The 255,192-nt window shown below is 50.0% G+C and overlaps 2 protein-coding genes and 1 non-coding gene across 6 annotated transcripts; 2 read left to right on the plus strand and 1 right to left on the minus strand.

The window, feature by feature from the left end:
• Positions 1-10,020: 10,020 nt before the first annotated feature.
• On the plus strand, positions 10,021-72,340 carry PDE6A (phosphodiesterase 6A). Of its 2 annotated transcripts, XM_045036991.1 has the most exons (22): positions 10,021-10,658; positions 18,506-18,658; positions 19,263-19,352; positions 19,943-20,083; positions 25,133-25,207; positions 31,419-31,483; positions 37,548-37,614; positions 40,269-40,316; positions 43,493-43,642; positions 44,143-44,286; positions 45,920-45,985; positions 46,199-46,345; positions 47,577-47,684; positions 49,352-49,461; positions 50,941-51,028; positions 51,212-51,312; positions 51,735-51,842; positions 65,649-65,712; positions 65,999-66,073; positions 67,870-67,953; positions 69,535-69,682; positions 71,363-72,340. In XM_045036991.1, exons 1-22 carry the CDS (start codon positions 10,185-10,187, stop codon positions 71,440-71,442), a joined length of 2,586 nt encoding a protein of 861 aa, XP_044892926.1. In that variant the 5' UTR covers positions 10,021-10,184; the 3' UTR covers positions 71,443-72,340. The 2 variants fall into 2 exon arrangements, with proteins under 2 accessions (XP_044892926.1, XP_044892930.1); XM_045036995.1 differs by lacking the exons at positions 65,649-65,712; positions 65,999-66,073; positions 67,870-67,953; positions 69,535-69,682; positions 71,363-72,340 and adding an exon at positions 52,200-52,431.
• Positions 72,341-74,868: 2,528 nt separating this feature from the next.
• PPARGC1B (PPARG coactivator 1 beta) lies at positions 74,869-187,434 on the minus strand. Of its 3 annotated transcripts, none has more exons than XM_045036997.1 (12): positions 187,283-187,434; positions 107,643-107,816; positions 101,835-102,056; positions 98,405-98,521; positions 96,040-97,195; positions 94,819-94,855; positions 94,159-94,223; positions 92,196-93,000; positions 89,003-89,078; positions 86,559-86,683; positions 83,428-83,582; positions 74,869-82,452 (listed from the first exon to the last, which is right to left on the minus strand). In XM_045036997.1, the coding sequence occupies exons 1-12, from the start codon at positions 187,358-187,360 to the stop codon at positions 82,352-82,354; spliced, it is 3,111 nt and encodes a 1,036-aa protein (XP_044892932.1). In that variant the 5' UTR covers positions 187,361-187,434; the 3' UTR covers positions 74,869-82,351. The 3 variants fall into 3 exon arrangements, with proteins under 3 accessions (XP_044892932.1, XP_011284430.3, XP_044892940.1); XM_011286128.4 differs by having other exon boundaries at positions 86,559-86,680; positions 187,283-187,433; XM_045037005.1 differs by lacking the exon at positions 187,283-187,434 and adding an exon at positions 122,060-124,279.
• A 2,973-nt stretch (positions 187,435-190,407) lies between these two features.
• Positions 190,408-190,515, plus strand: LOC111556752. Its single transcript, XR_002736480.1, has one exon. It is a non-coding gene; the product is annotated as a U6 spliceosomal RNA (small nuclear RNA).
• The last annotated feature ends 64,677 nt before the right edge of the window (positions 190,516-255,192 follow it).

Here is a 255,192-nt window from a genome sequence, read left to right on the forward strand (position 1 = left end):
GATGCCAAAACCCAAGAACATATGGCTATGACCCAGTGTAAGGAGAAGATGCTAGAGAGGAAGCTTTAGGACAGTCATTGGTGCCTCTCTCCCTTCCAGTTCAGCATCTCAGACCGCTATTTAATGTTGTGGCCCTCTCTGCCTCCCCACATACACATCCCCAGGGGCTCCATGGAACTGGACTTTGGTCCGCCACTCCTACCATAGTTCATCAGTGCTCTACTTCTCTGCAGCAGGAGTCTAAGAAGTGAAACAGATCACCAAATCCCTACAAATCTGCTTTTCCTCAGTAACAGCAGTTCAGCCGCCCAGGCAGCCAGAACCCAGGTCTCTTTACCCCTCCCATGTGAGTCTGGGCATTTCCCCTCCTGTTGGTCTCAGGGTTCACAGAGGTGCTAGCAGCTGGAAGGTCACGTATAATAGCCATTATTCTATCCCAAACTGCTTTCCAAAGAGTAACTAAAGTGGGGGTTGTTGTGGGCCAGCAAATAAGTCATTTCCGGTGAGCGGCCACTTGAGGATTTGCCTCCTCAGTGCTTTCTGACCAGCCACACTTCCCAGGTGGGACAGGTCACTTGCTCTGAGGCCTTGCCCTAGTGGGCCCCAAACTGACTCCCATCATTGGAGAGGCTATTCCCGATTTGCTATTCTGATTTATTTTCACTGCGATGGGTGTTGTACCTTTTTTTTTTAATTGGATTGTCCTTGGAAACAGGTAACATGTACACATAAATAAATTCAAAAAATCAAAGAGTTTTCAATGAAAAGTAATTCTCCCACACTAGCCATTCTTTACCCCGCTGTTCCTTCTGGGGGCAGACACGGCACCAGTTTCCTGTGTTACCTTCTGGTTATTCTATAGCAGCAGCTTCCAATTCTGGCTGCACATCAGAATCTCCTGGAGAACTTTTAAAAGATAACAAGTAGTATTCCATACTACTTGGCAATGAGAAAGAATGAAATCATGCCATTTGCAGCAATGTGGATGGAACTGGAAGGTATTATGCTAAGTGAAATAAGTCAATCAGAGAAAGACAGATATCATATATTTTCACTCATTTGTGGATCTTAAGATACTTAACAGAAGACCATGGGGGAAGGGAAGGGGAAAAATAACTACAGAGAGGGAGGGAGGGAAACCATAAGAGACTCTTAAATACAGAGAACAAACTGAGGGTGGATGGGGGTGGGGAGAAGGGAAAATGGGTGATGGGCATTGAGGAGGGCACTTGTTGGGATGAGCACTGGGTGTTCTATGTAAGGGATGAACCATGGGAATCTATCCCAAAAACCAAGAGCACACTTTATACACTGTATGTTAGCCAATTGGACAATAAATTATATTAAAAAAATAAAAATAAAAAAATAATAAAAGATAACAATGTTTGGATCCCAGGAGATTCTAATGCACACAGAGGGTTGGCAAACCAGTGATCTATGCATTTTCAAGACCAAATCTCTTTAAACAAAAGGGGCCTACAATATACACATTTTGCACTTTTTAGAAATTAATACGATACATTGAAGACTATTCCGTATCAGTGCATCAAGAGATCCTTTCTTTTTTTTTTCTTTTCTATTTTTTTAATTTACATCCAAGTTAGTTAGCATATAGTGCAACAATGATTTCAGGAGTAGATTCCTTAATGCCCCTTACCCATTTAGCCCACCTCCCCAAAGCCCCTCCAATAGTAACCCTCTGTTTGTTCTCCATATTTAAGAGTCTCTTATGTTTTGTTCCCCTGCCTGTTTTTATATTATTTTTGCTTCCTTTCCCTTATGTCAAGAGATGCTTTCTGGCTGTCGATTGCTGAGTAACAAATCGCTCAAAACTTAGTGGCTTAAAATAATAATCGTTTTGTTAAATCATACAGTTGCTGTGGATCAGGAATTGGGTAAGAGCTGAACTGGATGGTCTCTTATGGACCTATAGTCAGATGGCGGCCAGATTGGAGAAAGTGCATGGGGATGAAGCAAATGAAGGACGTCTGGATGTCTTCATGGAGTCTCAGGACCTCTCCTTGTGGGCTCTATGTGTGGGCTAGCCTGGGTTTCTTCACACCACAGCGGTCTCAGGGCAGTCTGTGCTTAAATGACAGCTAAAGGCTTCAAGAGCCAGTGTTACAGCTAATAAAGAGAATGCTGTACAGCCTTTTACAATCTAGCCTCGAAAGCCACATAGCTTCACTTTTATTGCACTTGGTTGGATGAAAGTCATAAAAGCCTGGCTAATTTCAAGGGGTGGTGGGCAATAGACCCCAAGTCTCCATGAGAGAAGTGTCAAAGTCACATTGTAAGAAGAACATGCGGGATGGGAAATATCATCGTGGCTGTGTTTGGTCACAGCAGTTGAACAGTATTTCAGTGTTTCGTTCACTGTCGTTAATTTAAGCATTGAGGGACATTTTTGTTGTTTCCATTCTTCTAATTGTACAAATGGTGCTTTGACCTATTATTATGCTTTCCTTGTGCCCTCTATCCCCACTCCCTAGAAGGGGCTTGGTCTTTTGATCACTTGCCCCTCAGGGCCACTGTGTGGTACAACACGAAGTAACCATTCTCAGGCTCAGGAAGAGATCCCTTCCCACTTTGGGCCTCTGAGGAAAATTATGCTAAACTGTCCCAGATGAGGAAAGAATGGAGAACCAAGTGGTAGGGGGAAGGGAGATTTGAAAGCCTCCCCACAGCTGAGACATGGGCTAGGCTTTGCAGGATGCTTGAGTGGCAAGAATCTGGGCCTCTCTCTGCCCTGGGCAGGTAGGGAAGCCTCCCATATGGGTTGCCCTGGGAGGCTAACGTCATAGCAAGGACTCCTGAACCCTTGTGAAGAGCAGAATGGTTGGCCTTTCAGGGGCCATACCGACTTGAACAAAGGGTACACTTATGGTATCAGGGTGAACAAAAGGCCAGAGGGTTGTTTTCTGTCTGTATCGAGTTAGAACAACATACCTTCACATGAACCTGGGGTGGGACAGCAGTCATAATAGTTACCAGGATTTAATATCTTGCCAGCACTGTGGGATGGGGACTTGGAACATATACCATTTGATTTGGAGAAAGACAAGAAATGTGATTCTTAACCAGGATGAAGGAGCACAAGTCACTCTTAGTACAAATATTTAGGTACAGAAAATGATCTGTTATTTGACTTTTTACAGTGATCACAAGCCCCAGAATCCCAGATTTGTTCTTCCGGGGATATGTGCTAGGTGCTATGGGAGAGGATCATTCAAAATAGAACATGATCTTTGCATTAAAATATTGACTTTTCCATTATATCTTTACTTAAACTCTTGAATTTTTGGATAGCCAAGACAATATCTTCAAGGATTAACAGTGAAGTTGTTTTGTCCTTCTGGGAAAGTTTTTTCTTAACAAGGTAAGAAAATAACCAAGAAAGTATGCAAAGATTTCACTATGCAAATATTCACTGGTAGTACCAAAAAATTAGAAATAGCCTAAATAACCAACGGTTGGAAATATGTTAAACAAATTATGGTACAGCCACACAATGGAAGTCTATGAGCCATTAAAGAAGAATATTCAATGGCACAGAAAGCTATTTACATATGTTATTACACAAAAAATACATATTACATAGTCAGCTTTGTCATAAAAATTATATTTATATAATTATAAAAGAAAGATGTACATCGAAATGTTTTCTCTGGGTGGTAACTCTTACGTTCTTTTTATTTGCCTGTATTTTCTCAATTTTCTACAACACCAAGATGTATAACATTATAAAGAGAAAAATAATAAAAGTTTTTGTTTAAAAAAATAATAGGGAAATAGACATATTTGCATTGCTTCTGCTTTCTACAAATACCACTGCCTCATACTTAGCTTATATTATCATTATTAAAGGTTACGTTTATTGAGAACTGGCCATCAATGAAGTTCAATAGATACACTACCTCCAATCCTCACAACAGCTCTATAAAATAAGTATTATTGTTATCCACAATTTTCAAATGAGAAAACTGGGACCAAATGTTAAGTATTTTGCCAAATGTCAAAGTTTGTGAATGATAGAGGATTCAAACTCAACCCACGTTGGATCCAAAGCCCAGGTGCAATCTCCTGCCTGTTGTCTTATCTACTGCTGTGGTCACAAGGCAGGTATTCATGATCTAATTTTACCGGTCTTTTCAGGAGTCCCCAGAGTTCCTAACCATTTTTGAGTTACAGATACCTTTCAGAATCTGAGCTTTAGGAAAATGCACAGAAAGTTAAAATGCACATAGGACAAACTTTTACCAGGCTCATCCATTAACCCATCTTAGACCCTCAGAGTTCAAACAAGGAGAACATCACAGACTAGCCAAGCTTCAGGGACAGACCAACAGGTAAGCCAAGTAGTCGAATCAAGTTACTAAGTCAACACATGGCCGGACAATTTGGAACTGATAACAACTGTAGGTCAAGGGTAAGAACAAGTGAAACATGGGAATGAGCCAAGGTAAGTATAAATGTGGGTGGAGACCAACCAGGCTGTTCCAGCAGTTATAAGGATGGAGCCCGGGAACTGCCTTCCCTTCTGTGGCTTCACCTAGGACATGGAGTTTGACAAGCCAGGAGAGAAAAGGCCTTCAGCCAGGAAATGGAGGCCCAGTCAACATTTGACACCAGTGAAATGTGCGGAAGGGGAATACTCAGTGCCAAGTTTCCTAGGGGGGCCCAATAACATGTGAATTACCCAGGCCTACACCACTCTTTCTCATGTCTCTCTTTCCCAGTCAGCCAGAAAGGAAAGTCTTCCACACTCTTCTTGCTTCTATGCCCACTCCCTTCTCTCCACTCTCTCCATCCCCATCCTAGACCCGTTCCTTTGCTCTGGGAAGATTGCAACCACCTCCTTACTGACTTACTAGCCCCAGATTCATCTTCCTAATGCTGGTGTTTGAAACCTCTTTGCCATGGCCTCAGCTTGCATACCTTCAATGACAGGGAGCACACTATCTTTAAGGTAATCCAGTTAATCTTTGAAAGTTATGATAGCTAATGATGATTGGATAACTACTATTAAATTGAGCTGTATGAGATTGCCATTTGTGTAGGACGAAAATAATCAAATAGGGGTAATTTCATAGGGTTCAACTTAATATACCCTGGGTACATAGCTTTTTGCACTCTACTGTATACTATCTCACTTAATCTCCCCAACAGTCCTGGCAAACCATAAGAGACTCATAAATACTGAGAACAAACTGAGGGTTGATGGGGAGTGGGAGGGAGGGTAGGGTGGGTGACGGGTATTGAGGAGGGCACCTGTTGGGATGAGCACTGGGTGTTGTATGGAAACCAATTTGACCATAAATTTCATTTTAAAAAAAGCAAAATGAGGGCCAGGGGAAATTAAATAATTTACACAGATAGTAAATGACAGGCCCAGGTCTGAGTCCTGAGCTCTACCTCTTAAGTGCTCTGGGTACTGCCTTCTTATAATAACCTCTACCTGGGTCCCCCCTGAACAAACTGGCATGCTCTCCACCCCCAACAGTCTTTCAGAGCTTCCTCCCAATCGAATGTCCCTGGTTCCTTTACTATTGCTATTAACAGGAAGGATGCACGATGGGGAGCCTATGGAGAACTTACACCCAACTTTGGAATTTATGGCACTAATATGCTGACCATTCCTATTCCTTCCAAAAAACCGCCTCACCAAACACCTTTCCACAAATGCCTCTCCTTGACCCAGTTGGTGCCTTGCTTTGTCCTATTTCTTTCCTTTATTCCCTCTTTTTACCTCCAAACTCGGAGCCTTAAAATCACCTATGGCCCCAGCAATTACACTGCTGGGTATATACCCACTACAGTTGAAAACATATCCCCATAAAGAGGAATTGAGTTCTGACACATGCTACAACGTGGGTGAACCTTGAAAACATCATGCTAAGTGCAAATAGTCTGGGCCACATATTGTATAGTTCCATCTATATAAAATGTCCAGAAGAGGTCAATCATTAGAGAGAGCAAATAGATTAGTGGTCACCAGGGGATGAGAAAGTAGATTAGTGGGGGTGTACCATAACAAACATACTAAAAACCACTGAACTCTACACTTTATACCCTTTACAAGGGTGAACTTTATGTTATATGAATTATATATCTCAATTTAAAATAATTCAAGTCACTTATGACTAGCGTCACCTGACTTTTCAAAACTTTCCAGTTTCTTCACCTGTGAAATGTGGACCTCGGAATAAAGAATATTCTAAATAAACAGTTCCAGCTAGTCTTTCTGGAGAGTCCTTTAGGAAGGCTTATGATCAGGAACGGACAGGTCAGCCGTTCCTGGTCAGCCCTCCTCCACTCTGAGCCCATCTGGAATCATGGATCCAGGCGTGTTGTAGATACAGTATTAGATGTTTTGTGGATAGGGAAATATTGCTTTGTGGATAAGGAAATCAACAAAGCCTTGTTGAGGACAGACTTTCTCAAGGTCACAGAATGAATCAGTGGCATTGCTGGGTCTACAGTCCTGTTTTCTTCTTTCTAGTAGTACATGTTCTTTTCTAGACTAGATTACACAGAAAAATCTTTCCTAATCCTACAGGTAGCCCCTCCTCCGAGTGAAAGAAGCTTCAGATTTCCTTCTGCTGATATTCTGAAATCAGGCCCATTTAGCAAGCATGCTAGGAGGTCACCTGCTGCAAATATCTGCTTATCTGTTCCTACCCAATAATTAGAACTGAAGTCTTTCAAAAGGCTTGGTTTCTTCATTCGGGCATATTGAAAAATGAGGTAAAAGTAGATTTCTTGTGGAACAGTGGCTTATATTCCCGCCAGAACTAAGCCTGGTGGGTATATTATGGGAAAGCACATGAGCTGAGCTTTTGTGATTTTGAAAATAGATGAAGTTTTACTCCTATCCTCAAAGAGCTTGAGTTTGAGGAGAGTGCAGATGTGCAGAAGTAATACAGCCTAGAATAAAGAAACTCCCATCAGGATGGAAGGAAACCAATAGTTTGGGGATTCCAAATAGGAAAAGAGTCTAGCTGGGACATCAAAGTATCCATGGAGGGAATGGCATTGGGACTGGGTAGAAGGGACAGGCAGAGGGCACATAAAGAACAGAGGTGCAAAACCCAGAAAAAAAAGACAAACACTAGGGTTGAGCTTAGAGTTCATGTAGAGAAATTGTGAAAATCAAAGCAGAAACAGTATTGGGGCCACCTTCTGGAGATCTGTTAATGCCAGGATTAAGAAAAGTTGCTGACTTACTGAGGGGAGGAGGTGGGGTAAGAAAGGTCTGATATACCCTGGTATAGTCTTGGAGAGCAAAATTAGCATTATTTATCCAAACCCTTACAGAGCTATAAGCTCTTTGGGCCTGGGATCTCACTGCTAGGTATTTTTACTTAAAAATATAAGGATGTTCATTACAGCATTATTTACAATACTAGAAAATTATACAAACAACCTAAAAATCTAACTGTAGAGCCATGGCTCTCAACAGAGAGGATTTTGATCCCAGGGGACATTTAGAAATGTCTGGATCCATTTTTGGTTGTTACAACTTGAAGGAGAATTCTACTGGTGCCTAGTAGGTGGAGCCCAGGGGTGCCACTAAATAAACATCCTACAATATATAAGACAGCCCCCACAACAAAGAATTACTGGCCCATATGTTGATAGTGCCAAGGTTGACAATATGTATGTATTTATATATACATAGACTTATAGATCTATATATAAATCTTTAAAATATATGTGAAATCTTATAAATAATATATATCTTGATATTTTCCTAGAGTGTATATGTGTGTGTGTGTGTGTGTGTGTGTGTGTGTATTCCACATATTTAAGAATATCCAAAAAATATTGGCAATGATAGTATCTGGGATTACATTTGATTTCAATTTTTTTCCTTTGTGTCTTCTTGTATTTTCTAAGTTGTACTCAAGAATATATAAGAGTTTTGATTTTGTATTAGGGTTCTCTAGAGAATTGACTCATATGGTCATGGTCCCACAGTCTGCTGTTCGCAAACTGGAGAACCAGGAAAGCCATTGGTATAATTCAGTCTGAGTCCAAAGGCTGAGAACCAGGGGACCAACAGTGTAAGTCCTGGTCTGAATCTGAGGACCAAGGATGCCCATATCGAAGGGCAGGGGGAGGTGGATGTCCTAGTTCAGACAGAGGGCACATTCATCCTTCATCCACCTTTTTGTTCTCTTCAAGCCCTCTGCGGATTCATGATGCCAGCTGCACTGGTCTACCAATTCAAATGTCAATCTCTTCTAAAAACACCCTCATAGACACACCCAGAAGTAATGTTTTACCAGCTCTCTGGGTATCCTTTAGCCCCATCAAGTTGGCATATGAAATTAACCATCACAGACTTACAATTAAAACACTTTTTTACTGAGCATCAAGAATGTGGGGCAGCATCGCAAGGCCTAGGGAATCAGCCCTGGCAGGTCCCGCCCTCACGGAAGTCACAGTAGAGATGTGAAGACAAACAAAAGACAAAGAAACAAAAAACAAACAAGATAATTTCTAACAGTAATAAATGCAATCGAAGAAATAAATAGGATGATGTGACGGGCAGGACCTGGGAAGGGCACATACTTGGGATGAGACAACGAGGCATGATTAGCGTGAGCTGACACCTTGAGGTCGAGAAGGAGGTGGTGTGCAGAGAGATGGGAAAGAGCATTCCAGATAGAGGACTCACGTCATTTATGGTGAGGACGTGTGGAGAAATTCCGGTCGCTGCATGGCCCGCCAGACCAAGGGGTCACCTGTGTATACAGTGCGGAATGGACGCAATACCCCGAGAATTTATCACACGCTACAATACAGGAAGTAATCTGCTTTCCATTGAAGTTCATTTGCAAAGTTCAAAGTGCCAGCAACAGTCTATTAGCCTGCATTCCACAGTGTTTACAACACAGAGACACCAGGTTCTCGCAGCCACGTTCATGGAAACGAAAGCACAGTTTCATCTCAGAAGGAGAATGTTCTCTTTCTCTCCAGGTGTCCTGGATGGAGGGTACTTCAGTGAAGAGTCAGGTGTTTCAAGGTTCAAAAAGAGCTGATAGCATCTAGACTGTTGTGTACGTTTCTGACTGATAGTCCAAAAAGGTACGGATTGTAGCCAGAAAAACCACATTAAAGTGCCAAGAGAGGGGCACCTGGGTGGCTCAATTGGCTGAGCGTTGGCCCTCAGCTCAGGTCATGATCTCACAGTTCGTGGGTTTGAGCCCCTCATCGGGCTCTGCGCTGACAGCTCAGCCTGGAGCCTGCTTCGGATTCTGTGTCTCCCTCTCTCTCTGTCCCTCCCCCACTCTCTCTCTCTCTGTCTCTCTGTCTCTCTTTCTCTCTCTCAAAACTAAGTAAGCATTAAAAAAATTAAAAATAAAGAAAAATAAAGACAATTAAAGAATCGTTGAAATCTAAGCCTGGGAAAGGTGCAGCTTCTTAAATCGGGAGACCCGTAAGTGCCAGACTCATGATGTACACAGGGAAGCAGGCTGAATGGTGAGCATGTGCAGTGAGGCCATCCTGGGGAGGACCTGGGAAGGAGGACACAGAAGGGTGGGGTGAGGGGTCGGGGGATGGGAGCTGGGTGGGCAGTCCCCCTCAGCTCTAGCCATCCCTGCCAGGGAGGAAAGTGGGCACAGAGCTGCTGACTCTTCTGATTCTCCAAGAGAAGCTGAATAAATCTCCTAAACAGCAAATGCAGACTTCTGTGTCGAACGTTGCAGAAAAACACCCTACAGGGCAGAGAAAACACACCTACAGGAGCAGGTGTGCTGCCTGTGTGTAGGTGAAAACACACCTAGAGCAGGTGTCCCTGTGCTGTCTGTTGGCAGCCTCTGCTTTGGGGTTGTTTTAGTTTTGCCCACCTCCTGCTCTGTTTAGAAATCCCTTCTCCGCTCTTAGGCCAAGGTGAAAAGGAAACTCTCACCTTCTCCCATCTGGGGCCTGGCAGCATCTGGAACACTGATCCTCATAATCCTTGTTCTCGGGAAATATTAATGATTTAATCTCCCGAGCTCCCTCCCTCCCTCCCTCACCTCTGCAGCCATACCAGCTGAAATCCACGGGCCAGACCCACAGAAGCCCAGGTCGGAACAAAACGCATCCTGACTCAGTTTCGCCACGGACCGTCAAACCGCCCTGGGAAGGCCAGCTTTAGCCCTTCCACGCAAGCGGCCAGAGGGATTCCAGCCATGGGTGAGGTGACAGCAGAGGAGGTGGAGAAGTTCCTGGACTCGAATGTCAGCTTTGCCAAGCAGTACTACAACCTCCGCTACCGGGCCAAGGTCATCTCGGACATGCTGGGGGCCAAGGAGGCCGCGGTGGACTTCAGCAACTACCACTCGCTGAACAGCGTGGAGGAGAGTGAAATCATCTTTGACCTCCTGCGGGACTTCCAGGAGAATCTGCAGACCGAGAAATGCATCTTCAACGTCATGAAGAAGCTGTGCTTCCTTCTGCAGGCAGACCGCATGAGCCTGTTCATGTACAGGGTCCGAAACGGCATCGGGGAGCTGGCCACGCGGCTCTTCAATGTTCACAAGGATGCTGTCCTTGACGAATGCCTCGTGGTGCCCGACTCGGAGATCGTGTTCCCCCTGGATATGGGTGTGGTTGGTCACGTCGCACACTCTAAAAAGCTCGCCAACGTCCTCAACACAGAAGAGGTACCCTCTTCCCCACAAGAAGGAGGGCGGGGAGGCATTATTCCATGGAGTCCCGGTGGGTACAAGCGGGGCGGGGAGCTGCTGGCCATCCAGACTGGGCTGGTGATGGTTTGGCACTTCTCTTTATTTATCGGCTTATAACATTTTATTTTGGGGGGGGGGGGAATCCAAACCTAACAGAAGAGTCTAAATACAGTATAGACAACTATCTACCTTTCATCCAAATGCATCAATTGGCCACGGCCTTGCCTCATTTGCTTTATCCCCATTTTTCTCGGACCCCTATGGGAGTCGACAGCGTGTACTGTATTTCCAGACATTTCCAGAACAGGGACATTTCTGTGTATTTCCAGAACAGGGACGTGTGTATTTCTAGAACAGGGACGTTTCTCACATATGCACACCACGGTAACGAGATCCAGGAAATGTAAGCTTGATGCAATATCATCGTCTAATCAACAGTCCGTATTCAATTTTTGCCAATTGCCTCAATTACACCCAAATAGCACTAGCTCTGGTTTCCGTGACGCGGATGTTTTTGAAACGTACAGGCCAAATACTTTGCAGAGATGTCCCTCCACTTGGGCCCGTCTGTGTCTTCCTGATTAGAATCAGGGCGTGTGTTCCCATCAGGAGTAACATAGAGGGGATGTCGTGGTTATCTTTGCGCATTCCCTCAGGGGACATGTGGTGGCAGCCTGCCTCGTTACTGGAAATGTTAACGGTACCGCTTGGTTAAGCCCTTGGCTCTCGCTCCTTCTTTTAAAAAAAAATTTTTTTTTAAGTTTATGCATTTATTTTGAGAGAGACAGAGACAGCATGAGTGGGGGAGGGGCAGAGAGAGAGAGAGAGAGGGAGAGAGAGAATCCCAAGCAGCCTCTGCACTGTCAGGGCAGAGCCTGACCTGCGGCTCAAACTCTTGAAACCGAGAGACCGTGACCTGAGCCGAGACCAAGAGTTGGATGCTTAACCCCCCCGGAGCTGCCCAGGTGCCCCTTGGCCCTCATTTGTGAGTCCAGCCTTCTGTGAGATTCTACTGGCAGCTCTGATGTAGACCTCTTTGATCACCGGGGACAGAGTACTTCATGCAGATCTCCCCATGGCCCTCTGCCCCAGGGCCAACTCCTACTTATCCTTTAGATCTCAGCCTAAAGGTCACTTCTTCATGGAGGCCCTCCCGTATCTCTTTGTTACAGGCTCCTTCCCCAAACCATTTTTCATAATAAGCCCGGGGGCCAGGGACCATGCCTGCCTTAATCTCCACGTTATCCCAGCAAATGTCTGGCACAAAGCAGATGCTCAGCAAATACTTGGCATAAAAGATTCACCATCAAGTAATTATGCTTAATTCCTTTAACACCTGCCTTGCCCAAAACAATGTTTGCCCCGTGAGAGCAGGGCCCAAGTGGGTCTCACGTATTGCAGCACTGACCTGACCAGGAGCCTGTGTTCAATCATTTCTAAGATGCAGCCTGGACATTATGTGATTTTGCTCACCTGACTTCTGGTCTTAGTTCAGATTAAGCGTCATAAGGTTAAAAGGGGACAGAGGGGGTCTCAGAGATTATGTCATCTGACTGTCTCATTTAATGGATGAGGAGCCTAGAGCCATGAGAGCTTGAGAAGGGGCTTGTCCAAAGTCACCAAGGAGTTAGGGCAGAGCGAGGCCCTCCCATCCACAAATGCAGGAATTCAAAAGGGTCATCTTGTTTTTAATGTTTATGTATTTATTTTGAGAGAAAGAGAGCAAGCAGTGGCGGGGGGGGGGGGGCGGCAGAGAGAGAAGGAAAGATTAAGAATCTCAAGCAGGCTCCACACTGTCAGCGCAGAGCCCGATGGAAGGCTTGACTTCACAAACTGTGAGATCATGACCTGAGCCCAAATCAAAAGTCAGATGTTCAACCAACTGAGCCACCCAGGCGCCCCAGGTCATCTTTTTTGACGTGGGTTCACTGACAAGATAAGAAGCACAGACTTTGGCCTCTGGGGCGATAGTTTTCTTGGAAATACACTGGGCTGGATCCCCCATGGGGTTCGTCTTTCCCTTGTTTCCCCTTGGACGTCCAAGGGTGGGGGTCGTGTTTCTGCCTCCAGGGGACTTTCAGCTGGACTGGGGACTGTTCTCCCTTCAACTGTCTCTAGACTGTCATTGTAGCCAACATGGATTGCCACGGTCTTCCGACGTAACTGATTATCCCTGTTTCACAGATGGTGGAACCAAAACCCAGAAAGGATGGGGCACCTGGGTGGCTGAGTCACTTAAGCATCTGACTCTTGCTCTCAGCTCAGGTCTTGATCTCAGGGTCGTGAGTTGGGCTCTGGGTTGGGTGTGAAGCCTACTTAAAAACAAATATCAAACAAAACACAACAACAACAACAATAACAAAAACACCCCAGAATGGTTAGTAAGTTGCTCAGAGCCACTCCGATAGAAAGTGGCAGAGCGGGTATTTGAATTCAGGCACTCTGGCCTTGTGCCCACACTCTTCACTGCTCAGCCATTCTCTTCTTCCTCCTTATCTATAAAGTGAGGGCACTGGACTAGATGCTATTCACCACTGGTCATTTCAAATCGTATAGCAGAGAATAAAGAGGTTAAACTTTGAGGTCAGATCTGGATGTGAGTCATGACTCTGTGACTTTTTAAGAATCGTGCTTCGGCGTATTTTTGAGCCTATCTGGGCTCACTTCCTAATTCATAAAATGGGACAGGAATACCGACTGCACAGTGTTGTCGTAGGATTAAAGGAGAGAATTATTTCTCATCTAGCAAGGTTCTTGGCACATTGTTATCGCTCCTACTGGCCGACCCTGCTCCTTATTGTTATTGTTATTGTTTTGTTGTTGTTAAGGCTCTATTCTAAGGGAGGGATGCTGTACCAGGTCTGTGTGGGAGTTGGACAAGAAGGTCCTTCCGGAGCTTTCAGTTTAGAGTCTGTTGGTGGGAAAAACAGAAGAGAGGCGCTAAGAGGTTCTGTAGATCCTGGTGTTAAGTGACTGAGGATTTAGGCAGATGCTCTGATGCTAACGTATCCTTGTTGAAGAGCTGGCTGAGCCTCTGTGCTAAGGGATGGCCTGCTATTCCGGGCCGCGCCCCCCCCTTCAAGCCCAAAGTTCACTGTGGAGTAATGCCTGCATTCCCCTGGGGCAAGCCTGGGGCAGTCTCCCTGGCTGGTGACTCAGCACCCTCAAAAAAACTTGGGAAATGGCTACTATCAGTGGAGTTTTGAAATGTGAAACCATGAATGGAGAAGTTTCCCAGGGTTGTAATAAAATTCCCACGTCCTAGCAAATTCCTGCTTATACCCTGGGATATCCTCAGGAAGACTTGCCGTTAGGATTGCCGGATAAAATATAGGATTCCCAGTAACATTTGAATTTAAAATTTTTTTTTTAAGTTGATTTTTTTATTTTGAATGAAATAGAGAGAGATCATGTGAGCGTGCATGAGTGGGGGATGGGCAGAGAGAGAGGGAGAGAAAGAATCCCAAGCAAACTCTTGGCTGTCAGCGCAGAGCCCGACTTGGGGCTCGAACTCACAAATCATGAGATCGTGACCTGAGCCAGAATCAAGAGTGGGATGCTTAGCCAACTGAGCCACCCAGGCGCCCCAAAATTTGAATTTTAGATAAACAAAGAATAATATCTTAGTGTAAGTATGTACCATGCAATATTTAGGACATACTTATACTTTAAAAAGTATTTACTTGAAATTCAAATTTAACTAGGCATCTTGTATTTATTTGCTAAATCTGGCAACCTTACTAGCCCTTCAATATTTGTGTGTGTTTTATTCTTTACCCTTTCTCCTTAGGAAAGCCCACAAGGCCTGCCTGTTCCTGTCTGGCTTATAAACCACTGGCCTCAGCACCTAGTCAGTGCCTGGGACAGAGTGGGTACTCATTACAGATTATTGCATGAATTAATAAATGATGACCCTTCCCAGTTGGCTATGATATTGTGATTTATAAAAAGAGATACTTAGTCTTTGTCCTGGTTCCATACACAGAACTCTTAAGACTCTTATAATTCCTGAGTGATAGGAGCATCTGACACAGAGCTTCTAAATTCCTTGGAATTTCCTGACTGGTAGATGGTCTTTTGTTCTAACGAGATGACTCTTGGTGGGCTCCTGGATGGAGGCCAATCACCAGAAAGATCAAGCTATGATTAGCAACTTGGAACTTTCAGCTCCACCTCCCCATTCTCTGATGAGGGGAGAAGGTCTGGAAATGGAGCTAATAATCAGTCATGCAGATGTGACAAAGCCTCCATAAAAATCCCCCAAAGTACAGGGCTCACAGAGTTTCTGGGTTGGTGAACACACGCGTGTGCTGGGAGGGTGGTGCACCTCAACTCTAGGGGACAGAAGCGCCTGCTGTCAGGAAGGGTGCTTCATCTGACAGTATTTCTGTATCTTTTATTATATCCTTTATTATATCATAAACCTGTACATGTAAGTATTACCCTGAGTTCTGTGAGCCATTCCAGCAAATTCCCAAACCCGAGGAGGGCGTCTTGGGACCCTGCTTTATAGCCAGTCAGAAGTATAAGTGACAAACTGGGACTTGTAATTGGCATCTGAAGCAGGGACAGTCCTGTGGGACTAAAGCCCTGTGGGGTCTGACACTGACTCCAGGAAGATTGAATTGAATTGTTGGACAGTCAGCTGGTGTCAGAGAACTGGTCAGATACACCTACGTATCTGGTGCAAGAGTAGTGTAAGCATGGTACTTAGTGTGAGAGGAAAGGAGAGCTTTTCCAAGACACGAAAATTCCTATTTCTAAAGACTGCACCTGAGAGCACTGCCATTTCCAGAGACTCTCACAGCTGCCGTCCTTCCCTGCGTGTGAGACCCAGAACCCAGCATGCCACACCGGAAGGAAGCCTCGAGGAGGACCTGGTCCAACACTCCGATTTTACCAAAGGGCAAACTGAGGCTCAGAGTGTCTTCAACTACTGATAATGTACTCATTGGCCCCTGAAGCCTCAGAGAACAAGTCCCTCCCTTCCATTCACCCATCCTGTGGGGACATCCTTCTCATTATGGTTTGAATTGTGGGTTCATGTTTTACATATGCTCCCACTATACTGTGAGGACCTAATGAGGACAATCTCATCTTTCTTACTGGTCTTGGCATATCCAACACCTCTCCCAGAGCCTGTTCTCAGTAAATATGAGTAAATGAATGAATGCGCGAATCAGTCGATCAGTGTATCAATACATAGATCAATGAATGAATGTAGTGGCTGTGCCACTTACCAGCAAGGGAGTTTTCTGCAAAGCAGGGAAGGTTTGGGGGCACCTGGGTGGCTCAGTTGGTTAAGTGTCCGGCTCTTGATTTCAGCTCAGGTCATGGTCTCACGGTCATGAGATTGAGTCCTGTGGCATTGAGCTCTGCGCTGGGCATGAAGCCTGCTTAAGATTCTCTCTCACACACACGTGCGTGTGCACACTCAAAAACCAAAACAAAAACAAAGAAGGTGACAGATCTATGTGACAAGGCTGATGTGAGAGTTAATGAGATAAAAGATGTTAAGTTGTCTGGCTCCTGGCTGAGGACGTCATTATTGCTCAATAAACAGTAGATCTCACCATGGAATTGGCACTGTGAATGTTTGAAAAGAGGAATTGGGGTTTCCAAGAATGAGGGGTGTGCTCCCTGCTTGGAATGCATTTCATCCACCTCGTTCCTCTGAAGCTTCAGCTCTCAGCTTCACCTCCCTCGTTCACAGGGAGAAGCCTCCCTCGTTCACTGCTATAACCCGAGAGTCTAGAACAGGGCCTGGCATAAAGCACTCCATGAATGCTAACTGAATGAGTGAATGACTTTGGGCTTTCCCTAAGCTAGGCATCTGATTCCCGGGCTTTAGAGTAAACAGTTTGAGGGACGTCTAGGTGGCTCAGTGGGTCAAGCGCCTGACTTCGGCTCAGGTCATGATCTCACCACTCGTGAGTTCGAGCCCTGCATCAGGCTCTGTGCTGACAGCTCAGAGACTGGAGCCTGCTTTGGATTCTGTGCCTCCCTGTTTCTCTACCCCTCCCCGGCTCGTGCTCTGTCTCTCTGTCTCTGTCTCTGTCTCTCTCTCTGTCAAAAATAAACATTACACACATACACACACATACAGACACACACACACACACACACACACACACACACACACACACAAAAGAACAGCTTGAGCTAAAAGTCTTCTAAGGCCCTCTCTGCTTCTGATAATCTGAGGTTCTGTGACACAGTTGTGTAGAACACTTCACATGCTGAATATATAAGGATGGCAATGATTGTCCGAACACCATCGGTTGGCAGCTGTATAATTCGGGAGAGAGTTCTGGGTCTCTCAATGGGAAAGAAAGTTCTGGTAGATTTAGTAAACATCTGCGTCAGATGCAGGTAAGACTCACATATCGTTTTCCCTGATAGAAGTGAATATTGCAAGGCTGAACTGACTTCCTGAAATGAATTTGAGCATGCTCCACCAAGACCTGTGTTTAGGGATTTATCGGTGTCCTTAGAGAATGACATGGAAAACCCTTCATGGCTAATGCCTCTTTAGAGATTTTGCTTAATCCTCTGATGCTAATTCAAGTAGAGCCCTACAGCCTTCTCTTAATTCCTGTACCCTTTACCTGGTTAGAGACACCTTCATCGACAACAATGCCGTTGCCTGTTTGTCTAATCCCACTCCAACCGGGGGAAATCCACAGATGCACAGCATCACACTCTGAATTTCTCAGTCGTGGGAAAGTTTCTGCACACTCGATTCTAGAAAAGGGGTGGGAATCCGTTCTATGAAATATACTTCCTTCCTCAGAACAGCGTGAACTGCATATCTGGGCTGGCTTGTGTCCCAAGCAATGCCTATGGTTGGAAAAACTCACAATGCTACCAAGAAACAGAAAGGTGGATTCTCTTGGATTTAAGACGACAGTTCAGGCTCTGTCTCCTCTTTCTGACCACATAGACCACACTGACCTGTGCTGGCCTCCCAGGCTGCTTTAGGGGTGGGGGTCTGGGGGTGTGTACTACTTTGCACTCCCATAGCTTTGAGCCAAACTCTGTGTCATGTGTTACTGGTATTGATTTGTCTGCGAGCCGGCCTGAGCCTTGGTCTCACTTGTGTCCCCAGCGCTCAGCATAAGGCCTGACACACAATGGGGCTTCCATTAAGACCTATGGAATGTGGATATCCATTGGACTCACTGTGTGGTGCTAGAACTGAATTGCTCAAAAAGCTAAAAGTACCAAATTCTTTTTGTTCAATGACCAGGACCCAGATCCAACCTTACCAAGGCTTCTCCTAAAGACAGCAAAGCTGAGGGCAGGTTCCTTCTTGAGTATCAGTTTCCCTTTGTGTAGAATGGGCCACTAGCGGTCCTCACCTCACAGGATTAAAGCGAGTTGAGGCAGATAAAGCACGTGATACCCGTTAGCAATTGTGGTTGTTAGACTCACTAGAGTCTTTTCCTCACTCAAGTTTCTATTTTGGGCTTACTCGCCATCACCTCAAGAGAGCCTTCTCTAACCCTCCCTCCCCAGGTGAAGTCAGTCCCCTCATCCTCGGGCCCCTGCAGGGCTTTGCTCACATCTCCCCCACAGCCCTCGGTAAGTTGTATCTCAGACTTTCTCCTACTCGATTTTGGAGGCCTCCAGGGCAGAAATCACCCCCGATTGCTTTGCCCTTGCTGAAGGGGCATAGATGGAAATGTCTTCATTTTCTTGTCAACAAAATCATAGAGGCCCCCCCTCCTCCCACTCCCTACCACGGGCATATGGGGCTCTGGCCTGTTTTACTGTCTTTGTTCTTCCTCTGCCCACCCTTGCCTGTGTCTGCCTTCCTTCAGGATGAGCATTTCTGTGACTTCGTGGACATCCTCACAGAATACCAGACCAAGAACATCTTGGCTTCCCCCATAATGAATGGGAAGGATGTGGTGGCCGTACTCATGGCTGTGAATAAACTGAATGAGCCCCACTTCACCAAGAGAGATGAAGAGGTAAAAACGCTTTAGAAATTGCTGGGGTGGCCATGCGAGCGCATTCTTACAGCTTGTGAAGTCCCCTGAACCTTGCTATTTGGCCCAGCCTTGGTTTTCTCATCTGTAAGACAAGGGGATTAGGCTGATGCCCTCTGAGGGAGACAGGACAGGGGTAATGGTTAGGATGTCGGGCCCTGGAGCCTGGGGTACAGGGGTAATTGTCCTGGCTCTGCTAATATTTAGCTGACTCAGCCAAGTTACTTAATTTCTTTACATCTCAGCTTTCTTATCTGTAAAATGGGCCTAATTTTATAGTATCCATCTCTCAGGGTACTTGTGATGATCACATAAGATAACTTATATACCTAAAATTACTTATCACAGGGACTGCAAACTCAATAAATAGTAGCAATTTTCCATTAATCCGTCAACACTGACATTCTACATTCTATGAGCTTTACACTCTTACAGTGCAACATTTCATGGGTCAGCATTCCATGATCCATCTACTCAAATGCCCTCTGATGCTTTTGAAATATTCAAATACTTGCTGATGGTAGAGGGGGCCAGAGGAGGGCTTTCTTCTTCTCATCTAGTTCGCCTCACGCTGTTTGATTTCCAGATTCTTCTCAAGTACCTCAATTTCGCAAATCTAATCATGAAGGTGTACCACCTGAGTTACCTGCACAACTGTGAGACTCGGCGTGGCCAGGTAAGGGGCGTGGCTAGGTAAGGGGCGTGGCTTAAGGGAATGGCCTGGACGAGTCGTTTTACTGAAGCATTGATGTGGTCAGACTGGAAAGGCAGTGGTGATAAAATTGCCTGGGAACCATCATAGTCTCTGCCCAGCATCCCTCATGTTGATGAGGTGGCCGATGTTTGTAAGGCTGTATATGCACAGTTTTCGAGTCAGGCAACTTAGATTTGAATCCTTGTTAAACCATTTACTAGCTCTAAGACCCTGAGTAAATCACTTACCCTGTCTGAGCTTTAGTCCCCCCCTTTGAAAAATGGGGGCAATATTGATTGGTTCTACCCTCAAAAGATCGTTGTCAATAGTAAATGAGAAAATGCATGTGGAACATTTGTGTTCGATCCATGTTTGTTATTATCATTCTTATTAACAATCTCCGAAACGGAAAGAGTTGGACCCATGATAAGCTGGTCAGTTACTTCATCTCTCGGAACCTCAGTTTCTCCATCTGTAAAAGGAGGATAATTGTCCTGTCTCTGTCTCTGGGTTATTGTGAGCTGCTGCTTTGTGACTCAAAAAGTTTGACAGTGTTTTCCTGTTTTGTTAAGATACTGCTGTGGTCTGGGAGCAAAGTCTTTGAAGAGCTTACGGATATCGAGCGGCAGTTCCACAAAGCCCTGTACACAGTCCGAGCCTTCCTCAACTGCGACAGATACTCTGTGGGGCTCTTAGACATGACCAAGCAGAAGGTGAGGAGGCTTCAGAACAGACATTTCCAAGAACAGGATCAATATACAGTGGGGCCCAGACTTGTGTCTCACATTCAGTTCACAGGGGAGAGGCAGGGAAGATGTGGATGGTTGTGAACAGGTTTTCACAGGTCTTTTGTGTTTTTTTTTTTTTTTTTTGATGTTTATTTATATGAGAGAGAGAGAGAGAGAGAGAGAGAGAGAGAGACAGTGTGCAAGTGGGGGAGGGGCAGAGAGAGACCGAGACAGAATCTGAAGCAGGATACAGGCTCTGAGCTGTCAGCACAGAGACCAATGTGGGGCTTGAACCCATGAGCCACGAGATCGTGACCTGAACTGAAGTCGGAAGCTTAACCGACTGAGCCACCCAGGTGCCCCTCACAGGTCTTTTATAGTGAAGAGTGGAGTACCAACCTTTAAAGCGGAAAAGTCAATCTAGGGCACAGGTGAGTGAAAACAACCTGGTCTTCCCTGGTCAGTTGGAAAAGAAAGCATATGTGAGAAGGCTTGATGAGGAGGTAAAGATGAGTGATAAAGAAGCTCTATGTAGGGTAAAAGCCAGAAAGAAGAAAGTTGCCAACTTCAACGTTTATTTATTTTTGGGACAGAGAGAGACAGAGCATGAACGGGGGAGGGGCAGAGAGAGAGGGAGACACAGAATCGGAAACAGGCTCCAGGCTCCGAGCCATCAGCCCAGAGCCTGACACGGGGCTCGAACTCCTGGACCGTGAGATCGTGACCTGGCTGAAGTCGGACACTTAACCGACTGCGCCACCCAAGCGCCCCTAGATTTGTGATTTCTTATCCCAAAGAGCCAAGGCCCGGGTTTCCTGTCGGTTTCATTTTGTAGGGCCTTGTGCTGAGTGGTGCACTGATCTCTGCAGACCCTTCAAATAGTTGGTTTGATGATGAAATACATTGCAGAATCTGCAGTTGGATAAGACCTTAAGTCTAGTCCAGGGGCTCCCAGGCTTGAATCAGAATCTTCTAAGGAACTGTTTAATAAACACTAGGCCACATTTCCTGATACTCTTGCTTTTTTTTTACTTAATATTTTCTGAGCATCTTTCCATGTCAGTACATGTGGAATCTTGTTAATAAGGCTTTATGTTGAAGTATAACATACACACAGAGACAAGCACTAATTACAGGTAGTAGATCAATGAACATCCCTATGTAACCACCACCAAAATAAAGAGATAGAACATTACTAAACCCTCAGAATCCCCTTGCTTATCCCTTTCCATTAATTTCCGTACCCTCCTCCCTGAGGGTGACCACTATGGGACCTTTAATGCCACGTTAGTTTTGCTGACTCTTGAAGTTCCCATAAACAGAATCATACACTGGTAGGCATGTGGTATGATCTCATTTGGTCTTAAACATGAACTCTAATGACTGATGAGATTAGAGACTTTTCTTGTTTTTTGACCATGTGTATATCTTTAATAGAAGTGCCTATTCAAGTCTCTTTCCCATTTTTAAGAATTCTATTGTCTCTTTTAATCTTAGGATCTGTAGGTGTTCTTTACACATTCTAGATATGGGTTCTCTGTGGAATATACACATTGCAAATATCTTTTCCCACTCTGTACTTTCATTTTCTTAATAGTATGTTTCAACTAATGAAAATTCTGAATTATAATGTAGTTTCCTTTATCAATTTTTTTAATGGTTATGATTTTTGTTCTTAAGAAACCTTTGCTGGCCCCAAGTCAATAAAGATATTCATCTATGTTAGCTCTCAAATTTTATGGTTTTAACTTTCACACATAGCTCTATAATCTACCTGGAAATTTTTTAATGTGCAGCGTGAGGTAGGGTCAATATTAACTTTTTCCATGTGGATATCCAATGGACCCAGCACCATTTACTGAAAAGACCACTCGTTTTCTACTGTCCTATTGAAAATACCATCTTTCCCTAACATACCTCTATCATTGATCAAGTGTCCATATATATTGGATGCTTGAGTTTGAGATTTTGTTCAAGAAGGACTTCCCCAACCTTAATATTATAAAGATAATCTGAGATAATCTGATGTGCTTTGATTAATATATTTTAATCATTCATTCATTTTGAAATTATGAATGTGTAGGTACGAGGTAGGGATAACTTTTATCTCTCACTCCTTCTCCAGTTATAATCTATCCTTTCTCCACTGTTTTAAAATGCAGCCATTCTGATATGCTATTTTATCATATACCAGATTTCCATATACTCATGGATTTATTATTCTGATTTTTGCTTTTAAAATAGTTTTGTATGTGAGGCGCCTGGGTGGCTCAGTCAGTAAACATCTGACCTCAGCTCAGGTCATGATCTCGTGGTTCGTGAGTTCGAGTCTTGTGTTGGGCTCTGTGCTGACAGCTAAGAGCCTGGAGCCTGTTTCGGATTCTGTGTCTCCCTCTCTCTTTGCTCCTTCCCCACTTGTGCTCTGTCTCTGTCTCTCAAAAATAAATAAATGTTAAAAAATTTAAAAAAATTAAAATAATTCTGTATGTGATTCTGATGCACATTAGCTATCTACTGATTTTAGGGAACTTCTGATTCTAGTACAAACATCCATTTAACTTTCACATACTCCTGAACCAAATATTTTGCCAATTATTGCCAAGTCCAGCAACAAGCCTTTTGATACACCTTTAGGAAGTAGCAAATGAATGAATTTATACAAATGAATGGTTCTTTCTTAATAAGAATTTCTGAGTCGTTGAATTCAAAAGGTGCCCAGTTCACACCTTAAAGGATCTGAACCCAGATATAGGCTGCTGTGTGTGGCTGTGTTCTGTTCCTTCTGAGCTCCCTCTCAAAAGGGAAAATGACACTTAAGCAAGAATATTCTTTTTTTTTAAGTTTATTTATTTATTTGAGGGAGAGAGACTGAGAGCAGGCGAGGGGCAGAGAGAGAGAGAGAGAGAGAGAGAGAGAGAGAGAGAAAGAGAGAGAGAAAAAGAGAGAGAGAGAAAGGGAATCCCCAGTAGGCTCCATGTGACAGATTGGAGCCTGATGTGGGGCTCAAAACTAATGTGAGATCATAACCTGACCTGAAATCAAGAGTTGGATGCTTAACCCCAGGCACGAATATTCTAACTTAGTCATCCCCAAAAGACGGAACAATCTAGCAATTAGAAATGGGCTGGTCTGCCTACAATCATTCAAATGACCTGCCTCACCCCCCTTCTACCTCATCCCCCCAGGTAGCTAAGCTCTTATCTGAGCTATTGACATTATGAAGAAGTCAATAAAGCCACTGAATTGTACATTTTACCTGGGTGAATTATATGGCATGTGAATCATATGTCCATAAAGCTGTTGAAAAATAAAAGAAACAAGAAAGAGAAGAGAGAGAGAGAGAGATGAAGAGGGAGAAAGGCAAGCATAAATATGCCCCACTTTCCGCCCACCCCCTCATTGATAGCTGCTGCTTCTCTGGGACAATCTTCAAAGCCACTCAGTATTTGACACAGACAGTGTTAGCTCAATGCACTTGACTTTCTTTTGGGCTCTTCTAACATTTGCGTTCTTTCTCCATTCCAATGGATTCATTTTGGGTCTTACCCTGTCTACCTTACTATAGTTACTTGAGTACTTGATTGACCCCTCCAAGAGACAGCAAGTTCCCCCAGGGCATGAACTCTGTCTTATTCATCTGGCAGCAAACACATTATGTATCTGGCAGCAAACACATTATGGGGCTCAGGTAGACTCCCTATTCGTATTTTCACCCAGAATTGAATGTCTTCCTCGTGTGTAGTCTAGACAAAGAGCCCAACTGGGCAGAAGCTTGAGGACACGGAGTTTGAATTTCATGTGGACTCTCTTCTGCTTGTCCTCTGCATGATAAACCACCAAGTTCAAACAAGAAAGAGGCCAAGAGCAGAAGGGCTTAGCATCCTACCCACGATGACCTAGTGCTAATGGATCACTGTCCCTAGATGGCAATGGATGAATGAACAGAGAGGGCAATGAAGCATGGAGGCCTCTTCTGTGAGGTCCTGGCTCAGCCCAGCACAAGCTGTGTGGCTCCCTGTGCCTCAGGAAAACCAGTAGACAAGTGGCAGAGAAGAACTCGCATGGTGTCCCAGTTAGTTTCTTCTTCTGAGGCTGTGTGCCCATGCAATGCCTTAGCTGGTCATTTCTCTCTTCCTTGACTGTATCTTTGCCGGTTGTCTTATGGGTCCTTTCTTGACGGATCCCTGATATGGGTCTCTTTGTGTATTTATGGCACCATTATTTTTTGGGAAAAAAATTTTTTTTTCCTGATTCCAAAAGCAACACATTTTATGACAGAAAAATTGCTAAATACAGTCTCACTGCAATCACCCAGAGAAAACCGGTTGTTAGTGTTTTGTTGTGAATCCTTTGAGGGCATTTTCTATGTTTAGTTAAACATTGGGGTTATATGATCTCTATTTTTTGTCCCCTCACATATTTCACTCATCAGTGCAGCAAGGACACTTTTTTAATCAACATAAATATATATATGTATATGTATATATATATGTGTGTATATATATATGTATATGTATGTGTATACACACACACACACACACACACATCTGTAGCATTATCGTTAATAGATGTTCCATGATTCATTTAATAAGTCCCCTCTTATTAGACACTTAGGTTGTTTCCTAACTTTTCACTACTATAAATGAGGCTGCAGAGGACATTGTTTTACCTAAACCTTCAGTCACATGCTTAGCACGTCTTTAAGGTCAATTTCATAGACCCGGAGACCCCCAGTTTCCCTCTCATGTCCCACTCCCACAACATGGGGAGTATAAGGGTGTTTCAACTCAGCTCCTATTTTTTGCTTAATGATTAGACAACCCTAGTTCATCAATATCTTGAAGCACAGACATGACTGACATCCCCTAACGCTAATGAATTTTGCACCCCTTCCAAGCTTAGGTTTCAGTGAGGTTTAGTTCCCACCTTCTGAACTTCAACGATAGATGACTCACAGAGGTGGGTCCTCTTTTCTCAATCTCCTTTCCTTGACCTATTTTCAAGACGTGTAATTATTGTCTTTCTCATCCCTAGGAATTTTTTGACGTGTGGCCAGTCCTGATGGGTGAGGCTCCACCCTATTCTGGTCCCAGGACTCCAGATGGAAGGGTAAGTCTCTCTCTGGATTGTTTAGTATGATCTAACGTTTAATGAAATGCAAATTTAAGGCACTGTAGAACCTGCTGACATTTCTTTATCACTTAGATATCTATCTTCTCTGGGTTGGGTCGTTTCCCCTTGAAGTTATGATAATTGTTCATAATTGCCACATCTTGTAACTTGCAAGGTATTTTTAATATCTTGCTGGAGTTCCATAGTAACCTGGTGGGATTGGCTAAGGAAGAATTAATATTCTCATTCCACAGATAAGGAAAGAGCTCCAGAAAGATCGAGCAACTTGCTTAAATATTCACCTAGCAAAAGTTTAGACTTGAAGACAATTTGAGCTGGAAATAACCTTAATATCTAATTGAGACTATACAAACTGGTAGCTGGCAGGTCATTTCCATCCAATAGATAAACCTGTTTGGCTGCGTACATTTAAAATTTTTCTTCTTACTTAAAAAGTTTTGGGAATTGATAGTTTAACATCTAAAAAAAATCAAGATATTTCCCATAAATACATAGATTCTCAGCTTCTTTTAGAAAAGTGGAAGATTAGCCGAAACTGGACCCACAGTCCCACACGGGTAAATTTTATTTTTTGAGATTTTATTTTTAAGTAATCTCTATACCCAACATGGGGCTCGAACTCACAACCCTGAGATCAAGAGTTGCATGGTCTGCCACTGAGCCAGCCAGGTCCCCCTCACAGGGTAAGTCTGATGGGAGCTGAGGGGCAGCTGTCTCCTTGGAACATGGCCAGCGCTCTCTAGTTTGCCAAAGTCCTCGCCATTTGCCTCGTGTAGCCTTGCTCCCCAGTCTGCACTCTTTTATGTTTCTATCAGGCCTCTCCAGGCACTTGAGTTTGTGAGCTCTGCTTTCATACCATTGTTTTCTTTTTTTTTTTTTTTTGACTTTTTTAAAAAAAATTAACTTAAATCGAAGTTAGTTAACATATAGTGTAATGATGGTTTCAGGAGTAGAATTAAGTAATTCATCACTTAACATATAGCACCCTGTGTTCATCCCAACAAGTGTCCTCCATAATTCTCATCACCCATTTGGCCCATCCCTCCACCCGACACCCCCCAGCAACCCTGCTTGTTCTCGGTATTTAAGAGTCTCTTATGGTTTGTCTTCCTCTCTCTTGTTATCTTAGTTTTGCTTCCCTTCCCCTCTGTTCATTTGTTTTGTTTCTTAAATTCCACATGTGAGTAAAATCATATGGTATTTGTCTTTCTCTGACTTATGTTGCTTAGCATAATATACTCTAGTTCCATCTACGTGGTTGCAAATGGCAAGATTTCATTCTTGTTGATCACCGAGTAATATTCCATTGTATGTAAATATACACACGTATACACACACACACACACACATATATATATATATATATGTACCACATCTTCTTTATCCATTCACCTGTTGAAGGACATTTGGGCTCTTTCCATAATTTGGCATAAACAGAGAGAAGCTGATATGATGTATGTGGGGAGGACGAGATGAGGCAGGGCAACCAGATTTGTCACTCACACAGCCTGCAGAACCTATAGAAGGACAGGATGACCTTAGCTGAGGCCCCATGGGATAAGTAAGCAGCAGAGTCAGGCCCTGAATTGAGTTTTAGTCTCATGCTCGTCCCACAGGATCTTTTAGCCTGTCTGAAATGGTGTATCAGTTTCTGTTAGGAGGCCTGATCCCACCCAGCCAACACTAATCCTACCCCAAATTAAAATGTGCATGTACGCACGCACCCACGTGTGTGTGTATGTGTGTGTGCACGTGTGTGAGTGATAGACTTTATTTAGTTTTCATGCAAATTAACACCCTTGCCTATGAGCTTCCCGAACACACCAGAAAAGAGTGCCCCCTGGACATCTACATCATCTGCCCTGCTTCATCCAAAATAACCTTTCAACCTGCTGTTGTTCTGTGTCAAACTCCTCTTCCACCCACACAATGGCATGATTTCATTTGGGAAGACTGAGTCTTCAAGCATTACATCATGTGCTGCTGTCAGAAAATAACTCGGGGACCGTTTTCTTTCTAAGCTCAGCTCTTCGTGTTGGCACGGTTAACATGTCACCCCTGAGCTTTATCTCCAAGTCACCTGAGCTGGATTTGTATCTTCTGGAAATTTAGAAGTGGAGGAACTGGAATAGTGATCACCCTAGCTTTCAGACACCACCAACTGCAGTCAATTCTTCAGTCAATTGATCAACTTCTTGATCAATTCAAGAAGTTTTGATTTCACGGAAGTGACCAGCACACTTATGGCTAAGACTTTCCTTTCCCAAAACCCTCCTACATCTCAGGTAGCAGGGGCTCAGTCCTTGTAAGAGTACAAGGTATTAGGTTGTGATGGAAAAGGTCAGAAGGCAAAGAACTATGGTTTTGGTTGGTTGGTAACCTGTAGGGCGAACTCGGTCAAAAAATCCTTTGGGTCCTCGATTTTCCCATCTATGAGGTACTGTCACTAAACTCATCTCCATAGTCAGTTCCAGGTCTAGGACACAGCTAGTGAGGGGACACACATAGGCCTGAACTGGGGCACAGAAACAACATGACAAGACTGGCCCAAAGTAAATCTTCTAGAAAGATTGGGCTTGGAAAGAACAAGCCTGAGTTCAGACCCCTGTTCCACCAGATAGTTGCGTGGCCTTGGGCAACCTCTCTAAGCCTCACCTTCCTCATCTGTAATGCCTGGATGATCCAAATGGCCGGCAGGACCATGGTGGCTAAAGCAAATCAAACACTGACATACACTAGGCATCCAATCATCATGGCTACCTGGGTTGAATCTTATTATCTGCAGGGTACTTTACCTGGAGTATGTTATCTACTCTTCTCAACAAGTTTATAAAGGAAGTATCATTATCCCCATTTCATGGTTGAAGAGATTGAAGTCAGGAAGGGTCACTTCATTTGCCCGAATTCGAACGCAGGGTGCTTTTCTTCCTGGTAACTCATTACAGCCATGTTTTTTAGCATTCCCTCTCACCTCGTAACGCCCTCACACTTTCTCTGTCACATTCACCTGAGAAATACAACTGTTGTCTGGACTTTGACCAATTAGCCTCCCCAAGTCACGGGTCTAAAGATCGCCAACAGCAGCTACACCTCACTTCATCTCCTTTTAAAAGTAAAAATGTTGTACATGTGTGTGTTTTCATTATTAAAAACATATACAGGCTAGTTAGCCTTCATGGAAAAAACAAAAAAAAATAGCACTCATTTAAAAACTGGTATATTTCCATGCAGGTAATTTTGCTATGGCTGTGTTTGTGGCTCTCTCAAAGACCCTTGTGTTAAAGCCTTCGCTGCTCAGGTGGTAGGTAACAAAAGTGCTCATTGACAGCTCAGTTTTGACTTTCCAACGGCTGGTGAATTCTTAACATGAATATGTTGCTTGAAGTCGACTCAGCTGAGCTCCAGTGCGTGAAAGCAGCTCTATTTACCTAAAGCACACTGATCTTTTTGTTGCTTTCTGTGAAAGCAAATTGATTCTTCCGTGGGCTTTAGAAAAAAGTCCATTTCTACCCTTTCTGAAGGAGCCTTGTGGAGATCCATGGATAGGACAGCCTGGGCGGCCCAGGGAGCCCACAACTTGCCTCTGTGAGCAGGAAGCAGCCCACACCCGAGAACAGATGGCTTAAAACAAAGACCTGAGGAAGGTTGAGAAGGTCATAGAAGTTGACTTCCTTTTCCTCACAGGGGGACATTTAGCTACACCAAAGTCTCAGTAGATAAGGCGGCCATCTTTGCTTTCAGGAACTGCCTACAGGGTACAACTTCACTTTAAAAAATGTCCTTAGCACAATTTGTTTGCATTTATTGAAAAAGTAATACATGAGGGGCGCCTGGGCGGCTCAGTCGGTTCAGTCTCCGGCTTGATTTCAGCTCAGGTCATGATCTCATGGTTCACGAGTTCAAGCCCCGCATCAGCTCTCCATTGACAGCATGAAGCCTGCTTGGGATTCTGTCTCTCTCCCTCTGTCTCTGCCCCCTCCCTGCTCTTACTCTATCTCTCAAAATACATAAGTAAACTTAAAAAAAAAAAAAAGTAACACATGAGCCGATGAAAAGCTCACACATTACAAAAGGATATGCCACAGAAATCTAGCCTCCCCCGAGCTGGCCAGTGTGAGCAGTCTGTCCTTCCAGGAATGTCTACGGACACCCAGATACTCCTCGAATTCTACCACCAGCACCATCCTCAACAAATGGGATGATTCCGTTTTGTGCCTTCGTTTCTCAGCTTGGGATCTTCCCCTATCAGCACAGATACAGCTACACTGTTCTGGAGACAGGCGACGTATCTGCTGGATGCAGGCACTCAATTTGGTTAGCCAGTCTCCTGATGATGACATTATGTTGTGTCCAGACTTTGGAAAGCAGTCTGGCTGAGGCCCCCGGATGGGGCAAACGATGTTTTGCCCCCCATTTAGAAGTGTAACTGTAGGATTCATTCCCACACGTGGAATTGCTGGTTCAAAGAAGACGTGCATTGTAATCTACGAGGGATACGGCTACCCACCCAACAACAATCTTAGAAGCACAGTTGGGAAGAACTTTGGCGATTATCTAGTGTCAGTTTTAAAACGGTCTGAATGTCCTTAGACCCTCTCCACTTCCACGGTGGTTGCCGTGGCCAGGGAGTAATGGGGGAGAGGTACAGGAAAGGCCATGAGAGAGAACAAAGACAGATGCAGGATCTCCGGGTGCCCAGCTCTGCTTCCATCAGGGCAAATGGAAGAAGCACACACCGTTAGTTTTCCAGCTGGGGAAACTGAGCCCCCAAGAGCGCACACAGTAGACCCAAGACCAGAACGTGACCCTTTTTGGGAGCCGCTGATCGGCATGAGCAGACCCTCTCCCTCTGGAGCCTGAGGAAGGTCAAGATCACCTGTCAACCAAATGGACATTCAGACACCCTTGACTGGATCAGGAATTTCTCTTTGTGGAGGTTCTGAGTCAGGAGACCAAGATAGGGCGTAGGTGTCTCCATTGAAATCTCTAGAGCAGGACTTCTCAAAGCACTGCAGGCAAGGAACACTTGTTGTTACTGTTGTTGTTATTTTAATTTCCAACCCATTTTGGACCGATACTTTTCAAAATGTGATAACAATGTATAACTAGAAAAAAAATTTTTTAAGACATATAAAATGTAAATCCCCTCCCCCTTTTCATTCGTGTCAACAGCCCTAACTTCACTCAGTCAAACTGCCATAAAAGTTTCTAAACACTCTCAATTTCTGTTTTTATCTCAGCATGGAAGGGTACCAAATAGTTTGCAGACAGTCCCAGTCCAGGGGCTATACTGTGAATAGCCCTGCCCTGGGTAAGAGTGACGCAGAGAGTAAAACACTCTTTTAGGTTAACATAACGTTACGTTTAAGTGGCATCACAGGAAGGGTCCTGAGCATAGGAGTCAAGGCTTAGCTTCTGGTCCTGGCTCACTGTCTACTGTAAGTAAGTCCCTTCCTCTCTCTGGGTCTCAGTTTTCCCATTTGTAAAATGGTTTCTAACCTGCTCATCACAGGTGGGTGTTGAGAGGATCTAATAAGGTGATGGAATTTTCCCTGGAGAGCTAAGGGAAAGGAGCCATGTGCCAATATCCCATTACATGTTAGGAAGTCAGGTGACTGAACACACCTACTTTAGAGAATGGGAGTTCTCATGGTGCAAGGAGGTGTGAGGGATGGAAGAGGTGGAAATTGAGTTGGGGGGCACGAAGCAAGATTGGGAAGACAGGTCTGGAAGAGCTGACACAGCAAAGAGAGCAGCTGAGTGATGGGTGTGAAGGAGAAAAGGGGGCCGTGACCCTGGAGCTGAGCCCTGCAGGGATGGCTGAGTTGAGACAGGAGTCTCCTTCCCACCTCCCTCTCTCCCTGGACTCCAGAAAGCAGTCTTTCACTCTTTGTCCTTGTACTTAACCCCCAGCTCCCTTTGGAACCGCTTCCTATCCCTCTTTCCCAGATCCCAGCCCCTGCCTGGCCACCCTGAACTGGTTCCAAGGTTAAGCATGCTGAATCATGAGTCAGCTGAGGACAGTGAGCTCAGGGGCAGCTGGGCTACGCCCTTAGAGGGCCAGGCTGGTGTTTCTAGAAAACCACAGGGCATATGGTTGAAAACAAGCCTTGTCTCATGGACACACTCAAGCTGAAGTTTTGTCTCTGGCTGTCAAGTTATATATTTCTTTATCTCTTTTGCCTAGGAAATCAACTTTTACAAGGTCATTGACTATATCCTGCATGGCAAAGAAGACATCAAAGTAATCCCGTAAGTTTCTTCAAAACCTATAGAATTGTAGGCACATTATCAATATCTATAGATACTCATTCCAAGACCAACACTAAAGCAAACCCAAGAAGGCCACGCACTTGGTTAGAGACAGGTAGAACAGTAAGGAGACGGTGTGGAAGAGTGGAAAGACCGCACAGGTTGGGAAAAGAGGCTGGATTTTGAATCAGCTTCTGGTAGTTCCAGTCCCAGGCGTCAGTTCTCCATCTACAGAATGCGACCGTGGGATCTGATCAGAGATTTCCAGTGGTTTTCTGTGGAGGCACATCTGGGGCCCATACAGGAGGGTGAGGCAAAGGCAAGAAGCTGGTAAGGAAAGCAACTCAGTCCCCAAGGAAAGTTTATTCTCTATTGTCCTCTCTTGCCTGGCCTTGGAGGATAATGGATAATGAGAAGGAAAGAACTCCCAGAGAGCAAGGCCTCCACCTCCCTGTAAGTGGTAAGGACTCAAAGGCCGTTTTAAGATTCTAACAGTCAAGAACCTTGAAAAGGTAAAAGCTTGTACTTTTTTGGTCAGTAGTTCACTATCAAAACTTAGCTGCCTTGTTATCCATTTGAATCCTCTCTGTGTGCTAAGAGGCACGACCCACAGTTCTGTCTTGAAACCGGCTCACTTTCTCACTGAATGGCAGACATCTTCGGTCAAAATCAGACTCCGTGGGATTTACCGTAGGTCACCTTAACCCTTAAACAAGTGGGTGCAAAAGGTCACAATGGAGTCCCTCCTGGTCGCTAGGTTGAATTATAATAATCCTGTCACTCAGATAACCCAGTTCTTGGGTTTACCTTTGACTGGTTGGGGATGAGAGACTGCTTCAAACTCTTGAGTTTCTGGGTTTTCCCTGCTCATCCTTGCATAAAAACTGATTGTTTCCTAAGCTTCTCCCTTTCTTTTGCTGTTGTTGTCTCAACCTTATCAAATGCGTACTCTTTTTTTTAAGTTTATTCATTTATTTTGAGAGAGGCAGAGATAGCATAAATGGCAGAGAGAGAAGGAGTCAGAGAACCCCAAGCAGGTTCCGCACTGTGAGGGAACTGTCAGCGTGGAGTCCCACACACGGCTTGAATTCATGAGACCATGAGATCATGACCTGAGCCGAAACCAAGAGTTGGATGCTTAACTGACTGAGCCACCCAGGTGCCCCTCAAATGCATACTCTTTAACCACTCTGTATTCTGACTCCTTTTCTAGAGGTATAAGTTTATTAAACTCATTATCTGTGTTATAAGTTACCACAGGTCATAGTCTTCCCCCCATGTTGTACCAGTGTTCATCAAGCATCATATCCTTCTAGCTTTTGAAAACATTCACTTTGCTACCTTCCACCCAGTACCTAAGCTAAGTCACATATTTTAGGTTCTTTGTTATGGCAGCACCCTGTTTCTGATAACAATTTTTGTATTAAGATAGGCCAGGCTATGTTATGGTAACAAAACCTTAAGACGTTAGTTGTATAAACAGTAAAAATTTGTTTATCATCCCACTACATGTAAATTGAGGTTGGTGGGTGTGAGGTTGGTTGGTGGAGTATCATGCATGGATTGTAGTCGGGCAGGGACCACAGCTGATAGAGCAGCCACCATTTTGAACCTTGGGAGGTTGACTAACTTGCCAGAAGGAAGCTAGAACAGGACAAAACAGATACTAACTCTTAAACATCCCTTTGGAAGTGGCCCCCTTCACTTCTTTTCACATTTCATTGGCCAGAGCTGGCGTATAGCCACACCTAACTTCAAGCAGACAGACAGAGAATGCAACCCTCTTGTGTGCCCAGGAGTGAGAGCCAAAATACTTGCAAATATCCTGACTGCCAAACTATGTGCCATCTAAACTAAGAGAGGGGAGGGGTGCTTGGGTGGCTCAGTCGGTTAAGCGGCCGACTTCAGCTCAGGTCATGATCTCGCAATCCGTGAGTTCGAGCCCCGCGTCGGGCTCTGGGCTGACAGCTCAGAGCCTGGAGCCTGTTTCAGATTCTGTGTCTCCCTCTCTCTGACCCTCCCCCGTTCATTCTCTGTCTCTCTCTGTCTCAAAAATAAATAAACATTAAAAAAAATTAAAAAAAAATAAACTAAGAGAGGGGAAAACTGAATAGTAAGTGAATGGCTAATTGAACCAAAAGAAGACAAAGTAAGGTTTAGAAAGAACATAGAACAGGTGGGAAAAAAGTAAAAAGTGCACATTAAGATAATATTTAAATCAAAATATACCAATAATTACTTTAAATATAAGTCAATTAAATGTCCCAGTTGAATGACAAAGATTGCCAACCTGGATGAGAGAGAAATCTATCATATTTCATTGGTTCTAAGATGTATAGTTTTCTACTTTTTGACATTTCTGAAACAGAATCAATGACACTGTATAATTGCTATCAGCCAGATGGCAGTCATGATGTAGTTGTTATTGACTGTCTATGCATGAACTTGGCCATGACCATTCATATTGCTGGGACTTCAGCTGAGTTATGTGCACTGTTGGTTGTACCCATATTGAATTTAATTGCCATATAAAGTAACTAAAAGAGAGTATATACTATAACACAGCACTGAAACAAAAAGTTGTTTTGAATGGCACAAAAAGATAAGAAAAGGTGTGGAATATAAAAATCTGTTTCTAAATTCTAAAAGAGGGGCACCTGGGTGGCTCAGTCGGTTAAGCATCCAACTTTGTCTCAGGTCATGATCTCACAGTTCATGAGTTCGAGCCCCACATTGGGCTGTCTACTGTCAGCCCAGAGCCCACTTCAGATCCTCTGTCCCCCTCACTCTCTGCCCCTCCCCTTACTCAACTAGAAGCTAGAAGGCCAAAGGCCCTATGTAGTCCAGAGGTGGCACAGGAGGAGCAGGTGTGAGAGGGGGCTGGAGGGGCAGACAGAAGCCGTCTATCACAACATCTCAAGAAATTAACAACAAACCCAAAGAATAAAGATAAGCCCAGAAATGAATAAAATATAAAAAGATAAATAATGAACAAATGCCAAAAGTTGGTTCCTTGAACAGATTCATGTAACTGACAAATTTCTGGCAAGACTGAACAAGAAAAATAGAGAGAACATCAAATGAGTTGTGTCAGAAATTAAACTGAGAATAACCACAGTAACACAAACATTAAAAAGACAAGAGGATAATTTGCCAAAAATACTTTAAATTTAGACCAGCCAGGCAAATCCCTGGAAATGGAAAACCTACTAAATACAAATCAAGAAGAAATAGAAAGCCGTAATAGTCTTAGAGCAGTAAAATAAATCAAAACCTTCCCACAAAGACACTCCAGGCTCAGATGCCTTCAGGGGTGAGTTCTACAAAATATTTAAGGAAGAAAGAATGCAATCCTCATGTGAATCATCTAGAAGAATAGAAAAAGAAGTGGCTGATATAAACTTGACAACAAAACCCAGCAAGGGCTACGTAAAAAAGGAATATTCAGGGGCGCCTGGGTGGCTCAGTCGGTTGAGCATCCGACTTCAGCTCAGGTCACGATCTCGCGGTCTGTGAGTTCGAGCCCCGCGTCGGGCTCTGGGCTGACAGCTCAGAGCCTGGAGCCTGTTTCAGATTCTGTGTCTCCCTCTCTCTCTGACCCTCCCCCATTCATGCTCTGTCTCTCCCTGTCTCAAAAATAAATAAACATTAAAAAAAAAAATAGGGGCGCCTGGGTGGCGTAGTCGGTTAAGCGTCCAACTTCAGCCAGGTCACGATCTCGCGGTCCGTGAGTTCGAGCCCCGCGTCGGGCTCTGGGCTGATGGCTCAGAGCCTGGAGTCTGTTTCCGATTCTGTGTCTCCCTGTCTCTCTGCCCCTCCCCCATTCATGCTCTCTCTCTGTCCCAAAAAAAATAAATAAAAAAAAACAAAACAAAAACAAAAACAAAAAAACAAAAAATAAAAATAAAAATAAATACAAGGGATGTAAGCAATGTTAAAAAAAAAAAAGGAATATTCAGATTAAGCTCACTTGTGGACATAGATGCAAATATCCTAAACGAATTTTAGCAACCAAGGAATGAAGAAGCCACAGGGATAAAAGGTACAGCATGGGGAATATAGTTAATGCTATTGCAATAGTGCTGTAGACAGATGATACACTTGTGGTAAGCGGGGTATAACGTATACAGTTGTCAAACCACTCTGCTGTATGCCTGAAACTAATGGAATCTTGTGTGTCGGCTACACTTCGATAAAAAAATAATTACTTTTTAAAATTTTAAGCAAATAATAACTACAAGGGATTCTATATCATGACCCAATTGGGTCTAATCCAGGAAGGCAGGGTTGGTTTTTAACATTCGAAACATCCATCAATACAGTTGGCTACCTTAAGAGAAACATGATATAATTATCTCCATAGAGAACTTTCTTGGCTTTCTAAAGAGAATTAAAAAAAAAATTTCTTTAAGTTTTATTTATTTATTTTGAGAGAAAGGGAGAGAGAGCATGTGTGTGTGTGAGCAGGGGAGGGGCAGAGACAGAGGAAGAGAGAGAATCCCAAGCAGGCTCCACACTGTCAGCGCAGATCCGAACGTGGGGCTCTATCTCACGAACCACGATATCATGACCTGAGCTGAAACCAAGAGTTGGGCACTTAACCAACTGAGCCCCCCAGGCACCCCCCACCCTCACCCCGCAAAAAGAATGTTTTTTTTTAATGTTTGAAAATACTAAGTATCAACAGAGACATGGAAGAAAGGAAAAGTCTAATAAACTGCTGTATCCTCTAGAGTGTATACCAGAAACAACCACTTCTGAAAAGTTGGGCTTTATCTAGTAAACTTGAAGACATGCACATCTTATAACTCAGTATTTCTACTCCTAGGTACACAGCATACAGAACTGAGAGCAGATACACATCAGACGTTCATACATCATTGTTCACATTAACCCTAAGCTGAGGGAAGGTGCCATCCGTCATTGAATGGATACTTGGTGCTATCGTTTTATAAGAAAAAACTGGAGTCGGTAAAACAAATGGATTACAGCGACATGAAAAAGAGACCAAATGAAATAACAGACCCTGTAGGGTTCCAGCCACATGAAACTGAAAAACAGGCAGAATTAAACTAGAGGTTACTAGAAAGCATACTTAGGTAGTAAAACTCTACAGAAAAGCAAGAGTGTAACTAATCATGTCAGAACGATGGTTACCTTTGGAGTCAGGGAGAGGGCTGCCATTGGCAGGGACAGGTCAGGAACTTCCAAGGTGCTGACAAGGTTGTTCTTGACCTGGGTGTGGTTTTATGGATGTTCACTTCAGAATGATTCATGAAGATTTTAATGTGTTTCTCCACGTTTGTATTTTTTTCTCACAACAAACAAGCATAATCTTCCAATAAATAAAAGATAATAATACTGGGGCCCCTGGGTGGCTCGGTCGGTTGAGCATCCGACTTCCCCTCAGGTCGTGATCTCACGGTTCTTGAGTTTGACCCCACGTTGGGCTCTGTGCTGACAGCTTGGAGCCTGGAACCTGCTTCAGATCCTGTGTCTCCCTCTCTCTCTGGCCCACCCCTGCTTACACTCTGTCTCTCAAAAATGAATAAATGTTAAAAAAAAGTTTTTAAAAAGATAATAATATCAAAAATAGTAATATTATCGTGAGGGATAAATCAGTATGTAAAGCACCCAGCTTAGTGCTTGGTACGTGGTAGGAGTTCACCATAGATGTGTTTCCTCACTCTCTCTCTCTCTCTCTCTCTCTCTCTCTCTCTCTCGATGGTATTAAGCTACCTCTCTCCGTATAAGTATTAATGGAAACGATGGGCTTCTTTTTGCTCAGCAGTCAATAACAGTATGCTGAATGAATCTTGTCCTTTTTCTTGGATCGTCAAACTCAGCATGCACTTATAAAATATTGTATTCATCAGGCTTTTTTCCATGTCTAAATTTGAATAGTAAGATGCTTAGATAAGATTTGGGGGTCATTGAGGCGTAGTGAACGTAAGCAGGGACTGGGACCCCCCCAAGAGAGTAGAGGGGGGACAAGACCCAGATTCAAGGGTTTCGTCCAACTGTCCCTATATCAAAAGTTACCAGTTGTCTTTGGCCTTTACAGGAACCCACCTCCTGATCATTGGGCTTTAGTAAGTGGTCTCCCCACTTACGTCGCCCAGAATGGCCTGGTAAGTAATGCAACTTTGAAGGGGGAGGGTCTTGAATCGTTGGAAGTGTGAAAGGATTTCAGATCGAGAGAGTAGGAAACACGGCGGGAAGTGAGTCTCTAAAAGCCTGAGTCTCATTCCTCAGTTCGCTTGACCCTTGGTGCACATCACCCCATGTTTGAGCCCGGTCACCCCTCTTTAGCCTTCCCCAGGCACACGCTACACAACGCTGCTCCTGTAGCGAGAAGTTTACTTGTTGAACATTTTCAATGTACCAGGCACTGCCGTTGGCTCTGGGGATGGAAAGACAGATGCATCAGAGATAGTGTCTGTTCTGAAGCTCGTAATCAACTGGGGAGATATTTTAAACAGATTCTTCTACTCCAGTGTGATAAGGGCACAATAGAGATTTACCGGGTATAGTCTAGGAGCACAGGGTAGGGGGCATCTAAACTAGCCTTTTCTTCCTAGAGTGTCGGTCTGAGTTGAGTTTTAAAATAAATAGGGTCTTAGGCAGATAAGAGCAGGAAAGGGAAGTCAGGTGGAGGCAGCGACGTGGGCAAACACGGGCCTGGAGGTTTGCACAGCAAGGTGTATGCAGTTGAGTGTGGCTGGAGTATTAGGTTTGAGATAGAAAGCCTTCAACAGACGAGCCTCGTGAGGGAAAGAAGCTCCAGATAGCAGTGGCCTTGGATGCCTTGGATGGGACTTCAACCTATAGGCACTGAGTTTTTAAGCAAGAGATTGACACGGTCAATTTCCATGTTAACAAGATAACTCTGAGAGCTCCCTGGAAGATAGATCTGAAGATATTAAGAGGCAGAGCAAAAAGCACATCCTTACAAGCAAGAGAAGACGGGCATCTCAAGAAAGGCACGGGCAGCGAGGAGGGCTCTCGTTAGCAGCAACAGCCAGTGAGGGCCTACGAGCCGCGCAGTAAATAAATTTGCTCATTCAATACGCACGCAGGTCTGACAGAGACAAGATGAAGAGAGGGAGACCAGGGCTCAGATCTAATATCAGGAGGGTAAAGTTGGCAGGACTTCATGATCATGGGCAGAGAGGGAGGGAGAGAGAAGGGTCAGGGCTGATCTCAGGCTTCTGGACTGGATAAGCAGTGCTGACCAGAGGGTTGGATGCGAGGTGATGAGGTCAGTTTCAGACAAGATGACACGGAGACGTTTTTAGGCAGCAAATGTCCAGTGGGCAGCTGAAGAGATGACTCTGAAGCTGTGGAGAGAGAGGAGAGCTGGAGACAGGGGACTTGAAAGACATCAGGACCAGATGGTTCTGGAAACCATGTGTGTGGATGAAGTCACCAGGGAGAGTGAGAGGGACCTGGGGTGGGATGCTGTTGGGTGCCAGCATTTAAAGACTAAAGAGGAGCGTGTGAAGGCTAGAAGGAGGGTTCAGAGGTATCTGGAGACCCAGGCGGGAGTAGGTGTCGTGGAAACCGAGGAAGTAAAGCGATTCAACAAGGAGAGAGATGGCCAAGCAGCAAAAGCGATCTAGTGAGATTGGCAATTAGGTCACTGGCGGCCCTGATGAGAGCGGGTTTGGTGGTGAGGCAGAGGTGGAAGCTGGCGTGGGGTCTGCGGAGGGGTGGATGGATGATAAGCAGGTAGAGAATCACAAAAGAAAAGAAGAGAAAAAAGCCTGGGTGGGTTGCTACTGGGACCGTGTTTGGGTGAAGAGAGATTTCACGTTCAAGGATGGGAGAGACTCAAGCAAGCTCATGGCTGAGGGAAGGAGCCCTCAGAGAGGTCAGGGGTCAGGAGAGAACAACGGCAACTGATGGAAATGGTCCAAAGAGAGGCCAGAGGGATGCGGCAGTAGGTAAGCAGCTCTTGAACAGGAGCAGAGACAGACAGCTCACCCTCTGAGACCACATGATGGTCAGGGCCAATGGGACAGGCAGGGTCACTTCAAATCCTTTGGGTGCCTTTTTGAGAACTTGGAAAAAGCATGCCTTCTCAGTGGGTGCAAAGAGAAAGACTAGGGGCGTCCCTCTGCAAGTCAAGAACAAGCTGGAGATTAACTCCCAGGCAGCCCTTCAGTGGTGTGCTTTTGTGCAGTGTGCACACCATGCAACTGTACACGGTGGCCCCAAGGGCAGGGCTCTGGAGGGGTGAGGTACGTCCCATCCATATGGTAGGGTTAACTAGTTCAATTTTTAGGAGACGAATGTGGCAATATAAAACCAGAGCTACAACACTTTTATTTCTCATTCTACTTTGGGGTTTATGCCCCCAGAAAAAAACTCCTTCCTTAACAAAACAAACAATACCAAACCCAAATGTAACGGACTGAAAGATGCTTAGAGTAGCATTACTTATATTAATAGTAACAAAAACGGGATACCACCCAAACATTCAGCAAAAGGGGGACAAGCAAATGAGATACTATGCAGCTGTTAACAATGACAAATTGTAGCCTTAATTTCTTTCAAAGCTTAGAAATGACTGAGGAAGCAAATGGCAAGAACTAATGTTCGTCCAGGTAGCTTTTCTGTCCAATAACCTCAGTTAATCATTCAAAGCCATCTTGAGCATGTCTACCTAATGAAAAGAATGTGAACGCCTTGGGCAAGGACATAGCATTTCTGAAAGCAGGGCTTCACTAGGTATGCTATCGCGACTAATCACAGCTCTGTTATTCCTCCCCATGGCTTTCAGATTTGCAACATCATGAATGCGCCTGCGGAGGACTTTTTCGAATTCCAGGCAAGTCATTTTTTGTTTGATCTCTTAGTCATATGATGTTTTTCCCCCCAAGAGGAGTAGGATCCATTAAAATCCGTCTATTTATTGGGAGGCAGTCTCGATAAAGTGAAAATGTGGATGGAAAAAAGTCATGTGCCCATGGAAGTGGGGAGAGAGCTAGTTTGGTAAATTCCAAGGTCCCGTTTGGTTTTAATGTTCACACCCTTTGCTTTCTGGCCTCAGGACCTTTGTTTATGCTGTTCCCCTACCCCCCCCCCCCCCCAACTATCGTGTCCTGCCCAAATCCTCTCTGCCCTTCAATATAACCTCAAACGCTATGAAACTTCCGTGGAGTTTTATTCTGTTTCTTCTGGCTAATATCGTTTCTGTCTCCTTGGGCTTTTCATGGAATATTGTTTAACACTCCATTTGATTTTGCCCGTCTTTTCTACGAATGTTTATGAAGGGCACCCGCTGTGCCAGGAATTGACACAGCACTACACTGGCTGCCGTAGTGGACCAGACAGACATGGTCTTTATCTCAAGAGGGCTCATGATTATATGGGGAGAAAGGCCATGGAGTGCTGGTCAGAGGACAGAGGGACAGAGGAAGGGATCTCTCTGGAGACCTGACTTAATCTGGAATTAATCAAGGAATAATAATTGAGAAATTATGTTTGGGCAGCAAAGAAAGGGGAGAAGACTGCAGGAGGGAGAGGGCTTGTTGGAAGGACCTACAGTAGACCAGTGGATTTGAGTCAGAGGCAGATCAGACAGTGCCAAGAGGAGATTCTAGAGAAGTAGACTAAGGCCAGATGACGCACGGCCTGGAAAACCATGCCGGGGAGTTCTCTCCTACTATATTTCCCTTCCTTATCTTTTATTACCCTTCCTTGATTTCAGATTAACTCTCCTCAGCAAAATACCAGCTTCCTTTGGCCAATGGTTGGGCCTTATCTTTCTTGATATTTCCAGCTCCTGTAAATATTTGTTGAGGTTAGCACACTCGATATAAGAAAAACAAATCATTAGCAGTCAGGAGCTAACTAAGAAGAAAATAAAAACGTCTCTTAGAAAAATTCATGAATTATTTTTTTACTCCTTGAAGAGCATGTTGAAAGAGCTTCGTGAGGCTATCCTTCCAAAGCTAAAGTTGCACATCTTGGTTTAGGGTTTTGACCGTGACCATGGGACAAGCCCAAAGTGTTGTCACGTGTTGCTAACCTGATGGTATCCGTACAGAACTTGGTCTCTACTCAATTAATTGCACGTACCCACATGAAAAAATCAAATCTGATCTCAATTTTAGATTCTAGTCTTCTTCCTCCAACTCATTCTCTACAAAGTAGTTTGGGTAGTTTTGGAAACATGGGTTGCATCAAGTACCTTCTCTGCTTAAAAAATCTTTAATGTTTTCTCATTTCGCTTTCAATAATAAGCTGTCTCCTTATCATGGCCTTCAGAAGGAAGAACTTCCCCAAAGGTTAAGTAGAGAGCTGGGGTGGGGGGGCGGGGAAGGCAGACCTAGAACTCATGTTTCCAGCGTTACTGAAATCATCACCACTGTCGTTGTTGTCGTGGTCACTGTCCTCGTCATCATCTCACCACCTTAAGAATCTTGGAAACTTTCTGGGGCCCCTCGGTGGCTCAGTCAGTTAAGCGTCCGACTTCGCCTCAGGCCATGATTTTGCGGATCATGAGTTCAAGCCCTGCGTGGGGCTCTGTGCTGACAGCTCAGAGCCTGGAACCTGCTTCGGGTTCTGTGTGTCTCTCTCTCTCTTTGCCCCTCGCCTCCTTGTGCTCTGTCTCTGTCTCTGTCTCTCTCTCTCAAAAATAAATAAACATGAAAAAAAAAAAGAATCTTAGAACTTTCAAACTAGAAGACTCTCCAAGTACAGGAAGCCTTCCTTGATTTCCTTCCCTCCTCTGGTTCCCCCAGTATCATAACAAACTCCCCACGAGTAGTGCAGTTGCTCCTTGACCTTCTAGATTACAAGCAACCTGAGGACAACCTTTGTGCCTTATTCGCCTTGTTTTATTTTCAGCTTCTAGGTCAGTTTCTTGCACGTTATAAAATGTCTGATATTTTATGAATTGGCACAAAAAGCATCTAGAAATTACCTCGTCCAGTCGTCCTCTTGTTATAAATGATGAAAATGAGGCTCTGACAGATGGAAAATGACTCACAAAGGGGACCTTGAGATTGACCAAGAAATTTCACCTCCGTTTTCTCGTATGTTCCACGAGGCACATATTCTTGCTACCGTCCCCATCTACAGATGAGAAAGTTGAGACCCACCGAGATAAGATGACATGCCGAAAGTAACAGAAAGTCACGTCAGGAGTCAAGAGTCAAGAGCTAAACAAACAAACAAAACCTTTAATTGTGGCGTTGTTAAGCACATTCCGGCACTTGGTGGCTTGAGAGAGAAAGAGAAAGAGAGAGAGAGAGAGAGAGAGAGAGAGAGAGAGAGAGAGACTGTATCTGCGAATAATCAGAAGCAGGTGAAACACTCTAGACGACTTTAATCTGTTGCCAAAATAGACAGGTGAAAAACAAAGCACAGAGAGGAGCCAAAGGTTTTGTTTACACAGCTACAATCTGATTCGATAGGCTTGTTGCCCACCTACCCGCAGAGTCCCTAGTCGTTTCGCAGTTTTCATTTTGTACGTATTACCTGGAAAGCATGGGCACTTTTTAAATATACCTAAATAGCCTGTGCGGCAGAAAGTCTGAAAGTTGTGATGCCCAGAGTCACGTGAACTACATTGCCTGTTTAAACACATCTGAACCCCTTTGATTATCTCTAGTTTCCTCTCTTTTGCACATGTTGTTGATAACGAGCAGACCGAATTATTGTTCCCTTGTCCTTTTCTGACTGCTATTTCTTTTTCTTTAAGTTGATTTATTTATTTTGAGAGAGACAGAGACGGCGCTAGTGAGGGAGGGGCAGAGAGAGAGGGAGACGGAGAATCCCAAGCGGGCTCCACACCGTCAGCACAGAGCCCGACGCGGGGCCCGAACTCACGAAACGGCGAGACCGTGACCCGAGCTGAAACCAAGAGCCTGACGCTTAACCGACCGAGCCACCGGGCGCCCCTCTGACCGCCATTTCTAGGCCCAGTTCTGTCCAGACTTCTGAATGAAAGGTCCTCCCGAGCAACAAATGTGTAACCCACTCTGGCTTCTCGTGCAGAAGGAGCCTCTGGATGAGTCCGGATGGATGATCAAGAATGTCCTTTCTATGCCAATTGTGAACAAGAAGGAAGAGATTGTTGGGGTGGCCACGTTTTACAATCGCAAAGATGGGAAACCCTTTGATGAGATGGACGAGACCCTCATGGAGGTATGGTTTGCGAGGAGGCCTTTGCCGTGGGGTTTCCGAGGTGGCTTGTTGCAAGCGTGCTGGGGGACCCTCACCCCTGGTAGCCGCTCCCCCGACGCTGCCTCAACGTCCGCTTTCTTCGCCCTCACTTCGGCATTGCCCGTGTCGTCAGAGAAATCCACACTCCCCTTAAAACCACTTTGAATTAACACACTTCACCTCTCCGCGTTTTTAGGATCACCCTCAAAATGAGAATACCTCCTGCCCCCCCACAGGCCCAACACGTTCCCCTTGTGCGAAGGTATTAGGTGCTTTATCTGTGTTGGTGCTTTATGAGAAAGCGCGTTCTCGTCCATCGTTTTCTCTTATCCTCACAACATCTCTTTGAGGAGGGCAGCGCCCAGCTTATGGAACCCACCTCACGGCCGAGGAAATGGAATCTTCAAGCCTTGGCCTCAACTGCAGAGGCAGGATCAAGCCTGGGTGTTCTGCCTCTGAGTCTTCTTTTTCCTCCCTTGCAGTCTTTGGCTCAGTTCCTGGGCTGGTCCGTCTTAAATCCCGACACCTATGAGTCAATGAACAAACTTGAAAACAGGAAGGACATTTTCCAGGACATGGTAAAATACCACGTGAGGTGTGACAACGAGGAGATCCAGACGATCCTGGTGGGTAAAGCTCTCCTGTTGTTTCTGCTCTAGCAGCCACTGCATCCTGGAGATGTGGCCAGAGCCATACTAAAGCTCCATGAAGGCAGGGACAGGTAGGCTTGCCTTCCACGGGGATGCCCCTGGCCCCTCACGACGGACGGATGGATGGATCCATGCATATCAGCAAGTCACACAAAATGGCCGCCCCGTGTGGCCGGGGGACAGCTGTCCCTCACGCATCACCTCAGTTGTAGGGCCGGATCTTGGCTTCACAGCTCCAGAAATTCCGTTTTTCACTGTGCCGAGGGCTGATTTGGTAGGAGAGATAGAGTCGCCCAACCACAGCCTCTACTCTCAGAGGAATCTCTATCTGACAGCCCAGTGGACGATGGTCAGTTTCTCAGAGACTCCCTCTAGGGGGTTGACTCATGTAGGAACCCAATCAGATCGCAGAGGAGTTGGGTGAGCCAAGAAGTATGACAGAAGGAGTTGGAGGTTCCTAGGCATCCCTCACACAGTTTAACCACGTTGTAGTTTATGAGGCAATTTTACACTTATAATATCGTTTGACGCTCACAATGGCCCACTAAGGTGGGCAGGGTAAGGGTTTCTATCCCCACTGTAGATATGAAGAAACTGAGGCCCCCAAGGGGGAAGTAACCTGTCCCCTAATCACCCAGGGGACATTAAATAGGTCTCACTCATTAAATAGGTCTCACTCAACCTTTGTCCGAATAATGAGCAAATTCTCCACCACTCTTATGAATGGACTGCCTTGTGAGGTAGTGAGCACCCTGTCAAGAGAGGCATCCAAGTAGAGGCTGGATATGAATTTACCAGGGATGCTACAGAGGAGAGTCCTGCCTGGGGTAGGAAATTGGATGAGGCGCTTTCAAAGACACGTGGGAATTAGTGATTCACCATTACTGGGATTTTGTTCTCAAAAAGACCGCGATCTTAGAAGTAAACTGAGTTAGCCAAATGGCATTGGATAGGATGCCCAGCTAAGCTCCCAAGACCTTGCTTATAGACCTCGCAAGTTGAAACAAAACAGGCCAATGTTTTCAGAAGTGATTTCTTAAGCTGGGAACATATCACAACACCTCTGACAATTTCATCTCAATAACTGATACGTTCAAAGGAGAAAACATCTAGTGTGGGTGAACTGACACAATTCGCTTGTCTCAGTTCATGATTTCAGCCAAGTGATGGGTATGTGGGCACTATGCAAGCATAGCTTCAGTGAACCAGTTAATCAGAAACAAGCAACTGGGTCCAGGTCCCCACCCCACCCCCACCCCCACCCCCACCCCCGCCTCCTCTGGCACGTGCGTGGCGCAACAGGCCCAGGGAAGGAAGAAACTTGCCTTGAGTCAGGCAGCCAGAAGAAAAGGCAGAACCACGAACAAGACCTTCTGACTCCAAGTCAGTAATAATAACGACAAGAATATCAGCAACAACATTGTTGAATTCTAGTGCTTACGATGTGCCTAGCACTGCACTAAATGACTTACGTGCATGATTTAGTTTAGTTGCATGCTTTGTGTGTGAATTGGAGGAAAGGGAATGGAAATGGAAAGCGGAGGGACATGGAGACCCCAGATAAAGCAACTGATTTTTTTTTCTCTCTCTCTATTTTGGGCCCTGGCAGAAAACCAGAGAGGTGTACGGGAAGGAGCCATGGGAATGTGAGGAAGAGGAACTCGCTGAGATCCTGGTGAGCAGGGCAGGGCATCCCTGGCCCTCGCGTGTGACTCTTGCAGGGTGCGCCCTGAGCATGCGCGTGGTGGGGGGCTGTCTCTGCAAAGCAGGACCCTTGTCACTCTGCTCTGATCCTCCCGGCAGACGCAGGATGGGGACGGGGCTGGGTGGGGGAGAGACCCAGGAAGGCTTCATGTGCTCCAACCACTTGCCTCTGTTCCTTACCCAGCAAGGAGAGCTGCCAGATGCGGAGAAATATGAAATTAATAAATTCCACTTCAGCGACTTGCCCCTGACAGAGCTGGAGCTAGTGAAATGTGGGATACAGATGTACTATGAGCTCAAAGTGGTAGATAAATTTCACATTCCTCAGGAGGTAAGGTCGAAATAAACCTCTCTGATTTCCTTTTTTCTTTTCTTTTCTTGCTTGCTTTTTTTTTTTCTTTAACTCAATCTGCAAAGCCTCAAAAACAGTGCGCCCTCAGCTTGTAGGATTTAAAGCATTAGTCATGTTGCACAGATGAGTCATGTATCAGAAAAGAGACCTACAGTTCCTCTGAACTGTGGTGTTTTTGGGGGCATTGCTTCTTGAGGTGGGTTGTAAGGCACTGAGTTCTGAGGCTGTGAAGCAATGGCTACTTATAATCAAACAAAGGTGGGAAAGGCGGGTCAAACCAGTTCAAACAGGACTCTTCCCCTGCAGGATTCCTCTCAGTGTGCTGGGAATCTAGGTGGTTGGGGGAGGGACAGTGAAGGTGGGGCTGGGGGTGTGTTCCCTGCAGAATTTCCCAGATTTGTTTGATTAAAACAGTGGTTCTCAAAGTGCTGCCCCAAACCGCATCGGCATCACCTGAGAATGTATCAGCGCCAATTCTCTCTCTCTTTTTTTTTTTAAAGTTTATTTATTAATGAGAGAGAGAGAGAGCACAAGCAGGGGAGGAGCAGAGAGGGAGAGAGGGAGGGAGACACAGAATCCGAAGCAGGCTCCAGGCTGAGCTGTCAGCACAGAGCCCAACGCGGGGCTTGAACTCACGAACCGTGAGATCGTGACCTGAGCAGAAGTTGGAAGCTTAACCGTACTGAGCCATCCAGGGGCCCCAGTAGCACAAATTCTTACACACACACGCACACACACTTTCTCCCAGTTCTAATGAATCAGAAATTGTGTGTTTTAACAAGCCTTCTGGGTGATTCTGATGGGCACTCAAGTTGGAGACCCACTGATTTAGAGACTCCTTTTGTTTTCCTCTTGGGTAAAGCTCCTGACAGCATCTCCCAGGACAGTAGCTCTCCCGGGGCACAGTTTGGGAAACATTGATGAAGGTTAACTAGTGGAGTAAGTGGAGTGACTTACAGCTACCTGGTTTCATAACGACATCCATTTTCCTAGGATTTAGCAGCTTGCAAAGTGCTCTCACGGCAGGACTGCAGCTATTGCTGGCCCGCTCCTGTCCAGTGTGGGGGCTGGAGGACCTCCCTCAGGAGGCGGGGCCTCAGACCTCACTGCTTGGGACCTCCCTCAGGAGGCGGGGCCCCAGACCTCACTGCTGGGGAGACTCCCTCAGGAGGCGGGGCTCCAGACCTCACTCTTGCGCGTGTGTTCGCAGGCGCTGGTGCGATTCATGTACTCGCTGAGTAAGGGCTACCGCAGGATCACCTACCACAACTGGCGGCACGGCTTCAACGTGGGGCAGACCATGTTCTCCTTGCTGGTGGTACGGCGGCGGTGGGATGGCAGCAGGATGGTGGCAGCTGGGGCTCCCATCACACCAGACGACCTCTGCACCTCCACCCGGCGGCCGCAGCGTTGCTCTCGATTTGTTGCTTTTTAAAACTGATGCAAAAAGAGTACATGCTTAGCATCTGTGAATTCCGAGCACAGAGAATCGTGTAAAATAAAAAGCGAAGGAAAGCTGCAGGCTAACCCCAACCCCAGTCCAGTTATTTAGAGAGAACCATAGCACAACGCCTTCCACGTTTTCTTCTAGAAGCGTCGAGATGTATTTTTACACAGACGCACACACTCACATGCACACACGGTTTATTTTATTTAGAGCCAATTGAATAATAATATCCTTTAAAATGCTTTTTTCATTTGAAAAAAATATAAGCCTATCAATCCCATTCTTCATATGTTTAATGTGTTATTGCGGTAAAATATACAGGACAGGAGACTTACCATTTAAACAACTTTTACGTGTACAGGTCAGTCAGTGGTATTAACTACGTTCCCAGTGTTGTGCAAACATCACCACAATCCACCTCTAGAATTTTTCATCTTCCCAAACAGAAACTCTGCCCCCATGAGACCACCGCTCCCCGTTCCCCACTCCCTGCCCCTGGTGACCTCTTTTCTCCTTTCTGTCTCTATGAATTTGACTCCCCTAAGTACCTCAGGTAAGTAATCTCGTACAGTATTAGCCTTTTTGTGTCTGACTTCTTTCACTCGGCATAATGTTTTCGAGGCTTCTCCATGATAGAATTTTATGGCCGCATAGTATCCTATATTGTTCAGATATACCATAATTTCTGTGCCCAGCCCCCTGTTGTTAGACACAGGGGTGGTTTTTGATCTTTCACGGTGACAGACACTGCCCCAGCGTCCTTGGATGGACGTGCCTATGTGTACCTGTGTCAGCCGTTTGGGCTCAGACGGTTCAGAGATATTTCATGTAAAAGTGTGTCCCATTCAGATTATGATGCAAATCTCTGCCCTTGTCCAGCCCCACTCATCCGCATTTCTTCTCTCACGTCTGGAACGGTCAGGCCAGAGTAAACACTGGGGCCGGGAGGCAGGGATTCTGGCCAGGCCACCACAGAAGGTGACAGTGACACCACAGAGACTTGATTTATTTCTTAAAGTCACAGAGTCAGCATCACGTCTCGCGAGCTCTTCCCCACCCTTTAGTCTAACACCCAGCATAAACAAGCAGTATGTGAGGGAGGATGGTCCTGGGCTGTGCTTAAACTATAGACCGGTTTGGATGGTTTGCTTTGCCAGTCTGGGCACGTTCAAAAACTGCCTGGATCCTAAAACCTGACAGTTGTGATTTCTCAACAACCATCTAGTCCAATGCCCTCCTCCTCCAGTGTGCAGATTGGGATACTGAGGACCAGGGGGATGATGGGACCATGTAAGGTCATTCAGGAGTAAGGTGACCAGCCATCCTCATTTGCTTGGGACTGTTCCAGTTAGAGCATGGAAAGTCCCGCATCCCAGAAAAACGCCCAGTCCCAGCCAAACATCTGGTCATGCTGTTGTGCCAGGGGAGAGTCAAGGTTACGCTTGTGTTTCTAAGCACCAGGCCCTGGCCCTCACACCTGCTCTGCTCCCCACCCCTGCAAGAAAGGAGTGAGTGGCACCCTCTGATTACTCTTCCAGACGGGAAAGCTGAAGCGGTACTTCACGGACCTAGAGGCCTTGGCCATGGTCACCGCTGCCTTCTGCCATGACATTGACCACAGAGGCACCAACAACCTCTACCAGATGAAGTGAGTTGGCCCTTACTGCCCGCCCCCTCTTCCTCCCACTCCTGGGATTCATTACCCAGATCTGAAAGGCTCTCAGACAGACTGACTCACTGGCTAAGGGGGAGTCCCACAGTTCACAGCTTCCTTCTTCCTCCTGCCCTTCTTCCTCCTGCGTAAACTCCTGTGATAGACAGAATAATGACCCCTAAATATGTCCATGCCCCAATGCCTGGATCCTGGGACTATGCTGCCTTGTATTCAAAAGGGACTTCACAGGAGTGATTAAAGATCTTAAAACATAGGGGTTATCCTGGATTCTCCCCATGTAGTTAGAAAAGTCCTTGTAAGAGGGAGACAGAAGGTCAGAGAGAGAGAGGATGCTTCTCCTCAGAGAGGAGAAGGATGGGCCACAGCCAAGCAATATAGGTGGTCTCTACAAGCTAGGAGGCAAGGGGAACAGATTGTCCCCTACAGACTCCAGAAGGAAAGTAGCTCTGTGGATGCATCTTACTCTGAACTCCAGAGCTGTAAGATAATAGATCCTTATTGTTTTAAGCCAATACATTTATAGTAATTTGTTATAGCGGTAATATATTAAACTCCCTCCCTCTCCTCCTTCCCCAGCTGCTGAACTCATTTAAGCCAAATGTTACGAATATGAACTGATGCTGGTTCATTCATTCACTTTGTATTTTGTAATGCTCCTAGTGTGAGTGTGGTAGGCCCTAGGAGGTAGGCAAAGGAGGTACCATGGCAGCAAAACAGACCTAGCCCCTGTCCTCATCGAGCTTACACTCCAGACAGCCTCTGAAACGTGGTCCTTGAACCACGGCCTTGGTGGACCTTCACGACCACCGTGTAGGCTGGGTAGAGCAGGGACTAGTGTTATGCTCATATTATGGATGAGGAAACAGAGGATCGGCCCGGGGCCCACAGCCTATAAATCATAAATAGACGCTAGAACAGTCCAATCTGAGGCTAGAGATTGTGTGTACATTTTACCTTGCGGGAAGCTAAGTACTGAGCTCAGTGCTTGCACTTAGTAAGCACTCAACAAATATTTAATGAATAAAACATGCGTAAACACATCGCTTGTGGGAATTCAATGGCTTCCCCTAAAACTCCGAGTGTCACATCTAGGACTTGGTGACCTTTTAAAGTATGGCCCAGTGCCAATGTCATGGATGATTACAGGAAATCCATAAATCCCTGAAACTGCATGGGGTATTCTGTATGTTTGTGCTTTGGGGGCACACACTATTCAACAGACCGTAACTGAAAGAGGCTTGGAATCAGTTGTGGAGAAAACTAAAGCCTGAGACTTAGGAGACCTGATGCGGTCTCGCTGTGTGACCAGCTCTTTCTCATTTCTGGCCTTCAGCCTCTCCGCCTGCAGAATTAGGAGGGGATGGGACTGAATGATGTGCTCAACCTCCTTCTTGGCCCTTCCGTGCTGATTCTGTGTGTGTGTGTCTCTCTCTCTCTTTTTCTCCCATTCAGATCCCAGAATCCACTGGCCAAGCTCCATGGGTCCTCCATCTTGGAAAGACACCACTTGGAGTTTGGCAAAACGTTGCTGAGAGATGAGGTAGGATGGGTGGGGGCCCTCTGCGTTGGCTGCCGTGAGCCCCCATTTCACAAGAAGCCTCCGTGTGGCCAAGCAGCACTCTTCCCATTGGCCTGGGCTGCCTCTCCAAACAGCTGGGGTCATCATCAGTAGTTGCGTGGCTGGCCCGCCAGCATCACATCTCTTCTATGATTTTCTCTTTAGAGCCTGAATATCTTTCAAAACCTCAATCGCAGGCAGCACGAGCATGCAATCCACATGATGGACATTGCAATCATCGCCACAGACCTTGCCCTGTATTTCAAGTTGGTATTTCTTTCCTTTTTAAGAACAAGAATAACAATAACAATGAACGTGATAATAGCAAACACCGTAGTTCTAACTCATTTAACATGTACTGTGTGCCGGGCGCAACACTTGTGCTATGGAACATTAACTCTGAGTACATCCCCGGGAGTTCGGTATTATTACCCCCATTGTATCCACGGGACACTGAAATCTAGGGGAAGAGATTTGCTGAGTGAGATCAGGCAACAAATTGGTGACAGGGTCTGGGTTAGAACCTAAGTGTTGATTCTCAGGCCTTGGTTCGTTAAACCTTTTGTTGTTGTTGTTGTTGTTGATTACGTTGCTTTAATAAGACTCTGTCTGAAACAGCCAGTGTTAGAAGCCGGGGTGTTGCCTTATTCTGAGATGAGCTCCTTCAACGAACTGGTCTACTTTGCAGGAAGAGGACAATGTTCCAAAAGATCGTGGATCAGTCTAAGACATATGAAACTGAACAGGAGTGGACACAGTACATGATGCTGGAACAGACCCGGAAGGAAATTGTTATGTGAGTTAAGATGGGGCTTAAACCCTGGTTTTCTTTTCTTCCTTTCTTTTTTTTTAAATGTTCATTTTTGAGAGAAAGAGAGAGAGAGAGCAAAAGTGCACACATGTGCACGTGGGATGGGGGGAGGAGCAGAGAGAGAGCGAGACAGAGGATCTGAAACAGCGCAGACCCCTAGGTGCGGCTGGAACTAACCAACCATGAGGTCATGACCCAAGCCGAAGTTGGACCCTTAACCAACTGAGCCAACCAGGCACCCCAAACCCTGGTTTTCTGAAGTCCAGGGTCCTAAAGTGGGATGCTGCACTGACAGGGCAGCAAGGCCTGGGGTCACAAGAGCCCTGGGGCACTTCCATTTAGGAGGCCTCCAACCCAGGAAAAAACTGAAGCTTTGCCAAGACAGAATTGCAGATATTATGGTACGTGTTTAATTTTTGCACTAAAATACAAACCAATGTATTTTATTAACAATATTTTGTATTTTATAACAAAATATTATGTTTTATTTTTCTTTATAGAAAAAGCATCACATTTGAAGTATTTCTATCATAAGAGTCAGAATTTTGGTAGTAAGTGATATAACTTTAAAGGTTTTGATAAAACACCAAGCATTATACCAATGATGATTTGAGTGATATCTATGTGTCAATAAAAATATGTAGGCTTAGGGGCACCTGGGTGGCTCAGTCAGTTGAGTGTCGACTTCAGCTCAGATCGCGATCTCACGGTTTGTGAGTTCGAGCCCCGCGTTGGGCTTTGTGCTGACAGCTCAGAGCCTGGAGCCTGCTTTGGGTTCTGTGTCTCCTCCTCTCTCTGCCCCTCCCCTGCTCATGCTCTGTCTCTCTCTGTCTCTCAGTAATAAATAAACGTTAAAATCTTTTTTAATATGCTGACAATTTTTTTTGCATTCCTTTATATATGGCAATGTCCTGCAATATAACTCTGCTATTCACACATCAGGTACATGATTTATGTCAGATTTATAGTGCCTGGCTGGCATGAGGTCTGGTAATGGGACTCACATTTAAGTTTTCTAATGAATACCTTCTTTCAATTCCCTCCGTGTGCCTCTGTGAGTCACCTCAAATGATGTTGGGGTGAGAAGTATAAATTTGAGTCCTCTTGTGATGATGTGGCCCGAGCCAAATGATCCCCTGGCTCCCGTGTGATGAGTCCTAGGTATCGATGGTCAGGGAAGACCAGGCTTGACCAGTTCGCAAGGAAGTATCAGGCTTTATCCCCAGATGCCCCTGTGGAGATGAGGCTTGATTAGATCACAAATGTTGCAAGACCCTAAAACAGAGAAGAGGGGGCTGCTGGGACAGGCTCAGGGAGGAGGGGCAAATCGCAAGTTGTCCTTCCCTCAGCCTTGCAGCTGTCCAACCAGGCAGATCCTTTGATCTTGGGGAGCTGTGTGACCTGTTCCCAGTGATCAAGGGGGCACCCTCAGGCTATCGTTGCTCCCAGGAGCTGCCTGACTGGACATTTCAAAGTGGCGCCGCAGAATAATTGAACAAATGGAAAGAACACCCTGTTCTTGGTTAGGGGCACTTAATATTAAATGTGGTCTCTTCTCCCTAATTAATTATTCACTTAGGGCGATTCCAAGGAAAATACATCTACTTTATTTTGGGGATCATTAGGAAGCAATTCCAAAATTCTTATTGAGAAATAAGTATGCAAGAATGACCAGAAAATTCTGAAACAGAAGAGTAATGATAGGAACCAGAAGGACTAAAGGCAGTTCAGTCCTAGGCATTAGTAAGACAGGTCCACGGGGCAGACCCTGAAGACTATGCCTGTGTTAGAAGTGGATCTTTTACCAGCGAAGAAAGGGACAAGTTCACAAATGACGTTGGGACCCTAAGGCAGTCTGATGGGTTTTTTCCTCCCTTTCTTGGTGAAACGGACACCCAGACTGAGTGTCCTACCGATTTCACTCAATTCTGACACGGTCTGTATGGAGGTAGCGTTAGAGCCCACAGGTTAAGGGCCAGTCCCACAAAGACTGCCCCCTTCTGACACCAACTGCAGGTCAAGGTTCTGCTCTGACCTCTGCTCTGACCACCTGGCTATAAATCGGAGGTTCCCATGACCCCCTCCTTGGGTTCTATTAATTTGCTAGAGCAGCTCACAGGACTCGGAGAAACATTTGCTAATATCTATCAGTTGATGATAAAGGATATTATAAAGGATACAGAAAAACAACCAAAGAGATACACGGAGCGAGGTCCAGGAAGGTCACTAACCCAGGAGCTTCTGTCTCTATGGAACTGAGTTTGCTCCACCAACCTGGAGGCTCAGAAAATTGCATTGTCCAAGTTTTATAGAGTCAGTCTACCGTTCCCTTACCCCCACCCTTTCACAGAGGTTGATGGGTGGGGCTGAAAGTTCCAGGCCTCCATTTGCTCGGATTTGCTAGTGGCCAGTCCCACCTGAGCCTATCTAGGGACCCCACACTAAATCATGGTCATTAACCTAAACCCACAGTGGGCTCTCTATAAAGGACACTCCTGTCACTTGGGAAATTCCAAGAGTTTGGGAAGCTTTGTTCCAGGAACCAGAAACAAAGACCAGTGCAATTTTGTATTATACCACAGGTGATCACAAGCCTGGATCGCTATCTCACTCCCATAGCAAAATAAGTTCCAGATGAATCAAGGATTGTAAAATAATGAGAAAACAAACCCAAAAAATGAGCGGGGGGGGGGGGGGGGAAACATGATAGAATTAAGAGGAACAATTTCAGAGTGAGCTTTCCAAAGCGTGACGTGAAAGTCAGAGGTCATAAATAGATTGATAAATTCAACTTAAAAATGAGGGGTTTCTGCACGACACACGCAAGAATGCACAGCCGAGGTCAGAATGCAAGCGGTGAGCTGGGGAAATACATCCGACGAAACTGCTGACAGAAGAAGGGTTCACTTCCTTAGGAAACACAGTGTTCATATGATCCAAGAAAAAGACTAATCCATTAGAAAAGTGGGCACAAGGCTCGCTTTCCCGAGACATTTCCCAGCAAAGGAATTACAGAGGGAAATAAACATGAAAAGGGGATGACCTGACTCATAATCAGAGACATGCAAAATAAAACCACAGCGACCTATAATTTTTCACCCTTCCTACTGGCAAAGAATGAAAACGTCTGCTAGCCCACCGTGCTGGGCCGAGTGAGAGGCACCGGGCAGTCCGATTCCCTGGTGGGAGCGTAAACAGAGGCAGCCTCTGTGGAGGGCACTTCCTGTCAATGTGTAAATGCTCAGCCTCTGGCCCGGCAAGTCCACGTGCACGGTTGCACCCTCCAGATAGTCTCCCACACGTGTGCCAGCCGTGTGTGCCTTTGTACACAGCTCCTCACCGCAGCACTATTTTTAATCATGGAGAAGACTGGAAACAAATAACCAGGGGAACGGGTTAACTACGTGACAGTACTTTTATACAAATGGGATGTCATACAGACGTTACCAAGAATGATAGGGAGGGTTTCCAAGACCCAATATTTAATTTTGTTTTAAAGGGGGTGGTGGAGTGCCTGGGTGGCTCAGTCGGTTAAGTGTCCGACTTCAGCTCAGGTCATGATCTCGCGGTTTGTGAGTTCGAGCCCCAAGTCGGGCTCTCTGCTGTCAACGCGGAGCCTGCTTTAGATCCTCTGTCCCCCTCTCGCTGCCCGCCCCCCTTTCTCTCGAAAATAAATAAACATTAAAAATTATAATAATAATATGTTCAGACGGGGGTGGTGCCTAGGTGGCTCGGTCGGTTAACTCTTGATTTCAGCTCAGGGCATGATCCCAGGGTCATGGGATGGAGTTCCTTGTTGGGCTCCACACTGGGTGTGGATCCTGCTTAAGATTCTCTCTCTCGCTCTCTCTCTCTCTCTCTCTCTCCCTGTCTCCCCCTCAGCCCGTCTCCCCAACTCATCCTCTCCCTCTCTCTCTTCAAAACAAAAAAAATGGCCAGAGACAGGACTTCACTGATTGCAAAAGCCAAGGTAGTTTTAATTGGAAGTCTTCAAACTGAGGTACATGAACCACTCCTACCCTCACTCCCAGCCCAAAGCCTTCCAAGAATTACAGGGGCTCTGATGGCCTCAAGGGAGTCAGCACTCTCTTTCTTAATATTATCTTCCTAAGAAAGCCCCGGAGGTGAAACACTGTCAGTTCTCTTACTCTTCTCCCTCTTTACAAAATAAAGTCATGCGTATTCGGGTTGGAAAAGCAAATCAGATTCTTTCTAACAAAAACAAGTCTGATCTGCTTCCTTTAGTGGACAGTAACTGACGGGCATTTCCAATTATGTTATATGGCAAACATTTCCTTAAGTTCAATGAGTCAAATCTGCAGCTTCTAAGTTTTGAGGAGAACAGTTAAGACCTGTTATAGGATGGGGGGCACTTGGGCGGCTCAGTCAGTTAAGCATGCGACTTCAGCTCAGGATATGATCTCACGGGTTGTGGGTTCAAGCCCTGCATTGGGCTCCGTGCTGATCGCTCAGAGCCTGGAGCCTGCTTCAGATTCTGTGTCTCTCACTCTCTCTGTCCTTCCCCATTTGTACTCTCTCTCTCAAAAATAAACATTAAAGGGGCACCTGAGTGGCTCAGTCGGTTAAGCATCCGACTCCGGCTCAGTTCATGATCTCGCGGTTTGTCAGTTTGAGCCCCGCATCCGGCTCTGTGCTGGCAGCTCAGAGCCTGGAGCCTGCTCTGGGTTCTCTCTCTATGCCCTCCCTTGCTCATGCTCTGTCTCTCTGTCTGTCTCTCTCAAAAATAAATAAACATTAAAAATTAAAAAAAAAACATTTAAAAAGTTAAAAAAATCTTGTTATAGGATAAAAGCACTTTATAAAAAATATAACACTGGAAGATATATTTATTTGTTTATTTTTTTTAAGTTTATCGATTTTTGAAGGGGAGAGAGACAGAGCATGAGCGGGGGAAGAGCAGAGAGAGAAGGAGACACAGAATCCGAAGCAGGCTCTAGGCTCGGAGCCGTCAGCACAGAGCCCGACGCAGGGCTTGAACTCACGAACCGCGAGATCATGACCTGAGCCAAAGTCAGGTGTTTAACTGACTCAGCCACCCAGGTGCCCCTGGAAGATACATTTAAATTAATAATGTTTTAATTGACCTCACCCATTCTGAGTATCTTGGCTTAACCAGAATGCCTCAGAGAAAGTGCCAGCGGTGTAATTAATAGTCATAACGAGGAGCCTTAGTGAAATCTTAATGGCATGCTTCCCAGAAATTGAGGAAGTGAATGATTCTAAGGTTTGCCTCAAACAAAATTGAAGGAGAACCGAATTGAATTGTCAGCTGATAGATCATTCAGAATAATGATCACAGTACACTTTTTTTTCACAGCTGATCTGAAAGAATTGGGTGACATCACTATAACAAAACTTCCAGTCCCACGGCTTCTAATTACTTGCATCTATAAAAATTAAAAAATTGGCATAAAACACATGCTAAGTCCTATCTTAGTCTAGCAATAAGAAACACTCATTAACTGATGTTCCAAAAATGGCCCCATCCCGTCTCATTAAGAGATGAATTCCCAAAAAAATTTACTTCGAGCATTTAATAATTATTTCTAAAGCCAGGTAATACATTTTGTTGTATTGATTAGTTGTGTAATACAATAGATTTTAAAAAGGTTTTAATACTTGAAGGCCTATGGCCAAAGAAAATATCTCCAGTGATATCATTCCAATTAATGGGCACATTTGGTTGCAGATTAAGTGTGAGATGGTGGTCCGTGAAAGACTTCGTGTATTTACATGCTTGAGAGTCTTTCATTGGTATGCATATATACACATATACATGCAGACACATATATACTTGCATATATACACATGTACATATACACACATGCATAAAACATTAGGATAAAATCTGTGAGTGCAGTCAAGGGGAAATACAAGCTTATGGTGAAAAGGAAAGATGTAAAACCCCAGACTCTTAAAGAAAAGCTTGTTCGTGTATTTAAAAAAAATTTTTTTTAAATGTTTTATTATTTATTTTTGAGAGAGAGAGGCAGAGCATGAACAGGGAGGGGCAGAGAGAGAGAGAGACACAGAATCTGAAGCAGCTCCAGGCTCTAAGCGGTCAGCACAGAGCCCGACACGGGGCTCTAACTCATGAACTGAGAGATCACGACCTGAGCTAAAGTCAGACGCTTAACTGACTGAGCCACCCAGGTGCCCCATTGTTTGTGTATTTTTTTTTTATTTTTTATTTATTTATTTATTTATTTATTTATTTTTTAATTTTTTTTTAACGTTTATTTATTTTTGAGACAGAGAGAGACAGAGCATGAATGGGGGAGGGACAGAGAGAGAGGGAGACACAGAACTGGAAGCAGGCTCCAGGCTCTGAGCCATCAGCCCAGAGCCCGACGCGGGGCTCGAACTCACGGACTGTGAGATCGTGACCTGAGCTGAAGTCAACGCTTAACCGACTGAGCCACCCAGGCGCCCCTGTTTGTGTATTTTTAAATGGATCATGGGCTGATGGTTGATACGAAACTACTAGGCCCTTTAGATTCCTCTGTATTTAAAGAATGATGTAACAATTTCATTCTAAAATGCCAATATTTACAATGTGCTGCAAATTAGACCCTTTGCAAATATTTAAGCTCATGATGAAATAGTCATCAACTTAAAAACGCGTAAGAAAGTAAGCAGTTTTCAAAATCCTTCAGGTAGGCACCGAGTAGAATGTTGGAAGACTTGTAAAGCAGGGTTTCTCAACCTTAAGGTTAGTTATGAACACTATTGACGTCTGGAGACAACTGTGTGTCGCAAAGGGCTGTGCATTGTAGGATGTTTAACAGTATCCCTGATCTCTCTCTACTAGATGCCCGTGGCAACCTCCTCTTTAGCTGCGATACACAAAAATATCTCCGAACATTGCCAAATAACCCTTAGGGACAAAAATAGTCCCTGACCGAAAGCCACAGCTCTGAAGCAAACTTGGGGTCCATACATGACATATAATTAGAGCTTCATACCTGCGTAGAGTGTGGCTGTTACACGAAGGGCTTCGGCACCAGGGGTCAAGTCTCAGCTCTCTCACTCATTGCTTAGCGTGACTTTGAACAGGTAACTTCGCCTCTCTGTGCCTCAGTTTCCTCATCTGCTCAAAGAGTGTGAAGGACCCTACCTCATAACCCTCGCTTATGGATTATCACGGGGGCTGAGCTGGGGCATGGAGCGCTGTGCTGTTGTGCTCACAGCATGCAGTGGTGTTGGGAGCTTACTGTGGTTTGATAAGATGTATGTATTTGTCTTTGTACCCAGTTCCCCGGCACAGAGCTCTAAAATCCTTGGAATTCTCCGAGTGGTAAGAGTGATAGGAGCGTCTTTTGTTCTAATGAGGTGACTCTGGGTGAGATCTGGAGAGCTTCAAGATGGGGGCTGATCACCAGAAAGACCAAGCCATGAATAGAAGCTTGGAACTTTCAGCCCCACCCCCAGTCTCTGGGGAGAACACAGGGACTGGAGATTGAGTTAGTCACCGATGGCCAATGCTTACACGATAAAAACCTCCACAGAAACCTCTGGACAAAAGAACACAAAGAGCTACAGGGTTGCTCAACACATGGAGGTGCTGGGAGGGTGACAAGTCTGAAGAGGGTGTGGAAACTTTGCATGCGCCCCATCCCCACCCCATACCTTCTCCCAGGCCTCTTTTCCATTGGCTATACCGGAAGTGTATCCTTCATCATGAACTGGTAAATATGAGTTTCCCTGAGTTTTGTGAGCTGTCCCAGCAAATTTTTTAATCTGAAGGCGGTGTTTGTGGGAGCCCCCGACTTTGTACCCTCGTTGGACAGAAGCGTGCGAGGTAACTTGGGGACGTGATACTTGTGACTGACTTCTGAACTGAGGGCAGTCTTGTGGGGACTGAGCCCTTGACCGCGTGGAGTCTGACAGTTCACGTCAGGACTGAACTGTGGGACACGAAGTTGGTGTCAGAATTGTTTGTGGTGAGGAAAAAACTCAATGCTCCCCCCACCCCCAAGTGCCTTGGTTACCTCGGAGGGCTCCTATGCTCCCGCCCCCTCTAGTCTGAGGTCCACACCTAACCCCCTGACACATCCTAAACCAACGGACTTCCTCCAGCTGCACAGCTAGTTCTGAGGCCACCCTACTTTGGTAGGTTTACTTTGGGCTGAGGTGTTAAAGTGACTCCACACTGAGGGCACGACCGCCCGTTCTTCATGAAAGTCTTTCCCTCTCCCCCGAATTTCCGGTTTCACTCCTGGCAGCCTGACCAAACCGTGAGTTGGGAGGGCTTCGGGGTCCTCTCTAGTGCTGGGGTGTGAGAGCTGCCCGCCTGTTTTCATTCCCCTCGTGAGCTAAAGGGCCTCGTACGTGTTTAAATATGTGGGGGGAACGAATCAAAAGAAGAAGACTATTTCCTGACAGATAACAAGTGTAAGGAGTTCAAATTTCAGAAACCGTAAATAACGCTTGCTTTTCCCACAGAGGGCCACATAATGACTTCGGTGGGTCCTAGGCACTGTTGCCTCCGTGGCTTTTTCCACCATTAAAATAAGTTTTTAAGGGGCGCCTGGGTGGCCCCGTCGGTTAAGTGTCCAACTTTAACTCAGGTCGTGATCTCATGGTCCATGAGTTCGAGCTCCAGGTTGGGCTCTGTGCTGACAGCGCAGAGCCTGGAGCCTGCTTCAGATTCTGTCTCCCTTTCTCTGCCCCCTCCCCCAAAAAATAAACGTTTAAAAAATTTTAAGTAAGTTTTTAAAAAATGATATTTTAGGACTGTGTTGGTATAAAGACACATAATGCAGGTTGAATTCACTCTTACATATTCAGCATTATTGTGTTATTTTTTTTTTTTTCTTCTGGCTTTAAGAGAAATGAAAACTCCAAGCACCTGGGTGGCTCAGTCGGTTGGGGGGGTCCTACTTCGGCTCAGGTCATGATCCCCTGGTTCATGAGTTCAGGCCCCGTGTCAGGCTCTGTCCTGACAGCTCAGAGCCTGAAGCCTGTTTCAGATTCTGTGTCTCCCTCTCTCTGCCCCTCCCCGCTCCTGTCTGTCTGTCGGTCTCTCTCTCTCTCTCTCTCTCAAAAAATAAGTAAACATTAAAAAAAAAATTTTTTTTTAAGTAAAAGGAATGAAAATTCAAACATTTTCATGGGCCCCTACAGTATCCTGGGCCCTAGGCACTCTGCCTTTACTTACCTATGGCTGCCTTTGCATCACTATGCCAGAGCTGAGTAGTTGAAATAGAGCCCACGTGGTCTGCAAAATGGAAATCATTTACAAGCCGGCTCTCCGGCTAGTGTTTTACAGAGGAGAGAGTGAGGACCTGGGAGACTGCGTGACTTACCTCGTGTCCCACGGGCGTTCCTGGAGGCTCGAGGGCTGGAGCCTGCCACCTCCCCCTCTCCTGCACACCCACAGCTTCCCCAGGCTTCCTTAGGAAGGCTCCCCCGCAGGCCACGCCCTCCAGGCCAGGAGCAGTTCCGGGAGTGTCTGAACACCTGGGTTGGGTGGGCTGGGATGCTTCCCAGGGCAGGGGCAGCCAGGGTCAGGGACAAGTGCCACTGGGCCGCACAGCGGAGCCGAAGGGACATTTTTGCCTGGAGGATGGACCCGGTGAGCAGGAGCTCGGCTTCTTTCCATCAGCCCGCCCCACACACCTGCGCGACCCCAAACAAAACGGTTAATGTGATCAAGCTGATGGTAATGAAGATGAGGCCAAGGTGTGCACTTGACAGAGTCATCTTATGTGATGGCCACAGTCCCCCCAGGGTGAATATACGCCCTTGAACCGTGTGAAATCGCTGCCTTTTGATCGTGTTTGGCCCACAAAGTCAGAATTTCATGGTCCCATCTAATACGATTTATCTCCCTTTACACGGGAACAGACAGACGCTCAAAGACATTAGGTCGAGAAGAGCTGAGATCGAGTTGCTCTGATTCCCCAGCCCCGCGTGGCTTTTTATAGACCGCTCTCCCGCCAACTCGACGCCCCCCTCCTCCTGAGGCCTCTCGCTTACCCAGAGGCTGAGGCCCACGTGTCTCCATACACAAAGCCTTCGTGACTTGTGCTCTCTTCTCTGCGTGGTAGCCTCGCTGTCTTTTGCTCTCCCCCATCCTGACACCTCCCTCTTCCGGACTTTGCATGTCTCATCTATCCCCACACCCTGTCCAGTTTACCTCTTAAATGCCTTATCTGGACACTTACTTTTATTGCCACCTCTGTTTCTGGCCCTGGTCCTGTAGGCTTTCCTGGCTGGGCTCCCTGCCATGTTCCCGTCCCCTCCACACTAACGCCACAGCGATCCCTGTAAAATGCAAATCTGATTGCGTCACCCTTCTGGTCAAACTCTTCAGCGGCTTTTCCCGTTGCTGTAGGCACGAAGAGGGTCCCTGGGCAAGGCCCAGGATCTGCGGTCCCGCCCTTGCTGTCTCTTGGGCCTCACCTTACCCCCTTCCTGCTGCTTCCTTCCTCCCACCTTCTAGCTCTTTGAATGTGCCACCAGGGCCTTTGCACTGGCTGCTCTCTCCACCTGGAATGTGTTTCCGCACCTGCTTCTTTGCCAGATTCGCGGCTACGCTGCCTACAGACATCGGCTCTCCGGTCACTTCCTTGAGGAAGCCCTCCCTGCCTTTTCAGACCTGTTCTCCTAGAATAGAATTCCTTTCTTTCAGAGCACCTGTTTGTGTACACGTTTACATTCGTTTGTGTGGCGGATGTGTGACTCCCCAACTTGTCTGTAAGGTCTCTGAGAGCAGGGACCCTGTGAACCAGCCCCCGCCTGGCCCCTGCGTACCAGCACAGGGTGGATAGATGGAGGCTTCCTACCTTCTGGGGAGCAGGGAACTACCTCCTGCAGGACACTCTGCCCTGTGGCGATCTCGCATACTCTCCACCACATCGCTGCTGCGTGCTGTTCCCTGTCTTGGAGAACTCCTATGCACCCCTCAGGGCCCCTCTCCACCATCTTGCATGCCCCCTGAGCTGAGCCAGTTGCACTCACCTTTGGATATTTTTTTTTCCTCTTCCACCTTGTACTTCTTTCTGCCATCTCACTTAGCATATTGTGATGACAGTTTTTTACTATCTTTTCTCTGAGTGACTGTGAGCTCTCTGCCAGCCTCTCTGGATGCCCAAAATCTAGCGCGGCACCTTGGCCCCACAGCACCTAAGGAGGTGGTGCTGAAGTGAATACAATGCCTTGTCTTTAGGGCACGAGGCTTTGGATTTGCTTCTCTGGCGCTCAGGTGGCCTCAGTTCCCCCCCCCCCCCGCCTGCCCCCGCTCCCCCATTCCCAGGCACACAATCTCTGTCTGTAAAACACTTAGGTTATGTTTCCCCAACTGTGGGAGTGATATTCACATGATCTCTCCAGCCAGGGACAATAAACATCCCGTGCTCTCGGGACACCTAACCTCTGACGGGTAACAAGGAGCCAGTGACTCTCGTATGCGTGGCCGAACGTGCATTTGCTTGGCTTATTTGATGACAACACGTCTACAACACTTGATATTAAGCGTAGGGTGCATATTTTGAAGCTATTCCAAAGTATAAAGGGGTTTCAAAGGAATGTATGCATTTCTGAAAGCTTAATTACTTAACGAGTTCCACGAATTTTGGAGGGTTTGCTTAATGAGACGTAATTAAACCTGTTAATATTTCATGAACGGCTCTTTATTGAGGTATAGCTGACATGCGCTGTTACATTGGTGTCCGATGTACAACATAGCGATTTGACGAGTCTAGAGCTTCTGCCCTGCTCCCTGCAAGTATAGTCCCTGCCATCTGTCACCATACAGCACTGTTACAATACCATTGACCGTACTCCCTGTGCTGCCCTTCATCCCCAGAGCTTACTCCATAACTGGAAGCCTGTATCTCCCACTCCCCTACACCCATTTTTGCCCATTCCGTCAGCCCCCCTCCTCTGGCAAGCATCAGATCGTTCCTTGAGTAATTCTGAAGGCTTCCCAGACCAGCTTCTGTAAAAGATGCCAGCTACAGCTGGTTACTTGTAAAATCGTCCAAATAGCAAGGGCGCCAGCCTTCTCCCCTCTCCCGCACCCCTGCCCACCGAGTCTCACCAGATCAGGCTGACCCCGCCAAGGTGGTTTTCCCAGCCAGCAGGCACGGCTACAGACCAGGCCCACCTGCCTGAATCACTGCGGCAGATCCCCCCTCCTTCCTTCCCACCCTCTCCTTTCTGTTCCACCCTCCAGGTATTGCCAACCTGCCTGCCTACAGCACGGCTCTGAAGAGGCCACGGCTGGGCCCTCAGCCTTCAATAGCTCTCCATTGCTTATCGGCTACCGCTTACACCTCCCAGCTTGGAATGTAATGTCCATCCCACATGGCCCTAGATTCCCATCCCGGACGTTCATGCCACTCCGCCCCCATTCTCCGGAACACTTTCGCAAATTCCCTCCGTCCTCCAATGCTTTGTCGGTGTCCCTCCTTGTCTGTCTTATATTGTGCCTACCTAGATTATGATACCTGTCTTAACCTTCTTCCTATTCTTGTGAAACTCTTTTAGGAGTTTATCTTTCTTCTTCTTCTTTTTCTAAATGTTTATTTATTTTTGAGAGAGAGTCAGATGGGGAGACGCAGAATCCGAAGCAGGCTCCAGGCCCTGAACCGTCAGCACAGAGCCCGACGCGGGGCTCGAACGCACAAACCGCGAGATCATGACCTGAGCCGAAGTCGGACGCTTAACCGACTGAGTCACCCAGGCGTCCCAAAGAGTTTAATTTTCAATCCTTTCCTTCTCTAATCCTTCCCTCTACTTCTTAAGACAAGGCTTCCTCGAAATGACTGATGTGGCCCTTAGCATGCTGGGCGTTTTTAATGGGGGTGATCATCACCCCACCGAGGGCAAAAAGCGGTTCTTGGTGGAAGAGCAAAAAAACCTCAGATATTACAGTGATCTGTGACCCTCCAAACAGATATACAGTGTGTCCATGGTATTAACGTTTCCTGCTGGAGGGAATACAGAAAAAATGTCTGAAAAGGCTCTCAGATGTGAATGGTGGAGAATGACCAGAAAAAGGTTGAGAAACGTCGGTCTCTCCTAAACAGGAGAGAAAGAACTCCGAAGAGGTGCTGAGATCTAAATGAAATGGATGTTTTAAAAGGCCAAGAACTGTCTGTGTCACATCATAAAAACCCTATATACGTTCATGATAACCGCCAGTATCTATCGTGCACATGCCAGGTCAAGGCACTCTGCCAAGGTTTACACACATGTTCTCAGGTGAGATCTCATGATTTCATTTAATCTTGCCCCCGTTTCATGTACCATTATTATTACAGATAAGGAAACTGAGGCTTAGAGAGGCTGGTTTAATTGCCCCATGCCAAACTCTTGGTAATTGACAGAGGCAGGATTTTAACCTCCGTCTGACTTCAAAGCCTGCCCTCCAGATGCCTCGCAGAAGTGAGCCCCTCACTCCTGGTGAGCCCTGGGAGCACTCTCCCGCACAGAGGGAGGAGAGACAGTTAAAATTAACCAGAGCTTGCAGCCTTTTTTTTTTTTTTAATTTTTTTTTTTTTAAGGTTTACTCATTTTTCAGAGACAGGGAGGGACACAGCCTCAGGGTGAGGGGGAAGGGGTAGAGAGGGAGACACAGAATCCGAAGCAGGTTCCAGGCTCTCAGCTGTCGGCACAGAGCCCGACGCGGGGCTCGAACTCACAGACCGCGAGATCGTGACCTGAGCCGAAGTCGGACGCCCAGCCGACTGAGCCACCCAGGTGCCCCGCACTTGCAGCCTTCAATAGCTCTGGGCTGATGCATGGTGTCCTTGTGTCCAGGGCCATGATGATGACCGCCTGCGATCTCTCAGCCATCACCAAGCCCTGGGAGGTACAGAGTAAGGTACGGAGCCCTCCTGACCTGAGAGGAGGGGAGTCCCAGCGTCACGACAGCAGCCGGTGCAGCTTGGGCTCCAGCTCCAGAGGCGGCCCCGCTTCGTCTCCTCCTCCTCTGCCAGGACATGGAAGCCACTTTAGTGCCCTCTCCAGTGATGACAACAAAGGGGGTGGCGAGGCAGGGGTGGGGTTGAAGCGTTTGCTGAGCTGGAAATGCCCCCAGGAGGGGTGGGAGCAGGGGCAGGAGGATGGGGGCTGCGGCTTGACTTTTTGGGGGGGGTTGTCTGTTGCAGGTAGCTCTGCTGGTTGCTGCCGAATTCTGGGAACAAGGTGACCTGGAGCGCACAGTGCTGCAGCAGAACCCCATCGTGAGTAGGGAATGGGGCGTCAGCCTGATGTGGGGTGTGTGTGATCTCACCCTGACACACAGACGGGCCCCCTGACACAGACATGTGTGATCTTATCATAGAGATGACCTTTTCCTAATACACCGGTCGTCCAGGCATGGTCCCCAGGCCACCATCAACCTCATTGCTAGGGAACATGTCAGAGATGCCAATTCCCGGCCCCCATCCTAGACCTACCGCAGCAGGAACTCTGGATGTGGGCTCAGCAGATGTGTGCCCTCCTAACCGACAAGCCCTCCTGAAGTCTGAGAACCCTGCTCTAATGTACTGGCTCACTCAGCCAGGTAGAGATTGACAAGTGAACCCCAAAACAGATTTCCTTTCATTTCCCACAGTCCAGGGGGCCACCTCCCCAGGCCCTGTTCTAACAGTCCAGAGCGTACAAGGGGAGGACCTGGTCAAGCTGAGCACCCATCCACGTTGAGAGCAGGCGTGGCAGGGACAGCCGGTGGGCTCCCCACCTGAGATGGGCGCGCCCCCCCCATGAAAGGTTAACCAAGTGAGGGCGGGGCTGGGAAGTAGAAGTGGGGTAGGAGGGAGTGACATTCTGGGGACAGAGCCGTTGATGGAGATGGGGGCGGGGGAAGCCTGTGGCAGAGCAGAGGGCACGCTGGGGCACCCACGTGAGGCTTGGACAGGGACTGAGGGGGAGTACAGGCAGTGAGGGTTGTGCAAGCCTCGGGGCGGGCAGGCAGGGAGCGTCCCAACCTGAGTAGCAGGGGGCCACCGGTTTGGATCTCTCTTTTTTCTTTCCCAGGTTTTCACATGTGGAGAGACCAGTGAAAGAACCCTAGAGACCCCACCAGCCAGGTTCAACTGCTAGAGTCAGCCATTCTCGTTTTATCTATGCCCCCAGCTCAGGCATTTTCTTATCTTTTGGCTGAAGTATTTTAAAGTAAATTCCAGATGTTATCACTTCTCCCCTAAATACTTCAGTTTGCCTCTCTGAGAGATAAGAAACTCACACACAGTATGCAAGCGCACACACACACACACACACACACACACACACTACCATTAATTACGCTCACAAAATTAGTAATAATTCTTTAAGGTCATCCAATCCTCAATCTCTGTTTATTTTCCCTGATCGAGTGAAAAAAAATAATTAGGTTGATTTGTTCAAATCAGGATCCAGTCAAGGGACCACATTCCCTCCGGTTGTTATGTCTCTCGAATCTCTTTCAATGCATAGCAATTTTCTCCTCTCTCTCTTTTTTTTTTAAATATATACGTGGCATGTATTTATTTGTTGAAGACCGTAGGTCTTCTGTTGTGTAGTTGCCCACATTCTGGATTTGGTTGATTGCACCCTCATGGTGTTATTTAATATGTTCCTTTATCCCCGTATTTCTTGCAAACCGCTAGTCAGATCTGGAAACTTGATGAGTTCAGGTTTAGTTGGGTGTTTTGCTTTGTTTTGCTTTGTTTTATTGTGAATAAGAATGCTTCATAGGTAGGGGCGCCTGGGTGGCTCAGTTGGTTAAGTGGCTGACTTCAGCTCAGGTCGTGATCTCGCAGTTTGTGAGTTCGAGCCCCGCATTGGGCTCTGTGCTAGTAGCTCAGAGCCTGGAGCCTGTTTCAGATTCTGTGTCTCCCTCTCTCTGTTCCTCCCCCGCTAACACTCTGTCTCTTTCTCAAAAATAAATAAAGATTAAAAAATTTTAAAAAAAGGGAGAATGCTTCTTAGGTAGAGTAGGTCCTGGCATCATGCCAAGAGGAGCCGGGTACAGTTAACTCTTTCTCCTCCATGACAGCCCATGATGGACAGAAACAAGGCGGATGAACTCCCCAAGCTTCAGGTCGGCTTCATTGACTTTGTCTGCACCTTTGTCTACAAGGTAGGTCCTTTGTTTTCTCAGGCTCAGCAAGGTGTCCTTGATAAACCCAGGATTCCCAACAACGTCAGGAATAATAAACCCTGGCAGGTGGGTGACCAGCGGGTGATAGTTTACAAAGAGCTTTTCATCTGCAACGACATTTGGTCCTCAGGACGGCCCAACGGGGGTCTCGAGTGGTAATGTACCCAGGCCAGAGTCTGGGGCTTCATGCCCTCTAGGTGCTCAGTACCACGGGGACAAATGACGAAGCCCAGTTTCAGACAGGAAAGGGGGAGGCCATGGGATGCACGCCCTCCTAACTTCCCTGGTTGGTGGAAATGTGATAGGTCAAAGTAGCCCAATTGTCAAAAGACAATCTGGGATTTCTTTGAGCCGATGCTCACGGGTAAAGTCCTCCTCCTGGAAACCCACTGCTCCCAACTCTGTGTTATTTGTGCCACCACCCACCGCCCGTTAGTCATTTTTATTTCGGCCATGTTACACATGAGGAGGCAGAGGTCAGAGATGAGAAATGACAGGGCCAGCGTCGCTGGAGGCGGCCTCGAGCCGGGACTAGAGCCGGGATGCCTGACCCTGGTTTAGGCCTCTTTCTGCTGCACTAGGGAGAAGGGCACATGATCTCAGAGCAGACAGGGGCCACTCTGTCATAACATGGCTAATTGGGGTGCTCCGAGCAACAAGGTAGAGTCGCCGTGCTCCCCACTATCATCAGCAATATTATTAAACCGGGTAGGCGAGGCCGAGTGCCCTCCGTGTGCTATCACAACCCTGCGAGGATGGCTGAGGCAGAGCTCTGTAGGTCACCGCCCCGCGGTCACACAGTTTGTGGCAGAACTGGGTCCAAACCCGGCAGCTCTGAGCACAGCCGACTCTGGCCGGAACTCCACGGTGGACCCTGGATTTGCTGTTCTCACCTTGAGCAAATCTACTCCATCAACCTGCACTTTGATTTCCTCGCCTGAAAATCCCGGAGGGATGCATCCCGTTTTCCCACCTCCCAGGAGTATCTGGGGATCAATGGAGATAAAGCACTCCATAAACTGCAATGTACTGTGCTCAAGGCGTTATTTGTACTCTTGGAGCTAAGAGACTTTCAGAATCCCCTTCGCAAATCCCAATTTCATTCAGCAAATGTTTTCTGGTGTCTTTATACCCCAGACACTGTCTTTTCACCCCAGTGAACAAGGCGTCGCAGTCCCTGCCCTCTCCAAGTTCACAGCCCCTGGGGGAGACGGGCAAAGGGAGTCATTACAATGAAATGAAACGTGGAAGAGAGGCTCCTGGAGCTTCTAACAGGGGACTCTACTTACCCAGAGGGTTCAAAATGGCGAAGAGGAGAGGGCAGCAGATCTGGAGGGGTCCGGAAGCCAGGTGAAGGACATGGGGACTGCCACAGGAGGGTTTTAAGCAGGACAGGGATGGACGGGCCCTTGCACTGCAACCCTCCCCCGACCAGTGTCAGCATCCCACCGCCCCAGGCAGCTCATTCCCGTGCTGGGCATTCTCAGCCGTGCCTCCCCCTCGGCTGGACCCTGGGCCATTCCCCCCCCCCCCCCATGCCAGAGGCTCTCTCTTTTCCAGGAATTCTCCCGTTTCCATGAAGAGATCACTCCCATGCTGGATGGGATCACCAACAACCGCAAGGAGTGGAAGGCGCTCGCGGATGAGTACGATGCCAAGATGAAGGCGTTGGAGGAGGAGAAGCAGAAGCAGCAGGCAGGCGCGCAAGGTCTGTGGACGGGAGACGAGGAGCCCTGTCCCCACCCACTAAACACTCACAGCCCGGTCGCAGGGCCCCATACGTGTGGGCCCGTCCAGGCGTCCCCACCTCCTCTGATCGCTCTCATTCTGCATTTTGGGGCGCTGAGGCTTGCTGACATGAAGTACCATGGCCAAATCATACAGTTGGTAAGCGGCAGAGCCTCGTTCCCGAGACTGAACCTTCTACCAAGGATTTCCGGCTGCCCCCCAACCAGTGTAGGACAGATTCCAATTCCAGGGCTGTGGACATAGAGCCCTACCCAGGGGCAAGGGAGAAAACCTTTGAAGGAATTTTAGGGGCCCTATTTCTGACTTTCTGTCTGATGTTTGAGTAGCAGCACGAGCCCTTTCTTGCACACTCCCGGTGATGGAGGGCTCACTATCATGCATAACATCCTCATTCCGTATCAGTGTTAGAAAGCTCTTCCTTGAACCACAATTCTCCTTGTGGAAGCCTCCACCTGGTGGCCACAGCCCTGCCTTCCAGAATCAAGTGGGATGTTTGCTCCAGCCCTTCCCAACTGAGAGCCATTCTCCCTCCCTCCAGCCATTTCCTTTACTGATTGTGTGGGTCCAGTTCCCTCGTGAGACATGACATGTAGTCCTGGCCCCCCTCTGACTTCCCTCCTCTGCACACCTGCCCCTCTGCCCACCTTGGTAACGCGGACACTGTCATGGCTCCAGTTCTGCTCGGGGCATCGTGGGGTGATTCTAACCTGGTGGCTGCAAATGTGGGGCTACCATTTACGTTTTGCAAGCCGTGCCGTCTGCACGGCCCCAGTGTCCTATCTGTGACAGTCATCATAGATTTGTACGGTTATTACAATTTTCCAGAAATGGCAGTAAAGTGTCCGGAGGACGAGGCATCTTTTTCTCATTTGCAAATTATCTTTTGGGCTAGCGGCAGCTCTGTGCAAACTCGAAGCCTGCAGATGTCTTTTGTTTGGCCTGCATTCTGTTCGCGTGAATTCGCTGTCCGCGTTTTAAAAGTGGGATATTTCCGATTTTGAACATCCAAATCTCCAACATGTCTTTAAGAAAAAAAAAATGTATAGGGGGCGCCTGGGTGGCGCAGTCGGTTAAGCGTCCGACTTCAGCCAGGTCACGATCTCGCGGTCCGTGAGTTCGAGCCCCGCGTCAGGCTCTGGGCTGATGGCTCAGAGCCTGGAGCCTGTTTCCGATTCTGTGTCTCCCTCTCTCTCTGCCCCTCCCCCGTTCATGCTCTGTCTCTCTCTGTCCCAAAAATAAATAAACGTTGAAAAAAAAAATGTATATATCAGTATTTGGCCACACCAGTCTGCTTTTCTGCAGGACAAAGATTAGCTGGAGCTGAGTGGCAAATGCCCCCTTTAGACAGGATAGGGGATCGCTCTGGTTTGCCACCGTCTCAACACCACCCACTGCTGTCTCCCAGACAGCGTGTCGAGTGTTGGTCATTTATCATCACCATAGTGGTTCCCTTTTTCTTAGTGTAGAGAAACGGCCTTGGTTCCTCGGATTGTCCTGACACGTGGCTCGCCTTCTGCATGTGTGGTTAGTTACCTGTTGGCCTCCGAAAGCCCCCGAGTTTGCAACTCTTGGTCTAAACCAGGGCGAAAGGGAAGCGCGCGCCTCCTCTCACCCGGTGTATTCTCTTTCTTGTCCACAGCGGCGGCGGGAAATCAGCCCGGGGGCAACCCCGGTCCAGCAGGGGGCGCACCGGCATCCAAGTCCTGCTGCATCCAGTAGCCCAGCCGGGCATCAGCTGACCAGAATGGTCCCACCCTCCTGGAAAGAGATTCCCCCAAGCCGGCGGAAACCCAAAAACCTTCTTGAGAAGTAAAAGAGTCCTAGGACTTGAAAGCGGAACGAGAATTTAGCTTACATCCTATCTAGTGGTTTTTCTTTCCATCATTTTTTTTTTTTTCAGTTTTGAGTACTTTTCTCTTGCGCGAAAACCAATCACCCATCCTTTTCCATTTCTTTCGCATTTTTTCCCTTAGCTGAAGTCATTTTTCTTTTCAGCTTGATGGTATTTTGTTTTTAAGTTTACTCATTTAAGTAATCTCTACCCCCCATGTGGGACTCGAACTCACAACCCCAAGATCAAGGGTCTTCTGCTCTTCAGACTGCGCCAGCCAGGGACCCCTTACCTGAAGTATTTACCAGCACATTTCAGACGTATCATTTCGCTCCTCCATTACACATCTTTAAAAACATCCGGGCGTTTTCTAATATAACCCCATCATTATCACATGCAGCGAATGAACACCTGATATCGAGGGGTGGTCGATGCTGTGATGAGCTGTGCAGACCCTTTCCTGAAGAGTAAAGGACGTGCGGTCCCCACAGCTGTCCCTCGGAGATTCCCGCAGCTGCAGGGAGATCCTTGACCCAAGGTCATGGCCTTCCCCGGATGGCCTACACCCATGACAGATCTATGCCAGGTGTTAAGGCCTGGCCGTGTTGGCCCAACCCAGGACAACTCCACAGGGCCATTCCAGTTCCAGGACTCTCGGTGGGGTCACCACGGCCGTCACCGGGGCTCCGTCACAGCTCGGCCTCTCCCTCTGCCCATTCCCGCTCCCTTCCCTGCCTCAGGTGTTGGTCCCGTGGGCACCCCTTAATAAACATCCTGCAAAGACCACTGCGGAGGCTGCTTTCTGGGGAACCCAACTGATCACACCCATCCTTCATTGCCTCTCCCCTGCTGTCACACAAACGTCTTTATTAGTTGGTTTGTCCAAACAAGTTTCACACGTTTAAGTGGTTTTTTTTTTTTTAAGTTTATTTATTTTGAGAGAGAGAGAGAGAGTGCAAGCAGGGTAGGGACTGAGAGAGAGAGAGGGAGAAAGAGAATCCCAAGCAGGCTCCACGCTGTCAGCACAGAGCCCGATGCGGGGCTCGAACTCACGAACCGTGTGATCGTGGCCCGAGCTGAAATCAAGAGTGGGACACTTAGCTGACTAAGCCACCCAGGTGCCCCACAAGTTTCACACTTTTCAAGTTTAGATGTCACTAAACAGGTGGGTCCTGAATCCTCATCTTTTAACTCTCAAGCTAGATGTTCTGCTTTCCGGAAATTGACCCTCTCAGAGCAGCGGTCTTTAAAGAGACATGTCCCTAGGCAGGCCACATGTAGTGGTTAAGTGGCAGGGCAAAGAGGGGAGGTGTCACCCTGGAAATACACCCGCTGCTGCCGGTCCTGGCTTTATTCCTTGGGCAGGTTCCCTCCATTCTTCCCAGCCTCAGCCCTCCCCGTCTGCCAACTGAGGGTCACAGTCCTCGCCACACCTCTCATAGGGCTCTGGTTAGCACCAAGGGAACCACATATAAGGACTGCACCTTATGTTGAATTAAGTGCCTCCTGTGATGTCCCGGGTACTGTTCACGGTCCAATTTCATCCTCCCAACGCTACAGGGTAGAGACGATCGCTAGCCCCATTTATCACAGGATGAGGATACTCAGAGAGGTTAAGAAACCTGCCCAAAGACGACCAGCTGGTACGAGATGGAGGGTAAGACCCAAAGCCAGACAGCTGTCACTACCCTCCTGGCTTGTGACCCATTTTCCCTGCACCATCCTGCTTCTGACCATCAGCTCCTTTAAAACATAAGGGACCTGAGTTCACCTAGGCAATTCATCTTGCCTCATACTCAGGGAAACCAGGGGCCAAAGAGATGGCTTGTCGAAGTTTGCACAACACAGATGTGGCAGAGTTGCGTCTCAAATGTAGGTCTCGAGCCTCTAAATCTCCTGGGCTATTTCTGGCACCATCGAATGCATCCTTGAGGGCATTATTTCCGTGACTCTGTGGCTCGGGGGCCTCCCTAGCTGTGTGTGCAGTCATCAGGCCATGGATAGGATCCACTCACGTGTCCATTCAGAAACTCCTGACTAATAGGGCTGGGCACCCTGCCATGAATAGAGAAGCAGGCCTGCTTTCCTGGATTTTACCATCCAGCAAGGGGGCGACAGCTTCTGAGCGATCACGCACACGGAAAACCTCTCTAAAGACTAACTCAAGTCACAGAAGCCTGCTGCTAAGGGGAAACATCCCCGTTCATCTGAATGGGAAATAATTGCGATGTGTTCCTTTCCGACTGCAGAAATCCAAACCGTTTCCAGATGGAGAAAATAAATCACCTCAAAACGAGAGCGAGTGTATGTAGGAAACAAACAACTTGAAACCAGTTTGCACATAACATAGAATGGAATGGCTGATTGTACTTGGTCTTGGGTACGTGTGATTTTCTTCACCAACGTCTCAACCCTTTGGGGGCACATCAATATCCACGGGTATCTTGCACTTAAACTGCACTTAAAACATAAAGTTAAGGGGCGCCTGGGTGGCTCAGTCGGTTAAGCGTCCGACTTCGGCTCAGGTCATGATCTCGCGGCTCGTGGGTTCGAGCCCCGTGTCGGGCTCTGTGCTGACAGCTCGGAGCCTGGAGCCTGCTTTGGATTCTGTGTCTCCCTCTCTCTGCCCGTCCCCTCGCTCGTGCTGTCTCTCTCTCCCTCAAAAATAACTAAACGTTAAAAAATTATTAAAAAAGAGTAAATAAAGGTAAAGCAGTTTTAGGGCAAAATAAAAGCGACCCCCGAGAAAGCATGAAACGGAGGACATCCAAGACAGAGGGTCTTAGAAGACGCCGTTTCTTCACCGCCCTTGCTGGAAGTGAGCAAAGGAAAACATTTCAAACTCACCCAAATGAAGCACACAATTCGAGTCTGTTCTTCATATCCTCTGACCAGAAACTTTGTTTTTAACCAGAAACCGTACTGTTGTCGTCCGTCGGTGAGGGTTTTTGCTTGAAAACGTAATGTCAAAGTATCTCCTTCAGCATGTGTCATTAGTGAGCTTGTGTGGAAAAGTTGATACAGCCAGACAAGGAGGTCCTTGTTCAGAAAGCGGGAGAGCGTTCTAGAAGTCCTGGCAAAAAGCTGGTCCTGGAATGACTGTTGTGGGAGACTGAGTCTGAATGGTTTGTAAGAGCCATGAGATGTGCTGTGAAGGAAGGAAACGTGACCCCAGAGAGTTTTGGGGGGCTTGAGGGGCACACCTGACCCCGGTCCTCTCTGAGAAAGCGACCGTGGAACTAGAATCCGTTTCCCATTTAGTGGCCAGGGTCTCCCTCAACGAGCACGCAAATAAAGACACATCTCACGGGGGCTGTGGGTGGTGTTTTCTTTTTAATCTCCATAGTGTATTTGTTCAGTTTATTTATAAGCAGATCACTTCACTATTTACAGTACATGAGCATAGAGATTCTACAGTTTTTGTGATGTAAACAATAACTCCATAGTAGGAGTCTGAGAAAAGAAGCCAGTTCTGAAGTATTTACAGACGTTAAAATAGAACTTTATACTCACGAAAGAATAATACATAGAGCAATTTGGTTAAATTATCTATGAAACTATAGAATCTGACAATGTACAAATACAGGAAAACAGTTTCTCATTTAGAAGGTGAGACAGATAAATCACACCGGAAATAAAATAGGGACCATGACAACCACAATAATTAAAAGCAAAGAAGGTTTCTTCCTTGCCTCTTACAGATAAAGTATTTATATAAATAAGGACACAACCCAACGAAATGGAAAAAATATATAAAAATCCTCTACCAATTAAAAAAAATAGCAAAACTAAAAACTCGATTCTCAATCATTAGCAGTGTCCTTTAAAAAATTAAAATTTAGCTTTCTATTATAAATAACAAAGCAGATGTGTCCCTCTGTGTAGGTGAAATTCTTGCACCTTTCTCAAGAAATGCATCAATGTAATTCCACACATACACACACACACACAGGCGTGCACACGTGCAGACAGACAGGCACGCACACACACACACACACACACACACACAAATACACACCTATACGCACACACACAGCCTTGCGCTCATGCACCCCAGGCTGTAGTTACCTTGTTGAACTTCCTAATAAATAATGCCCCCTACGGTAGTACCCCTGGGGATGCCCAAACCTGACAAGTTTAGCCATTCCCTGGTTTAACCCTGTCACAGAGCCGGGGAAAGCCCTGGCTCCCTATTGCTCAGAATTCTCTAGGCTGCATGGTCACACCAAGAGAAAAGGATTTGAGTCCAAGATTTGGAAATGCTGGAAGGGACCATAGGGACCACCTCGCCCAGTCGATTAAGGCTAGCTACAGACACAGTCTTTTAGAAACCTGGGGTCGGGGAGAGGGATCTTGAGTTGATTTCAACATTAGCAGCTGCCTCTGGAGGAAGCCGACGCTCAAAGCCAATGCTAATACCGCGGCACGAGGGGGTGGGTGTGAATTTCCAGAGCGGACGGCACCAAGCCAGACTTCTGGATGGTCATGGCCTCCAGAAACCATCCGGAAATCCAAGCGGTCCACCTCCCTGTCCCGCTGACCACCGTGACCACACTCCCCTGGAGATTTCCAACCTGTTTCCATTGGAATCAGAACACCCCTCAAGAAACAAAGTTGGGGAGAGTTTATGACTTTTTATTCCTAACACAAAAACACTCGACAAGAGTTTGAAATACAAAACACAAACACAAACAAACAAACAAAAAAACCTGTTTGGCTATTCAGTGGACCGTATCCAAGGCCATGGCCAGCCCCCTCCCCCCCCCCCGCCCCGCCCCCCCAGTCTCCTCACACGCAACCTCTTTGCTCATCCCGAGGGTACAGGGCGGGCCACCCAGCAGAGGTTCGCTTAACAAGGTCAGCAGCTGGGATGCCAGTATTGCAGTTACAGCAAACCCCTCCCGGGCACCCGGACACAGGGTCCACTCCTGTCTCCTTTGCCCACAGGATAACTAGTGTGCTTCTCGGTCTGTGCCAGAGTCTGCTAAGCGGTTGCTTCTGCAGTCTTCTGACTGGCGTGACACTGGGCTCTAAACACATAGACAGTTCACTCAGGCCATTACACAGAATTCCCAAAGTTGGTGCTGCACAGCAAGGGGGCCGAAAGGATTTATTTGCCTTCCATCTGGGAAGCTGGTGGGTACAGTCTTTGGCCACTAGAGGGCGACCAGACGTCGATAAGGCAAAGTGCTGAGGTGGAAGCCGACCAATCCCTTCAAAAGTCACCCATAAAGCAAGGCTGGCAAAGGGGAAGAAGAGGCTCTTTGAGGCTCCCTTGCAGGCTCCTTTGACAAAACACGCAGCACAGAGCGGGTTCTAGCTACATAAACACGTCTTTCGTGGCGTTGCTCTGCCCGGGGACTGACCACCTACAAAACCGTATTTTCCGCGCCCCCCGGGGTGGGGCAGTCGGACCGCCCTGCTGCTTCCAGATGTGCAAGGCATTCTGACGAAACAGAATATCTGAAAATCCGTCCCCCGAGGTCTCAAAACCTCAGCCACCACTGCTGTATCACTAGAGAAACAAAAAGCAGAAGCTGCCCTAAACACATGCAGTGTGATCGATGCCTCCTGTCGCCCCGTATGTTTTACAATCATTTGAAGGAAACGTGTGAAAAGTGCCTAAGTTAAGCTCTTTTGAAAAAACAAGTGTATTGCTAGTATTGTCTGAGAGCAAGAGAGAAACAGCCAAGCGGTCACAACATTCGGATTAAAAGCTGTTCCGCGGGGACGATGACAACGAGGCCGATGGGAGATGTGACATCGCCACCCAGCCAAGTCGGGGTTGAACTTCTCACCATCCCCACGAGAAACTATGGCTTAGATCTGTCCTGGGGAGCTGGCCTCCTCATACAAGGTAACTCGGCCAGGACCATGTGGGTTCGAGTCTGCTGCTGGTTGGTTACCTGGCAGAGAACTCGCACCCTGAACACGAGCTGGGCGCGGCCAGAGGATGGGACCCGGTTCACGGGTGAGTGACGGGTTCCTGAGGCTCCCGGCTGGTAACCTGGGCCTAGCGGGTTCGAAAGGGACTTGAGTGCTCATTCCATCCAATATTCTCATCCGTTAGATGAGGGAACAGAGGCCCCGGATCACACAGCAAGTAAGAAACATCAGGTTTCTCACTGAGATGGCTTATAGTTGAATGACTTGCTCTGTAAACCCATTTGATGTCAGCTGGGCTGTTTCAACTTTTTATACATATATAAAAATAGGTACCAAAATCTAAACTCACCGTTCCCCATCTCTAGGGCCTCCAACAAAAGGGCCAGCAAAGGGCTGGCCTTTCCTGCTGCTATTTAGGAAGGCCATCTCTCTCCTCCCTCATACCAGCCCCACTCCCGACCCCATCCCAATCCCTGGGAGAGTACCTCACTCAAGCCAAAGGAGACCCATCTTTGCCAGCGTAGAAACATGGAGCCAGGCTGAAGGGTTGTGGTTTTCTCAAAGTGCTTTTATTGGTTCAATGCAAAGTCAGCCTCTGCCTACTTCCTGGACGTCCTGCAGCCGGCTCCCAGGGGTCTCCCCACACCCAGCGTCTGTTTTGGGCCACGTGGGCTTCCCAGCTCCCGAGCTCTCCCTCCATTTACCCTGTACCTCCGGACTCAGCAAACAGCCCCGGAGCCCTGTCTGCCCCGCGGGCAAACACCCCGGGGACTTGACTTGGGGACCGGCTTAAACATATTGCACATAAGCACTAGCTGCTTTCCTTCCGCCCCGGTGGGAAGGGGTGAGGGGGTCCCTCTTCTTTGGCCAACAAAACCATGAGGTTCACTTTATTTGCTACCGCACACGCGATTTCTTCCCTTAGATCTGAGGGTAGCTGCTAGATCTCAATGCTAAGAAAAACACTGCCGTTTTGATGTGAGTCAGATCAACCAATCCTCCAGGGCTGATTCCGCTTCACAGCCGGGACGGCCCATCTCTCAAGCTTCAGGCTCAGCTGTGATTTCAACTGAGCCCAAGGCTTGGGATGAGGGTCTCACCTGTCCATGCAGAAGGACCGTGTGTCAACACCCTCCCTGCCGCCCCCAGCCGCCACTTGCACGGTGGCCTCGGCACGCATGTTGCACATGCCTAGAAGACACTGCTCTCAACACATCAACAAGCAGAGGCTTTATGCAACAAGAGACCTCTTAGTGCACCTTTTCCTGCGTCAGGACTTGGGCGCCGAGTGTTTGCAGCTCAGAGCTCTCCTCCCTTCCTCCTCCTGCCCCCAGAGCCCCGGAAGCCCTGCCTCTCCCCTGAGCACAGTCACCACGCAGCACTGCAAGACCTCACGGCGGATGCAGACCCCTAACTCGTGCTCTTAGACCAGTTTCCTGGCTTGGGAGCAAGATGTGAGGGGCTACGGGGGGTGGGGGCCTTCTCTGCACTCCATCCACTCATATTCTTTACCTCTTTGATGCATTTTCCTTCGATCACCAGAACCCCCAAGCGTGAGGATTCTGATTCAGCCTTGTACCGACTGAGGAAGGAGATGGAAGAATTCCACTTAGCGGTTGGATCGGACATTTTTGCAAACACCAGCACAGCACAGGGACGGACAGGACAACCTGCCCGGCGTGGGCAGCTGTCGACACGGTCTACAGTAAGCTTTTATGGCAATCACATGTAAACATCATCCAGAGCAAATACGAGGACAGAGCTACGATGAGATGGTTGCCAATAGCAGCTGCTCCCTCTGGGTTACTCCTTAATGTGGTGGGCAAGAGACCAAGGTTGCCTGGTTTTCCTGGAGGAACCCCGGAGTCTCCTTGGTTAATAATACACAGCACCGAATGAGTCGTCCAGATAGAGGTTATCTGCAGGGTTGGTCAATTTTAGAAGAACTTGCAGCCTTTTGTGGACGGGATGGCAAGCAGAAACCCTGCGGGATGCTCTCGGCAGACATCCTCTCCCGCCAGCGGCCAGCCCTGACTTTAGGCACGTTACCTCCCAACGCCGTGCGCAGATCTCGACTCTGCTCAAGGGCCAGTATCTAAGTAACCTCAAGGGTCCTGTGTTAACCTGACTGGGAAGGGCAGCCTCGGCTGACCCAGAAGACAGGAGAGAGAGACTGGTCTTGTATGTAGGAGCGGCTTAGGCAACCTCCAGGCCAACTCTTCCTGGTGCAGAAGGGTGGGGGAGGGACTCTGTGACTTAGCAAGGTCACAAAGCAAGTTCTTGGTGGAGCCAGGCCTCAACCCAGCTCTCCAGACTCTGAATCTAGAGTTCCTTCCTATTGGCTTCCACAGGATAAAACCTCAGCATACTCCTTGGTGCAAATCAGGACGCAGTGGGGGCAGCAGACAGATTTAAATTCTATTCTATTGCATTCCATAACCATTTATTTATGTGCCTACTGTATGCTAGGCAGTGAATAGCTATTAAAGGAATTTACAATGTTCAGGTCTGTGCTGTGGATAGTCCCTTTCTTGGTTCATCCTCACAAACCCCGCCTCCCTCAAACATTTCATGTCCGCTATTCCATTCGCTCCCCCCACTCAAGTGGGGGTCATGTGTCACAGTATTATTGCAAGTCCTGTGCCAACGAATGGCCTTAGGGGGATTTTCTCTCACGGATCAGGACGCGATAGGGATGGGCCGACGTGAAACCCAGCCACCGTTTGGTTCTGTATAATGGGAACCTTTCGAAGATCAGACCAGGTTAAACTCTGATCCGTTAGTAATGGCTGCCCAGAGCACTGTGTTGAGGATTCTAATAGTTAGTATGACCAAGCTCAAAGAACATGAGTGCTGTGGTCGATTAGTTATGTCTGCCACTGGCCAAGGAGGTGGGAGTAGTGGTATATGTGCCATACATGTATCTGCCATCCTGAGCTAGATCCCACCTTCACAGAAGCTAAGACTCTCAGAGCCGGCAGGAACCTTGGAGATCAACTTGCCTACTTCCCCTCAGTCCATTTTAGAGAAGAGAATGTGGGGGCCCAGAGCGGTCAAGTGACTTGATCCCCAGGAGCTCAAATTCCCTATTCTTTCTAAAGCCTGTTTCCTCCGGTCTTCTCTGTGGGCTGGGAGTATTCTCACCTCCCAGGACAAGCTCACTTTCCCAGTATACCTACTAAGGTACTTGATAATCTTTAAAAAAAAAAAAAAAAATCAACTACCAGTTCTCAAAGTTCTAAAGCCTGGCAGTAGCAAAAGATTAAATTAGCTTGTTTAGTTTCATGAGTCAATTTCAAACACTGTTAAAGCAAGCAGGACTTTTTCTCTTTCCTTTACTTTTCTTTTTAAGACAGAAACTTCCCAAGGGACCCTGATATATGAACGAGATTAAACTGGAGCCACTCTGTCTGAGGCAGAAGCAATGAGCTCACACCCAGCCTGGCCACGCTTTCCCAAGGCACCTGCACAACATCCAAGCTGGACACGGCTTGACATCACTCAAGAACATCAAGTTTACGGTAAAGCCCAATCAGAATGTGGTCTGGATGGCAAAGGACCTTGGAGATGGTCTTATCCACCCTCGGTCCTCACATGCCCTCCTGTTACCCCTGCCCCATCCACCGAAGCGACTTTCCAGGTGAGGGAAAGGGAAAGACAAGCCGGTCGGAGTGGGATGGGTTGGTGGCTGGCCCCAGCAAGGACGGCTGCTTTTGGATCACCCTGCCTGTGCCATCCCAGGCGTGTCACTGAAGCTCTCATGGCATGTCCACAGAGCCCTCTGGATCCAGACGCAGGTCCAGGTCTAAACCCGCCTAATCCTGGCAAGGCAGTTGGTGACTTAACCCTCAAAGTGAGCCCGGAGACTTCTAGTCTGGGGCCCAATGTCGCTCAACTCACCTCTACCAGTCCCTGTGACTTTAGATCTTTACCCCACTACTGCAGGAGCATGGGACCAGGAATCAGGAGGCCTGGGCTGGGGCACCGCGCTGCCCTCCCACTGGCCGTGGGACCTCGGGCCCGTCATCTCACCTCTTGGGGCACTGCCCGCCTCACCTGGGAAAACAAGAACCGTGCAGCTCACCCCTGCCTTCCTCACGAGGTCCGCCAGGATCCGAGGGCGCCAGGCCAGGCGCAAGCTCCGGGCACGAGCTGGCACCAGATGAGGGTTCTGACTCTAACTGGACCCACCCTTGCTCAGTGAGACACCGAGGGCAGAGCACGGCAGAGAAGTCCCAGAAACCTCTCCCCTCTGCTCCTCGTTACGGCTGCAGGCCGCCCTTCCCTGGGGATCAGCCTCCCGGCCGCCCGGCGCCTCTCTCGAGCATTCTGGCAGAGGGAGCGGAGCAGCTCAGTGGCAAACACCTCGCGACAGTGCATAGTTAAAAAATCAAGGAAGCGATACGATAATCCCAGGCACAGTACATCTGAGCCATAAATACGTTATTTGAAGGATATACTTTTTTTTTTTCTTCAATTAAAAATGTGTTTATAATCCTGATTCTATTCACGAGTAACAATTTCATCATCACATACTACGGACAAGAAATGTTATGGTGGACACGGCTGCACGTCTACGAGGGAAGTCGGTCGGGAAGGAAGGGGGAGATGGGTGACTGACCCAGCACTTGGAGGCGCACCCCCGGGGCCACCCGCCGGAAGCGAGGACACTAAGTGGCAGTGGGACATCAACACCATGGAAACTCACAGACAGAAGCAGCTTTGTTCAATGTAAACATTGATTTTTTTTTTTTTTTAAAAGGACAGCAGTCTCAAGTGTCTCTCTCACGTGTGTTCTCTCACGCGCTCGCTCTCTCGCCTTCTCATATACTTAATTTCTTTGAAAACGTAAACATATTGGAAGGGCCTTGTCTGAGGTATTGAGGTATTCCTCGAAGGTTAAGGCTGTTATCAATGCAGGCTCTGCTGGGCCTCCTTCAGTAAGCTGTCAAAATCCATGGCTTCGTACTTGTTTTTCACGGATGCAGGAAGGGTCTCTTCTGAATTGGAATCTGGGCAGGGGGTGGAGGAGTCAAGGAGAGGGGAAGGCAGTGAGCCACTCGGAAAGGCCAGGCGATCGGAAAATCTGCCACTGGGGTCAGCCCCATGGGGTGCATGTGGCCCCAGGCCTCCAAGAACACCAGACAGCAAGAATCACCTTTGCCATTCTACCGTGACACCTCTGCCCTGTCGTCAGTGTCTCCCGGCCTCGGCTGCCCTGTTTCTAGAATGGGGTGGCCTGAACCAGAGCACCCTAGAGCTCCTTCCTAGCTCCGATATCCCATTAATCTATTTCCCTAAGAGCTTCCTGCTGGTTAGTGAACCGCTGCGGAGGTCACGGAAGGTGGCCACCAGAGCTAGGATGCCCTCATTGTAGAGATACGGAAGCAGGTCCCCACGGGTGGCCGTGCAGCCAGGTGGAGCACTGCCCGGCCTGGAATCCTCCTCGGTTTACTCACACTCAGCCCCGTACTACGGAGCCCGTGTCAGACTCTCCTCTACAGATAATTCTCTCCTAAATTGTACTTCTTTGTCCTTCTTCACCAACTCCTCTCCAAATGTGGGAGCACGGTGACAGTATTATTTCATTGTGGCCCATTAATGGACAAGGCTGCCTGCTGCCTGTTGGGGTCACCATGGAATGCCCCTCAAGGCGGCAGTGCAGCCACTGGCCCTGTGAGGTCAAAGAGACAGTAACCATCGTTCCACCAGCTGGCTGTGAACACAAGACTAGACCTTCCAAGTGGCCACAGGAGGCTTGAATCTGGTACCCGTCTTGGGAGAGGACAAGATGGACCAGAGACCAGAAGAAAAGCAAGATGGCGGCCTCCAGGTGAAGTGGCTGCAAAGTTACCCAATCGGCACATTAGAGCTTTGGTGTGGGCACTGGGTCCAGAGGGGGCTTTGGGTGTGGGTTTCATTAGAGGAGGTCACTGCCCCTCATGCCTTGGGTCTCACTGGAAGGTGGCGGGGCCTTGTGTACTTACCATAGTCAGTGTGTCTGGGCCAGCAAAAGTGCTGGAGCCCTCCGTAGCTCAGCTGGAAGGAGGGCTCGTTGCGTTTCCGCAGGGCAGCGCCATTCCTCAGAGACAGGGCAGCGTGCTCAGAACACCGGTAGGTGATGAAGCCATACTTCTCGCCTCTGTGGGGAGAGGTCAGGGGGAGCATGTTACTGGGCCAGCTTGATTCATACCCTCAGACCACCCATTACCAGAGGCAGAGCAGAAAGCCACACTGATTCAGTAACCATGGCCGCTTGCCCCCCGGCCGCCCCAATACAGATGAGGGCAGTCGCTAGGCTGACCTCTACTGTGTGAGAACAGTAAGAGCAGGTGATTCCCAGAACGTCTGCCGGGCGCCTCACTCTTCAGACCACCCTGCCAGTGGCCACTGGCATTTTCTCCCCGCTCAGGGATGAGGAAAACAGGCTCTGCGGAGTTCAGAATTTGCCCCAAGGCGATGGCAGGCAGGGCATTTAAACTCAGGCCTCCCACCATGAAAGCTGATGTACTTCTCTTGGACCTGTGGCACCTAGGCCCCCACCCTTCCCTCCTGCCTCCTTCAAAGCCAGCCTCAGCTACCAGCACCTTGGCTGCTGCTGACTTAGCCTCCCCCTTCCCTAGTACAGCTGGCATTCTGTACACATCATCCTTTATGGTGAACACCTCTCTGCTTGCTCAGCAACTGGGCCACGTGTTCAGCCGGGCTCAGGGCACCAGGGGATGTCACACGACGGTGGCCCTCCCTGGCCACGGTGATGCATTCAAGGATGAGCCTGTCGCCCAAAGCAGAGCCTCAAAGAGTGCATCCCAGCTCTTGGCCCCAACTGTGAGGGAGACTCCTGCTGCCCCTGGTAGGAGGTACGTAAGCTTAGACGTGGAGGCGGCCATTTTGCCACCCGAGGGAAGCCTGCTTGAGAAGGGTGCTGAGGCGAAGGGGGGCCTAAGGTGGGTCCTTTCCCCAGCTCCTCAGCTCCACAAACAGCAAGAAAAAGAATCCTGACCGATCTGTCCCTCTGCTGCGTGCACTCCTCAGGGCAGAGACAATGTGGACTTCTGCTACGGCTCGCGACAGGCCTACCGACACTAGGCGCCTAATAAGTACTCAGCTGGCTCACATTTCCTGACACCTCTCTGAACCAGGCCAAGGTTGGACCCCTTCTGCCTCTTTCAACGTCCAAGCCTGCTTGCTTCATTTTTGCACGTTCTCTTTGTTTGACGTCCTGAAGACTGCACAGAACTTAAAACCATCCTATTTGTGTAACGACTTTCTCTTTTTAAGTTGTGGTAGAAACACAGAACCCACAAAGTACCATTTTTATGGTTTTTAAGTGTGCAATTCAGTAGTGTTAAGTGTATTCACGCTGCTGTGAACGGATCTCCACCTTCTCTGCTTGCTGTTCCCAGGAAGCTGACTACTGCCGACACCTCACAGAAGTGGAACCCATACAGCATTTGTCCCCTCGTGGCTGATTATTTCACGTAGCCTAATGAGGTTATCCGTGATTGTCAAGGTTCATCCGTGCTTGCAGCATGCGACGGACTGCCCTTTTTTTTTTTTTTTAATGTTTAAAATATTTATTTTTGAGACAGAGAGAGAGAAAGAGAGGGAGACACAGAATCCAAAGGGGGCTCCAGGCTCCCTCCGGCTGTCAGCACACAGCCCGACACGGGGCTCGAACTCACGGAGTGTGAGATCATGACCTGAGCTGAAGTTGGACGCTTAACTGATGGAGCCACTCGGGCGCCCAAGATTTCCTTCCTTTCTAAAGCTGAATAATATTCCTTTGTTTGCATGTACTACATGTTGTTTCCCCATTTATGAGCCAATGGGCATGGGGGTGGTTCCCCCTTCTTGGTTATTGTGAATAATGCTCCTATAAACAGGGGCATGAGAATATCTCTTTGAGATCTCTTGTTTTCAGTTCTCTTAAGTATATACGCACGGGTGGGATTGCTGGATCGGGTGGTAATTCTATATTTAACTTTTTGAAGAACCTCCATACCATTTTCCATTGTGGCCGCACCATTTTACCTTCCCACCAACAGTGCACCGGGTTCCGATTTCTCCACATCCTTGCCAACACTTGTTATTTTCTGGAGCCACCTTAATGGATGTGACCTGTGTAATGATCCCTATGTAGAAACAAGTTTCTCAATGAAGTTTTTAAAACGATTATTAAATTTGAATTTAAAAACCTTCAAAGCTCAGTTGGCAAATACGATGGGAGATACTTTAGAGTTATTTCAAAACTGACAGGGGCGCCTGGGTGGCGCAGTCGGTTAAGCGTCCGACTTCAGCCAGGTCACGATCTCGCGGTCCGTGGGTTCGAGCCCCGCGTCGGGCTCTGGGCTGATGGCTCGGAGCCTGGAGCCTGCTTCCGATTCTGTGTCTCCCTCTCTCTCTGCCCCTCCCCCGTTCATGCTCTGTCTCTCTCTGTCCCCAAAATAAATAAACGTTGAAAAAAAATTAAAAAAAAAAAACTGACAAAGTTTTGACATCTAGGTCGTGCGTTTACGTGCAACCTATGCTTCCTGCATGCGGGTTCCCTGACAGATGAACGCTGCTTCCCCAGGTGAGTGAGGAGAAACAAAGATTCCCAGCAGAATAAAGGGTCTGAACTGGCTGCTCTGGAGGAACAGAGGGGCATGAGTGGCACGGGTCCTTGCAGGGCAGTGTGGTTCCTGTGTAAGTGTCCCTTTAAGCCCCGGGGGCTGTTTGCTGCCCTATATCAGAGTGGAGACCTAAAGCAGCTATGAGAGCTGCAGATTTGACTCTGCTACTAACTAGCTGCTCAGTTAATCTGTCTGAGCTGCCCGGGAAGGGAAAGCAATAGAAAGAATGAGTGCATATGTCACAGGCAGGTTAGAGCGTTTTTAAGAGAAGGCACAGGATTTGCCTGGCAGTCAGCAAACCATCAGTGGGAGTTTACTGCTTATTATTGGGCCACACGGTTGTTACTGGACCTCCCGTGGGACCTGGCTCTCCAGGTCCAGGCCGCGGATCTCATCAGATTTGTCCTGCGGATCTTCTCCGGCATCTTCTGTGTGGCCGGCCCTGGACGGGGACCCCTGCCCTTCCCCACTCCCCTCTCCTGCAACAGCTTGACCGGACTCACCTGTTGTTTCTCGTCAGCACCTGGCACTCCACAATCTCACCGAACACTTCGAAGCGCCTCTTCAGCTCTCGGGAGCTCATGTCACTGGAGAGATTGCGAACATATACCACACGGCCTTCACCCTGCTCAAGGAGGGAAACACACAGAAACCCAGTCATTTTCTGGCTTCCTGGGACCCGCTTGATGGGGGGCTTCCACGGAGTCCTAGGCCTCAGCCCACGATGTCCGGCTGAGTGGGTAACACTAACTGGGGCCGGAATCAGAGAGAGGACAATGACGACCCCTCTCCGGAAGAGCTGCCTTGTTGGAGGAGGGGGCTGCTAAGTGTCGGACGGGGAAGTGGCTTTAAAGGGAGCAAATGCTCACTTGAAGGAAATGAGAAGAGAATGGACAGAGGCGGGGGGGGGGGGTTTATCATCATTAATCTAACTGCTTACTCATAACTGCTTACTCATATTTGTGTTTGGAGTCTGGGATTTTTTCTGGGTAGTGGGGAGGGGATAGGAAGGCAAGCTGCCGGGGCATCTAGATGGCTCAGTCGGTTAAGCGTCCAACTTTGGCTCAGGTGGTGAACTCGAGGGTCTGGGGTTTGAGCCCCATGCTGGGCTCTGTGCTGACAGGGTGGAGCCTGAGCCCTCTCTCTCTCTCTCTCTCTCTCTCTCTCTGCCCCTCCCCCACTTGCACTCTGTCTCTCTCTCAAAAATAAAGAAACATTAAAAAAAAAAAAAAAAAGAAGAAAGAAAGAAAGGCAAACTGCCGAGGATGGGAATGGGCAGGCACGGGAAACCAGGTCGTTGTGGGGGTCACAGTGAGCTGGGAGGAAGGCAGTGGGACCAGGACACAGGTCTTGGGGTCACCGCTATCCTCAGTCTTGCCAGGGCAGTGCATACTGTGACTAAGGGGTCACTTCAGGTGAGCCGGGTGCCACGCTGCGGGCCCCTAGAAGAGCCCAGCAGAAGGAGGGGTGGGGAGCAACCCAGGATGGAATGTGCCCTCCCCTCCCCTCCAATCTGTGACTGGATCCAGTGAATGCCATCGCTGCTCTGACCCGCTGGAGAAACTCCGGCTGCGTCCTGGAAACCTGTGCTCTCGTGGGTGAAAGTGATAGGTTCTGGTTTGGACAGGCTTTCTCCGGGCAACAGGTTAAAGCCATCTGGAACCACCCCACTCTCACCTCCCAGCTGGCAGGGAGGAAAGCAAGGCGCAGGGGCCACAGCAGGCCTCCGCTGTCAACCATGGGGACCGGGTTCTGCTCAGTGTAGGAATCCCCTCCCCCAGCCTCCTTGCAGCTCCTTACTCTGGGAAGTTCTTTCCTGCCTCTGCCCCATGGTTCTCCTGAAACTACGTGGTGGCTCCTTTCATCTGTCAGGGTCTAGCTCCTCGCAGATGTCCTTCCTCGACTGCCATGTAAACACATCCTCCCCACTAGTCAAAACACGACTGTTTGTTTCAGAGCGTTTAGCCTCACGTGATTAATTCCACCGCGCCTCTCCCAATCTCTGATTACAGTGTTCGTTCCTTGCTTACGAGTCTGGTGCCTTTCTCTCCCTTCTGCCCCAACCACGGGAATGAGGACCTTGTCGGTCTTGTTCGTGCCAGGCACGGCCCCACTGCTGAATGGTCACACGTGGAATCCAAGGTGATGCTCCAGGCACGGCCTGCGGTTGTAAGTACCTGCCCGCAGGCAGCTGGGTACCTCTGGGGTACACACACCTCATGTGTCCTCCCTGCTTCTGCCCGGAAGTGCCAGTTATGCAGGAAAGCAATCAAGTGCAAGCCTGTTTGTCTTTCTGAGCATCTGTCTTACTTTCTCTTCCCTTCTTTCTAGTGACATGGAGGGGGTGGCTCCGGCTCCCCGCTGCAGATTCCTGATGAATTTTCTCTAGGTGCTTTGCAGTGGGTTCACCAGGCACAGCCTGGGCCCATAAACTAACTCTGGGGGAAGATCAGGGGGGTCAGTAGGAAGCAAGAAGCAGGCTTCTCCTGGTCCCTCAGACCAGATCAAGCTGGGGGACGCTTAGGAAGGACAAGGCCCAACTCCTTTGTGTATGGATGAGTAAACTGAGGCTCAGGGAAGCTGGGAGACCTGCCCAAGGTCACACAGAGGGTGGTACCAGGGCTGGTTTGTGGCCTGGCTGGCCCTGCTCTGCTCCCCCCCGCCCCCAACCGCAGCCTGCCCTCTCGGCCCTGCTAAGCCTCTGACGTTCAGCCCTAAAATCACCACCCACTACATGCCTCACTGCCAGTCCCTCGGCTGCACTTTGCACGATGCCACCTCTGATGCCCTTTGGTGACCCTGGTGCCTCTTGAAGTGAGAGAAACGTGACTATCTTCTGCAGGCCACAGCTGGCCTCAAAGAGCTTCGGGTCTATGAAGCCCCTGCACGTCCTGATGCCCCTGCTCTTCCCCATTCACTCCGGGCTCCGGGGCCCCAGATCACTTACAATGGCCTTTTCCCGCCGCTTCCTGGCATGCCGGACACTTGGCGTTCCGTCTGAACACGGTCCTCTGCTCTCACATCTGTCGGTGAACAAGCAAACCAGAGGCACTCACTCACAGGAGGGACCACGGCAGGGTGGGCGGGTGGAGTTGCTCCCGGAAGCGAGGCATGCTTCTTTAGAACTTGCTCATGAAGGCAGAAGGAGCCCAGCACGCCCCCCCCCCGCGCCCCGTCCCCCGTCCCCAGCAGTGGCATGGGGCTGGGCATGGCTCTGTACAATGTGACCGGCGCCTCTGGCCAGCCTCTAGGACGAGATCACTGGGAATCACCGTGTCGCGAAATCCCAACCCGTCTGAACCTCGCCTTTTTATGCCATTAAGGGTGGAAAGGCCCTCTCACTTCATCACTGTCTGGGGCCTGATGGGGGGAAAACAACCTTTGAGGTCTTACATGTCCCCATTTTCCAGATGAAAACCCTGAGGCTCAGGTTCAATATGGGTTTGCCTAAGGATGGAACGTGGGGAAGCCAGAGCCAGAAGGAGGTCTGCTGATCCTGGACCCACTGCTGTCTAGTGGCTGGAGCCCAGGCACGAGGCAACCCGGCCCTCACAGCCCCCACGTCCAGTCTGGCTATCAGGCTCAGCAGCCCGCATGCGCCGCCCGGGGAGACCCCTGGGTGCCACACGCCTGCGTCTTCCCGCCTGTCTGCACACCGCCTCCTCCCCCAGAGAGCCGGGCTGCTGGACTGGAAGGAGCACAGCATGGGAGGCAGGGGGGAGTCCGGGCTCTGCACATACTGTCTGCGTCCTTGGGAAATACAGCACGCAGGATAAGAACACAGGCTCTCCGGTCAGACAGCCTGCGTTCGTTCGCATCCCGCATCCCGGCTCTGCCACCTCCTGCTGGGCGACCTTGGGCTAGTTACTCACCTCCCCTTAGCCTGAGTTCTTCAACTGTAAACAGGGAGAACTGACCGTACTGCCATCTTGGCCATTTGTGAGGATCAAATCAGAAAATGCTCGGCTCAAGACCTGCTCAATAATTACTTGCTATGGTTTTCTATCGAACCTCTTTGAGCCTCAGCTTCCTCATCTATGAAATGGGGGTAAGAAGCAGATGCGCCCTCCAAGAGCATCTGCGAAGCTAAACAGGGTAATAGAAGGGGGTATGACTTGCAAACTTTAAAGTGCAACAAATCGCAGTGTCATCATCCATTGGTAACACACTGACAGTTCCCCCACCTGAACTGTTGAGAGTGACCGAAAGGTACTGTGGGGTTTGTGTTGTGACACCAGCTCAGAGCTGGGGTCGGAAGCACAGGTTTAAGAAATGTGAGCCTGGGGGGGGGTGGTGCCTGGGTGGCTCAGCTGGTGGAACGTCCGACTTCAGCTCAGGTCATGATCTCATGGTTTGTGAGTTTGAGCCCCGCATTGGGCTCTATGCTGACAGCTCAGAGCCTGGGGCCTGCTTTGGATTCTGTCTCCTTCTCTCTCTGCCCCTCCCCACATGTGCTCTGTTTCTCTGTCTCTCAAAAATAAACAGATGTTAAAAAAAAATTTTTTTTTTAAATGTGAGCCCGGAGAAGGCTGATGACTCCTTTACCAGGCTTGCCAGGCACCAAGCTCTGCCAGCTGAGCAAAAACCGAGTCAACCAATTAATTTTCTCCAGTGAGCACAAAAAGCCAGCCCTGAACTTGGCCCAAAAGCAAGAAGAGGAAAAGGCAAATCCATGGGAGTTTCTAGAGAGGCTCGCAGCTCTTTGCAGGCAAGTTCATGAATACAGGCCCTGCCCTGACACCCCTGAGCCGGTCAGGAGGGAAAGGAGGCCAGGAAGCCCCAGCTCCAGCCTCGGAGGATGTGCTTCAAAAACAAGAGAACCTTTCGTAGCTTCTGAGCTACTCAATGTTGCAGAGGAAGCTGCCTAATGTGGACGCCTAGTCACTTAAGTCCCCGTGACCCTTGGGAGAAGGAGAATGGAGCCAGAGAGAGGTCTGACCAATCACCCTGGCTTATTACAGAGAAGGGCTTTTAGAGAAATCGCTAGGGAAACTCATTTTGATTAACAGGTAGTTCAGGGCTTCTTAACATTAGTGTCAGGGGAGTCTACAACCCCCCTCAAACTGAATGCCCAGTTACAGGTCTACATACATTTTAAAGGGAAGAAAAGTGTTTGCTTTAATCAGATTTTCAGGCGGTTAAGAGCTACTGGCGTAGATACATAACTACAAAGCAGAGTTTTTCTACGAGAAGATACTTTTCTATTACCTGAATTCTAGTTCTCAGAGTATGGCACTCTGGTGACATCATCACCCGGGAGCTAGTTAGAACTGCGGATACCCCCCCCCCCCCGCCCCCATGTACAGATTGAGACACCGGGCGGGTGGGGTCCACGCAGCTGCAAGGTAACAAGCCCTCCAGGTGGCTGCTGCATGGCTCTAGACCCAAGTGCACCATCTAGTGGTCACTCGGGTGCATGGCAGGCAGAGGATTTGGGACATGCCCTGACCCCGCTTAGGCCTCCCCAGGTCAGGTCAGGTCCTGCTGTGATCAGGGAGAGAAGCAACCTGCCTCCACCAAAATGCGCCAAACTTCCATTCTTTCCGCCCAGCTCCCCACTGACTTTTGGACCAGCTCCTTCTTTCAGACCAGTTCACTGAGCCAAGACGGTCTGAGCAAACAGGCTCATGATGCATCATCCCCGTGCGAAGGTAGAGCGGCTCCCGGGGGATCAGCTGACTGGCTGGAAGTCCTGGCACAGCTCAGCAGGACCAAGAGATGGGAATAACCTTACTGCTGCTTTAAATCCGGGTCTTATTTTTAGAACGAAGATTAGAGTTCTGCTAATCTGCCTTTGACATGCAAAGGTCACATAGACATTAAATTGGGTCCAAAGCAGGAAATGGATGAATAAGGGACAAGTTCATTTAGACATAAAGCCACAAGCAGCCAGGAAGTGGGTATTCTTCCTCTCCTGGGGCCAAGAGATTTGGGTCACTCTTGACTGCCACACGGCAGGCTTTGCCTGCCTCCAGGACTTGCCCCACAACTCTCCCAGGGAGACCACCTCCGGGGCCTCTGACCAGGACACAGGCCACACGGAGACTCAGCCCCAGTTTCAGGGCTCCTCCCTCCCTTGGCACCCTGGGAACTGGGGTTGTCGGCTGCCCGCTGTCCCTCTTGAGGCCACCCATCCATACCTGAAGGTCCTTCGGACGGCTGGTGACCGGGAGCGGCAGGAGGAAGAACAGGAACTAGAACGGCTGCGGGAACAAACCTGCCGGCCGGCCTTGCTGGGGGGGCTCTGGTAGGGGCAGTGGTCAGAGCAAGGGGGGCTGACCCCCGAGTCCTCTTCTTCATCGTCCTCCTCCTCCTCCTCCTCCTCCTCCTCCTCAAGGAGGAAGCTGCTCTCACCACTGCTGCTGCTGCTGTCCTCAAAGACAGTGTCGTATTCAGGACTCTTACAGGAGGCCAGGTCTTCGTCCTCCAGGGCGCTCTCCAGGAGCCCAAAGTGCTTGGTGAGGCTGGCGCGGATCTCGTGGTCTCGCAGTAGCACACTGTCCTTGGCGGGGGCGCTGGCATCACGGCTTCTGTCTTCCTCCCTGTTGGAGGCCTGCACCTCGGCCTGGAGGGCCCCTTGCTGAGGCCAGTCCTCAAGGTGGACCCCAGACGGCTCCCAGGACCTCAGCACCTTCCTCTGCAGGGCGCCTTCTGGCTTCAGCACCTGGCAGTAATCGTGGTCTCCGAAGGAACAGGAGAAGGGGCGCTTCTGACCAGTCTGGGAGGCTGGCTGGGCTGTGGCATGTCGCAGGTGGGACAGGAGCTCGCTCCGCTCTGGGTGCTTCTTTGGCAGCTTGTGGGCAGCCCCCGCGGCGGCCTCGAGCTGGAGGCCCTCCAAGCTGGGAAGGCTGGGAGCTCTGTCTTTGCCTGGGCTGTGTTTGATGTCTGGCTTGAAGGGGTCCTCCTCTGTGGGCTTGTACGGAGGTGTGGTGGGCGGGGTGAGTCCTAGCCAAGCAAGAGGAGAACCGTGTGAGGTGGGAACGGGTCACTCCTCCAAGGGACAGAGGGTCCGGTTTGGGATGGCAGATAAGCAGTGTGCGTACCACCACATTCCCAACCCAATGAATGGCAGGCATCACTAATCGAACACCGCACTGGTGGCTGAGCCTGAACGTGGCCTGGGACTCACGCAGCCCACGGTTAGTTCTTGAGCTGGCATGTGATAAAATCCACTTGCCATCCCTCTGTAGCCCAGCAATGGTAGCCAAAGCCTCCCGGTCATTCGAGATATCTCCTCCTGCTCTCCATCCAATCATTTGACCAGCTCTCCCTACTGTTTTGATGTCTCCCCAGGGAGCTTAAAGGCAGGCACCGCAGGTCAAACCTCCCACCTGGATTGGATCCCCATGGTGCCATTAGTGCTCCTGCATCTAACCTTGGCCTCCATCCTCCCCAGTGCAGAGGGAACTTGCTAAATGCCCGAGATCTCTTCCCGTCTGGGGCTCCTGAAGCCTGCAGGATCAAGCTCAAACTCTCAGCCTGGCATCCCTCTCGGCCTTCTGTGATTGCTCCTTCCGGCCCCTCCTCCACTTCCGCGATGTGGTGATGCCAGGCGCTCCTCTCCTCAGGAGCACCTAAGGCTTTCACCCTGGGTGCCTTTTGCTCCTGCAGATTCTGCTGCCAGGGATCTACTTCTCGCTGCCTCCTCTCTCCAGCCTCTGCCTATCCTGCGAGCCCGGCTCACAAGCCCCCTGCTCTGGATGCCTTGCAGATCTTCCCAGGCCACACTCCCGCCCTGCCCCACCTCGCCCCTTCCTCCATGCTCCGGCGCTCCCGTACATACTCTGAACCAACGCGTCTGCAACAGCACCCGTCATGGTGGGAGCCTGTCTCCCACATAACACTGCGGGCTCCTTCGGGGGAAGACGTGTGTCTCTCCCTTAGCTCATGTGCGGCTTGCTGCAGCTGACCGGCTGACTCTCCCCCTTATAGCACCCTCATTAGGTATCCCAAGACCCTGTGCAGCCCGAGCAGCGGTGGCAGGGAGGGCTCGGTGGGGCACCCCCCACAACTGCCCAAGGGGCTGTTCAGGGTGGGAGGCTCGTTGCCGGAAGTCATACCAGCTCCCCCGAGGGCACCCTACCAGCTGAGCCCCTGGCTCACCTGCCGTGCCACAGAGCTCCACCGTCAAGGTCTGCTCAAAGCTCTTCTTGCCAAAAGGAGGGTCACTGGTGGGGGCGGGGAGGACAGAAAGGAAAGAGGCCAGTCAGCAGAAGGCTCCACTTCTCCCAGCACGCAAGGAGGGCAAGGGGACACCATGACAGAGCCCGGCCCTACTGCCCACAGAGGTAGGTGCTGGGGAGTTTTCTGGGAGACCCCCATCCTGGCTTAGAGGGGTTCAAAGCAGCCTATCGCTCTTGGAGGACACACAGGGGTAATCTGCTGGAGGGTGGGGACAGGACAAGCATCAGCACCCTCCTTATTTACAGACCTGAGACCCCGAGTGAGGAGGAGACTTGCCCAAGGCCACGGAGCATTATCACCTTTCCCCCGTGAAGGAAGTAATTCCTTCCCTGGTTCTGAAGAGGACAGCTTATGAAATGGCCTGAACCGAACCCTTAATTCCTTACGTTCCTGGGCCTGCAGAGACCTCCCTTCTAAGGGAGCCCGGCTACCAAGGGCTCCACACAGCAATGAGGGCAGGGGAATGGGGGGCAGGGGCAGGCTCACAGGCTGATGAACCACCCAACCGCCACCGCCATACACACACCCAACAGGACACAGACTCACGGAATAATCAACCACTGATTTCCAAAAATCTACCTTTGTGACAAGGCCAGCATGAGGCACCTGGGAGAGTCTGAAAAGAAGACGAAAAAGAAGAAAATAAGATTCCCCAACACGTCATCACTACCAGATGTTTCCCTCTGGAGGAGACCCCGAACTTCCACTGGTACCAGGCAGAGCTCCCTTCAAGCATGTGACCCAAAATCCTCTGTCATTTTTAGGGAAGGGCAGGAGCAACTCAAAGTCACCGTCATTCGCAGGGTCTCAGCAACATTAACACCTGGCCGACTACTCAAGGTTTGGGAAAGAGCAGGTAGGTACGAGAGCGACCCCTTCTGGCCACACAGTATAGTACAGCAGGGTGGGGAGCCCCAGGGAAGGCCAGGGGCTCAGGGCTGGTCCACAGATGGATGTAGGACTCGAGGGCTGAATGGACGGCTCAATCTCTGTGCCTCAGTTTCTGTGTGTGCAATGGAGATTATGACAGTACCTGCCACACAGGCCCCCTGTGAGGAGTCACTGGGGATCAGCCGTGTCAAGTCTTAGACCAGTGCCTGGCACAGCAAATACACAATAGATACCTGTTATTACCAGCTCTACCATTGTTACCATTTAAAATTCAACGTCATTAGGGGCGCCTGGGTGGCTCAGCCGGTTGAGCGTCCGACTTCGGCTGAGGTCATGATCTCACGGTTTGTGGGTTCGAGCCCCGCGTTGGGCTCTGCACTGACAGCACAAAGCCTGGAGCCTGCTTCGGATTCTGTGTGTCCCTCTCTCTCTGCCCTCCCCCCCCCCCGACTCTGTCTCTCTCTCTCTCTCTCAAAAATAAATAAATACGCTTAAAAAAAATAAAATAAAATTCAACGTCATTATGGAGCTAGATTTATAGACTCACTCCTTTCGCCACACCATCACCCAGGACGTCTTCTTTAGAGCACTTAGCACCATTTGTAATTATCTTCCTTTTTTATTTACTTTGTGATTGCCTGTCTGCCCCACTGAAACAAAAGCCCCATGAGGGCAGGCATCTCGCTCCGTGTTCATTAAGTGGTGCCTGGCCCATGCGTGATGAAAAAACTCAGAGATGTGTGGGTGATTTCTGAAGATCCGCCCAACTAGCCCATTGCACAGAAAGGGAAGTCGACAGCCGGAGAGGGGAAGGGACTTGCCCAACACAGGGCTCCTGGCTCCCAGCGCAGTGGGGTATGCCACACCCCATCCCTGCCCCCTCTCTTACAGACCACCGACTCCGACTACCTCTGGAAGGGAGCCGTGGGCAGCTGGGGTCCTCATCCGTGTCCCCACACCCACTCTCACAGGGGCTCTCCAGAGCCGGGATCTGGGGTCCCCGTGGGAGCTGCTGGTCTTGACCACTGTCCTCATCCGTGGGGCTGCCCAGCGCCCCCTCCATGTCGTAGGCCTCGGGAGCCAGGTGCAGTGAGGACAGAGCTCCTTGGGGCTCTGCAGGGACCAGAGACTCATCGGAGAATGTCAGCCAGGGGCCCAGCTCCGGGTTCAGTCTCCTGGAACGCCGCACGGGGCACACGGAACTCTCCGGCTTCCTCCCCAGCTTGGTCCACGGCAGGCCTCTGCCCGGCCTTTTCCGGCCCCATTCCTCCTCCTCCTCTTCCTCCTCTTTTTCTTCCTCCTCCTCCTCGTCCTCGTCCTCTTCCTCGTCCTCTTCCTCCTGCTGCTGCTGCAGCCTGGCCGACCGGCCGGCGCGTCCTTTCACCTCCAGCCGCAGCGGGCGCAGGCTGGGTCTGGGCCCCGTGCTCCTGGGAGAAGCTGTGATCCTCACCTCCTCCACGGGGGATGGGTGGCCAGGGGACGCCTGGCTGTCTCTGGGGGGCCTGGGCCTTGGCCGGGGCGTGAGGGAGGCATAGACAGGCGTGGCCAGGCGGTAGGGTTTGCTGACGTCACAGAGGACATCTTGAGCCAGAAGTTCCCTCAGGATGGAGAACTCAGCCCAGGAGGCTTTGGAAGGGTGCTGGGACCGAGGCTGGGGCTTGACCTGCTTGGAGGGGCTGCTGCAGGGCTGGGGGGCTGGCTCTGGGGCCTGTGGGGGCAGCTTCCTCTGGGGGAGGCAGTAGGTGTGCATGTAGCGAATGAGCTGCACCACGGCGTGCATGTCTTCCCGGGAAACCTGGGTGCCGGGACGCGCCCTGCCCGGTGCCGGGGAGTCCTGGGGCAAGGCTGGAGCCGGCTGGGGGCTCGGGCAGTCCTCACCGGGTTCCTCCTCCTCCTTGGCTGGGAGCTGGGGGCTCAGAGCGGGTGGCGGCTGCAAGCCCCTGTCTGGGGAGCGGGCTTTAGTCTGGGGGCAGGACGGCACCGAAGTGAGGTGCCTATGCAGTTCCGTACAACTCCGGCTCTGAGACTGCACCGTGGGGACCTTCTTGTCTTGGGTGCCGTCCATCTAGAGACAGAGAGAGGCCAGAGTGAAGAGGGAGGCCCGCACTGCCCCCCTCCACTCTGCCCCCCTCCTGCAGCCACTGGCCAGGCCCCGCGTGGCACCTGGCAATGCTCAGGTGATAAGGAACAAAGGAGCGACCAGCTTCCTAACAGGCCTCCCATCCATAGATTTCGCCCTCGTGGGTTCACTGACAAAGCCCTCCTCTGACCACCCGCTCCCCTGAGCTATACCCTTCGGTAATGGCACCTGGGCCTGAGAACAGGGATTCACTGTAAATGAGGGTGCCGGAGATCTCTCTGGGATAATGGGAATGTTCTAAAACTGAGCTGTGGTCACGGATGGGGCGCCTGGGCGGCTCCGTCGGTTAAGTGTCCGACTCTTGGTTTCAGCTCAGGTCTTGATCTCATGGTTTATGAGTTCGAGCCCCACATCGGACTCTGTGCTGACAGCGTGGAGCCTGCTTGACATTCTCTCTCTCCCTCTCTCAAAAAAATCAATCAATCCACCAACTTTGAACTGTGGTCATGGCTGCGTAACTCTGCAGATTTACTGAAAATCATCAAATTATACTTTAAAAATAGGTACCTCTTATGATATTTAAGTGACACCTCCATAAAGCCGTTAAAAAAAAAAAATCCTGATTCTGCCCGAGGGCATGGGATTGTGTTCAAGAGCCCCCTGCAGGAGTGTCCAGGGACCAGAGGGGAAGGAACGGAGTGTAGGCTTTGAGCAACAGGAATGCTAGGAGATCACCTATGAAATCGCTCTTTGAAAGTCTTGGAAGATGGAATCCAAGGAGGAAGAGGGATCTGCTTCACTCCTTGGTGTTTGCGACAGAGCTTTTGACTCTCAAAGGGCTTCCCCCAGAAGAAACGCAAACACCTTCTTGTGGTCTCACAACCTGCAAGGATCTCATGTTTCTGTGTATCACCCGTTAGAATCAGCCTGCTGAAAGCAGGCCACACCTTCCCTGTCCCCGCTCTAACCCAATGTCTAACACGGCGCCTGAAACATTGAGGTGTATGAGAAAGTCCGGGGCTTTTTCTAGAACCCCGAACTGGAAAGTGCCCAGCACACCAGCTACAAGGGCTGTGTGAGGCACAAGGAGGAAAACCCCAAGTCGACTGAACTTGACACCCCCTGATATAGAGCTGAAGGTTATACCCCTCAAAGCCCACCTGGGGGCCTCGGGAGATTTGGGGGCAGAAATACCTTAACACAAGGCCGCTGACTCTTGGACCTGAGGCCTGCCTGGCGCCAGGTGGCCCCTTCCTTCTGGGTATCGGAGCTTGAGGACGGGTGGGACGTGGCGAGGAGGAGTTTCTGCAGCTGCAGGATAAAGCAGAGACAGGAGCGGAGCTGGGGGTGAGCTCTGCGGGGGGACACGGAGAAGCATATCTTGGGGAGAAGCCTGAGCCCAGAGCTAGCTTCTTGGGACTGAGCGCGCCCTGAGCCTGGGTCATCACAGGACCACGGGAAGAGGGTATTTAATGACCGAGAATATGTTCCCAATGTACCAAGCACAGAGAGCAGACTGTCCAACAACAAAGACCCACACAAGTATCCCAACGAGACGTAAATCCTTCTCAGAGTTACTAACCCAAGAGGAAGATCTGTGACTTTGAGAAATCCAAACAGATCTTGGGTAATAATGTCTTCCCATTCTACTGTTAAAAATATGACGTGTATACTTCATTGGGACGCTCCACGTACACCCGTAGCACTCACACGCATGCACGCGCACAATCTGGAAAGTCAGGCGCCACAGTGATTCTTTGGTTCGGGATTCCAGCTGATTTCCCTTTCGTTCTCTTTGCTTCCCCATACTGCTTTGGTAAAAATTAATTTCTTAAATTAAAAAATTATACTTGTGATTGGTGAAAAAAATATATATACCACAAATTCTATGGGGTAGACAACTGGAAACAGGAAGACCTCCTGCCCGAGGTTCTCCTTCTTCCTTCCCAGAGGCAATTACTATTAACCACCTTCTTGTGACCCCATCACGAGGCGGAATTCAATCACACAAGAATATACGTACGTGCCACCTCCCAACACACCTGCTTGGTTTTTTCACAAGTGGACGCATGCTGGACTTAAGCTGGTCTGGCTTCTCTAATTTTTCTGTAAAAATTGCTGAGACTCTTACACTTCTGCACCCAGAAGGCAGGTGCACAGTGTATCCCAGCAGGAGAGCAGGGAGCTCAGCACACCTGCGAGTTCCAGCAGGGATCCTATCGCAGCGAGACTGAGAACAAGTCGGGAAGCATGATGGGTTTTCACTATGGCACTAAGTGTCTCCTTGAGGGATATGGCTGCCCGCAGCCCCCACCCCGTCCAGGTCACCCCAGCAAGGAGTGCCAAAGGCTCAGGCACCAGAGAAAAGGCCATTCCACACTCCACCAGGAGCTGGAGGGTTCCCACCACTCTACCTAGACCCCAAACCACGCAGGTCTGTGATTCTCTGACATGGACAGGAAAAGATTCTTGGGCTGGTGGGAAGGGGCCTGGTTCTGGCCCAGCTCAGCCCCGCTCACTATGAGACTTCAGTGAGTGAGTCCTTTCCCTCCCTAAGCCTTGGTTTCTCCATTGGCATAATGGGGGAAAACTACACTAAATGACTGGTTATTAACCTTTTTTGACTCAGGAGGCCCTCTAAGAATACAACCGAAGCTGCTGACTTCAGAAAACTGCAGGGACATGTAGAGGTTCATGGGTCCCGGTCAGTCCATTGGTGGACTCTTTGGGATCCATGGCTCCAGGTTAAGAACCGGGCACCTAGCTAACTTCTCAGGGCCTTTCTGAACTCTGTCGGTATGCTGGGAGTCTAGATGGTGAGTCTGTTTCCTGTGTGCCTAGCACAGTGCCTGCAACAGAGGTGCTCAGTAAACCTGTGTGGAATGAAGGCAGTCTGAGGTGTGGGAGGGGAAACTACCTGTGGCCAGCAGGGGCCACTCTCTGCCTCCCTGGGGTTGGTTTGATCCCTCTCCAGAGCCCTCTGCACTGAGACTTCCTCTCGTGAGTACTAACGGGTCAAGCCAGTTAGTATTTATTGAGCAACTTCTAAGTACCAGGCACTGTTCTAAGTGCTTTACATGCATTATCTGCAGTACTCCTATCAGCCTTTGAGATAAGCACTATTATTTGACCCCACCTATGGACCAGGAAGCTGAGTCAGAGAGATTAGGTGTCTAAAGGACAGGAAAGCATTAACTAACCGGTGGGGCTGGGATTCAAACCCAGTCTGATTTCAGTCTGACAGGAAGCAGGACCCCCATCAGCAGAAGCCACAACGTGGAACTGAACATAGTCTTGTGCCCAGCATACAGCAGGTGCTTACTAAATGTTTCACACTGCTTTGGGGGAACTTGAAGACAGTGGGAAAGGAGGAAAGGGGTCCTGGACCAGGGGTCTGAATACCAACTTGCTGTGTGACCATGGGAGAGTCCCCTCCCTGCTCTGGGCCTCAGTTTCCCCATAGTTGTACTTGACAGTCACTACAGGCCTTTCTACTCAAACTCTCGACGACCTAAGACCCTCCCCAGCTCAACAGGCTCTGATTTTCCAGCTGAATCTTGTCAGGCCCAGGAACCTCAGCGCCAAGGTGAGGAGCCCCAGATAGGTGAGCATAGCTGGGCTTCACACACCCCATGAAATCTCAGCCCGAGTTAGGGACACCTGCTTTCAGTAACTTGTGAGGTCTGGACTCCTTCGAGAAGGTGATAAAAGCTGAGACCTTCTCCCCGGAAAACTGCAATTTCATGTGCACATTCCCACATTCCACGTATACTCACACAGACGGCATTTAACTATTTAACTTTTGCTGGCGGGGGGGGGCGTCAACCGGTCCAAACTGTATGGAGGGCCATCTGGAAATATCTGTCTAAACTGAAAAATCAGGTAGCTGTAGACCCAGAGATTCCATTTCTAGAAATTCACCCACTTGGACGTGGCAAAGGCCTGTCCGGGGCACTGACGGAAGCAGTATTAACAGTAAGAGCTGGAACTATGTCAGTTTCCACCAACTTGGGGACGAGTAAAGTCAGCAGTGGCACATCCTCACAAAAGAACATTAGGTAGCTAACAAAAAGTATGGAGCAGAGCCACCTGTGCTCATCTGAGTTTTCAAGACACCCAGTTCCCTGAGAAAAGGTGCAGAGCAGCATATAACGTAGGCTCCCTTTTGTAGTAGAAAAAAAAAAAAAAAAGGTGGAAGAGGAAAGTCACCAAACGGATAGGTAACCATGGTTACCTCCAGGAAAGGAGAACGCAGTTGTGAGATGGGTAAGGAGGTTTTGCTTTTAACTCTCCACATCTCCTACTTGAATTTTTACTGTGTATGCAGGTATAACCTTAAGGAAAACGTTTTCACACGTAATTTCAAGAGCTGACTAATCACGGAGGCCAATCCATAAAATGCCAAAGGACCTACGGGGTGCAAGTGGAGCCTCCATGGTTAGGCCAGCCGTACAGGTGGGAAAGGTGAGGCCCCGTCTAGGCTGCCCGCTGTGCACCCCTGTTGTCCGTGATGCACGGACACCCCTGCCGGATCGGGAGCTGGTTCCCCTGCACCCACCACCCCTGCAACCACACGCCATATCCCAGGCCACGGCCATCACTTCAGTTAGAAGCAGGTTCTCACCAGTGAGAGCTCGTCCACCTCAGGCGCTGGGGCCTGGGGCCTCTCCAGGGAGGGGCTGGGACTGGGGGGTGCAGATGAGGGGGCAGGCGAAGCCGAAGTACAGGATGGTGCGTCTCCACCGTCCAGGGCCGGGAAGGCGGCCAGACCCACGTCGTCTTCGGGGATGTCGTCCAGGGTCTTGGTGAGCGCTGCCAGGAGAGCTTCATTCTCGCTGTCGATTATCTGAAGTGAGGAGCACGGGCGGAGCAGAGAGGGACACAGTTAGCCAATGCCTTGGGCTCCGCACACGCAGCACCGTCACCCCCCTGCCAATCCCCTCCCCTCCTTCCCCAGTCATCAGATGGCTCAGCGTTGCCGGGATAGCAGATGCCGAAGAAATATGTTATCGACTCCAGGAATCACAGAAGTTTGCGAGCAGGCAGCAGGTGATGCTGGAAGGAGCCTTGCCCTGGGAGCCCCGCTCCTAACTGTGCTGCTCATCAGTGTGCAACCTTGGGCACAGGGCTGTCCACCTGAGACACCTGGCCCCTTTACCAAGGACAGCAGCTCTACACCACGGCCTCCTGCATCCAACTCCTGGGACGCAGCCCCCAGCCCCTGAAGCTGGTCTCTCTGCCTCTGAGAACAGCATCCACCACAGCGTCCCAGCCCCTCTGACTCTGGGGCCCAGGCAGGCAGTGTATACGCTGGAAGCTTCAGGGTTGGCCATGACAATGACAACCACCGCAATAAGAAAACCACTACGATTGCCCAGAGGGTTTCCAGGCCTTGCTCACCGCTCAAGAGTGGTCAGGAGCTTGGGCTCTGGAGCTGGGGTTGAATCCCAGATCCCACACTTACCAGCTGTGGGTGCTCAGGCAAGAGCGAGGAACAGAAAGGCTTCGTGAACATTGCCTCAGGTAAACCTTATAATAACCTCTACCAGGGGAGCGCTACTCTAATCTCCATTTTGCAATTGGGGAAACTGAGGATCGTGGAGGTTGAACAAGGTGTCCAGGGTCACATAGCAGATCCGGGACAGAGGCAGGACTTCCACCATGACATACATGAGCCAAGACTCTTGCTTTTCTGATGTCTAAGATCTGTAATGACACGGGTCAGCATGGATGCTCCCAGACCACCCGCAGACACCAGCCCGGCGGCCCCCATGCCCAGAGGCCCTGGCGTGTGGCCATCACACTGCTTCCGGGTGAGCGAGGCACCTCGCTCGTTTAGTAAACCCTGGTTGCTGGGCCTGTTCTGGCAGGAGGCACATTCTGTCACATGATGCCCCCGCCAGCACTCGTTCCCATCCCAGGTCAGGCTGTTTATCCTTTCTTCAGGAAGTGCATCTGAAATATGCATCTCGTGACGGCCCTTTGGCTGCACTAAATCTGTTCCAGCCCTTGCAACTGGAGCAGCAGCTGAGTAACTCGAAGGGGGGACATGGGGAGGAGAGAACAAACGCATTTGTAATTTTTGGAACAGAGCTAAAATAAAAGAAAGGTCAAAAGGAGGTTTTCGTTGGGCCTGACCCAGGCCCTGGGGAGTGTGTGTGGGGGTGGGGGAAATGACACACAAGGGCAGATCCAGGCCCGTGGGCTCTGGCTCGAGAATGTGATGGGGCTCACTCGACTGCTCCCCACGCCCCCCACCCGCTGCCACCACCCTCAGGCCAGAGCCCCCCGTATTCCCAGAGTGATCTGTCTAGCCCAGCAGGGAGTTCAGACCTTGCAACCGGGGACCCAATGACCACTCTTGGGGCTGACCACCTGGGGCTCTGCCACCATAGGGTGATTGTGGCCAAACAGCTTCTCTCTTCTAAGCCTTGCTGTTTTTTCTGCAAAATGGGACGACATGATTCCTGCCCCCACCCCCACCCTAACTGTCTGCTTAGGAAGGCCGAGCTGGGAAGCAGTGCTAGAAATGCTCCCTAGGGTGCTCCCAGGCCTAGCTCGGCGCCTGGGGCAGGTGGCTCCCAGGCAGATCTACGGAGGAGAAGAATGAATGCACCAAACAATGACTTCTGGCCACAGGGCGAGACTCAGATCTTCGTCTCAAAGGAGAGACTCTAAGAAGGAAGTTATTCAGAAATGATGTCATCGGCACTGGATGGAGGAGAGTTCCCTTTCTCACAGGGACAACGGCCAAATGTCCAGAGATACAACGAACTATCACAAATATCAGAGCTGGATCCCTCAGGGCTCCTGTAGTGATGACCAGAAATGTTAAACATGCGGCCCACGTGTCCCGCCTCCCCCCCATATCACTAACCAGTTGTGGCCTTCGTTCCTTCCACACCAAAATCTTTCTTAACACGGCCCTCTAGGCAATGACTACCATTCCCCATTTCCTCACGAGGAAACCTATTCGCCATTCATTTTGAGGGGGCAGGCGGAGAATGAAAGTCCAGGAAACAGACTTGTCAGGGGCGGCGGGGGGGGGGGGGGGGGGGGTGGTCAAGGACTCACTACGTGCCAGGCACCGCGCAAAAAATGAATACAACATGGCAAAGACCTCAAGAAGCACCCAACAGGCTGGACAAAATCAAAATGAGTGACAAAAGGCCTCCTCCCTCTCCTCAGCCCTTCCTGGGCCGCTCCAGCTCGGGAGAAAGGCCGTTCTGCCCGCAGCATCCGTCAGTGCTAAGGGTAATACATCACCAGGGGCCGTGCCACCCTCTCCTCTTCCCGGGCCCATTGGCCAGGCTCTCCCCACTCCGCTTGGAAGTAGAGTGCAAATTAATGGAGAGTTAATCAGCAGAGGAAAGGATATTAATAGACTCAGCCCCACCCCAGCCTTCCTGAGCGGCTCTCAAGCTAGAGGAAAAGGAGTCTTCAAGAAATCTGAGGGGAAAGTGCTTCACTTTGAAGGCCCAGGAGGGCCTGGAAGGAATGACACAGAACAGGATTTCTGTCACAAGGGCCACAGAACACTCAAAAATCCCCCCCCCCCCCCCCCCCCCGTCCAGGGGGCTCGACTAGGGTGCAGAAAACCCAGGGTATCAGTTTTTCCGCCTTTTTGTCCAGCAGTAGGCCCATATATTTCACCAGAGCCTAAAAGGACCTGGTGACCCTCTCCCCAGCAGATGAAGAATTACTGATGGAATCCACATCCCTTCTTTATTCCTTGCATGGGGAAACCAAGGCCCAGCCTCAGGGCCCAAGACCAGGCAGCAAACTGATAAAACAACCAAATGCTTGCTTCCTCCAAAATTAATTAGCGATGGTTATGGCCCTGGCCCTAGGACTCTGGGAACACAGAAAAATGGAAGACACCATCTCTGCCCCCCCACCCCACCCCCTGCCGTTAACACTGTTACAGTGGCTTGTCCTCCACACTCCTAGTCTATTTCCATGGAAATGGCGCCATTTGACTGGAGGGAACACAACTCTGACACAGGAGCCGGGCTCTAGGATTCCCACTGGTCAAATGAGAAAACTGAGCTTGTGGCCGATGGAGAACCCACGATGCCAGCTTGAGGTTTTTGGAATGGGCCACGCCCGGCCCTTGGCAGGGAAGAAAGTATCACAATCGGTTCCTTCATTCAACACACGTGATCGAGTCCTTACAATGCACGAGGGCCCCAGAGACTAATCAGATGCTGTTTGTCCTCAAGGAGCTCAGAGTCTAAAGGACACATAGAGACACTAGCATACATGTGCCCGCACAGGCGCACACAAGATGGGAGCCCAGGAGAGGAAGTAACTCACCGAGGGGGCGACATGAGAGCTGGCATTGAAGGAATTACTCATCTGATCGGCATTTATTAAGCCCTGAGAAAGTGCCAGGCTCTGTGCAGCGTGCTAGAAATGCACGGTGCCATCGTGGCCCCCACGGTCATGGGATTTATGACGTGTGTGTGGCAGGGGGGGTCAGGCGCTGATCACAGAATCACACCCATAGGGACGCACCGGTGGGCAGTGGGTGCAACTGGCCTGGGACTGGGAGAGCGGGCGGGGTGTGCAGACCATGACAGGGAGAGGGGCTGGGTGGGCAGAATTTGGCCAGTAGCCCTATCTGTCTGTGAGGGTTTTCTGGCTTCCTTGCTGGGCTGGGAGCCCTGGGGCCACATCAGGCTCACTTGCATCCAAGACCATTTCATGCACACAGAGAGGCTTTTCCTGACCAGCCGGTCTTCAGACCCTTTTCTCACACCTGGCTCATTCCTTTCATGCCCACGTCACAATGACCACAGTTTCTGTGTTAACTGATCTGGGGTCAGTTTTCTCTCTACACTGTACACAGCACAGTGCCTGGTGCACAGAAGGAGTTTCCATTTCTAGAAAGAAAGCTACAACACGTCGGGAGTCTATGAGATGGTGCTCGTGACACGTCAGCATGGCACTTGACACCCAGCACATTATTGTTGTTATTATTATTATATCGCCAGACAGGCATGGGGAGCTAGAGCCTCTCCCCCAAGTCTTTATAGGGGAGCATATTTCAAGGAAAGAATAATAAATCTGGATGTCCCCATCACAACACTTGAACATGGTCAATTTTATTAATTATGTATGTACATATGTATTTTGAGAGAAAGAGAGAGAGAGAGAGAGCACGAACAGGGGAGGCACGGAGAAAGAGGGAGACAGAGAATCCCAAGCAGGCTGCACACTGTCAGCGCAGAGCCCGATGCGGGGCTCAAACTCTTGAACCGCGAGATCATGCCCTGAGCCAAAACCAAGAGTCGATAATTAACCAACTGAGCCACCCAGGCGCCCCAACAACACGGTCAATCTTATTTCACATATTACCCTCCAGGCCACACACCCACACATGCAAGTGCATGCAGAACTCGTTTTATTTTGATGCAAATCCCAGACATCATTATTATTCCATATGAGAGGGCTTCTTAAAGGAAATCTCACCCATCATGTGCCCCCGAGACTGGACACAGAGCACACAAGGAGAGAGGCATTGAAATGCACAGCAATTCTCAGCACTGTCTCTTTTTTTTTTTTAACTTTTTAAATTTATTTTTGAGAGACAGAGAGAGAGAGATAGAGCATGAATAGGGAAGGGACACAGAGAGAGAGACACACACACACAGAACTTGAAGCAGGCTCTAGGCTCTGAGCTGTCAGCACAGAGCCCAACGCGGGGCTTGAACCATGAACTGTAAGATCGTGACCGGAGCTGAAGTCAGATGGATGCTCAACAGACTGAGCCACCCAGGCGCCCCGCCTCTTTTTTTTTTAAAGAAGTCTCTAGGCTCCAATTGGAAAATGAAGATAACTGTACCTGGTCTAAGAGTTGTTAGGAGAATTAAATGAGTTAACACACAACAGGGACAGTCCTGCCTCAGAGCAGTTGTTCAATACATGTGAGTCACCTCCATTATGGCATCGCCGTGGTTATCAAGCCCTGGCTCGGGAGGCAGGCAGACTGGGTTTGCATGTAGCTTAGCTTCTGACTAGGTAAATCGCCCTAGGCATGTGACTTAACTTCCCCAAGCCTCAGTGTCCTCATCTATAAAATGGGTTCAGAATCACACCTGCCTCACAGGGTAGGGATGAGAATTCAGTGAGATACTATAGGAAAGGGAGGTCTTGAAACCACCCAGGCCCACAGAGAGGCTCATTTCTGACTGGGCGGCACAGCAAGAGCGGCTCTTCCCAGCCCTCACTGTCCAGAGGTGATAACAGGCTCGGCCAGGGGATGAGAACTGCCCAAGATCAAGGGCAGATCCAGGACGAGAGGCAGGGTCCCAAGAGCTTTGGTGGGAGATGAGACTTCTTTGCACGAGCAAGTGCAAAAGAAGGTGGTGCAGGGCAGAGCCAGGCCTTCAGGAGTAGAGGGAGTCACCGCGAGGCTCGGAGAACGTACCTGGAAAAGCTCTGAGTCGTCGGGGCTGTACTGGCTGGGTTCAGTCTCGGAGCTCTCCGGGCACCACTGCAGCTCCCCGAAGCAGGTGGCTGAGTCAAAGTCGCTGGCGTCCAGCTGGGAGAGGTCAAGCTCGGGAAAGTCAGCGCAGAGTTGCTCCTCCCCGGACCCCCCACCCTGTGGAGACAGGAAGGAAGGAAGCGAGTCAGAGCTGGGTCCGAGCACAGACCCTCTTGCTCATGGTGCTGCCAGCCTGGGCCTCGGGCAGCCCTTGGCCAAGGCCTGATTTTGCCATGAGACCAAGAAATGTGAAGGTAGGCCCCGACGCTCTTGCAGCTGTTGAAAGTACCAGGAACCAAGCCAGGCCCTGGCAATACAAATCCTGCCCGCTGCTCTCTCCCCTCCTCCTTTGCGCTCCTACACATCCCTCAACGCCTCTTTCCCATAGCACCTCCCTCCTCTTACCAAAAGCGTTGTGTGCAAAACTTCATTAGAAGCTGCAAACAGAGACTCCTTTGCATTACTGTCCCCAGCTGAAAGGGGTTTCTGGGATGCGATATTAATAATGAAACAAACAACAGCAGTAATAATGGCTGGCATTACTGAGTGATTACAATATTCTGGAGAAATACTCAGCCACAGTCTCAGGGATTTTACAGGTGGATGTGTGTCATGTCTAAGATGGGGAAGACTGCTCATCCGTGCACAACAGGGAAACAAAACTATCACCACCTGTAGCATGGAACTGTTGAGAAGAACGAGGCAGACCTACACGCTCTCCAAGACACGTTAAACAGAAATGAAAACTAAATCACAGAAACTAAAAATCTAAAACTGAAACTAAACCATGAAAACTAAATCATATAGCGGGTCGAATATTAGCCCATAAAGAGAAAAATCGAACGACGCAATTCTTTCCGTACAATAGTGCATATGCAAATATACCGGAAAAGGTCTCCAAGGCTAAAAGCCACCTGACAGTGGTGGGTGGGGTAGAAGGGAGGCAGGGAGGACTGTGGCGACAGCACTGACTGAACCAGCGTTTCTCAACGTGTGGCCCCAGGACCGGCAGTGTCGACACCACCTGGGACCATGTTAGAAATAATGCAGATTCTCAGGCCTAAGCCCAGACTCACTGAATCAGAAGGGGAGGGCTTTCTCACCTGGCTCCCACATTTAACAACTACCAGTAGAAGGACAGAGAGACGGCCCAAGCTGGGAGGTGGACAGAAAGGGCACAGCACAGGCCTTGGGGTCCGGCAGACCCGAGTCATAATCCCCACTCGCCAGCTGTGAAACCTGGGACAAGTTCTCTTTCTCCCTCTGAAACTCAACTGCCTTACCTATAGAATGGGACACCTCCTGCCTCATACAGTTAAGGTTAAGTAAGGTGATATTATGGCCTGGCTCAGGAGGGGCTCAATAAATGGTAGCTGACAGTAATAATAGCAAGTAAGAATGATAATATGGGGCGCCTGGGTGGCTCAGTCGGTTAAGCGTTCGACTTCGGCTCAGGTCATGATCTCGCGGTTCGTGAGTTTGCACCCCGCATCGGGCTCTGTGCTGACCGCTCAGAGCCTGGAGCCTCCTTCAGATTCTGTGTCTCCCTCTCTCTCTGGCCCTTCCCCTCTCGAGCTCTGTCTCTGTCTCTCTCTCTCTCAAAAATAAATAAACATTAAAAAAATAATAAATAGGGGCGCCTGGGTGGCGCAGTCAGTTAAGCGTCCGACTTCAGCCAGGTCACGATCTCGCGGTCCGTGAGTTCGAGCCCCGCGTCAGGCTCTGGGCTGATGGCTCAGAGCCTGGAGCCTGTTTCCGATTCTGTGTCTCCCTCTCTCTCTGCCCCTCCCCCGTTCATGCTCTGTCTCTCTCTGTCCCACAAATAAATAAACGTTGAAAAAAAATATTAAAAAAAAAGAAAAAAAGAAAAAAATAATAAATAAATAGAAAGGAAGGAAGGAAGGAAGGAAGGAAGGAAGGAACAGGGGCGCTGACTGGCTTAGTCAGTTAAGTGTCCGACTTCGGCTCAGGTCATGATCTCGTGGCTCGTGGGTTTGAACCCCGCATCGGGCTCTGTGCTGACAGCTTGGAGCCTGCAACCTGCTTCGGATTCTGTGTCTCCCTCTCTCTCTGCCCCTCCCCACTCTCGTTCTTCCTCTCAAAAACGAATAAACATTTAAAAAATCTTTTTTAATTTAAAAAAAGATAAAGAAATAATAATAATAACAATGACAACAGTGTCTCATGGTGGGCAGAGAGGGTGGAGCTGCCTTAGAGAACAAAAAAATGCCTATGTGACACTTAAAAGAAATAGGTTTTGCACAGGCCTTTTCCTTAATTGTTCCCACTTACTAAGCCTCATAAATTATGAACAAATGTATATTATTAGCTCAACTTGACACAGGAAAAAGGCTTTTATCCGAATTTGGGTCAAATGTCTTAATTGGCGTTTTGCAAGAAGCCTGTATCCACAGACAGCACCAGGGCCAGGTTCTCTCAAGTGGCTGGTCCCCTGCTCAGACTAGGGACCATGGTGCCCTGCGAGCCTCTGTCTCCAGGGACATCCCCCCCCCCCCAGGATCATTCCAGGCCCCGCCCAACACCCTACTACTTCTGGTCATCACGCTCAGCTGCCCTGGCCGCAGGGAACACTCAGGCGGACTCTCAGCCTCCTCAGCCTCCTCTGCGTCCTGTCAGACTGTGCGGATGCAGCAGCCTTGCCTGTTCTAGATAGATGATCCGTTTGTTTCCAGTCCCTGGCTACCGCGAACACGTCTGCAATATGTGTGCACAAGCCTTTGCGCGGACGTACGTTTTCAGTTCCCCTGGGTAAACATTTCGGAGTGGAATTGCTGGGTCATAAATGGATGTGACTTGATAAAACGACAAAATTGTTCTCCCAAATTGCCCGTGCCACAGTACATGCTTATCAGCTGTGCTGAGAGCGCCGACTGTTCCACACCCTCCCCGGCCCTGGGTGTTGTCACAGTCATTTTAATTTTAGCCACGCTAGTGAGTGCGTTCCCACATTTATTAAATGCTACTATGAGCCAGGCACCGGGACATGGAGGCCTCAGTTGATTCCTTCACAAGTTGGCATCTTCGCGGGGAAGAAAACACATGCATATTTGATTATAGGTTGGGTTAGTGTCACGAAGGAAACAGGCCAGGTGCACTGACGGAGGACAAGAGAGGGAGGCGAAGTCTCTGTTAGTGGGGGGGTCAGGAAAGGCTTCCTGGGAGAGCCGACATCCGAGTTGAGACTTGGAGAAGTCAGGCAGTGGAAGACGTGGGGAAGAACGTTCCAGGCGGAGGGGCAGCAAGGCAAAGACCCAAGTGCGGGCCAGGCCTAGAGCACGAGGCACCGACCAAAGGTTGGTGAGGCGGCAGCTCGGGGAGTGACGGGGGGGATGGGGGAAGAGGCCTTCAGAGAGGCAGGTGGAGGCCAGATCAGGTGGGGATTGGAAGGGATTTGGGTTTTACTCCAAGCGTGATGGGGGTGGGGCCAGCAGGGAAGCAGGCGGATGTGGCATCCAGGACAGGGGCAGGTGGCGGGGCTGGGAGGTACCACTCAGGCAGGCAGGGCCGGCACACCGAGGGCCTGTGGAGTGGGAGGGAGGGCCAAAGCAGAGACACGTGAGTGCTGAACGTGCTGAAGGGCTAGTGTCTCACTGCCCCTGGGATCTCATTGGCCGGCAAAGCCCTCAGTGATGAGCTCCCTTGGGGAGTTCTATGTCCCGGATCCCTCTCATCCCTGTAACTCAGAGAAGCCACATCTGTAGCACTTGCTTCTTGAGGCCTAGAAACCCAGACTGGCGAGGAACCAGCCGCCCTGAGAGGCTGTCCAGGACAGTCACCGTGGACAATCTGGGAGTCAGAGGCCCCTTCAAGAACCAGACGAAAGCTATGGACAGCTTTTAGGTTACCCATTAAATATGTCTGAGCAACGCGTGTGCGTGCAAGAAATTCATACTTCTAGGCCTTCACGAACGCAGCCTAAGGACTCCTGGCCGGCTGGCCTACCTCCTTCACTTTGCAGATATGGAAACTGAGGCCCAAAGAGGATAGTAGATTTGCTCAGGGTCATCCAGGGAGTGTCCTTCCCATCAAAACCACGCCACCTCCTTTACAAAACACCCATAAAATGGCAGTGACTGCTGCACTTATCGATTAGCCACAGCAGCTCGGCATACCCTAAGTATACCCAGGACACAAAAATAAAGAAACCTCAGCTTCGCGGCCTTGGCAATTAGGGCCGAGGCCACTCTCTAGCTAAAAACCATTAAGCACTGCGTTAATAGTGATTTCTCTGGCCCTCTCCGTATTTGGAAAGGCTTTTCGAAGGGGTGCCTTGGGTGACCCAGTTCTCTTGGAAAGGTCTGACATCAGGTCTCCTTGTTCCTTACCAGCCATCTTCTGCGGGCCCCCCTAGCAGAGCTGGGAGGTCACAGCACAGGACTGACTACAGCCACTGCTATTACTGAGCGCTTACCAAACGCCGAGGGCTGCACTAAGTACCTTATGCACATCCTCTCATCAGATTCCTAAAATAACCCTCCAGGGCAGATGTCATTGTCCCATTACTAATCAGGAAACTCAGAGAGGGAGTCACTCTCATTAGTTGCCCAGGGCTGCTGTAACCAAGCGCCACAGGCTGGGTGGCTTCATTTTTTTTTTAAGTTTATTTATTCCTTTTTGAGAGAGCCAGAGCAAGCAGGGGAGGGGCAGAGACAGGGGTTGGGGGAGAAAGAGAGAATCCCAAGCAGGCTCAGTGCCGTCAGCACAGAGTCCAATCTCACAAACCATGACCCAAGCAGAAACCAAGAGTGGGACGCTTCACTGACTGAGCCACCCAGGTGTCGTTGGCTGGGTGGCTTAACCAACAGAAATGTTTTCTCTTCCCGCTCTGGAGGCTGGAAGGCTGAGCTCAAGGTGTTGGCAGGGGCGGCCCCTTCTGAGGCCACTCTTGTTGGCTTGTGAACGACCTTCTCCCTGTACGTCTTCCCACCGGCTCCCTCCCTCTGTGGGTGCCTGTCTCTGTGTCCACATTTCCCCTTTTGATAAGGACACCAGCCATGTTGGATTAGGGTCCATGCTAATGACCTCACTTGAACTAGATGACCTCTGTAAAGACCCTATCTCCAAATCAGGTCACATTCTTGAGGTACTAGAGGGTTAGGATCCAAACATCATCTTTTGGAAGACACAGCTCAACCCACAGTACCCAGGGTCCCAGAAAGGCGAAGCTGAGATTCCAAGCCAAGTCTCTTTGTTCCCTGCAAAGCCTGTGTTTTTTTTTACTTCTGAAAGTGAGAAGGAACATTCAAGACCATTTATTCCCATTTACAGATAGGAAGGTGGAGCTTCAGACAAGATCTGAGAAAGATCCAAGTCATGTGGCAGGTTCACGGCTGCACAGGAACAGGTGTGGGGCCACACACAGGACGTCTCGTGCATATGGCCCCCTCTGGTCTCCACTATTGGTCCGTTCACACCCCTGCCGGGGGATGCCCCTCTGGTCGCTGAGCCCTCTGTACCCATTCCCTCAGCAGCATCACACCCCTGATCTGAAAAGGCTGTGGCTGCCCTAAGCCAGGGAGATAAATGGCCCTAGCGGTGGATTAATGGTGTTTTGTACAGATTCACATAAGTGGCTTCATTGGAAGCCTGTGTATCTTGTTGGAAATCGATTCCCTGCTTAAGAAAGAATGCATCTTCAGGAAAAATTGGTGACTCCACTTTCCTGACTACAATCAGCAAATCGTCGAGCTTCGTCCCTGGCCCAGAGCACATTCTCGGGGTTACTGAGCAGAAGGAAGCAGGAAGGGGGAAAGAGGGAGGCAGCAGTGACAGAGCTCGGGTTCTGGGTCTGTCCACATTCACTATGTGTCCTTTACCATGTGTGCACTTCGCTATGTCACCTCCCCTCTCAGTTCCCACTGCCCCTCCTATTAAAGAGAACATCAAACAGACAGACTTTATGACCCCTCTTGCTCAATCAAGCATTTGATACAATTCTGTACTAATCTAGTCTCTGAAATCCACATAGGCTTTCAGGAACTATCTAGGTAGAACTCGGCATTTAACTAATAAATAAATGAATTAATGAATTTACCGAAGGGGACCCAAAGGCGGAGCGAGAAATACTGTCTTGAAATGCAAAGAGGCTTAGACAAAGGTCGGGGCCCTGGCTTTGCTATTAATGCTAATCCTTTGAGGTCAGGACATAACTTTGGCCACTTCAGTTTCTCTTGAAGAAATGGGGATAATAAAAAGCATCCTACCTCACAGGGTTCTTACAAAGATAAAGTAACATGGGTTGGGAGCCTAGCATGCATCAGACACCCCATGAATGGTAGTCAGAGATACAGCACCTACAGTTGACTTTCAAGTGACATTCACAGCTACGCTCTCATGGACACCTTCCCAAATGCAGGAGTGGTCAGTGGTCAGCGTCTCCACTTAACTGACGGAAAAATAGGGGCTCTCAGAGGATCAATGCTTGAACTTGTCTTCTTACCCATCCCCTCGGTCCTTAAACCTACTGGTTAAACCGACTGGCTCTTCCAACCCTGTGTTCCTTCCACCTCCACCAGCTCCTGGATCCCAGTGTTATCATCACTCATGGTTTCTGCTGGAGGAACACCCTCGCTCTGACAGCCAGACTACACTGGCTGTCTCCAGGCCTGCCTGGGATGGTGGGGAGCAGAGCCCCTACCCAGGCCTGACAGACCTGTTGACCACCATCTTGGATGCTCTAAGTACAAGATGGTACTTAGGCTGGCACCCTACTACCAGCTCAGAGCCTCCTCCACTGATAATAAGCTGTCTTTGACGGTCTGAGGCAAGTTTTCTCTTTTAAATTGCAATCGGGAATGCCCAGCCCAGCCACGAGAGCTGCTACGGTGGCAGGTACCCGGCAGTGAGGTCACCTTTCCTGCCTTCCTCACCATGGTGGACACCACGAACTGAACACAACTATATTTCCTGCTGAGCCCCATGCCTACTCAGAATGGAGCCTTAGTAGCCACTACTCATGAATCAGAACTGGCCTGGTCTAGATCTAGAACCCTGGGCCCATCCTCGCCTTCTACGAAGGAAGTAAGGTTGGTATTCATAAAGTTCCTGCAAAGCCATTTCATTGCACACGTTTTCTTCCCCTCCCACCTCTGATGTGGCTGGCCTCCCACCCACCCCCCCTTCTTAATGGTGGCGGCCTCCTGATTTTTCTTGGGGAAGCCGCCCCTCCCTGCCACCCAGACAGTCCAGGTAAGCACGGTCTGGCTAATTAAAATGCTTCGTCCAGTGACCACAACAACTGCTTCAATTCGTTCAGAGGTGGATCAGAGTGAACACCCAAGAATTCGCCGGCTCGTTTAGACAGAGGGGCTTAGCTGATTAAATTTAATTCTGGAGCGACTGGCAGCCATCTTGGCCACCACCTGGGAAGAGAGCCTGCCTGGAAAGGAAGCCGGCATAAGGAATGCAGACCAAGAAGCAGAGAGAGACAGAGAGTCCTGATAAAATAATTTAAACACTTGGATCCAGCTGTGCCTGAAGCCAGTCTATTCTCTGTACTCTGCAGTTATATGAGTGAGTAAGTTCCTTTTCAGATTACACACCAGCTGGAGTTTCTGTCACCTATCAATGAAAAAGTTATGACTAATTCATCTCGCTTACATTAAAAAAAAAAAAAAATCTAATCTTCCCACTGTCTTCCAAATTAGTACAAAACTCCTAAGGAGACTTCTAGGAGAACAGTAAGACGAGTAATTGATCTTAGTCCACACAGAAATCCTTACAGCATCCTCTGAAATAAGACACGGGAGCCACAGACACAAAGCTAAGCTCCACTAAGAGTAAGTTGAAAATGGAAGGGTTCTGGGCCCAGCCTAAAAGAACAAACACCCTGAGAGTAGATAAACCAGGCCATTGAAAGGCTCTCTGACAAAAACACTCAAGGCCTTTTCCACGTGGAAGCATCTGGCCCCAGGCCTGCCAAGCACAACTCAGGGATGTTCAGCCCTTTTCACTGGCGCCCAAGTTCTGGCCATACAGCTGCCCGCTTAAGGTTTAATGCAAAGGCGACCCAATGGGAGGTCATCAGGTCTGGTGAGAGTGAGTTCTCCAGCCCAGAGAGCAAAATGGGTTCTAGAATTCCAAACTGGGCTAGGAGGCCAAGCCACACCCAGCTAACCAGGAAGGGTGGCCAGATACCAGTGACTGGATGGAGCTCTTCTCACCAGCCGGCCAGGTTCATTAACACTGTCAATCTCCTCCCGTAACATCAGTGTTCACTGATGCCCACGGTGCCCCAGGGCCGCAGGGAGGACCCCCGAGGGCATCCACACTTCAACTCCCGCTGGCTGGGTTGCCTGTGTACCTGGGGTCAGCTCTGCTTCTTCTCAAACCTGTTTGTTACTAGACATTCTTGATCCAACTGAATGAATCCCCAGTCTGGAAACAGGAGCCCTGGTACAGTGGGTGTGGCCTATATACAGGAGATGAGCTGGGAGAACCCTAAGTGGGTTCAGCTGGTACCCAAACAGCTCTATAGCAAAAGACTGGAAATAATGTACATGTCATGAGGCTTCATTATTATGTTTTATGATTTTGTGCTCTTATTGACTGACTTTTTCCTAAGAATTCCCCTCTCCAGACCCCACCCCACCCCGCTACTGTTCCCACTCTCATCAGATTAGATGCCTATTGTACATGGATTGTAGCCTGCCCAGCACTGGAAATAAATACCTACGATGGACTACAAACAGCACAGAAACCAGGGGCTTGGGTGCTGGAAGATTCTGTAGAAAGACTTCTTTTGCAGATAAGGAAACTGAGGCAGTAAGTCTCCCGGGGTGGGTGTTATCTTACTCAGTCATCTCCTTCCCCCTCCCCGTTGCCTTCAAGTGGCCCCTTATCAAACAGAGATCTGCAAAGTCTCTTGGAGCTATGCCCAGGTGAAGCTACCTGGGGCGGAGTGGCTCCTGAATGCCCTGGCAGGTGGCTGTGCACGGCCCAGATGCCCCTCCCTTGGCAGCAAGGCTGTAGAAGGTTCCATCAGCTGTGTCCCAGCCCCATCGCACCCCTACTGGCACGACAGGCCTGCCTTTCAGAAGGCCCAGGCTGCCCCGGGCCCAGGAGAGTGGTGGACGTTGCGTGATTTATTTTAAAACAGTAAAAGGTTGGACTATATCCTGCCACTTGAGCGAGTGAGGGAGCGAGCGAAGGTGTTTTGGGGACAGTGCGATCCGCACGTTGCGTCCGCCTGCAATTGCAGTCAATTTCACGCACTTGAGTTCAAGGGCTCTTGAATTCAAAGGAGAGTGGCAGGAAAAGTGCTTGGCAAACTGCAAAGCATGTGCAGGTATCTGTTGATTTGTTGAGGCAGAGCTGGCCCCGGCTCGTCACTTACTAGTCGCAGGGCGTCACCCAGCCTCTTGGCATCTCCTGAGACCAGCCTCCCCTGTGGAACTGTTGTGTGGCTTGAGTTTCCAGCCTGGGGCCTCTCTGTGCTGGCACTCCCTTCGCCCGGACCGCCTCCTCTCTCTTGCATCTTCGAATGGCTGGTTGCTTCTTACGATCCCCGCAGCAGATTAAATGTCCCTCCCAGATGGGCCTTCCTGAGCACTGTATCCTACAGACAGCCCCGTCTCCCTCTTACGGTAACACCACTCTGCGGCAATGCCCTCAATTAGCACTCTATTCCTTGATATTTCCATTCCCCCCACCACCCCCGGTATTTTTAAAACTTGTGGTAAAATATACATAACATAAAATTTGCCATTTTGGCCACATTGAAGCAGACAGTTCAGAGGCATGAAGAAGATTCACACTGTTGTGCAGCCGCCGGCCACCAGCCCCTCCAGAGCCCGACCCCGTTTTTCCCGTATCCACCTACACCTTGGCGCCTCCCCCAACTGTCTCCCTGGTGCCGAGCGCCATACTCGGCACATAGTAGGTGCTCAATAAACAAAATGAGCTAAAGGTGGACGTGCCTTGTAAACTGTGCATGACAGTACAAAGAAAGCAGCATGAACATGTTTTTCCACACAGCCCCGAGACGAGGCCAAAATGCCTGGGAGCCTCAGTTACCGGATAATGATTTCGAGTTTTATCCAACACGGTGGGGGCAAACCCGCCAAGAACTCCTTTTCTTGCCTGGTTCCAGGCCCCTTTGCGAGGTCAAGAATGAAGATATCCGATCACACAAGCCACCTGACACGAACACTCACCATTTCAACACATCAGCTGTACCCAGAGCAACATTTTATCAGTCGCTGAAGGGCAAGCACAAAAATAGACCGTGGAGAGCAAATGCCACCCTCGGCGGCGGTTGAAAGGCTCTGGCATACGGTGACCCGAGGCCTGGGGACCCGGGAGGTAGGTCCTCTGTCACAGTAGCACACAGAAATTGGAAGGTGGAATCAGAGCCAGGGTGAGGATGAGGTGAGGGAGGCACCCAGCCCCCACCCCCCGCCTTGGGCACCAAAAAACTCAGTAATCAAAACAGATTGTCTCTAGTGCAACACTCTGAAAAAAATCAAAATTAATGCAAAAACCCCACGATGAGCAAAATATCAAAATTCTAAATAAAGAGAGGCCAGTGGTACTGGTTTTTCCTTCTGCTCCAGGCATCTATATGGCTCTGTATGGCAACTCTTACTGCTCCTGCCTTTATTTAAAGATTTGGTATTTTGTTCTGCATGGATATTTAGGCGTCCAGTTTTATTATTTTTAAACACTGCCTGAAAATATGATTAGCAGGGGTGCCATGGGTGGCTCAGTTCGTTAAGCGTCCAACTCTTAACCTCAGCTCAGGTCTTGTCCTTGATCTCAGGGTCACGACTTCAGGTCCCACACTGGGCTCCATGCTGAACCTGAAGCCTACTTTAAAAGAAAAAAAAGAGAGAAAGAAAGACAAGGGGGAAAAAAAAACCCCACAAAACCCTATGAATTGTCTTGATTACTGACTTTTTTGGCATCTCCTTTAATTCTGTACCTGAACCATGTGTCTCCTTTGCCTCCCCCTAATGCCAGCCTGGATGAGACGCTGAGTTACTCTATGTGCAGATGGCTCAAATGAGATCAGTCACGTCCAAGATCACGTCACTCCGGGCCTCTGTTTGCACATCTCTACAAAGGGACCCGTAACCCTCTGGTTGCTGTGGAATTATCCCAGACCAGCCCAGTGTGCTATTTTAGACGGAAAAATGCTTGGGAAAACTCTGAGGTGCTGTCTGCATGATGAGGAACTGTTATTAAAATTTTATCAAAGGTAGTGAGTGGTCCGACTGAGTGGGAGGCAGCACTCAGTTCAGCAAAACACTTGCCCTATTTAGAATGAAGGAGGGAAGTTTGCTAAATGAATAGATTTTGCTTAAGAAGAGACAGAAATGAGGGGCGCCTGAGTGGCTCAGTCAGTTAAGCGTCCGACTTCGGCTCAGGTCATGATCTCAAAGTTTGTGGGTTCAAGCCCCGCGTCCGGCTCTGTGCTGACAGCTTAAAGCCTGGAGCCTGCTTCAGATTCTGTGTCTCCCTCTCTCTCTGCCCCTCCCCTGCTCTCTCTCACTCTCTCTCTCTCTCTCTCTCTCTCTCAAAAATAAATAAACATTAAAAAAAATTAAAAAAATACAAAAAGAGAAAGAGATGGGAGCAGGTTCATGGTTCTCCCTGCGACCAAGCCATCCCCTCCCGTCTTGATCCCATTCCTGAATGGGAAGAAAGGCAGAGGGTTGCAGCTCGCCCTGGCAAATGTGCCCACCCGATGTGGCTGAAAGGGGTGACCGCTGACATTCTCATCAAGTCGTGGCAATCCTAAACTGGCTGACGCTTTCCTTCCTCGGCACATTTTGTGAGGTTTCCTCAAAACCTGAATTTCCTCAGGAGATGGGGGGGGGGGGGCGGGGTTGGCTAGCAGGTGCCAGCTGGGAGATGGATGAAAAAGCACCTGGCTTTGGTCATATGACAAAGAAAGTTCTGGAAGTGGATAGCAGTGACGTTTGTGTGACATCGTGAATGTGCCGAATGCCACCGAATTGTACACTTCAAAAATGTTTAATTTTAGGTTATGTATATTTTACCACAATAAAATAAAAACAAACATAAAAAAATCCCAGAGACCTAAAAAAAAAAAAAAAAAGTAGCCAGCACACTCCGTCTGGAGGTATTCTCTGGGGTCCTACAGTGTCCGTGTTCTTTGGTTCTATTTATGTGTCTCTTCCCCCAGCTGCCAGGAGAGACAGGGAGCTGGGCCAGGGCTCGGCTGAGAAGCCCTTTTGCCTGTTAGCACCGTTATAAATAACCCAGAAGGAGGCAGCAAAGGGGTCCTGGCAGGGGAGTGAAGGTCAGGCAGCCCCTTTGTGGCATTTGAGGAAATGTCACGCTCCACAGGCCAGCAAGGTGCCAGCTCACATCTCCAGCCCGGCGCTGCCCAGCGCTGACTGCGACCTCGCTCTCATGCCAGGGACCCGACGGGGCAGCGGGGCAGCGCTCCCCCCAGGAAGGGCAGCGCCCAGGGGGCTGGCTCCTGGCGGTTCTGAGCAGAGACAGGGCCGCTGGGTGGGTGGAGGGGTGCTGGGTAGCTGAGGATCACCCCCCACCCCAGCCTAGCGGGGAGAAGCCGAAGTCAGGTCCCCAGGAACCCAGGCCAGGGCTCGGCCACCGGCACACCAGCCCCAGCCCCTCGGCCGACACACACACCGACCCGCTGAGAGAGAGACACGACTCAGCAACGCTCAACCCACAACTGCCCCTGCTGGGGCTGCTGTGCAGCCTGGGAGCCGGGAGGGGCCTCACAGCCCATCTGGTCCCGTGGTTCCCACGCTGGGCTCCCTGGGGAACCCCCTGCATCATCTCTCCCACAGCCCACCAGGGCCCTGGGCTCTGCAGTGGGAGAGATTATGAGCGGGTTCATTCACTGGTTTCTCCATTTTTATTAACGAAAAACCACGCAGTGGCAACCCATCATACTCCTGTGGAACCTAAGTGAACTCAACATTATGAGCTGGGCCAAACACAAATACACGGAAAGCCAAACTTGTGTTTCTTTCTTACATATCAGAAATAGGGTGACACTATATTTTGCACATGAATCCTCGATTTCCCCATACCTTAATCTTCACACACGCTGTTTCATGGGTAACCGAAGGCCTTGAGGAGGGTTGTTTGAATCCTCAGACTAAAAGGCCACTCCCCGGGGAGGCGGTCTCCCCCGCTCAGAGCGCCTGAGTGGCACGAGAGTGCGGGTACCCCCCACCCTGCAGATGGAAAGGTAACGCTCAGGGAGGTGACATGACTTTGCTAAGCAGGATGTGAATCCAGACCCAGCTCCCAAGTTCTTGGCTGCCCCACCCTCGCCCCCCTCCTCAGGTGACTACTGCCATCAGTAGCACTACGGGTGGTTGGGGGGCTCTTTCCCTCGCTCTGTGCAAGTTTATCTACTAGACTTTAAAATAATGGGGAGGGGGAAATGTTCTCAGAGCCCTGCTAGCACCTTTGAGATTCTTTATGCGTTCAGGAGGCCCAGGTCACAAGCTGCTGGTGTAGACCAACAGACGAGGGAGCCAAGGCCCCCTCCGGGAGGGCATGGGCACTGCCACCATCACCAGGGAGCAGGAGGCAGAGCTGAGACTAGGGTTAGTCACTCACTCTCCTACTTGAAAGCCTTCCCTGACTCCTCCCTGCCCCTGACAAACCCCCAGCGTCCTCACCTGGCTATGAGGCCCGGACTGCCTTCTCCCCCCACCCTCTCGGCTTGGGCTCTCCACCTGGGACACCTCCCTGGGTCCCTGGCCACTCTGCCAGCATTCAGTCTCAGTGAGACAGGCCCTTCCCAACACAGAACTCACCTGGCCACAGTGAACCATACATACCCCCACCTGCTATCCGCATCACAAAGCCAGGGACTGTCTGTCCCCCCTCCAGAATGCACACCGCACAAGGGCAAGTGGCTGGGCTTTCCTAGAACCGTGGCCGGCACAGAGTCGGTACTCACCAAACCTCTGTGGGATAGGTGGGGTAGCCGGGGATGCGGGTACAGCCCCCACTTCCCAGGACAGTTTTGGCATCTCTGCCTCACATTACTGGGATCCCTGCAAAGTCTCCCTCACGCTCACCGCCCCTCCCCCCACCAGCCTTTCCTGGGGTTGGGGAGGGGGTGATTTCCTTCCATATCCGTTTATTCCCTTAAGGAAACTCCTGCCTTTCCTTTTCCAGTGGGTCAGATGATGAGAAACCCAGACCCACGGGCTCCCAGATAAAGCTGGTGGGAAACAGATTCTCTCTGGCCCCAGCAGGCCCTCCCTGGTCATGGGGTCAGTGAGGGCCAGAGGAGAAGGGAGGCCAAGAAGGCCGGCTTAGCAGACCCCCTCTCACTCACGCCTGAGGCCTGGGCTCCTTCCAGCCACGGGTGGACCTGCCTTCCGTAGAAGTGTGTTCCCTGCGAACATCACGTGGATCCGTGTCCAACAAATCACCCTTCTCATGTGTCCCACGAGGTGGTACTGCCCCAGGCTTCTCGGGCAGGGCAGGGCGTCCTTAGTAAGCACTAACAGTGGAGTATCGGACGCCTACACTGTGAAAGGGAAACCGTCCGACAGTGCTTGGTTATCACCGAAGCCACGTGATGGGAACGAGGCAGGAAGTGGGGAGTTCTCAGATACAGAACGGTGAGATTTCTCGGGGAGCGGAGCTCCCGCCGTGCCTGCATATAAGTGCCATCTGAACCTGCGAGGTTTCCCTCGCCCCATTAGAATCGGAGGTCTTCGGGTTCATAGGAATCCTTTATGCTGTAACCTAGACGTTCGCCCATTTGATCCTCATAAGACAAAGGTTACGCCATTTTCCCGTCGAGGAAGTTAAAGTTCAGAGAGGGGAAATAATTTGCCTAGAGTCATACAGAGAATTAAAGAGAGGAGCGGGACTAGAAACCCCAAGACCGCGGACTCCTGGTCAAAGCAATAATGGAGAACGCTGACCGGAAGTCCCAACCCCGACTTCTCCGCGCTATCGGCACGGACTCTTGAATGAGTCCCTCCATTTCTCGGAGCCTCAGTTTCCCCATATGCCAACACTGGCCAGCACTGGAGACCACGGTCAGTCAAGTGGGGCTCTGGGACGTGCAGGGTCGGCCCATGACGTCCTGGGCATGGCGGGAAAGCCTCAGATGCCCCGTCAGCAACTAACAAGGGGGAAAGACGGCGCATACAGAGCGGTGAGCACGGAGACGGAGCTCGTGGCGGTGCGGTCTGCACCGGCGTCACGGGAGGGCGTGGGGAAGATCTGCAAGCTCCTGGCTGCACTCTTCCAAGTGTGGTCCGCGGGCCAGTAGCATCGGCTTCATCTGGAGCTTATTAAATTCTGCAGACTCTCGTGCTGAATCCCCAGACCTCCTGATTCAGAATCTGCACTTAAACAAGATCCCCAGATGATTCATAAGCACATTAAAGCTTGGGAAGCAAAAATGTTTAAATGAGGAGTCGGGTTGGAGCATGTGATCTCGGGTTCAACACCTAAATCCTTCGAGCCCCAGCGTCCCCATCTGCGGCGTGCAGATAATGACGTGCTCACAGGCCGTCCTCACAGGACGGCTGCGAGGGTTGCGTAACGTCACGCATGCCAGCAGCCTTGCCCGGTGCCCGGCAGGTAACAGCCGCCCATACTGCTAGCTTCTTCCCTTCCTGGAAGGCCTCTCTTTCCATTCCAAGTCCTGCCTGCACATCTGGGAAGCGAAGAAAAGACCCCCACGGGGCAGCAACAGATGGGGACAGGGTGGGAGCAGAGGGAGAGGAGGAGAGAAGAGGAAATAAGAAGCAAACTAAAAACAAGCAGCAGAGACCGTCCGAATCCCCAGGAGGCAGGCGACATGTGAAACCCAGAGATGCAGCCAGCAGCCGTTTCAGCTCACGTCCTGCACCGGGGCTATCAAGGACTGCCAGAAGCCACCAGGCCGGGAGGGAGCGAGGAGAGGAGCAAGAGCCACACACCGTGTCCCCTCGGGCCAACACGTGACAATGCCTTTCCAGGCTGGCTCTGAACCGGTTCTGTGGCCAGGGCAGACATGACACCACCCCAAGGGTCACTGGAGCAACCAGACAGAAGCCAGGGGCTCCGGCTGAGCCCTGAGAAGGGTCAGACATGGATCCAGGGACTGTGCTTGACAGTGGGGGGCTGAGCTATGTGATCTTAGCCGAGCGATTTAACCCCTCTGGGCCTCAGTCAAACAGAGGATAATAACAGCCCTACCGACCACCTTAGGGTTCTTAAGAGGGCGTCAGGAGAAGGGCTTTGCGTAGCGTCTGGTGCAGAGTAAGTGCTCAAAAGACAACGGCCATTAGTGAGACTACACCGAAGAGTCCAGAAGGAACTGCTGGTGCTTCCTCACCACCCCCACCCCCATCACTGAGTTAACCCTTCACTGACCCTGGTGCACACCGCCATCAACTCACACAGGCTCCTGCTTCCCCTCCAGTCCCCCTCCGAGCTTCTGGACACGAGCCGCCACAGCCATCCCGTCAAGATGCAGATCTGACCCCACCGGGCCCTGTTTAATGCCCAGCCTGCTCCTGCTTGCTCCCAGATGGCGACCAAAATCCTTCCTGAGGCCTGGAAGGTCCCGTGTGATCTGGGTCCCACCTACCTGCCCCGTATTGTGTCACCATATTAACCCACCCCTACCTCCACTTTTGGCCCCACTGGCCTCCTTTTCACCTCTGGCGCTTGCCAGGGTCTCTCCCTGCACAGGGTCTATCTATGCACGGGCTGTTCTCTCTGCCTGGAACATCATCCCCACCCACGCTTAGCCCTGCTCTGCCTGCGTATCTCTCCTCGCTAGCCTACTTCCCAGGAGAAGCTCTCCTTGAGCCCCGCGGAGCACGTGAGGAGCCCCACCGCACCCTCTCGCAGCCTTCTAGAGGTCCTGAGCCTTCCAGGCCTCATCGCAGTTACTAACTAAACACTTTTTTGAATGGGCATTTTATTAACGCTCACTGCTACATCCCCGGCCCCAGGCACATAGTAAGTGCTTAATAAACACCGCGGTCGCGAATGAACAACCCCATTCTCGAGCAACCACCTCACCCACCCCCTCAGGCCCCAAGCCTTCACTTTCCACACACACGGAACAAGCCCCAGTGCTGCCTGATCCTCAACCTACATCCATGACCCGCTGGCCCGGCGCCAGAGATCCAAACGTTTCTAGATCTGATTTTCTTGAAAGCAGCTTTGGGACGTGGCCAGGGGAGGCGTGCACCGCCAGCCTCGGCAGTAAACGCTGATGAAGCTGTCTGGACCAGCTGAGCTGAGATCAGGAAATGCCAAGATTTAAAAGCATCCGGAACCCATTTATTTATTGTTGTTCTTGCACTTCCAGGCTATTTTAAGCTTCAGATCGATCTGCTGGCCCTCCTCTCTCCAAACGCCGCTTCAGAAACACCCAACATGCACCTGGCCCTACCTGGCAAGGCTCGGCTGCCCCTGCCCCATATGATACACCACGGCAACAGCCACAAAAACGGGTGGCTGTTCTTGTTTACCAGGTGCCTCTGGGACCGGTAGGTGCTTTCACCGAAAGTCCCCAACACTCCCAAAAAGGAAGTATTACTAGCTCCATCTGAAAGACAGAGAAATTGAAACTCAGAGAGGTGAAGAAACCTGCCCGGGGTCACACAGCTAGAAAGTGCTAGAACTGGGATTCAACCCCAGATCTGCTGAATCCAAAAGTCAGGCTCAGCTCCTAGCCACTTGGCTATACTGCCCACCTCATGCCCCCACCAAAGCTCATCGTACACACTGGGAGTCTTCTCATCCAGCCACCTGCAAGGACCGTACCACCGGTCGAAGCCCCCTGCCCCCACGGGCACTGCCACGAAGGTAGCCACGGTGGGTTGCTAAGTGAAAGGGGGAAGTTGACATTCTATGATCCTGTCTGTGCTTTTAATAAAAGATGCAGCGGGGCGCCTGGGTGGCGCAGTCGGTTGGGCGTCCAACTTCAGCCAGGTCACGATCTCGCGGTCTGTGAGTTCGAGCCCCGCGTCGGGCTCTGGGCTGATGGCTCGGAGCCTGGAGCCTGTTTCCGATTCTGTGTCTCCCTCTCTCTCTGCCCCTCCCCCGTTCATGCTCTGTCTCTCTCTGTCCCAAAAATAAATAAAAACGTTGAAAAAAAAAAAAAAAGATGCGGCATGGATGGAAAGAAGACGCACAGGTCACATATTCAGAGATCCTCGCTAGGAGGACAGAAGAAAATATTGAAGAGTTTGGAAACAGGAACAAGGAGTTGGTTGGGGATGGGGGAGGTCACAGAATATTTACTTTCTATTTAGGTCCTTCCTTACTCTTCGAGGATTTTATTTCTATTCGGTCACGTACACGCCTCAACCCCTCCTCCAAAGTCCAATTCATATGCCACCCTGGCTGTGGAGCCTGCCCTGACTGTCCCCGCTTGTCCCTCCTCTCAATCTCCACCATCTGCTGCCTCTATCTCTCAGGCACATAGGCCACTGAGCCTGTGTCCTCCAGTGCATACAGATATGAGAGCTCCCAGGCAGGCAGGAGCCCCAGGGCCTGGGTCAGGGTCTCCCCACACTGAGGCCAAGCCTCTGCTAAGGTAGGGGCATGGAGAGCCTCGATGAATGAGTAACTGTTTCATTTTCTACCTATCTTGGTCCATGGCCTCCTGAAGCCAAGGAAGTTGGAAACTCTAAAATGGAGCTTGGAGGCAGGCAGGGAAGGAGGAAAGCAGAGAATCAGAGGGTAAATTCAGCTCCTGGAATCCTGCCCAGTGCTCATCCCTGGGAAATGACTCAAGCACTGCTTATGCCAGCAGACGGTCCATTTGGGCCCTGAGGTCACCAAATCTCGTCATGGTCCTGCTTATTAAATATAGAGGAGCGTGAAATAAAGCCACCACATCTGGTGTCGGGGCTCTGAGGAAGGGACAGAGAGACAAAGACGGGAGGCAAGGAGTCTGTCCCCTGTCAACCAGTCCTGACTGCTCACGGAGGAAGCTCTGGGCTGAAACTGAGACTGGACCCGGCTATCGGACTTGGCTCCTGGCCTTGGTGGGAGCTCAGGGACGGTCCCATGTCACCTCACAGGCAGCGAGGGGGTCCCTGCCTTCCTCAGTACCCAGCCCTTGCTTGAGGACGTCTGAAAAGGTCACACTTGATACCCATGTCATTGGTACTGTCCAACCACCAAGTAAAGAGAGGAAGACACACTGGCCACCCCATTTTACAGATGAGGAAACTAAGTCCTAGGGATGGCAAGTAATATGTTGGAGATCATGCAGCAAAGTTAGTGATACTGGAACTGGACCAAGGCTGCAGCACGGGGAAGAGCCTGAACTAGAACTCCACTGGCTGGAGCTCTGCGACTACAGGAAGCCACCCATTGGCCCAAGGCCTCAGTTTTCTCATTTGTTTAGTGAGCTGCCTGCTCACAGGGCAGCATGAGAATCTACTGAGCTGGGGCCATGCTTCTCTGTCTCTGATCACATACCTACGGGGGACGCAGTGGTCGGCAGAGAAATACAAATGCACAGGCCCTCTCCCCACTCCCCAATATCTGGCCCAATGGAAAATTAAATCATTTCACTTGGTAAGAAAAACTTTCTTCTATTATAAAAAACAAGGGTACACTGGGACTGTAACGCAAAAGCCGTATTAATCTTTCCAGATAAAATATGAATGGTTTTTGTGCCGCAGATTCTGTTTAAATCAGTCATAGGTTCAACTGACGGGGCCACTTTGGAAGTAGCAATGGAAACTGTTAACAGCACTGACTCTGGAATCAGAAAGATCTGCATTAATTTGAGCTCACTCACTCAACCAGCTGTGTGACCCCGGCCTAGATACTCACCCTCCCTGAGACTTAGCTTCTTTATCTATAAAACGAAAACGATAAGATCATGCTTTTAAAGCGGAAATCAATCTCTTTTGAGTGACTGGGTCCCACTGGTGAAGCTTACAAGCTTCTGAGAATGTTTACAAAATGTTTACAAATAAAATTAAGTAAAATGTTTCAAAGCGCATAAAATAAAACAGCATTATAAAGGAAACCAATGATATCAAAATACACTTATACGATATTAGGAAGAATAAATTTGTGTTACAGTAACATCACATGCTTCCTCACTGCAATGTTAAAAAATAAGATCTCGGCGCAAGTATAATAATTACCCATAATTTCAAAGGAGCGATGAACATAAATATTCCCAGATAACTGAAATAACTGTAATGTGATATGGAAACAGCTGTGATTCCATTGGTGACAAAGTCACAGCCACCACTAATATTTTCACGGTTTGTCATCTATGTTCATAATGAATGGAAATTCTAAATTTCACTCAGAGGTTAGCAAAACATTCACTTAGAGCTTAGAGATCATTTTTGTTCTCTATCCAAGTTCACAGAGCCCCTAAATTCTAACCCCTGGGGCTGGAGAACGTGAAGGTTAAGAAGCTCAGTTATAAAACGTTTCACACGGTGCCTGGCTGGTACAAGCCGTCCCAGGTTCTGTCCCCACACAGAACAGGGCCCACCTGCGTGCCGTGAGGAGTCCTCGGGGAGTGGCTGGAACAGCCCTGAGCCCATGAGGGGCCCCGGGCGGGATGTGGGTCACGCAGGGCTGTTGAGTGAGTAAGGGAGGTCCTTAAAACTAAATCCACAAGCTTAGGGCTGGAAGAGGGTTAAGCCCCAGTTACACGCGCACTTGGGCTGTCTCAGCTCAAAACATGCCATGTCCTTCCTTCCCTGCATTAGCTGTGTCCTCGGCTACTCCGGCAAAGGAGCCCTTTCAAATCTTGTCCCCTTGACAGCTCACTGGGTTGGTTTATTGGCACCTCAACCTTATGTTCAAATGGAGCTCTAGCTCCACTGGAGCCAGTTTCTCCTTCGAGTCCTCCTCCTGTCAGTGATAGGCAAAACCCCCACCCAGCGGCTCAGAAGCGACACTCGGAACACCTCTCTTTCCCTCCCTCTCAGTCCATCAGCTGGTCCTGTCCACTCTCTCTCCATCCCCGCTCTCACCCTACTAGCCCATGCTGCCATCGTCCCTTGCCTGGATTCCTACAAGGCTGCCTAGCACGTCTCCCAGTTCCATACTTGCCCATCCCCCTCCATGTTGGTCTCTCCCACCGTAGCCAAAAGTCATCTTTAAAAAATGTACATCGGATCATGCTGCCCTACTCCCTCCCTACTCAAAACTCTCCAAAGACTCTCCTCTTGTACTTAGGATGAAATCCAAACATCCATGGCTGATAAGGTCCTCACCTACCTTGCCAGCATCCTCTCTGGCCACCTTCTGACTCAATCGCCATGCCCCCCACATCTTGGCATTCTTTTACATATTAGAACTCAAAAGTTCGTCACTGCCCCAGGGCCTTTGCACAAGCCATTTTTGCATGGCTGGCTCCTTCTTGACACTTTGACCAAATGTCACCTCTTCAAAGAGGCCTTCGCTGACCATTCACGCTAAAGTGGCTACCCTTCCCCACTTCGGCACCCTGTCCATTACGTGGCTCTGTCTCATCTTCCTCATGATCCACCTCACTGTCTGAAAAGATCTTGTCCGTTCTGGCCGTGTGTTTGTTATCTGTCCACCCTCACTAGAATGGAAGCTCCTGACTGCTGGAAACTAGTCCGGCTTGTTTCCCACTAGATCTTGGTGCACAGTAGGCACTCTTTAGATTTTACTGAGTTAGCTTATTTTGCATAGAAAATGGGCTGAGCTCATACACCTTCTGCCATTTAATCCTCACAGCTGCTATTATTTCTATTTTACAGGAGGAAGCTGAGGAGGCCCAGTGAGGTTCCCTAGCTGGCTGAGGGCCACGGACTCCAAAGCCAGGTTCTTAATCATTGTATTCTACTGCTCCAAAAAAACGTACTCCCTCCCTCTCCCCCATCCCCTCCAAATATCTCCAAACAGAAGACAAGAGAACGATGATTCTGCAGAAAAATGCAGAGGGGTGGGGCTGAAGGGATGCTATCCCAGGCCTCACGATGCCGTAACCTCGTCCTGCTCAGAAGCCATGCCGGGCCTGGGGCGGCTCCGCCCAGGGGAGCTGGCTGGCAGGGACGTGGCTCCCACACGCACATATGCCTGGAACACCCTGGAAACTCCCCACAGCTCCTTTCTCCTCAACTCCCTTTTCCGGGCCTCTAATCTCTCGGTCAGGTTTCCAGGGCTGTGAAGTGTCCTCTGCTTGGAAATTCCCCAGTCAACAGTGGGAGAGTGGGACACGTGCCTGAGAGGCTGGAAATCTGGAATTAGAACCACACAGAACCCCAGGTAGGAAAAGGCCTTGACAGCCATTTAGTCCCATCCCCTCCTATGCTTTAACCAAACACTAACCACAGGTACTTCGCGGGGGAGGTTCCCTTTTTATCCCCATTTTACAGATGAGAAAAGTTGAGGCCCAGAGAGGTCTGCTGACTTCCCCTGGAGGCACCCAGCTAAGTTAAGTCCTCGAGCTGGGATGGGAACCCAGAAACCTGACCCCCGAAGCCACAACATCTCACCTCTGCACTAGAATAAGAACAAAGCCCTTTTTGTTTCAGAGCCTCTCCACGGGAGGCACAGGGGCCAGAGTTACAGAACAACAGAATGAAAAGAAACCTTGGACAGAACTGGCCCTGAACTTCCTATTTTCGGCGGGAGGAAACTGAGGCTCAGAGAGGGAAAGTCTGACCCTCAGCCGGCACGGCGTCCAGCTGCCTCTGGTGAGCCCCTCATGGCCCTGGACACAAGGCAGGGTGCACCGGTGGCACGCGTCCAGGGGCACCGACCCCACAAAGGACCCGCTTCAGGACGGCAGCCCCCAGAGCCTGCATTCCAATCTGGTTACAGCAGGAAGGGCAGGTGCTTGCAGACAATGCTCAGTCCGCAGCGGGCGGGAGGCAGCTGCTGGGCAGCGGCTGGCCTTAAACAGAACTCCCTGTTTCCATTTTAGCCCTGTTGCCATGGGGTGGGCCCGGCTGGGACGACAGCCTCCTTATATAGGGCAACGCAGGAATCCTGGCCCGGCTTCTCCAAACGCTAAGGCAATGGCCCCAGAGGAGACAAAACAAGCAACTGCCCTTTAGAGGCAAACACATCTCTTTGCCGTGTTGCTGCTTGGAGAATTGTGCCCGTGTGTACGCATGCACACGCACGTGCCATTCAAGTGCTCTGGCCTGGATCTGAGACAGAGAGCCGCCACGATATGCTCCTGAGCAAAATGACTCTTTTCCCTTCATTGAGGCACCAATATAGGCACACCACCACCATGAAGCCAGTCTGCATGGAAGTCCTTTTCCAAGAAACTTCATACTTCCGGGTCCTGCTCTGACAGAGGCTGCATTTTAACCCCTTCCTTCATAGCTCGAACCATCAGATGCTGGCAAGCATTTTCTGTAAAGGCCAGATAGTAAATATTTCAGACTTTGGAGCCATAAAGTCAACTGCTCGGCTCGGCGGTTGGAACGTAAAAACAGCCACAGATGACGCATAAACCAATAGACGTGGCTGGGTGCCAATAAAACTTTATTGACAAGAACAGAGCTGATTGGTTTGGCCTTCGGGGCCTTAGTTGGCTGACCCCTGGATCCATCATCTCCACCACTGCCCCCTCAAAGGGGCCATTTACTCTGATGCGCGGCAGTCCCTCCCCTTGGGGTGCGGTGTCTCCAGAGCTGCGTGCCTCTGCCCTCCACAACCATCTCCTCTGGGCAGTAGGGTGTCGGCCTCGCCATCTTCCTAACGTGGGCCTGCTGTCCTCACCAAGTCCCACTCCTGTCCGCTTAGGTACCGCGTCTCATCTGCAGCGAACTGGTCAACCGGGGGTCTCCAAGCTGAAGGCTATCTCTAAAACCAGAAGGAGTCTGGGGACAACGGTGCCTGGCCTCTGCCATGATGGTTTTGGCTACCACTGGCTCTGAGTGAGAGATTCCAGAAGGCAGAGGCTGCTAGACGAGATACGTCTGAGGTCAGGAGGAAACCAGGGTGTGACCTGACCTCCCCACAAACATGTGAGGCACGGGTGCCAAATTAGGCAGTGCAAGGGCATTCTCTTACACAGGGGTCCGCTCACCCTGCTTTTAACAGCACACTGGGATTTGGGGAAGACAGAGGATGCTCTGATGAACCAACTTCCTTCTGCATTTCCCCTGGAAGTTGTGATATGCCCACTTCTCCCTTCTGACAGGAAAACATCTTCTATGAGTCAGGGGCTCCTCCTGCCCAAGAAGAGCTTCCTCACTGCCTCCGCCCAGTTCTCCGGAAAGCAAAGGGGAAAGGGCAGGCAGTAGCAGCAATCCCCACAGGCTGTTTGCAGGGCACCCACCAGACCAGCAACCAACAACCGTGACGGGCCCACCCACCACCAAACCCAGTGACCCGGCTCCGCGATGGCCCTGACTGGATAAAGTAGCTGCGGATGTCTGGTCCCAAGGCTGTGGTCAATGTCATCGCACACCTCTGAAGGTGTTCCGGGAGAAGACACACAGACTTCTTCCGTGGGGCCCCAAGGGCAGATGCAAGACACCAACGGGTGGAAGTCCCATTTTTTTTTCCCACACAAGGAAGAATGTTCTAATGAAGGCGGTGATTTTCCTCCAGGCTGTGATTCGCACAGAGGCTGGCAGGGTGCACTGCAAAGGGGACTCGTGCACCCAGGAGCGCACACGGCTTTGGTGAATCAATAGGACTATGTGCCCAGCCTGTGTCCTCTTCTGCTGATGGCCCTCATCAGCATGTCCTTCAGGCTTCGCGACAATCCTCAAGGTAGAAATTCATACCATCCCACTCTGCAGATGGGAACACTCAGGCTCAGAAAGGCTGTAACAGAGAAGCAAGAGCAACGCAGCCAGCCAGGAGCAGAGCCCGGCTCCCAGGGCCCAGGCTCTCCATACAGTCGCATTCCTGAAATGACACTTGGAATCCGAGTTCCATCCCAAAAGTGGAGTGAATGCCTTTCGGGGGGGGGGTGTCTTGGCCTTTCTTTGACCCCCCCCACCTCTGGGGAGCTGCCGTGAGGAGTGGGGGACCCCACATCTTAAAGAAGAGGCCCCAAGGAGGAAGACTTCTCCCCGTCTCTTCCCTGAAGGATCTGGCTCGCAAAAGGACTCTCCACGCGGGGCCTATCTGCTCATTCCCATTTTACAGCCTCCTGCCCCGTCCCTCCCCACCCCCTGTGCCAAGCACCCTGAATGGTCCCACCTCCGCACCTTTGTACACAGCGTTCCCCCACTCCACCCTGCTCCCAGCCTTCCCGGCTAGGCGACTTTGTTCTCTGCACCACGTCTTCAGGATGCTGCTTTTCCAAGTCTCGCCTGAGAATGCCCTCTGCCCTACTTACACTCCTCTACAGCCCTAGCATCACGTCCCCATGGGGAGCCTTCGAACCCAAGGCCAGGGGATACAGGGTGTGCCCGAGGGTCCCCTGGGGGCCCGCAAGTGCTCCTTCAACCCATGTTTGCTGAACGAAACTCTTAGCGATATATCCTTTTATATCTAAACAGAAAAACCACAAGCACCTAGACCTAGGCGCAGGGTACAGTAATCTGTGGAAGGCTGTGAAAAGGGGGAGGGGGCTGCCGGCCGCCAGTCCGATCAGAGCAGCTCAGCTGGTCTCCACTCACTGAGCCGGTGGGTAAGATCCTGCCCGCAGAGGGGAGAAGAGGAGCCCTCCAGCAAAGGACTGCCTCCCAGCTCTGATATTGTTGAATCACAACCCCCCTCCCACCCCCTTCTGCAGAAACTGACTTCTCTCCAGGCAATGAAATCACAGAGTCACCAAAGGAGGCTCTGAGCTTGGCTGGCTCACCAGCCCCAACCCGGAGCAGGCACGCTCAGGAACTCCTTGCACACCTCCAGAGATGAGGAGCTCGAGCACAAGCACAGACTCGTCTCTAGAGCCCTGGGCATCTTGCAGGGTCTTTTGGCTGCCCGACAGGCGGAGGCTCTCTCAGAGGAGAGCCTAGGAGAAATCTAAGAGAATCAAAGAATATCCTTAAGAAGAGACACAGTATTTCCAAGGTTTCGTTCACTTAGCCGCTGCTGCAGAATCTCCTGGGGAAGCTTGTCAAAATGCAACTTCTTGGGCCCCACCCCAAAGGCCCTGAATCCATTTTTGGATTCTCCATCCTGGAGACCCAGGAATGTACATTTTAAACAAGCCCCCAAGCGATGATGCAACCACTAATGTCCACTGTCCAGAATGCTGCCCCAGACCAGGAATCTATACATTTCACTCATTTCCCCATAGGTTGCCGGGCCCCATTTCACAGGTGGGCTTACTGAAGCCCATTCCCAATGGCAAAGTACCCAGAGTAAATGACAGGAAAGCAAACCATCAAGGAGCATTGTCATTTATCCCTCTACTTATTTCATCAGGTCCCGAAACAAGGGCACTTGTATACTCTCAGATGCCTCACGCTAGTATCAGAATCTCTTCTGATTGTGCTCCTTTTATTAGACTTGTTTAAGCCTCAAAGGCCCCCAGGAAGTGCAGGCTGCAGACTAGCTCACTCTGGATTTGGCTGGTTTGGGGCTGCGGCAGCAAGGGCCAGGGAAGCAGCATCTGTCGGCGGCGGGAGAGCCGGTGAGAGCAGAGGCACACTCCAGAGGGTTAGCGAGCCCCAGGTCTGGGGGCTTAGGGTAGAGGGTGCTAGCTTCCTTCTATCTGCTCATAGCTGTCCAGGGCATCATCATAAATGAGGCTACAGGAAGTCCTTGGTCCTGAGAAGAGCAGCCTCCCTCCCTACCATTTCAGGCCCCTTTAACCTCTGCACCCACACTCCCACCCCCATCCCCGTGACCCACACTGCATATTTAACATGCTACCTCTCTTACACGATCCTCTTTAGTCCCCGCAATAATCCCACACAGCAGGTATGATTATCCTCTCCACTTACAGATGAGAAAACCAAGGCTCAGAGAGGTTAGCTAACTTGCCCAAGGTCACCCAGCTGGGAAACAGTAGAGCCAGGAGGTAAATAAATCCAGGCAGTTTGACTGGGGATCAAGGGCTCACCCTTAGGTTTACACTGCTTTCCCTTCCTTACTGCCTATGAGGTCTTGGAAAAGTGTCATCGACGCCTGAAAGGTTGACACACAGACCAGAGCAGACCAGTTTCACCTCCATGGGGGTTAATGAGGGAGTGGATTAGTGGGACATTTCCTGAGCAAGAAAGGAATTAGAGGTGCGGCTCCAGGTAATCCCTTTCAGGTGCAGCACACTTTACAGTTTACCGTGAGAAGCACCATAATGAAGGGGTTCAGTGCAGGCCACAGCCCCAGGCTGCCCTGCTGTGTGGACCTGTGACTTAATGTCTGAACCTAAGTGCTGTCCTCTTTAAAATGAGAATAACAGGGGCGCCTGGGTGGTGCAGTCGGTTAAGCGGCCGACTTCAGCCAGGTCACGATCTCGCGGTCCGTGAGTTCGAGCCCCGCGTTGGGCTCTGGGCTGATGGCTCGGAGCCTGGAGCCTGTTTCCGATTCTGTGTCTCCCTCTCTCTCTGCCCCTCGCCCGTTCATGCTCTGTTCTTTTTTTGAAAAAAAATAAAAAATTAAAAAAAAAGATGAGAATAACAGTAACTACCTCATGGCTTGTTTTGAGGACTGAATGCGGCTAAAGTAAAGCACTTAGAACAGTGCTTGGAACATAAAGTGACACTTAATGCTTGCTGTTATAATCGTATGATGAAATGACTTCCCATTTATCACCTCAACTGATCCTCCTAACAGTCCTGCTTGGTTCACAGGACTGGACCATTTGTCCCATTTGCAGATGAGAAAAGGCAAAGGCAGGGAAAACTGACACACAGTCAAAGGCTAGGTCTCTGAATTAACTCTCAAGTCACTTCCCAGGCAGGCCCCCATTTGCATCTGTTTCTCCTTTGAGCCCCGACGTGGCTCTCATTTGTTCTGTTGCTTCATGTCTGAAATGAGAGAGCTAAAAAAAAATCTCCCGGGAATGGCTCCCATGACAAACTTCACCACTTCAATGCCTTTGCCCGTGGCAGACACTGCTAATCAATCACAGGCCTCCTTCCTGCTGATCGGAGCACAGCTTCCTCCGGACTCTCCAACACCGCACTCTTGGCAGTCATTACCAATCGATCACAGATGGGGATAATCAAACCCAACCCTTCCATCGCATGGAATCTTCTATCCAAACTTGGGTTCTTTCCAAACCCAGTTATGACTGGGAGACAGGGGTGCCCACAGCTATCGCATCCCTACACATGTCAACCTCCCTGCAGATCCCTCTCAGAGACTGTAGTGTCCCGGTGGGTAGAATGTGGTCACAGCAGCATCCATCTTTCCCCACATCCAAGAAACTGCTCAACACAGGTGTCTTGCTGAGACTCGACCCCAGAGCCTCACCTTTGACTGGCAGTCATGTCAGCTAGTGGGGAAGCATTCCACATCAGCAGGTCTCCCCTGTGTGGCAAAGGACGCCGGTGAAAGGTGTGGTAATTAGTTATTATCACATTTTAAAATCCCAATATGGAGGACGATTGGTTTTTAATGTAAAGAGGAGCTGTTCAATGGGCACAAGGAGTTTTTATCCCTCTGCCATCTCTCTGGAGAACAATACCCTTCCCATTTGAGGCCTCATAGGTCAGTGATGCTGAACCCACATACACACTCTTGTTCCAGAAGTGGGCCCATGACCCACTGCTGGGCAATCAGAGGCCCTCGTTTCCCGGCCATCATAACTGGCTCAGAGCTGAACCTGTGCCCCCAATCCAGACAACAAGAGTCAGCCCCACAATGTTAGCTGATGTTATTGGAAAAGAAATGCTCTTCTCCGATTGTGGTTACTATGCTGATCCATGAGAAGCTTGGTGGCCATTTTCCCCATTGACTGGGAAGAGCCTGTATGAAACCGGTACCCCCACAAAGTAGAGTTGAGAGATAGAGCACCTAGAGCCAACTGAACCTGAACCCCACATTTTCACTTATGGGACAAAATAAATTCCTTTATTAGGGGGTGACTTTGAGTCAGGTCTCCATTGCTTATAATCAAGCAATCCTGAGTACCCTGGATATGCAGAGGGCAGAAAGCCTGGGTTCTCTAACACGCAGGTTGGGTAGGATAAAAAAAAAAAAAAGCTTGACAGGCACCTGCGTGGCTCAGTTGGTTGAGCATCCAACTTCGGCTCAGTTCATGATCTCACGGTTAGTGAGTTCGAGCCCCACGTCGGGCTCGCTGCTGTCAGCACAGAGAGCCTGCTTCGGATGCTCTGTCTCCCTCTCTGCCCCTCCCCTTCTCTCTCTCTCTCTCTCTCTCTCTCTCTCTCTCTCTCTCTCAAAAATAAACATTAAAAAAAAAAAAGTTTGAGAACCACTGAGCTTAACACTATGGTTTTCCCTAGTGATTTTTTTCTCTACTCTAGGCACCTAATAAAACTGACAAGGCTTGAGCCAAGGGGGCTAATGCTGTGCTTCTGAGGTCTGGGAGAAGACTCGGCTTTTCCTGGAAGGAGAATATTTTATTCATTGGTTTGCTCATTCATCCCTTCATTCATTTTGCCGACATTCTCTGCTGTTTGACGGTCTCCATTCCAACCCTCTGAATCCTCCTTCACCTTTTCTACTACGGAAGACATTCCTCCCCGACTGCCTCCAGGTCCAGTTTCTGTAGTCTACAGCAGGCATGCAGCCGGGATTGGGCACAAGGCCACCCTGTGATGGGGTGTCTGGGAAGGCGTCTGCACGGATACCTGCCTCTGGGTCTTGGCCTCTGCCCCTGGGGCATCTTCCCATTAAGAATGGGTGTTGGGGGGGGGGGGCCTGGGTGGCTCAGTCGGTTGAGCATCCGACTTCAGCTCAGGTCATGATCTCGTGGTTGGTGAGTTCAAGCCCTGCAGGGGCTCGCTGCCGTCCGCACAGGGCCCATTTCAGAGCCTCTGTCCCCCCCTCTCTCTGCCCCTCCCCTGCTAATGCTCTATCTCACTCTCTCAAAAATAAATATTTTTTTAAACATGGGTGTCAGGGGCACCTGGGTGGCTCAGTCAGTTAAGCGTGTGATTTTTTATCTTGGCTCAGGTCATGATCTATGGGTCGTGCGATCGAGTCCCTCATTGGTGCTAACAGCACGGAGCCTGCTTGGGATTTTCTCTCTCCCTCTCTCTCTGCCCCTCTCCTGTTTGCCCTTGCTCTCCCCCCCCCAAATAAATAAAATAAACATTAAAAAAAAAAAGAAAGAAAGAATGGGTGTCATGCTCAGCCTTCGGTTTGCCTTCACTGAGCCAAGGTTGGCCCAGACCCTTGGGCAGATAATCTCGTAGCTGTGGGCAAAGGGTTAGGGAATGATCCTATTCTCTGGCCTCTTTTAGTGCCAACCTGGGTTGGGGTGGCACCAGCTCCCAAGAGTCACAACACTAACCTCCAGACATGCCTGGACCGTTCGTAAAGAAACCAAAAAGTCTTTTTGCCCTGTGTATGGAGAAGGTAGACTGGGATCTCAGGAGAGGCAGAGTGAAAGGCCAGACCATACACACAGCAACCTCTCTACAAGTACTCAGCACTAAAAGATGGGGGGGGGGGGGGGGATGAATTTTTCTTAAAGAGTCATTTGAACTGCCACGTTCCATTGTCAGATTGTAAACTTTTTAAAAAAGGAAGGGCCCCCCACTTACTGTGTGCTTGCTGAGTATTGGGCACTGCCATTTGAGACAACAGAAATGATGATCTCCGTCCCCTTCACAGATGAAGAAACCAAGGTTCAGAGAGGCCCAAGATCACTGGCCAACCAGGGATAAAAGCCAAGATTTGAACCTGGGTCTGTCCGGCTGCAATGCCCATGACACTAGCCTCTGCCTTTTTCCTGTCCTACCAGTAGAAGTAAAAGGGCCCTTAGATGAGAATGAGGAGATCTGGTCCGACCCTTGGTTGTACGGACACGAGACGGAGGCCTCAGAGGAAGAGGCTTATGTGGGACCCAGGCTTCCTGCTGCCCCGGGTGAGGTTTCTCTCCAGACCTCCCGAGCCTGGATATCAGTATGGAGAACTCCCTGTTGCCCTGAGAGTATATAAACACTTTCCTTTTCCCCGAACAGTTATTTCAGTGCTAACTTGCACCATGCATCTGGGGATATAGCAGTGATAGAAAGGCAGGGTCCCCGCCATCTAGTTAGACGGGGAGCTCCCAGACCTGTGCCCAGGAGATTTAGAACACAAAGACAGTTGGCTGGAGTGAGGGTTCAGGGAGACCAGGAAGAATGAGAAGGAAGTACTCAGGGCCTCTAATGGACTTCTAACCACTGTGTTAAGGGTGGCCTTTGCCCTGAGATCATGGGGCTCCACCGAGGGGGATTTCTGCAGGACAGTGACAAGTCAGATTTGTGTTCTGGCTGCCACGTGAAGATAGGGACAACATGGCAGCAGGAGGTCCAATGAGTGGCTGTCCCACAGGCCAATGCGACATAGTGGCCTCTGGGCAGAAGGAAGTAAAATGAAGAGGAGAAAATGTTGGACCTATTGTGATCTCTGTTCTGGTGAACAGACTGGGCGATAGCCGGGCTGTGGGGAGTGAGGAAGGAGGAAAAGTTAAGGAGGGCTCCCTGGTTCAGGGCTGGAGGCAGGGAGTGAAACGTGAAAGGAGCTTCACTTGGGACATGCTGAGTTTGGGGTACCTGAGAACAGGGGAGCAGTGCAGCCAGCGTCAGGCAGGCAAGTCGGGGGGTCTCTCGCACCTTCCTCGTCCAGGCTAGGCCGGCACCTGAGTGCGCGTATACACAGGTGCGTGCGGGTGGTGGGTAGGAATACGGCTGTTACCATACTCCTGTCTGTGGAAAGCTATAGAACGGATCCACAGGCTCTCTTATCAGGCCCTTCTAGCATCCTGGTGAGTTCTCCCCATTTCACAGATGAGGAGCCTACAACCCCCCAAAATTGGATGAGTTCTCCGAGGTCATGACTCCAGCCCACGCTTTGCCTCCCAGGCCCCACGCAGTCATTGTCAAGGTCACTGGCCCTCTTTACCCTGACATGCCACCCTCTGTATGAAAAGCCCTGCACAGCCTTAACTGAGTTTCAAATTTTTTTTTTTTAACATTTATTTATTTTTGAGACAGAGAGAGACAGAGCATGAATGGGGGAGGGGCAGAGAGAGAAGGAGACACAGAATCGGAAGCAGGCTCCAGGCTCTGAGCCATCAGCCCAGAGCCTGACGCGGGGCTCGAACTCACAGACCGCGAGATCGTGACCTGGCTGAAGTCGGACGCTTAACCGACTGCGCCACCCAGGCGCCCCATTAACTGAGTTTCCAACAGGGCAAAAGCGGAGCAGATGTGCTGATCGGTCAGGACAAGTCCCCTAATCCTGCTTGCTCGTGGCTGTGCGTCTCAGTGGAAATTAACTAATTGGTCTCCGAGGCGCTGAGTGTTGCAGGAGGGGAAAAGATGTGTCCTGAGGATGAGAAAGGCCTGGGCAGGCCAAGGGGCTCGCTCACGCTCGCTCGCTCTCCCTCCCGCTCTCTTTCTCTTGTTCCAGTGTGACACTGACGCCAGCACCCAGGAGTTCTAGTACCCATTCTGGGACCTTTGCCCTCAGCACCCTGACTTTCTGTCAACCCCGCAAAGCTCAGAACCATTGGCCAGGACAGCCCTCCCAGCTGCCTTCACACAAGCCCTTTCTTCCCTTTTGCTCTGCCTCACTCTCTACCTCTATCCCAGCCGGCACTTGGCAGCCCCCCAGAGGCCTGCTGGGAGTCAGGAGGGAATGCTGAGCATCTGGCCAGAGCCCAGGCCAGCCTTGTGGGTTCACATTAGGGCACCTGCTAATGTGCAGGACCCTGGGGCCAGCTGCCCTGTGACTGGCTGGCAAAGCCAAGCATCAGGCCACCCCAGCACCCAGAACCGCGTGACCCCAAATCCCAGCTATAAATAGATGAGAACCTGTCAGCCCCCCTGCCCCTGCCCAGCCTCCTCTCTCTCTTGGCCAAGAATGAAAGGGCGCCTTGAAATGATGCCGAGGCCCGGATACCCAGCTCGGCTGCTCTGGACCTCAACCTGCTGCTGACCTCAGGGAAAATACTCCATCCTCTGGAAATCCAGGGATCTGTCAAGTCCAAGCCCCACTCAGCCCACATCCTGCTTCTATCCCCGGTAACTACCCTGGTGTACTTACTGTTTCCAGCCCCCAGATTTCTGAGTCATTTGGATCACACTTTAATATGCTGCCACCAACAAGGCATTCATTAGGAACCCACTGCTTGGGGAGAGGGGTGCGTGTGTGCATGTGTGTGTCAGAGATGCTGGGCTTTGCAGAAATGGTTTTTTCAGAGCTTCTTAAGAGCTTGCAGGATCTCAGACGAATGCTCGCGCCTTTCCTCACACAAAGGGAAGGGGCCTTACCCGAGGCCACAGAGTGAAAGGGTGGCGGGTCAGTGACCAGACACCCAGCCCAGTGCTCACTCACCACGGCTCCAAGCTATCGCGAGCCCTACTCCCAACCCACCGCCACCCGGAGTTCCTGCTTACGCCATACCGACGGCCCAGAATGCCCTTGCTTCTTCTCTCTTCTTCTCTTACTCTCCCCGCTCCTGGACTTAGCCCACCACCACCTCCACCAAGAAGCCATCCCAGCCTAATTTAATTTAGCTCCCAGCTGTCCCAAGCCCTACTCCCTGCCAGCACAGCCACTCCCCGTCATGCATTTACTGAGTCGCTTGCTTGCACTGACCACAAATGGCATTAATAATTTCCCTTTATTTAGGGGTAGCAAGTAGAGTTTCTCTCCTAGGCCAAATCCTGACAGTTCATAGTAGCTGTCATCATGTGTTTGAGGATTTTAAGCCATATCCTAAGTCAGCAGGACGAATACGGTGCTTGATGGGTGATGTCTGTCTCGGCCAGTGCCCATGCCAACATTCACGCCAGGTTGTAGTAGCGCTGCTTCAGGGTTTACTCTTCCCTCTGTTGCCCCCAAAGACTAGATTCCTAAAGGCAGAAACTCAACTATATAGACCCGTCAGTTTGAGCTGACCCGCCACCCAAACATCAGCCGACATGAGTGCCAAGCAGACAATGCAGAGAGAACGATAATCATCTCTTGCTCAAATCTGGGGTTGCCCCACACAAAGGACTCCGCAGCCGTGGCCTCGACTGATCTCGACGACAAGCCCGAGAGACACACGGGTATTCTCTCTCCTGTCACGTGAGTCAACTGAGGCACACAGAGGCTGAGTGACTATCCCGAGACAGGAGTTGGCAGGCTCGGACCTGAACTCGCCTCACGGAATGGCATCCACGCAGAACTGGCAGGGATCATCCAGTCTGGTCCTCCAGAGGACAAAGACCAGCCAGCCTGCCAGGTGACCGTCCCACCTGCCCTCTCCTATCTCCCACGACAGGAAACACCCTATCATCCAAGGCAGGCCAGCTCATTCCATCTGGGGGCAGTTCTGGACATACGGGAAGTTCCTCCAGAGCCTGAGTGGGCACCTCCCCTTGCGACCTCCGCTCGCCAGCGCCATCCTCTCCGACGTCAAGTATTTGCAGGCAAATCTCACGCCCTCCCTGGAATCTGGTTTCCTCTGGGTTGCACGCTGCTACAGCCCCTACCATTTGGAAGAATACATGGTTTAAAGGCATCTGGCTTTTTGTCCCTCCTTCCCTGAGAGCATAGTTGTTTGCCTGTTGTGCTGACAGAACGATCTTCTCCCTAGTTCTACACCTCCGACTTCTATTAAGACATCTGAATGTTCTGGGGCGCCTGGGTGGCTCAGTCGGTTAAGCGTCCGACTTCAGCTCAGGTCGTGATCTCATGGCCCGTGAGTTCAAGCCCCACATCGGGCTCTGTGCCGACAGCTCAGAGCCTGGAGCCTGCTTCAGATTCTGTGTCTCCCTCTCTCTCTGCCTCTCCCCCGCTCATGCTCTGTCTCTCTCTCTCTCTCCCTTTCTCAAAAAATAAACATTAAAAGAAAAATTAAAAAAGATATCTGAATGTTCAGAATTATCCATCAGTTTTTGAGATTCATCATGCTTCATACTTCACTCTCCCCTCCCCACAAAACCCTCCTGCCAATGTCCTATAAAACTAGGATAAATCAGAATTACAAGCTGTCAGAGCACGAAGGGGCTTAGAAACTCGTAGTTTAAGCTTCTCATGGTGCAGAGTAGGGAGAAGGGTCCTCTTCAGCTTTAGTGGTAAGATGGTAGAGAGCCAGACCGGAACCCAGATCCCGTCCTCCCGGCGCTGGACTCTGCCCACCGAACATTAGGTAATGTTTGACTTGAAATCCTGCACCCAATTCAAGGTCAGGCGAGCCAACCTGGGTCATACTGAGGACTGTTGACAGGTCAGGATGAGAATCTGAACCCTGCAGGCCTGGGGCCAGGCCTTGGGCCACACTTGGCTCTGGCTGCCGTCCACTCAGGGTTCATCACCGTATCAGAAGCCGTGCTTGGGGCTTCGCCCTCCTGGGTGTTGTGGGCTGACAATGGCTCTGCTCCCCCACTCCTGCCCACCCCCAAACTCTGCAGCAGACGCGGCCTTTCCACCTGGAGGCCCAGGCACTCATTGCCGGTCCCTCCCCCTCCACCCCACCCAGGACACAAGGCCCTTCACCCACATCTCCTCTCAGCCTGGGGACAGGGAAATGGTCACTCCCTTGCTGCCAGCCAGAGGGTGTTAGTAAATGCCAACGGAAACAGGAGAACTCCAACGTGGAGGGACTCTGTCAACACTCTATCAAACATCACAGAGCAACAAAGCACCAGGGCACAGCAACACGGGGGCAGGGGTGGGGGTGGGGGGGAGACAGTGCCTGCCCTGACCTCACCACCTGGCATACTCCACTCGTGTCGCCCTCCCCTGCAGGTCTGTGCCCTCACCCCACCAGCCTCCAATCGGGGCCCGTCCAGGCTCTTTCCAATGTTCTTTCTTGCCAGACGTCTCAAAAGTCGATACTGGCACAAGCCTTTCCTGACGGCCCCGTCTCCCATTATTTCCTCTTCTGCACCCCTCAGCAGCCGCTCGCTTGCCCCCATTCTGTCTCCTGATTTGCTTCCTCATTTCTGTGCCTCTAGAGAGCTCGTGAATGCAGCAGCCTGTCCGTCTTTCCATCACTGTACCCTCCGTTTCTGGTATACAGCAGATGGTCGATAAAAACCTGAAGGCAGGAGCGTCGTGTGGTGCCCGAGGCGGTCCAGCCACACTCTGGGGGGGAGGGCGTACCAAAATTTGACCTTGAGGGCAGAAGAGGCAGCCCCTCCCCCAGACGCAGGAGTGCCTGTTTCTGAGCGCTTACGATGCACCAGAATTTGCATTTGTCTAAAAGATGGGGAGACTCGAGGTCAGAGAGGCTTACTGATCCGCCCATGGTGGGTGGCCAAGGTGCAGCGGAGGTGGGACTCAAAACTCAGGACTCTCCCGCAGCTGCGCTCTGATTCAGAGCCTGGCTGTGATCAGATCATAATGGGGCTTCGGTGTCGTGAGGAGGAGCCTGAAACTACCTAGTAGTCAACAGAAATCTAGGGAAGACCCTTCTGAGGAGGGGCTGAGGAGGGCTCTTCAATCTGTGACATTCAAAAACTGTCTTGTTGGGACCTAGTCTAGGGCACCTGCTCCCTAAGACTGGTCTGCCAGGAAACTCACTGTCAAACACAAGACATCGGACACAGGTCATCTCTCCCCTGTGTGATGCTTCTAGAACCTTCTGGATAATCGCTTCCCATGGACTCCTAGAAAATGGTGGAGGGGAGGTTCTGAGATCACACAGTCCCACTTCCTTTTTTTCAAATAAGGAAACTGAGGCCATAAGCACCAGATTTTGTCTGAGATTAGCCAGCCACAGCCAGACAGTTACAGATCCAGGATGTCTGGCCTCCTGTGTTGGCGGGGGAGCCTGGGCGGAAGGGGGTGGGAAGAGCTGGGACTTGCAGGGGAGGGGTGATCTTCACTCTGTGAGGTCCCACGAAGCTAAGCCTGTAGCTCATTTATCCTAAGGAAGCCCCGGGACAGCCAGAGCCACCCAAAGATGGTTCCAGGCGGCCTTGGAGGTAGTGAGGGCTCTGAGACTGGGCGTGTGCAAACACAGCCTGCGTGGTGGGGTGGCGGCGGTGGGGGGGGGGGATGCAAGCACCAGATGGTGGGTGGTCTCCAGGAGATAGATAGCCTTGAAAATCCCCTTGACTCAGAGAGCCCGCCGCAGCCCTGCTCGGAGCCTCCTTCCACTGCTGTCGGGGTTCTCTCTGGCCACTGGAGGTCCAGGTGGAGTCAAGAAGCCTCACAAACCTCCTCACCTCCTGCCCAGTTGTAGGCTGGGGGTAAGAGAGAGACGAAATCTTCTTGCCAGGGACACAGGCCCCCTCACAGCCCTCGGTCCGGGGGATGCCTCCCGTATGCCCTCCCCAAGAGCACAAGGTATGTGCCGAGAACCAGCTGATGCTGGTCCGTACGCGTGAGCAGCCGGCCGCTCTGCGCTCTGCGTGTGTTGTCAGGAGAGAGCTTTCAATCCCTACTTCCAAGTGTTCCCTGCTTGGGAAGCTAGAGCTTGGGAGGGGGTGGGGCGGTACAGCCTCATGGGGAGAGAGGACCAAAGAAGGCAAAAAGTTGGGATGGAGGGGCGGGGGGAGGCGGCAGGGGGGGGGGGGCACAGGCAGTTTCCTGAGGAGACCCAGGCTGTAAAAGGAGTGAAGAGGCCTCCGTGATCCATGAGGGACGAGGCAGCCACTTAACTCTTCCCTCCCAGCGTGGGAGGGTAGCGTGGGATGGCAGTGGAATTTCCCAACACATTCCTGGGCACAGAGCCCAGTGTGCCCCCTCCCACTCCTGGCTGTCAGCACAACTCAGGCCAGGCCTTACCACTGAGCATGGCCTGGCAATGGCCCAGGGGGTGGGGGGCTTTGGGAGGTAAGTGGAAAGAGATGTGGGGCGGTGGGGGGGGGGGCAAGCTCTGGAGACAGAAGGAGCGGCCTCGGATCCTGGCTGTGCCAACCTGGGCAGCCTTGGCACGCATTTGGGGACTTCTCTCAGAAGACGAGTTTCCACATCTGTAAAGTGGGCAGAGTGTGTATGTTCGCGTGTGTGTTTGAGATGACTGGGAACATTTCTCCAAAGCCCCGGCACACAGCATAACGCTCGACAAACGGTAGCTGAGACCCAGCACACACAGCGACAATGACAGAAATGGACGCAGACGGAGTCCTAGCCCTGACCCTGCTGCTTAATTAAGACCAGTCACACCACCTTTCTGAGCCGCAGGCCCCACACCCGCAAATGGGATTAACAGCCTCCCTCTTGCAAACAAAAAAAGTTGTTCCTGTGGTGGAAGGGCGGGGGGGGGGGGGGGCAGGGGGTGGGGTTAGGAGTCAGGGCCAAGAGCCAGTCAGGAGTACGAGGGTGCGTGCCCTCGAGTACACGCAGAGCACCTCACCCCATCTGCTGCTAGAAGGGAAAGGGTTACCGGGCTATTTCTATCCTCGTCTGAGAACCACACAGTCTTGTTCAAACTTGTCCAAAGGCTTAGGGCTCACAAGTGGCTGAGCATAGATACAAACGCAGGTCCAAAGGCTGAGGCCACGGTCCCTCTGGGTGGACCATTCCCCTGGTCCCACCAGGGCCACCTGGTGAACTCACCGCACCCTAGGCAGAAGCATCCACCTCGTGCATGATCTCAAGACCCCCTGGTCTCGGGATGCCAACCGTGGGCGGTACCACTGCTAAGGGGCATTTGCGAGCTCCAAGTTGGTACAATGATTGGGGTGCCTGAGATGCTAACTGTCCCGACTGCACGGGCAGTCCTACATGCGGCGAAAAGCTGTCCAGACTAAAAGGATTTTGGCACCCCTTTCGGGACACACTGAACATAGGCCAATTTTACAGTGCAGACGGGGCAACTAAGGCCCACAGAGAGGCAGGAATTTGGTCGCACAGTAAGGTAGCAATGGGAAGGAAGCTATAGTCAACTCCTCTTGCTCCCAGCCTAGTGCCCCTTCATGACCTTTATCCCTATGCTCTGTTGTCTTTTCTATGACACCTGTCAGAGAAGTGTAGGAGTGGAAAAGAAAGTTCGTAACCAAGACGGAGGTAAAGCGATGCGGTCATGCCTGGGCAGGGAAGAAAAGGAAGGATGGAGAGTGCGTGGTACAGTCAGCATGCTCTCAGTGCTCACCACTAGGGGGCAATGTTGGCCTCAGACAGCTTGGTTGTGTTGGAAGCCAGTTAAGGGGAGGTCAGGGAGGGGAAGAAGGGAGGATTCTATCGATTAACTGATCTCTATCTCACTTGATTTACTTTCCTTATGGACCATCCAGCACCTAGCACCACAACTCCCTTCTGTGCCAACTGTGGAGAGAGGCACAGGGCAGGGGGAAAGGGAAAGGGGAGAAGAGAGTCAAAAGACAGACGCAGAGCTGAAAGCCAGAGACCCAGAGCCCTGAGTACTTCCTGGCTCCCATCCTAGGACACGAAGAGAAGTAGGTATCATTAGCTGAAGCCTTCAATACAAGACATGCCCAGCTGCAGACTCAGCATCCCTTTCTAGATCGCTCAGAAAATGTTGGTCTCGAGTGCCAGCTCCAATGGATTGGGAAGGTTGCCTGAAGCCCTGTTTTGGCAAAGGAATCTGTCCAGATTCAGAGGACAGAGTATGGTGATTGATTAGTTCTGTCTGCCATGGGTGCTGTAAGGGGAGTTTCCGCTTGTGTGACATCTCAGACATGATTTTCTCCCTTCCAGGAAGCCTGTCCATGCCTCACTCTACTGTACCCTCCAAGCAACCCAGGCAGTGGGCAGGGCAAGAATGATGAGCTCCTTCGAAGAGAAGGAACTGAAGGCCAAGGAAACCGTCTAAGGTTACAGAGAGTTGGCGGATGACAGGTTTGCTGCTAGGTCCCTGCCCCTGCCCCTGCCCCCACAGTTATGGCTACTGCAATAAAACCCCGAGGAGGGGTGAGAGTTCACCCACGTGAGGCTGTCCAGAGGCCTCCATGGCAGGGAGCTGCCCCTACACACCCCTACACACCCCTCACACACCCATCACTGTGCATGAACACGCCCACCAAATGAGGAAAGGTCGGCCAGTCCAGGTGAAGTTGTGTAACCAGCCCCATTGCTGGTGCCTACCCCACGGCGGCCAGCACAAGCCACAACTCGCCCTGCTCTCTGGCTGGGGGACATGTTGTTCAGTTGGGCCGTGGTCCCGAGTCTCACATGAGCTGAGGTGGAGGGACCACCACAAAAGGCCATGCTGGGCAGTGAGGAGCACTGGATGTAGAGTCCAGAGTTTTGGATTGAGGTTTCAGCTCTGCCAATCACCCACTCTGGGGCCTCGGCCAAGTCTCCACTTCCCACGCTGGGCCTCAGTTTCCTCTCTGTTCAATGTGGATTCGTGGCCTCCAAACGCCAGTCTGTGGGCTAGCTATGTCAGAGCTACCCACGCACGAGGACTCCAGAACCCATAGACCAATCCCAGTCCCGGACCAAGCGAAAACCTGGGATGGGGCCTGGTATCATCCACCCTGTGAGCCAGTTCCCCAGAGGACTCTGGGGGTTCTATGGATAGAACCCAACCCCTGGGCACAAGGCCCTCAGCTCTCAAACCTGCCACCTCATCCCTTGGGCGAGTCCTGGAGGACTGTGGCCATTTTCTGAGCAAGCCAACGGGGCCTAGCTGCAAAGGACAGTATCCGGCTCAGTGCAGGGCAGAGGCAGAGGGGAGATCGGGTGAGGCTCAGACCCTGCCCAGCAGGCAGGTCACACCTGGGGCAGCCACTCAGTCATGCGTATCCCGGAACACCTGACTCCCTGAAAGGCCTGGGTTATATGCGATGCAGCCTGCATGCCCAATGAGCCAGTGTGAAAGCTGGGAGTCTGAGAGATCGTCCCAAGCCCCACTTTAATACTCAGCTGTGATCCCTGTGGTCAAGTAGTTCGTCACGGGACCAGACCCCGGCAGGACGACAGCAGCAGCGAATCTTTATTGAGCCCTTACTCCGTGCCACACCCACTGCTGAGTGGTTACCTGTATCACCCCAGTTACACTTCGTAAGGATATAAAACTATGTTATATTTTTAGCCCCATTTTGTGGGTGGGGAAATTGGGGCTCATGGCACACAGTTAGTTGACGGCAACCCTCCTGTGCCCTCTCAACAGAGTGGGGCAGGGGGCTTCGCCAGGCTCCCTGCCTCACGGCTGCTACGAGGTACCAAGCCCTCGACTTCCTAATGGGGCTCAGATGCCGCTATCATCCTGGCCTCTCCACGAAGGGCATCAGGGCAGAGCTGAACTCAGGACAAAGGCCTCATTTGCTCTCCTAACTGGTGCTAAAATGGCCAAAACAGGGGCGCCTGGGTGGCTCAGTCGGTTGAGCGTCCGACTTCAGCTCAGGTCACGATCTCGCGGTCCGTGAGTTCAAGCCCCGTGTCGGGCTCTGGGCTGATGGCTCAGAGCCTGGAGCCTGCCTCCGATTCTGTGTCTCCCTCTCTTTCTGCCCCTCCCCCGTTCATGCTCTGTCTCTCTCTGTCTCAAAAATAAATAAATGTTAAAAAAAAAATTAATTATAAAATGGCCAAAACAGGCAGGGCTCCGGCTGGGACCCTGAGGCACACCAGCAGATACCTCCTTTCTGAGGGACTGGCCACGCAAGCTGCCGTGGGGCCCCACGCAGGGTGGGGTGGGATCCTGGGGACAGAGCGCCGACATCCTGGAGAAACACCAGGAAGGTGCAGGAGGGCCTGGCACCCTGGGCCCTGACCACAGTCACCCAGTCCCAGAGAGTCACCATCGAGCCCAGGCAATCAGGTCTCCTCCTGCAGAAGTTCACACTCACCTCCTCCCTGAAAGGCCGATCCCCACTGCTCTACCTGCTTCCACCTTCGGTCTCCAGCGAGGCTAAAAGCCTCCCTGCCTGGGCCACCTCAGGGGCCCTCCTGGCTTTTGAGTGCCCCCCCATCCCCCCGCCCACCACATCTGGTGGCTTCGTAGCACTCTCTCAGTGTGCAGCCGCACACTGATTTGGATCCTTGATTAATGTCTGTCTTCCCCCAACCTCATCCCTTTCCACAAAGACGGGATGCTATTGTGTTCACTTGCCCAAGGTTGGCAAATGCTGGGTACCCAATAAATGCTTACTTAAGCAAGGAGCAAATCCAGTGGGGAGGCAACATGCAAAGTTGGGAGTAAGCAACACCCGGCAGAAGCCCAAATGGGCAGAGATCACTCAGGGTTGGGGAGAGAAAGTCAATCAGGGAGGTTTCCTGGAAGAGGAGTTAGGCTTTGAAGAGTGAGTAGGAGTTCAACAGTCATTCAAGAGAGCGGAACCTCACAAGGCTGGGGTGGGGGGTGGGGGCTTCCTTTCAAAGGGAGGGGACCAGGAGGGGTCAGGCTGGAGGAGAGCAGCCTGGCAGGGACAGTAGAAGCTGTCTCGCCCTATCCTGGCCCGTGAGCCAGACAAGGAGCCCCAGCCGGCTTCCCTCTGTGGGGGCGGGAGGCATCGGCTGAGAAAAACCAACTGCCAGGTTCAGTCATGAGCCACACCCCCCAAAACACCGGCCAGAGACACTGACAGGATGTCAGGGGGGCACTGGGGGCATCAGGCTTGGGGGGCATGGCTGTGCTTCCTCTGGGGCTGTTTTGATTAATCAAAGGCAGGTAGGTCTCACCTGACTGCCGAAGCCCTCACCTTAGCAACCTCTGTCCCCCAACCCCGTCAAAGCCCGTGTGGCCGCCCCAAACACCAAGAAGTCACAGACCGAAAGCACCAGCCCAGCCGGCACTGGTAACCAAAAACAGCAAGCACCACAGCCCGGGAGAAAACACCATCCTCCAACAGCACCACAGCCGGCACCCTTACCTTGAAGGCCAGATGCCTCCGTGGTGGGACTGTCAACACGGGACACGGGCATCGTGAATGAACGCTGCCACAACGCCTTTCGCAGGGTCACAAGCACTGTGCCACCAACCCCCCCCCCCCGCCCCGTGCACCACCTCCACCGCTCAGTTCTAGAAAACACAACAAAGGTCACGGCAACACCACGCAGCCCCCACAGCCACGTCCGTGTTACCAAACGTCGCGAGGTCATTAGCACAAACCCCAAGAGCCAGCACGACACAGACCCGCCACACCCTAACCTACCATCCACGGGGGCCAACAATGTCCCTGCCAAATTCCCTCCTAGAACATCATCACCACCAGCCCAGCACGCTCACAGCAAAGGCCTTCACCACCAAAGCTGCTCTGGCCCAACACCAAACGTTGCTCCTGGGTCTGCTTATCTAAAGGTCACGTGGTAGGTCAGAGCGGACCCTCGAAGGGCTCTCCACCCCCAATACGGCGTGGGGCTGTGGTACGCCCAACCTGCTTCTGGACTCTGCTGGTTCCTCTCGCTGTATGATGTGCACCCTGACCACACCCCACAGCCACAGATCAGAAGCCACGTGGGAGTCCGGCTGCCCGCCCAACTCTCCTCTTGGCCCTTCTGGGACCTACCGTCTCCCCTCCTCCCCACCCTCACCCCAATTCTCAGTCACATTCTCCAGATCAGTCACCCTGGCTGAACTCACAGGGAGTTGCTAGTAGACCAGAAGGGTGAGAGTTTTTCAAAGCTCCCAAGGGCTCTGACACTGAATGCCAACCCCCTGAGAATCCCTACAGTACAGCTGACACCAGCACTTGGGGGAAAGAAATGCCCCTGCAACCCTCTATGCCTTTGGGGCTCTATCTAGCCCTCACTGACCTTGGTGTGGTTAGGGGAGAGGCAACGTGAGGTCTGGCAGCGACAGCACCGGTCACCGGGAAAGAGACCTTAGGGGTGACCTCTAAGGTCCTGCTGCACAGACGTTCCCCAGGACCTGTTGCAAGGGCAAATCTCCTGCAAAAAAGCTGGCAGGACAATGCCTATGGCCCTGGGGTTTTAGGGCCACACCATTAGAATGGATTCGTTTGCAGGGCGCCTGGGTGGCTCAGTTGGTTAAGCCTCCAACTTCCGCTCAGGTCATGATCTCACAGCCCGTGAGTTCGGGCCCCGCGTGGGGTCCTGTGCTGACAGCTCAGAGCCTGGAGCCTGCTTCGGATTCTCTGTCTCCCTCTCTCTGCCCCTCCACAACTCCCTCTCTCGCTCTCTCTCTCTCTCTCTCTCAAAAAAACAAATAAACATTTTTAAAAACGCAAAAAAAGAAAAAAGAATGGATTCATTTGCCAGGGCTGCCTGAACAAAAGACTGGGAGGTTTAAACAGCAGAAATGTATTTTCTCACAGTTCTGGGAGCTAGAAGTCCAAGACCAAAGACCAAAGTGCCAGCAGGGTTGGTTCTGGTGAGGATTCTCAGCTCACAGACAGTTGTCTTCTTGCCGTGTCTTCACGTGGCCTCTTCTCCGGGGTCTCACTTAACCTTACTTAACCTTACCTCATTAAGGGTCCTGTCCCCAGGTACAGTCACCCTGGGGTTTAGGGCATCAATACAATAATGGGCAGGGTTTTGGGGCGGGGGGGGGGGTGGGTGGGACGGAATTAAGTCCACAAGAGGGAGAAAGGCTCAGTATAGCACCCTCAGGTTAGGAATCTGGCAGGCCTGGGTTGGAAACCTTCACCTCTCTGAGTCTGTTTGCTGTCTGCAAATCTGGGATGATGCACCTAAATCACAAGATCGTTTGAGGATTAAAATGAAATGTAAAGCAGATGAAAGCCGGAGCCAGCTTGGAGAGGTATTCAGTGGCATCACAGTGGTGGCGTGAAGTTGGCCACAGTAGGGAAATTTACATCACGCAACCTGGAAAATCCTAAAATTCCGGGCTCCTCAGACGACCCCACAGCCGGTTGTTACCCATTTACCAGCAAACCCATGAGAAGTAAGGTAGGGTAAGGCTTTTTTTTTTTTTTTTTAACGTTTATTTATTTTTGAGACAGAGAGAGACAGAATATGAATGGGGGAGGGTCAGAGAAAGAGAGGGAGACACAGTATCCGAAACAGGCTCCAGACCCTGAGCTGTCAGCACAGAGCCCGACGTGGGGCCCGGACTCACGAACGGCGAGATCATGACCTGAGCCGAAGTCGGAAGCTTAACCGACTGAGCCACCCAGGGGCCCCCTGGGTAAGGCTTTTTAATTGGTGCCGCCGGGGGCGCCTGGGTGGCTCAGTTGGTTGAACGTCTGACTTTGGCTCAGCTCATGATCTCAGGGTTCGAGGGTTCGGGCCCCGTGTCAGGCTCTGTGCTGACAGCTCAGGGCCTGGAGCCTGCTTCGGATTCTGTGTCTCCCTCTCTCTCTGCCCCTTCCCCACTCGTGTTCTCTCTCTCTTGCTCTCTCTCGCTCGCTCTCTCAAAAATAAACATTAAAAATAATAATAATAATAATAATAATTGGTGCTGCCAGATAGGCAAATAGAACAAGGAAAAAGAAATACGGTTTGCTATATCTTTCTACATAAAATTGGCAGAGGAAAAGAAAACACTTCTACTAAAATTTTTGTAGCACACAGTGCAACATGATATGTGGTACCCATTACTCCATGCCTTCCCCACCCCCAAAATCTGACCTCACAGGTCTGAGACCACACTCAGCTAGATCCCGCCTCTGTGCCTTTGCCCACAACCCTGCCCCCTGAATAGCTCTTTAGACCTGGGCAATCAGGGCCCGCCCTCGCTCTGGGTTTTGCATCTTAGAGGGCATTGCTTTGGCTCTCCCCCAGACTCCAAATGCCTAAATGGCGCTGAGCCTGTTCCCAGACCCCGTGCAGACCTCCCCCTGCCGCCCCCACTCAGGTCCATCATCCACAGGACAACAGCACAGCACACACAGGGTACACGTACTCTACTCCTAGGCTCAAGGGGTGACTGAGCAGCTGTCGGCTGCAGGGAAAAAGGCAGAAGGAGCTTGGACACTCAGCTGGGGGCACCTGCGTGCGTGTGCATGAGACCCCACACTATGCAGGCTGGGAACTTCCATTTGTACTCTTGTCTTAGCCTCAATAAACCAGCCATTCCATTTCTTCGAGGTTCTAGAACATGCAATTTGGCAGTGGTGATGATTTTCCGAAGCCCAAGGTCCTCAACTCTTCCAGAGTGGCCCCCACCAACTTAAGCCATAGCCGGCCTTACCCTATAATAATTTTGGGTCACGTTTAATCACGTAAGTCCTTATGACTGCTCTGGTATTGCTCAAGGTATCTCATGCCATTCCAATAAACCCTTGTATTTCCATAATATTTCCTGATTTTTAGCTTAACGCCACCCTTGGAGGAAAAAGAAGGTGCTACTATTCCCAGTTAACAGATGGAGAAACTGAGACTCCGAGATGGTAAGTTACTTGCTAAGGGCACAGAGCTACTGACTGCCTATGTCTCCTCCTAACTGGATGATCAACTTTTTTTTTGAGGCAGAGATAAGGTCATATTTCTCTGCACTTTGAGGGGTGCTATCGGACAAGAGAAATATGGCTCCTGGACGGGTAAAAATTCGGTGCGTTTTCACTTGAGTCATAAGAAAATTGAACAGAATCTGACAGCCAGAGTAGGCACCTCCAGGACCTCAGCATTTCTGCCTGTTAGGAATCCAGACTCTGCAAGAGAAAGGGGGTCCTGCAACCCAGAGGGAAGGAGGGGGGTGCAGCTGAGGGGCAGTGCTGAGCTAACACATGGCTGAGGGGGCTCCAGAGATCATGGAGTTCATCCTTACAGCAAGTGATGTCCCCCAAAGATGCCTACATCCTGATCCCCCAAATCCATGAATGTGTCACCTTACAAGGCAAAAGCATTTTTTACAGATAGGATTAAGCTAAGGATCTTGAGATGGGAGATTATCCTGGATTATCCGGTGGGCCCAATGTAATCACAGGGTCTTTATAAGAGGGAGGCAGGAGGGTCAGAGCCACAGAAGGAGGAGCAATGATATAAGTAGAGGTTAGAGCAATGCGACCACAAGCCAAGGAGTGTGGGCAGCCTTTAGCAGCTCGAAAAGGCAAGGACATGGATTCTGTCCTAGAGCCTCCAGGAAGGAATACGGGCCAGCCAACAGCTAGATTTTAGCCCAGTGAGACCTGTTCTGGACTTCTGACCTCCAGAACTAAAAGATAATAAATTTGTATTGCTTGAAGCCATTACGTTAGTGTGAAATGGTTATAGCGGCAATAGAAAAGCTAATACAGCCCCCAATCAATGTGTAAGTAAAGAAACTAAAGCCCAGAAGAAGGAAGTGGCCAGCGGTCCCTCCACTGTGGGCAAAGACCCAAGGAGGGGAAAAGCAAATTCCTCCACCCTCGATGCGCTTCCTGTCCCAGGGAGAACCCACCTCTCCTGCTCTTTATCATTTAGCCACCTTGATTATCATTTGTAAGGGGGAAATGCAAGATGTTACATAGAAGAATATGGACAAATGCTAGTAAGTTCCAGGGAGAAGTTCGGCTCAACAAAAGGAACAGCTAAGCTGTCAGATGTCCAAACGCAATGGGATACCCCGCGGTGGGAATGAAATGTTCTGTCTCAGGAGGTGCACCGGTAAGTGGGTACAGCATTTTCTGGGGATGCTGAGAGAAGCTTCCTTACTTCGGGAGGAATGTGAAACCAAAGGATCTCCATAAATTGATGATTTGAGAGGGTTCTAGATTTCTAGACTTTTTACATTGAAAACAAGGCTCTAGATTCCCTCTGAAGTTGTAAAACCTGACTCTCCCCTTCAATAAAGTCTTAGACCCCATACCATCTCTCCACACATCCTCAGTTTTCCGGTGTCCCACGGGCTCAGAGAGAAAAGCAGGAAGAAGGAAAAGCAGGGCTTCCCTTGGGAGCCCTGAATAAACTATCATTTCTAAACAATTATTTTATTACCAGGGAATCTTTCCAGCTGGCCTCACCCAGACACATCTCCTGAAGCAGGGGAAAAGGCTGGAGGTACAGGATTGCATCTGCGGGCTTTTGAAGCTCTCTGCACAAACACCCCCTCAGGTCCCAGCCCCGCTTCCGTGAACTTTACACCCCAGCCCACACCCTTCCCTGCCAGCCAAGCCAGCGTGGGAAATGGGCAGAGGCGTCCAACTGTACAGAAAGAAGCCTGTTGTTTCCTAGCGTGGGGCAGACTTCCTCCCCTGGCCCAGGAGGATATCCTCGCCGGGGGCCAGGGAGTTGCTAGGACAGCCCTCTGCCCGCTCAATGCGGGGACCGGTCCTCATCTCCACACCAGTCATGCCAGGCCTGCACCGTCAGCCAAACGGACTTGGAAAGAAACACAGTGGTTTTGTTTCCTCCTTACGCTCCAGCCACCTCCCTGCTGCTGGTGGGTAGGTTCACACTCATGTTCTCAAAGTGCAAGCAGAAAACCTGCTTCTCTCTCAGAGTCACTCCGAGAACATCCACCTTCCCAAAGAGGCCAGCCACCTGATTTGGGGGGAGGGAGCAAGGGGAGGAACAGATAATTCCATCATCTTACACTTGCCTTCAGTGGGATCCAGTGAAATGATGGGTGCTCTGCAATCAGGACTATAGCGTGCAAACCCGGGTTCTGGGGCCACATACTGTTTCTTTAGGTCAGCTGCAGGCAGAAACCAAGAACGTAACCCACTAACCTCTCTAGGGTCCAGGAACAGAGCAGATATTTGGCCTGGCCTTGGTTGAGAGATGGTAAGAAGGCTAAGATCACACACAGGTTTCGGACTCAGACTGCCTGGTTCAAATTCCAGCTCTGATACATGGGCTGGCTATGTACTGTCATCAAGCAAGTGACTCAGTTACTTGTGAGCCTCAGTTTCCCCCTATGAAATATGGTACTACTAATATTGATCTTGCTATGTAGAATGGACTGCAAAGGATAGTAGTCCTTTGCTATGCAAAGTATGCAAAGTGCTAATTAAGTTGCCTGGCCTACTGGGGCGCCTGGGTGGCTCAGTTAATTAAGTATCCGACTTCAGCTCAGGATATCGTCTCACGGTTTGTGGGCTCGAGCCCTGCATAGGGCTCTGTGCTGACAGCGTAGAGCCTAGAGCCTGCTTCAGATTCTGTGTCTCCCTCTCTCTCTGCCCCTCCTCTGCTCACACCTTGTCTCTGTCTCTCAAAAATAAATAAATGTTAAAAAAAAAAAAAGCTACAAAAAAATAAAAATAAAAATAAATTGCCTGGCCTATTAAGACAGAGCTTAATGAGTGCTACCTTTAAGTATATAGATCAGTGGATCATTACGTCTCTGCCAGGTCTGTTATTCTGTAGCTAACCTGGTAAAGACACCTCAGTCCATCCTTCTTGATTACCCTGTAACCATATGGATTTAGATTTTCCAGCTGGTCTCCTTCTTTCAGCCAAGCCCTTTCAGGCCAAAACCAAAATATGGTAGTAATAATAATAATAATAATTGTAATAAATACTTTATTAAACTAAAAAAAACCCTGAACCTGCAATTTGGGTAAGCGGCCACTAGGTGGCAGAACTCTGAATGGCAAGGTCTATTATAAAGTCCAAACTTTGCCTAAAGATTCAGAGGTAAAGTTCTGCTCATGTCGCACAGGCTAGTAATCATGAAATTTCTTCATGCATTCATTAAAAAATATCTTTATTAAAATAAGAGCCTTAAATAAATTCAGCAATTTATTGGCAGGTCCTGCCAGGTGCTTAATCTCATTTAATCCTAAAAAACAATCCTGCAGAAGCTGACATATTACGGCCACTTTTGGAAGTCAGGAACTAAAGGCTCAGAGAGTCTCAGTGACCTGCCCAAGGCCACACAGCCTATTATGTCTTAAAGGAAGGATTTCAGGTAAGAATGAGCACCTCTCCCCTTTCTGCCCTGAGGGTTTGCCCTCAGCTCTGGGTGGCTCCAGTCCCACATGGCCCCGGGCAAGCAGCTCTGGTCTTCATTTTACCATTTACGGTGGACTACCTCAGTGCCTTCCAGAAGGGAAGTGACACAGGCCAGGCTCATTTGACGCCTCCAGTGTGTCTTCCCTAGTCCAAAGGAGGTCTTCTGTTATTTAATAAATAGAGGTGAAGAAGAGGGCTCTTCCCTCCTTTTGGCCCATAGGATTCGTTTGCCTTAAAAAGAAATTTCTGAATTACCTTGGGGCATGCCCTTAATACTTCGCTACCTCTTTTCGTTTCTGTTTGTTTTTGAGAGAGAGAGAGGCGGAAGGGGCAAAGGGAGAGGGAGAATTTTAAGCAGGCTCCAAGCAGACCCCAACTCGGGCCTTGATCTCAAGACCAAGAGACCATCACGAGATCATGACCTGGGCTGAAATCAAGGGGCAGATGCTCAACCGACTGAGCCACCCAGACACCCCTTCCCTACCTCCTGAATCAAGATTTGACTTGGTTTCCTTCTATCAGATCCCTAGAGGGAAACTCCCTTGCCTGCATTTTTGGCTACCAATAACTCTGATTCCAGCGTCAAGCGCTTTCCACCTGCTTCTTCTCATGTCTCTCTCCCCCAGCACCCCATCAAGTTGCCATTCTGGTGGGAGGGGAGATAATAAAGCAGTATACACAGAAGTGAGTCAGACATCATCCTGAAGCAGTGAAGAAAATAAGCAGGGTGATGCAGCTGAATCAAGGGTGCGTAGGGATGGCCCGGGAAGGTCTCTCTGCGGGGGCGTTAGAGCCAAGTCTGAAGGAAATTGAAATCAAATTGCCTGGCCTATTAAGAAAGAGCTTAATGAGTGGTACCTTGAAGTATATAGATCAGTGGATCATTAAGTCTGCCAGGTCTGCTCTTCTGTAGTTAACCTGCTGAAGATACCTTAGCCCATGCTTCTTGGTTACCGTGTAACCATATGGATTTTGATTTTCCAGCTGGTCTCCTTCTTTCAGCCAACCCCTTTCAAGCCAAAACCAAAATATGATGATAAAAAATAATAATAATTTTTTTTAACGTTTATTTATTTTTGAGACAGAGAGACACAAAGCATGAACGAGGGAGGAGCAGAGAGGGAGACACAGAATCCGAAACAGGCTCCAGGCTCTGAGCTGTCGGCACAGAGCCCGACACGGGGCTCGAACTCACGGGCCGTGAGATCATGACCCGAGCCGAAGTCGGATGCTTAACCGACCGAGCCACCCAGGCGCCCCAATAATAATAATTTTTTAATAAGAAAAAAAAACCTGAACCAAACGGACCTCGTAGGGCCGAGCAGCTCCACCTTCTCATGCTATTTCTACGGCGGCAGCCTGAGGTGCCTCGGCCGCCATGCGGACAGCCTGCACCCTCCGTGCCCAGACAGTGTAGACCTAACTGGCCCATCGTTGGACAGGCCGCCCAAGCAGCTCCTCCAGCCACCATATCTCACAGATCAGCAGGGGGGTTCTTCCCAGTCAGAGAGCTAGGAGCAACCTAGAGGACCCCAACCCCATGTCTTTGGTTGGACCCCATTGTGCCCCATCAGGCTGGAAGGGGCCCAAGCTCAGGTCCTGGGGAAAAGCCCCTAAACAGCTCCAATCTCCCTGGTCCCTCCTTCTCTGCACCATTCTTGGGAAGCACCCCACCCAGAAGGGGAGGAGGGGGCATGAGTGCTTACATTCTAGCCTCTGTCCCGAGGGGAGCCCATCCTCAGGGCTCAGGGCTCAGCCTGGGTCAAATCTGTCAGTCATTAGTGCAGTGGGGCCTAGAGCGTCATGTTCCCATGCTGGCCGCCTTAGTTTCACCTTATCTTTGTGCCTCTCTACTATTTCTTACCCAGTATCTGTCTTTCAATCTGTTCACTTTCTCCTTAAGAGTTATCCTTAGGTATACATACTAGCTGTATTTTCTCAAATGTGCACTTAAGTACTTAGCTATTAAAATGAAGTAACTTCAGAGGGCCTGGGTGGCTCAGTCGGTTAAGCATCCGATTTCGGCTCAGGTCATGATCCCACGGTTCGTGGGTTCAAGCCCCACGTCGGGCTCTCTGCTGTCAGCGGGAAGCCTGCTTTGGATCCTCTGTCCCACTCTCTCTGCCCCTCCCCACCCCCCTCTCTCTCAAAAATAAACATGAAAAAAATTGTTTTTTTAAATGAAATAACTTGATTCATGTCCCCCCCCCCCCCCCCCCCCCCCCCCAGCCAATTCACCAAGCAGACCACACTTGGGACACTCCTGAGTTCACTCATTCACAGGCACTGACCTTATCCCAGCCTCCCGCTCTTGCTGGCCTGGGTTCCTCCCCTGGAAAATTCTGAACAGTAGCATCTGAGGTCTTTCCAACCCAACGCCTGGTCTCCCTGGATCTGGCACCTTCACCGGCCAAGGATCACGTCATCCTTGTACTGGGGCCAGTCTTGATCCCACCACGAAGTCACAGGTTCCCTACCTTTAGCCAGCATCCACCAGCCCACCACAGCCTCCATGTTTGACCCAGTCTCCCCTACCTCAGGGTCCTCCCCCCTCGCTCGTCTCCCCCCAACCCTGCTTCTGTACGTGCACAAGCCTCACAGCCCTGCCCCTGGCCGAGCCCCCCAGCACTCCACTCACGGTCCCCACTCTCCTGGTCCCAGTGCCACCTGCTACCCCAGCCCCCTCCTCCTGCCTACCAATAAGTGGAAGTATGGGGGTGCTTCTCTGCACTTCAGGGTCCCTGTCTGTACAATGAGGGTGGAAGGACGCAAATAAATTTTTATTTCAGGCCCGTATGCGGCATTCAGTGTCCATGGAACCACATCCAAACCTTTTCGTGTTTTGACTTTCTTATGTAAAGAATGAAGGGGGCTCTGGCCAAAAACTGGTCAAAGCCCCAGGAGTAGATGGTCTCTGAAAGCCTTCCAGCTCTCACTCACCTCCTCGGAATCCTCGCATTTGGGACCCAGGGCGCAACTGGCCTCAGTGAGAGACTTAAAGCCCCCTCATCTCTCCCTGAACCCCAACCTTCTTGACCAACATCTCCTGCAACAAGAAAAGAAAGAGAATCACATCGAGGGTTCGAGGCCTTCTACTCAACTTAAGAGCCAAAGGGAGTTATTTTTAATAGGAGAAAGAAGGTAAACTTCAAGAGTCACCCCAGGACCCGGGGCCACAGCGAGCTCTCAACCCCATGGTGGCTCCCCCGGGGAACCCAGAACAGGAATGGCAGGACCAGGGCCAAGGGCCAGAGGGAGGGAGGCTGCAAGGCCAGGGAAAGGGAGAGGGAGGACCAGAGGGAGGATCGGGAGGGACACAGGACGCTTGGGGGAGAGAGTCCACAGGGAGCCAGAGGACAAAAGAAACAGATTCGGCTCAGCACCCACATGTCACCAACACTGTCTCCCGGACAAAATAGGGGCCTCCAGAGACACTGAACACCCCGTCCTTCCATGTTTGCAAGCAGCCGCTAAAACGTCCAAGCCCTGCCTGGGAGGATGTTGGATAAGACGTCCTCTAAAATCTCTTCCATTCCTTGGGTCGCCTGGGCGGCCCAGCCGGTTAAGCATCCAACTTCAGCTCAGGTCATGATCTCATAGTTCGTGAGTTCAATCCCCACAACGGGCTCGCTGCTGTCATCCCAGAGCCTGCTTCAGATCCTCTGTCTCCCTCTCTCCATGCCCTTTGCATGCACTCTCTCTCTCTCAAAAATAAATAAAAATTAAAAAAAAAAAAAAACCTCTTCCATTCCTGAGAGCCTTGGATTCTTCCTCAGGACAAAAGCAAAGACTGGAGCCTGGGAAGGCAGGGGAGACGGTTAGAGAGAGGCCTCCGTGGGTGAGTCCGGCCAGGATCAGAAGGGAGGCATGCACAGGCCACCACTGGGGTCTCCTGACCTAAGTCATCCCATTGCCCCCTGCTTCTCACTGCCCCTGCTTTTTGCACCTGCCCCCTCACATAAGTCCTCACAGGAACTTCCCAGGAGGACGAGGGTCTAGCCAGACAACAGGATGGGGGGGCAGGCTGAGCTAAGGAGGGAACCGCAGGGTAGAGGAGGCGGAAATCCAAGTTGTGAGAGCAAAAACAAGCACTCATCGGGGCAGGCGCTGTGCTCTATTCTTGAAGCACAGATATCTCTGGCCCTCACAGTGCCCTGATGAGGGTGGTGGATGAGGAGACAGGACAGTGGGGACCCGCAGCCTGTCAAGTTCATGAGCCACGGAAGCAGGATTGGGCCCCAGGCAGTCCCACCCCGGCCCACAAGACCAGAACGGTGCCGTGGAGTGTGAGGAGGGGCCGGACGCACAGCCAGCTTCAGTCCCTGAACTAATTCACGCAGACGCCCCGTGCTGCTTTAATAACTAGAGCAGCAGGAAGTATGCCCAACTCCAGAAGCTTTTCTGCTTCTCCCTACCCGCCCCCCAGTTCAGGGCATGAGCCTTTCCTTTCACCTTTACTTCAAGGATGGTCAGGCTCTCCTGGAATGCTCAGTGTGCACTGTGGGACCAGGTCAAATGGAATCCTGTTAGACCTCAGGGCAAATTCCAGAAATGACTCCACTCCTCCTCATCTCAAGGGGCAGTCGGGCAGAGCAGGCCTCGGTCCCTCTTACTTGTGTGGCAGGTACATGAGATCATTAGCAGGGCACTATCTATCACGTCTGCATAGTATCGGGGCTCCACTTACATTTCACAACACAGTGTACAAGCAGTGTGGGTCCCAAGCGTGTCCCAGATTCCGCACAGCTGCTGCCACTGCCGTGAGGGACAATGGCAACAAAGCCGGTGACGATGACCACAGGCTGCTGCAGACACATTGGGTCCACTTATCTTTTCATTCTTGCACCTTTTTTTTTTTTTTAATTTTTTTTTTCAACGTTTATTTATTTTTCGGACAGAGAGAGACAGAGCATGAACGGGGGAGGGGCAGAGAGAGAGGGAGACACAGAATTGGAAACAGGCTCCAGGCTCCGAGCCATCAGCCCAGAGCCTGATGCGGGGCTCGAACTCACGGACCGCGAGATCGTGACCTGGCTGAAGTCGGACGGTCAACCGACTGCGCCACCGAGGCACCCCTCTTGCACCTTTTTGAAAACAGGGTAGGAGGCTCAGAAAAGCCAAGCAATTTGCCTAAGGTCACACAGCATGTTAATCGGCAGAATCCTCAGACCCGGCTACCACTGGTTACCATTCAATGCCAAAGTCCTACCCTTGCTGCTAGGGCACTGCTGTTGGGGTGCCCCAAGCTCAAGCTCCACCTCCAGCAATTCTTCTCAGGGACTGCAGCCCAGAACCTTCTGCCATCTATACAGCGGTCTTTCCCTCACCGGGCTCATTAGCCTCCACCTGCCGACAGTTTACTCTTTGCTGGTCAGTGTGGTCTGCTTGCTCACAGCTCTGGGCATGGAGCTGAGCACAGGGCCTGACGCGCCATATGCTGAAGGAATCGACCAGTGGACATCCCTACGGGGTCCTTGACCACCGCAGTGTCTCCTGCATGACGCACATGCATCAGTTCAGCAAGGACCGCACCCCTTCTTTGTCCCCACCACAGCTCCTTGCAGGTGGGAGGGGTGTCATCCCCCTGGGCGAAGGAGTCTCAAATGGACGACGTGGTAGGAAAGGCCCTGGGTTCAAGTCCCAGCTCTGCCCCTAACGTACTGTCTGACTGAGATGGCTCAGTGTCTCTGAGCCTCAGTATGCAGGGCAGGGGTGGGTGGCCCCGGGTTTGGGGGAGGCTCTCGGAGGCCAGGCCCTTCACCAATTCCCAAGGAGCAGCCTAGCGGCCGTCCCACACTGCTGCTGGAAGCATGCCTGGTGGAGGATGTGGGTTATTCCTAACCAAATGCACTTCCTCCAGTTTGTGAGGACAAGGGGAGGTACAGGAGTTCCATCCTTACGCTGGACTTCCCTTTCCATGCTGCTCACGTTCAACTCTGCTCAGCAGCCGCCTAAGGCCGGTGACTTTCACTGTCCTGGCCACCAAGCCCTCCTCCCTCCTCACCTGCTTCCCCAGTGGCGGCTGCGGCATACTCCAGGCACCAGGACCCGCACGCACTCCAGCAGGGAGAGACAGTTGTTTCTCCCTTTTACAAAGAAAGAAAGAGGCAAACGGGACTCAGTTGAGTCTCCTGAGGTTGTGAGTAAGACCGAACCGGCTAAGACAGAAGAAACCACAAAATAATCTCAAGCCACATTACCTCCATGAGAAACATTACCTGCCGTCACCAAAACAGTCAGTTAAAAAACTTGAGGCCGGGGCGCCTGGGTGGCGCAGTCGGTTAAGCGTCCGACTTCAGCCAGGTCACAATCTCACGGTCCGTGAGTTCGAGCCCCGCGTCGGGCTCTGGGCTGATGGCTCGGAGCCTGGAGCCTGTTTCCGATTCTGTGTCTCCCTCTCTCTCTGCCCCTCCCCCGTTCATGCTCTGTCTCTCTCTGTCCCAAAAATAAATAAAAACGTTGGAAAAAAAAAATTAAAAAAAAAAAAAAAACTTAAGGCCATGGAAAACGCCTTCTATAAACCTTAATAAAGATTAATAAGTCCTTAATAAAAATATATTAGCCAATATAACGCCATGAAAAAGTCACGGACAATAAGATCTGATTTTTTTTTTTTTAAGGAAAAACGTACAGGGGAAGAAAGAAGAAAAGGCATGTTCATGGTGGTCGCTTCTAGAGAGTGAAATTAGGTGTGGTTTCTATTTCCTTTTGAAGCGTGTGTCCATTTCTTCAATTTTCAATCTTCAAATTTTCTTCAATAAAGATGTAATTCGTTCATAATAAAAAATCTTACACAAACTTTTGTGTTACACTTAAAAAACAAAACAGGAGAGGCGTCTGGGTGGCTCAGTCAGTTAAGCATCCGACTTTGGCTCAGGTCATGGTCTCACAGTTTGTGGGTTCGAGCCCCACATCGGGCTCTGTGCTTACAGTGCGGAGCCTGCTTCGGATTCTCTCTCTCCGCTCCTCCCCCACTTGTGCACACTCTCTCTCAAAATAAATACACTTTTAAAAAATTTTTAAAAACTTAGAACAAAAATAAAAAACAAAGCAGTTACCCCCTACGTGAACCAAAGGAATTGTGAATGTGTAAAATTAATGGCCCGTTCTTTGATTAATTACATCTGCTTTAAAGTAAAAATTGGAAGTAAAATGCAAAAACTGTATAGTTCTTAAATATCTGTTGAATTTTTTTTTAAAGCAGGATATAAATTCACAGCAGAAACACAAAATGCCATTGAACCTGGAAAGAAAAGGTGCAAGAACATACATGGGCAGAACAGGCCTGAGGTCAGCTTTGAATCCCATGGCAGTGAGCTCCCAGATAGGACCCCTGCTCCCAAAAGGCAGCACCGGGCCTGGCACATGACCACACAGGAGATCCCGCATGGATCAGATCCCTCAAGCAGGTCCCGCTACTTGTGTTTTGAGGTGTATTTCACAACGGTAACTGACATGCAGCTTCAGTGACAAGTAGAATCATAACGGTGATGATGTACGCAATGCACAGGTCTGTTTCCTTCTCATCCCCGTGGACCCTAAGCTCTAAGACAATGGGGACAGACTGTCCTGTTGAGTCTGTGCTCCTAGCACCCAATGCAGAAACTGACAGGGTTCCATAATGAACAAATGAATAAATATATGACTGAATAGGTGAATGAACGAATGGATGAATGAACGGATGAGTAAGTGAATTCTGACCTAGAATAAGGGGCGAATTATCTGGCCAGACAGAGTCCACCCTGCAGAGATACAGGAGTTGGCCGAGTGACCTTCAGCCTTACCACAAGCTCTGCCCTCACAAGGCCAACAGTGGCTGCCGATGACCACAGACAGTACACGCATGGGATGGAGGGATGAAGGTCCTGGTATAAGGGGGCAAGAAGAAGAGGTTCCTACCACCCAGGCTATTGCTACGAAGAGATTAATCCAGGACAGAAAATAACCCAAGCTGCCCACCTGGCCTTTTTTTAGAACATAAACCCCCGGGGCACCAGGACTCCCTCCCAGAGCAGTGGTGTCCCTGGGAGTCCAGGGCCTCCACATTATTCCCTGTCACTTCAGCTCTGTTACCAGTGGCTCCAGCCAGCCCAGCCCCCAGAAAAGCCTTGCTGGTTTCTCTGCATCGTGACCCTGCCCTGGGCCCAGATATTCCAATTCTAAGAACCTCCCTCTTATGAAGCAACCCAATTAGCTCCCTGACCTCAGTTCTCTGCAACTCCCTGCGCAGCCGGGCGTTAAATCGCAGATCCAGGAGTGGAAATTGACTTTGCCGATGGTGGCTGTGGGCGCTGACACCATTAGGTGGCGAGCCGGCGAGGGAGCCCTCATCTGTTAGGAGGGCACTGCCAGAGCTGCTCTGAATCCAGGAATGCCTCCATTCTGCCACTTCCGAAGGCCTTGTGGACCCTACTCATTCCAAACTAGTGCGGAAGCTCCAGCGACAGCCTAAAATGCATTTACTCACTCACCTCCCCCAGCCGGACACAGCGATCCCCTCAGGCGAGGCCAGCTCTGATTTAAAACGAGCTCATGGTCTGCTCTGAAAAGATGCTCATATATGCCAGATCTCTTGACATAGACGCCCCCCGCCCCCCCTCCTTGGATCCTGTCCACACAGTCAGACGAGTGTTCTGTGAGCGACAAACCCTGCCACACAAGACCTTTGCCCTTGCTGCCCCTAACTGCCTAGAACACCTTTTTTTCCAGAAACCTGCTTTCTTTCTGATTTCTCTGTCATCCCACAGGGGCTTCCAGACCACTCTTTCTCATGGAGCTCACGGACACCCCATCACATGTCCTTGTCTTACGGATTCTCTTCTCAGGGCTTATCCTCAGCTGAAGTCACCTTGTTGTCTGCCACCCTGTGCCCAGCTCCCTGTGGGCAGGACTGGGCTCGTAGCTGTGTCCCCAGGCTCAAGCACACAAGAAATGAACTTAAACATAAGTTGGATGAGAGGGAAACATCCCACGGCCGAACAACGAATGAAGCAACGAGACCCAGGCTGAGGGGTCAGGAAGCCAGGTCCAGTCTTGGTGGGATATCAAACAAGCCACTGGACCACAAGGCTACAGCTGCTCAGTCCTTGTGGGGGGGAACGAGGGTGGCAGACTGAGTCAAGTTCCCTAAGGTTATGGAAAAGGAGCATCTCACAGGAAGTAAGTCATGTGCAGAGTCTATAGGGGCAGGGAAAACCCCCAGGTCCCCTTGGAGTGTGTGTCCTAGAGCTTCTAGATAGAGGCCAGGCAGAATCTAGTGACAGTGACCAGACTGTGCAGCTGTTACTATGACCAAGAACAACAATGAGCATAAGCAAGAATCTAGGACATAAACTCCCCCAGGCCAGGGACCCTGCTTCTTTTCTGCTATACCCCCAACATCTGGGCCAGCACTGGCACATACAGGCACTTGAGTAGGGTTGTGTTGTTTTTCATAACTTGTTTTTTACAAATGCCTCCTACGTGGTAAGTACTTGGTATTCAAAGTCCACCGATTCTCCAAATCACAAAGCTTTGTGGCTAGGACTCCCATGATGACCTCAGAGATGTGAAGTAAGATGTCCTACCAACAAGGCAGGGCAGAACAAGGCCTTGACCCCAGGGTGTCAGGCGCCAGAGCCCGGTTCCCTGCTTACCCGGCCGCCACGCCTCCTGCAAAGCCAAACAACGATAATGACACCATTTACCAAGTCCCATCATGTGCCAGACGGGCAGGGCGCTACCACTGTGGTCGCAGTAATCCCTTCCAGCAGCCCTCTGCCCTCCACAGAGAAGGTAACTACGGCCCAAAAGGGTAACATCACCTGGTGCAGAGGCTGCAGCTAACAGCTGGCAGAAGTGGGGTCCGATCTAGAGATTTCTCAGTTCTGAAGTACAGCCTCCTGGGGTTCAGCCACACTGCACTCCCATGGAAGGGAGAGGCTGTCACGGAAGCTGGGATAATTTACTATAAAAATCAGAATGCTCTCAAAGAAACGACACGTTGCCCATGGCTCCTGCTACAGCGAGACAACTCAGGACCCCACTCCTAGTCAGGCCTGCCTCTGACTTAGGACTCTGGGAGGTTCATTCTCTCTGGGCCTCAGTTTCCCCACATGTTTAACCAGGTGACGAGCCTCTGGAGCTCTAGGAATCCCAACTCTATCGCTCCCTTGAACTTTAGTAAATATTAATGCAGTATTATGTTTTTACAGCTTTCCACAGTTTATAAAACACTTTTACATTGATGACCTCACCCATCCAATAACCCACCTGTGGAACGAACATCCTGACTTACAGAGTGGGAAACAGTGACTCAGAGAGTTTAGGTGACTCAGCCAAGGTCACACAGCGGGTAGGTAACAGGACTAGGATCTGGATCCCGGCCCTACCTAGTCCAGTAGGCTTTTTCCTCCAACTGGGCTGCCTGCTGGAGGAAGGTTGGGGCCCCAGAAGATGCCAGGGTATTGGAAGGGAAAGTAAGGAAAAACAAGCATACCCCGAAAAAATCAGTAAGAAAAGAATTAACAACACAGTAGGCAGTTCTTTGGAGATGAAACACAAGCGACCCTTAACCAGGAAGGAAAGTCTGCAAATTAAAGCTCCAAAGAAACACCAGAGTAACAGAGATCAAAAAAATTTAATACCACGCCGTGTTGGTGAAGGTGTTGAAGAAGCAAGCGGTTCTCGTGCATTTCTGTGGAAATGTAAAACTGATCAAATGCCATCAAAGGGACTGTGGCAGTCGCCATCAACACTGTAAACGCACACACCCTTTCACTGGACAACTGCCCCAGGAGGTATTTTTCCTACACATCTGCCACACACGTGCAAAATGACACAAGATGTCCACTGCCTGGTTTATCTCTGGAAGAACATGTTGGAAGTTGGTGGTGGGGGGGCGCCTGGGTGGCTCAGTAGTTGAGCGTCCGACTGCGGCTCCGACTTGTTGAGTTCGAGCCCCACGTCAGGCTCTGTGCTGACAGCTCAGAGCCCGGAGCCTGCTTCAGATTCTGTGTCTCCCTCTCTCTCTGCCCCTCCCCGGCTCGTGCTCTGTCGCTCTCTCGCTCTCAAAAATAAACATGAAAAAAACCTTTTTTTTTAATAATAAAATTAAAAATTAAAAAAATATAAAAATACAAAAAGAAACGCACACTTAGATAGATACGACATACATTGTGTGGACTAAGAGCCAAACCTCAGGAGTGGTCAAAGCCTGAAGCACAATGGCCCACGGTCATGTGAAATACTTGGAGGTGGTCAGATATTGTCCAAAGGTGGTACTACCTGAGTGAAAACAATAGCAGCTGCTGTGGGGGCCTTGTATCTGTTTATGACCCTACAGCTTGCAATTAGCTTTGAAACCCACGATATGTGCGTTTTCACAGCAGAGCAGGGACTGTTCCCATTTATGAAAGGCTGAAAGAGGTCACATGGTGGGTGACGGCTACACCAGGACTGGAGCTGAGGTTCTCTCCCTGTCAAGGTCACAGGCAGAAATCAGCTCACAAATGTCAGCGGGGAGGCAGGGAAAGTGTGCCCAAGCAGGGCAACTTTTGGCTGGAGGTGGGACCTACAGTGTTATTTTAAAGAAAGAAAAAAAAAAAAAAAAAAGCACTGTTTTTGACTGGTTATTTCTGGGTGCTGGATTATTTTCTGTTTTCTGTTTGGCCCATTTGTATTCTCTCAAATTTCAATAAATTAATATCTGCCACTTATTCATAACAAGAAAATATATTTATATAAAAAAACAAAATGGATAATCTGCTACTTCGTTGAAAGGCACTGAAACATCCCAAACTGTTAAAGAATGGCTGTTTCTTTTTTTTTTTAATGTTTATTTATTTTGAAAGACAGAGAGTGAGAGCAAGGGAGGAGAAGAGAGAGAGAATCCCAAGCAGTTTCTGTGCTGTCAGCACGGAGCCCTATGTGGGGCCCGAACCCAGAAAGTGTGAGATCGTGACCTGAGCCGAAATCAAGAGTCGGACGCTCAACCGACTGAGCCACTCAGATGCCCCAAAAATGGTTGATTCTTAAGGGTAAGAGAGTATATAGGATGGGGGGGGGTAACCTCACTTTTTTTGACTTATTAGTTCCAAACATTGGAAATTTTTAAACTACTATTTAAAAACACTTTCTAGTAAAAAAAAAAAATTAATTCATGTTCATTTTAAATACCTAAGTATATATATTGCATATGTGGAAACAACAACTAAAATCTAAAATGAAAGAAAGAATTCAAGGCAGTAAGTCATCTCTCGAAAACATTCTGGGGTTAATGGCAAATTATAGAGCAGTTAAACAAACATCTGAGTTATAGTAATGTAAAACTGTTGTTTTAAAAATCTCATCGTTTTTAGCTTCCTCTATCACCCGAAAAAACTGCTTTGAAATTAACTCGCTCCGTGAGGCTCAGAACAGACTTCCCCTGGATGCAGGCAGATCCCATCTCCCAGGCTGAAGCGGGGCCAGGCTGCCTGCGCGGGCACCCACCACGTACACATGGACCTGCCTGTCAGGCGTAGTCGCCTAATCCATGCGGCTGCAAAATCCAGCAGCTGGCGAGGGCCCGAGGGGGTTGGGTAGCTCCGGTGTTGAATTGCCTGTTGGCCACATGGTATGGTAAGTGTGGTCACTCTTTTTCCACTTGATGTGAGCTTTCCTTAAATAATTGCAGACCTCGTGGTTGCACCCGGCAGGAGCTCTGCGTGAAAGGCACCGGGGCCCGAGGATGGCCATCTGAGCCTCAGAGAGCACCCACGGCCGAGTCTGCAGACTCCCACAGTATCTCAGAGCTCACTGACACCTTCCCTCCCCTACTGAAGTATTTCTTCGCTGAAACAGCGAGGACTGAAAGACAGTCTTAAAGATTACAAAATGATTCAAGATGGATAACACAGCACTGTAGGAAAAAAAAGGAAGAAATCAATTTTAGGTATAATCCGCAGAGGATTTTGAATAATTTGCTCCTTTAAAAAAAAAAAAAAAAAAAAAAAAACCTGGCCCGAAGTTCCTAAATTGCGCCCAATCTTTCCACCCCCATGAGTGACTTATCCCAATGTTCCGTGATTCACCGGGGAGGTTGGAAATCGGGGATTCTCTTGCCTAGAGTTCCTCCTCTGCCTTCTCCTCCTTCCAAACCCACTCACTGCAGGCACATGATCCCACGACAAATTTCTTCCAACTTGGAGTTCAAAGAGAAGTCAGCACCTGTCACCGGGAAAGGGGACACAACCTGGAAAGTAAGAACCTGCGACGGGCTTTGCTCACTGGATGGAGGGAAGTGATGTCGCCCAACTGAGATGTGAGAGTTATCTGGCTCCCTCCGGCTCCAGTAACTTACCTCCCTTTCCCTCCAGCACCTGGCGGTTCCGCCCCAAGCAGACAGCCCCCACAGTGGAATAATAATGAGTCACCAATGGCAGAGATGAGAGAGTTGGGGAAAGCCAGAGCCCAGAGAGAAGGCCAGACTTGTCCAAGATCACACAGCAAAGAGGGACAAGGGACAGGCAGGACCGGAACCCAGATCTTCTTCCCAGGCTCCCAAGGATAATGCTGCCACCACCATGGGACTCGGTCCTCAGAGCAGCTACAAACTTCTCTAAACAACTCTCTTCCCTAACTCTAACTCAGAGGGATCAGTGGAAATTACACTTTTCAGGGGGAGTTGCAGTTCTTGCAAAATCACACAATGGAAGGATGTCACAACCTCAAGAAGACTGGGGATCGCTGCTCCAAGGAGAATTCGAAATGATCCTGGGAACTCAGTCTGAGATAAGGCAGTGACAGGAATGACTGAGAGGCCCTTTCCAAGGCTACCCCATCTTGACCAGGTGGGTCTTGTGCCCCTCTCCAGGTCCACTTTCCACTTGGGGGCAAGGGGTGGCGGGGGGGGGGGCATAAGTCTCACATTCCTACCAAGTTCCCGCAACAGTGACCTTATTGGGCAAGACATTTCAACACGCCTGGCCTCGGGTTCTTCATCTGTAAAATGGAAATGAAAATCCTCCTGAGGACACGAATTATGGATGTGGAACGCGCTGAGAATCTCAGAGAAACGTGCTAAAAGGGGTAACAGTGGTGGCAAGAGGAATAACAATAGTTAGACCACGGCCAACACCTATCATTATCGTCACTGCATTTACTCTGTAAAGCTACCAACCCTTCCCCTGTCCGGCAAGGACCTGGTGGGTGGACGGGGCCTGCTGCTTTATTGGGCAAAGGCCTTCAGTCAGGAATGCAGGTGAGAAGCTGTGCCCCAGCCTTGTGTCTCCATGTCTAGGGCCTGCACAGATCACAGGGTGATGACACTCACCCACCCTGCCTGTGAGGCCCGGGGAAAACCTAGTCACCCTCCCGAAGACCTCCCCACTCCCCTGAGCAGCCTCCAGCTAGCTTTCCAGGCTGGAAATCTCAGCGCTCCTCCTTGTATCTCTTCCAGATACTCAGACCATCCTCTACGTCCTTCACCCTCACGGGAATCCTGGGAGCAGCGCAAACCCTCCATCCTGGGGCGGGAGCTCCCGTCTCCCCTGAGTCACTCACGGCTCGTTCACCAGCCACAGGACAAACAGGGCCTTGTGACAGGCCGGTCTCTCCCTGCGATGCCCTTCCCCACCATGTCAGCCAGCTCCAGCTCACCTCTCCACACGCCGTCTGCTACACAGGCTGTCTGGACACTCCCTCTGCACCGGCCACTTTCCATGGCCATCTGCAGATGGGTTCTTCCCGGGCCAAGGAGCAGGGCTTGTGCAAATCTGCAATCCTCGCTTCCCACACCCAGGGAGTGACTGCTGCGTGGACAGAAAAAGGAAGAGGCACCAAATGCTAACCTACAGTCTGTAATTCATGGGGTCTTCCAGTCTCCTCCACCAATGTGTCATCAAAGCAAGCAGTCACTGATTGTAACTATTGCTAATAACAACACCCAGGCACAGCACTCTCTTCAAACATTATTATCTTCTCGTTTCAACCGCCCACTGAAATACTGATTATTATCCCATTTCAGGTAAGGAAACTGAGACCCAGGCAGACTAAGTAACACGCTCGAAGTCACTCAGCTGCTAAAGATCCTAGACTCAGACTCTGGCCGAAAGCTCTAGTCTTAACTAACCTCTATCCAAGCCTGCCTTGTGCTGGCCCTCGAAATCCAGACCCCAGGCTAACGTCTACCACTGGAGCCAGCTGACAGCTCCCCTTCCCTCGCTGTCCCACAACTGGATCCCTGAAAACTTACCGCGAGGTCACCTGAGCAAAGGAGACCTTTCTCCTCATTCTGGAGTGGAATTTAAATCTCCCTCCTCCCCCTCACGCTTTTCACTTCATCCTTGAGCCCATCCTGCTCTCCCCAGGGCTTGATCCACTAATCTGGGCCAACTCTGGCTCGAGGGAGAGGAATCTTGGGCAAAACATCACCACTGCCCTCTAGGCCCACCTGCTACAGTGGCCAGCTTACAGACCACCCCACCCCCACCCCCAGAGGTGGGAGACCGCCACATTCCTGCTGGTGGCTGGGCTGCAAAGTACAAAGCAGGCGGCCACATCCTCGGCCACTAGGACAAAGGGCAAGTGCTGGAGAAGTTGAAGGCCCAGGGTGCTGCTGAGCACGACACGGGGCCGTACCCACGCAACAAGGAAGGGCTGTTGCCCAACCCTGGGGAGAAGGTGGCATGAGGTCCCCGGGACACTGGGGTATGATTCCTGGGGGACAGGTCCCTGGTCACACCTGCCTGCTGGGCCCCAGATGGGGGGCTGGTCAGTAAAGAAGCCATATCCTCCCGGTCCACCACTCACCCTCTGAGCCTTGAGTCCCTCACCTGCAGAATGGGGCTTTATCTCCGGGGGCTGCCAGGAGAATGAAGCGAGCTCACCCCAGTGGCCAGTACAGATTAAGGGCTCAAAGCAAATTCATTCATTCATTCATTCGTTCATTCAAGAAACATTCAGGGGCGCCTGGGTGGCTCGGTTAGTTAAGCATCTGACTTCGACTCAGGTCACGATCTCACAGTTGAGTTCGAGCCCCGTGTCCGGCTCTGTGCTGACAGCTCAGAGCCTGGAGCCTGCTTCGGATTCTGTGTCTCCCTGTTTCTTTGCTCCTCCCCTGCTCACACTCTGTCTCTGTCTCTCAAAACTGAATAAATGTTAAAGAAGAAAAGGAAGGAAGGAAGGAAGGAAGGAAGGAAGGAAGGAAGGAAGGAAGGAAGGAAGGAAGGAAGGAAGGAAGATTCAGTGAAGGCCAATCACGTGCTGGGCCCTGGGCTAGGTGCTAGGGATACAGTGGAAACCACTCGGGCAATATACAGGCCTTGTGGAGCCTTTCATTCCCACGGGGGCAACAGGCAACCAACGAGGTACAAATTCAGAAACATGAGCGTATTTGGGAATGGTATGTGCCTTAGAGAAAAGACAATATGGTGCTGGGATAGAAAGGGGTCAGGGCAGGAAGGTCAGGGAAAGCCTTCATGAGGACATGTCTCAGCAGATCTGGAGGAGGAAAGGGAACAGCAAACCATGATGCCTGGGAAGAGCATTTCTGAAAGAGGGAACAGCACGTGCAAAGGCCTCACTACACTAACTTGAAGACTATTTTCGTGATCACTTGAGCCACACCCTGTCCACTCCATAGAAGCGGCACATACAGCTGGGAGGACAGTGAGCTGGGCATCCGGAGAACAGGGTTCTAATCCCCTGGCTTCCCCTAAACCACCACATGGCTTGGGACCATGACCAACAGACACCCTTTGATCTGTAAGGGTCCCGATAAACCCAACGATCCCTGATCTGAGGATCTGTAAATGGCTTGCATTCCCTCAAGCTCCTTCCTTTTCCCCTCTTCCAATCCACCCACCTCTTGAAGTAATCATGATTTCCCCCAACCCCCCCCCCCCGAGTGGCCCCGTAAGTGAGGAGGCGGCTGAGGATCAAGGAAGACAGATAGAGAGATGAAGGCAATAGCTGACAACTGATCTGCTGCACTCTCTCGGTTCCATTTCCCCATCTATAAAATGGGAATAGTACCCCCTGCCCCTGCTGACAACACAGAACTGATGTGAAGATCGAGTGGAAATGCCACATAAGGAAGCTACCCTGCTTTATACAGAAGGGGCTTCTATCTGCTTCTGGGTCTTTTCTATCCTACGTGCTACCCTGTGTTCTGGACTAAGGCAGAAAGGACAGAGAGGGGAGGGAATGACCGAGTTAATGCCAGATACTCTACGAACAGTATCTGATTGTTCAAGACCAAAGCAGGGTGCCATGAGAGGGAGCCTTCTAAAAACACAGAAGCTTAAGGGCCGGCTCTCAAAGATTCTCATTCACTGAGTCTGGGACAGCCCCAGACGTGTAATTATTATTGTTTTAATTACACAGTTGATTCCGATATGCACTCATGGTTGAGAATCACTGATTAGTTCTACCAACCCTGGAAGGTAGGACATATCAGTATTCCCATCTGGGAGCTGGGTAACTAGAGCACAGAGCGGCTGTCTAACTCCTTGGATCACACAGCTAAGATCTGAACCAGACAGTTTGCTCTCATTAATCACGAGGCTACACATTTTTTTTTTTTTTTTTTAGGTTTTATTTTTAAGTAATCTCTACGCCCAACGTGGGGCTCGACCTCACAACCCCGAGATCAAGAGTCGCATGCTCTAGAGACTGAGCCAGCCAGGTGCCCCAGGGCTACACAATTTCTTGAGGCCAGTCATACAGACTCCCACTGCATCTATACATACATACTCCTGTGCAGCCCTAAAAATACAAAAACCAACACCTCACATTCACAGTTCAACTGTTAAAGTTAACTGCATTAACTTTCAGAGAAACTTCTATGGCAGGACCGACTCCTTATTCACTTGGCATTATTGGGGAATAACGTGTGTTCACAGAAGGCAAGTTTGTAGGTAACTTTGGAACTTTTCCTGCTTCTGATCGACTTCCTGTTTTAGGTGGTTAATGCCGAATTGTACTTCACTCTTCGTTGCTTCCTCGAACAGAGAACACTGGAGAGAATATACCTCTCCTTGGGAAAATTTCTGTCTCTATGGCCCATTAACTTTGTAACTTCTGTAAGGTGTATTCCGGAACGATAGGCCTCCTTGTCCCTTTACCAAAAGGCTCCCAGTTAACCGCCCAGAAACATATCCACGTGTTTCTACCTCTGATAGAACCCTGTCCCCCACCCCCAACCTGTCCCATGCCTGCACAGACACACACTAACTGAACTGGCTTACTGCTACTGAAGTCATGAGGTGTGGACAGGACTTCCAGGCTTGTAAGAATGGTGTGTAAACTAAGAGTGAGTTGGTCCAGGGGCGCCTGGGTGGCTCCGTCGGTTGAGCGTCCGACTTCGGCTCAGGTCACGATCTCACGGTCCGTGAGTTCGAGCCCCGCATCGGGCTCTGGGCTGATGGCTCAGAGCCTGGAGCCTGCTTCCCATTCTGTGTCTCCCTCTCTCTCTGACCCTCCCCGTTCATGCTCTGTCTCTCTCTGTCTCAAAAATAAATAAACGTTAAAAAAAAATTAAAAAAATAATAATAATAAAAAAATAAATAAATAAAAATTAAAAAAATAAAAAAAGAGTGAGTTGGTCCTGAGCAGGAAGGGTGGGGCGGGGGTGGTGGTGATACTATGCAGAACAGGGTCTTGAGTGGATTCTGTGCAAGGCAAGATTGACACCACGTGGAGTTAATTGTCCCAGGCTACAGAGTGTGGTCACTGGACCCTGAGGGCTCCCTCTCTCCTTTTCCTGCCTGAATTTCCCCCTTTCTTCCTCCAGAGTGGAGGCCAGTCTGCCCGATTCCTCTGGAATAAGCAGACGGGCAATGGCCAGAAGGCCCAAAGGAAGGTGCTGGTTTCGATCTCTTTGGAAGGTGTGGAAATATTAGACCAGACACCTCCCTGCAACCACAGAGACTCCTGAAGCCCTGAGCCCCTCCACAGTGGGGCCAGAGCAATGCCCTGTAACAGACTGGATTCCAGCAGTGGTTTAACGTTCTACAAAGACATGTCCACTGCAGATGCGTTCTGATAGCGGGGTTCTGGAGGCTCCAAAAAATGTTTGTCTTTGATTCCTTTGTGTGCAAGTCCTATCTTGGAGACAAGGGCAGCAAGCCCCTTGTGAAGACGGGTACAACTCCCCCAGTCCCCTCGCCCACACACCCCAACATAGTTCCAAGCAGAGAAGGGGCCTCTGGGGCCAAGCAAATGGTTGGTGAATTTCCTGAAAGCTCAAATAGCATTTGTTCAGACAGTCAGTCAACAAACATCTTTTGAGGGCCTATATTGTACCTGCGTCTGGTAAGGCACTGGGGGATCTGATGGTGAACCAGCTTGATGAGGTCCCTTTCCTTAGGGATCTCCGGTCCTGAGTGGGTAGAGGAGAGAACAGTGAAGAATAAACACATAAACAAAGGTTATCACAAGCTGGGACCAGAATTTTGCATTTAACAAGGCTCTAGGGAAAGCCAGGGGTGGGGACAAACCTTGCACACAGTGGGCCCTGAATAAATGGATGTCTACTCTTCATACAAATCCTCCCCCAAAGCAACTCCTCTTCCGCACCCCTGTCTCAGCTATAGGGATGCCACTGAGGCCCCTGCACTCTGGGCCTTCTCTCTCACATCCCACTCACTTCCACTTAGCACCCCCCCCCCCTTTGCTGAAGCCAAGTGCAGATGCCTCCTTCCTGTAGCCCATCACCCACACTGGAGTCCTTTCTCTATGCTCAGCCAGATTACCCACACTTCGGTGGTTAAGACCAAGTGCTATGAAGCCAGGCAGACCCAGGTTCAAGTCCCAGCCTCGCCACTATCTGCCTGAAGGATGCGGGGCAAGCCACTGAACTTGCAACCTCTGCTTTCTGGTCTGTCGTAGCACCAGACTCACCAGATGGTTGAGGATTAAACAAGATAATGCACCTGAAAGTCCCAGCCTAGAACCTGGTCATTAAGGGTTAGCTGTTTCTACGATTACTGTTATTAATAACAATATTAATGAAAACCTTTGCTGGAGCACCTGGCTGGCTCAGTCAGTAGAGCATGCGACTCTTGATCTCAGGGTCATGTGTTCAAGCCCCACGCTGGGCATGGAGCCTACTAAAAAGAAAAACAACAACAACAGAAAACCTTTGCTGACTCCTCGCTGCATGCCAAGTGCAAAGTCCTGGATGGTCAGAGCTCTCCCCTTTAGCCAGTTTCCCTGTTTTGTTTTGGGGTGACTGGAGGGCAGGGATAAGCTCAGCAGGGTGGTAGAATACACAGTGGGGCAGGGCACATGAGAGGTCTATAATAGACGGGGGGATCACAGAGCAGAAAGGGCCCACTTGCAAGAGGGAGAATTAGATGCGGTGGAACTCACGCTGGGCCTTGAAGGATGCAGCCAGAGGTGGGGAGAGGAGACAGACGCCTCATGCTAGGAGTCCGAGCGGCTGCCTGGCACAGGAAGGAATGGCACCAACACCACAAACTCTGTGGAGTCAGCCTCAGCCTACTCAACTGTAAATTGGGGAGACCGATGGGCACTCCTTCATGGGGTTCCTCAGAGAGTAATGTGACTGTGAATAATTTACATGACTAACTTGGCATAGGACCTGACCGAGGAACCTGAGGCCAGACCGCGAACCCCTGACACCAGGCCCATGTTAAGATTATTATATTGTTCTGTTTCTGCCGCACCAGATCCAGCATGGCATAGTCTCACAGTAGTTGAGGCATAAATTGCTAGAAGGGTAGGCAGGCATTTGAGGCCTTGAATGCCATCACCAGGAGCTCACTTCTGTAGGCTGTGCAGGGTGGACCCGCAGGATGTTTTAAACAGTGGCTGCTGTAGCCTCCGGGATCACGAGCAGCGCGGAGGCCGGGTCATCCGTGGTGTCAAGGAGCCAAGACAGGGCCCTCCTCCCCAGCGTCCTGGGTACCACGCTTCCCGCGAGGAGGCTGAGACCAGAAATAAAGGCTCCAGCAGCCACGTTGCCAAGGCTGTTTGCCATGGCAACCTCAGGGAGCCACTCGTGGGCCGGCTGCCGCAACTGCTCAGGGCTTGGTTTCTAACGTCTCCTCGCTCTCCCTCTGCTAAATGGCTGTGTTCTGCCAGGCAAGCAAGGGAGAAAACACGGCTGCAGGGCTGCTGGGGAACATCCCTCTCAGCCAAGCAGGGCTCGCCCGGCTGAGTTCCCAGACAGTGGGTCCCAGACAGCCGAGCGTCTGCTATCCAGAGCCAGCCCTGCCCATGTAGACAGGAGCTAGGGGTCCTGTCCTGCCTCTGCTAGGTGACCCGAAGCCAGTCTCTGGTCAGCTCCCAGCCTGTTTCCTCACTTCGAGGTAAGGGCACTGAGTAAGATGGTCTGTAAGGCACTCCAGCTCCCCGAAAGCTGTTTTCCACTGGTGTGTTTATACATCCTTGTCATTGTCACCATCCTGGTGGCACCTGTTTGCTGAGTGCTTACTTTATGTCAGGCAATGCTGCGAGCGTTATCCATTCTCTGCTGTAGCTATCCAAAGAAAACACCACGATTCTCCCCAATGGTGTACGTGAGGCTTTGAATGCCATACCCAGGAGCTTGCTTCTACAACTGGGGTCTGAAAGGTTAAGACACTTGCTCAAGTGTCTCATCACACAGCTAGTAAGTGGTAGGCCCCTGATTTTAAACCCTTGGCAGCGAAACTCCAAAGCCGAGAGCTCTTAACCACTACCTGGTTCCTCTCTCTTCAAGTAGCATCTAACTGGATTCAGTTTTCTAAAAGTCAATATTGCGGTCCTTGCTAAGGTTGGGTGGGATTCCTCTTCAGCTCCCTCGGAAGCAGAGGGGGAAGGAAAACATAATACTCTGGAAGAGAAACCTCAGGGCGGCCTCAATGGGATCAAGGCCCCAGAGCTCAGTGGGACGGCAAAAGGCGGGGTCTACACTGGATTTGTCTGTTTTATTACTAACAATGGCTCCTACTCACTGAATATTCCTAAGCATTTTACAGACATCATGTCAACTAGTCCTAAAACCCTCCAAACTATGTGCTACTATCCGTCCCACTTCCCAGGTGAAACACCTGAGGCACAAAGAAGCCTGTGCCAAGGTCACAGGGCTCCCAGAATCAGAGCCCAACCCTAGGGCTCAAGGTCTCTCAGCCACTTAAACAAATAATCGGGGCAAATGTTTGTTTTCTTACCTAAAAGAGGGAGCTGTAATTACAGGCCTTTGGGGATAATTAATCAATGACTTTACCCTCCCATTTGTAAAAGTCTCTCTGGTCTCCTACCCTACTCCTGGGCAGCAAATCTCTCTGCCCTAAAGAGTAGTCAGGGTGGGGGGAAATATTAAAAAAGAAAAAAAGGGCAGGGTGGGGAGCTCAGGAGTCTAGCTGCCATCAGGGGCCTACAGACCCTGTGCCCAGCCCAGCTGTATGCTTCATATCGGACCCTCCCTCAGCCCTGTGAACCCAGGCTTCTGACCCCCCATCGCCACCCCCTGACTCACTCACTGGGTAATCCTTATGAAAGCACCTAATGAAGAAACCCAGGGTTAACTGCTAGGGGCATGGGGGGGCCTTTGGGGTTTAGGAGCTGTAAGAGTAGGAAACAAATGCAGCCCGTCCAGGGGTGGCAGTGGAATGCACCCCAGGATCCCACAGCCACCACAAAGCCCAGCCACCTGGGCAACAGAGTCTCTCTGAGGACTATCCACCTGTCTGTCCCCCAGAGCCAAGACACCCCCTCCCCAAGTTCTGATACTGGAAAAGAATAGGTCTGAGAGTCAGGGACCTGGACCTCTTCCAGCTAAGTGGCTTCTTCTGTGCCTCGCTCCGTATTCCTCTTCTGGAAAAGGCAGGGAAAGAGTGGATGCTCTCCAATGACCCTCCCAAGCATGGCAGGAGAGGACGGGGCTCAGGGGTCAATGTTCAAATCCCAGGCTAGACCCTCACGAGCTGCAAGCCCCTAAGTGACTAACCCAATCCCTGTGCACTTATAAAATGGGGACAACAGAGCCAACGTCACCGTTACTGGGAGAAACCATGTGATAGTACTCAAAAGTCTCTTTTCACAAATACACACTGAAACAGTCACGGACGACAGGATGTGGTGTGTGCGTGGATGAACAAGAATGGCCATGGGTCCAAAATGGCAGAATCAGGCTGATGGGAACATGGGGATTCACCACACCATTCCGTAGCCGGCCCCTTCTGTACGTGTTGGACATTTTCCAGAGTAAAATGTTTAAAACACAAACTTCTCTTCAGAGAACCTGACACGTAATCACATAAAACATTCTTCTGCTCAAAAAAAAAAAAAAAAAAATCATCTACGTAACAGGTAACCGCAAAGCTAGCTCAGGACAAAAATACTATTTCTTGCCCTCCCAGAGCTGTCAACCTAGCGGTAGGGACAGAAACACGCAGACACCAGAGGGACAGTAGGTAGCACCGTCCATGGGAGTGGTAGACTTAAGAGGCTTCCCCTGGAGGACAGGTGTGGGGGTGGGAGGAGCCCGAAGTGCAGGTGGGCTAGGAATACATTTAAACGGTGGGGTGGAGTGATTTCCTAAATGAGTAAACTTAACACGGCCTACATTAGGAAAAAAAAATACCCATTATTTGGTGCTTATTATACGGCACGTAGCGCGTTAGGCGCTTTCAATCCATTTGCATTTGATTTTCATTGACTTCTTGCCACAACTTTATAAGGCAAGTACTCTTTATTGTTATCTTTATACAGGAGGAAACAGGAGTGCAGGGAGGTTACGGGACCCACCAGGGGTCTCACAGCCAGCAACCGGCCAAGGCCAACCCACGGAGGATGAGTGAGTGCAGTGGCCACACCAGGGATGAGCAGCTGTGCCTGGAGAGCGGGGAGAAGGTGGCACCACGACAATGGCATCGGAGCTGGATCTGGAAGGATGAGTATGGAAATGGGAGAAATAGTGGCAGAGGAGATAGACTACACTTCCAGGAAGAAGATTCATGACATACCCTGGGGGAGGGGGAGGGGACACCCATACCGAAAGAGAAAGTAGACGAAGCAGGATAAAGTCAGGGGCCTGGCTCTCCAAGTTCAAGTCCTTGGAGGCCCTTGAACATTTAAACTTGGGGCTTTAGTGTAAAAGTCCTGGGAAGCCACGGGGTGGGGGGTGGGGGGGGCGGCGGGAGGGGATGTGTGAGCGAGGGAATGGCATCAGACGTGCATTCTAGTAACTGCAGGAATCCCATAGTCATGAAAAGACAAGACCCAGACCGGAAGACGGGGAGAGGAACAGAAAGGGCAATCCAATCCAATCCAATTGATTCTACATCAAACGAGAGTCCACAGGACGAGTCCACAGGACCGATGTGAGGCACTGGAGTACCTTGGAGAAGAAACAGCCAATGGGCCTGCTCATTCTCTTCCAAATGACTTTATCTGGGTCTCCTTCACCCTCACATAAGAATTATGTTTCCCTCTTTTGCATACAAAAAGACTGCATGAAGGGGAGTTTGCTTACACTTAATCCTGCCCTTCCAAAGTGCTTCAAAAAGAATTCCAAGTGTTCTGAGCTGCAGGCTGCGACTCATTTTATATACATTATATTATTTGACTCTCAACCCTGGGAGTTAGGGACTACAATCCCCACTTCAGAGATTGAGAAACTGAGGCCTAGAGAAGCAGAGGGCCTGATGAGTTGTCTTCTCTCTCCCTCTCTCTCTCTCTGCAATGTGCCTTCATTCGCTCGAGGTGCTAGAAACACACTGCACAGGAGTCGTCCCTGCCTCTCCCTGCCTCTCCCTGCCTCGGGAGCTTGGAGTCACGTGGTCTGGGAACCTCGCCTCTGATCCTGGCTCTTCTACTCACTCCAAGACAGCGTAGGTAGATTATCTTCAGCAAGCCAGCCAGTTCTCTGAAACTAAAATCCTCATCTGTAAAATGGTAATATAATGGCACCTACCCTTTGTAGACTCTCCCTGAGGACAAAACGCAACAATGCAAAAACAATGCTTGGCAGAGTGCACGGCATCTAAAGGATGCTCCGACAGATGTCGCTGAGGATGATGAAGGAGGAGTTAGCTGTTAGCACTGCAGTGCTCATGTTATGACCTCACTTCTAAGCCCAAGTCCCCATTTGCAAGGCTGCTTCTGACTCAAGCCAGTATTCCTTCTATTATTCCAGAGAGAGAGAGAGAGAGGGAAAAGGGTGACTCATACCCTGGCAATGGTGAAGCTTCTGGCTGGCCTGCAGCAGCTGGGGAGAGGAGAGTCCCAAGGTGAAGGGGAAATATGAGCCCCCCAGGGCCCAGTTGCTGGGCCATTGCCTTTCCTGGCTTTCACAGGCATCCTGATCATTAGTAGCAGCCACGGAGCCCCAGTGAAAGTGGAGCCCTGCCCTCAGGTAAACAAAGCCAGCACACATGTCCCCTTCTGGGCTCAGGTGAGGAAGTTACTCCCCCTGTTCCCACACAGGTGAGGGGTGCGCAAAGGCACCCAGCCAAGGCTGCACTCCAACCTGCCCCTCTAGATGCCTGCAACGTTGACTTGGAAAAGCAGTTAGCCCTGGCATGGGGGGCCATGGAAGCTGGGGGGCTATGGAAGCTGCAACACTGCATACCCAACAGGTGAACACTAAGGAGTTCAAGCCATTTTCCCAAATCTCCATGTGACGGGGCCCCTTCTCAGTACTCAGGTCCAATTTTAGAACACTGAGGGGATAGGACACCAACTGAGAAATGGGCCAAATCATAAACATGACAGTTCACAGAACAGAACCAAAAATGGCCCATCATCATATGGGGGGGGCAGGGGGGAAGCATTACAAGTGAACAAAGAAATGCACGTTAAAACAAAAGGTTAAAAGAATTTATTGATGAACAGACTGGCAAAAATGAAAACCAATTAAAATACCAAGAGTTTTCTGGCTACAGGGAACCAGGCATTCCCACACAATGCTGGTAAGTGTGTAAATCACCACAATCCTTCTAGAAGGCAATCCAGAAATGTGTTTCCCAAACGCCTGCATAGTTCCTTTGACAGAGTAATTTCACTTCTAGGAATTTAAATGAAGGAAAGAAGACATATGCAAAGATATTCATTTCAGCATGGCTTACAAGAACAACAAAAATTGTAAACAACTTAAATGGCTAACAATAAAGGACTCATTAAATACATTTTGGTTCAACCCTCAATGAAATACTATATAACCATTCAGATAGTATGATATTAAGTAGAATATTTATTGATGTGGAAAGACAATCACAGCATATTGTTTGGAGGAGAAAAAAAAAAGCATATTACAACAGCATGATTCCAAGTTACAATTAGGATATAATGAGTGACTCCATTTTTGTGCAAAGATATAATCGATAGGAGTGACTCCATTTTTGTGCAAAAGATACAATCGGTAGGAATCAATAGGAAAGGAAGGTCTGGAAATATATATAAAAATTAACAGGGGTTACCTCTGGGTAAGATTACCTATTTTCAATTTCCTCTTCATGCCTGCCAGTATTTTCTAACAATTCTATAATTGAATATTTTTAAGTGGTAAGAGATTAGACCACATGATTTGTACAGCTCTGACATTTTGGACATCTATCTACGATTGATGTCCCAAGTGACTTCAAACAACCCATATTTAGTGTGGGCTTACTGTGTGGCCTTTAGAGCCTAAGTCATGGCCTATAGCTGTAGCTTTCTGCATTCCTTTCTACCCATACTGACTGCCCAGCTGTCTCAGGGACCGCCTAGGAGCTTCCCCTGTAATTCACGTGCCTAGCCAAGAGCCAAGCAAAGGAATTCAGCACGGTGGCAGGTGCCACGGGGCCACAAAGAGATGAAAGGCACAACTCTAGTTCCAGAATCTTACTGGGCCACAGGACTCACACACAAAATGCTTGGTTGTATCACACAGACTAAGAAAACCAAAAGAGACACAAACCAGAGCAAGCCAGGAAAGGAAGGCCTGCTCGAGAGGGCCATGCAGGAACAGTGGGTGAGGGCACTGGAGGCAAGGGGCACAGGCTGGGCAAAGGTGAAGCCAACCCAAAGTCCTCTGGGATACGTGCCCCAAACCTTTCCAAGAAACTTTCACAATCCTCGGTCTGCAGAATTTCTGAACTTTGGCCCGAATGGGTAAAAGTTAAGTCTCCTAAACACAAGTCCTCCCTCTCTCTAACTCTGGATTAGCCACCAAAGACAAGTCTTTTGGATAAAGACAATAAATTAGCTTTTTATTCGCTTTCCCCACCCCTGGGGGGGGGGGGGTCGGGAATGGAGGGAGGGACAGGGAGGGTCTGGAAGAGGAGAGGGAGTTGCAGGAACAACCAGACATCTCACATGCAAGCAGAGCTCACCCCCACCACCTCGACCTCCTCTTCTCTTGCCTGCAACACCAGCCCCATTTGACAGATGGAGGAAAGGAGGCTCAGAGAGTTCAAATGGCTCGCTCTGGGGTCACCCAGCCAGAGAGTGGGGAAGGCGACTCCACTCAGGCCTTCTGACTCCAAGTCCAGTGCTATTTCGAGGTAACACACAGGACCTGGAGTCAGGAGCCCTGGGTGGCTCTGTCACCCGCTGGCTGCGTGGTCCTGTACAAGCCGCTCACCCCTCGCAGCCTCTAACCCCAACTGTAAAATGAGGAGGCACGCGATGGCCCGCCCAGGTCCTCTTCCGGCCGGGCTCTATGAACCTTCTAGGGGTGGCTGCAAAGCTCCCCTATCAATTACATTTCCCAAGTTGGGCCGGCAAAGATCACCAGAGGAGCCTCTGCCTGTCACGTGGTTAAATAAAAAAAGCAAACGTCCCAGATTAACTTTCACTGCACTGCTTCTGCTGACAGCCGATTACCCAATTTTCTAGTTTCCTTGGGTGAAATATCCCTGCAGGGTAGGCCCACTGCGAGACTAAAGGGCAAATAATGAATTACTGGTGAGCCAAAGAACACTGAAGATGGAGTTAAAACCAGGGTCCAGAACGGACGGTTTTTGCTCTGGGTCCCCGAACGAGTCTCCTGCTATTTCAGGCTTCCATCACCCGAGTCTCAGTCGCGAGGTTTGGAGGCACCCCCAGACAAGTGCAAGGGATGAGGACAGAACTTTCCCGGGGGTAGCTCTGTCCCGCCCGCACCCAGTCCTCCTAGGCCCAGGCTGTCGGCTGGGGCTGGGGAGGGGGGCGGCGGTAACGGGGCGGCGGTGGGGCTGGGGCTGGGATCTGCCTTCCGAGTAGACGTGGGCGCGGGGCGGGCGACGGCGCCCGGTGACCGCCGCGGGAGCTCCACTGCAGTTTCGTCAGAGGTAAAGGTACGCGCCCGGCGCGCGCGGCGTGTGCACACAAACACACACACCCGCGCGCGCAGACCGCTCATCACACACACTACCCACCCCACCCCCGGCCCTAAGAATGCGCGATCACACGCCACCACCCCCTCGGCCCCAGCCCCGAAACCACCCCAGCACGCCCGCCACCGACCACGAGGCCCCGCGGCTCCCTGACGCATGGATGTCTGCAGCGGGCGAGGGTCGGCCTTCTCCCGCGCGCGGCGGGCTTCCTCTCCGCGACACCCCGCCACGCCGCGCCGTCCCAGCCGCCAGCCGGGAGTCGCCGCCCGGAGCTGAACGTCTCGGCTGCTGCGCGTCCCCTCCAAGTCGAGTCTCTCGGCTAGGAGTCAGCTTGCAAGCCTCTCCCCGCCCACCCGGTCCCATGACAGCTGCTGCCGCCCAAAGACAGGCAGATTATAACAAGAAGCAAAGTTTCCCTCTCTCTCCTCCCACCGCCCGCCCCCCCTCCGCCTTCCCCCTCCCTTCCAGTGTTATGCAAAACGAGCCGGCACCGGCGCTCCGACTCCAGGTACCAAACCAGCCCTCGCGAGCCGCGCCCGGTTCCGCCCGGCGGCCCCCTCTCCGCGCCCAGCCGTGCGCCCGCATCCGGGGTCTCATTCTCGCCTCCGCCGCATCCCCAGCCTCCCCGCTACCCGCAGCCGGGCGCCGGGAGAAAAAGCCATAACTATGGGGCCAAACTTTATGCTTGCAACAGGCATGGGGTGGGGAAAACCAAGGAAGGGGTGGGGGGCGCGTACGCCTAGTGCAGGCATTTTCGGTGGCGGCTCGTCCCAGCAGCAGCCGCCCCCCCCCGCTCCCCGTCTCCAAGTCACCAGCTCTCTCGCCTCCCCCCGCCCCGGCACACCAGAGCACCCTCTCCTGTCACGCGCGTGTCGCCGGTGGGGCTCCCAGGCGCAGCCAGAGCCCGGGACGCCGCCTCGCCTTCCCTTCCCCCAGCATCGCCGGGCGCGCACCGGGGCCGCGCGCCGCAGGGGGGACCCAGGCGCCCCCAGACAGCCTTTCCACCCCCATCCTGCCGTGCTTTTCCCCCCGGGGGATCGGCCGGTAGCGAAACCAGGAAGGTGCTATCTCCGGCCGCATGTCCACGTGCCCCGCAGACCCCCTAAGCCCTTAGCCGGCAACCGGCAGGAAACTCTGCGCTGCAGGCGCCGATGGGGAGCCGCGGGGGGCCAGCAGCAGCACTCCGGGCACCCGAGACCGGAGGACCAGGGCACTCGGGGGACCGGGGCAGGCGCCTGAGCCGGGGCCACAAGTCCACGTGAAAGTACGGCAGCAAGTGCCGGCAGTCTGAGGGCGCGCCTCCAGCACCCAGGGCCAGCCTGAGGGTCCCCCACACCTTGGCGCGGCTCCACCTCCCCAAGGAAACGCGGTAACCCCCACTTCTGCCGGCGGGGGGGGGGCAGACTCCAAGCACCCGAGGCCAGACCCTCCCCAGCGGCCGTAGCTCCCCCCACGCTCGGGCTTGCGCGGGGGGAGCCCCCAGCTCCCTACCTCCGAAACAGAGATCCTCTCAGGGTGCAAGGAAAGGGGGGCTCCGCAGCCGGGAACCCCCGATCCCCCCGATGCACCCACCGTCGCCTCCCGGCCTCCGCGGCTGCGACGGCAGCCCCCGCAGCTCAGCACCCCTGGCCCCCGGCCCGCGGCCCCTGCTGGCCGTACCTGCGTGTCGGCGAGATAGTTGAGGAAGAAGGAGGAGAGCTCTTCGTCCAGCAGCGCGCCGCAGTCGTTCCCCGCCATCTTCCAGCCGCGGCTGCAGCGTGCGGCGGAGTCAGCGCCGAGCCGGCCGGGGGGAGGGAGCGAGCGAGCAAGCGAGGGAGGCGGGAGGAGGGAGCGAGGCCGGCGGGAGGCGGAGGGCGGAGCTCAGGGCCCGGCTGCCGCAGGGCCGCTGGCTGCGGGGGCGGGGCCGCGCGGTGCCCGCGCGAGCCGGGGGTCGCGCCCCCACTTTCCTGCGCCACGTCTGGCGCCGGGGTCCTCGCTCGCAGCCCCCGGCCCCGAGGAAAGCGCCCGCAGCCGGGTGACGATGCCCCAGCCAGCGGCCCGGTGCCTGCGCAGCAATGCGGGCAGCCCCCCGCTCCTGCCAGAGCGAATCACGTTGCGTTAGCGCTGGGCGGGTCCTTTGAGACAACCTGCTTCTGCACAGCTGGGGAAACTGAGGCCCGAGAAGGCAGAGGACTTGGTTTGAAGTCACTGTGCATTTCAATAGCAGGAAGACACAGTACATAAGCTCAGGTCCGACTGCCCCAGAGGTTTGAGGTTTTCTGCCTGAGCTGCAAGACCAGAGAGGGAGGAAAACCATAGGTCAGAGGTGGAGAAATCAGGGAAGGCTCCTCAAAGGAGGTGGCCTTTTTTTTTTTTTTCTTTTCCTTGAAAAATGCATTGACTCGTATTCTGTTAAGTTTGACCATCTCCCTCCGGTCTCTCTTCACTCCCCTACCCCTGAATAAACTTCCATGACTTCTCTTACCATGCATGGCTCACATGCCCACTTCCCCAGGCCCCCTGGCCACCCAGTTCCTTTGATGAACCCTCTCAATACCCGCACCCACACACAGTGCTTTCCACTGACCAGCGGCCATCTACCTAGTAACCACATCTTCAGAGGGTGGGTCCCCACTTCAGTGGGTCCCCACTGCCCTTCAGACTGTCAACCCCTTCTTTCTCCCGCCACCCCCACCGCCATGGGCCCCCTTAGCTCTACAGGCCTTTCCTTTAGGGGCATCTGGGTGACTCAGTTGGTTAAGCATCCAATTCTTGATTCAGCTCAGGTCATGATCCCACAGTTCTTGAGTTCCAGCCCCACATGGAGCGCTGCCCTGACAGCATAGAGCCTGCTTGGGATTCTCCCCCCACCCACCCCCCACACACACACTGTGCCTTTCTCTCTCTCAAAATAAATAAATAAACTTAAAAAAATAAAAATAAAACACTGGCCATAATTGCCATCTTACATGTGTTTCAGTGAAGATTTGGTCTTCGCGTCTCTCCTTACTAGACCCTGAGACCCATGAAGGCAGGGACTCAATCTGCTTTCCCATTTGCTATACCTCCAGTGCCTGGCACACAGTAGGTGCTTAATAAACAATGTGTTAACTATAGAATCCAGGGGATTTTGATTCCCCCCACACCCCCACCACCCGTTGAATAGACAAGGAAACTGCCCGGAGCCGATGGTGCCAGAACCAGAACTCAGGCCTCCTGACTGTAACCTTGGACTCTCATCATCATGCCCTGCTGTTTGCCAGGCAGCGCATGAGGGCACCACCTGGATAAAGGCCTAAGGAGGGAAGATTTAGGCCTGTTTCATTGGGCACGCCTGCCTCCCTCCTGCTCTCCTCCCCCACTGGCACTCAGGAGGGCTGCCCCACCCTGCCCACCCTGCCCACCCTGCGTGGGCTCCCTCCCAGCCAGAGGAGGAAACAGGGAGAGTTCTCAGTACACCTGCTCAGACTTGAACACCAGAGCAAGAGCTTCCTTCTTCTCCAGTCTGAGGTTCCCAGAACCGCAGGGCGTGATTTCACTCTTTGGGCTTTAGGCCAGCGCGCTTTTAAGGAATGAAGAATCCAACAGAGAGCCTCCATCTAGCCTTGGAGCACTAGCCTGGGATTCAGGAGTCCCGGGTCCTGGCCCAGTCCTGCTACATCTTGTCTCAGTATTGGGCAACTCAGGAGATCAAGAGCATGGGCAACCCCCCCCCCCCCCACCGCAGTCAGACTGTCTGGTTCTGAACCCCTGCCAATCATCTAGTGTCAGGCCTTGGTCTCCTCATCTACACCAGTGGAAATCATAGAATTACTTACTTCATAGGGATGTTATGATGAGTGAAGAGGTAAAATATGTAAAGTGCTTGGCACGGTGCCTGACCTCACGGGGAAAAACACTAAACTCTGGTCCTCTGTTTCCTCATCTGTAAAAATGGGGAGAAAATACACGTCCCTTGAAGGAACGGGCCCGTGTTACTTTCCTTTCTTCCAGCACTCACAGGCTGCTGGCTGCCTTGGACTCCTGTAGATCCAGATTTGAATCTTGGTGCTCGCTAGCTGTGTGCCCTTGGTCATTTACTCAACCTCTCTGAGCCACAGTTTCCTCCCCATAGGGTTCTTGTGAGGGTTGCACAAATCAGTGCACGTAAAAGAAATTGCTGGGCCCTGCACCTGGCAGATAGCTGGGCTCGTCCTCCCTCATCGTCATCACCGTCACCAAGGTCATCGTCATTAGCACCAAGGACTTTGCTGCCGCTGCCCACAGACCCCAGTCAGAACCCTGCAGGACAAGTTTCCAGAGATGTCCCTACCAGATCCAGCATGGCCTGTGACTGGCGTTGAGCCCCTTGCAGCCGAGAGGGAGTCCCCAAGGCCAGCCATCTCCAGGCTTTGGCCTTGCACAACCACAGTACCAGACAGGGCCTCCCAGGGAAGGCCTCAACAGTGCTCGAAACTCTGGTGTCCTTAAACTCTGGTGTCGACAGAAGAGCCACAAACTGAGCAGCTTCAAGGACTTTCTCACCAATCACTATGTCCTCAGAACAGGCTTCTGGCTGGCAAACAACTCAGGTGATAAGACTCCCCACCTGAGATATGTAGCTTTCTTTTCAAAAGCACGTTTCAAAATGCCTCCATCACAAGCCACCTACAGAGCTCAGCCTCCTCACCCTCTCTGGTCCATGGAAAGACTCAAAGATCTTCGTTGAGAACAGAAGCCCTCAAGAAACCTAAGGTGCTAGGTGATCTTGTGCAATTTGCTTGCCCTCCGTCAGGCTGTTTCCCTGCCTTTAAAACAAAAGAGCTGTGCTCACTTGGGCAGCACGTATACTAAAATTGGAACGACACAGAGAAGATTAGCATGGCCCCTGCACAAGGATAAAACAAAAGAGCTAAACTAAACGACCCTTTCCTGAACCCTGCAGCTCCAATATGATAGCCGTTTATAGGTTACCGGCTAAAACTTCACTTTTCCATACCACACATGGGCCAGATACCTGAATGTGTATCATCTCAGGTTGTTTCCAACAACCCTGAGTAGTCGGCATTATGATATCCACGTAATGACTGAGGAAACTAAAGCTTAAGAGGGGTTAAAGTGATTAGCCCAAGACCAAGCAGTTAGAGACGCAGCCAACATTCGAACCCAGGTCTGTGTCTGGTCCAAGCCACAGACCCTTGAAAGGAATTGAGAAAAACCTCACACCAGCTAACCACTCCCAAGAAGCCGGAACGGTGGCACATTTCTTGTTTTATGACTTCCAAGTGAAGGGCAATAATAATGCCAAACTTGGACTTCATGTGGCTCGCTCCTATCTGCTCTGCCTTTTTATTGGCCTCGCCTCTCCTGAGATTAGTGAAAGTTTGCTTTGCACATACACCCGGCAAAGCCCAGACTCCTCCAGGTTCCACGGAAATGGCGACAGCAATATGAACCTTTTTCACTTGATTATAGTCACCACGGACAAATGCTCAACATTAAAAACAACAGCATTTTCTCCCTTCTGATCCTAGGAGCATACTTTATTCAGACGCTTATAACTGTGGCTCTCAAACTCTGGAGGGCACGACGGTCACCTGGGCTCTGCTACCAGAGATTACAATCGGGTAGCTCTGCAGTGGGCCCAGGAATCTGCATTTAAGAGGCTCCCCTAGATGACGCTTCCTACAAGAAACTACCCATCGTTCAGCCAATATTTAATGAGCACCTACTACGTGCCAGCCACTGCGCTAGGTGCCATGGGTAAATCAGAGAACACGGTGGCTGACGACCTGGCTGTATTCTATTCACGGATCAGGGCATGGTGAATTTTCTTTGAGGGAGGCAGAGCGCTAGGACCTGGGTCTTTAGAATCACTTGGGTTTCCTGCCGGCCACCCGCAACTCGGATTCTGTGACCCATGCCAGGGAGTCAGAAACACACCTATTTCCCAGTTTCCGTCCAGGAGGCAGAAATTCGAGCCAAGAGGAACTAAAAAACACCTGCTTTGTGTTGTCAATTCTGACAGCCATCTCCACCTTTCGCTGAACACAGAACCTGAGAGCTGCAGGGGTGCAGGGGAGAAGGCGTTATCTACCCCTTCACCGTACAGGTAAGGAGAATGTGGCCAAAGCCACGCAGCCCTCCAGGGGCAGAGCCAGGACCGCAAGCCAGGCGTGTGCGGGGCTGCGTGTGCAGGGCTTGAGCCTTTGGAAAGATACACTAGATAGTGTCATTCTAGGGTCTCAGAGTTGGGGGGTGGGGATCTTGGGCGCTTGAAAATCCATCGTAAGCAAGGCATTTCTAGTGTTAGTCAATGCCCTTTTCTTCCTGGAGGGTTAGCCTATGAAATCACCAGTACCTTTTGGGAATACACTTAGCAGATTTCTCTTTCATATGCTAATGATTAAAGGGCTTCCAGATCAGCAGGTGAGGGGCATTAAGTCACTTTTGCAGAGAGCTGTTTTTCATTCACCCTCCTCGGTTTCATAAATAACTGTGCACTAAGCATGGGAAGGATGGATCCAGGTAGGGGATAGAAAGGTGCTTCTTCCTTATCTGTCCACAGAGCAAAGAGATCGTCTGCCCATTTGATAGATACTGAAACAAAGGCTCATAGATGTGAGGGTTATTTTGTTCTGTTTTGCTCTTACAGAGATGTGAATTCTACCAGATTGTTACATGTATACCAGAACAGCAACATTTAAAGAGACAGTCACCTGACATTAAAGGGCACCATCTAAATTTAGTATCTCTATCAAATAAGACAGGCCGATGGCAAGACTTGAAGACTTCTTCTTGACACTCTGTCACTTTCTGGCTTTGGGACCTTGGGAAAATGACTCCTTGGTGAGGATCATCCTATCTACCCTACCTGACCTAGAATTTTCTGTGGATCAAGTTTACTTACGAAGTCATTATCCTAAGTCATCCATAACGTTCCCCCTGGGAATTTATCCTAGGGGTCTGATTCAAAAGATGGGGAAACTACAGCATGATGTCTACATACACTTTGATTCAACAAATATTTTCAGAACCTGCCGGGTGTCAGGCACTGTGACACAGGCCCCCAAATGGGACCCATGATATAGTCTTTGCTCTTGTATAACTCACAGCTTTGATCTCCACCACATGCGTGCGAGAGAGACTAGTCAAAATGCAGTTCACTAGAGTCATAGGTTCTGCAACAAATTGGGAGGCTGGAGGCTGGAGGGGCTGGGAGAAGTGCCCAGGGGAGAGGTAGGATCCTAAGCCAAGACAATGAAGGTAGCAAGAAGGATATGAAGGAGTGGATGAGTGGAAGCCATAGTTTAGACTGGGAATCAGTAGGCTTTGGTCATAGGTAGGAAATGGGGGCCGGGGTGGGGGGAGGGTTACAGGACATCCAGTTTCTGGATTCAGTGAGTGATGGGTCTTAGAGGAAACACAACTAGGGGGAAGTCTCCCAAGGGGGGTTGGATGTCTGTGGGGCATCTCCAAGCAGAGACACGTAAGGGGAGCACATTGATGCCCGGGAAAAAATCGGAAACAACCCCACCATGTAGTAAGACAGAGCAGTTCGATTCCACACCTCCTCACAGAGAGCAGACAGAAGCTCACATGTGCACAGAGAACTGTGTCCAAGGCTGTTCACTGCAGCATTAGTAATTATGGTAAAAAGAGAAGGGTTCTAAAAAAAATGAACTGTGGTGAGATCTCATAATGGAATATTAGACGATAGTGAAAATCAATAACATCTTCATGAATCCGCATGGATTAATCACAAAAACAATAGGCGAGACAAGCAAGCGGTCTAAGGATACACGTTGTTATGCCACTTACGTAATTTTTTTTTAATTTTTTTTCAACGTTTTTATTTATTTTTGGGACAGAGAGAGACAGAGCATGAACGGGGGAGGGGCAGAGAGAGAGGGAGACACAGAATCAGAAACAGGCTCCAGGCTCCGAGCCATCAGCCCAGAGCCCGACGCGGGGCTCGAACTCACGGACCGCGAGATCGTGACCTGGCTGAAGTCGGACGCTTAACCGACTGCGCCACCCAGGCGCCCCCGTAATATTTTAAAATATGTAAACTAATACTCCATAATGTTGGGCAATGCATGTGTATGAAGGAAAAGCGTAAACATGGGACAGCAAAGACACAGATCACTTTCAGGAATGTGACAGGAGAGGGGGCCTGAGGGCTAGCTTCGTGGGTGTGCGTCCTGCACAGTCACCCTGGGCCGCGCACTTAGAAACGCCCCATGCTTCCTTGAACGCTCTGCTGTCACTGTCTTGAAATTCATAATGATTTTTGAACACCCGTCTCTGCATTTTCACTTTGCACTGAGCCTTGCAAGTTATGTCGCTTGTCCTGGGAGATTAGAGTCCATTGTACAGAAGACAGCTCCAGCTGTACCTGTAATGGTTTATTTTCTTGAAAAAGGTCTCAAAAACCTTTTTGAAGTATCAGTATTTGTTGAACCTGGGTCGCGTGTCGTTCCTGCGCTTTCCTGTATGTTTGGAATATTTTAGAAGAACAATGAAGATGTACTTATGTAAATATGGTTTATTTACATGATGAAATACTCTGCAGAAGGCAGGAGAAAGCGATGTGGAAAATGGGGAAAATGGGGGCGCCTGGGTGGCTCAGTCGGTTAAGCGGCCGACTTCGGCTCAGGTCATGATCTCGCGGTCCGTGAGTTGGAGCCCCGCATCAGGCTCTGTGCTGACAGCTCAGAGCCTGGAGCCTGTTTCAGATTCTGTGTCTCCCTCTCTCTGACCCTCCCCTGTTCATGCTCTGTCTCTCTCTGTCTCAAAAATAAATAAACGTTAAAAAAAATTTTTTAAAAAAAAGAAAATGGGGAAAATGTACAATATTAAGTGAAACAAAATTATAAAAATCCTTATGAAATGATTATAGCTGTGTGCATAAACGCGCGTGCAAAGTATGTATGTTAGACATACAGCTGCGCACACGAAACAGCATTAGGATGGCAGAAATACATTATTTTAATATGTTCACTTGTGTCATTACAATTTTGTTTTTTTGTTTTTTTAGTGTTTATTTATTATTGACAGAGAGAGAGAGAGAGAGAGAGAGAGAGACAGACAGAGCATGAGAGGGGGAGGGGCAGAGAGAGAGGGAGACACAGAATCCGAAGCAGGCTCCAGGCTCTGAGCTGTCAGCACAGAGCCTGATGCGGGGCTCGAACTCATGACCATGAGAGAGGGAGACACAGAATCTGAAACAGGTTCCAGGCTCTGAGCTGTCAGCACAGAGCCCGACACGGGGCTCGAACTCACGGACAGCGAGATCATCGACGAGCGAAGCCGGACGCTCAACCGACTGAGCCACCCAGGCGCCCCTACAATTTTGTTTTTTACAATAAATAAAATAAAATGTAACTTGCTATCTGCTTTCTATGCTAAAACCCAGCTCCTCTGGGAAACTAGGTTGCTGAGTGCTGAATGTGTGATTTAAGTAACAGATGCGCATTGTGACAGGGACATCTTGGAGACAAGATCTCTCCGTAAAGGAGAGCTGTGACAGCGGGAACTTTTGGCACCCCCCTGAAAATGAGCTCTGAACTGGGAGGCAGGTCGGAGTCTCACTCTGGCACTAAACTCACATTTGGACAAACCTCTTCCCCATTCTAAGACTCAAATTCCCAGTGTGCACAACAGGCATAGACTGGATTGGCCACCCCAATAGGGGTCTCCCTGGGGGCCTCTGCCCTGACTGTGAGATGCTCTGATTCCCTCTCCCATCTGCAGGAGAAATCATCTGGGCCGTGTGGAGTTTGGCAGAAGAGGCAGCTGGAGTCAGGATACTGAGAAGAGAATCCAGGTCAGTAGGCCACCCCAGGAGCATTTTATATGGGGTGGAATCTCCTTGGCTCCTGGAGCAGCCAGAACGAGAGTCCCAGGGAAAGGGCATGGCCTCATAGGCATGGCAAGGTACAGAGAGTATAGCATGGCATCGCAGGCACAGCATCGTGGGCGCAGCAGAGCATCATGGGCACAGCATCAGGGGAGCAGCAGAGCATCATGGGCACATCCCTGCTATCTTCAGTTTCCCTGAGAATACTGATGACACCTCGGTACGGGGTGGGGAGCAGGCTAAAAGGGAATAGTCCGCTTTCTGCCAGAGTTCTTATTTTTTCATCATAAATTATTTTAGATTACACAAACGATCCAGAATTATTTTATCCTTGTATAAAAAAAAACGGAAAGAATAGAGAGAAAGGACATTCCTGTGACCACGGCCACCTGATACCCCTCCCTCCCCAGAGGTGCCCACTGTTAGTGTTTCGTGAGTGACCTTCCAGACTTTTCTCTTTGATTTATACACTCATTATGTTCACAGAGAAACTCAAAGTTTTGCTTGGGAGATTTCGTTTTTAATGACAATGGAACCTTACTGTCATTACTGTTTTGTAATTACCTTCTTTTTTTTTTTTAATTTTTTTTTCCAACGTTTATTTATTTTTGGGACAGAGAGAGACAGAGCACGAACGGGGGAGGGGCAGAGAGAGAGGGAGACACAGAATCGGAAGCAGGCTCCAGGCTCCGAGCCATCAGCCCAGAGCCCGACGCGGGGCTCGAACTCACGGACCGCGAGATCGTGACCTGGCTGAAGTCGGACGCTTAACCGACTGCGCCACCCAGGCGCCCCTGTAATTTCCTTCTTGAAGAGTCTTAGAGGTGCTTCCATATCAGCACATATAGACCTACTTTCTTCCTTTATATCACTGCATGCTATTCCCCATGGTGAGCGGGCCACAGACTTGGCTTGTAACTGTGGCCCCAAATGACTCTAGACTTGTGTTATGCGGTCTTGGTTGTATCACTGAGGAATATACGAGGCTAAAAATAGAAAGTAATGACAATGCATGAGTTCTTTTATTCCTTCAGCCAACAAAAAGCCCATGGAATGCTTGCTTTAAGTATACCTTCATCCTCTAATACACAATCAAGCCAGTTCTGTACAGATGAGTCTAGCAAACAATATTAATCACGTCGCCACATTGTTTGAAATTCATTCATCATGCCTTCATGAGCCACCTACTTTGTGCCAGCTTTATGGGACTGTATTAGTTATGACCGCTTTGATTTCAATGAACAGAAAACCCCACTCAAACTGGCTTCAACAGATAATGTATTGGCTTCCATAATTAACACATTAAAAGGAGGAATGTTGCCAGGAAGTTGTGAATGATCACTTCTCAGCTCTGCTTTCCTCGGTACCGGCTTCATCCTGAGGTCGGTTTTCCCCAGTGAAGGCAAGGTATGTATGATCCAGGCCCACACCCAATCCTCTTTAGCAAACCCACCAGAAAGAACCGTCCCAGGCTTCCAGCAAAGGCCCAGGGTGCACTCTGATGCTACCACTTTGGCTTAAATGCCTATAGCTAAGCCAGTCTCTGCTCTGATTGGCCGCTACTGGGTTGCACGCTTACTTCGGAATCCCGGAGTCAAGCAGTTTCTAAACAAAGGTTTCTTAACAAGGGACGGTTGATTTACATAGGAAAAAATTATAGCTCTCTTTTCACTGACTTCTACCTGAAATTTAGCATTTCCTTCTGTTACAAATGTAGCAAACACATCACAGTAGCATTGAAAGTACCTATAACTTTGTCACCAACAGAAATCACGGGTGTTTCGTATTACATCACAGTTGTCGGTATCTCAAAGTATCGTTTATGTTCCTCACTATTTGAAATATGGTAGGTAGCGGACCAACTAGATCTTATTATTTAATGTGCTAATAAAGAAGTGTATGGGGGCGCCGGGGTGGCTTAGTCGGTTAAGGTTCCAACTTCGGCTCAGATCATGATCTCACGGTTTGTGAGTTCGAGCACCGCGTCAGGCTCTGTGCTGATGGCTCGGAGCCTGGAGCCTGCTTCGGATTCTGTGTCTCATTCTCTCTCTGCTCCTCCCCCACTTGTGCTCTGTCTCTCTCTGTCAAAAATAAATAAATGTAATCAAAAAAAAGAAGTGTATGTATAAGACTATAGCAAAATTTCATGTTTGTAATTATTTGAGAACGATATCAATATAATTGACTTCTTTTAAATCATATGCAGTCTATAGTATGCATTTAAAAACATACATCTGCAGAAGGGTCCACGGACTTCTATAGACTGCCAGAGGGGCACACACAAAAAGGTCTAGATATATTGTGGGAGAGTGGTGTCTCCCCAAAGGACAACCAAGTGCCTTGTCGGAGGGGAGGGAAGAGAATGCTGAGTAGAAACGACACATGCCCACTCCAAAAAGATATATAAAGACACATATAAAGAAGTGTCAGATGTGAGCCTGCTCTCTAAGCCATTTAGACTAGAAGAGAGCCCTGGACATGCTATGGTGCAGCCTATTTTATTTTATTTTATTTTTAAATATTTATTTTGAAAGAGAGAAAGAGAGAGAGCATGCGCAGGTGAGGGGCAGAGAGAGAGGGGGAGAGAGAGAATCCCAGGCAGGCTCCATGCTCTCAGCACAGAGCCCAAGGTGTGGCTCGATCTCACAAGCTGTGAGATCGTGAGCTGAGCCAAAACCATGAGTCAGATGCTCAGCTGACCGAGCCACCCAGGTGCCCCCTGCCTCCTCATTTTATAGATAAGAAACAACAACTAATACCCAAGAGGGGCAGTGACTTAACCAAGGTCACCCGGCAAGTGTCAGTTTCAGGACCCGGGAAGGCTCCCTGACTCTACACTTGGTTATTTTACTCTGGCCTCTCCAGGGGCAGTGGAGAAGTTGAGACGGAAACCCCAGACTCCTGACGCTAAACAACAGCACACAGGAGAGAAGGAAATTCAAAGCACTAAATGCCTGTATTAGGAAAGAAGACCTCAAATCAATAATCTAACTCTCCACTTTAAGACACTGGAAAAAGATCAATGAAGCCTTAAAGCAAGCAGAAGAAAGGAAACAATAAGGTTTAGAGTCAAAATTAACAAAATCAAAGAACAATAGAAAAACTCAACGACCAACAGTTGGTTCTTGAAAAGATCAACAAAACTGACATACCTTTAGCTAAATTGACCTAGAAAAAAAAAGAGAGATGATTAAAATTATTAAAATAAGAAATGAGGGGCGCCTGGGTGGCTCAGTAGGTTGAGCATCCAACTTCGGCTCAGGTCATGATTTCGCGGTTTGTGAGTTCGGGTCCCACGTTGGGCTCTGTGCTGACAGCTCCGAGCCTGGAGTCTGCTTCGGATTCTGTATCTCCCTGTCTCTCTGCCCCTCCCCTGCTCCCACTCTGTGTGTGTGTGTCTCTCTCTCTCTCAAAAATAAATACACATTAAAAGAATAAAATAAAATAAGAAATGAAAGAGGGGACATTACTTCCTTACTAACATAAAAAGTATTATAAGTGACTACTATACATAACTGTGTGCCAATAAATTAGAGAACTCAGGTAAAATGATCAAATTCCTGGAAAGACACAAACTCTTAAAACTAATTTCATAACAAATAGGGAGGCCTGGGTGACTCAGTCGGTTAAGCATCTGACTCTTGATTTTGGCTCAGGTCATGGCCTCTGTGTTCGTGAGTTCGAGCCCCACATCGGGGTCCCCGCTGACAGTGCGGAGCCTGCTTGGGATTCTCTGTCTCCCTCTCTCTCTGCCCCTCCCCTGAAGGGTCTCTCTCTCTCTCTCTCTTTCAAAATAAATAAATAAACATTTTAAAAAGACACAGCACTAGTTTGATAAGAAATAGAATGTCTGGGGGCCCCTGGGTGGCTCAGTCGGTTGAGCGTCCAACTTCAGCTCAGGTCACGATCTCGCGGTCTGTGGGTTCGAGCCCCGCGTCAGGCTCTGGGCTGATGGCTCGGAGCCTGGAGCCTGCTTCCGATTCTGTGTCTCCCTCTCTCTCTGCCCCTCCCCCGTTCATGCTCTGTCTCTCTCTGTCTCAAAAATAAATAAATGTTAAAAAAATAAAATAAAATAAAAACAAAAAAAAAACAACTACGCACAAAGAAAAGCCCAGGTCCAGATGGTTTCACTGGTGAATTCTACCAAACATTTAGAGAAGAATCCGTACAATTCTTCACAAACCCTTCCAAAAATCAGAAGAGGAAGGAACACTTCTCGCCTCATTCTCTGACGGCAGCATTACTCGAACACTAAGACCAGACCAAGGCATCATGAGAAAAGAAAACTACAGACCAATATCTCTTATGAATATAGATGTGAAGGCAATACACACGAGGACTTAACCACAGAATTAAATATCATAATGGGAAGAGATTTATAAAGATGTCTCTGGTTCCCAGAAGATTCCCATCCTCAAAAGCAATAAAAGATAATGGTGATACATGAAATTAAATTTAAGCATAGACGTATAGTGGGACCATTTTGGAAAGACAGGCAAAGACAATTCATAAGAATATTTTGTTCTGCAAAGCAGGACTAATAATCCTTTTCGGCCCCGCCTCTCCAACATTTTTTGGAATCATTTTAAGGATCGCTTAAGGATCATAGGGATGTTGAGAGTATTTTAAAGCCCTCTAGTGTAAAATAATTACTGTCGGGACTCTTCACAGTTTCTAGAACATGACCTTGCTCATGAGCTCCATTTTATCCCTTGTAGTGAGTTATCTCCTGACTCAGGGCCTTTGCCTTTGCTGTTCCCTTAACCTGGAATGCTGTGCCCTCACCTCCCTTTATGCTCTGCTCCCATTCTTCACGCCTTGGCCCAAATATCACCTTCTCGGAGAAGCCCTCCCTGGCTATCTGATCTAAATTCAACCTCTGAAATTAGCTGGCTTGTCTACGTGAAGCCCAAGCAAGACAGGAGAGCAGGAAGAGTGTCTGGTTACCCACAGTATCCCCCCAGAGCCTGGGACAGCTCCTGCCACACGGAAGAATGCTATTAAATGAAAAGTGATCCACATCTCTGAAATTGGTCGCTGGGCCTGTTGTCCAGATGAGGAAGCTGAGGCTCGGGGAGGAGAAATGACTTACCCCAGTTTCTGTGACAGGTAGGGTACGCGTAAAATTTATCGTCCAAATTGGGAGGTTTGGGCCCTGGACAAAAGCTAACCTGGACAGAATATGGGACAACACGTGTAACTGGAACAGCAAACCGTTAACTGGAACAGCAAACAAAGACACACGGTCACACTTCAGAAGGGGCGCTAAACTCTGGCAAGCGTAAGCCATGTTCTTGCTGTCGCATCCCAAGTTCTATAAAAAGTCAAGGTCAGCACATTACTTTCCCCGAGTGCCCTGCCCCACAGGGAACACTATCCTGCCTAGCTCAGGATCAGCTGATCCTCATAAGTCTCTGCTAACTTTGTTGTTGCCCAGAAGTCCCAAAGAGGTTCTCCATAGCAGGAACCCAGATTTCCTCCGTCAAAGTAAGTGCGGCAACAGAATAAATTAAATGAATAAAATCGAATAAATTAGCTGAATAAAATTAAACCTACATCTCCTTTGTGAAGGGGGGGAGGGGCTTGAGCAGCATGCCGAAGGAGAAGCTCACGAGATAACTCTGCTGTGCCGATGCCGACTTGTCTCAGCATAGAGCACGACAACGTGCCTGCCCTTTGACCAGGTCTCCCCGTTCCTGGAAATTCCACTTAAAAATGAATGAAACTAAGAGAAAGAGCTAGTGAGACAAAAAGATTTGTTGAGGTAGAATGGAGACGGAGAAGCTGAGTTGGAGGTCGGAGTCGGGCAGGCCTATGCTTGGAGTTCTGTTCCATAGCTACCAAGATGGCAGCCAACAGTCCCGCCACCCTCATGCCTGGTGCTCTTCCAAGCAGGGGGTAGGGTCTACTCTTCTCCCCTTGATTCTAGACTAACAACCCTGGGAGTTGCTTTGACCAAAAGAAGGCAGCAGAGAGGGTGTCGTGCCAGTTCCCAGCCTAGGTTCTTAAGGCGCCTTGGGGTCTCTGCTTTCAGTCTCTAGGAAGCCACACGCCCAGAAAGAAGTCCAGCCAGCCCGCCAGACACATCGTGCGGACACAGAGGCCCTGGAGGATGAGCGACCACAAAGAGAGAAACCAGCCAGCCCCCAGCCATTTCAGCCTCCCCTGCGGAGACACCAGGCGTCTCAATAACCGCCCCCCCCACCCCCACCCCGGGATCCTCCAGCTAGAGGGAAGCTGCCTCAGTCAGTATCTGTGTGGAGCAGAGATGAGCCAACTCACCAACTGATCGTGTTGCATAATCATGAGCAAATAAGTTGGTGTCATTGCCTTAGCCGCTGCATTTGGGGGCAGTTTGCCACACGGCAATAGATCGCTGAGACACTATTTGTATGAATTTTGGCCCGTCATTAAAATTACACGGGCCTCAGTTTCCTCATCTGTAAAGTGGGATCATTTTAAGTTAAAAAAAAATTTTTTTTTAACGTTTATTCGTTTTTGAGAGAGACAGTGTGAGTGGGGGAGGGGCAGAGAGAGAGAGAGAGACACAGAATCCGAAGCAGGCTCCAGGCCCTGAGCTGTCAGCACAGAGCCTGACGCAGGGCTTGAACCCACGAACTGCGAGATCATGACCTGAGCGGAAGTTCGACGCTTTAACCGACTGCGCCACCCAAGAGCCCCTAAAGTGGGGTAATTTTAGTACTTAACCTTACAGGGTTGTGGTGACATCCAAACGTTTAGTGATTTTGTGGAATATAATAAGCTATGATAATCTGATATAATTTCCTGCAGGGTTGAGATTCTGTAGGTTAGTGCATGAATTCTGTTGGATAGAATCATATGGAACCATTAGAAATCACAAGCATAAAGCTCATGAACAACTTTATTTACTAAACAATTTGAAGCAAAAATTAAATAATAAAATGTTTTCAAAAAAGAGTGACCCAAAGACAGCCATTCTCATTCTAATGAGGTAAAAATTTTCTGAATAAAAGTTGGAAGGCAATGTAGAGAAATGAAAACCATTAATGTTTTGAGTCATGGGTTTTATATAAAAATGTACCTTTAGGATTTTCTTTTCATTGTTGTCAGCTTCTTAACAATAAATCACGTTAATGCAACTTCCCAATGGGGATAAAAGTTTGAAGAAAACACGGAGAAATGAAACAGTGTATTTGAATTCTGATTCCAGTGAAAATGTTGTCTACTAAAATTTCCTTTAATTCGATCTTCATAAAACATAATTTCAGGGGCGCCTGGGTGGCGCAGTCAGTTAAGCGTCCGACTTCAGCCAGGTCACGATCTCGCGGTCCATGAGTTCGAGCCCCGCGTCGGGCTCTGGGCTGATGGCTCAGAGCCTGGAGCCTGCTTCTGATTCTGTGTCTCCCTCTCTCTCTGCCCTTCCCCTGCTTACGCTCTGTCTTTCTCTGTCTCAAAAATAAAGATAAACATTAAAAAAAAAACATAATTTCAGTGCAATTATTAAATGGAAAAGCTGGCCATTGAGTGATTCATCAGTACTGTTATAAGCTCAGCAGGGAGCGAAGCGCTTGTATTCCTTCGTTTATTTAACAAATAGTAAAATCCGGAGCTCAAGGGGAGGGCTTTCCATGCATTTGGAGTTTGAGGCCTCTCTGAAGCTCTCTAACGTCAGCGTCAGTGCCGTTATCACTCCCATTGCGCAGATGAGGAAACTGAGACTCAGAAGTTGAGTTCCTTGCCGGAGTCATCTGGTCTGGAAGTGGCAAAGCTGAGGTTTGAACCAGGTCTCTTGAGTCTCTCTTCTCACCTTCCCTCACTCCTTTGCCCACAGCAGCACAGACTGCTTTGAATGTTTGTAGACTAAATAAACGGAGACTGGCCAAGCAAAGGAGGGAGGACCGAGGGGCAACACTTTCACAAAACAACGGCTTGGAGTCGGGAGGCCGGGACTTGGATTCTGACTCGCCCTGTGGCCATTCCTCTGGACCTTTTTGGTCTCACAGGCTGAATGAGGGATTTGGATAGACATTTAGGAAACTTTGGAAAATAACCCAGACCATAATCCCTTGGACCTTAATTTAAACAGATTATAGCTAGTGTGTTAGTCCTAAAATTGTACTGAAAATATGCCCGTGGCACTCAGTTACTATTCCAAGCAGGATCTAGACTTAAAGTTCCAAGATTTGAGTTCAAAGACTGGTTCTGCTTTTGAGTGACTTTGGGCCAGTTTTCTAGCTCTCTGACTTTCAGTTTCGAAGATGGTTGCAATCCTAATCTCCCTGGATGATCATGCGACACTCTCCAAGGGAACCCACGTGAAAGAACCAAATGTTTAATAAGTACACATATCTTAAGTGAGAGACACCTTAATGAGACATCAACCTAAAATTATATAATATATACAATTAGCATAAATCTGTTTTGATGTTTCCTAATCACTCAGCAATTCTTTGACAGTAGATACATATTTTTGATATAGTTTGCCACGAGGGAAGGAAATGAATGTGTTGCCCTGACTCCGTAAGACCCATGAGACAGGGACCATGCCTGTCTGGTTCATAACCACCCCTCGAGCCAGCACAGCGTGTGGTCCACAATAGACGCTCAACAACTGTGTGATGGGTGAGTGACAACAAGCCTGTATCTCCGTGAAGAAAGAGTTCAGAGCCAAGACGGAAGTTCTCCCAAGTTCCCTACCTCATCTATTTCATGTGTATAGCATACAAAGCACTTGGAAAGATGCACAGTGTCGTGAGTCATCATCAGGGCAACACAAATGGGAACAAATGCAGTGCGACCACTATACATTCCTGCGGTGATGAAAATTTTAAAAACCGACCGTACCAAGTGCTTGCAACATTGTGGAGCAACTGGAACTCTCGTACGATGTTTTTACAAAAATTCTTTAATGTTTACTTATTTTTGAGAGAGACAGGGTGTGAGCGGGGGAGGAAGGGGGGCACAGAGAACTCATGAACTCATGAACCGTGAGATCATGACTTGAGCCGAAGTCGGACGCTTAACCGACTGAGCCACCCAGGTGCCCCTCTCCTACAATATTGATAGGAGGGCAAGACGATACAAATGCAAGATACTATGGGGCGCCTGGGTGGCTCAGTCGGTTGAGCGTCTGACTTGGGCTCAGGTCGTGATCTCACAGCTCTGTGAGTTCGAGCCCCGCATCGGGCTCTGTGCTGATGGCTGGGAGCCTGGAGCCTGCTCCCTCTCTCTCTGCTCCTAACCCACTCGCATTCTGTCTCTGTCTCTCTCAAAAATAAATAAACATTGGGGCGCCTGGGTGGCGCAGTCGGTTAAGCGTCCGACTTCAGCCAGGTCACTTCAGCCAGGTCACGATCTCGCGGTCCGTGAGTTCGAGCCCCGCGTCAGGCTCTGGGCCAATGGCTCAGAGCCTGGAGCCTGTTTCCGATTCTGTGTCTCCCTCTCTCTCTGCCCCTCCCCCGTTCATGCTCTGTCTCTCTCTGTCCCAAAAATAAATAAACGTTGAAAAAAAAAATTTTTTTTAAATAAATAAACATTAAACAAAACTTATTTTATTTATTTTTTTTTTTTTAATTTTTTTTCAACGTTTATTTATTTTTGGGACAGAGAGAGACAGAGCATGAATGGGGGAGGGGCAGAGAGAGAGGGAGACACAGAATCGGAAACAGGCTCCAGGCTCTGAGCCATCAGCCCAGAGCCCGACGCGGGGCTCGAACTCCCGGACCGCGAGATCGTGACCTGGCTGAAGTCGGCCGCTCAACCGACTGCGCCACCCAGGCGCCCCAAACAAAACTTATTTTAAATAAACAAATGCGAGATACTACTTTGGAAAATAGTTGGGCAGTTTTTTAAAAAGTTAAACATATACCTCCCATATGACCCAGAAATCACATTCTAGGTATTTATACAAGAGAATTTTTAAAAAAATACGTCCACATATGGATGCACAAGTGAATTATCATAGAAGCTTTGTTAACAATAACCAAAAGCTGGAAACAACCCAATGGTGGGTTGAATAAACAAATTGAATGAATAAGCAAGTGATGAATAAATAAACAAATCGTGGTAACGTTCATTCAATGGACTAGCATTCAGCAATAAAAAGGAACAAACTGATGCAGGCAACAGCATAGGTGAATCTTAAATGCATTATTCTAAGTGACATATGCCAGACTCAAATGACTGGAGAGTGTATACAGTTGATGCTTGAACAAGGCAGGGGTAAGGGGCACCAATTCTTTGTGTAGTTGAAAATCCACATATCACTTTTGACTCCCCTGAAATTTAACCACTAATAATCTTCCGTTGATCACAAGCCCTACTGATAACACGAATAGTCAATTGACGCATTTTTTGTATGTTACAGGTATTGTCTACTATTCTTTTGTTTACAATTTTTTTTAATGTTTTTATTTATTTTTGAAGGAGAGAGAGAGAGAGAACATGAGCCGGGAGGAGCAGAGAGAGAGGGAGACACAGAACTTGAAGCAGGCTCCAGCCTCTGAGCTGTCAGCCCAGAGCCCAATGCGGGGCTCGAACCCACAAACTGTGAGATCGTGACCCAAGCTGAAGGCGGACACTCAACCGACTGAGCTACCCCAGGCGCCCCTATTAAAGTAAACTAGAGAAAAGAAAGTGTTATTAAGACAAGCAAACTTTTTGGCATGATAGAAATTTTCTAGACTGCATTGTGGTGGTTACATAACTGTGTCTGTTTGCCAAACGGATTGAATGTTATACTTAAGTTGTGCACTTTATTTTATATAAATTACACTTCAATATAGCTGATTTTTAAACTACATATCTCTTTCGTTGTTTGTTAACATGGATTGCTTTTTGAGGTAGTGAGTGTCCTGACCCTGGAGGATTCCAAAGATAGGCCAAATGGATATCTGTCAGGCATGTAGTAGACGGGATTCCTGAGTTGGGTGCAAGCCCAGATAGACGGCCTTGGAGTACTTAGGGTTATAAAATTTAGGCTTAAGGTCAGTATTGCCTAACGCGTAGTAGAAAGAACAATGGTCCAGGAGTCAAGAGGCATTCATTCATTCGCTCATTCATTCATCATTTACTGAACACCTCCCATGTGCCCTACACGGCTCAACCGTGCTGAGCCTGAGCTGGTTCGAGTCAGGATTCCGTGCAGTCACAGCTAGAAGAGCCCTAACAAATGTAAGCCCATAACTGAGTATTAAATTGGCTGATACTGACTGCAAATGCGGAAGGAGATCAACGAGGGCTTCAAGAAGTCAGGGAGACCACCCACCCTTCTTCGTCTCCATTGCCTCGGCCTTGGCCCAGGCTGACCCTGCCTCCCACCCAGACAATCACAGCAGCCTCCTGACTCGTCTCCCTGAGCCCGCTCTAACTTCCGTGGACCCATTCCGTGGGCCCAGTCTGGCCACAGCAGTCGGAGGGTTTCAGCGGCCTCCTGAGATCCAGATCTGACCCCACTACTCTCCCGACTAAACATTCTCCCATGCTGTTTCATGGACCCAGATTAATGTCCAAGCCCCTCAACATGGTTCATAGGACCCCCAGTGACACAGCTGTAGGTGGAAGGAAGATCAGCCAGGGAGAAGTTAGGGTATCCCTGTGGGCTGGGCCGGGGAGCAGGATGGCATGGAGAGATGATCAGGAAGCAAACCCAGCTGGCTGTGGCCTGGCTGTACTGCTGGCCTGTGCAACCCAGGCCTCCCTTTCCCAGATCATGCGGCGATGAGGCAGGTGATCTGGAAGGGTCCTTTCACGTCCAGGGGTGTAAGTCTAGGCACGTTGCCTGGCTGCCCCTCTGTCTCTGTCTTTCCGTGTGTCCCTCTCACTCAACAGACACGTTTGTAGAAAATTATTATGTGTGGATATGAGTCACAGATTAAAACTGGCTCAATCTGCAGGAGGCTTCCCAGCCCATCCTGCTGACATGATTCTCTGCCCAGAAGAGCTCGAGGGTCATGTTACTGACCGGAAGTGCAGAAGAAAAGCTGGTGAGTGTACTTAGAAATGGGAGAAAGAATGCACGTATAGCCACTGACACTCTCCAGACAATGCTCATTCCCTGGAATCCAGTAAAAGGAAGTGAGTGGGAGACAGAATGGTCCAGTCTATCAGATCTTTCCGATGCCGTGTGTCCGGATAGCTCAATACACTACTGGGGAGGTGTTTCCTTCCAGTCAAGTGGAAAGGTCGCTAAACTGGCCATGAATCAATGGGCCCCTCAGTCTTGGCTTGACCTTGACGATGTTACTTCATTTCTTTGCCAACTGATCCAGCACAGTAAGAACAGCTCATCTTATCAAACATTTCAGATTATTTCCAACTTCATAAGCGATACGTGTTCATTAAAGAAAATATAAAGCACGAATAGTTAAATATATATTTCTTGTTTTGAAGTTTACTTATTTTGAGAAAGAGACAAGGAAACAGAGAGAGCATGAGTGGGGGAGGGGCACAGAGAGAGGGAGAGAGAGAATCCCAAGTAGGCTCTGCACGGTCAGCGTAGAGCCCAATGTGGGGCTGACCTCATGAACCCCAAGATCATTACCTGAGCTGAGATCAAGAGTCAGATGCTTAACTGACTGAGCCACCCAGGCGTATGTATCTATCTATATCTATATCTATATCTATATCTATATCTATATCTATATCTATATCATCATCTATATCATCATCTATATCATCATCTATATCATCATCTATATCATCTATATCTCTATGTCTATGCCTATGTCTATGTTTATGTAGATATATCCTTTAATCTCACATTTCAACAGAACAAATGCTTTTCTGTTTTGACCAAAATGGTATTGCAATTGCACATTTCCTCCTGCACCCAATTATTTTCTTTAACAACATGTGAACAGTTTCCCATGTCATTAAATTTTCTTCTACATGTGATTGGATACCCATGGGTATTCTCCGATTGAGGCCAGTCTCTGTATTTCATTTCACCCTTCAAAAACACATCCAATCCCCAAAGCACTGGTAGACACTATAGGTTTCCTGAAGATTCTGTGGGTCGTGTAAGGGAAAATTATATCGTCCACCAGGCTCAAACGTCCCACCTGATAGTTCTGTCCTCCCTGTAGTCTGGCTTTCCAGCTGCCCCTACATAGGTACAGGGGATTTTGATTTAGTCAAATTAAATTCTGGGGAGTATTGGTGAGTGGCTGGGTGGTGATGGAAGGAGGGACAAGCCTGGCTTTGATCAGTCCCTCAAATCAGGGCTGAGCCTCACTTCATTCTAAGTCCTCTGTCTACTGTGTATCCAACCTTCTTCCTTCAGACGTGTCAGGGGTCAGTGGTAGACTGACAAAGCACAGGAATATTTCCTGTGGTGTGATGTGTGGGAGGATCAAAGGGGAAGTGTCTTTTACCCCGATGACCCCAGCCCCAGTGAACCTGGCCCAGCTCATGTGGGACCATGATCCTCCCTTTCTCTCCCTAGCTTCATGGGTACTGGAGGGAGGCAGTCTGACCAATTGGCATGAACTTTGGCCTAGTGTTATCACTTTTCCTGAGAAACTCAAAAGTGGCCAAGCAAACCAAAGGTCTTTTATGACCAGGAGGACAAAAGTCCACTCCAGCCATTAGCCATTGATTATTCCTCACCACGCCTTGGGCAAGATCCTTGCCCCTGTCTCACAAAGAGTACAACTGAGAGTTACTTTACCAGGTCCCTGCATGATGCTGAGATGTCTTATCAGACTTGGAGGCAGGCTTGGGGCTTGTTCAGAGAGAGAAGGCTTCTTGTTTGTTTGTTTTTTAATGTTTTATTTTTGAGAGAGCGCAAACAGGGGGAGGAGTAGAGAGGGGTGGGGCAGAGGATCTGAAACCAGCTCTATGATGACAGCAGGAAGCCCCATGTGGGTCTTGAACTCATGAAGCATGAGATCATGACCTAAGCCCAAGTCTGACACTCAACTGACTGAGCCACCCAGGTGCCCCAGAGAGAGAAGGCTTCTAAAATCACACCCACTAAAGTTGGGGGTGCTGGGGTAGGGGAAGGGAGCCCCGTGTCCTGTCCTGCAGAGGACAGATTCATACCTAAAACCAGGATTCTTCACAACGACAAAACGGTAATTATGTGCGGTAAAGGATGCGCTAACTAACCTTACTGTGGAAAATATTCTGTAATCTATACGTTATCAAATCATGACATTGTACACCTTAAGCTTACACAATGTTATATGTCAACTGGATTTCAAGAAAGCTGGAAATAAATGCATAAGTAAACAAACAAATAAGTAAATAAATAGTAAATCAAGCCAGGATTTTTTCGTTCCTGGTAGGAGTGGCAGTAACGATCTGTATCAGGAACTTTAGAAAGGTCTTAACCCTTTGGTCCAGCAATTCCATGTCCAGGAATCGCTCCTAGGGAATTAATCCTCAATATGGACAAGGCTCCACACAGAGAGGTGTTCATCGTAGTATTATTCATGACAGCTGAAAAATGAAATCAACCATGCCTATGCTTAGCAATGGATGAATGGCTAACATTTAATTGCATTTCACTGTTGGCGAAGCATTTTCCCTGCATTGTCTCACTGAATCCTTGCAGGAACCCTGGAAGGTAAATACTGGTGTTATCCCCATTTTTCAGGTAAGGAAACTGGGGCACAGAGAGATTAAAGAAGATGCCCAAGATAAAATCATTAATAGCACAGCAGAGCCAGGATTTCCAGCAACAACAACAAAAATGCTTCTGTTGAAATGGTTTTTATTAAAAAGGATCAAAATTCATATATGGAATGATCACAATTATATAAAGCAATGATAATAATAATAATGATGATGACTCAGAGATTTATTTATTTATTTTGAAGTTTATTTATTTATTTTGAGAGAGAGAGAGCAAACAGGGGAGGGGCAGAGAGAAAGAGAATCCCAAGCAGGCTCCACACTGTCAGTAGGGAGCCTGATGTAGGGCTGGAACTCACGAACCGTGAGATCGTGACTTGAGCTAAAAGCAAGAGTCAGACGCTTAGCCGACTGAGCCACCCAGGCGCTCCTCAGAGATTTACTTTTAAAGACCTCAAAAAAATATTATAGTATTTCTATGCTATAATACCTATAGTAGCCTCTTTAGGTACTCACTCGGTGTGTGAATATTTTGTGACTTTTGGTGGGGAAGAGTCTACTTTTCTCTATTTTACACAATTGCATATTTTTGTAATTCAGGGGAGACATGAACTTTTGCTTGTTCTTAAATAGGAATTTAGAATTACTACTGCAAAAGGATGGTTCTCAAATGGAAGTATTTTAAGCAACAGAGGAATTATCCGGGGTAGAAGGACCTTGCCAGAGTAGCCACTAGAGAACCCGGGAAGTTTCTGACTGGCCCTCTTTGGTCTGACCTAGCATTACCTCAAAAGTATGCAAAGCACAGCAGAGCAGAGAAGCCAAGTAGGGGTGAGGCTCAGAAAACACATCCCGGGAGAAAACTTCCAAATGTTGGCCCCAGACCATGGGGGACAGCCCAGGAAGGTTTTTCAATGACACGTCCGGGCACAAGGAAGCTGGAGGCATCTAGGCTTACCTCTATTTTCTGCACAGCAGGCAGACAGCAAGCTCTCCCCGCTGTGGCCACACCAAGGGGGCCAGGGAAGATGGCCCCAGGGCAGGCCCATTTCTCTCCATCGGTTTTCTCCCAACACATGCACACCCACTTTTTACGAATGGATAATTCTTGCTCAACCTAATGTAAAAGAGGAATAAAAATTTATTTTGAAAACTTTGTCTATAACATACTATCAAGGTGGAAATACTGCGTTTGTTGGACAAATACCTTTCGAAACAGCCCCCACGCCGCTCCTAGAGAGGAATCCAGAAGCCCCTGCCCTCTGCCAAGCACTGGTTCCACCAGGGAGTCGTGAGGGCTAAGGAGGCTTCCGATGGGGACAGAGTGAACGCCTTGGCAGGCAGGGCAGGCCATCCGAGGGCAGCTGGAGAGACAGGGCCCAGGGTTTGGGCCAAGGAGGCTACAGTGAACAGGGCCGAAGGGAATGGTCAGGGGCTGCTCAGAGGTCAAGGTCAGACCAGCACATGCTTTACCAGCCGCCTAAAGCCAGTGCCTTTATGTTTAAGAACTTGGTTAATTACAGGCTTTTTCCAAAATAAAATAATAGATATCATTATAGAAAATGCAGACGAAAAAGAGAAGTAAAAAAAAATGACCATTTTCTGATACATTTCTTTTATTTTCAAATGCATTTTATTATTAAATATCCTTTCCCTTTGGAAGTAAGCTAGGAGGAGTGTTCTGTGTTTCCTTTAAACTTTCCTGTGTTGTTTCAATGTTTGAGGAACACCTACTTTATTGATGTTAAGTAATGTCTACTGTTACTTTGGTAAACACAAAATAGGGCAGAAACAGTATATTTTTTTTACCTGAGTATCTTTCATCTAATGTTTGGGAAACTTTGTTTTTTAGGATGCAAAGCAAATACTCAAGAAAAAAGTATATATCTTTGAAAATGATATAACTCAAAAGGTCCGGAGTGAAAATCAGCTCCCTTTCCTCCCTCTCCCGCCTCCTAGCCACCCAGTTCCCCTCTCTGGGGAAAACGGGTTTTTACTGTTTTTTATTCGTGTTGGCAGAGAGTATCTTTGCATTTGCAAATGTATGTGTTTACATGTTTTAGTGATGTGTGTATGTGTGTGTGTGTGTGTGTGTGCACGTTTACAGTAATCGAAGTACTGCGTTCTACACCTTGCCTTTTACACAGTACAGTTGGAGGATCTTTCCACAGCACATGTAAAGAGTCGGTTGGCTGTGACCTCGCCCCTGTTGACCTAAAGGGTCCTTCTTGGTGTCTAACCAGAAACCCTGACAACTCTCAGCCCCTCTACTCAGGCCTGCAGCCCCAAGCAGATGAGAGAGACAGGGAGTGGGGTGGTTCAGAGCTCCCTTGACTCCCTCCCTCCCTGCCTTCCTTCCCTCCTTCCCTCTCGTGCTTCCCTCCCCTCTCTCCCTCCCTCCCTTCCTTCCTTCCTTCTTTCCTTCCTTCCCCTCCACTGCCCCCCCCTTCTTTCTTTCCTTTTCTTCCTGCTTTCTAAAATGAAAACAGCTCATCGTGGCTTTTATCTACTCTGATTACTAATGTAAAACATGCTTAATTGTAAAATGATCAGAAAGTACCAAAAAAAAAAGTCAATCCTACCACTACCCAGAAATAATCACTGTGAACATTTTAGTGTCTCTCTTTCCAGTTGTTTTTTAGGAATGTGTGTATTTTTTTCACCATTTTCACCATTTTCGAGTGTACAATTCAGTGACACTACATTCACAGTGTTGCTCAACCACGACCACTACCTAGTTCCAGAACATTTTCATTGCCCCAAAAGGACACCCTGTACCCATCAAGGGGTCATCCCTTTTCCCCTCTCCCAGCCCCGAGGAACCCTTCATCTGCTTTCTGTCTCTACGGATTTGCCTACTCTAGATATTTCCTATGAAACGGAGTCATGTAATATGTGGTCTTTTGTGTGTCGCTTCTTTCACTGAGCATAATGTCCTCAAGGTCCATCCGTGTTGTGACCTTTATCAGCAACTTCATTCCCTTTTATAGCCAAATAATATTCCATTGAAGGGTATATCATACTTTGTTTATCTATTCGCCAGTGGAGGGACCTCTGGGTTCTTCCTTTTGGCTGCTGTGAACACACGCATATAAGCTTTTGTTTGAACACTTGTTTTCAATTCTTTGGGGTGTATACTTTTTTTCTTTAAGGAGGCTTCACATCCAGTGCCGAGCCCAACACGGGGCTTGAACTCACGACCCTGAGATGAAAACCCGAGCTGAGAGCAAGAGTCGGACACTTAACTGAATGGGCCACCCAGGCGCCCCAGTTTGGGGTATATACTTAAAAGCAGACTTGCTGGGTCGAATGGTCATTCTTTTTTTTTTTTTTTTTTAATTTTTTTTTTCAACGTTTATTTATTTTTGGGACAGAGAGAGACAGAGCATGAACTGGGGAGGGGCAGAGAGAGAGGGAGACACAGAACCGGAAACAGGCTCCAGGCTCCGAGCCATCAGCCCAGAGCCTGACGCGGGGCTCGAACTCACGGACCGCGAGATCGTGACCTGGCTGAAGTCGGACGCTTAACCGACTGCGCCACCCAGGCGCCCCTCGAATGGTCATTCTATGTTTAACTTAGTGAGAAAATACCAGACTATTTTCTGCAGTAGCTGCATCATTTTACGTTCCTACCAGCAATGTAGGAAAATTCCAATTTCTCCACATCTTTCCCAACACTTGTTATTTTCCACTTGTTTGTTTGTGTTACAGCCATCCTCATGGATATGAAGTGGCATCTCATTGCCATTTTGATTTACATTTCCTTAATGACTAATGACATTGAGTGTCTCTTCACGCATTTGTTGGTCATTTGCATGTATTCTTTGGAGAAATATCCAAGTCCTGCGCCCTGGTAAAAAGTTGGGCTGTTGGGTCTTTTCGTGGTTTACTTATACAACTTCTTTATATATTCTGAATACAGACCCTCAACAGATACATGATTTGCAACTGTTTTCTCCCATTCTGTGGGCTTCCTTTCACTTTCTTGGTTGTATCCCTCGATGCATAAAGGATTTTTATTTTTATGAATCCCAGTGTAACTGTGTTGTTTTTTTTTTTTTCTTTCCTCACTTGTGCTCCAGGTCATAAAGACTCACTCTTATGTTTTCTCCTTATAGTTTTAGATCCTCATATCCCAGACTTTTATAAATTTGAGTTTATTTTTCATGAGCTAAAGGTCCGACCTCATTCTTTGCATGTCAGATACCCAGTTGTCCCAGCACCCTTTGTTAACGAGATTATTCTTTTCCTCTTGAATGGGTTTAGCATCCTTGTTGAAAACCAGTTGTCAAAGATGTGTAGAATTATTTCTGGACTCTCCATTCTATTCCACTGACCTATATGTAAGACTGTTCTCATGCAATGCCACGCTATTTCGATTACTGTAGCTGCAGAGCACGCTTTGAACTCAGGAAGTGTGAGTGTTCACACTTAGTTTCCTTGTTCAAGATTGTTTTGGCTCTTTGGGATTTCTTGCAATTCCCGATGAATTGCAAAATTGGCTTAAAATTTACCGTCTTAACCATTTCTTAACTATGATAACCATTTTGAACTGTACATTTCAGTGGCATTAAAAACTCCAGAACTCTGGGGTGCCTGGGTGGCGCAGTCCGACTTCAGCCAGGTCACGATCTCGCAGTCCGTGAGTTCGAGCCCCGCGTCAGGCTCTGGGCTGATGGCTCAGAGCCTGGAGCCTGTTTCCGATTCTGTGTCTCCCTCTCTCTCTGCCCCTCCCCCGTTCATGCTCTGTCTCTCTCTGTCCCAAAAAAAATAAATAAACGTTGAAAAAAAAAATTAAAAAAAAAAAAAACTCCAGAACTCTTTTCACCTTGTTAAACCGAAGCTCTAGACCTATTAGACGGTAAGTCCCCATTCTCCCCTTCCCACAGCCCCTGGCGACGGCCATGCTACTCTCTATCTGTATGACTGGACTACACTGAGTGACTTATGTAAGTGGAATCACACAGTATTTTTCTTTTATTAGTGACTGGCTCATTTCATTTAGTGTAATGTCCTCAAGGTTTATCCATGTTGTACCGCGCGTCAGAATTTTCTTCCTTTTTGAGGTCAGATAATGTTCCCTTGGATAGACGCACACCACATTTGCTTCTCCACTTACCTGCCAACGGACACGTGTTGTTTCCGTGTTTTGTCTGCTATCAACTCAGAGATACAACTGTGTCTTCAGGAACTTGTCGACAATTCTTTGGGGGTGTATACGTAGAAGTGAGATTGCTAGATCCCCTGATAATTCTATTTTTAATTCTTTAGGGATTTGCCATACTGTCTTCCACAGGGGCTATACCATTTTATATTCCCACCAACGGTGCACAGGGGTCTAATTTCTCTGCCTACAACTTTTTTTAACTTCACGTATGGCCATCTTTCCGTGTCTGTGGTATCGAGGACCGCCTAATCTTTTCACCACATTTTACAGCTATTCTACAATTTGTTGCAATGATCTCTTAATGTCTCTCATAGTTATTTCGAATTTTTAACTATCATAAATAAGAATGCAGTGAGCTTCATTATAATGTACATCTTTGTGCACTTATCCAATTATTTCCTTTGGATAAGTTCCCAGAAGTGGACTTCTTAGGTCGGAGGAGAGGCATACTTCTAAAGCTTTGATGACTGTTGCCAAATTGTCCTCCAAAAGTATCAGACCAACACCCACTCTGAACAGCAGTGGAAAGGGTTTCTGCCTCAAACATGGTCCACATGATTTTCCGCCAGCGTAACTTCCAGAGGGAGAGTGTAAGGGCCCCTGGCATGCTCCTTACTGGGCAAAAACCTTGACGAAAATAGGAACAGTCCCATTCATTCAATAGAGAGATCCTCCTCTTAGATGCGGAAGGGGCCCGCCGAAGGGGCCAGCCAAACTGTCATTATAAAGATACTTTGTTTGGGTCTCCTCGATGCTGGCTTGTCTGTTGTCTGTTTCTTCCTCTAGGCTAGAAGCTACATGCAGCCAGGGACGGTGTCTGTCTTGTTCACGTGAATGCCAATGTCTTGTAAAGCACCTGGGACAGGGAAGATCTCAGAAAATGTTAGTTCTCAGTAGGATGGGGGACAAGACAATTGACCACAAGCTGGAACTCTGTGAGAGTAGGGATGGCTTCTGTCACCACCTCTGCGTCGCCAATGCTCGCAGAGTCTCTGGCACATAGTGACTGCTCTGTATTTGTTGACTGAATAAATGAAAGTGCCCGGCTCTAGAGTGTCTTTGGCAGTTAGCAGATCTGAAGACTCCTAGTTCGGTGCTCTTTCTTCTGCCTGCTGTACTCTCTTACTTAAATTATTCAAATGTCTGCACTCAGTTTCCGTCTTTATGGTCCCTTGGTCTCTGTGCCCAAGGTCTCTGTGCCCGTAACAGCCACACTGCTGCGGCCAAATAGACAAGCGTGGGACATCACCTGTCGGCAGCTCTGAAGTTCCATCCGACACTCTCAAACAATTTTCCAGTGGTGAGGACCAGGAAGGGAATTTCCCCGTGCATGCCCAGCTCTGGTCCATCTGTGTCCCCTTCGCTTGGATGCTGTTCTGTAGGCTGGAGTCAGCATGAGAGCTATTTTTGACTAAGTGGCTACCTAATCTTACATAACCCTCAGCGATTCAGGCCAAGGTCATTCGGCTTAGTGCGTGAAAGGCACTTCAGAGACAGCGACCCCCCTTCCCCAGAGCCCCTCTGGGAGACCCAAAGCTTGGAGAGTAGTGCCATGATGGTGACTCCAGGCCCCTAATACAATGCCCAGCGAGGACCTTCTGAACACAGCTCAACCTCTGTACCATTTCCTGGGGGAATTCCCCGAATACCGCGTTCCGATATCCCTGGCACTTGGGTGGGATTACAAAGCCAGGAAGCAGGGTACTGGGAAGCCCTCACCACCACCCCAGACACACACCCAGACCCTCCCTTCATGTGCAGGTGCAGAAGCTGAAGATACTTAAGAGGACCCACGGATAGATAGGCGAGATCTTTGTCCCTCCTGGTGGGGAAGTGATAAGCCCACATTTCAATTTCAGCTTTGTTTTATTGGAAAAGAGATAGAATGGCATTCAGGATCCTCTGGAATTGAATCCCAAATGCTTTTCTTATCTCATCGGCAAGCCCATAGCCAAAAGCCCGACACGTGATAGATACGCACTCAGTGCTTAGTGAATGGAGTTCACTGCCTGCCCCCTCAGACTTCCTGCCACACCCAGCTGCCTGCCAGTTGCTGGTGAACCCTGTACCTTTGCATATGCCCCAAGACCTCAAGTGCCTCAAACCACCTCTCAAGATCCCCATAAACAGGAGGTGCTGTTCTTAGGTCTATATTTTCCTGACACACTGCTTACACTTCTGTGCTGAGCTTCCTAAGGCATAAGTGATATGCACTCTTTTGTTTTGCTGTTTTTTGTTTTGCTGCCAGACTGGGAGCTCCTGGAGGACAGGCCGGGCCCTTCCTCGGCACTGCATTTCCAGCACGTGTTGTGGCCTGGCACTTACTGGACCCCTGTTGATGCCGATGAGTTGGATGGATGGGTGACCGGAGACACAAATGAGGTCGGCAGTTCACACAATCATTTGTGTTTCAAATCCAGCGAGGGCTAGCTGAAGGGGAGAGGCAGGGAGAGGCAGGGAAGGTTGAGTTGATGAGTCAACATGCTGAACACTCAGGGAGTCCGTCTAACTCTTCTCTCTTAAAATTATTTTAATCTCACAAAGAATTGGTGTTCATTGTAGAAAACACAGCCCGGCTGCAAGTAAAGCACTTTTTTAATTAAAAAAATTTTTTTTAATGTTTATTTTTGAGAGAGAGAGAGAATCAGAGCGCGAGCAGGGGACCGGCAGAGAGAGAGGGAGACATAGAATGTGAAGCAGGCTCCAGGCTCTGAGCTGTCAGCACAGAGCCCGACACGGGGCTCGAACCCACGAGCCGCGAGATCATGACCTGAGGCAAAGTCGGACGCGTAACCAACGGAGCCACCTAGGTGCTGTGAGAAAATCACTTTTAACACTTCAGAATACCTTGTTGGACTTCTTTCTCCTGTTGACCAACCCCCTGCCCCATCATTTTTACAGAAATGGAACATCACTCTGCTTCCTGTTTTGTTATCTATTTCCTTTAATGCTAAGTAGAGGATAACTGAGATTATCGGCCAGTTCCCTTCTTCCCTGTTTAATTCTGGAACTCTCATGTTAGGTTAAGGACACCCCTCCCTTGGTCTTAGTTGACTGGTTCAGTGGCAGGTCTTGACCTCAACTGGGTCACCCACAGTGCCGACCTGCCCTGCCCACAACTGACTGGTTCTGGTTTGGGTCCTTGACCACAGGTGGCCAATATATATATTCCTTGCTTAAAAGTTTTTGGATTTGGGTGCAGTCTTTCCTGTGCCTAAACCTTGTTTCCTCACTATCTGGTCTGCAGTGAGAAAGGGAGACTGGACATGGGGAGAGGCAAAGATAGCAGATAGGAAATCTTGGAGCTGTCTGAATCCCACATTCCAGTCGTCTTTAAGGTCTGGTCCCACCATGGCCCTTCCTGAACCTTGGTTGTCCGAGTCTCCTTTAGATTCCCCAAGCCAGTAAGTCCTCCCTTTGCTTTTTCCATTTTGAAATGGATTTCTGTCTCTTGCCACCGATCGGCCCTTGACACACACACACGTCGTGGACATAATTCCACGTAAGTAACGTACACATACAACATCATTTGTCATGGTGGCAGAGAGCTGTCGGAATTTTTACTTGTAACCAATCTCCTGCTGTTGGCCATCTAGATTATTCCCATGTGTTTCACTGTGATGAGCAACACTGTAGTAGACATCCTCATGATTTCGTCTCTGTTCCACGCATTGCTTCATTACAAAGAACTCCTAGAGGTGAGATCGCTACAGCAAAGGGAATTCGAATTCTTAAGGCTTTGTGACACAGCTTTTTACTGCCTTCATGCTCGGTGACCATTGCCTCTTCCAGCGTCACCATCTACACTGCTGTTGGACGCCTTCATGGTTTTCATTGTTTCAGATTGCGTTGGCCCCAGTGAGTTTGACCTTCAACGGTTTTGGCAAGGGGACGGGTCCAGGTTTGGGCTCCAATCCACTTATAAACTGTGTCCAAGATTTCTATTGAAAACAGTAGATGTGGGGTCAGTCACGGTCACAAGCACTTTCAGAGGATTTTGTAAACACAAAGACAACACGGGGGACACGGGGCCTCATTGGGCCTAGGGGTATAAATGAAGGATGCCCAGCTTCATGGTCACTGGCTGGGTCTTGAGGTTTATCCCAGAAGGCAAGGGAAGAACATAGCTGTGAGAACGTGTCTGACACCTCCTGCCAGGGAGCAGGTCACGGTCTTTGATCTGGGAGGTTGGGGGACAAATCAGCCAACCGTCCCCGTGCTGAGCACTGAGCCCAGTTCCCAGGTACAGGGGACGAGGCACAGTCCCCACCACCCTGGAGCTCCCAGTCCGGTGGCAACAGCAGGACACTGAATGAGACCTACCATGAAGGGCAGTGCGGGTCACATCCGGCCGTACTGGATGCCTTGGGTGAACAGGTCGGGGGTTCATCCTGTTCAGACAATGGGGGAGCCTTCCTGACAAAAATGGACGAAACGGAGACTCGAAGGCTATGCAGTGCTAAGCCCAATGAAGGGTGAACGAGAGTGACCAAGTTCCCAGGCAGAGGAAGCAGATGGCACCAAGGCCTGGAACTAGGAAAGAACGGAGAGCATTCAGCAGAAGGGAAGAAAGTCCCTTGTGTCTGGAACATGGGAGAATCTGGTAAAAAGAGTGAAAGCTGAGGCTGCAGGAATGAGAGGCCTCTTGCTGGCGAGCCCTAGTGGCCCACGCCAAGAGCTCCATCCCGAGGGCAACGGGGAGCTTTGGAAGTTCCAGGAAGGGAAGGGTGTGACCCCTGTTCTTCAGGGAGGCAGGGAGAGACTGAATCAAAAGGGTAACAGGGCCCATGCTTCTGCACCTGTGGCCTGTCCCAGGGGCCCGGGGCTCTCTGAAAGTTCCTCTGTCCATGACACTTGGGTCTTAGACCTCTGAACTCAGTCCCCCTGGAGGTCAGCCCAGGTTCCTATCCCAGGGCTTGCTCTTATAACAGATAAATACGGCGCGTTCATGTAGCAACACACACATGAATAGAACTCTACTTTCTACATAAAGAAACATCCCCCCCACCCAACCCCACCTCGCCTCCCATACAGATAAGACTTTGAGGGGAATAAAAGGCACAGAATTGGGAACATAGTGATATTGTAACAGCGTTGCACGGTGACAGATGGTAGCTGTGCTTGTGGGGAGCGTGGGGAGCGTAGCATAACATATAGAGAAGTTAAATTACTACGTTGTACATCGGAAACTAATGTAACGGTATGTGTCAACTCTACTCAAATAAAAAAAAAATGAAAGGATTTTTGTCATGAAGCGGAATAAGAGAAGGAAACTGAACGTGCTTTGTACAAGGGCCTTCTCCAAAGCAGCAGAAGTCTTTTCTTTTTCCAAATGAAATCTCAACCGCACATCCGTATATCCATCTGTTCCTGTGATGTCGCCTTTGGGAAGCATCTCAAATCTCCCATGTCCAGAACCAAGCCCCGGAGCCTGCCGTTCTCTGCACACCTGCTCCTTCCCCACCTTCTCCACCTTTAGTCTGATGCCTCCTGCCACCCAGGTGCTCGTGCTAGAAGCTGGAGGGTCAGCCTTGCTGCCCCCACACACGTGCTCCCAGGTCACCACTCCCCCACTATCACCGGGCCCGTGGCCTCTTCTCCAGGGTGGGTGTCCGCCCTGATCTCAGGCCTCCAGCGCCCCTGCCGCCCCTCCAGACCAACCATCACTCACCTGGATCCTGCTGTGATAGCCCTACCTCATCTCCCGCAGACCATACCTGCCCCTTTCCAAGTTCAATGCTCACATACTGGCCAGCGTGGAACATACTTGCAGGGTTACACGCAAATCATAAGTGTTAGGCTTGATGAACCGAACCCACCTGTGTAACCAGCACCTAGCTCAAAAAGCAGGGCACCACTGGCGTCCTGGAAGCCCCTGGATGCCCCCTCCCTATCACCCGCATTGCTCCTCCGGGATCACCGCTCTACTGACTTCTAGCACCCTGGATTAGCTTTGCCTGCTTTGGAACTTAATATACATGGGTTAATACCATAGGTACCATTTTATATCTGCCTTAATTCACCCGTCACTGCTTTTGTCAGACGCATCCATATCATTACCTATGATTCTAATGTGTTCATTTTCATTGCTGTATAGTATTCCGTTGTCTGGCTATATCAGTATTTATTCAGCCAAGTACTGAGAGGCATTTCAGTGGTTTACAATTTGCAGCTATTCCAAAGAGTGTGCCTGTCAATATTTTTGTCTTTGGCGTCTTTTTGTCTAAGCACGCATTTCTGTGGGTACCCACCTAGGAGTAGAATTACTTCATCACAGAGTATGCATAGGTCTACAGGGAGATATTTTCAAAGCACGGTCATATGTAGCCTTTCCTTGCTTCGACCTTCCATGGCTTCTTTTTTTTTTTTTTTTTTTTTTAATTTTTTTTTCAACGTTTATTTATTTTTGGGACAGAGAGAGACAGAGCATGAACGGGGGAGGGGCAGAGAGAGAGGGAGACACAGAATCGGAAACAGGCTCCAGGCTCCGAGCCATCAGCCCAGAGCCCGACGCGGGGCTCGAACCCACGGACCGTGAGATCGTGACCTGGCTGAAGTCGGACGCTTAACCGACTGCGCCACCCAGGCGCCCCAACCTTCCATGGCTTCTGAATGCTTTTAGAGTTATATCCAAACTTTTAATCTCAACCCAGGTAGGCCTTGCATGTTCTGGCATCCCCTGACCTCTCCCCCTCTACCTCAAACCTTGCACAGACCTTCCATTCCATTCTTGGAGCCCGCCAAAGAGCCAACCCACTTGTTACGGTGCAGTTTCCTATTGGCCAGCTCTTACTTGCTCTTTATGTCTCGGGGCAAGTAGAATTTTCTCAGGAAGTCCTCTCCTGATCCTTCCGTTAAAAAGAGCAATTACCGTATTGTCTCTCCCTGCAAAGCTTATAATTGCAGGGACCCATAATTTGAAGTCGTCTAGTTCGTGACCACCTCACCCCGTAGCCTGTCAGCAAGAGACTGACACTGTCGTGTTCACTGCTGGATTCCCCAGTGCCTACCCCTAGGCAGGAACAGAGTAGATGCTCAATTCAATATCGATGTGGTATAGAGAGGGGATAAGAGGAGAAGGAGGACCTTGAAGTCACAGAGAAACCAGGGAGCAAATCTTGGCTCCGTTACTCACTATCCTTGTGCCTTTAGGCAAGTTACCTAAGTTCTCCGGGCCTCAGTTTCCTCCTCTGCGAGACAGGGATAATCCCGCGGGCCTCTCAGACAGCTTCGAAGGACAGGGTAACAGTACACGTATACACATTGCCTAACGCATTGTCAGGTACATGGCGATTGCTCATTAAGCAGTGGCTTTCCACGGATCAGCTCACTGAGTCTCAGCGTAACCCCAGAGGCAGGCACTGTTCTAAATCCTCAGGATATTAAACTCAGGCCTAGGGAGGTTGAACATTTAGCCCAATAATTCTGGCTCCAGATCCTAGGCCCTCTGCCACAGCAGTATCAGGGTAGCGTGCGAAAAATCAGTGACAAGAGAGGAAGGAGCAGGGGCGCGAGCCCCCAGCAGCGCAAGCCGGCTCGGTCCCACCCCTGACGTCCATTCATCCCCTCGAAATCCGAAGGTCAGGAGTGCAGTACAAAAACCACTGGGTTATGGAAACATCTGTGGTTATTAATAACTATGAAGGAAAAAAATAGAAAGATCTGATTACAGGAAAAATGTTAACTTCTGTAGAACAAAAGACATCACAAATGAGGTCAAAATGTGGGAGAAAATATTTAAACTTCGGAAAGCAAAGGCTTACCATCCCCGGCGTGAACATGTTTCTGCAGATGAACTGGAAAAATACAAACGACCCAGTGGGAAAATGGGCAAAAGCTGTGAACACTGTACAGAAGAAGAAATTAAAATGGGCAGCATACATATGTATAAGCAGGGAAGTGAAAATTAAATAATGAACCCCCACGTATCTCCTCATATTGGCAAACATGAAAAATATTGATAACATTCACGCTTCTGAAGGCATCAGAAAACCAACACTGCTACACCCGGCTGTAAAAAATTACAGGCTTTTAGGAAAAACTCTCAAAAATGGTATCACAAAAAAAAAAAAAAAAATGCGTGGGATGCCTGGCTGGCCCCGTGGGTGGGGCATGCAACTCTTGATCTCAAGGTCATGAGTTCAAGCCCAACGTTGGGCGTGGAGCCTACTTAAAAAAAAAAAAAAGTGGGACCATCTTCAGAAATGAAAACAATAACACAGAGTGAAAGAGACACAAGAATAGGCATCACAACATTTTTGTAACAACAAGAATTTAGAAAGGCCCCCCCCCCCCCGATTGTATCAATACAGTTGCATAGTATGTAGCTCTTAAAACAAATGAGGTAGATTTCTGTGTGCCAACTTAAAATTCTCTCTAAAATGTATGAAGCAGGTGATGGTAAAGAATAATGTCTAATTTCATGGAAAGCAGAAGAAACATATCCAAATCACCCCGAACACAGGGTTAAGCAAAGAAAAAGTAGGAGAATCAAATTTCTAATTACAGTGTGTCAAAGGAGCAGGACCGGAGGGCGTTAGTTTTGCTTCAGATACATCTTGAAGTTTGCGTTGTTGCAATGAACATGCATTTTATTAAACATTAATTAATAAGCCCTGCTCATTAATAATGACTCAATAAATGTTGCCTGCCTGCCTACTCTCATAAAACCTTTTCTGCATTAACACTTACCTTGCTTCAGTTCCTACAAATAAGCTGCTGGTTGGAGAAAGGTGTTAATTGCCTTTGGAACAGCTTCCTCTGATTAACCTCTTGACTAGCTCTGCTCCTCAGCCTTTCCCAGGAAGAAATCTGATGCGATTCTAAAATGGAATATAGGGGCGCCTGGGTGGCGCAGTCGGTTAAGCGTCCGACTTCAGCCAGGTCACGATCTCGCAGTCCGTGAGTTCGAGCCCCGCGTCAGGCTCTGGGCTGATGGCTCGGAGCCTGGAGCCTGTTTCCGATTCTGTGTCTCCCTCTCTCTCTGCCCCTCCCCCGTTCATGCTCTGTCTCTCTCTGTCCCAAAAATAAATAAAAAAACTTTAAAAATAAATAAATAAAATGAAATATATGTTCTGAATACGCAATACACGCACATGATAAAAAAAAAAAATCAAAACGAACGAGAGTGTATTAGTGAAAGGTGACCCTCATTCTGTCTCCAGTATCCTGATTACCCAGCTTTACACCAGTTTCCTGTGTATCCTTCCAGAGATATTCTAGGCATATACTAGCACATGCACGTATAAATTCTATTTGTTAAAGCAAATGCTCCATATCGTGTCTATATACACACACAAGTATGTTCATACGGAAGATGCCTTTCGATCTCTTCTAGTTGGAACCTGATTAGTTCCAAGGGTGCATTTCTCTCCTTCTTGAAAAACCAAATTTTCCCAACTGAGGCAGTCCATCCATCCACTCCACTTACATTGTCTAACAAGTATTTTGTCTGCACTCACTCTGTGCCAGGCGCTAGGCTAGAAGCTGGAGAGAAAGCAGAGGAAAGGCAAGGTCCTTGCTCTCACCCAGCTGACCCTCTGGTGGGGAAGAAAGAAATTAGGTAGAAGAAAACAAATAATTAAAGAAAACTAACAAAGTTCAGGTAATGGAACGTGCCTTGAAGACACTCATTCTCAGGAGAGGGGACGAGGGAGGAGAGGGTGGAAAGAAGTGGGGACATGGGGAGGGAGCCTATGTTAGATGGAGTGGCCAACGAAGCTGTCCCTCAGGAGGTGACATTTAAGCTAAGAACCGAATGACAAGTAGGAGCAAATGTTGCTGGTTTCCTTGCTCTGATGATGTTCCAACGAGAGATTCCACGGGCAGAGTTTTAACCTGATCCAAGTGGTGAAAAGGGCGGGCTCTGAAGTCCTGGAGACATACGCTTGAAACCCAGCTCTGCTGAGTGAACCTTGGGCCAATCGTTTAAGCTCTATGCTGCCTCAGTTTGTTCCCCCTGTAATAGGTAGGAGGAACTTTATGAGGTTGTATAAAAAGAGTGCCAGCCTCTTTCCCCTTGCCCCTCTTCCCTGCTCGTGCTCTGTCTCTCTCTCTTTCAGGAGGAGGAGGAGGAGGAGGAGAAGAAGAAGAAGAAGAAGAAGAAGAAGAAAGAAGAAGAAGAAGAAAAAAAAGAAAAGAAAGAAAGAGGAACATACACTCTATAAAGGAAAATACTGATAAAAATTTTCCTCAAAATTAGAAAGGAAATTAAGAGGTACAAACTTCTAGTTATAAACTAAATAACCCACGAGGGTGAAAAGTACAGCATAGGGAATATAGTCAGTAATATTGTAATATTGTTGTATGTTGACGGGTGGTGAGTATCGAATTGTCGAATTGTCAAATCACTCTGTTGCACACCTAAAACTAATATAGCACTGTATCTCAACTCTCCTTCAATCGCAATTTTTTATTTTATTTTTTCAATGTCTATTTATTTATTTTGAGAGAGAGAGAGAGAGAGAGAGAGAGGCAGAGAGAGAGGGAGAGAGAATCCCAAGCAGGCCCTGGACTGCCAATGCAGAGCCTGACCCAGGACTCGATCTCACATAACTCAAGAGCGTGACCCAAGCCTAAATCAAGAGTCGTCGCTCAAACAACAGAGCCACACAGTTGCCCCCACCCCATTTTTTTGTTGGCGTTTTCTTCATTAGAGAGAGGTTTGTTCTGTGAAAGACTGTTAAGAGAACGAACAGCCATTCTGGGGGCAATATTTGCAAATCACGTATCCGACAACAGCCCTATATTCAGAATGGACAGAGAACTTCCAAAACTCAGCAGCAAGAAAACAACCCGATTAGGAAATGGACCAAAGAGGGGCGCCTGGGTGGCGCAGTCGGTGAAGCGTCCGACTTCAGCCAGGTCACGATCTCACGGTCCGTGGGTTCGAGCCCCGCGTCGGGCTCTGGGCTGATGGCTCAGAGCCTGGAGCCTGTTTCCGATTCTGTGTCTCCCTCTCTCTCTGCCCCTTGCCCGTTCATGCTCTGTCTCTCTCTGTCCCAAAAATAAATAAACGTTGAAAAAAAAAATTAAAAAAAAAAAAAAAAAAAAAAAAAAAAGAAATGGACCAAAGACTTGACCAGACACTTCACCAAAGAGAATGCATGGTGGCAGACAAGCACATGAAAAGATATGCAACCACATTAGCTATTAGAGAAATATGAAATAAAAGCATGCTGAGACACGCTCATTAGGCTGGTTCCCAAAACCGTGGCAATCCCAAGTGCTACCAAGATGGGAGAAAGCAGTCCTCACACACTGCTGGCCGGAGTGCAGTGTGGTGCGGGCCCTCTGGAACACAGTGTGGCATCTTCTTACAGAGTTTAGCCTACACTTCATATCTGACTTCACCCCATTCTTAGGTGGTTTCCCTAGAGGAATGAAAGCTGACGGTCGTACGAAACCTGTACGCAAATGTGCGTAGCAGCTCTGTTCACAATCGCCAAAAACTAGAAGCTACCAGACGTCCTTCAAGGGATGAAAAGATAAACTGTGGCAAGTCCATTCAATTAGAAAGCTGCATAGGGGCGCCTGGGTGGCTCGGTCGATTAAGCATCTGACTTCGGCTCAGGTCATGATCTCACGGCTCGTGAGTTCGAGCCCCGTGTCGGGCTCTGGGCTGACAGCTCGGAGCCTGGAGCCTGCTTCGCATTCTGTGTCTCCCTCTCTCTCTGCCCCTCCCCCACCCACGCTCGCGCTCTCTCTCTCTCTCTCTCTGTCAAAAATAAACAAATATTAAAAAAAAAAAGAGGAGGCACCTTCCACCCCCTAAATATTTGAAGGCATCCTTAGTAACCTTGGTTTGTTGCTCTGCACACAAAGATAACACATTTCTGTTGGAAAGTAGGGAAGGGAGGGAGGAAGAATTCAATCATTAAAGAAATGTGTGTAGACGTGAAAGCCCTCAGGAATCCCACCTTCCAGAATTAAACACGGAGAGAAGCTTCCACCAGAACCATTTCAGAGCAATTTTGTACAGTTGTTTCCTCACAAGGTTCAGAACCCATATGGTGGGATTTACTCTGATTGATTGTTCAAGGAAACCAGGAGGGCCCTGGGGAAAATGACCTTGAAAGGTTAACATCGGGGATGCCAACCCAGCCTCCCACCACGTCAAAGCATTTCACAGCCTTAGACCAAGCCTTAGAGTGGCCTGGTTTGTCAAAGGTCATCCAGGCCCTCCCTGTCCCTCTCTGACACCAGGCCCTCCCGGCAAGGCTTTGGGTCCCCTGGAAGCCGCTTCCCACTCGGCTGGTTCCATTAGCAATCCCTGTTTGGACCACCTAGTCAACACTCAGCAAATCATTCACGCGTCTGTTCCCTGCTTCCTCACTCGTATGTGCCAGGCACGGCGCTAAGTCGCAGAAATACCTTGGTGAGCGAGATCCACAGAGTTCCTGCCCTCCCGGCCCTTCCATTCGATCTAGAGATAGCGACGAACCGCAAAATGATTCTACCGCGCATTTAATTCACAGCATCTGTGCTGAAGCCTGGACAACAGAAGCCCCGGGGGGTGGTGGGAACAAAGCTGGCCAGGCCAGCTTCCCCGAGGAAAGGGATGAAGCTGAGATCCTCAACGAGAGCAGGAGCCGGCCGGGTTCAGAGGAGAGGGAAGCCCATTCCAGGCAGAGGGAACGGCATCTGCGAGGGCCTGGGGGGCTCACATGCATGGTGGGGACTGGCGGGTCCTGGGGTCACAGCGGTGCACAGGACACGATGAGAGCTCTCCGAGGAAATGTCTTGGGGACTTTCACCACGTTGTGGCTCCTTTCCCCTCTCCCTTCGAGCCCTGTATGTCCTCCCTTCGAGTCCAAACACTCCCTGGAAGGCTCAGGGTATCGGACCTGAAGTCAGACTGATGCAAACGCACCAGACCTGGGCTCCTATGAGCTCCCTATGGGTGCGAAAATGGGCAACAGCCTAATCTCTCTGGGCCATTTTTCCCGCCTATCGGATGGGTATGAAACGATAACGCATTCGCTTTAATGAGATCATCCTCACGGTGCATGGGACTTCAGCAGCACTTGGTTCCTGGTAGCTTGGGTTGTTATTAGTATTATTAGAGGCACCAGGGTGCCTGGTCCCGGAAGCGCAGCCTCTCTATAGTTAAATACGGAGCTCACACGGAGCCAGGGAGGCTCTTCCCAGCCTCTGGATTCTTGTCCACAAAAATCGGGGCAATGACACCGTTGGAATGACATTCCTTGAATGCATCCTTCAACACATCAAGTATGTTTTGGGAGTAGACTTGCATTTGTCCCACAGGCTGGAGGGTAGAGGACAGCTAAGACCCATGAAGGTTCCTTAGATGACAGATTGGTGCTGCTGGTTGACATCAGCCCACTCCCACCCCTGCCTCCCGGCCCAAAGCTGGACTCCCGTCCAAAGGATTCCGACTATGCTGTCAGTAATGAGAACCCCACGAAGTCCTCTCCGGGCTGAGGAGTCACGGGTTTTGCCTTCCCAGAAAAGCACCTTTGCTTCAGTGGGAGTGTGCCTTTGGACTGATAAAGACTCGCCCTGTCCAGTTATGGGTAGGAATATTGCAAGGGGGTGAAGCTATTTTTTGCCACATGTTCTATCTCTCCGGCAGGCACAGTGACATTGCTTGGGATCAAATAGCCCCAGCCATAGAAGGTCACGGAGCTGAAGGCTAGAAGGCCTGGCTCTCAAGGGGCCAAGCTGGGGGGCCCGGGGGATTACTTGCATCACCAGATGGGGGGCTCAGGACCTTCAGCTGCCCTCCCTTCCACCCTCTGGCCCAGCCCCAACCCACTGTCCACAGGATCCCCGTTGAACCTATTCCCTGGGCCCAGAGTCTGGTGGCAGCCGTTTATTTTTAGCCCATGATTCCCCAAGAATGCGGGTGGGCCCCTCGGAAGCAAGGGAAGGGAGGAGGGAGGAGGAAGAGGAACCTCGGGGCCTGGGAGGCCAGGGAGGACACAGCCCGGCGCAGGTCCTGAGCTCAGCCCTGTGACAGCCTCCTGTAGGGACAAGGCCAAGTCCCTCTCCCTTCTTGGGCCAGCCCATCTCAGGACCATCCTGGCCCCATGTCCCTGTGTTCCCCTTTTCTTCTATCCTGAAGACCCTAGGGACCCACGGCCTTTCTGCTTTTCTGGCCACTGCCGCACTCTGCGAACTCAACCACAGCGAGTGCAGAACAGGACCCCTCAACACACCGCTTCTTCCTGCCTCTGAAGAGATGTCCCAGGCCCATCCCCTGGGCCTGCCTGGCACCAGAGTAGGCGCTTACTAAACACACACGGACCGAGGATGGATTTCACTGCTCTTCCCCATGGGCAAAAACCCTGAAAAATGTAAGAACTAATAAGAGGAAGTCATAGTGGTTTAGAAACTTACAAAACCCTTAGGTCATTGTCCCTGGTTGCTAGTTCCTGTCTCTTTTCTGAGAAGTTGCCTGGAGCCCCTCGGCCTCAACTTTGCCTCTGTGATCCAGGGGGAAATGCACGTACCCGTTCTTTTTCAATTCTACCTTCGCGCTTCCCTTGACCCTTCGTTCCTGGATGCCCAGGCGCTGCCCCACAGAGAGTCTGGCAAAAGGGAAACCATCTGGCTGAGCTGGCTCCACCTCCTACTAGGCTGTGACCCAGGGCAAGATGCCCTGTCTGCCCCTGCAAGAGAGTGTATGGCTCTCAGTGGGGTCATTGGGATGACCAGCCAGCCTTCGAGCAAAATGGCTGCCACATAGTAGGTGCTTAATACTTGGTAGTTGTTGTTCTATTATCACGAAGGAAGTGGGGCCGAAAACCACGCCTTCTTTTCTCACGTCTTCTCTCATGCCATACCTGATCATTCTTATATTTATAGGATGCTTTAATATTTTATAAAGCACTTTCACATCCATTAGCTCATCTGATTCCCCACACAATCCCCTTGGAAAGGGCCAAGTCATGATTACAAGATCATTATTCCCATTATACAGATGAAGATCCTCAAGTCCCAGAAAAGCAGAACGGGTCTTGCTCGCCATTGTGCTGCCGCCCATGGAGCAGGGGCTCAAGACAAAACAAAGCAAAACCCTTTTTTTTTTTTTTTAATTTTTTTTTAACGTTTTATTTATTTTTGAGACAGAGAGAGACACAGCATGAACGGGGAAGGGGCAGAGAGAGAGGGAGACACAGAATCGGAAGCAGGCTCCAGGCTCTGAGCCATCAGCCCAGAGCCCGACGCGGGGCTCGAACTCGCGGACCGCGAGATCGTGACCTGAGCTCAAGTCAGACGCTTAGCTTAACAGACTGAGCCACCCAGGCGCCCCCGCAAAACCCTTTTAAAGGAATGGCCTATACAGTACAATCCTCTACGGGAGGCCACTTAACCCTTTCCTCACCAGCAGAGTGGGGATTGATGTTGTACGAGACACGCAGGACATCCAAATTCTAGAATTCATGTTGCACGGTAAGGCTTGTTCTTGCGAACGGGCAGAAAGGGAGGGAGGTGTGTGTACCAAGTCCTCTCCCCCTCCTCCGAGAGGGGAGCCCAGCTGGTCGTTGCTGGTCGTTGCCTCTGCCGGGGAGAGAGTTCAAGCTCATTCCTAGAAGATCCCCAGACCAGAGCCTCAATGTCCGCACATCCTGGGACCTTGGCTTCTCCTGGTTTCTGCAGCTGGAAGCTGAACTTTAGAGAGGAGATGGGCCCATGTGGGGGTAGCCGTGGGAAACAAATCCCAAAGGGAGTGGAAAGTCTTCTAGTGTAGAAGTTGAAATTTCCTCTGATACTGACACCGCGGGGAAAGCATTCTGCCGCGTTTGGAAGAGATGGGGTGGGATGGATGAAAATGAAAGGGGGACACCAAAACACGTACCACCCCTTTTTAGGTCAAAAGTCATTTCGTTAATATAGGGACATAAAAAAATATGTCATGTATAAACTGATTTCACCACAAGCAATCACAATCAGCATATTACACGTCAAAGAATAATCCCTGTTGTCAGGCAGTAATTCTAAATCTGTGATTTACTTTTAATTCATTGAATTGTTAAAAAACGGAGGTGTCGCTGCTAAATTTCCGGAATCTCTTCAGCTTGCCTGTTGGGGAGACGCAGAGAACTCGCACCGGACTCCAATAAAGCCTCTAATGTGTGGGAGCTCAGGGTTTCTAAAGAGACACTGCACATCTTTTAAGAAATTTGCCAAGACTGTGTAGGAGGAAAAACTCCAACTCACTGATGGCAACATTTGACCTCGGAAACTTATCTCATCACTGTAAGTGTATGTTTTATTTTCTAGCGAATGTAAATCATGGGGTTTTTTTCCCCCTCAGAATAATTTACAGTGCTTTTAGGTGCTTGGAATTGGGCTCCCTAGATCACAGAAAGGGAAAACTGGAGAAATGATTATTAAAGCTGACATTCATTGGAGCGCCCGGGGGGCTCAGTGGGTTAAGCCTCTTGGTTTCCGCTCAGGTCTTGATTTCATAGTTCGTGAGTTTGAGCCCCGAGTCGGGGCATTCTCTCGCTCTGCCCCTCCCCACTCGCTCTCTCTGTCTCTTTTGCTCTCAAAATAGTAATAATAATAATACCCTTTAGGGGGAAAAAAAGCTGACATTTATTGACCACCTACTATGTGGTAGCTAGTCAGTGCTCTAATGGCTTCACACTCATTTATTCATTTAATCCCAATAACAGCCCCATGACATAGGCACTATTATTATCCCCATCTTACAGATGAGAAAACCTAAGTTTAAGGAAGCAAAATGACTTGTCTAAGATCCCCTGGCCACTAAAGTGGCAGAATCAGGATTTGAACGCAGGTGGAGAGCAAAGCAGTGGATGGTTTGGTATGAAAATTAGGCTCCGGTCAGCCTGCCCTTAGTTACGTTCCCTCCTCTAAGTAAAACAGAGCAAACTCTTCCCTTCTTGAGCCCCATCGTCCCATCACGCCACACAGCACCCTCTTCTTCCCAGATCCCACCACAACGGGGACACTTTTGTGACCTGGGTTGACAAAAGCTCACCGATGCTCCTAAAATACAGCTTTAGATTTTGAGCTCAGAGCACTTGTACACTCCTCAGATTTGCAGTTTATTTTGTTAAGGCTATTTATGTTGTTTCTATTTTTTCGAATCTCTACACCCACTGTGGGGCTCGAACTCACAACCCGAAACCAAGAGTCGCGTGCTCTTCCAACTGAAGCAGCCAGGCGCTCCTGAAATGTCATTTGGAAAGAATTCTTTCTTTAATCCCTTTTATAGATGACGGCGGCCCTGGGACAAGAAAAGGCCAGGTCCTAATCCCCTCCCAGCCCCGTATTTCTCAGGATGCTCCAACCGGTCTGCGTGGGACCTTGTCAGGGAGCAGATCATGTTTCCGGCCCTTCCCATGTGCCGTGACACTTACTAATGCAGTGCTAGACCCTGAAAGTCGCTGGGAACTCAGGAGAGAGAGAGAGAGAGAGAGAGAGAGAGAGAGAGAGAGAGAGCGCAACGCTCCGTCCTCCTTGGGCTAACCCTCCAGGGGGTGATGACAGTAAACCGGGAAACAGAGAGAAGAATTAAATCATGGGGACTGTACCAGTGCTCAGAAGGAAATTCCATTTTGCAGCCTGTCAATGCCAGTGCCCAGTACAGCTCCCGGCCACCGGGGCTTGGGGGGTGGGCAGGGACACACCCACCTCCCTGAAACTGAAAGTTTAGAAGAGGAAGGCCCCAAGCCGGGGGGCACAGAGTGCTCAGTCTTGCAACAAAGGCAAATCCCCAGCCAGAGAGGAACCGCTTCCCCTGCTGACCCACGCACAGGTCACCCTGCCCTCCGTGCCTGGGAACTGTACTGCGTTGACACCAGCAAGAGCTTTACATGCAAAACCTCCGTGTGGCTTGATTTTTGACATGACTTCGGGAGAGCAAAGTCTACCTGGTAGTGTTTGGACAACTTATCTTAAATATTTTATCTCCAGGGAGATTTGGTTTTCAGGGGCAAAACGTCTCCAAGGAGCCAAAGAAGTCCCTGGAATAGAAATGACACTAGTCTCCACCCCCCAGGCCTCTAATCCCACCCGCACCTGCCCGACCACCACCTGGCAGGAGGATCGGGGCCGGGACGGCGTCCTCTTTCTGTGAGCCTGACTCAGGGACTGTCCCACGAGCCGTCCGTCACTGGCTGCACCTCAGAGTCCCGAAGCTGGTTTCCCGTCCACGATACCGACCAGCCCTCATGACGACCGGGAAGAGGCCAGAGATCGTCACCCCCGTTTTGAGAAGCAGGGCCGGGCGTTTACTGTGCAGCTGCTTGACTCCACACCCAGTGCTCCCGTTGCTGTCACAGGGTCTCCCAACCTCCCATCCTTCAAGTCCCCCACCTGACTTTCGCCGGGTCCCTATGCCACCCGTCACCGTTCATTAGAAGTATCCTTTTAAAGGTGGCCCATCTTGTTTCCTTAGCTTAAAGGCCTTTGCTTCAAAACGAAACTTGATTTCACTGCCCTACTTGGAAATCTGGTGTCACTTACCATAAATGGAAGGCAGCCGTAAAAATAAAGGCAAGGAAATGTTATCACATCCCAGTTAGACACTGTTGCCTGCTCATGGCTCTGAGCCTGAGGCCTGATCTGTCTTTGTAAAAAGGGAGGGTGGCGAGTGTCAGAGGTGTTAAAGACCTCCCAGTGGAGGCTTGCTCCTTGAGGGACTGAGGCAGGATTGAGAACTTGAACTTCCTCCCTGTGACAGCGCCATGCCCCTCCTCTCTCGTAGGCAGCAGCCCCCCAGTAGGGTGTATCTGGTTCTTGGGAAGACCTGGGCGCAGACCAGAGGCCTCACCCTGCTGACCCCCAGGCTGGTTCCCCCGAGCACCACCCCTACAGTCACCCCCGGCTGTCTCAGAGGCTATCCTTTGCGGGTCCTCTGGTCTCTGCCTCCTCACATGAGGTCGCAGGCTCCATCACTGCCCGCTCACACCCCAGCACGAGACCCCTCTTCTAACCCACCCGCTGCCTTAGCCAGGCACCCCCCAGAGCTCCGCCATATTGCCACAGCCCCTCCTAAGTGCTCCCTCTGCTTCCCATTCGGCCCCCCTCGATCTATCCTCCACACCCAGGCGCCTTCTAAAGCCACGTCACTGCCGAAAACCTCTCCACGTCCCCCACAGCCCTCGGGATCCTGTCCCTCCTCCCTCGAGGTCCCACGAGGCCCTGCCTGCCCACACATCTCCCAGCCTCATTCCTCACCGCTTCCAGCTCCAGCCGTAGGAGCTCACCATCTTGGGCTTCTTCATTTCCTTACCAGGCCCCCCCCTTGACTTTGCAATTTCACAACCGGTGTTCCCTCTGCTTACCCACACATTCGACCTGTCTCCGTGCAAATGGCACTCTCTCTGGGCGGCCTCCCCTAGTCTCCCTTGAGGCAGTCCCCCCACCCTGACCCCGGGCCTCGGTGGCCCTGTGTCTCTCCCATCCCTCACGCTCCGTAGGAACTGCCTATGTCTGCCTGCCGCTGTGGTGCAATGCCTAGCACAGGATCAGACCTGTGTGCGGAGTCACGGAACCACTCGTGGATCGAATGGAGGGCTCCTGATCCCCTGCACGTATCAGTCTCCGCTTCCACTTTCCCCCCCATTCTCCCCTCTGTCTTCATCTGACTAAATCCTGCCTCTCGCAGCCTTGATATTCTAGGTCAGTTCCTGCCTCTTCCATGAAGTCATCCCTGATCACTCTAGCCCAGACAGAATTCTCTTCCGTTGAACCCCCACAACATCTGTGTCGTTGTTGCACGAATGAATGGACGGATGAATGAGACATCTTATAAATGGAACGGCGCGAGAAAACAACGTCACTTAAAATTCAAGCTCACCTCGATGACTTCGGTTTTCTAAGAGGGAGAGTATAATTCCTATCGGTGGAAAAAGAAATCCTGAAACTATTTACTTCTTTGGAGAGGCTGGTGGAGAGGAGAGACAACAGGCTGAACTCACACGGCATTTGTGGTTTCGGTTGGTGGTGCTGTATTTTCTCTGCAATAAAGGTGAAGGCCTGAGGAGAAGGCCTCTTTCGGAAAGGTACTTGGTTTGGGGGAATAAATCACGGCTGCACATGGTATGAGATCCAAAAGCAGATGGTTTCTCCTTAGCACACCACATTAATGAATCTTTGAGTGTGCAAGGAGGTAGGGATCCGTGAGTGTGCAGAATCCATGGCTCCACATGATACAGTGAGGAAAACGGCATGCCTGGGGGAGCCCCCGGGGGTAGAAAAGTAGACGCTGAGAGCAAAGGAGACAAGCCCTCGAATGGAGTTCCCAGGTCCATAAAGGCGGTGTCCAGAGAGGAGGTCTTAGGGCCGGGTGGCCTGAGGGCCTCCGGGCCCAGAGCTGGCCAGGATCGACATTACTATTATCGGCCTTACTGGCTACACCAAGGTTTCAGTAGAGTTGGCTGCACTCAAAGCCCTGGAGGGAGAGATTTGGGGTCAAACAAGGAAAGATAGCTTGAATTGCCAGGAATCCAAACAGCCTCAGAAGGAACAGGAACCCGGGGCCTGGGGGCATGGGGGTGACGGAGGCCCCTGGGAATTTGTGGAAACCTTGAGAGGGCATCACACTCGTCACAGAGGAGGGATAGGACTCCAGCTAATTTTATTTCATTTCAGAGGACATACGACCTCAGCTAACATTAGAATGATGAGGAACCTTGCTTTATAGTATCTTTTTTGTTTGCTAACACTCTGCATTCCTGACTAGACTGTAGACACTGGGTCTCACATTTTCTGTTTCACCCCCCACGTCCCCGCCAATAACAGTGGGCTGAGCACTGAATCCGTTTTGGGGGCAGCTCATGACATCATCACTGAGGGACGATGGTGACTGAGTAATTCATATCTACCCCCCACTTGGAAACAGCCCCGGGGAGGGCGCAAGCCATATCTGGGCCCTGGGCCTTAGCCTGGCCCCCACTACCAATGTGTTTGGAACAACCTTGGGGAAAAGCCCTTGACTAACTAAGTCAGCTTTTAACTAACACACCCTTCAATCAACAACTCAAAGAACCTCGAAGCAATCTTTATGGCTGTCATTCTAGCTGGACTGCAGAAAGTATAAATAAGGCCGTTTGTAAAGAATTCCCAAATTGCTGAGATATGCAGGTCGTAATGGGCAGCGGCTGGCATCGGTGGGGGAGGCGGGCAAAGCAAGGTTGCCAGCGGCCTCTGTGACTGTGTTTCTGCGGCTATAGGTCTGGAACCAGCTCCAAGTCAAATATATGTACAAAGAGGAGGCTCGAACCCCACCTCACTGGGCAGGGCTGGCCGTCTCTCTGCCTCCACTGGAGAGATAAGGAAGCAAAGACGGAGAGGTTAATATAGTCATGTGAACATCAATGGGTTAGTCAAGAATTAACCCCATTAGGCCAATAGCGAATTCCTGACTTCTTCAGATCTCCGAGTTACTGAATTTCTGCCAAACTGAGGTTTTCACCACCTTCCGGAGGGCTTGCGATCAGACCAGGTAGTCATCAGCTCGGTATTCTGGATTCTTGACAGTGTTCAGTTTAAATTTTGGGTTTTAATTATTGCGTGAACCAGAACGTTCATGGCAAGTACGGATGTGGCATTTTGCTCGAGCCCAAATTTCTGTCGCAGCCCTGGGAAGCTGGTGTACCGGAAATATTAACAGCCAGTAAGTAAGCCCAGCCTGCGGCCCAGTGGCTACATTTCAGCATTGCTTTGTTGTTGTCACTTGTCACATCTCCTGAAGTTCCCAGGAGGTAGCGTTAAAACAACAACAACAACAACAAGAAAAACAACAACCCCAAAACAAAAAAGCAACCAAAAAAGAGATCTTTGACTTTCTATAAAATATGGTTCCTTGAAAAATAAGCCAACCTGTGTTGGTGATAGAACGGAAGAATAAGAGAAGTGTAAGTTCATGTTGGTCCCTATGCCAGAAAAGAGAAGTTCTGGATAAATTGCAGAGTGGAAGGTTGGACCCAGTGGGGGCTCAGATCCTAAAAGTGACCAAGTTCACCTTCTCTAAGTGGTAACTTTGTGGGGTTCTTTCTTTGTTTATTTTGAGAGAGCACAAGCAGGGGAGGGGCAGAGAGAAGGAGAGACAGAATCAGAGAAGGAGGGACAGAATCCCAAGCAGGTTTCACACCATCAGCAGAGGCTGAGGTGGGTGAGCTCATGACCTGAGCTGAGATCAAGAGTCAGACACTTAACCAGCTGAGCCACCCAGGTGCCCCTCTACATGGTAACTTTAAAAAACAATTTACAGGGGCGCCTGGGTGGCGCAGTCGGTTAAGCGTCCGACTTCAGCCAGGTCACGATCTCGCGGTCCATGGGTTCGAGCCCGCATCAGGCTCTGGGCTGATGGCTCAGAGCCTGGAGCCTGTTTCCGATTCTGTGTCTCCCTCTCTCTCTGCCCCTCCCCCGTTCATGCTCTGTCTCTCTCTGTCCCAAAAATAAATAAACGTTGAAAAAAAAAAAAACAATTTACAAAACCATTTCAAGAAATCACCAGCAACAACAATGACAACACTAACAAAACAACTCTTTGGTAAGCCAGAGGAGACACTGCAGAGAATTGGAAAAAGCATTTGACGTGTAGATGGAAACCCTGATGGAAATGGGGAGTCATGCAAATACCCGAGCAAAGACCGCCACACATACAAATGCAGGGCTTGCAAAAGTCTCCAGCTGTTAGTCTGCAGGAGACTGGATGCCCCCTGGGAAGTCTGGCCTCCCCCCATCAACTTGCTCATCCTTCAATTTCACCCCCACTCCCTTCCCAGCGTAGTTGAGATGTCATGGTGGCATGCCATCTAGTGGTCAAAATGATTACTGCAAGTAATTGCGGTGAGCTTTCTGGTTTGGGTTTTTTTTGGTTTTCAATTTTTCTTTTTTTTTTTTCTTAAGTTTATTGATTTATTTTGAGAGCGCACGAGAGAGGGAGGGGCGGAGAGCGAGGGAGAGAGACAACCAGTGCAGAGCCCGAAGTGGGGGATCCATCCCATGGAACCGTGAGATCATGCATGACCTGAGCCGAAATCAAGTCTGACACTTAACCGACTGAGCCACCCAGGCGCCCCTGAGCTTTCTGTTTTGATTTCATTAAGTCTTCATTCATTTACTTATTCATTTAATGCATTGTTACCGGGTGCCGGACGCTGAGAATATAATAGGGAACAGTATCGATACAGTCTTTCCTTCAGGAACCCGCCATAGTCTAGTGAGAGGACACAAAAAATCCGAGGGTAAGATCGTGACCTCCTATAGGGAGCTAACAGAGCACTGTCAAGGGGGGGGGGGGGCACCTGAGCTAGATTTGGTGGTCAGAGAAGACCTCCCAGAGGAAATGCAACCAAATTTGGGAACTGTAGGTTGAGTAGAGACTTGGTAAGCAGAGAGGAAGGGAAGCGATAGCCTTCCAGATAGAAGGGGCAGCGAGCCTGAAAGCCAGATGTCAAGAGGGTGCAACCAGCTCACGCTGGGCTTTAAGCTTTGTTTGAATTTTGAATCGCACCGCTAAGAGCAGTGAGGGCCATTTCTTTTCAGGGGGGAAAATTAAGAAGCCCCCTCGAATTTTAATTTCCCCCAGGCCCTGGCTTACACCTTTCCCTCTTAAAGTCTATAGCCTGGCACCAACCTCCTGGGCCGCACACGCCCCTGTGCTTTAATTTTTTGTTTTCCTCCCAGGCACGAGTTGCTCATCCCGCATGCCCTCGATCTCTTGTTTCCTTCTGTCAGCAGAGAAGTTTGTCTTGCCCCGTAATCATTCCTAAGCTAGGGCAGAGCTTTAGCCCTGGCAAGAATAGGCCTGGAAATGCCAAATTGCTTTCTAGGGCCACAGCCCTGGAGGGAAAGACAGTGGCTACTCTCAGGGTGAGGTCCTGGGTACCTTTGGCATCGGTATCCCCTGGTGCGTTTGTTAACGAGGTAGGTCCCCAGATCCCGTGTCAGGCCTGCACTCTCCTCATTCAGAGCAGGGTGGCCCTGGAATGGGCACCAGGGTCCCAGGGGACCCTGCTGCTCACTCAGGTTAGAAGTACAGGTGCAGTGGGGGCACCTGGGTGGCTCAGTGGGTGAAGCGTCCGACTTCGGCTCAGGTCACGATCTCACCGTCTGTGAGTTCGAGCCCTGCGTCGGGCTCTGTGCTGACAGCTCGGAGCCTGGAGCCTGTTTCAGATTCTGTGTCTCCCTCTCTCTGACCCTCCCCCATTCATGCTCTGTCTCTGTCTCAAAAATAAATAAACGTTAAAAAAAATTTAAAAAAAAGTCAATCCAAAAGAGGACACAGTGAAGAGTACACGTTAAGACACACACACACACACACACACACACACACACACACCCAGAGGAGGGGGCTGGTGCTGAGGGAAAGATCTCAGCCCAAAGGGGTGGAAATGAAATGTCCATTAAATGTTTGGAGAATCTGATGGGGATCTTGGCTCTGCCAACTTCGGGTAGCAGTCATGATTCTTGCCATTCCAAACTGGCGTCAACACAAAAAAGGATTTGTTTTTAACTTTGTTTATTTGAGAGAGAGAAGGCACCAGGGAAGGGCAGAGAGGAAGAGGGAGGATCCCGAGTAGGCTCCCGCGCTGCCCGCGCGGAACCTGACGCAAGACTTGGACTCACAAACCGGGAGACCGTGACCTGAGCCGAAACCAAGAGGAGGACGCCCAACCCACTGAGCCACCCAGGTGCCCCGCCCCCTCCAGAAAGGGAATTTTTGATTCACTGAGCTGCAAAGGGTGGAAGGTAGATGGATCCGGTTTACGTAACGTCATCAACCAGTCTCCAGTTCCCGGCTTGACTTCCTTCTGTCTTGGCTTTGTTCTCAGACAGGCTTGCTCTTGTTGTGGAGAAAAGCCAACCAGCCGCTGCAAGCGTAGCTGCGCAGGGGGCAACCCCAGCAGAGAGGCGGCATCTCTTCTGTGGCAGCTCCCGCCCTGGCAAAAATCCTGAGGCTTGGCTTGGATCACACGCCCATCAGTGAACCAATCAGTGTGGCCGGGAAAATGGCGTGTTCCAATTGGCCAGGCCTGTGTCATGTGTGCAGTCTGGTATCCAAACTCCCTGGGCTGAACGTAAGGAGTCCCTTGGATAAAATAGGGGCCTTGTGTCTGGAAGAAGGGGTGAGACCCAGTACGAGAGATGTCCTCAGTTTGTCCGTGTGAGACATCCCTGTGGCCCAGTTGTCCCTGGGGCCAAGTTCCTGGGCACCTGACCACCCATGTAGGTGTGCCACAGCCATCACGGGCTTGGTCCCTGGTCAAGGGGATTCTGGCGGCTCTGGGCGGCAGGTGGGAGGAGTCTCTCCCCTCGGGGTGTTCACACAACAGATGGTGCTCGCTGAAAGGGCATCTCTAGGAGGCAGCAGGCACAGCTGGTCTGCCCAAGCCCCCCAGCTGCATTTTCCTAGTGTCCTTCAAGAGAGGTTGGAAACGACAAAGATTGGGGGATGTTATCGGAGGAGAGGAGGGGAGGGGAGAGATGCCAAAATGCCCCCAGCTGTCTCCGGAAGGCTGGGACCCCTCAACCAGGGTGCCCAAAGACCGTGGGAAGCTGCAGCCTCGGGCTGGAGTGGCATCGGGGATGATGTCCCTGCTCAGCCATCCTTACCTGTCCCCTCCTTTCTTCTCAGACCACCCTCCACCCCCACCCCAGCACCCTTGAACTACGCGTTCCTCCTTTGAATGTATTCCTCCGCTCCAGATACACATCTCTTGGGCGCTTGTATTCATTCAATAGCGAGATTAGCATCTACAATGGTCCCCACCCTGTGTCAGGAGCCACAGTGAATCCCCAGGCAGGCATCGCCCACAAGCTCACAGAATGTGCAGATCTAGAAAGTGTGCCTTCTTTGTTCTTAATTGCACAAGTTAGGCACGAACTGGTTCTCTTTGGAAGGTAGTCCAACAATACATTTACTACTGTGGCCACTTGATTTTCCCCAGCCAGGTCCTCCCTCAGAGCTACCTCCATTATTCATTTGGTGTACAGCTGGCGAAATATTTTCTGCATATGTGCGTCCCAATATGTTCACGTGCAGACACGTACAGCTTTTGCTTTGTTGACATTTAAAAAGTAAACCCAAAAGAGGACGCAGTGAAGACGCCCTCTGACTCCGTCCCCCAGCTTCTCGGTGCCTTCCCAGAACAGCCTCTTGGGTTCACCAATTTCCAGTGCTTTCTTCCAGATAAGCTGGGACAGAAGTCAACAAACCTTGTCTGTAAAGGGCCGGACCATAAATACTTTAGGCTCTGTGGGCTTATGGTCTCTGTCACAACTCGTCAACTCTGCTATTGTACTGAGAACGCAGCCATAGACCACACATAAATGAATGAGCGTGGCTGTGTGCCAATAAAACTTTATTTAAGGACGTGGCATTGTGAACTTTACATCATTTTCACGTGTAAGGAAATATTATTTTCTTTGGATTGCTTTTCAACTAATTTAAAAATCTAGACACCAATCTCAGCTTGCTGGCTACACCAAGACAGGCAGCTGGCTGGATTTGGCCCTTGGACCGTAGTTTGCCAACCCTGGCCTACACACGTCAAGAACGAATATGGCTTCCCGTTTCTCTTGCATGAGGAGAGCATACTATATACATTGTTCTATACCTTACTTTTCTCATTTTGCAATGTCTTAGAGATCATGCCACATCATTTCATACGGAACGTCATTTTTGCCTTTGTCATAATATTACATTTTATTCCATGATCATACATTCTTTTTAAAAAAAAAAAAAAAAGCTTATTTATCGGGACGCCTGGGTGACTCGGTCAGTTGAGCGGCAGACTTCAGCTCAGGTCACGATCTCGCGGTCCGTGAGTTCGAGCCCTGCATCGGGCTCTGGGCTGAGAGCTCAGAGCCTGGAGTCTGCTTCGGATTCCGCGTCTCCCTCTCTCTCTGCCCCTCCCCCCCCCCTCTCTCTCTCTCTCTCTCTCTCTCTCTCGTGTCAAAAATAAATAAAACCTTTTTAAAAATCTTATTTATTTATTTATTTATTTTTGAGACAGAGAGACAGAGCACGAGCAGGGGAGGGACAGAGAGAGGGAGACAGAGAATCCAAAGGAGGCTCCGACAGAGCCCAGTGCAGGGCTCTTCCTCACGAACCGTGAGATCATGACCAGAGCTGAAACAAGTCGGATACTTAACCGACTGAGCCACCCAGATGCCCCAGCCCGTGAACATACATTTATCACAATTTCCTTAGCCGATCACTTATTTGAGTGTATGTGTTTTGAGCTTTCTTGGGATATAATGCACACGTCATACAATTTATCCATTCTAGGTGTCCCATTAAAGGGCTTTTAGTATATCCACAGAGCTGTGACACAGCAGCATAATTTTAGAGCATTGTCGTTGCCTCAAAATAAACCCCTCACACTTAGCTATCATCCCCATCCCTCATCACTTCCCTGGGCCGTGGGCAACTACTCACTTATTTTCTGTCTCCCTTGCCTATTTTGGATATGTATATAGAATCATAAGATACTTCGTCTTTGTGGCCGGCTTTTTTCACTTAGCATGAGGTTTTCAGGGTTAATCCCGGCCACAGTGCGGGTCAGCCCTTCACTCCTTTTTACTGCAGAGTGATGTTCTCCTGTAGGGCGATACCACATTTTATGTATCCATTCAGCAGCTCGGGGGACATGTGGATTGTTTCCACGTTGGGGCTAGCAGGAATGCCGCTGTGAACATTCATACACAAGTTGTTGTGTGAACATATGTTTCCTTTCCTCTTGTTTATGTATCTAGGAGTGGAAGCACTGGGTCACGTCATAACTCTACGTTTAACCATTTGAGGAACTGTCCGTATGTTTTCCAAAGTGGCCGCACCATTTCATTTTCCCAGCAGCAATGCATGAGGGTTCTGTTTTCTCCACAGCCTCGCCAACCTTTGTCATTACCTGGTGGGGTTTTTGGTTTGTTTGTTTGTTTTCATTATAGCCGTCCCGGTGGGTAGAAAGCAGGATCTCATGGTGGGGCATGTGTGTTTTTAACCAAATGTACTGTCCTGAGGTTTTAAGAATTCATTTCTAGGGGCGCCTGGGTGGCTCAGTCAGTTGAGCGACTGACTTCAGCTCAGGTCATGATCTCAGGGTTTGTGGGTTCGAGCCCCACATCACGCTCTGTGCTGACGGCTCAGAGCCCGGAGCCTGCTTCGGATTCTGTGTCTCCCTCTCTCTCCGCCCCTCCCCCACTCGTACTTTGTCTCTCTCAGAAATAAACATTAAAACATGTAAAAACCAAGAAAAATAAATAAATAAACAAATCAACAAACAAAAATGTGGAATCTGAGATTCCCCTCAAAACCCTGCCCCAAGCTCCTAGTCTCCTAACTGGACACCACGGCTTTCCCCAGAAGGCAGCATAGAGAGCCGGGGTTAGAGCCCTGGCTTTCAAACCAGACTGTTCTGGATTCCAATCCCAGCTCAGCCCTCTTGAGGCCTACTTACTTTACCCTTTGACCCTCAGGGTCTTTTTCTCTGACAGTTATCTCCCCTACCTCACAGGGTGATGGTCCCATTTAGTCTGACGTACCCACCTCACAGGCTTATATCAGATTGAAATGAGCCAAACACATTGCCTGGCATATAGTAAGCACCCAGTAAGTAAACTGTGCCTATTATTTCTTCCCCTCCAGTTAGTTCTCCCCATCTGGGGTGACTCGGTGGTGGGTGGCTGGGTGGGTGGTAAAGAGTCATTTATCACGGGCAGGGGATTCCTGGTTCAGAATCCAGGCACTTGGTTGGGTCACGTGTCGCCTCCATGTTGTCATTCCACGAGACGTGGCTTGACTTGCCCCCTGCTGAGTCCCGCTTCGATAAACTGTGGAGGGACAGGCCACACGCCCTCGTTGATCACCACTGCGTAAGGCAGAAGGAGCTGAGAACAAGAGTTCCATTGAGCTCAAAGTTTTCTCAGCCTTGGCTGCCACAAGAATCACTTGGGGGAACATTTCCAAAAACGCCAAGGGCTGGACCCCATGCCCTCCCTGGCCCTGATCACATTGGTTGGGAGTGGGGTCAGCAGCTTAAAACTCCCCGGGGGATCCTAACTGAAGTCAGACGTGAGATCCACTGGTTTATGTGAGTGGTGTTCAAACTTCACTGTGTCCATATCTCCCGGAGGGTCGGGCCCCGCCCAGCCCATAGGCCTGGGAACTTGTGTTTCTAACAAGTTTCCATGTGACGTCGATGCTGCCCATCTGAAGGATACGCTCTGATACCAGCTGATCTAGATGAACCTAAATGGGCTTTTCCCACCCGAGTGGGGAGGTCCTTTCCTTCCCGGCATCCTTTCCCCTCTAGTAATAGCTCCTGACTTGTCTTTCATCAACCACCCTACCCCTCCTCACCTCTTAGGCCAGTGGTGTGAGTGGTCTTCACCTTGCTTGTCAATCTTAGGAGCAGGAACATGACCAAATCTAGCCCATCCACAGAATCTATACCCTGGCTCCGTGAGTGGTTCAGCGATGGGCATGTCACCGAATAGAGCCCAGGGACAGTCAGCCCTATGACTTTTGCCAGAATGCTTGGGAAGAGGCTCTAGGCTGGCAAGGTGTAAGCCTGGGGCTGCTACATCGTGCCTTTGCAGGGGCGGAGCCTGTCTGATGGCGAAGCAGGCAACAGACAGCAGAAGAGACCAATAGAGACCAGGTCCCATGACGCCTTCTTACACCCTAGATCTAGCCACACCTGACTCCCGGCCTAAATGTTTCAGCTAGATAAGCCAACCCATTCTCTTTCGCTGGAGTTAATGGAGGGGGTGTTTGCCGTGTGGAACTCAAAGGGTCTGAAACACACCACACCACACCTCAAGAGCCTTTCTGGCCAGAGTAGGATTCTAGCTCCTCTCCCGGCTGCGGCTTCCATCTGGCAATGCCCTTCCAAAAGGCCCCGGAACTGAACAGCAGAACGGGTCATTTAGTCCCATCCTCTCCTTGTTCACGTGGGGTGACCTGGGGGCCAAGAAGGGCGAGGACTGGTCCTGAGTCATGCGTACAACAAAGCCAATGGGATGTCAGCCCTTGGCTCTGTTAATAAATTCACCCATAGCAGTGGGGTGATAACAGTCGCCAGTGCTGAGCCCCCGTTCAAGGACACCCATGCAAGGACGGGGCTCACTCCTTCAGCACGAAAAAGGGCTTCATTGCCCTTTGCTCAGTGTCTCAGTTTCTGTAATTGCAATCCAACAAGGATACGTGTGAGCACCATTGTTATGATAAAGATCATAAATGGAGTGTATGGACATAGGAAACGATTTTTCAGGAGAAAATGAAGCCCTCCGGGTATCTCACCACCCTGCACGAATAGTGACAACATTCGGGAAGCATGTTCTTTTGCATTTTTTGCTTTTTCTGCGAGGATTCCTATGAAGCAAGGTGGGGATCTGCCCTGGGGAACGTAAAGTATCCTCTGAGGAAGGAATCCGGGCGAGTCCTGGAAGTAAGAGAGGGAAAAAGATACTCCACCCTTGGGGGGGTGTATCACACAGGGTGATTGGTACAAGCTCCAGAATATAGAGAACAGGGGTTTGGGGGGGAAGGCCAATGGAAGCTTCCACAACGGATGAAAGACTAGAAGAGCAGGCTTGGGTCAGCAGGAATTAAGGAAATTCTGAGGGCCAAGAAGCAGGAAGCAGGAAAAGCAACCATTGCCTTTAACTAGATGCTGTCAATGACCCTACCACTGCCACTGCCCTTGCCAGAGCCAAAGTCCAGAGAAAGAACATTTTAGAAAGCATGCTCCCCCGCTGATTTACCCAGGTGAATGACCTCTTTGACTTTAATTGGAGGAGGCCAGCATAGGAGGATGGAACCAAAAATTACCCCACCCCTGCCCAAGACGGTCAGGGGGAGGCAACTTCCTTAATGAAACCAGGGAGGGAAATGGTTTCCCAGTTTCAGCTATAAACCCAGAGCTACCCTCTAGTGAGCCTAGAGAGGGCAAGAGCTGGGGGTTTCTTCTTCTTCTTCTTTTTTTTTCTTTACTGTTTATTCATTTTTTTTTTAATTTTTTTTTCAACGTTTATTTATTTTTGGGACAGAGAGAGACAGAGCATGAACGGGCGAGGGGCAGAGAGAGAGGGAGACACAGAATCGGAAACAGGCTCCAGGCTCTGAGCCATCAGCCCAGAGCCCGGCGCGGGGCTCAAACTCACAGACCGCGAGATCGTGACCTGGCTGAAGTCGGACGCTTAACCGACTGCGCCACCCAGGCGCCCCAACTGTTTATTCATTTTTGAGAGACAGACACAGAGCATGAGCGGGAGAGGGCTAGAGAGAGGGAGACACAGAATCTGACGCAGGCTCCAGGCTCCCAGCTGTCAGCACGGAGCCCGATGTGTGGGCTCGAACCCACGAACCGTGAGATCATGACCTGAGCCGAAGTCGGACGCCTAACCGACTGAGCCACCCAGGCGCCCCTGGGGCTGCTGCTGCTTCTAGGGACAGTTTGTAGCGGAGCCTGGAAACCGGTGCCAACCCAGCCACCCCCTAGCACACTGTCGGTATACTTGGGGAAATAAATCGATTTGTGTTTGAGTATCCATGTATCGATAAAGAGCTCTAACACCCACGTCCGGGCCTACCTGTCATGGAGCGGCCACAGCTGTGTGAGAGCTGTCTTTTTCCTTCCCCGAATCCTCCCGAGAAACACCTGAAGGACCAGCCGAATGGAATATGCCTTGATCAAGAAAGTGGTTTCTTTAGGGAGTAGGCACTGCCTCAGGGGCTGGGCCCGTGGTGTTTCCAGGCTCTTGCAGACGGTAGTAGAGACCTCCCACCTCCCCAGGAGGGCCAGATTTTTGATTCGCCGAGTCTTGAAAAGGAGTTGAGGGTGGAGGCGGTTCTCCTCAGGGGGGGAGACAGTTTGGAGGACTCGGGGCCACTGGGGGGGGATATAACATAGTAGCAGCAGCTGATGTCCATTTAAATGCAAAGCCTAACGTGCTGTCCCCAAAGTGTGTGCCATCTCCGGCTGCATTAATAGAAGCAGGTCTGTGGAAGGAGGGAGGAGATGTCCTTGCCCCTACTCTGGCCAGCCCACTGTCCCGTTCCAGGCGACTTAACAGGGATGTGGACACAATTGGTGGCATCCCCAGACCTTCTCATCAGCTGCACTGGGTTTCTCCTCACCATCACCATCCCTGCCCCCTCGCCCCCCACAGCCCCCCACCGCCCCCACCTCCCGGAGCAGTTGATCATGGTCACAGCTCCTTTCTTCCAAGCATTGTCAACTTTGCAGGACTCTCCCAACTGTCCCCTGGAGAAAGCATGCCCGGAGGCCGAGTCCTGTTGCAGGTCAAGAATCCTACTTTATCAGCAGCTGCAAAAACATTTAGCGGATCCCGAGGGCAAAGCTTAGCCTGCCTGGCAACTCCTGGGACCTCCCCACCTGGCCTCCAGAGATCCTGCACGCCCCACCCCACCCCCCAGGGGTCTCAGAGACAGGGGGGTGGGGCTGGGGGTGGGGGGCGCTGTCTCAAAGTCCTCAAGGCCCTGTGCCATGTGTCTCCAGCCAAGTTTCCCAATGTGATCTCCCGTTGTTCCCCTTTACATACATACGACTCAGCCAAAGGCGAGCACAGTTCAGCTTTTCAAAAACACATGCTATATTAGTTGTTTTTTGATCACAAGGGGCAGAGTGCCCAGTGAGACTAGGTTGACCAAGAAAGGAAAGTGAGATGTGCAGCCGTGTCTGGCGCCAGGCCCGATTGGCTCCCGCAGCCGAGGGTCTCTGGGTCTCGGTCTCTTGGCTTCGTGTTAGCTTCGCCCTCAGACCGGCTTTCCCCGGGAAGTTGCAAAAACGGTCGCTGAAAGCCTGTAGCGCAACAAGGCTGGTGGAAATAAAATTTGTCTCCTCCCAGGGGTTTGAGCCCAAGGCCCAGGAACTGACTTTCATGGAGCAGACTGGGGTTATTGTCCATCCTGAGTCACGTCCTGTGGCAAGAGGCACCGAACGCAGTGATTGGATAGGCCTAAGTCTCATGCCCCAGGATGCAGGGGAAGAGGCCTCGTAGGGGTTGGGCTTGGCACGAGGGTCATTGTTGCTTATGACACATGGCTTGAGAGTGGGAGGGGGTGGGTCCCTAAGGAACAACGTGCATTCTGCAGTTAGAAGCAGGGGAAACAGGGGATGGGCAGGGAACCCCGCGTGCCCGCCACCCCACGGGCCGATCAGTCCTCCCAGCAACCCAGCACACTGGTATGAGTCCAACAGACAGTGAGGGAACTAAAGCCAGGTAGAGCAGCTCTGGATATTGGAGGGAAAGTCCTGTGTTTCTTTGGAATGTCTTAGTGGCTATGGGAGAGGACTGGAGAAATGGTTGAGGAAGCCATGTGAAGGATTTTGAACTTTGACAATGGACCGTCCCGCAAGGATCGTGCCTAATGGAACGAGAGATGCTTCTGGAGCATTCTAGAGTATTCTGGGCCAGGAGAGGAACTGCGTTGGCAGACACGACCCAACACCCTTTGCCCCCTTCCTTCTTTCCTTCTTGAAGAGCCCTGCGCTGCTCAGGTGTCCACTCAGCCCAGCCTCAGGGTGAATCGTGAGTGGTCCACACCCATCGTGAGGCTCCGACCCGTCTTGCCAACCATTGGACTAGGAATACACACGTGATGCAATTCTGACCAGTGACGCATCTGGTCATGGTTCCCCAGAGGGTCTTTGGGGAACCATGTTTTCACCGATGAGAGGACACACGCCGGAAGAAACAGACCGCCTCCCCTTCGCTGGACATCGTCACGTCTCGAAGTCCAGCAGTTACCTCGTGACCAAGAAGAAAGCCAGCGTGAAGGACAGTTGACACCCAAAGAGGACGGAGCCGAAAAACGCAAGGAACCTGAGCTCTTGATTGTGACAACCGAGCCTCCGAATTAACCAACGCTGGAGGCCTCCTACTTTGGGGCATCTTAGAAGGTAGTATAATACATGTCCCTTCTTGTCCGTCAGCCGCATTGGAGCCCTCCCTTACGGCAGCCGCAGCACACGAAGCGACTCAGACAGGCTTGGCGTGTTGAGAGTCTCTGAAGACAGAGGACATTTTCAACACCAGCTGTTGAGGCTGTAGGCAAGCCGAGGGACTATTCTGGGAAGTGCAGAATCCTGGAAAGTGGATGAGCTTCATTCAGAGACTCACACTCCCAGATCCATTACTTACTAGCTGTGCGCCCTTGAACACTCGCACGCACCTCTCTCGGCCTCAGCGTTTTCCTCTGTCAAATGGGAAGAACAACGCGTTCTTCACGGAGGCGTGGTGAGGATTGAGATCCCGAATAGCGTTCTGACAGACGATGATGATGGCTATTTATGGAAGGATCACTTTTATCTGCGCATCGCTGGACCGGGATCTCGGTGATGTCCCCACAAGGACTTGACGAGGTGCTGACACTTGAGCAGAATGTCTTCAGAAGTTTTTGAAAACTCTAGATTCCTGGACTCCATCCACAGACACCACGATTCAGGAGATCTGAGACGGGGGTCTCTGTAGTAGTCAGGACTCTGGCGTGCAAGTAGCAGAAACCCCAAATCAAACTGGCCAAAGCCAAAAAAAAAAAAAAAAGGCAATTTATCGGCTCGTGTATCTGAAGAGTCCAGGGGGGTAAACCTCAGACATGGCTGGGTTCAGGGGCTCTTGACATGTCGCGAGGAAGGTCCGTTTGCCTCTCTCTCTCCGATCCCTTGTCGTGGTCGGCCTCTGTGTCGGCTTCATTCTTAGCTAGTAGTTCCAAGCTGACAGCTACAGCCTAGGGCCTCCGAGAAAAGAGAACATCTCTTCCCCTAAAGCTCTGCCAAAATCCTGGGGCTGCCACTGCAGCGAGCTTTGACCCTGGGCTGACCATGCCTGTGATTCGCCAGGCCTGGGGAACATGCTCACTCCTAGACACCCGGGGGCGGGTCTCCACCCCAACCACACTGGGTCGCATGTGGGGAGGGGCATAGCTTTGTAACGTAACATAGGGGCTCTCCTGGGGGGGGGGGGAGGGGAGGGAGAGAAAATGGGTGCTGAGTGGGCAAACACACTACAAGGCTCAGAATCTGTATTTCTGACCAAGTTACCCATTGATTCGGATTCACAGGCAGGTTTGGGAATGGGTGCTGGTTTTAGGACTTATTACAGCCATGGAATCCCTTTCTTCCTAGGAACTCTTAAACAGGAGCCAGGAAACAAGACTGATGCAAAAATGGTCCTGTCCTAGTGGAAGGAGGGGCGCAGAAGCCTCCAGCTATCCGCCTGAGCAGCCCTAAAGGCACCCCAGGGGTTCCCCTGAGCTCCCCAATTTCATTGCTCTCTGAGGTCCCTTTGGCTCTGATTCTCCAGCCCTGCATTTGGTGCAACGGTGGCGGGGGGAGGGTCGGGGGAGAGTCTCAAAGAGCTCCCCTAACGCGGTGCCCCCCCCCTCCAGCCCCCGCAACCTGCGTTAGAAGCCAGTGCCAGAGGAGCAAATCAGGACAGGAGAGGCCAGGGGCTGGCTTGGGAGGTGCGTCAGACGCGCCGCATCGGATGCTTCTGGCTTTGAAAGCCCATCCTGGCCCGAGGCCAAATGGCCTCATGGGCTCTGCAGAGCCCTGTGCCATGGGCTGCGTGGGCGTCATGACCCGCCTGTCTGCCGGGGACAGAGAGGCTGGAGACAGTGCTGCATCCGTGGTAGCAGAGGGAGACGCTACAGGGACACGCTGGCTGGGGAGATGTGGTGGAGGATGAAGCCAATTTCACACCTTATTAGTCTGTTTGGGGCCAATTAAGGCCATCCGGAAACTGGGCTGAGGCCCTTTCCCTCCCCCCTCCCTTTGCCAAGAAGAAAGGCCTCTATGGCCTGAAACTCTTCTTGTGGAAGGAGCACTGTTTTGTTTTGTTTTTTTTTTCCTACTCAAAACCCCACAGTATCCAAACCGGGAGTCGAGATGCCTTTTCTTTTGCAAGAGACCGCAAAGCGCAGAGGTGAACGCATCCAGCGTGTGTCTGGCGGGGGAGGGATTGACCCATGTTGATTATTCATTTATTCATCCACTGTCCATTCAACAGATGTGTCCTGGGAGCCTACTGTGTGCCAGGAAACTGAACCTTGGTGCTTAGTTTCGTAAAACATAATGTCCTCAGAGAACCTTCATTCTTTCCCCAGCTTTTCCACTGAACATCAACCATGTCGGACACCCTGCCGGGCTCGGGGGTGCAGTGCAAATAGACACAGCCCCCGCCCTCGTGGAGCTAACTCCATGGAGAGACCCTCGAGTAAAAAGGCAATTTCAAAGAGGGAGAAGGACCCCAGGTAGAGGTATACATAGGAAAAGGAGCTGAACTAAGCAAGGAAGGCTTCCTGGAGGAAGTGATGTATCACTGAGACTTGAAGGATGATTTAGCAGGGGGAGGAGGTTGCGGGAGGGTGTACCTACCACCCAGATGAAAGAGAGAGTGCAAAGGAGGCCAGAGAGAGCAATGCAGTGTGCAGAGGTCAAGGAAGGGAAGGAATAAACAGGGTCCACACCACAAAGCCACGGTCAGGAACCCTGGAAGGTCCTGCCAAAGCCTGGATTCAGATTTGTGTCCCTGAAAGCTCTCCCTGGCAGTGGCCTCGTGAAAAACAGGGAAGGCGGGAGGAACACAGTTGGAGACACAGCTGGAGGCTGTTGTAAGATGACAGGTGATGGGGCACCCGGGTGGCTCAGTTGGTTAAGTGTCTAACTTAAGCTCATGATCTCACGGTTCATGAGTTCAAGCCCCGCGTCGGGCTCTGTGCTGACGGCTCGGAGCCCAGAGCTTGCTTCAGATTCTGTGTCTCCCTCTCTCTCTGCCCCTCTCCCGCTCACACTCTGTCTCTGTCTCTCTCTCAAAAGTGAATAACATTAAAGAAAAAAAAAATTTTAATTTTTTTTTTCAACGTTTTATTTATTTTTGGGACAGAGAGAGACAGAGCATGAACGGGGGAGGGGCAGAGAGAGAGGGAGACACAGAATCGGAAACAGGCTCCAGGCTCCGAGCCATCAGCCCAGAGCCCGACGCGGGGCTCGAACTCACGGACCGCGAGATCGTGACCTGGCTGAAGTCGGACGCTTAACCGACTGCGCCACCCAGGCGCCCCAAAGAAGAAAAAAAAAAAAAAAAGATGGCAGGTGAGCGCTTGGGGAACCCCAAGCTGCAAGTTCACTGGCAGTGGGGATGAAGAGGAGTGGGTGACTTTGGAGGACCTGAGAGATGTCCTGCTCTGTGGAAATTCTCTGTAGGTCAGCGGGTGAGTACAGGGGACAAGAGACTGGACCGGGCATCAGACGAAGCTAGGTGTAGAACCCGTTCTATCTAATCTGCTTAACATCTATGTGGCCCTCGGCAAATCCCTGTACATTTCCTCTCTTCCCTTCCTGTGCCAGCTTCATTCTCACGGGACCATGTTCCCAAGATGTGGACCCATGGGCCTTAAGTAGGGTTACCAGCGAAAATACAGGGCACCTAGTTAAATCTGATTTGCATATAAACCATAAATAATTTTTTACTATAAGGATATCCCATTTGGGACATACTAACACATATTTTAATTTAGGACTGAATAAGATGGATAAAATCTCTACCTTTGAGGATCCTACTGTCTTCTTTTTTTAAGATTTTTTTAAATAAAAAAAAATTTTTTTAACGTTTATTTATTATTGAGAGACAGAGAGAGAGAGACAGAGCATGAGCATGGGAGGGGCAGACACAGAATCCGAAGCAGGCTCCAGGCTCTGAGCTGTTAGCACAGAGCCCGATGTGGGGCTCAGACTCACAAACTATGAGATCATGAATGAGCCGAAGTTGGATGCTTAACCGACTGAGCCACCCAGGCACTCCAAGATTTTTTAAAAACTTTTAAGTAATCTCTACACCCAATGTGGGGCTCGAACTTATAACCCCAAGATCAAGAGTTGTATGCTCTACAGACTAAGCCAGCGAGGCGCCCCAAGGAACTTACTTTCTAAAGGGAGAATCAGACAACAAACTAACTAATAATAAGAGGGAATGATATAGTCTACAATGACAGTAAGGGTGATGTAATAGTGAGTGACTGGGGTCGGGGTGGGGGAGGGTTGGAGGCTACCCAGGTGGAGTGGTCAGCAAAGGTATCACTGAGGAGCTGACCTTCCCGGCAAGAAGCTAAGCCATGGGCAGATCTGGGGGTAGAGCGGCCAGGGAAGGGAAGGGCCGGTGCAGAGACCCGAAGTCAGGAACAAGCTTCGAGTCACGAGGAATAGAAAGAGAGAAAGCCAGTGTGGCCTCATATGGTGATCAAAGGGCAGGAAGGTCTGTGATGTGGTGGGAAGGAGGCAGGGTCTTTTAGGTTAGAGCGAGGAGCTGGGGTTTTGTTCAGTGTCGAGCAGGGGCAGGACATTCTCTGCGTGTTTGGAGAGTCACTCTGACCGCTTTGTGGCCAGTGGGCTGCGGGTGACGGACGAGGGTGGGAACAGAGTGACCGTCAGGAGGCAGTGGAGGCAGGGAGTGGAGTGACAGCAGGAAGGTTGACTGGCCTCGCTGAGGGGTTGAATGTGAGGGGCTGAGGGGAAGAGAGGAAGCAGGCCGAATGCCAGGTTGGGGGCTTGAATGACTGAAGGGACGGTTGGCGCCATTTACGGAGAGGAGAAGGCTGGGGGCTTTGGGGTGGCGGTTGCCGAGTAGGTATGGGTTGCTGCCGTGCCTTGTGAGGCGGCGCAGAAGTGTGACCGTCCCTTGGGGAGCAAGTGATACAATTCTAATTCCGTATTCAATTTTGTTAAACATAACGTGGTACCTGCATATTGTAATACATGAACAAAAACACTATTGCTGCAGTAGGACTACAGAAAGGAAAGCTGTGCCCAGAGTTTCCAGCTGGTGGCTGTGATTCTCCAGGGGGGGGGTGGGGACACATGACTCCTAAGGGACGTGCCATAGCTTAGAGTCTCTGGCCTGGGAGGTGGCCAGGGGTGTGATATAAAGGACAAGAAAATGGATGTTGAGATTTTTTCAATTGGGTATGTGTGGGGGGGGGGTGTGCACTGGGGATGCGTGTGTTTGTGCGGCTACAGGTGTGTGTGGGTAGGTGTGGGGGGTACGTGAGGGGTACGTGTGGGTGTGGGTGGCGAGGTGGCGGGGGGAGCGATCCTTGTGCTTGTGTTTTTATTTTATGCATGCTCTTCTGTCCCATGGCTTTTTGGGGGTGTGGGGGGGCAGAGTATGAAAAATAATTTGAGGTAGAAACATTCGGGAATTTGAACAAGTCAGGGGAAGGCACACTCGAACGCTGGCCGTATCAGCCAGGCCATCTGCCACTGGGCCCACGGCTGCTGGGGAGGCCTCTCCGGAGAGTGAAGTAATTCAAGATGGCCAACTCCAATCTCCAGAGAGTCTTGGAGGACCTGGTTGCAGTTACATTCCCAGGGGAACAACCTTTGGCCTCTGAAGATATCTACTTGTTTTCAGTTTCGAAAAGAGGCCCTGTAGTGAGGGGGTATTTTTTCAGAGTCTGAGGTGGTCGAGGGTCAGGAACACAGACGTTGGAGGAACGGTGAAGACGTAGGCAGGGTTAGCCCAGAGGCAAGGAAACTCGGGTGCAGGGTCACTGCCTGCAAAGTTTGGAAGGGATCCCGTGGAGGGGGTGGCTTACGTGCTCAAGGATCAATCATTTATTAAGCACTCGATACGGTGCATCACCAGATACAGCAGGCGCTTCCCTACCTTATCCCCTTTCGACATCCCGACAACCCTTTGAGGCAGGACCATTTCCTGATTTGCCCACAGAGAGGAAAGTGAGGTTTTAGAGAGATGGACCAACTTGCTCGCTGAGGTCACACAGTGGGTAAGTGTCGAGCCGGGGTTTGAACTCGAGCATTTTGCAACACGAAGCCCGGGCTCCTGACTACCACCACCTCTGTGTCTTTGATCCGGTCCACTGTACCCACCAGGTTCAACTCTGCCCTCGTACGGGGTGGGAGTGGGTGGGGGTTCCAAGCAGCTCTAGGTCCCAGGGCTCAGCATGAAGGCCCTTGTGCTGGAACCTCCTAACCTGGTGCCCAGCTCTCAATTCTGCCTCCTGCCAGGATCTCTGTGTCCTTATTG

The sequence above is a fragment of the Felis catus genome, chromosome A1, assembly GCF_018350175.1.
Source record: "Felis catus isolate Fca126 chromosome A1, F.catus_Fca126_mat1.0, whole genome shotgun sequence".
In the NCBI taxonomy this organism is placed as follows: domain Eukaryota; kingdom Metazoa; phylum Chordata; class Mammalia; order Carnivora; family Felidae; genus Felis; species Felis catus.

Excerpts from the sequence above, each read along its gene's own strand:
- PDE6A (XM_045036991.1), top strand. The coding sequence starts at position 10,185 with ATGGGTGAGGTGACAGCAGAGGAGGTGGAGAAGTTCCTGGACTCGAAT. Across the intron at positions 10,659-18,505 it reads ACGTCCTCAACACAGAAGAG|GATGAGCATTTCTGTGACTT; the intron begins GTACCCTCTTCC and ends GCCTTCCTTCAG. Across the intron at positions 69,683-71,362 it reads GCAGCAGGCAGGCGCGCAAG|CGGCGGCGGGAAATCAGCCC; the intron begins GTCTGTGGACGG and ends TCTTGTCCACAG.
- PPARGC1B (XM_045036997.1), bottom strand. The coding sequence starts at position 187,360 with ATGGCGGGGAACGACTGCGGCGCGCTGCTGGACGAAGAGCTCTCCTCC. Across the intron at positions 94,224-94,818 it reads ATGCTGGCCTTGTCACAAAG|TGACCCTCCTTTTGGCAAGA; the intron begins GTAGATTTTTGG and ends CGCCCCCACCAG. Across the intron at positions 89,079-92,195 it reads GCCGTCCGAAGGACCTTCAG|ATGTGAGAGCAGAGGACCGT; the intron begins GTATGGATGGGT and ends GTTCACCGACAG.